The sequence below is a fragment of the Grampus griseus genome (assembly GCF_964374135.1).
Source record: "Grampus griseus genome assembly, chromosome: 9".
In the NCBI taxonomy this organism is placed as follows: domain Eukaryota; kingdom Metazoa; phylum Chordata; class Mammalia; order Artiodactyla; family Delphinidae; genus Grampus; species Grampus griseus.
In genome coordinates this window covers 1,309,201-1,547,807 of record NC_139003.1, presented here as the reverse complement: position 1 = coordinate 1,547,807, position 238,607 = coordinate 1,309,201, and the positions used below count along the sequence as shown (strand labels likewise).

At 47.4% G+C, this 238,607-nt stretch overlaps 2 protein-coding genes across 6 annotated transcripts in view; both read left to right on the top strand.

The window, feature by feature from the left end:
* Positions 1 to 67,504: 67,504 nt before the first annotated feature.
* Positions 67,505 to 185,821, top strand: UBE3C (ubiquitin protein ligase E3C). 2 transcript variants are annotated; one of them, XM_082661965.1, is made up of 23 exons: positions 67,505 to 67,897; positions 91,455 to 91,508; positions 94,811 to 94,885; positions 95,747 to 95,893; positions 99,730 to 99,845; positions 106,730 to 106,887; positions 109,852 to 110,005; positions 110,419 to 110,639; positions 111,115 to 111,269; positions 113,890 to 114,077; positions 121,464 to 121,550; positions 126,579 to 126,736; positions 126,889 to 127,121; positions 134,971 to 135,075; positions 137,071 to 137,158; positions 137,488 to 137,582; positions 138,625 to 138,757; positions 148,572 to 148,819; positions 165,884 to 166,096; positions 172,708 to 172,896; positions 172,995 to 173,061; positions 177,815 to 177,945; positions 184,158 to 185,821. In XM_082661965.1, exons 1-23 carry the CDS (start codon positions 67,832 to 67,834, stop codon positions 184,326 to 184,328), a joined length of 3,252 nt encoding a protein of 1,083 aa, XP_082518091.1. In that variant the 5' UTR covers positions 67,505 to 67,831; the 3' UTR covers positions 184,329 to 185,821. The 2 variants fall into 2 exon arrangements, with proteins under 2 accessions (XP_082518091.1, XP_082518090.1); XM_082661964.1 differs by having other exon boundaries at positions 137,485 to 137,582.
* Positions 185,822 to 210,946: 25,125 nt separating this feature from the next.
* DNAJB6 (DnaJ heat shock protein family (Hsp40) member B6) overlaps positions 210,947 to 238,607 on the top strand; it is a 55,061-nt gene continuing 27,400 nt past the window's right edge. Inside the window, exons 1-5 of one of the 4 annotated variants that reach the window (XM_082662340.1) lie at positions 210,947 to 211,086; positions 227,753 to 227,844; positions 229,981 to 230,090; positions 231,996 to 232,055; positions 232,859 to 232,969. In XM_082662340.1, the coding sequence (XP_082518466.1) occupies positions 227,780 to 227,844; positions 229,981 to 230,090; positions 231,996 to 232,055; positions 232,859 to 232,969 (346 nt within the window). In that variant the 5' untranslated portion in view covers positions 210,947 to 211,086; positions 227,753 to 227,779. Of the gene's footprint in view, positions 211,087 to 223,892; positions 223,969 to 227,496; positions 227,655 to 227,752; positions 227,845 to 229,980; positions 230,091 to 231,995; positions 232,056 to 232,858; positions 232,970 to 238,607 lie in introns of those variants that run through there. The other 3 variants (XM_082662342.1, XM_082662341.1, XM_082662343.1) reach the window with 3 other exon arrangements.

Below are 238,607 nucleotides of genomic sequence, written 5' to 3'. Positions count from 1 at the left end.
CATTAGGAGTACTTTACTAACACCGACTTTAATCCAAGCATCTTGGTGTTCATTAGAGACCGACTTTAATCCAAGCATCTTGGTGTTCATTAGAGACCGACTTTAATCCAAGCATCTTGGTGTTCATTAGAGACCGACTTTAATCCAAGCATCTTGGTGTTCATTAGAGACCGACTTTAATCCAAGCATCTTGGTGTTCATTAGAGACCGACTTTAATCCAAGCATCTTGGTGTTCATTAGAGACCTACTTTAATCCAAGCATCTTGGTGTTCATTAGAGACCTACTTTAATCCAAGCATCTTGGTGTTCATTAGAGACCTACTTTAATCCAAGCATCTTGGTGTTCATTAGATATCCTACTTTAATCCAAGCATCTTGGTGTTCATTAGATATCTACTTTAATCCAAGCATCTTGGTGTTCATTAGAGACCTACTTTAATCCAAGCATCTTGGTGTTCATTAGATATCTACTTTAATCCAAGCATCTTGGTGTTCATTAGATATCTACTTTAATCCAAGCATCTTGGTGTTCATTAGATATCTACTTTAATCCAAGCATCTTGGTGTTCATTAGAGACCGACTTTAATCCAAGCATCTTGGTGTTCATTAGATATCTACTTTAATCCAAGCATCTTGGTGTTCATTAGAGACCGACTTTAATCCAAGCATCTTGGTGTTCATTAGAGACCGACTTTAATCCAAGCATCTTGGTGTTCATTAGAGACCGACTTTAATCCAAGCATCTTGGTGTTCATTAGAGACCGACTTTAATCCAAGCATCTTGGTGTTCATTAGAGACCGACTTTAATCCAAGCATCTTGGTGTTCATTAGAGACCGACTTTAATCCAAGCATCTTGGTGTTCATTAGAGACCGACTTTAATCCAAGCATCTTGGTGTTCATTAGAGACCGACTTTAATCCAAGCATCTTGGTGTTCATTAGAGACCGACTTTAATCCAAGCATCTTGGTGTTCATTAGAGACCGACTTTAATCCAAGCATCTTGGTGTTCATTAGAGACCGACTTTAATCCAAGCATCTTGGTGTTCATTAGAGACCGACTTTAATCCAAGCATCTTGGTGTTCATTAGAGACCGACTTTAATCCAAGCATCTTGGTGTTCATTAGAGACCGACTTTAATCCAAGCATCTTGGTGTTCATTAGAGACCGACTTTAATCCAAGCATCTTGGTGTTCATTAGAGACCGACTTTAATCCAAGCATCTTGGTGTTCATTAGAGACCGACTTTAATCCAAGCATCTTGGTGTTCATTAGAGACCGACTTTAATCCAAGCATCTTGGTGTTCATTAGAGACCGACTTTAATCCAAGCATCTTGGTGTTCATTAGAGACCGACTTTAATCCAAGCATCTTGGTGTTCATTAGAGACCGACTTTAATCCAAGCATCTTGGTGTTCATTAGAGACCGACTTTAATCCAAGCATCTTGGTGTTCATTAGAGACCGACTTTAATCCAAGCATCTTGGTGTTCATTAGAGACCGACTTTAATCCAAGCATCTTGGTGTTCATTAGAGACCGACTTTAATCCAAGCATCTTGGTGTTCATTAGAGACCGACTTTAATCCAAGCATCTTGGTGTTCATTAGAGACCGACTTTAATCCAAGCATCTTGGTGTTCATTAGAGACCGACTTTAATCCAAGCATCTTGGTGTTCATTAGAGACCGACTTTAATCCAAGCATCTTGGTGTTCATTAGAGACCGACTTTAATCCAAGCATCTTGGTGTTCATTAGAGACCGACTTTAATCCAAGCATCTTGGTGTTCATTAGAGACCGACTTTAATCCAAGCATCTTGGTGTTCATTAGAGACCGACTTTAATCCAAGCATCTTGGTGTTCATTAGAGACCGACTTTAATCCAAGCATCTTGGTGTTCATTAGAGACCGACTTTAATCCAAGCATCTTGGTGTTCATTAGAGACCGACTTTAATCCAAGCATCTTGGTGTTCATTAGAGACCGACTTTAATCCAAGCATCTTGGTGTTCATTAGAGACCGACTTTAATCCAAGCATCTTGGTGTTCATTAGAGACCGACTTTAATCCAAGCATCTTGGTGTTCATTAGAGACCGACTTTAATCCAAGCATCTTGGTGTTCATTAGAGACCGACTTTAATCCAAGCATCTTGGTGTTCATTAGAGACCGACTTTAATCCAAGCATCTTGGTGTTCATTAGAGACCGACTTTAATCCAAGCATCTTGGTGTTCATTAGAGACCGACTTTAATCCAAGCATCTTGGTGTTCATTAGAGACCGACTTTAATCCAAGCATCTTGGTGTTCATTAGAGACCGACTTTAATCCAAGCATCTTGGTGTTCATTAGAGACCGACTTTAATCCAAGCATCTTGGTGTTCATTAGAGACCGACTTTAATCCAAGCATCTTGGTGTTCATTAGAGACCGACTTTAATCCAAGCATCTTGGTGTTCATTAGAGACCGACTTTAATCCAAGCATCTTGGTGTTCATTAGAGACCGACTTTAATCCAAGCATCTTGGTGTTCATTAGAGACCGACTTTAATCCAAGCATCTTGGTGTTCATTAGAGACCGACTTTAATCCAAGCATCTTGGTGTTCATTAGAGACCGACTTTAATCCAAGCATCTTGGTGTTCATTAGAGACCGACTTTAATCCAAGCATCTTGGTGTTCATTAGAGACCGACTTTAATCCAAGCATCTTGGTGTTCATTAGAGACCGACTTTAATCCAAGCATCTTGGTGTTCATTAGAGACCGACTTTAATCCAAGCATCTTGGTGTTCATTAGAGACCGACTTTAATCCAAGCATCTTGGTGTTCATTAGAGACCGACTTTAATCCAAGCATCTTGGTGTTCATTAGAGACCTACTTCTTTAATCCAAGCATCTTGGTGTTCATTAGAGACCGACTTTAATCCAAGCATCTTGGTGTTCATTAGAGACCGACTTTAATCCAAGCATCTTGGTGTTCATTAGAGACCGACTTTAATCCAAGCATCTTGGTGTTCATTAGAGACCGACTTTAATCCAAGCATCTTGGTGTTCATTAGAGACCGACTTTAATCCAAGCATCTTGGTGTTCATTAGAGACCGACTTTAATCCAAGCATCTTGGTGTTCATTAGAGACCGACTTTAATCCAAGCATCTTGGTGTTCATTAGAGACCGACTTTAATCCAAGCATCTTGGTGTTCATTAGAGACCGACTTTAATCCAAGCATCTTGGTGTTCATTAGAGACCTACCGACTTTAATCCAAGCATCTTGGTGTTCATTAGAGACCTACCGACTTTAATCCAAGCATCTTGGTGTTCATTAGAGACCTACCGACTTTAATCCAAGCATCTTGGTGTTCATTAGAGACCGACTTTAATCCAAGCATCTTGGTGTTCATTAGAGACCGACTTTAATCCAAGCATCTTGGTGTTCATTAGAGACCTACCGACTTTAATCCAAGCATCTTGGTGTTCATTAGAGACCTACCGACTTTAATCCAAGCATCTTGGTGTTCATTAGAGACCTACCGACTTTAATCCAAGCATCTTGGTGTTCATTAGAGACCGACTTTAATAGATTCATCCGCATATAACCTTTCTCTGATTTATTTAGTCTGTTTAAGAAAAACTTTGCAACGTGAAAGACCTCTCTCATTTTTCTCTATAAACCTTATGCTTGCACACCAAGCTGTATGTTAAAATAGTGTGTTGCTTTTTAAAAAATCAGTTCAATACATATTGAACTTCTAGTCCACCTGAGAGAGAGAACACACATGAAGTGCTGAGCTGGGGTAATTCCAGTTCCAACCGGAGATGCTCACGACTTCCGTTAAGGCAGCCTCGTGGAGAGAAAATGCAGGACTTCTGTGAAGAGTCTTCTCCATTGAAATCACCCACCATCCTCCCCGTGACTACCTCCTTCGATGCCTGGAGACCTGGGGATTCTGGGCTGGGATTTGTTGATTTAGTTAAAGTGCAGTTTAGGGCACACTTTATTAATAGATCAACATCACCATCACCCTAACCTTTCAGTCTTCACCACATCGTTCTAAATGATTACCGAGCCACACTTGTTTTTGGTTAGTGAATCTTTCCCACGTATGTTACCACAGGGGAAGATGCTTGCTTGGCTCCTACACGGACAAAAAATTATGCATAGGAGTCATTGCATGCCTTAAATATATCAAAATGACCTTCCTTTGAACGGATACCCTATAACTTAAGAGGTGAAGAGGGTTTGGTTTTCCCAATCTATTAAAAAGCATTTTTAGATGATAAAGGGTAACAGAGGAAGAAGATAAAATATTCAACATGTAGGACCTCATTCAGAGCATGAATATAGCTGTAGATAATTGTAAGCTCCTAGGAATACTTGATGGGAAATATATTGGTAATACAATTTTTCTTTTGAAAGGGATCGTAATCATTGCAAATTTGGTTAAATAATTAAATTAATAAGAACTATTTGATTCAAACACGGGCCTTTAGATGATACACAGGCTAATAATAACTGTCTTGCCAGCTAAAGATGTTTTAAAAGGCCGTTTGGGCCTCTGCAGTTAGAGCACCGTCGACCCTTTATTAATGCATCAGCGACCTTTCTGCTAAAATGCAGTTAAACGCAGTCTCTGAAAATATTACAGAAAAGCAAATATAAAATAGTTCACAACAATATCCTTATTTTACTACTGTCAATACAAAATTACTTTTAGAATTATAAAAATTTCCATAAAATATACGGCTTTTTAAATTTTAGGAATCCATTGCAAAATAGAGATAAAAATACCAAATCCGTGTTAAAACACCTCAGAACAGGACCTCACGAGCCAGTGACATGTAAGAAGCAGTTCAGAACGTCTCAGAACGCATAGAGCTGTATTTTGCAGGTACCGGGTGCATTTGGGAGCTGGTGCGTGGGGCGCGGCCAGGTTACTGGAAGAAGCTGGGCTTTGGAGCCAGGCCGTTCTGGTCACTGTGCTTTGTTACGTGACCCGGGGTGAGCTGCTTAGGCCTCCTCAGCCTCTGTTTCCTTATCTTATCTGTGAAATGGGATAATAACATCTGCCGATCCTAATAAGGGTGTTGGGAACACGATGAAAGTACACGCATGGCGCGTCTGGCATACGGTAGGTGCCTAATACGCGTTGGTCCTCGGTCATCCTGTGGGATATTTGATATTGACTCATCGTGACAATGGTGGTGGTGGCAGTCGTGTGGGACTGTGTGCCTGTTGTGGACTGAATGTTCGTGTCCCCAGAATTCATTTTGTGAGGCCCTGACTGCCAGCCCCCACCCCCGCGATGCGATGGTCTATGGGGGTGGGCCTTGGGCAGCTGACGGGGTTTAGGTGGGGTCACGGGGGGCCTCATGAAGGCACTGGTGTCCTCCCAGGAGGAGGTCAGAGCCCGCTCCCCACCAGTGGGGACCCAGGGACAGAGCCGTCACCGGGGACAGCCGGGATCGGCCAATGTCTTGTTTTGTTCGGTTTTTTAATTTTTTTTTTTTTTTTGGCTGCACCCTTTGGCACGTGGGATCCTAGTTCCCTGACCAGGGATCGAACCCAGGCCCTTGGCAGTGAAAGTACAGAACCCTAACCACTGGACTGCCAGGGAATTCCCTTGACCAATGTTTTGATCTCGACCTGCAGCCTCCAGAGCTGTGAGAGAAGAGACGTCTGTTGTTTAAGCTGCACTTCATCTGTGCTGTTTAGTTACAACAGCCTGAGCTGACTGAGAAAACGCCTGAAAACTAAGGCTGAAAACCGGAAGCTGAGCAGATGGTGATGACACTCCAGCGGCCTGTGGACTAAGTGCATCCGCTCGTGGAGCCTCGTGTTGCTGTGACATAGATCCTATTGCTACCCATTTGACAGGTCAACAGACTGAGGCTCAGAGCGGTGAGGCAGCTGGCAAGTTGATTCGCGGTCGGAGTTAGCCTGACGGTCTTGCCTGTGCGTCTGGCCTGATTTGTGGTTCCCTCCAGAGCCTCCAGGTGGTGGGTCAGTGGGCAGCTCTGGAGGTACAGATGCCCTGGAGAGAGGTTCGGGGAGTCTGGCTCTTGGGATCCCTGGCCTCACCATCCTTGGCCCTGGCCGCTCTGGAGGTGACGGGAGGTAATCCCAGGTCCCCCTTCTGATCAGTCCCTCTGGGTCTTTTCTAGTGAGTGAGTGGCTTGTGCCACCACTGAGCTAGACCCTGGGGCCAGCCTTGGACCTTCAGAAAGCCTGCCTGCTGGTCACTGCTTCTCACCCTTTCCAAGCTCAGGCCTTTCCCAGGCTCAGAAAGTCACAGAACACAGGGCAGGCCATGGCCTTTCCTCTGAGTGAAGTGCGCAGGCCGCAGAGCTGGTGAGGGCCAAGCCAGGGCGAGAATGCACTCGCATCTGACTCAAGCTTGTGAGCACCAGTGTTCTGTCTCCTGGGCAGGGAGACTGGGTGTCTGAGCCCTGCCCCAAGGACGGCCGACATCTAGTGACGCCTCGCTCTGTGCCGAGCTCTGTTTGAAGCGGTAACGTGATGACAGCTCGTCTCCTGGGTTGCTCATAACATAAGGAGCTATTATCATTATCATCCCTATATTTCAGAATTGCAAACTGAACAAAGGAACTTGCCCATAGCAGCATTTGAAGTGGCAAAGCTGGGGTTCAAACCCAGGGTGTCTCTTATTACACTGTGATGAGTGTCTCTGGGTCTGATCCCAGGTCGGGATGGGCCTGTATCTGGAATCCAAGGCAGAACTCCGTCAAGCAGGCTGAGTACCAGTGATGTGGGTTACAGGTGAGGCCATGGCCCTCGGGGCCCACAGGGGTCCAGGTGGGTGCTAGGCTTGGGGCGGCAAAGCCAGTTCCAGATCGCAGTGACCGGGGTGGGGTTTCAAATGTCCTCTCAATGGTGTCACACTGGACTCAAGGCCTGACCAGGACCAAATCTTCAGTGAAACAGGCTCACGATACGTTAACCAAGAACAGGCCCCTCCAGGGTTCTGAGCGCCCCTCTCTGCTCTTCCGGGGCCTCTCTCGCCCAAGGCAATCCAGTTTCCTCTGTGCGTCTGTGGGGTGCAGTGCCCTGGCAGAGAGAAGTGGGTCTTGCAGAGCTGTGGCCACAGAGAGGGAGAGCTGGGCAGGGGGTGGGGTGAAGGAAGGCTCGTGGAAGGCTCTGGAGTCAAGAACCGGGAGCACAGCCGAGGAGGGTACGCCGGGGCCAGTCGTGTGGAGCATCGGGCTGTCCCCACAGCTTCCTGCCACCTGCCACTGGGCAGGAGCTGGGCCGTGGTTGTTCTGAAGCAGCCGGGAGCAGGGGGGGCCTTTTTCTGGGCTCTGCTGAGACGTCCAGAGCCCAGCATTCTGCCTTGGCCTTGACTCTGTGTTTGCGCTGGGAGAACCCTTCTCTCCCAAGGTGACAAACCTTTATATATTTTGAAATAGCCAGAGAGGAACTGTCCCGGTGTTGGTGTGTCAGTGAGGAGAGCGGTGATATTCCAGGGGCCCCATAAATCTGTGCACACGTCAGGGGTGTCCAGGGCCATTTCCATCTTTAGAGGACTTTCCGAACATTAAACGCAATTTATTAAAAAATGTTTTGTAAAAAATTAATTTCCCGAGAGGGTTCTGTATATTACTCTAATTGCTTTTCCTTGACTAATTTTTTAAGTAGCAGTTTTATGAAAAAAAAATCCAAGTATTTCTAGATGAGAAGTGTCTCGGTGGGAATAGGCTCTCGGAGAAGTTTGTAATCTTGATATCTGGGTTTATATATTACCCTCTATTGACACTACCTTTTGATTAATATTGTGTATAACATTCCTTAATGCATCAGCAGAATTAATTATGCAGAAACATTCAGGCGCGCCGACATTATATTGATGAAATGACATTTTATTGACAAAATGACAGTTTAATACTGAGCTTTCCTGAAGCTGTATATCTAATCGATTGCTTCCATTCTGTGAGCAAACCCGTCAGAATAAGAGCGAGGTAAATCTGTCTGTCTTCTCCGAGTGCACTCAGCAGGTCCGCGTGGGGCGTTTGGGGCATGCACGGGACATCTCTGCACAACACTCTGGCTCTGGTGGACCTTTTGCACGAATACCGTAGCTTGTTCACCCCTGCTGTATTTATCTGGATGATATAATATTGCATTTCTTTTAACAAAAATCTGCATTCACACCTTTTACTGGCTCAAGCCTGTCTTCCCCCGTTTTAGGGGTTGACTGGTGCCCCCCCCAAATGCATATGTTGGAGTCCTAACCTCTAGTGCCTCAGAGTGTGACCTTATTTAGCGACGTGGGACTTTACTGATGACCACGTGAAGATGAGGTCGTCAGGGTGGGTCCTAATCCAATAGCACTGGTGTCCGTATAGAAAGGGTACATGTGGACCCTGCCGTGAGCTCAGGGAGGACGTCGAGGGAGGATTGGAGTTGTGGCCTCAAGTCAAGGAACCCCGGGAGAGGCACCCAGAGCAGCCCCTCCGTAGCGCCGTCCAGGGGAGCCTGGCCGGATCCAGACTCTGGCCTCCAGACTGGGAGACAATACACGATGTTGTCTCCGCCACGCCCTCTCTGCTGGTTTGCTCTGGCAGCCCTAGACGACCACCACGTCGGCTTCCAAAAGTGAGACGCGTTCTCTGCTCTCTGAACGCGCAGGGACCCCGGAGCCTAGGCTTGTGCTGATGGTGTGGTTGTGCAGGCTTCGTCACGGAGCTGGCCTCCTGGGACCTGGGTGGCTCCCGCTTGCGTGGGCTTAGGTGGTGGTTCAGTACGGGTGGTGGGGGTCTGGGAGGGAAGCAACACGGCCCCCGAGGCTCGGGGATCCATCCCGGCCACGTCTCGGATCAGAGGTGGGGGAGACGGAAGCTGATGAAGGCTGGACCACGGCGTGGCCTCGGGCTTCTCGGGGCGTCTCCAGCCGTGCCCCAAAGGAAGCCTCTTTGTGCTCACGTAGTCCTGCCTCTGCGGCACCTCCTGCGTGCCTGTGGCTGCTCAGTGCTTCTTCATTTAACTCTCACCCCAGCCCCGGAGGCCCGCTGGGTAATGATGCGCCAGGCGCCGGGGCTGTGGGATGCGTCCGAGGGGGGCGCGGAGAGGGGCCCTCTCTGGAGAGGAAGTGGCGAGTTGGCGGGGACAGTGGTGGGGCCCGGCGGGTGTATGCAGCACCGAGGCTGCCTCAAGAACAGTGGGCAACTTCCCCACGTCTTGTTACCCGGGGTCAGAAGCGGGTCAGTAGCTGCTGCTCGGCCGAGCCACCCGAGAGCTGCCCGGCACCTGGTCTGACACGCTGGTTTCAAGCCATCTCGGAGCCGGTGGGAATCCACATCCCTCTTAAAGCACTATCTTAATTGGCAATTTCAGCAGAGAGGTCTAAGAACGAACGAGGATCATTACTTGGTACAGTTTCATCCGCTCTGCGGCGCCGTGAACATTTATCAGAAGGGCCACAGCGTATTTATCACGGTTAGCGGGATTGCCAGCGTTCCTTTCGTCATTTCTCCATTATGCTGGTCGACGGCCGTGTTGGCAGGTCATCCCTGCCCTTGCCGTGGGTCCGGCTTCTCCCTGCTCCCCGCCGGCGCTGTGCTCAGGGGCACCTGCCCGGCAAGGCTGGTGGGCTGCTCCCCGGCCCCGCCCCGCCCCATCCGCTGGGGCCCCGCCCCCCCCATCCCCGCCCGCTGCAGAGCCAGGTCTTCTGTCCTGGGCTGAGAGCTGGTCCTTGAAGGATCACTCGGCCAAGCTGGGACCTTGTATCAGTATCAACGCAGCTGTAGATAGTGGCTATTCCTGCTTGCGGGGAGAACGCTCTTTAGGGACAGTCTTTGCCATGAAGGGAAGCCCCACCGTCCATCCACGTTGTTCCCGCTGCCTCCTCAGATGGAGACAGAAACCGTTGGGGAAGGTGGTGAGAGGCGGCCTGCAGCGCCTGCAGGTCAGGCTTCCTGGAGCAGAGGGCACAGCATGGGGCAGCTTGGCCAGTGGCGGCTGGGTTCAGATCGAGGGGCCACCCTCTGAACCTGGGATTCCTGACCCAGCACCGGGGCTTCTCAGAGCATCAACGGTCAGTGGCTTCTGCCTTCCTCTGGGGCAGCTAAAGGTAGCATCTCACGATTTTCTTTTTTTCTCTAGTTACCAAAGATGTTGAACTTTTAAAAATGTACACATTGTTGGCCCCTTGTGTTAGGTATACATGCGCGGTGGAACCAGAACCGCAATCAATGAATTATGAATATGAATCAATGAAATATGAATATATACGTTACCCCCGCCTTTCCTGTGCACCTCTGCAAGCCTGATCCCCTGCTACCCTCCCTCCCATTCCCAAGCAATCACCCCTCTGCTTTCTGTCACTATAGATGGTAGATCATATAGAATATGGATTATATAGACACTACAGAGTGTGGACTCTGGACTCCTTTTCTGGCCCGGCTTCTTTCACTCAGCATGATTATTTTGAGATTCAACCACGTTGTATCATGTATCACTGGTTCACTCCCCCGCTTTTTCATTCTTTTTTTAAAATTGTGGAAAAACCCACATTCTTAGGTAACATCTTTTGCCGTTTCCCCCATGAGCTGCTCAGCTTTTTCTTATTGACTTACAAAAGCTATTACGTATTGAAGGCCTTACCCTTCAGTGGTCACGTATGTTGCAAATATCTTCCCCAGATTTTAATTTATAATTTAATTTTGCTATTTAAAAATATACATCGGTATTTTAAGAATGGTCTCGTTTGCTTACAAAGCCTGGTACCCATAACAAGGAGAAATAGAGCCAATTTCTCGGGCATCTAAGATGGCCTGAGACATTCTGGGCATCTCTTTCTCAGTGGGTATTTTTGTCTCGGGGAGAACACAGCCAAATGCTTCCATCTGTGTGACTTGGTGAAGCAGGAAAGCCAGTCAGAAGAAGGTACTGGATGAACTCTGATGGGGAAGAATTCTTCCAGTAGTTCCAGCTGTGGTCTTGTTTTGTCCAAATTCCCAGGTTTGCACAGTACATTTTCAACATCCGAAACACATTTGCACCTGTTTGCCGCCCTCCCCCCCGTGACACTTGCCCTGCCCATCTCCAAGCTGATTACATGAACGTGTTCTGCTTTGTGTCTGCACGTTTGCAGCTGAGCAGACGAACATGCTGACTGGTCTCACCTTAAATGGATGGTCGTGGACGTAACTGCCTGCATCACCCCCCTCACGCCCAACTGCCCCCTCCTCGCAGCCTTGGCAGCCGCTGATCTACTTTCTGTCTGGAGGGATTTGCCTCTTCTGGACGCTTCACATAAATGGAATCACCTACTGTGCGATCTTTGGGGACTGGCTCCTTTCACTCAGCATAATGTTTTCAAGGATCGTCCGTGCTGTAGCGTGTGTCAGTACTTCCTGTCTCTGAACTGCCAAATACTATTTCATCGTGTGGCTAGACCACATTTCATTTATTTATCCATCAGCTGTTTCCATCTTTTGGCTATTACGAAAAACATTGCTTTGACAATTCGTGTGCAAGTTTCTGTGTGGATGTATGTTTTCATTTCCCCTCGGTACATGCTTAGGAGTGGAATTGCCGAGTCATGTGGTAACACGACATATTTTCAGGAATGTGTGTTGGCTAGTTTACGTATTAATTAGGCCGAGCCGCAGGCGCCCAGACATTTGTTTGGACGCGACTCTGGACGTGTCTGTGAGGGCGTTTCTGGATGAGATGAACATTTGAATCTGTAGACCAAGTAAGGCAGGTGGCTCCCCCGGGGGTGGGCCTCATCCAGTCATCAGGAGGCCTGGATGGAAGGAAAGGCTGAGTAAGAGGAACTCTGCTGCCTGACGGGATGAGCCAGGAAATTGGTCTTTTCCAGACTCGGACTCGGACTTAAACGTCAGTTCTTCTTGGGACACACGTATACACACACACACACCCTATTGGCTCTGTTCCTCCGAAGAACCCTGACTAATACAGGCCCTCATGATGGAACTAGTGCCTTTCTAGGAGGATGAAGAGACAGAGCTTCCCCCCGCCGCCCCCCCCCACTCTCCCTCACCAGGAACCAAATCTGCTGGCACCTTGATCTTGGACTTCCCATCCTCCAGCACCGTGAGAAAGAAATTCTGTTGTTTAAACCACCCAGTCAATGGTACTGTGTTTTGGCACCCCTGCTGCGAGGGCCCCCCCACATCCGTGTAACACTGTTATTACCTGTCGTTTCATCATAGCCACCCTAGTGGTTGTGACACGGTCTCTCATTTTTTTAAAAAATTTTATTAATTAATTAATTTATTTATTTTTGCTGTGTTGGGTCTTCGTTTCTGTGCGAGGGCTTTCTCTAGTTGTGGCGAGCGGGAGCCACTCTTCATCACGGTGCGTGGGCGTCTCACAGGCTCCAGACGCGCAGGCTCAGTAGTTGTGGCTCAGGAGCCTTGTTGCTCCGCGGCATGTGGGATCTTCCCGGACCGGGGCACGAACCCGTGTCCCTGCATTGGCAGGCGGACTCTCAACCACTGCGCCACCAGGGAAGCCCCTCTCATTTTGGTTTTGATTTCATCTTCCTAATGGCTAGTGATTGTTGAACGTCTGTTCGTATGCTTATTGGTCACTCGAATATCTTCACTGAAGAAATGTCTATTCAGATCCTTTGCTCGTTTTTAATGGGTGGTTTGTCTTTTTATTATCGAATCGTGAGAGTTCTTTACCTATTCCTGGTACAGATGTATGATGTGCAGATATTTTCTCCCACTTGGTGGGTTGTCCTTTCACTTTCTGGATGGTGTCCTTGGACGCACGAAAGTGTTTAGTTTTGATAAAGTCCAATTTCTTTATTTTTCTTTTGCTACTTGTGCTTTTAGTGTCATAGCTAAGAGGGCTTTACCTAACCCGGGTCATGAAGATTTGCTACTATGTTTTCTTCTAGGAATTTTACAGTTTCAGCTCTTAAATTTAGGTCTATGACCCATTATGAGTTAACTATTTTTTATATGGTGTAAGGGGTCCAAATCCATCCTTTTGCATGTGGATATCCAGTTATCCTAGGACCAACTGTTGAAAAGGCAGTTATTCTCCCATTGAATTGTCTTGTCATCCTTGTTGACAACCAGTTGACCATAGGTGTGAGGGTTCACTTCTGGACCTTCAGTTCTTTCCCGTCGGTCTATATGTTCATCCTTTGCCTGTACCTCACTGTCCTGATCACCGTAGCTTTGTAGAATGTTTTTAAATTGGCAAGCGTGAGTACTCCAACTTTGCTCTTCTTCAAGGTTGTTTTGGCCACTTGGGGCATCCCATAGTATACTGGGCCTACTCCCCTCAAGCTTCCCTGGAAACTCTCTCATCGTGGAGGGTAGGGAGCTCCATACTAGTGAGTCCAGCCCATCTTCCTGGATCTCTGCGCCAGTGGACACAGGTGATTCCTGCATCTTCCTTACAGCACCGTCTCTGTTTGGGATCCACGACACCCTTTCTAGGTGTTTTCTGTCCTTCACTTGCTGCTGCTTTTGTCTTCTTTTCCGATTCGTCCTCATCTCTCCGAGCTCTGAATATTGGAAAGTGCCAGGTCCAGCCCTCGAATCTCTTTTCTTCCCTACGTCAAGTCTCTCCTGGGGGACTTCATTCAGTCTCAAGGCTTTAAATATCATCTACATATCATAACACCCACATTTCTATCTCCAGTCTAGTTCTCTCTCTTGAATTCCAGACTCACGTGTCCACCTGCCACTGACATCTCCACTTGGGCATCCCATGGGTGTTTCAAACTTAGCACATCAGAGGACCGAGCAGTGTTGTCCATCCCAGGAAATGACAACCCCATCCTTCCTGTCCCTCATGCTGAAACATTGGGGTCAGTCTGGACCCCTCCTTCTCTCCTATCGAGTCCCAGCTCCATCTTCCAGTGGCCTCCAGAATCCAGTGGGGTGTTGCCCCCCCAGCACAGTTACCTCCTCCTCGTGAGCCACCATCATCCCTTACCTGGAGTAGAGCAGGCCTCCTGCAGATCTCCCTGATCTGCCAAGTCCACGGGGCAGCCGTACTGGTCCCAGGAGTGTCAGCTCCCTGCTCAAGCCTTGCAGTGAGTAAGGGCCAAGGTCCCGCCTTGGCCCAAAGGCCCCAGGCAACCTGCCCCTCTTCTCTTCCATCACCTGTCTCACCTCACCTTCTTTACTCAGCCCCCCTTGCACACCTGCCACCCACACTGGCCTGTTCCAGAGTAGCCAGGCATGCCCTGTTTTGGGGTCTGCTCCCCTGCTGTTCCCCCTGACTGGAGCCCACTTCGCCCCATTCTCCATAAGCCTCCCCCGGCTCCAGCCCTGTATTCAAATATCACCCCCTTAAGTGCCGTATTTAAAGTCACAGTCTGCCCTCACCTCTCAGCACTTCCTAGCTTCCTTTACTACTTTGTTTCCTCTGAGCCCCCAGCCCTACGTGACGTACTTTAGCTTTTTACTTACCTTGTTCCTTGTATGCTTATCAGGACGTGTGCTCGTGAGAGCAAAGATTATACCCGTTAAGTTCTCTGCTATAGCCTTCAGGATCCAGACGATGGCTGGCACGTGGTAAGGGTTTAATAAGTATCGGCTGAATAAAAGAAAAACTGTTTTCATTTGAAGGAATGAATGTGGTAGGCAGAACGGTGACCCTGTCAAAGAAGCCATGGCCTAATGCCTAGAGCCTGAGACCAGGTGAAGTTACTTGGTGAAAGGTAAGGAAGGATGCAGATGGGATAAAGGTCGCTGTGGAGCTGCCCTAGGAGAAGGGAGCACCCTGGGTGACCTGGGTGGCCCAGTGCAATCACAGCTTCCTTGAGAGCGGACGAGGGTGACGAAGAGGATCACAGGGACACGACCGGGGAGAAGGTCAGGGGTCAGCTGCCCCGCCGGCCTGGAAGGCAGGACGGCCCCGGGGCCAGCAACGAGGGCAGCCTCTAGAGCTGGAAGAGGCGAGGAATCCACTCTCCCTGCAACTTATCCGAGCCCAGTGAGGCCCCTGGGGGCCTTTTCACCTACAGAGCCGGGAGAAACCTGTGTTGTTTTCAGCCACTGAGTTTGTGGTGACTCGTTAGAGCAGCAATGGGAGACCAGTGCAGTGCATAAATGCACGAACCTCGCTGGCAGGCGCCTCAGTTAACAATTTCATCTCCCTGCGGTTCGAGCCTCAGCCTCAGAGAACTGCAGCCAGCCAATCAGACAACTGTACTGGTTCCTTCTTGTGCGCCCAGAACTCTGCAGGATCTCAAGAAACAAAACAAAAGGGGTCTACAGTTGATGGCTGCAGAACGTTCCAACAGACGCCAGAAACAAACTCCGGCGACACCTGCAGGAGCATCGGCCCTCAGCCCACCCCTCTGTGGCCGTGACATTGATTCCAGTCTTCGCACAGACCCTGGGGAGCCTGGGGCCCCTGGAGTTAGCGCCTGTGGCTTCCTAGCCCCACTGCATTCCTGACCCGACACAGAGCCACAGCCCCACGTAGTCACCCACCAAGCTTCTGAAAGTCTGTTTCCTCTTCCCAGAGTGAAGTTCTGCCACCACTGAAGAGATTCAAAAGAACGTGCCACGTGTCACGTTTTGTGTCATAAAGAATGTGACATGGGGCCTCCCTGGGGGCGCAGTGGTTGGGAGTCCGCCTGCCAGTGCAGGGGACGCGGGTTCGAGCCCTGGTCCGGGAAGATCCCACGTGCCGCGGAGCAACTGGGCCCGTGAGCCACAACTACTGAGCCTGCGGGTCTGGAGCCTGTGCTCCACAGCAAGAGAGGCCGCGACAGTGAGAGGCCCGCGCACCGCGATGAAGAGTGGCCCCCGCTCGCTGCAACTAGAGAAAGCCCTCGCACAGAAACGAAGACCCAACACAGCCATAAATAAATAAATAAATAAAAATTAAAAAAAAGAAAAAAGAATGTGACAAGAACTCTAAAGGTCATTCCAAGTAGGAGATGGAAAAGCGTGAACGGGGGCCCTTGTTGGCATATAGTAAAGGTGGAGTTGGCGAGGACGCATCACCCTTGAGATACTAAGGCTCAGGGTGTTAGACAGACAACAGCCACGCAACCGCGGGTCGGCTCCTGGGGCCGCGGGAACAAAGCACCGCACACGGGGTGGCCTAAATCGACAGCATCTGTTCCCTCCCAGCTCCTGAGGCCAGAGTCCGAGGTCCCAGCGCTGGCGGCCGGCCTCCCTGGAGGCACTGGGAGGAGCCCTCCTGCCTCTTCCCGCTGGGTGGGAGCGGCGATCCGGCCATCCTCGGCTCACAGCGGCATCACCCACGTCTGCCCCACGGTCCCAGCCGGCATCTCGCAGGGTGTCTGTGTCTCCTCTCCCCGTAGGGACACCCGTCCTATCGGATTAGGGTTCGCCCTGCTCCAGCTTTTGACCTCATCTTCACCTGTTCCATCGGCAACAACCCTACTTCCAAATAAGGCCAAACTCTGAGGTTCTGGGGGTTAGGACTTCAGCCTGTCTTTGGAGGCATAATTCAACCCCTGACACCAACTGTAAGGAATTTTAACACGTAAGTGTGTTGAAGAAGCAAATATAATATGCGTGAAGCAAAGACCTACGAGAGAGCTTGTCACAGGTGCTGGACGGGACAGTTGTGGTGCAGGAAGGGACGCGCTGTGTGGGACAGATGACGTGAGAGAGGCCGGAGGATTTAGGAGGGACGGAGCTCGGGCCTTTGGGAAGGAGCTCTGTGCATAAAGTCTGGAGGAGGGACGCCTGGGGCCCCCATGCGGCCTGCGGCAGACGCTCAGGCGCCCGGCTGTCCGGGGGCACCGGCTGCTGGACGCCCATGGCCTGAGCCTCCCCTGAAGCCGCCTCCTGGCCCCCCCGCCCCCTCCAGCCCCTCCTCGCAGGGTTTCCCACGAGCATCCCTTCATAGGGGCAGTCTGAGCCACCTGGTTTGCAGAAGACAGGAAGAGAGACTAAACGCAGGTATTTCGTCTTTCAGATAGAATCGGCTCCAGCCACAGGATGGTCAGGTCAGCAACGGAGAACCAGGCAAAGAACAATGTGATCGAACATCTTCATTCTTTCCTCTTTCCCCACTTACATAAGGATTTTCTGACTGCAGTGTGGAGAAGTGACTGATACACAAGCGACGAGAGCAGCACGACTGTGGCATCTCTGTGATGGATCTAACGTGCCCGGACCACCAGAAGGTCACCTAGGCAGACGCGTGCGTCTCCACTCCAGCCGTCAGCCCTGGGGCTGAGCATGCATGGAGGGGAGAAGCGCGCTGCCTGGGAAGCCCAGCTGCCTGTAAAGCTGCATCAGCGTAAACATCCTGTAGGAGCCCAGCCTCTAGGAGCCCGGCCGGGGCGTGCAGGGATTAGCATAATGAAGTGAGAGGGAATATTGACATTTTGTGTATCTGCAGCCTGGTAATGCTCTATGAAGAGAGAGATCTCAGCGCTAATGGAAATGTAATGGATGTACAAGTGGGATTCTTACAGTGATTCCGAAGGCAAAGAGCTCGCCTGTAAAATAGATAACATTGGAGGGAGCAGCGGGAGCCCCGAGGCGTTAATCCCAGCTGCACGCCTGGTGCCAAACACTAATAAGTTAGCGAGTGTTTCAATTCACGTAGGTACCACCGCTCCAGATCAGGCGGCCCGGGGATGAGCAAATCACTAAGAGCCCGTCATCAGTTCATTTCTTCTCCCTCAACAAAGTGTCTATGGCACGAGGTGACAGGCCAAGGGGAGAAGGTCAGAAAGGGCTCGTCAGCAGGCGTCCCAGATGCATGAACAGAAGCGCTGTGGTTTGGTGCCTGCTGGGTACGGCTGCGGCTCAGGGCTTCTCCTGCTGGGGCCACGGCAGCCCCCAGTGCCAGGGCCTTCCGGACAGTGATGACGCTCTTCACGCTGTTCTGAGGGGTGTAGAGGGCGGTGCTGGGCCCAGCTCCGGCAGGACTTCAGGCTGCTTAACCCGTGGGCTTCTGGGGGGATTCAGCCGGTGGAGGCACAGGTGGAATTCCGGAAAGTGGGGGAAGGGAGGGGCCAGGACGTTTTCCCTCTTGGAGACCCAGGAGGCCTTGGTAGCTGGGGGTCTCCTGCGTGGCCCCCACTGCCTCTGGAGCCCAGGAACCTGTCCCCCTTCTGTCCCTCTGCTTTAGGAACGCGGTGGCTTCAGGGGTAACACCTCCACCTCCTGAGACCCAGTGCCCTGCATCGTCTCCCTTTGCTTTAATCCTTCAACTGTTCACCTGGTTGGAACCTGGTTCCGTCCCCTCTTAGAGGTCTGGGACTCTGATCTCTTGTGACGCGGTCGATTTGGCTTGACGCGGAAGCAAGTCCAGGGACTTGCTTCTCAGAAGAAAGTTTTTCAGGGAATAATGCAAAATACAGGGGCTTAAAAAAGAGAGCAATTGCATTGAAACATACTTATCAAAACATTTGAACAAATGTGTGAGAGTAACATGCACACCTCTTAGTCAGTGCATTGAACGATAAGGCCCGTGAGTGCTGGCGCTTCTGAAGGAATGATGTGTGTAAACAACATTGTGAGATCTCTGCAAAGGTGTGCTGCATACTGAGAGGTCTGCAATCATGTGATGTAAGAAGTGTCTGCGTTGTGCTGGTGACAGAGACACAGGGTGAGCTCAGTTAATGGTGGTTCGTTGCCACGTTCATGATTAAAGGGCAAGGGGCTTCCCTGGTGGCGCAGTGCTTAAGAGTCTGCCTGACAATGCAGGGGACATGGGTTCAAACCCTGATCCGGGAAGATGCCACATGCCGAGGAGCAACTGAGCCCGTGCGCCGCAACTACTGAGCCTGCACTCTAGAGCCCGCGAGCCACCACTACTGAGCCCACATGCCACAACTATTGAGCCCACATGCTGCAACTACGGAAGCCCGTGTGCCCTAGAGCCCGTGCTCCAAAACAAGAGAAGCCACTGCAATGAGAAGCCCGCACACCACAACGAAGAGTAGTCCCTGCTTGCCGCAACTAGAGAAAGGCCACTCGCAGAAATGAAGACCCAATGTGGCCAAAAAAAAAATTAAATGGCATGCTAAATGTTAGCTGGAGGTTAGTGAAAATAAAGATATTATTTCCCATCCTAATACAGGGACTCCTGAATTTTATCCACAGACCTTTTTTCTTTTTATTGGAGTTGATTTACCATGTTGTGCTAGTTTCTGCTGTACAGCAAAGTGAATCAGTTATACATATACACATATCCACTCTTTTTTAGATTCTTTTCCCATGTAGGTCATTACAGAGTACTGAGTACAGTTCCCTGTGCTATACGGCAGGTCCTTGTAGTTATCTATTTTATATACGGTAGTGTGTATATGTCAATCCCAATCTCCCAGTTTATCCCTCCTCCCCTTTCCCCACTGGTGACCATAAGTTTGTTTTCTACATCTGTGCCTCTGTTTCTGTTTTGCAGATAAGTTCATTTGTACCATTTTCTCAGGTCCCACACGTAAGCAGTATTATACGATATTTGTCCTTCTCTGTCTGAGTTACTTCGCTCAGTATGACAATCTCTAGGTCCATCCATGTTGCTGCAAATGGCCCACAGACCTCTTGGAGGGTCTGTGAAACCTCAATTCACAGCCCTGTGTAGATGAGACAATCGGCCTTGGAGTTTCAGGTTGAGACTCATTGCCCTTCCCCCAACTGGCCATGTCATTGTTACCCAGGTTTCTGAGTGATCATTGCTTTCCCTTTCCCCCAGATGTCTGGCCACACTGGTGCTTAGCCCTGCCGTGACCCCGTGGAGGGCGGAAGTATGCTGGTCTCCAAGGCTGGGTGCTCTAGAGAGGCACCCGCCTGGATGCAGCAGAAACCCACCTTCCAAGACCGCCTTCGGATTGGAAAGCCTGATTTCACTTCCAAAGCCCTTCCGGCCTCTCCTCTTCACGGGGTGGGAATCAGAGCAGATTGGGCTCTCAGAGCAGAACTCCACTTTTAATATTTTAGGGAAATTATAGAAGAATATATTTTCTCATGGGAGACAGTTTCCTGGCCCCAAACAAGCCATTAAGTCGGGGGCGGCTCGAGCAGCCTCCTGTCATAATGGAGTCACGTGCGTGCGTCTCTGGCCTCAGCAGCGTCCCCAGCTGGGTCAGACGGATGCTTTCTCAGGCATCCCGGGCGTAAAGGCCAGGTGCGGAGGCCACAGCCTCCAGTACAGTGGGGGAGACCGCCGCACCCCAGCCTAGGGTCAAGGGGCTGGAATGCTCCTCCGTGGAAAGACCAGAATAAATTCAGGCAGACTGCTGGGGAAAGACAGAAAATAAAATCAGTGAAACCAGCTGTTCAGCTAAATTGGTTTTTCTTCCCCCTTTAATTAAATTGACTGGTCGGGTAAAAAATTAGCAGTGTGACTTGTTACGTGGATCCTACATTCACTGTATGACTCATGGGGTCACGGGGTCCCTCCCTGTAGGTGGTAACTTACTACACACCCTGTGTTATTAGTGTCCCAGGGCTGCTGGAACAAAGCACCACAAACGGTGGCTTAGGTAATGGAAATTTACTGTACCACCGCTCTGGAGGCTGGAGGCCCGAGACCAAGGTGTTGGCAGGGTGGGTTCCTGCTGAGGCCGCGAGGGAGAACCGGTCCCAGGCCTCGCCCCAGCTCTGCTGGCTTCTGCCATCTTCGGCGTCCCTGGGCCCCTAGGAGCATCACCCCCATCTTCACGGGGGGGTTCCCGTGTGCACCTATCTCTGTGTCCAGACTTCCCCCTTTTATGGGGGTGCACCATAATGACTACATCTTAACTTGATCGTATCTGCAAAGACCCTATTTTCTTTTTTTTTTTTTTGATGTGGACCTTTTTAAAAGTCTTTATTGAATTTTGTTACAATATTGCTTCTGTTTTATGTTTCTGGGTTTTTTTTTTCTGGCCCTGAGACATGTGGGGTCTTAGCTCCCCAGCCAGGGATTGACCCCACACCCCCTGCACTGGAAGGCAAAGTTTTGGGACCACCAGGGAAGTCCCAAAGACCCTATTTTCGAGTGAGGCTGCCTTCTCAGGTACAGGGGTAGGACTCCAACGTGTGAATTGGGGGGGATGTAATTCAACTGATAAAACACATGATGTTATGAAATTGGAAGCTTCTCAAAGCAGGAACCCGGCGTCCTGCTCTCTCTTATTTCTCAGATACGTGGTGATATCACTAAAACCGGGTGAGCCAAATTCACGCCGGCCTCAGGCCCACACTCAGGTCAGCCCAGGATGGGAAGAGGGCAGCGACAGAAAACGCCTCACCTGGAGATGGGCTCCGTCCGCGGGCTGGGGGCAGGGGCAGTAAACCAGCAGCGCTGAAACTGCCAGCAGGTCGGGCACACCGTTTATCACCGCATTTGGTTGATTAATACTGTCAGCTGATGTTCACACGGGTTGTATTGCCGCCGGAGCAGCAGGGGTTTCTGCTCCCATGTGGAAAGGGGCCGACCCAGGACTCGGAATCTCCTCCTCTGTGGAACACACCTCGGGTGGCCCTTCAGTGGAGGTACAGGAGAAGCCGATCGGGGGTGGACTCTGCTACCTCTCACTGTGAGCTTTGGGGGACAGTCCCGTGTAAGCAGAGGTATGATGGAGCAGAAAGAACCCGGGAAGCTAGAAAAGCGCCTCCCGGGCTCAGCTCTGCTCCCGTGTCTGTGGCCTGTCCTTTACCCACCTTGGGCCCCAGTGTCCCCATCTGTTCAAGGTAGGCCCTGAGCTCACTGGGGCTCTTCCGTGATCTTCCACCTGTCCGGGGGTACCACGCCATTCTGATCCACGGGAGGTGTCGGCCCAGCCCAGGACTCCCAATGCATTTGCCTTAATAAGGGGTTGTCTGGTTACATGGAACAGACACCCCTCAACCTAGCTGGGTTAGATGGGCTTTGCTGGAAGGAGACCCAGGCCACCCCGTGGATGCCCAAGGCGGAAGCAGGACAGCTGGGCCGAATGAATTGCAGAATTGGGCTGTCCAAGACAAGGCTCGTCCCTGTCACGTGGGGACACACGCACACGTGCACACACGCAGGCACACATGCCTTTGGCCACCTCAGCGTTGACCCGTCCGGCTCTCTTGACCTTCCGTTCAAGTACCCACCGCTGCTGCTGACCCCTGGTCTCTTAGTTAAAATTCTCTAGAAAGAGAGGAGAAATTGACTGACTTTCGGTCAGTGTGGGTTGCTTCTCCCTGGGTTAGCTGTTGGTCCTTGGTGTTATCAGCTGTGGAAGGAATTTAGAAGAGAGGAAATTGCAAAGGAAAGGACAGAGGCCGGGGCCGGGGCAGATTCTCCAGGAAGGGGTGTGGGTGGGCAGCCAAGACAACCAGGGGGTTTGTGTTTCCTTTATTTTAAATTAATTTTTATTGGAGGTTAGTTGATTCACAATGTCGTGTTAGTTTCTGCTGTACAGCAAACTTACACATATACAGGGATCCCCTCTTTTTTAGAGTGGGTACATGTATCCACTCTTTTCTGTTGCAATGCTCAAGAATGTGTATTGATTGACTGAACAAACAAAGCCATGGCAGTGGCCTGAGTGATTGCAGTCCACGCTGCTGTGGTTTGCTGCCACCACCCAAGTCCACGCTGCTGGCAGGGGTCCCCCATGCTGAGTCATGGGGGGGGCTCCCCCTCCCCCGGGGGAGCCGGTGGGATCCAGTCCCCTGTCTCCCCAGCCCCTGTGCCTGGGCCAGTATGTCACGTTCCCACACACTCGTTGAGCCTTGAGGTGGTGGCACAGTGCTGAAGGGACAGGTCAGGCGCGTTCACAGGACGGTGTCGTGATGGCCATGGGAGCTCCAGCCGGCCCGTCCCCGCTCCCGACCTCAGCTGTGATTCCGGGGCTCGTCTCTTTTGCTTCCTGCGGTTTTCGCCTTCTGTTCACCCCATGAACTATCTGATGTATTCCCAGTAAATTCCTTTTTTGCTTAAGTTAAAGCTCCTATAGCCAAGACCCCTGAATAATTGGCATTTAGTATTGAATAGATGGCTGTTGAGTAAGTGAGTGACTTAATGGTGGCCGTGGGTTGCAGAAGAAAGTTTGCTGTGGTTTCAAGGCGCACCGATTGCCCCTGACGGCTGTTCCCCGAGCCCTGTGGGTGCCCTTGGGCAGGGCCCGCTGGCTGCCTTGGGAACCACGCAGCCTGCTGTCTTTGTAGGTCAAGGGCGGGGCGTGCTCAGGACCACGTCTTGTGGTCAGCAGCCCCACACCCTGCTTTTACCTGTCCCCACCTGTCCCATACAGTCAATGATTAGGTCACATAACTTAAATATTTATCGAGCGCATATCTCATGCCGAGCAAAGATGGGGAGCCCTTGACCCGAGATGCCACTAAAACAGGGCGGTGACGAACCTCCCCATGAAGGCGTCTTGCACATGTTTACAAGGACGATTACAGAGGAATTCTTGGGTCAGAGGGTATGTTCATTTGAAATTTGGAGAGATGACGCTAAATTGCCCACCCCGGGACTGTGTCAGTTCACCCTCGCACCCAGCTTCCCACTCCCACCCCCCCACTGCATCTTTGCCGGTCAGCTGGGTGGGAAATCGTGTTCCAGTTGAGTCCTCGTTTGCACTGATGTTTTTATCATCAGTGAGGAAGATCTTTCCATATATATAAAACCGTTTGCATTTCCTCAGGCAAGTTATAAACCACTTGCTTGTCGGCTTCTTCGTCATGAGATGGTGATGATCGCGAGAATCCCGGGTTGCCGCGAGAATTGCGCCAGGTGTGCTCTGTAACAGACGCTCCAGCATCTCCCGTTACCCAGTGGTCTCTCCCCAGGGCACCAGGTTCGACTGCATGAAACAGTCACAGAAAAAAACAGCAAGAAGTTATAGAATTTTGTCAAATATGCTCAAAAATTTAAATTTTTGTTACCTATGTCCCACACAGTCTTGAAAACCCAACCCCTCTTAGTCAAACAAATCCCGGTCCACCGCAGTGAGCCAAGGCCCATTTGCTTCCGGGACATCAAGGCTGTTGATGGACTAACTGACCGTTCGCCAGGAGGTCCTCTGGTGGTTGGAAAGGAAGGCCCTTCCGCCCTCGGGAACCCCGAGGTCACTGCCTTCTTTCGCGGTTCCCACCTGGGCACCGTCACCACCCCTGCCTCCCCCTGGCCCAAGACAGCACTCCTGGGGGGTCCCTGCCTTCCAAGCAGTAACTTTCAGAACGCTACCGTCCCTCTGCAGAGCACCCCCATGGCCCGCTCACTCCTCCTGGAACCGCCTTTCTTTCTTTCTCTGCGCTCTCCCAATCCAGCTGAAGCTCCCCACTGACGCCCAGTGGTTTTATATAAAACAGAGGAGCCTGCCCTCCTCCACGCCCCGTCACTGGTCGCTCTCCCTCCAGGGTTTCCCTCCCCGCCCTCTGAGTACAACTACCCACGTCTCGAGCGTGCTAGCAGGCGCTGGTTGAGGTTGAAATTGGGGACAGTGCGTTAAAGCCATTCTTAAGGTAACTGAGGTAAAAGTATTAGAAACAAACCCACAAAAGTTGCTTCTGAATAAAAGGGGGATCTTTGTGCGCCAAATAATCCAGGTCAGTTCTCTCCCATGCTGGCATTGGTCGGACTCCAGGCCTCTTCTCCCTTCTCTGTGCAGGCCTCCCGGGCAAATTCTGTGAAGGTGCGCGATTGGATGCAGGGAAGCCGGCACGAGCACTTACCCCTCCTGGGCACTCGTCTGTCCTTCCTCGGCACTACCGGCAACGCGCGGCTGGGCCCCCACGGGCTGCCCCAGGGCTCAGAAGGATTATTAGGTGGCGCCCGCTCTCTGTTATTAAGGTGCTTCCCGTTCCAATCGATGCTGTTTGCACGCAACCTAGCGCCTTTGATCCAAGGTTGTTTACCTGCCCGGGGACACCAATAACTCCCTGAACCATGGCTCAGCTCCAGGAGCTCCCGGGGACCCAGATCTAGTTCTAGAACAATCGACTCTAAGTTGTTTAAGAAGCTTGTGTACATTAAGACGGCCATAAATCACGGTAATGAACCCACCCCCGTGGAGGGAAATTCATTACACGACGGGGAAAGAACCCCCGTCCCCCCAGCGCATACGCCTTTATTAGGGTAAGATTTCTTGGGGCCAACCGTTCAGCAAGGAGGGTTCATAAACATGTCGTTTCAACCCTTGGAAGGATTTCAGCATAATTTGCTGGGGCTCCTTCAGCGAGGTGAAGGTGTCTTCAAGTCTCTGCAGAGGAATAAAAACTGGAGATGTGGCTGTTTGTGCGCATACGAATTCGCAGCGTCTGAGATGTTTCCTACTTTCCAAACTAAGTAGGTCTGCCTTGGGCCCAGCCGGCGTGGCAGGGCCCGAGAATGTCTGGCAAAGGCACAGGACGCTCCGAGGCGGGCCTGTGCCTGCCGGGCATCCCAAGGTCGGCTGTCTTCCTGAAATCCTTGCATTTGGAAGTGGAAACGCTGATGCATTTCAGCACAGTCCTCATCTGATTTCCATTTGCAAATGAGCAGGAATGATTTCTTCCGCTCACCCTTGGTGATTAACCGTTGGCAATCAACACCACGCAAACAAATGCGCCTGCCCCAGTTTCAGTTTCACCATTGGGACCCTTCAGAAATGTCACAGCTCAGGTTTCTGGGTCAGGAGGTAACAGGCCTAGGTAACTGCAGGTGCTTCACCTTGAGCTTGGGGTCTGGGCTGCTTCTGGTCTCCAGTCTCTTCCTTTCAAGTCCCGGTCCTTCTGCTGGCTGTCTCTGGTGGGCGACAGCCAGGGAACCTGCTCTGGGGACTTATGTGAAGGACGCTGCTGGCTGCTGGCATCGCTCATTGTGGGCAAAGGAGTCGTGGGGTTATTTGGACATTTATTCCGGGATCAGTTCACCTCTCCGAAGGGACCGCTGTGAAGGGTCATCTCACTGGGCTACTTGGGCATTCTGTGTCCCCTGCCCCAGCCCCAGAGGCTGTCAGGACACTTCCCTCTGTGTGTCTCAGGTCCTCTTCTCCCCGGAGGTGCCCCTTGAGCTGTTCCTCACGTCTCTCAGGGCGGGATCCCTCTGCCTCCTCAGACAGCAGCCGAGAAACTCAGGGACGTTTGTCTGTGAAAGAGAAAAGGAAGGGCTTCCCTGGTGGCGCAGTGGTTGAGAATCCGCCTGCCTATGCAGGGGACACGGGTTCGAGCTCTGGTCCAGGGAGCCTGCGCATCTGGAGCCTGTGCTCTGCAACGGGAGAGGCCACAACAGTGAGAGGCCCGCGCACCGCGATGAAGAGTGGCCCCCGCTTGCCACAACTAGAGAAAGCCCTCACACAGAAACGAAGACCCAACACAGCAAAACTAAATAAATAAATAAAAGAGAAAAGGAAATCCACTTCTGGGTCCATATGGTTCACATACCCAATAAACTTGACCTTGGGAAGTCCATAAACAATATTCAGTCTGGAGCAAGCATTTCATCTTCACCTGTGTCCCCCAGGGGGCAGGGGGAGGGCCTAGGACAGAATGTGGTCGGTGGGAGCAGCTTAGAGAGAAGGAAGTCATCCGGCAAAATGAAAAACCTTAGATCTTGAATTTTTTTCTCCAAGAAAACGACACTGGCCTCCTCCTTCCTCTCTGACTGTTCCGGCTCCAACTCCCAGGCCCGTGCAAATCCATTGTCCCAAAGGCCGCCCTCTGTCTACATGTCCCACCCATCACCAAGACGCAGAGCCTTCCACCTGAGCAGCTCCTGGTCCAAGCCTCCCTGGTCCACACCTTCACCAGTCGTCACCTCAACCCCACAGCGTCCTGCCAGCTCTTGCGGGTCTATTAAACGTTGCGTTTGCTCAGGGTTTAGGCCCACGTCTCTTCTCATGCTAGACTGGCCTCCTGTGCGACTGATCTCATTTCCTGGTTCCAACTCCCAGGGCTGCATCCAAACTCCCCACCTCTGCTTAGAGCTCCAGACAGAAATATTCAGCTGCCAGTTTGAGGTCTCCACTTGCATGCCTCTCAGGCAATTCAAATTCAACTTGCCCAAGACTAGACTCTCCTCCTCACGCCACGTCTGCAGCGTCAGTCCCGGGTGGGTGAGCCGGGCACACGGGAGTCCCTGTGGTCCTTCCCATCCTCAGCCTACACAGCGGATCCTCCACCAGGATGCTGGGGTCTCCCACCTAAATAGCTCCTGGATCGCCTTCTCTTTAGCCCTCTCTTCCTCGTCTGAAGCTTCATCTGTTCCCACCTCAGCTTTTGCAATAGCTTTGCTGCTCTCTCTGCGTTTATTTTGGCCTTCTCGAACCCATTTTCCACATTGAAGCCAAAATGGCATTTCGGACCTTCAAAAAATGTCTTCAGTAGCTGCCGTGCGCATGGAATCAAGTCTAACACCTGTCGCGTGGCCAGTAAAGTCCTGCATGATTTGTCTGCTGTTCTGACCTTGCTCATGCCACTTTGTTGCTCACGTTCTTTCCAGAGCACAATGTGAATACGTCCTGGCATTCTGATGTCCCTTACTGTAGGTTTTCTTACAGCTTATTATGCTGACCTGAATGGGAATGGGTGAAAAAGACGGGCAACGCCAGCTGCTGACAAGGCGGTAGAGAAACAGCTGGAACTCTCCTGTATTGCTGACAGGAATAGAGGTTGGTTCAACCACTTTGAAAACTGTTTAACAGTCTCTACTAAAGCGGATCATACAGCCTGTGGTCACTAATTCTACTTACCCGTAAGCACCCAAAATGCAAACTCAGTCAACCTAAAGAGGCAAACAGGAATGTTCATGGCAGCAACGTTTGCAATAACCCCTAACTGGAAATAACCCAAATCCACCAGCAACAGGATGGGCAAATAATTGGTGATATATTCATTCAGTGAAGAACTAGACGGCAGTGAAAATCACACCATTGCTGTAGATAACAACACGGATGGATAGCTCACGTACACTTCAGTTAAAAGTTTTCTTTAAAAGATAACGTGCTACCGTATTGGACTTCCCTGGTGGGTCAGCGGTTAAGAATCCTCCTGCCAATGCAGGGGACATGGGTTCGAGCCCTGGTCTGGGAAGATCCCACATGCTGCGGAGCAACTAGGCCCATGTGCCACAACTACTGAGCCTGCGCTCCAGAGCCCGCGAGCCACAACTACTGCAGCCCGCGTGCCACAGCTACTGAAGCCTGTGCGCCTAGAGCCCGTGCTCCGCAACAAGAGAAGCCACTACAATGAGAAGCCCCCGTAACGAACTAGAGAAAAGCCCGCATGCAGCAATGAAGAAAGGAAAGATAATGTGCTACTGTATAGCACAGGGAACTCTGCTCAATATTCTGTAAAAACCTAAATGGGAAAAGAATTTGAAAGAGAATAGATACATGTATACGTATAACTGAATCACTTTGTTGTACAATGGAGACTAACACAACACTGTTAATCAACTCTACTCCAGTATAAAATAAAAAAATTTAAAAATTATGTATGTGAATCTAATCTGGAAAAAAAAGATAATGTACTATATGCAAATCAAGACAATCTAGAGATTCATGCCCTTCAGTTCCGGGAAATGTACTGGTATTAATTTTTTGGTAATTCCCTCTTTTTTGTTTTATCTCCTCTCCTTTTCTGGAATTCCTGTTAGTCTAATGTTTGACTTTTGGGGGTTGATCCTCCAATTTCTTTATTTCTTTATGCTACTCCATCTCTTTTTATTCTTTTTTCTGAGAGATTTCTTCAAATTCCTTTACCAAACTTTCTAAATTTTTTATTATTCCTTATACTCTCAATATCAAAGAGCACTTTCTTCCTTGTAAGTCGTTCCCCCTTTAAAATAACATTCTATTCTATTGCTTCATGAATCCAATATCTTCTCTTATTTCTCGAAAGATATTAATTACAGTAGGTTTGTTTTTTAGTTTTTCTTCTGCTCTTTGTATTATCTTTGCTTCTTGTAGTTTCTTTCATTTTTCTTTATCTTTGTCTTCATACTGGAGGCTTTCCCCAAATGTCTTCTGATATTTGGCTATCAGCTCACATTTGAGAATAAGGCACTAAAAAATTATTCAGAGCTCTGAGCATGTGGTAGATTAAATATAGCCGTAAATTCCTTCTACTCCTCCCACTGAGTTACATCCTGAGAATTCTAAGGCCAGATCATAAACAGCCTTGTGGCTTCTGCCCCAGCTTCTTGGAATTTTTGCTCATGGAGCTCAGCCGCCATGCTGTGTGGAAGCCCAAGCAGTCCCTCGGTGGGGGGTGGCCCACGTGGAGAGGAACAGCAGCCTGGACTGGGCCCCCAGCTGACAGCTGTGGGACTGAGCCATTCTGGAAGCCGACCCTCCAGCTCCAGTCCGTTGTGTGAAGGAGAAATGAACTGTCCACACTGAGTTCTGCCGGATTGTGGATTTGTGAGCAAAACAAATGATTGTTATTGTTTTAAGCCACTAGGTTTTAGGGGGGGCGTTGTTACCCAGCATAGACCACTGCTTGTGCACATAGGCAGGATGTTTCAACTGTGTACTTGCTCTGGGGTGGTCAGGTGGCAAACTGGCCTGTTGGTTAGGGAATCCCTAGATACCAGTAAAAGTAGACATTACCACCTCCCGCCTGGCAGCCAACGTGGGAGCTCCCTGAGAGCTCGCCCACTCTCTCCCTTCTGCCTACACGCGGTGTCCTTGTGTAGGAAGCCTCTTTCATTCAGTCTCTCCAGAGAAGAAACCTCCAGTCTCCTGCAGGCGGAGGGCAGTTACCGGTGGGGGGAGGGGACATGCAGGTCTCACGGTGACGTGTATACATTTTCAAACAATCTCATGTTTGATGTAGAGGCAGTGAACAAGCACGTGAAGAGTTGGTCATCAGAGACGTGGAAATGGAAACTGCAATGAGACATCACTATACACCTACCAAAATAAAAAATTGTGATAACACCAAATGCTGCCAGGGATGCAGAAAGACTAGATCATTCATACGTTACTGGTGGGGATGCACAGTGGTCCAGCCACTGTGGAACATAGTTTGGCCATTCCTTTAAAAATTAAAAATGGACTTCTCCTGCAAGCCAGCAATTACGCATATATTCCAGAGAAATAAAAACTTATTTTCACATAGAAACATGTATGCACGTATTCATAGCAGCTTTCTTTCTAATAGCCCCAAACTGGAAACTACCCACGTGGCCTTCAGGAGGCGAATGGCTAAACAGATGGGGTGTAGCCATTCCATCCAACAGGATTCAGCCACCTATCGGAGCCAGCTCCGATGCATGCAACAACTTGGATGAAACTTCAGGAAATTATGCTGCCTGTAAGGAAACATACCACATAAGTGAGATAACATAATTATCAGATCAGTGGTCCCCGGGGCTTAGGAATGAGCGAGAGAGGGCGGGTATGGCGTAAAGGGGTCTGTGGTGATGACTCAGTTAAATAGCTTGATTGTGGTGATTACGTGAAGCTACACGTGTGATAAATCACACAGACATGCACACACACACACACACACACACACGAGTTTTTGCCTCTGGTTTTGACAGTGCACTGCGGTGATGGAAGATGCTCACGTGGCGTGCCGGGGTGCTGGTGAAGGGTGCACAGGACCTTCCTGTGCATTTCTTTGCAACTTCCTGTGAATCTATAATTAATGCTAAATAAAAAGTTTTCTACAAAATAGGCGGGGCCCGTGGACAGTGATAAATAAACAGTAACTAACAGAAAGTTGTGGCCAACCTTGCATATTCAATCAAAGGCTTTTCCCCCCCGCCCACGCTACGCTTTCCCGGTTCCTGGAAAGAGCACTGCTCTTGCCCGTCTGCGGCAGAGGCTGCTAGACTTCTCCCAGTATCTGTTTCTCCTTCTTCTCTGGCAATAGAATCCCTGACTCTTAGCTGGGTATATATCCACCCAGAATAAAGATGGTCTTTTTAACCTCCCCTGCCTCTAGGTGGTTGTGTGGCTAGGTTCTGGCCAGTGCTTTGTAAGCAGAAGTGGTGTCCAGAATGGACACTTAATGGAAGGGATGGGCCCTTCGCCTCTTCCTCCTTCCTGGAATATAGACATGATGGCTGGAGCTCAAGCATCCTCTTGAAACAAGAGGTGGAGGCCACCATTATTCTGGACTTTCTATCCCTGGCAGTCAAACTTACTGATACACCATCTCAAGGCTTCTACACACACCAGCCCCAGCACAGAACTCTTCTCTCTGTTCTGTTTCTGCTCAAATCATGCCTGTTCATTTTTCAGATTTTAGCTTAAATTCTGCTTCCTCCAGGAAACCTTCCCTGAGTCCAAACTAAGGTGAGTCCTAAGCCCTTCTGGGGTGTTTTCCCTTTTTCTGATCATTTCCATTCACTGAGAACTACCATCTCTCTAAACACAAGGTCCCAGAGGAGGACCCCAGAGCCACATCTGTGCATCACTGCTGACTTAAGGGGGATGAGGCCCTGACCCAACCTGGGCCATGCAGATTCTCTGCTCTGGGGGTTGGGGATTTGGGGACTCAGCGGCTGTCAGTCCTCATGGGTTGAGCCTTGAGCCTGGACTGTCTTGGTGCTGTTACAGGAACTGAATGGCAGAGAGAAGAGAGGAAGCCAACCCAGAGAAGGGAGCAGAAACAGGATTTCTGGTGGCCCGGGTGTTTCTCCTCCCTGGTTTCGTCCCTGCCAGGACGGGGCGGTCTCTCCATGGTTAACTCAAACACCCCTACAACTTTATTATCATTATACCAAATCCTACCTTGCTTTATTTTTCAGATACACATGGCATAAAATTTACCACCGTAACCATTGTTAAGGGCACAGCTCAGTGGCATTAAGTCCATTCACATTGCTGTGCAGCGTCCCCACCGTCCATCTCCATGGCTCTTTTCATCTGGCAGAACTGACACTCCGTCACCCTTTTCACTAGCTCCAGTTGGTGGGACTGGGTGAGGTGCGCGTACCTCCTGGAGGGTTTAGCCGTGTGTGCGAGAAGCTTCGGTGGAAGGCCAGCTTGGACGGGGCCGAGCGGATCGTGAGGCAGGCTGAGCTGGAACCCACTGCCCTGGTGATGGGAAGACACTGCATGTCTCGGAGCAGCAGGTGACAAGGGTAAGGCTCTGCCTTGGGAAGTCTGAGTCTTGGCGGTGGTGATGAGCGCCGATTGGGGAGGAATATTAGAGGAAAGAGACGAGTTCAGTAACTCAGCAAGTATTTCTAGAACTCCTGCTGTCCGCCAGGCCCTGTGCTTGGCCCTGGAAATACAGCGAGGGATGGAATAGACAAGGTCTCTGCCGTCAGGAAATGTATATTCTACTTGGGAAAGACATGTAATGTGCAAGTTGATAAATGCGCAAGAGAACGTCAGACAGCAAATTTCTTATTCACGGAATAAAATGCGAGGATAAGGTAAATAGCGACGGCGGAGGGTGAGGTCTACGTTAGATGGGTAACTGACCAAGGCCTTGAATTAGGGTGAGGGGGTGCAAGTGGTGACTAGGACAGAGTTTAACCCAGGAAGGAGTCAAATCACTCCAGTTAAATTCCACCAACGGTTAGACAGCTACTGGCATCAAAACTCAGCTGTGTCTGTACTAGCTTAGAGTCCGGTAGCTTTGTGCCTGGATGGAGTTAGGGGACTGAACTGAGGCCAGAGGTTAGGGGACACACAAAGGGCTGGGCAATAAGAAAGCGACAGAGCCATTGAAAGAAACCTGCATGTCTGGAGGAGCGTTAGTTTTGGGGAAAGTCGATCCCTTCGGTTTGGGACTTGGTGGTTTGGGGGTGTGAATGTGACACTCGAGTGGCAGTGGTCAGCCGAGCCAGAGGTCAGCCCCGCAAAAGCCCGTTCCAGGAGCTTCCTCAGCTGCTTCCTCTCCCTGCACCTCCTCGGGGCCCGCGTCGCCGCAGCAGCCGGCTTGTCCGTTTCCCCTCTCGGCGTGAGGCACACAGGACGTGCTTCAAAAATGTTTGCTTCAAATGAGGTGGAATTGTATCTGAGACGTGCAAAAAGACGGGAGTGTTAAGTTGCTGAAATTAGGGGTTGGCAGCATTTTAATACTTTTTCCCCAGACTGTCAGGAAAAGGCGGCTGCTGTGTTCCCAAACGCCCACGTGCCGGAGCGTCTTGGCACCGAGAGGTTGCCGCATTCCTTGGCGCGCTGCTGTCTACCGACAGACGACAGAACACATGACACCATGAAGGGCAGCTGGGGCTTTAAGGAGGGGCGCATCGGCGAGCGTTGGGGCCCCCGAGCAGTCCTGAGCAGCTGGCCTCCGCGTTCTAGGGCCATCTTTTGGTTTAGGGTTATACGCCGCTTCCCTCCCCAAACTCACCACCCTCCCTATTAATTAATAATGACCTGGTGACCCTGAAATGGCTAGGTAATGAGCTTGGTGTCAGGGAAAGTCTTTACTGAGTGAGGAAATTGAGGTTCAGAGACTGCAAGTCACTCCCTCAGGGTCACACAGTGGATTAGTGGCGGCAGATGGTAGAGAAGGCCTTTAAAAAAAAAACAAAACACACCTTTGTGCTTCCAAATTTGAGAGTCAGTTCTGAGCAGCTCTGGGGTGTCTAAGCGCCCGCGCTGCTCGGCCGCCCAGAATGAACCCCCTTCCTCCCTCCCTGTACCCTTCAGACAAGATTTACTGAAGTCAAGTGAACCTTGGTTCAACCTTGTTCGCAGGTTCTAAGTGGTCGTTTCATTTAAGGCATTTAACTAAAAGCCCTTTTCCATGGAACCAACTCCTGCAGGCATGCTGCCAGCGATTAATGAAAGATGATAAAATAATAAAAGAAGTAATACATTAACTATATTATCCTTGCACATTTGGGCAGTCCTTTTCATTATATCCTCTTTATGGACATTCTCCAGCAACATTTGAAGAGCTCCTTTATTGCTGTTCTGTGACTGTTTAGGTTTCCAGACATTAACAGGCCACTTAAATGCTAATGCTCTCCTCTGCTCTCCGCCTTCACTGGTGGGCTGGGAGGGTACATTACACCCATACCTTTCCCTCTTTGCTTGGAAGGCGAGCTGAAAGAGTGCTGGGAATGACAGATTTCACTTTTGGACTCTCAGCCTCTGAAAGAGATTGGTTTGCTAATTAAGAGAAATGATGCAATTGGCTTCCATCTCTAATTTGCTTAAAGAACAATTTGGTCTAGAAGCTAAGCGTCCCCGTGGAGACATAATTTCCAGGTCGCAGTCCGTGGTGGGCATGACTGAGATCTTTCATACCCTGAGTGGAAGACCTGTGGTGACACACTGCTTGCTGTGTGTCCATGCCTGTCCTCTACTTAACTGTCCTCCCACCTTCCACCCAAGATTTTACCAGACTCCTTAACACCAGTCAGATACTTACACTTAAGGCCCAGGTCCTTCCTTACAAAAGGAACGCCAAGTTTGGAGGGTGGGGGGGGAAATGTGCCCAACGAAAACACTAGCGCTCCAAAACCTCTCTTGAAGCCGTGGTGGCCACGTGACACAGTTCTGGCCAATGGGATGTGAGGAGAAGTAGGCGGGAGCCTCCTGGGAAAGTTTATGTGACCACGTGACACAGTTCTGGCCAATGGGATGTGAGGAGAAGTAGGCAGGAGCCTCCTGGGAAAGTTTATGTGACCACGTGACATAGTTCTGACCAATGAGATGCAAGGAGATGTATGGGTGTGATTTCTGGGAAAGTTTATGTGACCACGTGACAGAGTTCTGACCAATGGGATGTGAATAGAAGTATGGAGGAGACTCCTGGGAAAGCTTATGTGACCATGTGACATAGTTCTGACCAATGAGATGCAAGGAGATGTATGGGTATGATTTCTGGGAAAGTAAAAGTGACCATGTAACACAGCTCTGACCTACGAGATGTAAGGAGAAGTGTGGAGGAGCCTCCTGGGAAAGTTTATGTGACCATGTGACAGAGTTCTGACCAATGGGATGTGAATAGAAGTACGGAGGAGACCCATGGAAAAGTTCAGGTGACCATGTGACACAGTCCTGACCAATGAGATGCAAGGAGATGTAAGGGCGTGATTTCAGGAAAGTTCCGCTAGCCGGACACAGGAAGTACTCCTTCCTTCCTTCTTTCTCGGTACCATGCCTTTCGTTCTCTTCCCTTCCCTTCTTCCTGCCGGCAGGAGGGCAGATGCCCTCCGGACAGGCAAACTGCACCTTGACACCACTGGGTGGTAAGTCTGCGTCTGGAAGTTCTCATGCTTCGCAGGATACAGCAGAGACACAGAGAGCCTGGGTCACTGGCAGTAGTTTGACTGCCGCACCTGCGTGGGTCGCCTGCCTCAGGGCTTCTTACAATGTGAGACAGAGTCCCCAGGCACGGGAGCCACTGTTGGAATGGATTCTTGCTCGCAGCTGGCCGCCTTCCTGGCTAACGCAGGATCTCATCAGGGTGAGCTGGGCTGGGTGAACAGTGGTCACCCTAGCAGCTTGGATAAGGCTGAGTGTCAGCCAGGGGCCGCCCTGGCCAGCTGCAGCCTCCTCTCAGCCGTGAACTTGACTCTCGCGGCCTCCATCCCTCCCGTCTTGGTCACCCTTGCTGTCGAACTTGCCTGGCAATAACTGACCTCTTGAGTTCTTGGTCGTGACGTCTGCTGGGGCCTCTGTCCTTCCCCAGCATCTCACATCCTCTCCTCCGCCTCAGCTTCCAGTCCTGACTGTAAGGGAGCTCGAGCCCCCACCCCCTGCCTTCACCAGAAGCTGAGCGGCCTGAAGGCCGCCTGTGGGTCAAGCAGGGACTGAGAGAAAGAGAAAGAGACCCCAGAGAACACCCGGTGCGCATCCTTATGCCCAAGCTGCGCCACTGACCGCGGGCGTGTTCTGCAAACTCCCTGCGTCTTCTCTCCTTCTCTGAACCTTCAGTCTAGGAACTTGGCTTGCTTTTCTGACCGAATCAAAAGAAAGGAGTGAGCCTTGAAAAAGCAGAGTGCGGGGCTGGAGGGGTGGGAGGTGGGGGACGGCCTGTTGGATCCTGACGACTGCAGCTTCCCTTGGGGTGTCAGACAAACGCTGTGAGAATGGGAGAGTCTCTGTTAGCTGTAGCACACACATAAGATGGTCTCTTGCCACATTATCTTCCAGGTGTTTTTATCAAGATCTTCACTTTTCCCTGCAATGGAGTCACCTTGTCTTTGCCTAATCGCACGTCAGGTTCTGGGAGGCTGAATGCCCGGCCGGCGCTTCCAAGACGGCAGCTGCTCCTTTCCTTCCGTCCCCTGGGAAGGTTTCCCCTCAGGGAGTCTTCTTCTTGCTGATAAAGTGTGGAAATGGGTCTGGGCTGCAGTGGGAAATACAGGACTGAGATGCTCCGGGAACAGCCCAAGGTCAGCAGCCCAAGAGGTCAGTCAGTCACTGCCAAGCAGGCTCGGGAACAGGAGTGGCCAGTGACCGGAAGGGAGTCTAGGAGCCGGGGACGAGAGCGAGGTCTGTTCCAGACCTCAAGTGAGACCCTGCCCTTCCGTGCCTCACGTGACCTTCGGGACGCCCCCGCCTGTCTGCTGAGGATCACGGTGACTGTGGGCTCCTGGCGTCCAGAGCAGACCTCCCGGCTCTGCCCCCTCGCCGGGACCCGCAGGGCACCGTGTGACCTCGGCTGGACAGCTGGTGTGTGGTCCTCCTGACCTTGGATCCGGCCCTGACTGCAATGAACAGCATGAGAGCTATTCAGAGGGGCGATCTGAACGGACACAGCGAGCCCCATAGGAAACCCCTTGTTTGTGGACCGCTGCTGAGGGCTTTGACGGCTACGGAGAGACCGTAGCTTCAGGGCTCGTGGCAAAGAGGTTTTTGCAAATGCAAGAGAATAAAACACTTAGGGCGGGCTTCCCTGGTGGCGCAGTGGTTGAGAGTCCGCCTGCCGATGCAGGGGGCACGGGTTCGTGCCCCGGTCCGGGAAGATCCCACATGCCGCGGAGCGGCTGGGGCCGCGAGCCATGGCCGCTGAGCCTGCGCGTCCGGAGCCTGTGCTCTGCAACGGGAGAGGCCACAACAGTGAGAGGCCCGCGTACCGCAAAAACAAAACAAAACAAAAAAAACGCTTAGGGCAAACATTCCTAAATCGCCAATAAGAAAAAAGTCCTCCTTTTCCTAATGCCTAAGCCCAATTGTTCGGTGACATCACCGGTAAAACGATGGCCTATGTTTCCTATATTAAACTTTTGTGGATGATTTTTCTTATGAATTCTTTTTTATATTCATTTTGATCATGGAAGAAATCCTCGTAACCTTTCAATTTAGAGATTTCATATTATTCACTATGGAAATCAAAAAGCTTTGCCAGATATTGGAACTGAAATGTCAATTAACTGTCAATTGGTCACATTGAGTAATTGATTAATGGGCACAATGTTAATCTCTGAATCAGTGGTGATACATTACTTGGTTTTTAATCTTGACCTTCAGAGTTCTAAACTCTTCAAATTGCCACTGTTTCTGCAGGAAATTGACTGATGAAGCTACATTCCTCCCATAATTTTTGTTCCTCCTGAAATTCCTACCTAATTGAGAATCACAGGCGTGCCTGCAAACCAACTTTGACGAAGTGCTTCCGGCCTTGCCCAGACATCAGGTGGGAACGGATGCAAACTGGGCCGCCGCGCCGGCTGGAACACGGAGCACATTTCAGCTGATGAGTTTTTGCAAACCTAATCACTTTCCTATCACCTAGAATTAGTTTCATAGGTGCCCTATTTACCACAAAACGTGTAGCTAAACCACTGGGAAAGTGTTCTCTTTTCTCTCTCCTTTTTTTTCATTTATGAGGTAGAGCACAGAGTAAGTCGTGACTGATTTCTGCTGGTTTTTCTGTTCTTTGTTTTTGTTTGTTTGTTTTTTGCGGTACACGGGCCTCTCACTGTTGCGGCCTCTCCCGTTGCGGGGCACAGGCTCCGGACGCGCAGGCTCAGCGGCCATGGCTCACGGGCCCAGCCGCTCCGCGGCATGTGGGATCTTCCCGGACCGGGGCACGAACCCGCGTCCCCTGCATCGGCAGGCGGACTCTCAACCACTGCGCCACCAGGGAAGCCCCTGCTGTTTTTTTTAACCTGGTTTTCCAGTGTTTTGGTTTCACATTCACAAATCCTACAGTCTCCTTGAGCAAAAGCGTTATGGCTTTAAATAAATGCGTTCAGCCTGACCCCAAATGGCTCGTAAATGTTAACATCTTTGTAATCTGGAAAGCTTTGGGAAGAGCGCCTTTGACTTTTCCTGCTACACCTAGACCTGGATGTCTGTGCAGACTCGGTGAAGTTGCAGAGGGACAGCATGCGTCTGGCTGCTCTGTTTTCAGCCCTCCATTCCTCCCTTGGCCTCCACCCTTCTCTCTTACCCGGGAAGCTGCAACAGGTAACTCAGGTGTGGATCTGCCACCTTTCAGGGCTCCTTGAGAATTAACCATCCTCCTGGAGACCCCGCCAAAGTCGTTCCCCTGATGCCCTGGGGCCCCACGGGCAGTCCTGGGCCCTCTGAGGGCTGTCTTCTTTGGGTGCTTGTTCACGGCTCTCTTGAGAGTGGAAGCCATGCTCCTCTGAGTGACCATGGGCACCGTCTGGCTGAGGTCTAGAAAGCTCTTTCTCTTGTCTGCTTGGTGGTCACAACGTGCCCGATGTCCGCACACCTCAGTTCTCGTTGCCTCGTGCCTGTCGCTATCTTTCTGTCTCTGGGAAGCCACTTGCATCAGTAAAACGAGATGCGTGTCGCTTACCTCTCAGTGTAGCTTTGAAAATTAGATAGTGTGTGAAAAAATGTTTAGGATATGTAGTGTTGTATGTATAAATTAGGCAGTGTTGTTACTTTTCTGACGTTTCTGGGCGTTCTGGCAGAATTCATGGCTTTTCTGGGAACCCCAAACCACAGGGCCATCAGGCCTGAGGTTGTCCTGACGCTAGCGTTGTGGGCCCCTCGGTCCCCAGAGGGGTAGGCGGGGTGCTGTGGACTTGACCGGGCTCCAGACATGATGAGATGAACCCTCAGGCTGCTTCTGTGTCCCTTCCCAGGCCGGACCGTGGGCGTCTTGACTGCAGACTTCCCTGCTCTGGGAAGCAAGTATTCATCCTGGACCACGTGAGGGTCCAGGCAGGCCGTGGGTGAGGGACTGGGCCTGGCTGAGCCGCATGGGGGCGGGAGAGCGCACGTTCCGCAAAAACGCGTTGCACAAAACACTCCTCAGTGTAGACACCACCTACGTAATGTTCTTCCCTGAGATGCTGGGAAGGACACACATCACATCCAGAGGAAATGAGTGGGTCGATACAGACCTGGGGAGACCCAGCCTGGCCTCTCCCAGCGACTGAGGCATGAAAACCCCCAAGGGGGCCGTTCTCGTGTAAAAGGGACCAACCGAGTAACAACCAAATACTGTGTGTGAACCTTGAGTGGAGCAGAACTTCTACAATCCAGCTTCAAAGGATGTTTAGGGGACCACTGGGGAAATTGGAACATTACACGATACGATGGAATTGTCTGCTGTCTTTGGTATGATAATCAAATTGTGGTTATGTAGCTTACTTTAGGAGATGAAGGATTTAGGAGTGAAAAGTCACGTTCGCAATTTGCTTTCAAACGTTTCAGCTAAAAGCATATATATACACAACCACATACTTGCATCTACCCGCAGCTACACGTGTAGGCACACCTCGTTTCATCACACTTTGCTTGTTTGTGCTTCACAGATGCTGCCTTTTGTACAAACTGAAGGTCTGTGGCAACCCCGCAGCCAGCAAGTCTGTCAGCACCCTTTTTCCTGCAGCACTTTCTCACTTTGTGTCTCTGTCATATTTTGGTAATTCTCACAATGTTTGAAACTCTCCATTATTATTATATTTGTTATGGTGATCTGTGATCAGTGATCTGTGATGTAATTGTTTTGGGGCACCGTGAACTGAGCCCGTATAAGACGGAAAACCTAATCCATCAATATTTTTTGTGTTCTGTCTGCTCCACCAGCCAGCCCTTCCCCCATCTCGCTCGCCCTCCTCTGGCCAACCTGTTCCCTGAGACACAACAGTATCAAAATTAGGCTAATTAATAACCCTGCAATGGCCTCTGACTGTTCAAGTGAAAGGAAGCTTGATAAAACACTGTACAGATCAAAGGGAACACATTTGTGGCCTGGATTTAGCTTACCGTCTGCCTATAGTAAATTTTGGAACCAGAAGTTCCTTTAAATTTATATTCCAATTTTCTTGCGTCTTTTAAGGTGCTATAAGCTTAGACATATGCATATTTAAGAATAACTAGAGAAATAGTACTTACAAGTTTGCTTTAGCTTTTTCCTTCTTTCTCAGATTCCCAGGGGAACCTTAAATTACTGGAAGAAAAGACTTGCTAAGTATGTAAAATACTTTCTAAAGTTATGGAATTGAACTGACTAGAGAATTGAGCTGTGACTACAGATGAGGAAATCACTCTGGATTCTCATAACTGGTCAGAGGCCTGTAGCTTCGCAAGGACACGGCTTGTTAATCTTCTGTGTCCTGCGGGCCTGTCTCATGGACTATGAGTGATTAGTTCCCGGGTCTGGTGACAAAGGGGAAAGTATGGCTCCTTCTCTCTGTCACCCCCAGGTGTTGGATGTTGGCTGGTGCTGGGGACTATTGGGAGGGTGTTTGGACCCTAACTTTTGTGGGGTTAAATACTCTCCTGGGCTTTCCCCTTCCCAGACGTGCTCTTCTGTGGTCCAGTATGATGTAAGCCTGAAGAAAGTCCCAGAACATTCTGGAACGTTTTCAGTTTGATTCTGCCCTTGGTGTCTGGGAGGCTCATCATCATTACTCTGATTAGACAGAAAAAAGAAACATTTCAACTCCTGCTAATTCTCAGGAGGCTGGTCTTTAATCTGCCGTGCTGGCTAAGATATCCTTGCTGCGGTGTTAACGGATGCAATTGTGTTTCCACCTCACCGGGAGAACACCTGGTGAAAAGGCGTAGGTAGGGCCTGGCCGGAGCAGATCTGGACGCTTCAGAACGAGGGCGTCCACGGCCGGGGGTCAGCTCTCCTGTCTGCGTCCTCTGAGCTGGTTCTCTTTGGGTCCCCAGTTTGGTACCTGGCACCGCACGGGCCTTTGGGGGAAGTTACTGTTGCTTCTCCAGCTTCAAAACCTATAAAGGGAGGGTTGGGAGGAGCCTGAGTCCGGGCGTGTGAGTGGGGCTGCAGGAGGCAAGCAGGGCCCGGGGCTTGGTGCCCACCCGCCCACGGGCCTGGGGAACAGCCACATCACAGACGCGAAAGGCCAGGCTGCAGTCACCCTGCTGCCAGGTCTCCTTCTGGAGCCTGTGAGGCCAGCCCTGTTGCATCCCCTTCTGACCCAACGCCTGGGAGGGAAGCCAGCAGCCCGGCCGAGAGAGCGGGGGACGCAGCTGCACCCCGTCTACCATAGCCCTGCTATCCTCTGAGTGAACTGGCCTTCTAAGCTGCAGTTTCCTAACCAAATAGAAAATATAAACCCCAGGCACACTGGCCAAGGGGCGTGAGCCCACAGAAGAGCTGAATCACAGAAGCCGCCGGAGAGGGGAGGGAGGCGATGGCCGAGTGTGCGGTGCGCGGCCCCGGCCAGCCTGATCGGTCCTGCGCTCCCCTCCCCGCTAGCCCAGCTTCCCCGAGCTCATGCTCCGGAAAGTGGTGGAAAGAAGGAGAGGGGTGCGGACACCCTGTGCCGGCTGTCCGCGGGTACCTCGGTCCCAGACACCCTGCAGCCACACCTACGCCCCATCCGTCCCCAGGCCAGGGATGCTGGCCGGCAGCCAGCAGCGTACAGGGCGACCTCCCCACAGCGGAGAATGATCATTGCTCCAAAGCGTCACCAGCGCCGCGGCTGAGAAGCCTCAGTGTCCTGTTTGATTGAGGTGACCCCGTCCCCGAGGAGTTGTGTCTCTTCACTAAGACCTTGGAGAGACCACTGCCTGGATTCCAGGCCCGTCCCTCTAACTGAGGGCATCCTAGGCCTCCGGGTGGATTTGTGTTGACGGGGACAGAGGGAGGGGAGCGTGAGATGCCCCCCTCGGCCCTGGACTGTCAGTACAGCAGAGGCCCCTGAAGATTCAGATGCAAACTCTCTTTCCGTAGCCACGGCCCCTTCTGTCTGAAGGATGCAATAATTTCTTGAATTCATTTCTCCTTTTTCTACGTAGACAATTGGGGAAGTTTTGTTTTCTTTAAAAGTATTCTTTGGCTGTCTCTCTCGACTCTATCTACCTTCATACCTACATACAGAGGAAATAATAAACAGTAAATTGTGTTGACTAAATTTGCACTTTTAGTGGGTGGCTTTCCAGTTCCAGGATAAGAAAGTGAACGTGTACAGACAGAACTCTGCTGGGGTTTATGTTTTTCTTGTTCAGCTCCCCCCTCCCTGAATCGAAGTCTAATCACAGTAGGGGATGTCCACACCGTGTGACCTCCTGAATGACCCAGGGGCGCCCTTAGCTTGTGAGAGGCAGCGTCTGCCTGTGACAGAGGTCACAGCATGGATTTCAAGATCCTCCACCGGATCAGCCCTGCTGGTTTTGGAGAAAAACCAGGAGACATTAGCACAGAGCCACAGCCTGCACCCTTGTGTGGCCCAGCGTGAGTCACTTGTCCGGGTGATGGCTCTCGCAATCAGGGCTCCCCTGACAATATTTACACCCTTGTTTGCCAGACCCGCTCCAGGAGCGGGGACAGATGGCGCGCCCGGCCTCCAGTGCAAGACGTGACCCCACAGACGGCTGCAGTTCCTTCCATGGACGCCAGCTAAGCCGTTTAACATCCAGATCTGTTACACGAGCAGGAGGGGGACTGTTAGATGGAAAGGATGCTCTTTTCAGAATGAGGGCTTTTAATTCTCAGCTCTGCTTCTCCCCTGGCTGGGTAATTGGATTCAGGCCCTCGGAGCCCCCTTCTGGACTGAAACCATTGTCCTTGTTTGGAGGGGGAGTTTCCAAGGGCCCGTGAAAAGGAGCGCAGGGGAAGACAAATTACCCATTTGTTTGAGAGGGAAAGGGCTACAAATCAATATTGGGGAGCGAGGGGGAAGCGGGGAGCAAAGGTCGGGGATAGGAATGAGGGAAAGATAGGGGAGGCCACAGTCATAGGAGTAGGACAGGAAGCACTTAAAACGAAATCCCACTTTTTACACCTAAAAGTATAAAGCTGTCAGTTTTCATTAAGGATGAAGCAAATGAAATCTAGATGGTGCCAAACAATTAACGACTTTTAATAACCCTAATAAATTTGGATTTCATCAAAACTGTGTTGCCTATCACCAGCGATCACCAGCGAGGCTGGGGAGTGTTAAGGGGGGCCTACCACCTGTGTGGAAACGGGCACTGCTGACAACTTTCCCAGGTACATCAATTACAGTTAAAGCGCCATAAGAATGCCGAAACGGACGTCCTCAGCGCTCTGATACAGAGGCCCTCGCATTTGAAATTAAAGCCATTAACTGTAACTGTGCTCTGTGATCCTGCAGCTAGCGCACAAACTGATCCACTGCCTTGGCGGTCACGCCCGTCCCCGTTAATTAAGGATCTTGATTTATTCCACGTGGGGTGCCCCAAATCACACTGATAAAGGGTCGTCAGATCACTGCGTTCCAGACAGTTTAGGAGCTGATCGTGAAACACGGCTCCGTGGCCTGGACCGGTGTTGACTGGAAGCAGATGCGCAGGTGGTGGGCTCTCAACACCGTCCAGCCGTCTGGAGGCCTGCGAGGGCAGAGGCTGGTCTCCTCGTGCCAGCCTGGCGAAAAGCTGTTGTAGAACAGAAAGAAGTTGCTTCATGGTGCTTGGCGTCTTTTCTGACTGTTCCAGGTGGCAGGCTTTTTGACCCATCAGTTTTGACCTGGGCCCAGGGGAGGCTGTCGGGAGAGGAGGGGAGATGGGCTTCCCACTGGTCAAGGCTCGTCTGTCAGAGGGGGAGCGCGGGGCAGAGGGACGGACCCCGAGGGCTGCTGCTATAGCCCACTGGACACCGGGGGCCGGTGAGCCTTCGTCCTCTGGTGGGAGCAGAATCAGAGCGGCTGGGAATAGCGTCCATGGCCCCTGGCACTGGCCCTCTCTTGGGGGAACCCACACGGAGGGGAGGGGTGGGTCCAGGAGACGAGGAGTGCGGGGTGCCCCGCCCAGGCGGCCACGGGCTTTGGACCGCGATGGGGAACCGGAGGTACCGCCCGCAAGCTCTGGTGACCCGTGCTCTGCCACATCTGGTTTTGGAAAGCACTGTGATGTGGGCACGCATTGGCGGCTTGCCTGCGAAGGTGAGAAGAGCCTGTGAGAGGCCGCGGGGCTGGGGCAGGGTGCGGCCGAGGGCGGTGAGTGGAGGGGGGCGGCGACGCCGACGGGACGGGTGCGCCACGGCAGCAAGGAGAGCGGAGGGCTGCGCTGCGACGACGATTCACGAGGGAGTCCCGGACAGGGAGCCGGAAGCACATGTGTTGAGTTCCGACGCCTGTGGGGCGGGCGAGTGGGCAGCCGGGCCTGGAGCTCAGAGCAACCGTGGACAGACGGCAGAGGGGTGGGTGGGGCTCCAGGGCCGTGATGAGCAGGGCGCGGGGGAGAGCCAGTCTCCCCTTGTCCTTGCCCCCCGTCCCCAGTGCCGTCCTTCCCCACCCCACCTCTCAGGCTGGCCATGCTTGATGCTTTGTGCGTCCTTGAGGGAGACATAGCACACAGTAGGTGCTCAAAAAACGCTCTGCTCAGTGAACCGAGTGGCCCTTCCAGTTCTGTGGGCACACACTGCTGGGATGCACCCACAGGGAGTTGTGGCCGGGGTCCCTTAGTGGCTCCCCGCTGGGGTGAGAGGCTGCCCTCACCTGTGCTCAGGCGTCACCAGGTAGCTCCTCTGCTCGGATGATACTGAATTCTGCCCCCGGATCCTCTCAAAAAACTTCTCCTTCTGCAATATGACCGTCTTCCAAATATTTTAAATAAGTAATAACACCTGTGGCTGGTGGAGTCATGACCCCCAAAGATGTCCATGTTTTAATCCCCGGAACCTGTGAGCACATCACCTTGCCGGGCAAAGGGAACTTTTGCAGATGTTATCACATTGAGGATATTGACGTGGGGGATTGTCCTGGATTATCTGGGCGGGTCCTTGTAAGAGGGAGGCAGGAGGGTCAGCCAGAGAAGAAGACGTGATGGGTAAGCAAAGGTGGGAGTGATGGGATGGCCAGAAAGAGCAACTGCCTCTAGCAGCCAGAAGAGAGGAGAAGACAGAGGCTTCGCTAAGTCTCGGAAGGAATCAGAACACACTGCTGTTCTAAGCCACTGAATTTGTGGTCTTCTGCTGCCGCTGCCACAGGCAGCTAACACACACCCAGATGGTCACCTCCTACAACTGGAGACGCAAGCCTTCCTTGCTCCATAGGAGTGAAGTTTAATAGAGTCAAGAAGACGTGCCACAGCAAAGGAAGCCATAAACAAGACGAAACGACAACCCTCAGAATGGGAGAGAGTATTTGCCAATGAAGCAACCGACAAAGGGTTCATCTCCAAACATACAAGCAGCTCATGCAGCTCAATATCACAAAAACAACCCAATCCAAAAATCGGCAGAAGACCTGAATAGACATTTCTCCAAAGAAGATATACAGACTGCCAACAAACACATGAAAGGATGCTCAACATCACTAATCATTAGAGAAATGCAAATCAAAACTACAATGAGGTATCACCTCACACCGGTCAGAATGGCCATTGTCAAAAAATCTACAAACAATAAATGCTGGAGAGGGTGTGGAGAAAAGGGAACTCTCTTGCACTATCGGTGGGAATGTAAATTGATACAGCCACTGTGGAGAACAGTATGGAGGGTCCTTAAAAAACTAAAAATAGAACTACCATGCGACCCAGCAATCCCACTACTGGGCATATACCCTGAGAAAACCATAATGCAAAAAGAGTCATGGGGCTTCCCTGGTGGCGCAGTGGTTGAGAGTCCGCCTCCCGATGCAGGGGACACGGGTTCGTGCCCTGGTCTGGGAAGATCCCGCATGCTGTGGAGCGGCTGGGCCCGTGAGCCATGGCCACTGGGCCTGCGCGTCCGGAGTCTGTGCTCCGCAACGGGAGAGGCCACAACAGTGAGAGGCCCGCGTACCGCCAAAAAAAAAAAAGAGCCATGTACCACAATGTTCATTGCAGCACTATTTACAATAGCCAGGACATGGAACCAACCTAAATGTCCATCAACAGATGAATGGATAAAGAAGATGTGGCACATATATACAATGGAATATTACTCAGACAGAAAAAGAAATGAAACTGAGTTATTTGTAGTGAGGTGGATGGACCTAGAGACTGTCATACAGAGTGAAGTAAGTCAGAAAGAGAAAAATAAATACCGTATGCTAACACATATATATGGAATCTAAAAAAAAAAAAGGTTCTGAAGAACCTAGGGGCAGGACAGTAATAAAGATGCAGACGTAGAGAATGGACTTGAGGACATGGGGAGGGGAAAGGGTAAGCTGGGACGAAGTGAGAGAGTGGCATGGACATATAAACACTACCAAATGTAAAATAGATAGCTAGTGGGAAGCAGCCGCATAGCACAGGGAGATCAGCTCGGTGCTTTGTGACCACCTGGAGGGGTGGGACAGGGAGGGTGGGAGGGAGGGAGACACAAGAGGGAGGGGATATGGGGACATATGTATACGTATAACTGATTCACTTTGTTATAAAGCAGAAACTAACACACCATTGTAAAGCAATTATACTGCAATAAAGATGTTAAAAAAAAAAAAAAGAACTACCATATGACCCAGCAATACCACTACTGGGCATATACCCTGAGAAAACCATAATTCAAAGAAACACATGCACCACAATGTTCATTGCAGCTCTATTTACAATAGCCAGACATGGAAGCAACCTAAGTGTCCATCAACAGAGGAATGGATAAAGATATCGTACATATATACGATGGAATATTACTCAGCCATAAAAAGGAACAAAATTGTGTCATTTGCAGAGACGTGGATGGACGTGGATGTACTGGCATACAGGGTGAAGTAAGTCAGAAACAGAAAAACAAGTATCACATATTAACGCATATATGTGGAATCTAGAAGAATGGTATAGATGATTTTATTTGCAAAGCAGAAATAGAGACACAGCCATAGAGAACAAATGTATGCATTCGGAGGGGGAAATGGGGGCTGGGAGGAATTGGGAGATTAGGATTGGCACATATACAGTATTGATAGTATGTATAAAATAGATATCTAATGAGAACATACTGTATAGAATAGGGACCTCTACTTAATACCCTGTGGTGACGTAAATGGGAAGGAAATCCAAAAAAGAGGGGATATATGTATATGTACAGATGATTCATTTTGCTCCAATAAATTAATTTTAAAATCTACTAATAGGCAGTCTAAACTTCAGGTCCAAATTTGAACTCATGTTTCCCCAAACCTGATCCTTTCAAAGTGTTTCCCATCACAGTAATTTGTACTTCCTTCCTGTTGCTCAAGCCAAAAACTTGGAATTGTCCTTGAAAGTCTTTCTTTCACATCCATACCATCTAGATACCCTGGACCATAGCACTTCTTACCATCTCTCCTGCTTCCACCCTGCTGCCATTTTCATCCCTTTAGTGAATGACCATAGAAGCCTCCTAAGTGGTCTCCTCCCATCTCTACTTTGTCTCTTTTCAGGCTAGTCTCCACCCAATAGCTAGAGTGGTTCTGTTAAACCATAAGTCAGATCGTGCCACTCCTCTGCTCAGACATGCCCAGTTTCACTCAAGGTCAAAGCCCACGCTTTTATGTGGGCCTACGGGGCTCCATATGGTCTGGACATCCCACCTCCATGACATCAGACTGCACCTCCTCTCACTCTCCCCGCTTGCTCCTTCTGTTACAGCTGCCTGGCCTCTGTGCTTTTACTAGAAATCGACAGACATACAGATTTTCAACTGTTCCTCTTATACCCATCTATCTGCCTGGCTCCTCACGTCTTTCAGACTCTTACTCAAAAGGCCCCATCCTCTAAGGCTTTCTCTGATAGTCTCTGACCCTCCACCTCCTCTTAATTTTTAGCACTTTTCAGTGTTTAACATGCTGTGCATTTTCATTATATGTCTTGTTTATCCTTTGTATTCTCTTCACCACAGTATAAGCTCATGATCGCAGTGATTTTTTTTTTTTTTTTTTTTTTTTTTGCGGTACGCGGGCCTCTTACTGCTGTGGCCTCTCCCGTTGCGGAGCACAGGCTCCGGACATGCAGGCTCAGCGGCCATGGCTCACGGGCCCAGCCGCTCCGCGGTGTGTGGGATCTTCCCGGACCGGGGCACGAACCCGTGTGCCCTGCATTGGCAGGTGGACTCTCAACCACTGTGCCACCAGGGAAGCCTTGCAGTGATTTTTAACTGGTTTTCTCTTTGCTGTATTTCCAGTTTTGGAACACTCTCAGCTATATACTGGACACACAAAAACATACATTGAATAAATGAATGATTGTTTTTCTTTTAACAACAAAGAAAGAAGATCTGCCCAGAATCCCTGGGATGTGATGACCTTGATGCTCAGGGAACAGAGACCCCAGCTGGGCCCTGCGGCACGTGGCCCTCTTGCTTGGGTTTGTTCAGCCTCTCGACACAGCACCGACGTTCCCAGCAGGCCCCAACTGGCTCCTGTGGTTTATTCATTTATTAATTACCCTAAGACTGTGTGAAGCAACAGACAAGCCGGTCTGAGACTGCCTAATGCATTAATAACCGATCAAGTATTCAAAATAATTGAGCCGTTTTGGCCACATAGCTGGGACATTCTCTGCTTTTGGATTTTGACATTCTATACTTTTTCTTTTCATTTCAAAACACCCTTACAATGTATTCATCCTCACTCGACCACATAATCTGATGTTCATACTTGCTTTTAAGTCAAAGAGAGTTAAAAATGTATTTTCATCTTGAGAATGTTTTCCACCTTGTGTTTTAAGACTCTGATTTCCTTGGGAAGGTTCCAGGGTTTCACAAACTCAGGCTTAGAGCCCTGTCAGGTACAACAGATGTATGGCTATTGTACAGGGCGATGTCACCATGCACCTGATTTATTGGCCATAACGTGTGGCTCGTTCTGGACGAGAGAGAGGCGCCCATACGAGGCTGTGCTGCTCCTGGTCAAGATAATATGAAAAAATCTCCAATATGTGCTGCTTCAGTGACAAAATACTCTTCAAATTGCTCTAAGGTAGGTCTGAACAAATTCCTAGCAGCGTGTGAAAAAGAAACGAGGCGAAACTTGCTTAGAGCAGGGATGTGTCACAACGTGTCAGGGATGGCAATTTCTAGAGCAAAAAGCTGCAAAAGGTTGTTATTTTGGTTTATGAATTGCTTGTCCAGAAGCAGAGAACCCCGGCGGTAGCCTTGTGTCTCGGCCCGGGCGCAGAACTAGTAACTGTAAACATTAGGTTTGTCTTGGTTTCATTTCATCGCACAGGCTGAGTATATTTTATGGGCTTTTGTGAAAGACGTGATTTATGCTTTGAGACTCCTGGAAAAGCTCACGGCTTTTAAAAATAATTTCTGAAAATGAATTTCTTTTTAGGGTCAGTGACTTTAGCTCAGGAAGACGCAGGCCTTGTCAGCAACAGGGATTTGGATGTTTTCCTCTTCCTTAGAAATCATTGATTCTTTTGAAATCTTTAGAGAGGTATTAGCTATGTAAAACTGCACATCTTCTTATCGTTTACGTACTTGTGCTCCTGTCGTCCAGTGGTTATCTTAGTGCCTTAGCTGTGGCCGGCTAGCAATAGACATGGGTTGATTGAATTTCAGGGAGCCTGCAAGTATTTCCCCAGATGGAAGCAGCAGGCTGAGCTGGAGATCCAGAACGAGGGCCTCACAGATGTTCTGACATCTGTATACGACGTGAAAAGATCGACATACCCATCGCCGCACATAGTCACCATTTTGTGTAACTATAGTGTGACAGCATTTAAGATCTATCCTCTTAGAGAATTTCAAGTATACAGTAGCGTATTGTTAACCAGAGGCACATCGCTGTGCATTGGGTCTCCAGAACTTATCCTTCCTGCGTAACTGAAACTGTGGACCCGACAAACATCTCTCTATCTCCCCCTTGCCCCCAGTCCCTGGCGACCACTGTGCTGCTCTCTGCTTCTCTGAGTTGGACTGTTTTAGATTCCACATCTAAGTGAGATCATGCAGTATTTGTCCTTCTGACTAGATTTGTTTTTGAGCATAATGTCCTCCAGCTCTGTCCACGTTGTTGCTAACAACAGGATTTCCTTCCTTTTTGAGGCTAGATGATGTTCTATTGTGTATATGCACCACGTCTTCTCGATCGGTTCATCCACAGAAGGACATTTAGGCTGTTCCCGTGTCTTGGCTATTGTGAATGATGCTGCAGTGAACATGAAGGTACAGATATCTCTTTGAAATTCTGATTTTAAATCCTTTGGATAAATACCCAGAAGTGGGATTGCTGGACCATAAGGCGGTTCCATTTCTAATTTTTCGAGGCACCTCCGTACTGTTTTCCATAGCGGCTGCACCAACTTACATTTCTACCAACAGTGTACAAGGGTTCCCTTTTCTTCACATCCTTGCAAACATTCATAAGCTTTTGCTTTTTTGGTAATAGCCATTCTGAGAGGTGTGAGGTGATAATCTCGTTGTGGTTTTTATTTATTTATTTTTGGCTGCATTGGATCTTCGTTGCTGCGCACAGGCTTTTTCTAGTTGCAGCGAGCGGGGGCTACTCTTCGTTGCGGTGCGCGGGCTTCTCTCTGCAGTGGTTTCTCTTGTTGCAGAGTACGGGCTCTAGGCGCGCGGGCTTCAGTAGTTGTGGCTCGCGGGCTCCAGAGCGCAGGCTCAGTAGTTGTGGCGCACGGGCTTAGCTTCCCCACGGCACGTGAGATCTTCCTGGACCAGGGCTCGAACCCGCATCCCCTGTGTTGGCAGGCGGATTCTTAACCACTGCGCCACCCGGGAAGCCCCTCACTGTGGTTTTGATTTGCATTTCCCTGATGATTAGTGATGTTGACCATCTTTTCATGTACCTGTTGGCTATTTCTATGCCTTCTTTAGAAAAATGTCTACTCAGGTCCTGTGTCTCTTTTTTAATCTGGTTATTTACTTGTTGCTGTTGAGTTGTATGGGCTCCTTGTATATTTTGGAGAGTAACCCCTCATCAGCTGTGCGGTCTGCACATACTTTCTCCCATGCCGTAGGTTGCCACCTTTTCACTGTGTTGACGGTTTCCTTGGCTCTGAAGAGGTTTCCCGGTTGATGCCACCCACTTGGCTACGTTTGCTGGCCAGCTCTTCATCCCTCCACCACACACCCACTAATCAGGATTTCTGAGGATCTCTCTCTCTCTTTTTTTTTAACATCTTTATTGGAGTATAATTGCTTTACAATGGTGTGTTAGTGTCTGCTGTATAATAAGGTGAATCAGCTATACATATACTTATATCCCCATATCCCCTCCCTCTTGCGTCTCCCTCCCACCCTCCCTATCCCACCCCTCTAGGTGGTCACAAAGCACCGAACTGATCTCCCCGTGCTATGCGGCTGCTTCCCACTAGCTATCTATTTTACACTTGGTAGTGTATATATGTCCATGCCACTCTCTCACTTCGTTCTGAGGATCTCTTGAAAGCAGTGGGCTCTGGTTTCACTTCTTTCTTTGAAAGGATCCCTTCCTCCCTAGCAGTAGAGTCTAAAAGGATTCAGGGCCAATAAGCTCTTCAGCTCAGAATGCCATCCACCTTGCCGTTGGCCAACCCCAGGGTAAAAGGGGAGGGAGGGCAAGGAGTTGCCCCAGAGACTCTGGGTCTGTATAAGGACTGGTCAGCCGCCACTTCCTAGCCCCCAGAGTTAGGCAACTACTCCCATTCATCCAGGGGCTCAGAGTTTTATTATTTGGAGAAATTGAACCAGGGAGACTCCAGACTGGCAACCAGGTGCATGGGAGGAAGAAGTAAGGCGCAGTTAGGACCAGCCAGTTAGGACCCAGGCAGTTAGGACCAACCTACCAGCCTTCCCCGCTCCCTGCTGCTGCAGAAAGGAGCATCCGGCGTTGTACCCTTGGGGCGGGAGCCCAGAGCATCCTACTCTGGAGACACTGAACTATACAGAAAAAGAGGTACAGATCTTCATCTCTGGGGGTTTCTGATTAAAGAACACAAATGCCACCAAATATGGAAGCAGTTTTCTAGGGACGAGCCCACCTTTGATAAACCATCTTCCCTTCACTCACTGAACTGCCAAAAGGTTTTTTAGTGGCTTATTCAGTTGAATGGACAACCAAGAACATTATGGGATGCTTCTAATATGATAGAAAGAGGTAAAAACAAGTGAAATGCTAAAAGGACCTCAAGAAGAAACAGAGACAATGGAAGGAGTGGAAGAAAATTACCAAAGAAATGACAAGCTCTTCATAGTAACGAGATAAAGTACTACAGCTTTAAGGTACAGGAAAGGGATTTCCCTTGTGGTCCAGTGGGTAAGAAAGACTCCGTGCTCCCAATGCAGGGGGTCTGGGTTCGATCCCTGGCCAGGGAACTAGATCCTGCACGCATGCCGCAACTAAGAAGTCCACCTGCTGCAACTAAACATGCTGCAGTGAAGATGCCACGTGCCGCAACTAAGACCTGGTGCGGACAAGATAATAAATAAATAAATAAAATTTAAAAAATCCATTAAAAGAAAGAAAAAAAAAAGCACAGGAAAACTATAAATAAATTCAGCGAACAGGAAAGAGAATAATGAACACGCAGATAAGAGAAAAGTTGAAAGAATTCGCCCAGAGAGTCTGCAGACACAGAGAGGTGCTCAGAGAGAGACTAGCAAGACCAGAGGGGCACCTGGGAGCCCAGTCGCAGACTCTGTCTCAGAAATACGAAGGCAAGGAGTGAATAATCAAAGAAATAATTAAGGAAGTTTCGCAGAACTGAAAGATTCAGACGAGTTTTGAGACTGAAAGGGGCCCTTTCAATGCCCCCACCTGGTGTGAATTTCAGAATATTAGGGGTGAAGGTCCTAAACGATTCCAGAGAGAAAAAACCCACAAAGTTGGGACTTCCCTGGCAGTCCAGTGGTTAAGACTTCACCTTCCAATGCAGGGGGTGTGGGTTTGATCCTTGGTCGGGGAGCTAAGATCCCACATGCCTTGGGGCCAAAAAAACCAGAACATAAAACAGAAGCAATATTGTAACAAATTCAATAAAGACTTTAAAAATGCTCCACATTAAAAAAAAAAAAATCTTAAAAAAACCCACAAACCACAGAGTTGTGCGCAAGGGATTGAGGTCAGAGGCTCCTCAAATCGTCAAAACCGTCATGGAATCAGTGTCCCACATCCAACCAAACTATTATATTAGTCACGCGAGAGTGTCGAAAAAGACATTCACAGACATTGACGACCTCACAAAAGCTATTTCTCTTGTATTCTTCCTTAGCAAGCCATTGGCAGATGCTTCCCACCCAATGAGGGGTGAGCCAGGCCAGAGGAGATCACAGTCTTTCCGGAGAAATGGCTGTGAAGCCCCTGGAGACTTGTGGCTTACGGGCGTGGCTATATCAATAGCTCCTTGGGAACAATGGGACATATTTTATAGGGCCATTGGAGGTGAGGACACATTTCAAAGAAAAAGGAATGTATAAAACCGTAGACAGTTATTAACTCTAGGAAAAAAAGTGACCTAAGAAAGGAAATATATATAATCGTAGTATAGATTTATTGCGCTGTCCAAATGATAGCTGCGAGACGAGAGTGGCTATTTAAATTTTAATTAATTAGAATGAAACAAAATTCAGTTCCTCATCTGCATCAGTCACAAAAGCTGACCGCCACCTATGTCTAGTATTAGCTCGGATATAGAACATTTCCATCAACGCAGGAAGTTCTCTGGGACAGCGCTAGCATGGAACTTTGGGTCAGCAGAGACAAATATTTATCATAATGATGAAAACACTAAGCATGGCTGTAATATAAAGTTGTGCTGTATCTGTCTGGGGAAGATGGAGGAGGGCAAAGGGTATTGGAGAGCTGAAATCCTCATCTGTAATGTCATGTCGTCACGATGTCAGCGTGTTGGAGACTGAATCGGGAGCTCTCTGCATATGCTCCTTGCACAGAACCAGAATTGAAAACTAAACGAACTGAAGTGGCGACCCCTCGGATTGGAGGTTGAGGCGGGGGAGGGTAGAGACCTAATTTAAAAGAAATGCAAAAAACTTTACATATTTAATGCATAATGTCCCCCAGGTTTGTTAGGGGAGACACTGACTGAAACCACCCACCCTGGCTAGGCACCACAGTAACCACTTATGCATGAGTTATCTTTCAACAGGAGGTCCTAGTAAGGAACGCGGAACTAACAAGCCACGACCGACCGGAAGAATCCGGGAAACGTCAAAAGGAGAGAGGAGACTCCAGTCCATATGTCCTACCAACCTCCCAGAATCCTCCTCGCCGGAATCCATCTTGGCTGAGAGATGTGCACGCCACCAGGAAGGACCCTGAGTCAGAGTGATTGGCCAGAGACACCCTAGAAAGTAATCCCATCACCATAAAACCCGAGACTGTGAGCCACGTGGCAGAGCACTCCTCCTGGGTTCCTTTACCCGCTGCTTTCCCAACAAAGTCTCCTGCTTTGTCAGCACATGTGTCTCCTAGGACAATTCATTTCCAAGTGTTAGACAAGAGCCCACTCTCGGGCCCTGGAAGGGGTTCCCCTTCCTGTAACAGGTTCGTCCATGATGTCACAAATGACAGTATTGCCTTATTTTTAAAGGCTGAAAACATCCCATCACATATACGTATGTGTATAAATACATACATATGACATATACAACTATATATATATATCTATTCATTCATTGAAAAATGAATGTGAATAATGCCCTCAATGAACTTGGGAGTGCAGATAGCTCTTGGAGATCCTGAATTCATTTCCTTTGGGTAAATTCCTAGAAGTGGAATTGCTGGATCATTTGGTGGTTCTATTTTTAAGTTTTTGAGGCACCTCCATACTGCTTTCCATAGCAGCTGCACCAATTTACATTCCTACCAACAGTGCACAAGGGTTCCCTTTTCTCTACATCCTCAGCAGCACTTATCTTTTTTTTGGTTTGTTTTGATAATAGCGGGACTAACAGGTATGAGATAATATCTCATGGTGGTTTTGATTTGAATTTCCCTGGTGATTAAGTGATGTTGAACACCTTTTCATACATCTGTAGGCCATTTTTTAAAACAAATTTACTTTGGCTACGTTGGATCTTAGTTGCGGCATGTGGGATCTTACTTGCGGCGCGCAGGCTTCTCTTTAGTTGTGGCGCGCGGGATCCAGAGCACGTTTGAGGCACACAGGCTCTACAGTTGAGGCGCATGGGCTCAGTAGTTGCGGTGCTCGGGCTTAGTTGCCCTGCAGCACGTGGGATCTTAGTTCCCTGACCAGGGATTGAACCCGCATCCCCTGCATTTGGAAGGCAGATTCTTTACCACTGGACCACCAGAGAACTTGCTGTAGGCCATTTGTATGTCTTCTTTGGAGAAATGAGTATTCAGTTCCTTTGCCTTTTTTTTTTTTAATACAGCAGTGTTAATTATATTTATCGTGTTGTGCATTACATCCCCGGTACTTGTTTATTTTGTAACTGGAAGTGTGTACCTTTGGAAGGCCTTCATCCAATGTCCCCTCCCCCACCCCCATCTCTGTAACCACAATCAGATGTCATTTTCTATGACTTTGTTTGTTTCTTTTTGAAGTATCATTGATCTACGACACTATGTTGCTTCCTGGTGTACAACATAGTGATTCAGTATTTCCATACATTTCAAAATGATCCCCGTGACAAGTCTAGTTATGACGTGTCGCCTACGAAAACGTTAGGTCGTTGTTGACTGTATCCCCTACTCTGTACATTTCATCCCTGAGAATTAAGTAATTATTCTTCATTTCTTTGGGTGTGATAACAGGACTGCGGCTATTACGAAAAAAATCAGTCCTTGCCTTTTAGTGATGCATCCTGAAATGTTTACGGAGGAAACGATACAGTGTTTGGGGTTAGCTTCAAAATAAAGGCCTGGGAGGAGGATGTGGGGGAGGGGAAGCAGATGGCCTGCAGTGGAAGCAAGGTCAGCGATGAGGTGATAACTGTTGAAACTGAGTAACTGGCACATAAGGATTTCTGATATTTGTCTTTCTACTTTTGCATATGTTTATTAAAACTTCCTCCAATAAGAAGCATTAAAAATTTCCATGATGTCACCTGGGCAGATAAAACAGTAATTCATTGCCACTTATTTCCAGATCAGCGGCTAAGACTAGGGATCTAGGAAATCGGGGTACAGGACAGATGCCCTTGACAGAGAGGACTTCCTGGCATTGTCTGAAGAGAAGCAGACCTCTGGCCAGGGCAGTACGCTCCCGGGGCCCTGGGCAGGCAGCCTGCTCAGCCAGTTCTTGGTGTGCTTTGCTAAATGTCCTCCCAGTCCTGAAATGCAAGGAAAAAGGTTCGCTTTGAAACATGATGGAGATAATTTTAGGATAATAAACAAAGGCATCGTGATATTAATGTAAAGAATGAGAACTGGAATTTGCACCCATTTGGGTAATTTTCTTGACTTCTCTGAGTTCAGATTTTCCAATCTGTGAAATGAGAGGGTTGGACAAGATCCATGGCTATCAATCTTTATTCTATTTAATATTGATCTATTTAATATCTGTATGTCAGTCTTTGCTCCTCAAAAAAAAAACATAAAATATTTTAAAGTAATCACATTTCCTCAGGAAAAATACAATCATAAACCTACTTACCAAATTTAATTTGAAAGATGAGCCACAGGTGGGTTAAGGGAGCTTGCTTTCTAGTGGGATAGTCATGGCTCTGCATTCATTTATTATTATACTTTGGTTTTTGTGTAGAAGTGGCTGTAAAACCCAGATTCCAGGATATGATTAGCTTGTCATTTGAAAATTTCAAGTTTAAATCTCTATTGCACATCAATTCCATATATTTTTCTTATTACAAAGTCCCAGGACTCATGCTCTTAAATAAACTGTGAATCAGTCACAGCTCCAGTTTGAAGACGAAAACATCTGTGCATCTGAGGCCTTGCGTTGCTTTTCTCCACTGAGCCAGTCATTTTCTCTTTTTCCTTTTCTTTTTCTTTTTTTTTGGCTGCATTGGGTCTTCATTGTTGCACGCAGGCTTTAGTTGCGGCAAGCGGGGGCTACTCTTCTTTGCGGTGCACGGGCTTCTCGTTGCGGTGGCTTCTCTTGTTGCGGAGCACAAGCTCTAGATGCACGGGCTTCAGTAGTTATGGCACGTGGGCTCAGTAGTTGTGGCGCGCGGGCTCAGTAGTTGTGATGCACAGGCTTAGTTGCTCCGCGGCACGTGGGAATCTTCCCGGACCAGGGTTTGAACCTGCGTCCCCTGCATTGGCAGGCGGATTCTTAACCACTGCACCACCAGGGAAGTCCCTGAGCCACAGTCTTGCAATTATTCTCTGAGAAACTGTCTTGGGTGGAAAAGCAGTCACGTCAGCCTTTGTTTTCTCACGCGTACAAGATTTCATGTTTTCTTTGTGTTGCTATGATTTTGCCATAACAGAGAAGTTTGTCTTCACAGTTTAGTTTTAGTCAGCTCCTAGCTGTGTGCCCAAAGGAGCTGAAAATAGGGACTCAAACATGCTTGTACACCAATGATCAGAGCGTTGTTCACAGTATCCAGGAACAAGGAAACAACCCAAGTGTCCCCCAATGGATGAATGGACAAACTAAGTGAGGTCCATCCTTACAAGGGAATATGATTCAGCCCTAAAAAGGGAGGAAATTCTGACACCTGCTATAGCTGGGATGAACCTTGAGGACATTATGCTCAGGGAAATAAGCCAGATACAGAAGGACAAATACTATATGATTCCACTTACACGAGGACCTAGAGTGATCAACTTCATACAGACAGGAAGTAGGTTCCCAGGGCTGGGGGAGGGGAGGGGGAGTTAGTGTTGAATGGGGACAGAGTTTCAGTTTGTTAAGATGAAAAAGTTCTAGAGATGGATGGTAGGGAAGGTTGCCCAACAACGTAAATGTACTTAAAGCTGCTGAGCTGTACACTTTAAAATGGCTAAAATGGTAAATCTTATGGGTCTTTTACCACAATAAAAAATCATGAATAAATAAAAATTAAGCTTAGCTCATTCATTGGACTCTAGCACTTCTTGATTGGAGGGTGTGTGGAAGATTCTGGAAGAGGGACTGGAGATTTTTCTGTGGCCATTTTTAGACAACAGCCTGCCACCTTTGCATTAACTTGTTTGTAACATTGATAGACAGTAGCTCCCTCACAGTAGAAATACACTGAGTATAACATTCAATGGTTTGTTGCTCAGAACAGTCTTGCTTTTAATTTAGAGTCTAACAGCGGGCCGGGGGAACAGCTGACAGAATCCCGTCCTCTGAAGGATACTCATCTACTAGTTGAGAACGTGTTGGCTCCATTGGGTAGGATCCTGGCTGAATTAGCTAACCAGACAGTGGAGAGCATGGCCTGCATTTTTTGGGACGTGCAGAGGTGAGGAAGGGTCCGTGAGCCTGAAAGAGATGGAGGCCTGTCGACTCCGAGGCAGAGGTCAGCATGTGCCCAGGACAGGCCTGGAGGGGGCTGGGGGGGGGGGACAGGGACAGCCTGGAAGTGGGCCCCACGGAGAGGCCCGACCTCAGCAGGGAGGGAGTGGGTGGGAGGACGTCCTCGATGGAACCACCAGCAGGTACAAAACCACCTGCAGTCCCGACACCTGCTGTGCGGGGTCCCAAGAACACGGAGTTGCCAGGTTTGAAAGAGGTTCCAGGACATCTTCTCCCTGAAATGCAAAGCCCCAGTGGAGGTCTGTGAGGAAGGTGTTTTCCTTCATGCTTCTCCGCATGTGTTCCTGTGAACCCTCCATGTGACGGGAAGGGAGCAGGGTGCCCTTCTCCAGCAGCCCGAGAGGGAGGGTTATTCACTTGAGCAGAGCTTCTCCTACTCATGCTGCAAACCAGAGGACACCAGCTCTCGAGCCATGGCGGTATAGTTTTGTTATTCTGGGCCTGGACAATATGTTAAGGGAAAAAACTGGGCTCAAAATATGGCACATGTGGCCATGTTTCAATTATGTGAGCAAAGGCAGACAGGGAAGGGATGGAAGGTAAGACAGGCAGCAAAACCAGACAGGACACACGGACACAGACTCCCCTGCGTGCCAGCGTCCTTATTAGTCTTTTAAAAGTAACTTTTTCTGATAAAATGAGATTGAAGATTCACAACAGCTAAGTGTAATGCCTGCTCTTCAACTGGATTCCGAACCAGGGAGAGAAGAACTCTGCAACTTATTCTCAAATGGCTCGGAAGATAATCACAGAGAAGGATAGACAATGAGTGCCTTGGGGTGAATGGCAAAGAGGACTTCTTTGTGCTCCGCTTGCAACTTTCCTGTAAGTTTGAACATTTTCAAATAACTTTAAAAAGTTAAAATTAATCCAACCCACTCTGAGACACATTGTGTCCACGTGCCCACTCCAGCTGGTGTGGAAATCTTGGGTGGCTTTGCACGTGTGACAGATGAGCTTTAACTGACCCATTACTGTTCGTTGATCAGAGTCACTTATGACCAGTGGGATTGGAGGTGAGTTGAGAAGAGCAGGCATTTTAGAAGCTGTTGAATTATGAAATTTTCACTCCTAAAAGAACAGGCTTTGGCCCCTGAGTGTCAACATGGCCCTGCGGTGAAGCATGTCACAGTACAGGCTTGGAGGCATGTTTGTGTCTTGTTCAGACCCTCCAGTTAAGGAGGGCTCTGTGGGCACTCAGCCCCCTTCTCAGTCACCGCCTGTTTCAAGCCAGGTGGACATCTTTAGAACAGAGCAGAGCATGGATGTGCAGTGTTCCAACCCCAGCGCATCCATCTGGAAGTCTCTGGAAATGACTAGAAATTGGTGCTGGCACTACCTCTGGAGACTTGTATATCAGGCTCTAAGGACTATAAGTGGCACTGCCAACATCCAGCTTGAGTGCTTCTCCTCATGTCAGACCCAGAATCCCGGCCTTCTTCACACCTCACAGACACAAATTTGTGTTAGTAAAGTATTGCCAGCTAACAAGCTGCCCAACACTTAGTGGGTTAAAACAATAAGCATTTAGTGTCTCAGCGTCTGTGGGTTAGAAGCTCGGGAGGGGCTTAGCTGGGTGAGTCTCCCTCAGGTTCTCCCGGGAGCTTGCAGTCAAGATATGGGTTGGGAGAGGGAAGGATTGGGAGTTTGGGATTAGCAGATGTAAGCTTTTATATATAGGATGGATAAACAACAAGGTCCTACTATAGCACAGGGAGCTATATTCACTATCCTATGATAAACCGTAATGGAAAAGAATATTAAAAAAAGAATGTGTATATATGTATAACTGAATCACTTTGCTGTACAGCAGTAAATAACATAACATATCATTGTAAATCAACTATACTTCAATTAAAACAATAAGTTGTGGAAACAGAAAGAGATGGGGGCAGCCTCACTGAAGGCTCTACTTCCAAGACAGCACCTGGTCCAGCTTGCCAGTGCGAGGATTCAGTCCTCTGTAACCTGATGCTCTGACATCTGGGGCCCCCATGACCCTGGACGGACTGCCTGCCCCAGGTAGCCAGTTCCTAGAGAGAGTAAACCTTTGTCCACTTGTGAGTGCACTTCACAAGTGCAAACCGGCCAATGTAGGGCCCACAGCCCTGTCATCACCTCCTCTATCAGGTTCTCACACCCCAGGCCACTCTCCACCTGCCCTAGTCACTCAGGACCAGGTCCCAACAATGAGGGGCGGCCCCTCTGCCCCAGAAGCAGCTGAAACTATTCACACCAGCCAGTCCTGCACCTGTCGCCGCTGCCCCACCCATTTCTTCCTGCAGAAACCACAGGCCTGGCGCCCCCCTCTCCGCCCCAGACCTCCTGACTTGCCCTGGTGCTTCCCCTGTGGCCCTCCTGTGGTGGGGCACGCCCGCTCCTCTTGGGATCTAGCCTGACTGTCCATCTCCTGAAGACACTCACTGCGTGTTGTCGCAGACCTCGGCGAGGGCATAGCTGGAGGCCTCACCCGCTTAGATCTTGTTCACATTGCGGCCGATGGTGTGGCCGGGCGGCACATGGCGAGCTCTGAACAAGGTGTCAGTGTTTCTGGATTTTCTTTCAGGCTCATCATGCCTTAGAACCTTGGCTCTCAGATGAGTTCTTTGTATCAGAAGAGATTTACTACCCTAAGTATACCTGTATCTCAATTTAATGAAAATGTTAAGGACGCTTTGATGGTCCTGCGCCAGTGTAATTTTAAATAAAATGTCTTCGTTCTTTGGCAGCACACACGGCCCTGCAATTTTACCGTCGGGAGGCACTTAGGCGGAATGCTCTTTACAATATTGTCTTTACAACACTGGCTTGTTTTACTGCGCTTTTTTTTTTCCCCCGAGTAAACAAAAAAAAAAAGTTTTATGGAGATCTTTGAGGCGAAGTCTCATTTATGTTGCTAGAAATTAAACCCGGGCTGACTGTAGATTATAAAGTGATGTGCTTTAGGGGAAACGCCAGGCTTTGGAGTGACACAGGAGCTCTGAATTTGAATGCTAGCTGTGCGCTGACCAGCTGTCAAATTGCTAACCCTCTTCCTGTGTCCACTCTCCGCATCGGTCCAGCGTGGGGACTGACATTTGCATCACGGGGCTGCCGTGAGAAGTAAGGGAGTAAAAGCCTGGGTAGCACAGAGTGTAATACCTGATAGAAAGTGAATGCTCAGTAAAGAGTAGCTCTCATTTTCCACCACGGCGTTGCTATACTCCAGCACTTCATTATTTTAGGTGACTTTGAACAGAAGTGTAATTACATCTTTCCAAAGCATAGTTCGCTTGGAGATTTAACGCTTGAGCCGAGCTTCGGGAAGAGGAGCTCTCCTTGGCCATCCCGGCGGCTCACGTCTCTGCAAGGCCTTCTGGAGCTCTTGCAATTTGGCCTCCTGCTTCCCGCAATGGACTGGCTGCCAAGCACACTCTTAATTGTCTAACCTTTTAAAATGATTAAAATGATGATGAGGATAATGCATAAAAATAGTATCAGTAGAATGTTAACAGCATATTAATACTCGGGGTTGCGATATTGTTTGCTGTTAAAAAAAGTTTTTTTGGCCTATGAACTTAGCAAAATGCTACAGACATTTCGTGGGAATAATCATCATCTGAAACGTCTCAGCTTATTCAACGTGTTTGTGTCACCAAAGCAAAGACCTCGAGGGCCACGTGGACCAGGACTGTGCCTTCAGGCTGGGGAGCATTTGGCCCACCTGGCGGATGAATTTGGTGAAGGTCACTGATTGACCCAAAGTCACACAGTTAGATAGGGCGGGGCTGGGACCCAAACCTGTCTCTGAGCAGTGCTTGACCACGAGAACACACTTTTGTTTTTTTAAATTTTATTGAAGTATAGTTGATGTACAATGTTGTGTTCATTTCTGCTGTACAGCAAAGGGATTGTTATACATACATACACATGTACATGTACGTCCTTTTTCATATCCTTTTCCATATGGTTTATCACAGGATATTGAATAGAGTTCCCTGTGCTCTACAGTAGGACCTTGTTGTTTATCCATTCTGTGTATGAGTTTGCATCTGCTCATCCCAAACTCCCAATCCTTCCCTCCACCCTGCCCTTGGCAACCACATGTCTGCTCTCTATGCCTGTGAGCCTGTTTCTGTTTTGTAGGTATGTTCATTTGTGTCGTATTTTATTTTTTATTTTATTTTTTTTGCGGTACGCGGGCCTCTCACTGTTGTGGCCTTTCCTGTTGCGGAGCACAGGCTCCGGGCGCGCAGGCTCAGCGGCCGTGGCTCATGGGCCCAGCCGCTCCGCAGCATGTGGGATCCTCCCGGACCGGGGCATGAACCCGTGTCCCCAGCATCGGCAGGTGGACTCTCAACCACTGCGCCACCAGGGAAGCCCATGTGTCGTATTTTAGATTCCACATATAAGTGATATCATATGGCATTTGCCTTCTATGAGAACACATCTTAAACTTCACTTTCCTTTGAGTGTTGAGAGCAAGCGTGGATACCTGTGACTACTGCTTAACCTGCCATGGACAGTATGAATATGGTTTTACTGAAGAATAACAGAGCATCTCTATAGTGTACCTGGAAATGATGAGGACGCAGGCCATTTTGTATTGGACATAGTCCAGTTTTTAGTAAAAAAGAAAAAATCAGTCCTTCATTGTAAAGAGCTTTATGACAAAAAGAAGAAAAGGTAACCACTGATGAATGCAAGCCTGCACGTGTGGAATCAGCTTTCTGGAGCTTCCCTCTCCACAGCACCTGCCTCCAACCCCCGTGTGTCCCGTCCGCCTCGGCTGGTCCTGCACCCCTGCGCCTCCAGGTCCACGCTCGGCAAGGACTCCTCTCTCCATGAGGTCCTGGTTTCTACATTAGGTTATAAATGCACCTCCGAGGCCTGGGAGCACAACACAGGCCTTGGGCACAGGGTCCTCCCCAGGGTGGGGCGCTGGCGGGGCCTCGGCACGTGCCCCTGGGCTCCGGAGCAGCACGCTGAGCCTGGGCCCAGTGGGGCTGCGTCGCTCACAGCCTGCAGGGCAGCTGCGTGTCGCAGCTGCGCAGCCGGCTCTTGCTGCTGCAGGGGAAGACAGCGCTTGTCGGGGGCCAGGCGAAGCGTTGGCCTGACCTGGTGACTGCCGCTGACGGTGGGTTTGCCCCCATGTGAAGGCCGCGTGTCCCAGACCGTGCTGGGGCCTGCAGCAGGTGAGACCCTCTGAGGAGGCCTGGCCCGGCAGGGCATCTTAGCCCCCCAGCCAGGGTTCTGGGGAGGAGGGCCGTCCAGCAGCTGCTGCCGTGTGGCCTCGACTCCAGCGCAAGGCGTGGACTATGTTGCGTGGAGGAGGACAGACAGAGGGAAGGGCTCCTGGCAGCTCCCGCAGAAGCTTCAGCTCGGGAGTCTCAGCTGCACCCAATGTAGGGGAGCAAGCGCCTTCCCTAAGCGAGCGGCCACCAGCCAAGGGCCGTCACGGCTCGAAACAGCTCCTGAGCCACCCTGCGGCCGATGTCACGGGCAGAGCTGACACTCAGTGGGCATCCAGCCCCAGAGACACAGGGCTCAGTAGGGGAGAGATACGGGGTCTCAGATCTGTGGGCCGGGAGAGAAAGGTACTCCAGCCAGCCTGTTTACTGGGCCTGCCCTAGCAGATTTGCAAAGTTTGCAAGATGGAAGGCGGAAGTGTCCCGGGTACCACTTTCTGAAAGGGAGAGTTTGCCCAGGTAAAACACCCCATCGCTTCGGATGGCGTGAGATTACACTCCTGATAGGAACTGAGGGCTCCCGGCGTGGACTCTGGACGTCCATCTTTGTGAACCCCAAGGCTCCTCTACCCGCCTCTTAAATGCCATCGAACTCCTTCTGTGGGCTCTGGTCTGTTACCTTGATTTGCGCTCACCTCACAGGACTTTCTGGTTTCCCTTTTGATTTCTGCTTTGACCCAGGGGCTATTAAGAAGTTAATTTCCACATTGGTTAAGTTTCCCAATTTTTCGCTTTCATGGGTTTCTGACTTCATTCCATTGTGGTTGGCGAACCACTTGGTACGATTTCTGTCTTTCTGTTGCAGGACCCGGCATGGACTCCATGTGCCCCTGGGAGGAGTGGGTGCTCCGATGCGGGGGATGGGCATGCCCCAGAGTCTGTGAGGTCAGTTGCTGAGAGTGGTCTTTAAATCTTCTTTCCTTGTTGACCTTCTGTCTAGCTGTTCTAGCCAGTATTCAAAACGGGTATTTGAAGTCTACAACTATTATTGTCAAATTGTTAATTTCTCCCTTCATTTCTGTCAGTTTTTGCACATCCTGATTCTTTTGGACGTTAATCTTGCAAAGCGATTTAATGTTTGTCCTCTAACGTCCCCTGGAATATGATAATGGAAGAGGAGTGTATGTTCAGATTAAGGGCGTTTTACTGTTGCCATTTTATTAATGAATGTTATGGACTGTGTCTCCTCCGCCCAGATTCATATGCTGAATCCTAACCCCCAATGTGATGGTGTTGGGAGGTGGGGCTTTTGGGAGGTGATGAGGTCATGAGGTGGAGCCCTCATGAATGGGATGAGGGTCCTTATAAAAGAGACCCCAAGAGCTCCCTCATCCCATCCCCCAAGTGAGGACACAGAGGGAAGGCACTAGCTATGAACCAGGAAGTGAGTTCTCACCTGACACCAAATCTGCCAGGCCTTGATCTGGAACTCCCAGCCTCCTGACTGGGAAATAAATTTCTGTTGTCTATAAGCCACCCAGTCTGTGACATTCTGTCAAAGCAGCCTGAACTAAGACAATAAAGCTTCTTTTTCTGAAAGAAATTGATCATTAAAATTATTATACACATAGAAAGTATATTAAACATATATCAACATTTTAAAGAATAATACAAAGCAAACACCCCTGGGAAGGCCATGCAGGTTGAGAAACAATGCTGCCAGTAACTTTGAATCTTCCCTCCAAGGTCTTCTCCCATCAGTAACTACTATCCCCCCTTTTTGTGTGAAAATTTTCTGTATATTTCTTTATAGTTTTACTCATTGGAATTTTCTTGGTGTTTTATTATTGGAGAATCTAAATGGGATCACTTAATCACATTGCATGAGTTCTAGTGAATTGTACCAGACAGTGTGTCAGGCATGATTTGGGACAGTAAAAGGAAGGAGTGAATTTCCAGCCTTGGGTGTACAGCGGCCTTGGTGTTAATTTAATGAATATTCTCTTGGGACCCACTCCAGCGTCTCCGGAGGCAACAGTTACATGGCTCACCAGCAGCCCCAGGGTGATCTCAAAGGAGAGGGGGTGTATCCTCTGGGGACGTCAAGGAACAGACCCATCAAATGTAAGCCTGCTGCCCTGCAACTCAGCCACGATGCCTTAGGGTGTCTTTCCTGCAGAAAGAACTCATTCCTGTGTGTGAGAATGTGATTGCAGCAGAATTTGTAACATCAACAAAATGGTGTTAACCTAAGTGCCAAACAACAGGGGAATGGTGAGATAATAAATGACGGCCCAGGAGGGACATAGCCCTGTAGACACCTTGATTTTAGCCCAGTGAGACTTCTGGCCTGCAGAGCTGTAAGATAGTAAATTTGTGTTGTTTAAGCCACTAAGATTGTGGTGATGCGTTACAGCAATGATAGGAAACTAAGACAGATAGATAGATATGTTCTTAGCCAATTTAGAAAATTCGAAATATACCCAGCAGATGGAGGCAGCACACCTTAATTACCAACAAAGCTGATATTGGAGAACTAGTTAAATGGGCTTTCCTGCTCCTCACTCCTGGCCTGGACCTTGGAAGAGTTTATTTGGGGCAAAATCTGAGACCTCAGAGTAGAGTCACTTACTAAGGGCACATACTGGATATTACCAATATTTTAAATCTTTGCTCATCTGACAGGTTTAAAAAAGTGATGATTTGTAAAATCTGTAAAATTTAAAAATTGATAAAATTTGTGTATTTTTGATGAATCAAGGATTTCTTGATATATCAGAGTAGCTTATGTGTTAACTGGAAAACTGCACTAATCACTGGCTTTCAAAGGTTTTTGATCCTGACAACTGTGATCTAATTCTCATATATATATATATATATGAGAATATATATATAGTATGTGTGTGTATGTGTATGTGTGTGTGTGTGTGTGTGTACATGCAGGATTTTTCAAACTGATATTGAAACCCATTAGTGGGTTGTGAAATGTACGTACTGGTTTGCAGCTGGTATTAAAAAAAAGACAACAGAGTAAAAAAAAGAGTGCGTCCCACATAGTAATGAAAAACAGTTTTTATGATTTTGATTTCAGTCGTGTGTATATGAAATATGTGTGCATATATCTTTTTACGTATATGTGTACGCGATATCTATTTCTCTGTGTATATGTGATATAGATGTATGTATATATGTGTGTATATGCTATATATTTGTGTATATATAGATGTGCATGTGACACTTATGTTAACTGTATGTATGCATACATGGTATACTTTTATACATGTGCATGTATGTGATATACATTTGTATCTATGTGTGTATGATATATACGTGTATATATTGAAATATGTGTGTATGAAGTTCACACATAACTGGGTCACAACGTTAAATGATGCACTCTCTACGGGCATTAAGTAATAAAGCTGCTATTTTTCCCCCCAGATCAGTCAAGTTTGGTATCACCGAAAGCGTGGAGCCCGCTTCCCAGAAAAGTGCACAAACAACATCCTAGTCGCACCGGCGCGCAGGCGCCCACCGACCCCTGCAGCCGCCCTCGGCGCACTGTGGAGACGGGATTCATCCACACCACTCGGGACACGCACGCGCGCCTGCCCCTCCGCGCGCCCCCTCCCCGGGCACCAGCGCCCCCGCGGCACCTGCGGCCCCCCCTCCCCGGGCACCTGCGCCCCACCTACGCGCCCCGGCCCCGCCCCTCACCCCTCCCGCCGCAGAGCCTGGCACCGCCGCTTCTTCCCACGCTCCGACGCGCCGTCGATGCGGGCGCGCGCACGCGGGCGGGGCGCCGGGAGCAGCGCCGCGGCGTCGGTGTCGGGCGCGCGCACGCCGGCGGGGCGGCGCACGGCAGCGGCGGCGGCGGCGGCGGCGGCGGCCATTTTTCCTCCCGGCAGCTGCTCCGGGTGCAAGTGCGGGGTCAGCGGCCCTGCCGGCGCTCGGGCTCGGCCGGAGCGGCGGGGAGGCGTGGATGAGGGGGGAGGTGGCCGAGGGCTGCCCCCAGTGTCGCCGCCCCTCCCCCCACAGGGCAGTCCGGGCGGCAGAGCGCCGGCGGGCGCGGGCTCGGGGTCACTTCCTGGCGCGGCCTCGTCCTCGCCGCTCACCTCCCGCCGGGACCTCCCCCGGTCGCTGTCCCCGCCGGGGACCCTCCCCCGGGGCCCGCCCGCGCTCTCAGTGTCGGGCCCTCCCAGATGGGATAGGCTGTAAAGATGTTTAGTTTTGAAGGGGATTTCAAAACCAGGCCCAAGGTGTCCCTGGGAGGCGCGAGCCGGAAGGTAAGAGCGGCCTGCGTGCGGCAGTGCCGCGGGACTGGGCGGGGCCAGCCGCGGACTCCGGGCGGGACGGCGGGCTGGGGGCCGGCTTGGGTCCGGGAGGGGTTCATCCCGGCGGAGGGACGCGCGAGGGGGCGGGCTGCGGGGTCACCTGCTCCTACGGCTCAAAGCGGGTCTGGAAGGAAAGCTGATGGGGAAAAAGGGCTTTGTGGACCGGAATCGCCCGGAAGCTGCAAGGATGCTGAGGGTGGACGGCCTTTTATACTTAGGTAGTGAAAAACTCTGGGCAAAGGACACAGTGTTTCTTTCAGAAATGAACTTTAGATACTTTATCACACTTGACTGATGGTGATTGCTTTTAGAGTACTACGTGGGGGTCTTGTCTGTTGTAGAAAGTAAGTAGAATGTATTTGTTCATGACAACAGTCTCTGAAGTTGAGGCGGAACTCGTCATCATAGGCCACGTGTTTGAATCCAAGGCCATGAAAGTCGTCCTTTACCAGCCTTTTGGAAACACTTCTGGAGAGACTCTAGCACTTTTTTTCTGTTACAGCTGGTCGTATGATTATTCTTAGGATAACAGTGTAGAATAAGGGCGTACAAACTAGTTACTGTGCTATCCTCTCTGATGACAGGCATATACTGATTCGGTGGAATTGCTGACAAGTAGTTCAGCGTCAGTGTTGCTTCATTTATTTGCTTGCTTTTTACCACTTCTCCACTGGATCCCTTCCCTGCCTGTTTTAGTTTTATCAGACTAAAAATAAAGTGGGGTCGCCCTTGCTTAGAGTGTTGGAAAAGTTCAAGTGAGTATAATTAGCAGATTGTTTACTAAATAATTTTCTAAAGTGTTCTTTCAGTGGTTCGTCTATTCTTCTGTGTTAGTGTATTCTGTATGTTACACTTAACGACGGGGTTGGCACATGACTGAGCAGATGCTCGAGTCCACGTACAAATATCCGCTTTAAATTGTACTATAGGGGTATGGGCATGATGGTTTCTGAGGGTCGAGGAGGGGAACCCAGCAGGGATTTGGGCAGGAAGTGTGCTGATAACTTACAAGCTTTGGGTTTTGCATGATGGTGATTGGTTGGAGGCTGCAGAACTAGGTGCTAGACTAGGTGCTGTGTAGGTGTCGTGCAGGGCTGGCGTGGGTCACATTCAGTGGCTTGGGTATTCATGAAAATTCCAAATGAGATCAAAGGACTTACGCCATTGGAAGAACCTCTGGGCCAGATCTAGTTTACAGGTGGGATAAAGAGCTGTTGAGTGATAGCACAGCCACATAGCAAGCTGGGGGCAGGTCACCACCTTAGAATCCATGTCACCTCACTTACGTAGGACTTTGTGACTTCTGTTACAGACAGGAGTGCCCTGGCAGGTCCTGCTAGGGTGTTGATCCTGTTTTCTCACCAAGTAACACATCTCTTCTTTAAGGAAAATAGTTATCTGTTGATCAGAAGCTCAAGGGGAGATTGCACGTCTTGCTTTTCAGCTGTGCGAAACAATTTTTTTCCCCTTTTTACCCCCCTTTTCATTGAGGTTTAGACTTAACATACAGTCAGGGTCACAGACATTAAGTGTCTGTGTCTTAGGCCATGTCCCTTAGAAGCCTGAGGAGGAAATCCTTGTGCAGGTGAAATTGAGGAGGGAAGAGGAGAGGGCAGGGGACAAGGGGTTTTCTTGTTGGAGTTTATCTTTAGCCGGATCCCACCGACAACTCTGGAGCGTGGCTGGCATCACAGAGTTGTCCCGTCTTGAGGTGGGGGGGCTGGCATTTTGTATCCCCGTGTCATTTAGTCGTTGTCTGCAGGCTGCCCCTGGGGTGGGTGGGAGTGTAATTCTCCAGAGAGGGTGGCAGTAAGGAGCCCACCGCAGTCACTCTGCAGTGGCTGGGGGGTGGGTGCATTGGCCTGGTACCGGAATCGGCAGGGAATTAACTGTAGGTTCGGCTGGAAGGATTTTTACAGCCCACCACTCCCATCAAATAACATGCCCAGCATTCCAGAGGCCCCCATCTGCACCCTTCCATTCTAAGCCCTCCTACCCAAAGGTAACTACTATTCCGACCTTTATTACCACAGATCAGTTCTGCCTGTTGAACTTCTTGTGCATAGAGGCCACCCTTTTTGGACTGGCCTCTGTGGCTCAGCATTTGGTCTGAGAGGTGGGATCCATCGTCTTATTCTGGTTGCATCGTCTGAACGTACATAGCCCAGTTGATCCGTGTTTGTTGTATGTGCCTCTGGGTGGACACGTGCTCTCACGTGCTGCTCACACATTGCACGTGGGTTTAGCTCCAGTGCACTCTGCCTCGTTCTCAGCGTTTCAGTGGCTCCACTTCCTTGCCAACACTTAGCGTTGTCAGTCATTTTAATTTGGCAGTTCCGGGGGGTATGTAGTTTCATTGTAGTTTTAATTTTGTTTCCTAACAACTAATGATGTTGCGCACCCACATATGCTTATTTTCCTTAATTCTCTTTGGCTGCAACATAAATCCTTTGCCTCATTTAAAAAACAAAAACTTAAAATGATCTTTCCCCCATGTCTTAAATTATTGTTTGAAATTTTCCCTTCTTAAGTTTAGTGGAAACTGAATAGTTGCTACTTTTTGGATAAATTCATCTTCCCACCCCCCCCAAAATTAAATGAATATTTAAAATGTTTATTTGTAAAGATTCTTTGAAGGATCTGAAACATTGTAAGGAAAAGTTCATGCCCTCATTGTAATCTTGTTGGGGAGATAAGACTTACACAGTTAAGCATTAAATAACAATAGAGAGAGCAATTACCACATTCTGGGTTTTCCTTGGGCTGATTCAGGAAAGAATAGAGTTGGTTGGGGCTTAGTCTTGAAGGATGCGTGGAATTAGTGAGCTGGGAAGCAAGGGTATTCCAGGTGGGTGGAAGGGTATACATTGAGTAGGTATATACTGGATTGGGTAGGTATATACTAAGTCACATAGGTTTCCACTTTTTAATATTTCTGAAGTCAGGATACATGGTGGCATGATAGTTTATTGGCAGTATTTTTTTCTATTCTTGGTAGTGCATAGAAGAATATCTTAATGGTAATTTGATTACAAGTATAGAAATCCACTGTTATTAGCATCTTGCCTTAATGTGGTTCATTTGTTACATTGGTGAACCAATAGCAATACATTAAGATTCATTCTTTGTGTTGTGCTTTAAGTGGGTTTTGACAAATGTATAATGACATGTATCTGCCATTACAGCATCATAGAGAATAGTTTGTTGCCCTAAAAATCCACTGTGCTTTACCTATTCATCTTCTCCCTTATCCCTCACACACCGCCGCCCTCCTGCCCCCAATCTCTGGCCACCACTGATCTTTTTACTGTCTCCATAGTTTTGCCTTTCTAGAATGTCATGTAGTTGGAATCGTACGGTGTGTGGCCTCTTCAGATTTGCTTCTTTCACTTAGCAGCATACATTTAAGGTTCCTCCATGCCTTTTCATAGCTTGCTAGCTTGTTTTTTTATCCTATTTTTTATTAACAGACTATTTTTGTAAAGCAGTTTTAGTCTTAACAGAAAAAACTGATGGGAAAGTACAGAGAGTTCTCACTCCATCTTCCTAGCACATTGTTTTCTCTATTATATCCGTCTTGCCATAATGTGGTACGTTTGTTACAATTGATAGACCAATATTGATACCTTATTATTAAGTCAGTTTATATCAGGGTTCAATCCAGGTGTTGTACATTCTGTGAGTTTTGATCTTTTGAGACTGGCTTCTTTAACTTAGGAATATGCTTTTAAGGTTGTTCCAGGTCTTTCCTGGCCTGATGGCTCTTCCCCCCCCCGGCCCCCCCCCCCCCCCCCGCCACTCTAAATTGCTGAATACTGTTCCATTGTCTGGATGTACCACTGTTTCTTTGTCCCTTCACCTGCTGAAGGACATCTTGGTTGCTTCCAAGTTTTAGCAATTATGAATAGAGCTGCCATAAACATCCACGTGCAGGTTTTGTGTGTGGACATAGTTTTCAGCTCCTTTTTGTAAATACCAAGGAGCGCGATCATATGGTAAGGTTATGTTTAGTTTTGTAATTAACTGCCAAACTGTCTTCCAAAGTGGCTACACTGTTTTGCGTTCCCACCAGCAATGAGAGTTCCTGTTACTCCACATCCTCGCCAGCATTTGGTGTTGTCATTGTTTAAATTTTGGCCATTCCAATAGGTATGTAGTGGTATCTCATTGTTTTAAGTTGCATTTCCCTGTTGACATGTGATGTGGAGCATCTTTTCACATGTGCTTATTTACCATCTGCGTATCTTTGTTAAGATGTCTGTTCAGGTCTTTATCCCATTTTTTAACTGGGTTGTTTGTTTTCTTACTGTTGAGTCTTAGCAGTTCCTTATACACATTTTCAATGTATTTGTATATATTTTGCAGATATAAACTCTTTTCAGAGAGGCCTTTTGCATATATCTTCTCCCAGTTTTGAGCTTGTCTTTTCATTCTCTTAGTCTTTTGCAGAGCAGAAGTTTTTAATTCTAACGAAGTCCAGTTTTACCAGTTATTTTCTTTCATGAATTGTGCTTCTTATGTCGTATCTAAAGAGTCATTGCCAAACACAGTGTCACCTGGTTTTTCTCCTGTGTTAACTTCTAGTAGTATTACAGTTTTGTATTTTACATTTAGGTCTGTGATCCATTTTGGGTTAATTTTTGTGAAAGGTGTTAAGGTCTGTGTCTAGATTTATTTTTTCTTTCTCTTTTGGCCTGTGGATATCCAGTTGTTCCAACATATTTGTTGAAAAGCTGTCCTTTCTTCATTGAGTTGCCTTTGCTCCTTTGTCAAAAGATCAGTTGGCTGTATTTTTGTATGTCTGTTTCTTGCTATTCTGGTCCGTTCATCTGTTTGTCTGTTCTGGATTGTTTTGTTTTGCTTTGTTTTTGCCAGTGCCATACTGTCTTGATTTCCGGAGCTTTATGGTAAGTCTCAAAGTCAGCTAGTGTCAGTCTTCCGACTTTGTTCACATTTTTCTTCAGCATTGTGTTGGCTTTTTTGGATCTTTTGCCTTTCCGTATCAACCTTAGAGGCAGTTTGTTGATATTCACAAAATAACTTTTATATATATATATGTGTGTATATATATATTTTTTTAAGCCACTGTATTTTAGGTGTATTTGTTGCATTTGTTTTCATTGAAATATAGTTGATGGTACAATATTACATAAGTTACAGGTGTACAATAGTAATTCACAGTTTTTAAAGGTCATACTCATAGTTGTTATTAAAATACTGGGTATGTTCTCTGTGTTGTACAAACTTATTGGGATTTTGATTGGGAATGTGTTGAATCTGTAGATCAAACAAGTTAGGAAGAATTGATCTTGACAGTATTGAGTCTTCCTATTCAACATGGAATGTCTCTCCATTTGTGCAGTTCTTTGATTTTATTCATCAGACTATTGTAATTTGCCTTATATAGACCGAAGTATTTCTTTTTCGGGGGGTGCTAATATAAACAATACTGTGTATTTAATTTCCAGTTCCAAGTGTTCATTGTTGGTTTACAGGAAGGCAGTTTTGTTTTGTATTTACCTTTTACCGATACCTCCCTACTTCCCTCACCCCTGTCCGCCCAGCCCCTGGCAGCTACTTTTTTACTCTCTTTTTTGACTTTGACTTGTTTTCGTTTTTTTTAATATTCCGTGTATAAGTGACACCTACAGCATTTGTCTTTCTGTGGCTTATGTCACTTCGCTGAAGGCTCTCGAGGTCCATCCATATTTCTACACGTGGTAGAATTTCCTTCTTTCTCTTGGCTGAATAATATTCTGTTGTGTGAATGCACCACATCTTTATCTGTTCGTCTGTTTGATGACCACTTAGGTCTTCATATCTTTATTATTTTGAATAATGCTGCAGTGAATATAGCGGTGCAGATATCTTTTCAATACCTGTTTTCATTTCTGTTGTATAGCTACCAAGAAGTGGGATTGCTAGACCATAAGGTAGTTCTATTTTTAATTTTTTGAGGAATCTTCATATTGTTTCCATAGTGGAAATGTTATTTATTTATTATTATTATTATTTTTTAAATTTCAAATTCCAGTTGTTCATTGATGGAATATGGAACAGCAATTGACTTTTGTATGTTAATCTTGTATCCTGCAGTGTTGCTATAATCACTTATTAGTTCCAGGAGTTTTTCGTTAATTCTTTGGGATTTTCTACAGAGACGATCATGTCATCTGTGACCAAAGACAGTTTTATTTCTTTCTTCCCAATCTGTATAGCTTTTGTTTCCTTTTCTTGCTTTATTGCATTAGCTAGAGCTAATGATGTCAAAAAGGGGTGGGAAGAGAAGATATCCTTGCTTTGTTCCTGATCTTAGTGGGAAAGTTTCTAGTTTTTCACCCTTAAGTATGATGTTAGCTGTAGGTATTTTGTGGTGGTTCTTTATCAAGTTGAGGAAGTTCCTATCTATTTCTAGTGTGTTGAGAATTTTTGTCGTGAATGGATGTTGGGTTTCTTTAATTTACTTTTAATTTTTAAATTTTTATTTTCTTTTTTGGCCACACGGTGTGGCATGTGGGATCTTAGTTCCCCAACCAGGGATCGAACCTGTGCTCCCTGCGGTGGAAGCACGGAGCCCTAACCACTAGACTGCCAGGGAATTACCTGGGTGTTGGATTTTGTCAAATGCTTTTTACTGTGTGATCATATACTTTTCCTTAGTCTGTTGATGTGATGGATTACATCAAGTGTTTTTTGAATGCTGAACCAGCCCTGCATACCTAGCATAAATCCCACGTGGTTATGATGTATAATTATTTTTATACGTTGTTGCATTCAATTTGGTGGTATTTTGTTTAGGGATTTTTGCATCTGTGTTCCGGAGAGAGTAGCTTTTATTTCTCGTGTTGTCTTTTTCTGGGTTTTGTATTAGGGTACTGCTGGCCTCGCAGAATGAGTTTCACTGTAGAGCGTACCGAAACCAGCTACTGTAATTTTAATTTCCCCTTTCGGTAAGTCTAGAATACTCTTAGGATTGTAAGCACTCTGACTCGTTAGTTTTATGTAACTGCCCTCTATTGTGTAATTGGAGGTCTTACCTAAAATATCTTAACCTGAAGAAAAGTCCATGCTGTTCCGTTTTGAAGAGCTGGCAGTTGGTATACATGTTGTCATACGACTCTGTGTATGTTGCAGTGGAACATAAACTGTTTTTTACACGTCTGACATGAAGTCATATACATGTTGTCATACGACTCTGCGTATGTTGCAGTGGAACATAAACTGTTTTTTACATGTCTGACATGAAGTAAAGTAGAAACATTTTCCAAAATCAGATTTTAAGATTTACTGTCAGAACTGGTATCATTACCTTCCTGTTTTATCTAGCAGCCCCACATCTGTTCTCTTGAATATGATTTTCCATACTCTTCACATACGGGACCAGAACACTGTAGTTCTCTGTAGCATATAAGGTCAGGAATTCTTGATCTGGTTCCTAGGGAAACCAAGCAGAATGGAAGGGCTGAGACTTTGTCTAATTCTCTTTGGACTTCTAATCAGGGTCTAGGGTGAGGCAAGCAAGGCACGTAGGGCACAAAATTTAAGGAGGCTCTGACTGGAGATGCATAGGTGCAGGTTGCTTAAGGTGGCACTCGGGTTCATGGCCCTGAGGTGAGTGCCTCCTTAAATTTTGTGCTCAGGCACCTACCTGGCTTGCCTTCCCTAGTCCTGTCTGGCTTTGCACACTCCAGCGTGTGCTGATTTTCTGGAGTTACAGTTAGTTGTCAACTAGGTCTCTTAGCTAAGGTAATAAACAGGTCACCTCATAGGACTGTAGAAGAGCCCTCAAAAGAGGTTATTGCAAAAGCAGTAAAGAGTTTTCCTCTGTCTCTTCCCCTTTTTTCTTATAACTTTAAAGAATGCGGGCATCTAGGAGTTTGGAAGTTAAGCATTTTATTCTTTGACCATGACCCTTATTTCATTCCGCTGTGTCCTTGTTCTCCGGCCGCGGCCTCGTCATGCCTTCTGTTGCCTATGGCGCTTGTGAGCGTGAAGGCAGGGGCAGGAGCTTCCTTCTGGCCGAGTGTCTCCGGAGCCCATCACCTTCAGTGGTGACCAAGTTAAAGTTGGAGACGCCTGCTGGGGGGTGTGGGTGGCAGCGTAAATCAGCACAACCTACCTGGGGGATGGTTTAACAGCACGCATCAGGAGTCGTCAACAGGTATGACCCCTCTAAATCCAGTAAGTCTACTTTTAGAAATTTATTCTAAGAAACTAATTTGACAGGTGCATGGGATAGATGCATGAGATAGAAAAGATGATGTTTGTGGCATTACTTGTAGTATTGAAAAATTCAAAACAATCTAAATGTCTAACAATAGGAAATTTGTTAAATGGTATAGCAGTGCGGTGGGGCACTATACAACTGTTTAAAGTGGTCATGATCTATATTTGTTACTATTTATCATTTATTGATGTCTACTCATTCTATGTATTAAACTGTGTCATTGTTAGTGGAAATAAGTAGATTGCAAAACAGCAGTCTGCATTTAAATTATGTTAATCTGAACGGTCATGATCTCTGCTTTACCAGTGTCCTAATTTCCGATGAACAGAGGTCTAGTTCTCTGTGCATCTAGTGGCTTAAGCAGCACAGTTTTGTCCTCTCACTCCGCTCTGTGGGGCAGGCATCCGACAGCAGCGTGCAGGGTGGTTCTGGCCTGGGGTCTCTGGAGGCTCAGGCATCGGAAGCCTTGCCCGGTGCTGGGGGAGCCACTGTGGGACCGGCTCATGCCTGTGCCTGGAGGCCAGTGATGGGTCCTGGCGGGAGTTGTCAGCTCCTGCCACTCGGACATCACCTTAGGGCTGCTTGAGTGTCCTCCTGACCTGGCAGCTGGCTTCCCCGGAGCCAGTGACGGAGAGCAGGGAGAACGAGGCAAAGCCTGTTACGAGGGAGTCCTGAAAGTCATACGTTGTCACTTTTGTCCTATTTTATTTGTCAATCCAGTCCACACTCAAGGTGAGAGGAATCAAACTCCACCAGTTTGGAAATGTAGCAAGGAAAGAAGTTGGTAAACTAGGAACAGCTTAGAAAACTGGTGAAATAGAGAACTGACTTAAAATTCCCTTCTCCCAGGTGAGGCTGCCTGACTGCGAGCTGGCCTTTCCTGTGAGCTGTTAAGCTCTTGCGTTCCTGCACGGTCTTACCTGAAATGTTATCTGTTAGGCAGTTTATTTGAGTTAAGCATCTTCCTCAAAAAAGCCTCAGAATCCTGAGAGGCTGCCATTTATTTGCAGCCATTTGAATTCACTTAGATCATTTACCTTTTTAATCCAACCACCCTTGGAGAAAAGGGGAGAATATACAGGGGAGTAAGTAATATGGGAATGAAAGTGTTTGGCTTGTCGCTTTGACAGCCATAGGGCAGGAGGTAGATGCATCAGGCCATTGGAGAGAGGGAGTGAAGTAGGAGAGCATCAAAGTAAATTTCTGGCCATCTGAGAGCTGCTCGGGGCGCCTTGTGCCGGAACGGAGGGAGGAAGCCTGTTTCCCTCCTTTTCCAGGGCCCCGGGCGGGCAGCATAATGTCAGCGCCCTCGGCTCTTGTGTGCTGGACTGCGCTTCTTAGCACTGCTTACAGGTGGAACGCTGTTGCCACCAGTTAGGAGGATCCGCACGGACAGAGGTGTCCACCCTGGAGAGGTGGCAGTCACCTACAGACTGCAGCTGGCTGGAGTGGGGGTGGGCCAAGAGAAGGCTGGGGAGATGGGCAGTCAGGGGCCAGGTCATAAAGGGGCACCTTGGGAGCCACTGACGGCTTTTGAAGCAGTGAAGTGACCCTGAGCAAACTCAGGTTTTAGAGGGACGATTGTGGGGCAGTGCAGGGGCTGGACACCAGGCGAGAGACAGGCAGCTGTAGTTGTGCAGAGGAGTAGTGAGGGCCTGAAGCAGGCAGCAGGAACTGAGTGGAGGGGTTCAGGGCTGTCGAGGAGCCAGAATTGATGAGCTCTGGGGGCAAGCATCACGTCAGGTGTCAGTCTGGGGTGACAGGAGTGGACAGTGACCCCATAATCCAACACGATGCTGAGTTCCTAGGGATGTGTTCAATGTAAAATGCTTGGGTTTGCTCAGTAGGCAGGTGGGGTGCTAGTCCGGAGCTTCAGGTAGAGACTGGGAGTCCGTGGGTCCATCAGTAGGTAACAGTTGAAGTTGTGAGATGCTCTGGAAAATGTTCTGCTGAGAAGACATGTGGGCTCAGGACAAAACTCCGAGGGACGCCAGCGTTTACAGAAACAGGAAGAGGAGCACGCAAGGGAGAGGTGCTGCTGGGACCAGTGCGTGGCCAGCCAGCAGGCGTGGCAGTGTGCGCAGACAGTAGTACTGACTGAGGCCGTGAGCAGAGCAGAGCTCATTAGAAAAGCAGGGCTTGTCGGAGGACCTCAGACCTTTTGTTCTGGTTTTGAGGTTTTATTTGCTATAGCTGTGACTGTATCCTGTGTACTGACCATAAGACATTTATATAAACTTTAGGTTATTCCAAAGCTGAGGATCCAATCGTTCAGTCTATTTTCTAAAATTAAAATTTCATTTTCTTTTTAAAATTACCATGCATGTTCTTTGTATGAGCTGTGTATGAGGAAGTATACATGTTCATCCTTTACTTTTGGACATTTAGGTTGTTTCTATTTTGTTGTGAACAACATCTTTATAGCCAATGATTATAATTATTTTTTAGGAAACATTGCAGAAAGAAGCTGAATTGCTTGGTCAGTGTGCACATAGGCTTCTGATATGTTTTGTTCTCTAGAAAAAATTATATCAATTTCCATTCCCTGGTCTTAGCAGTTAAGTGCTGCCTTAGCATCTGTGCAGTTGCAGGGAGCCTCCGAGGGCACTTTGTCTCCAGGGTGTTTCTGTTTTCTCTCCTTCTTTGTTAGTTACCTACACTGTACCCCTCAAGGTTTGTCCTCCTGCTTGTTGTATGCTCTCACCTCTTCTTGACTCCTTCTCTGTGAGGCGGAGGTGTGGCATCCCGTAGAGGAAGAAATCAGGGCTCAGAGATTCCAGATCATTTAGTGGAGTGTGTGAACCCTGGTCTGGATGTTGGATGTTGTGTAGCCTGCACGTCTTGTGTTGCTTCTCGCTTTGCTTAAGCTCTCCCTTAACTGCTTGGCAAGTTGAGGACCATGTCCTGCAGGCACTGAAAGGATGGCTTTAACAATCCTCTGTCTTTTTGAATTAATTTTTCTTATGATATGCAGCTTTAGTGCTCTCTTTAACTTTTTTAGGAACATTAGTAAACTCCAGTGTGTTGGCAAGCAGCACAGTTCATAGCACATCTTTACTGTGAAAGGTGAAATGTGAAAAGTAAAATGTGGGCTTGAAAAAATGCTTATCTTCCTAACCAATTGTTTGCAACTTATTCATCTCTTCTGGGCTTCTCGTTTCCACATCTTGTAATGGGAAAGTCATAATTCTTGATAATGAGAAAGTTAGATTATCACTAATCTTCCTTGGTCTAATAACGTTTCCATTTCTAATCTCCAGTCAGTGGCCTTTAAAACAAGTTACCTTTTTTTTAATTGAAAAAGTTATAAAAACAGACTCTTTTAAAGGGCATATAATGAAGTCTTCCTCTCACTGAGACTCCAGACGTCCTCATTCTTACCAGTTCCTCAATCTTTTCAAAACTAGATTAAATATAAATAAACATGTGCCCCTAGCTTTTTAAATAATAGTGAGAGCTACTGTTCTCCTCAGCACTGTGTCTTAGTGACGATTCCACACCAGCACCTTTAGATGTAGTTTCTCTTCATGGATGCATAATATTCCACTGAATGGTTTGTATCATAGAACCACTTTCCTATTGATAGATGTATATGTGCAGGTTGTTTCCAGGGTTTTGCTAGTAAAACAGTGCCATAATTAATACACAGTTTTGGTGTAGGAAAAGAAGGTCTTTAAAAAAAAAAGAAAAGAAGGTTTTTTGGAATTTATTGTAATGAGATATAAACTATTGCATTTTATTTTGGTACTTTATTATTATTTTAATAAATAAATTTATTTATTGGCTGTATTGGGTCTTCATTGCTGCGCATGGGCTTTCTCTAGTTGTGTTGAGCAGGAGCTACTCTTCACGGTGGTGCGCGGGCTTCTCCTTGCGGGGGCTTCTCTTGTTGCAGAGCACGGGCTCTAGGCACGTGGGCTTCAGTAGTTGCAGCACGCGGGCTCAGTAGTTGTGGCTCACGGGCTCTAGAGCACAGGCTCAGTAGTTGTGGCGCACGGGCTTAGTTGCTCCGCAGCATGTGGGATCTTCCCAGACCAGGGCTCGAGCCCGTGTCCCCTGCATTGGCAGGCGGATTCTTAACCACTGCGCCAACAGGGAAGTCCTTTGGTTTTTAAATGAGCTCTTTTCACATTTTATGCTCTTTACACATGTTAATATGTGTATAAATTTTGTTCTAGTCTTTTTTCTATATAGTGTTTGAATTGGGAATCATATTGTACATTGTTCTATAAATATGATTTTTAGTAACTTATTACTGTATTTTGATGCACTTTTAAATATTTGCATGTATGTGAAGTTGGTTGCTGTTATATTTTCTTAAAGTTTCTTTTTTTTTTAACATCTTTATTGGAGTATAATTGCTTTACAATGGTGTGTTAGTTTCTGCTTTATAACAAAGTGAATCAGTTTTACATATACATATGTTCCCATATCTCTTCCTTCTTGCGTCTCCCTCCCTCCCACCCTCCCTATCCCGCCCCTCTCCGTGGTCACAAAGCACCGAGCTGATTTCCCTGTGCTATGCGGCTGCTTCCCACTAGCTATCTGTTTTACGTTTGGTAGTGTATATATATCCATTCCACTCTCTCGCTTCGTCCCAGCTTACCCTTCCCCCTCCCCATATCCTCAAGTCCATTCTCTAGTAGGTCTGTGTCTCTATTCCTGTCTTACCCCTAGGTTCTTCATGACATTTTTTTCCCCTTAAATTCCATATATATGTGTTAGCATACGGTGTTTGTCTTTCTCTTTCTGACTTACTTCACTCTGTATGACAGACTCTAGGTCCATCCACCTCATTACAAATAGCTCAATTTCGTTTCTTTTTATGGCTGAGTAATATTCCATTGAATATATGTGCCACATCTTCTTTATCCATTCATCCGATGATGGACACTTAGGTTGTTTCCATCTCCTGGCTATTGTAAATAGAGCTGCAATGAACATTTTGGTACATGACTCTTTTTGAATTATGGTTTTCTCAGGGTATATGCCCAGTAGTGGGATTGCTGGGTCATATGGTAGTTCTATTTGTAGTTTTTTAAGGAACCTCCATACGGTTCTCCATAGTGGCTGTACCAATTCATATTCCCACCAACAGTGCAAGAGTGTTCCCTTTTCTCCACACCCCCTCCAGCATTTATTGTTTCTAGATTTTTTGATGATGGCCATTCTGACTGGTGTGAGATGATATCATTGTAGTTTTGATTTGCATTTCTCTAATGATTAATGATGTTGAGCATTCTTTCATGTGTTTGTTGGCAGTCTGTATATCTTCTTTGGAGAAATGTCTATTTAGGTGTTCTGCCCATTTTTGGATTGGGTTGTTTGTTTTTTTGTTATTGAGCTGCATGAGCTGCTTATAAATTTTGGAGATTAATCCTTTGTCAGTTGCTTCATTTGCAAATATTTTCTCCCATTCTGAGGGTTGTCTTTTGGTCTTGTTTATGGTTTCCTTTGCTGTGCAAAAGCTTTTAAGTTTCATTAGGTCCCATTTGTTTATTTTTATTTCCATTTCTCTAGGGAGTGGGTCGAAAAGAATTTTGCTGTGATTTATGTCATAGAGTGTTCTGCCTATGTTTTCCTCTAAGAGTTTGATAGTTTCTGGCCTTACATTTAGGTCTTTAATCCATTTTGAGCTTATTTTTGTGTATGGTGTTAGGGAGTGATCTAATCTCATACTTTTACATGTACCTGTCCAGTTTTCCCAGCACCACTTATTGAAGAGGCTGTCCTTTCTCCACTGTACATTCCTGCCTCCTTTATCAAAGATAAGGTGACCATATGTGTGTGGGTTTATCTCTGGGCTTTCTATCCTGTTCCATTGATCTATCTTTCTGTTTTTGTGCCAGTACCATACTGTCTTGATTACTGTAGCTTTGTAGTATAGTCTGAAGTCAGGGAGCCTGATTCCTCCAGCTCCATTTTTTGTTCTCAAGATTGCTTTGGCTATTCGGGATCTTTTGTGTTTCCATACAAATTGTGAAATTTTTTGTTCTAGTTCTGTAAAAAATGCCAGTGGTAGTTTGATAGGGATTGCATTGAATCTGTAGATTGCTTTGGGTAGTAGAGTCATTTTCACAATGTTGATTCTTCCAATTCAAGAACATGGTATATCTCTCCATCTATTTGTATCACCTTTAATTTCTTTCATCAATGTCTTATAATTTTCTGCATACAGGTCTTTTGTCTCCTTAGGTAGGTTTATTCCTAGATATTTTATTCTTTTTGTTGCAGTGGTAAATGGGAGTGTTTTCTTGATTTCACTTTCAGATTTTTCATCATTAGTGTATAGGAATGCCAGAGATTTCTGTGCATTAATTTTGTATCCTGCTACTTTACCAAATTCATTGATTAGCTCTAGTAGTTTTCTGGTAGCATCTTTAGGATTCTCTATGTATCGTATCATGTCATCTGCAAACAGCGACAGCTTTACTTCTTTTCCAATTTGGATTCTTTTTATTTCCTTTTCTTATCTGATTGCTGTGGCTAAAACTTCCAAAACTATGTTGAATAAGAGTGGTGAGAGTGGGCAACCTTGTCTTGTTCCTGATCTTAGTGGAAATGCTTTCAGTTTTTCACCATTGAGGACGATGTTGGCTGTGGGTTTGTCATATATGGCCTTTATTATTTTGAGGAAAGTTCCCTCTATGCCTACTTTCTGGAGGGTTTTTATCATAAATGGGTGTTGAATTTTGTCAAAAGCTTTCTCTGCATCTATTGAGATGATGATATGGTTTTTCTCCTTCAATTTGTTAATATGGTATATCATGTTGATTGATTTGTGTATATTGAAGAATCCTTGCATTCCTGGAATAAACCCCACTTGATCATGGTGTATGATCCTTTTAATGTGCTGTTGGATTCTGTTTGCTAGTATTTTGTTGAGGATTTTTGCATCTATGTTCATCAGTGATATTGGCCTGTAGTTTTCTTTCTTTGTGACATCCTTGTGGGGTTTTGGTATCAGGGTGATGGTGGCCTCATAGAATGAGTTTGGGAGTGTTCCTCCCTCTGCTATATTTTGGAAGAGTTTGAGAAGGATAGGTGTTAGCTCTTCTCTAAATGTTTGATAGAATTCGCCTGTGAAGCCATCTGGTCCTGGGCTTTTGTTTTGGAAGATTTTTAATCACAGTTTCAATTTCAGTGCTTGTGATTGGTCTGTTCATAGTTTCTATTTCTTCCTGGTTCAGTCTTGGCAGGTTGTGCATTTCTAAGAATTTGTCCATTTCTTCCAGGTTGTCCATTTTATTGGCATAGAGTTGCTTGTAGTAATCTCTCATGATCTTTTGTATTTCTGCAGTGTCAGTTGTTACTTCTCCTTTTTCATTTCTATTGATTTGAGTCTTCTTCCTTTTTTTTCTTGATGAGTCTGGCTAATGGTTTATCAATTTTGTTTATCTTCTCAAAGAACAAAGGTTCTTTCTTATAGGTCTATAAAAGAAGGAAAAATCCACAGATCATAGGTTGTGCATTATTTACAAATAAAACGTTTGGTAACTTTTAACATTTTAATTAACTCAAAGTATTTTACTTGAATATTCTTCAAATTGTGTAAAACTATTAGTATTGTGTTAGTGCATGAGAGTGGGAAAATATACTAACTTGAAACAGATGTGAAACTGATTGTTCTATTTACATTGGTAAATGGAGTAAATTGCTAGTGGAAAATAATCCAAATATTTTGGAAACAAAGGAAATCTCACAGTTTTTAAAAAATCAAGGTATTGCTAAACTTATTTTTATAAGTGGTTAGCAGTCAATTTGAGCATTTGATTTTATGGAAATTGTCATGTTATGTACATTTACTTTGACCTATACTCAAATTTTTGACCATAAATTTTTTTTTGATTCTGATGGTTAATGAAATTAATTTAAACTACATATGGCTTACTTTTTAAAAAACTTCATTTTGTTCCCACTAAATTCATTTGCATGAAGAAAGCATTTTCCTCCCTTTAAAAAACATCTTTGTTAATGGTATTTGTGAAGTTTGGCCATATTTAATTTTCAGAGTAGATAAGATAATGTGCCGAAGGCTCAAAGATCAAATAGAGAAGTTTGCTGTAATTTACTGTTGTTTACATATTGATGAATAGGGTTAGTGTCACAGCTGTGGAGGTGAGAGATTAGCATTGAAAGCAACAGGTTTGCTATAGGAACAATAGGTTTAGTCATTCCAAAAACAGTTGATTCAGTGTACTTTATGAAACTGGTATATAACTGGGCTGGGAAACCCTAACTTGTCTAGGCCTGTAGACTCTAAAAGGTAAAAGCTATTTTCAATTATAATAAATTGAAACCAAAAATTTGTTAAGAATGAAAATCTAATTGTGCGTTTTACTGGTACCCTGTTGTTCTCTTCCTCCCAGCCACTTAATTAATGACTTATTCTTGGCTTTGTTGAGCTGTTTTTAAAAACTTACATTCTGGAGTAGCTTCGTTGGTATCTTATTCTAAAAAAGTGAGAAAGTATTACACGTACTTGGATAATAATTCAAGCAGTAGAAAATAAAGATTCAAATAAAATGAACATCTCCCTGCCTTTCACCCCACTGCTCACTCCCCCAGTCCCTGATCCTTGTAATGAGTCTGTGTTCCCAGGTGCTTCCCTGTCCTCTCAGAGCTGTTTTCCGCGCATGGAATCACTGAGATGTGCACTCTTCTCTTGTTTGAACACACGCTAGAGCGCGTTGAATAGACTGCTGTGCTTCTCCCTCCAGCACTACGTCTGGGCATAGTTCCAGATCAGTACAAATAGATCTACTGCATTTTTCAAAAAGCTGTGTATGGGCTTCCCTGGTGGAGTAGTGGTTAAGAACCTGCCTGCCAACGCAGGGGATATGGGTTCGAGCCCTGGTCCAGGAAGATCCCACATAGTGCAGAGCAACTAAGCCCGTGCACCACAACTACTGAGCCTGCGCTCTAGAGCCCACGTACCACAACTACTGAAACCCATGTGCCACAACTACTGAGCCCATGTGCCACAACTACTGAAGCCCTTGTGCCTAGAGCCCGTGCTCCACAACAAGAGAAGCCACCGCAGTAAGAAGCCCATGCACTGCAACCAAGAGTAGCTCCCACTCGCTGCAACTAGAGAAAGCCCGCGTGCAGCAACAAAGACCCAGTGCAGCCAAAAATAAATAAATTTTTAAAAAAAAGCTATGTACAATACTCCATGTAATGAGGGTTCTGTTAAGTTATTTAGCTGTCATGTATTTTAATGGCCATTTAGGTTGTTCTCAGCTTTTTTGCTAATTTAAACAGCACTGTGGTGCATATACTTGTATACGTGCCAATATTTGTAGGTTAAATTTCTAGCAGTGCTAGGTCGAAGGCTATTCTTATAGATATTTCCAAATTGCCCTCTAGGGAGATCATATCAGTGTAAGAAAGTGGCTGCTGTCCATCTTCATCTCAGTGTTATCTGAGGTTTAAAGTTTGCCAGTTCGATGGGTTAAAAAGCCTGTCATTGTGTTTTTATTGCATTTTTTCCTAAAAATGAGTAAAGATGAAGTTCTTATGTTTAAAATATATTTTTGTTTATTTCCCTATGTACTGTTTATAGCTTTTGCTAATTTTTCTATTTGTTGATCTTTTATTTTAAAAATAAATTTATTTATTTATTAACTTATTTTTGACTGTGTTGGGTCTTCGTTGCTGTGTGCAGGCTTCCTCTGGTTGCGGCGAGCAGGAGCTACTCTTCGTTGCGGTGCGTGGGGTCCTCATTGCAGTGGCTTCTCTTGTTGCGGAGCGTGGGCTCTAAGGCGTGTGGGCTTCAGTAGTTGTGACTCATGGGCTCTCTAGTTGAGGCATGCAGGAAGTTTATCATTCTTAAATAAGTTAATAGACTTAATGTGTAGTGTGATATTTCTTTCTTAAAAAAGTCTTCCTCCACACCGAGATTTTAAAAACAATCCCCACATTATTTTCACGTATTTTTATTGTGCTGTATCTGTGTATAAATCTCAGGTCCATCAGGAATCTATTCTGATGTGAAGACTTAGGGATACAATGTCATTTATTTAGGCTACTCAGTTGTTGTGACACTGTTTATTGAATAATACATTTTTCTCTGCAAATTTGAAATGCCTACTTTATCAGCGGCTGAATCTCCTTGTTTGTTTATGTCTCCCCAGAGACCCTCTGACAGTGACCTGTCTGCTCCTGCTTTAGCCTTATTAGTGTAGGTCAGTGTTTGTCCCAGAGTATGGAGTGGGATGATTCCGGTGGTACGTGAGAGAACATTTAAAAACATGGTAATTTTTTTTTAACTTTTTTTAACAACTTTTTTTTTTAGTGGATTGAGAGACGGCAGTTTTATTTATTTGTTTGTTTGTTTATTTATGGCTGCGTTGGGTCTTCCTTGCTGCGCACGGGCTTTCTCTAGTTGCCATGAGGGGGGGCTACTCTTTGTTGCGCTGTGTGTGGGCTTCTCATTGTGGAGCTCTAGGTGCGAGGGCTTCAGTAGTTGTGGCATGCAGGCTCAGTAGTTGTGGCCCATGGGCTCTAGGGCGCAGGCTCAGTAGCTGTGGTTCACGGGCTTAGTTGCTCCGCACCATGTGGGATCTTCCCGGACCAGGGCTTGAACCCGTGTCCCCTGCATTGGCAGGCGGATTTTTAACCACTGCGCCACCAGCTAAGTCCCATAGTAGTATTTATTTCAACACCCAATAGAAAAATCGAGCTAGGACATCGAGTCTGTGGCTTCCCTGGAGTGCTTGTTCTTTTTTATTATTTATTTTTATTTTTATTTTCTTTTGGCTGCGTTGGGTCTTTGCTGCTGCTTGCGGGCTTTCTCTAGTTACGGCGAGAGGGGTCTCCTCTTCATTGCGGTGTGCGGGCTTCTCATTGCAGTGGCTTCTCTTGTTGCGGAGCACGGACTCTAGGAGCGCGGGCTTCAGTAGTTGTGGCACCTGGGCTCTAGAGCGCAGGCTCAGTAGTTGTGGTGCACGGGCTTAGTTGCTCCGCGGCACATGGGATCTTCCTAGACCAGGGCTTGAACCCGTGTCCCCTGCATTGGCAGGCGGATTCTTAACCGCTGCGCCACCAGGGAAGCCCTGGAGTGCTTGTTCTGATGAGGCAGGCGTGGGCGCCAGGGATGGACTGCTTCTCTAGCCCTGGTCCACACGGCTAGGGTGAGTTCCTGGATGCTGACTCCCATTGTGCACTGTGGTGGGTTTGTTGTTTTGCTCTTTTAGCAGCCTGGTGAAATTTCACTTTGAGAAATTAATAGTTATTTACTGGTTCGAGCCATGTGTAGGCACTCAGAATTGCGAGTTAGGATCAGGCCTATGCCTTTATTTTTCCCACCTGACTGCTGGGCCTGACATACTTTGATCATTCATTACTGCTGTTTTAAGGGATGGGGTTTGTTTTGTTTTCATATTTTCTGCTCTTCTTCAGAGTAACCACAGCCCGACTGGTCCTGTGGGGCGTAACCTGCTGAAGAGTGACCTTCCATGGCATTTGGTGGCCACATCTTTGAGGATGGTGCCCGTGTGGCCTCCAGGATTCTGACTAGTGCAGATACAGTCGTTTTCTGCATGTTGAGCCCCGTGTGCTGGGTTCCCGTCTGTGAATGTGAACTCACCTGTTCATTGTGGGGAGGCATAGGAGTTGAGGTCATCTTCTCTTCATGGAAGAGAAGACATTTAAGCTGAGTCTCACCTAAGGCGAACTGGGGCTTGCCAGGTGTGTGTCAGTGCCAGGAGGGAAGGCCCGGCTGGGGAGGGGTGGGGCGTTTGAGACTTGAGGGTAGTTGGGGGGCATGCCGTGCTGCTGGCGCAAGAGAAAGAGGAGGAGGTGTTTGACCGGAATATTCCTGCGCCAAGGCTGTGTTTGAACTTGACCCCTTAGAACACACTGGTCGTTCTCCAATTACGGTCTCAGATAGGCTACCATGAAGTAGGAAAATGAGACCAGCGTGGTAGGTTTTACATAACTTTGGTTCATGTAAATAATTGAGCATTGAGAAGAGATGGTTCCGTCTAGTGTCCAGTGGTCTTTTAGGAAATGAGTAGAGTAGATATTGCAGTTTTTGTTTGCTTTAAAGGCGTAGCAGCCCCCTGTGCAGGTAGAGGGTGGGAAGCCACCGAAGGAGTTTAAGCTTAAGTCATGGGTGAGTTGCACTCTGAATTTTCAATCCATACTTCTTCCCTGTTCTTTATTACCTGTTGACTGACTTGTCGATCCCAGAGATGTCTCAAGGTCAGTGAACTTTAACTTCGTCGTTCTCTCCCTTCCATCCCATGCTGTCTTGGTATATGGCTCACCTAACCAGAGATGGGGGTCTCCCGTTCCCTCTCGATGCTGGCCTCGAGGTCAGCCCAGCCTCTCCCTCCAGCCCTGCTTCCTGCCCAGCGCCCCCTCTCGTGCCTCTGCTGGGATGCTTTCCATCTTGTCATCCTTCTGAACACAGCCTTCCAAGATTTCTTTCCAATTCACCTTTTCTTCCGAGAGTTCTCTGGGTCGCGGAGGCGGAGTGCCTGTCCTTCTCTGCGCTGCCTCGTCCCCGGTGCCCACCTGTATTGAGGTGTGCACTCCCAGGGGCTGGGCCGCTCCTGCTGACTCTGCTTTATTGCTAGTGTCTAGAATCGTGTCTGGCTCATGGTGGGTGCTCAATTCATTGGCTTCTTCTGCTCCCACCAGACTGTGTGCTCTTTGGGAACAAACGCTTTTATTACTTTTAAAATAGCCAGTGCCTAGCATGACGCAAGAGTTAGCCAATATTTGTTGAGAATAAATTCCTGTCCTGTGCCTCGTTTGAATGTCTTTTGCACAGAGACGGTCTCTGAGTTGGGGAATATAGGAAGAAGCTCCGGTTCTGATGTGGAATTTGGTTGCTAGCTCAGGTGCTGCATATGATAGGGTACATAATTAATAGACAGCGATTAAGTGCTCTGTCACACTTTTCCTTCTGTGCTGAACGGGCTTTTTGTGGCCACCTCTGGGTCCCAGGCCTTTGCGATTGCTCACTGCGCCTTTCCTGGGCACTCGGGGCCCTTTGTCGCTCACCCCCTGCTGCTCCCCGTGCCTCTGAACTCGTGGCACATTTGGGTGACCCCAGTTTTTTTCTGTGGCCTCTGCTCCCCACCAGCGTCCTTTCCGATATATCTTAGGGAGCGTGAGTGCTCTTTGAAAGACGTTCACATCATTTTAAGCTACAGTTGAAGTCATGTATAAGGGTTTCCGTATGTGTGTCCCGGACTTGGATTTGCCTGCTGTGCTTATTTTATAATTTTTGAAATGAGCTGTTTTAAGTAGGAAACTTTACAGCTCCCGAGCACAGGTAAGAGAAGTGACCTTCCATTTATATGGTGTCCTCTGTCCAAGGATTTTAATCTATAGGTCGTCAAAGGGTAAGGATGTTCATCCTCAACACATTCAGCATTGCCTCTGGTGCGTTCATAGCCATCTCATAGCGTATGCTTCAAATTTAAAGTATTCACTGAGAATCCAGTTATGCTTCTTGATAATTGGTACCTATTTTGATTTTTAAAGTACTTCATCCTCTGTGCTGTGTTGCAGGTATTCAGAAGTGCTTTTCAGCTGTTATGGTTACTCCTTTTAGACTCCTTTGCTGTACTTAAAGGAGATGTTCATTCGTTCATTTTGTAAATATTTCTTAACTCCCTACATGTGGCAGCCATTGAAGCCAGTGATAGGGACCTGGTGGTCAGACAGGCCAGGCCCTCAGACCCCAGGGCTTTTACATTGGTGACAGCCAAGCTTATGTGTGAAGTCACTTTGGGGACTGCTTTGCTGGCATGTACCATTGTTTTAAAAGTAAAATGTGGGTTTAATTTCAGACATTAAGTATATTTTCTCATAGCTGTAACAGCATGTATCATTTTAAGAAATCTTAGCTCTTTAACTATAACCAAGTAATGAGCGTATATTAAATCTGATTAAATGGAATAGAAGGAAGAGAAATTACAGACATATATTTACCTCCTATTCATAAATAAAGATAATGACCAGAAATATGGCTGTATTTTTATCTAGAAGCTTTCCATAATTCTGAGCACCTTTTTTTTTTTTTTTTTTTTTTTTGCGTTACGTGGGCCTTTCACTGCTGTGGCCTCTCGCATTGTGGAGCACAGGCTCCGGATGCGCAGGCTCAGCGGCCATGGCTCACGGGCCCAGCCGCTTCGCGGCATGTGGGATCCTCCCGGACCGGGGCACGAAGCCGTGTCCCCTGCATCGGCAGGCGGACTCTCAGCCACTGCGCCACCAGGGAAGCCCTCTGAGCACTCTTTACTTTAGATTTTTCCATTGCTCCTCATCCTTTTAATTAATCAGTTAAAAACAAAATACTTTTCTGACCTTTGACATGTGATAGATAAAGACTTTTTATTTGAGTTCAAGAAATGAAATTCTCTGTAATGGAAAATATCTGGAGGATTTATTTCTTTGGCTGAAAATTTTGTCAGAAACTTTTCGCTCTACACGTTATGTATTCCCTTCACATATCAAAGTATTATTTTAAATTGTCTTCATTACTTTCTGGCTCTATTCTGATGAGTTGTATGTTTGTGTTAAGAAATTTAGGTTTATTAGTTTTTCTAATTATTTATATGTTGATGTCTTAGGCCTTTAATTTTATTTTGGATTAAATTTACAAAAATAAAATGCCCATACAGTATAGACTGGAATGGTTCTGGGGCGGGAGGAGGGTGGTCTGTAAGTATTTTTATTTTATTTGAAATGTTTAACTTTCCCATTTGTTATTTCACTTCCTTCTACATATCAAGTAATTTTATTCGAAATATAGTTTTACTTATGATGAAAAGAATTTTTAAAATTTTGATAACAATAAAAGATTGATTTTTTTCACTGAAATTTTTGAGATAATTGTCGACTCCCATGCAGCTGTTAGAAATGATCCAGAAAGGTCTGTTGTTTGCATTGCCTAATTTCCCCTGGGGGTTGTATTTTGCAGAGCTGTAGTATGTGCTCGCAAGCAGGATATTGACCTTGATACAATGCCCTGATCCTTACTCAGGTCTCCCCGGTTTTACCTGAACTAATGTGTGTGTAAGGAAATCAGATTTTATTCTTAGAAAACAACTGAAATACTACAATTAGATCTGTGCCCCGGGGGTGGGGGTGGGGGTGAGGGAACCGTTTAGCCTGTTGTGCCTCAGATTCCTTACGAAGTCAGACGGTTTGATTGGATGATCTCTAGAATCCTTTGGGTCACAGCATTCTATAATTTTTGTATGAGAGTATTTTAGAGTTTGAAATTATAACCTTTATCTTTTCTCTCTTTCTTGTGTTTAGGAAGAAAAGGCTTCTCTTTTACATCGTACTCAGGAAGAAAGAAGAAAGAGGGAGGTAAGAACAGCTTTGTAATAATAGTCCCTGTAGATAAACGTTTTCCATGCCATCTAAATAAGTCTTGGTTTTCCTGTTTTATATATTAGATACATGTATGTTATATGTGACATGACTTAAGTATTTATATGCATGTTAAATTTCAGAAACATTTCTGGATTTGTTGGATTTTATGGTAGGTCATCTATTCTGGAACCAATGTAGGAAAGGTGGACTAAAAGAGCAGTTTCCAGAATAGAGGGAGAAAATAGGCTTTCAGTTCACTTACTTGCTTACGATACGGCTTCCAGAAGGTGTAGAAAGTCTTCGTGTATAGTGTTCATGTTTTGTCAAGCAAAAGGAGAAAACTCCCTGTCAAGGCAAGTTATCTTAACTATTTGTGAAGAAGCTGAATAAATGAAAGGAGCTATAGTGACATTTGGCATTTTAGTCTTTATTTTACATTTTATCTTTCGGAGGTAATTTCTTAAAATGGCTTTACTTTGTTGATTAATCAGCAATTGTGGTGTCCTATGGCCTGCTTTTCTAGGTCATTTTTTGTTTTGTTTTTTAATAATTCATCCATTCCTTTAACAAATATAAATTGAGAGCTTGCTATGTTCCAGGTACTTTTCTGCTGGCTGGGTATATAGACAGGGAATGAAACAGTGTGTCTGCTGCTGGGCGGTGGAGCACAGGTGTTCCCCAGGATCCGGAGGTGGGGACTTGGAAGGTCGGCTTTGGATGTAGGGTGTGAGGGAAGGCGTCCCTGAGCTGGTGAGAGCCCAGAGGATTTCCGAAGGATGGAAAAGAAAAGCTGTGGAAAGCTGGAGGAAGGGCATTCTTGGTCAAGGGAACAGCAGACGCGCAGACGCTCAGGCAGGGCTTCTTAACCTTCGCATTGCTGACATTGTGGCCAGGTCATTCCTTGTCGTGGGGACTGTCCTGCACACTGCAGGGTGCTTAGCAGCGTCCCTGGCCTCTCCTAGATGCCGGAACACTCCCTACCCCTGCTGAGACAGCCACGATGTCTCCAGAAGTTACCGAACGTTCCCTCGGCGGGAGTTGCCCTTACTTGAAAACCACTGCTCAAACAGGAGAAGTGTGTATTGGTTGGTGTATTTTATCTTTTCTGGAAAATTCTCAATCAGCCACCTCTCCCAGTTGTGCCCCTGCTCCATCCTCGCTCTCCTCCTCCTCTTGGACTCACATGACAGAGGTGTTCGACCTTTGCATTATGTCCCGTGTGTCTCCTGTACTCTTTTCGGTATATTTATTCTTTTGAGTACCTATGCTTTGGTTTGGCTATTTTCTTTTGTTCTAACTTCTGATTTACAAATTATCTCTTTTAGTGATGTCTGATTGTTAAGTACATCCATTGAGTTCTGAATTTCAGTTTCTATTTGCGTTCTAGAATTTTCTTTGATTCTTTTATTTCCCAGTTCTCTCATCTTTTCATTTCTTGCACGTAACTGTAGATTTTTAAAGATAATGTTTCCTCTCCAGTGTTTGGAATTCCTGTGGGTTCATTTTTATTGTTTGTCCTCTTGATTTTAAATTCTTGTCTTTGCCTGGTTATTTTGGTTGAATACCGGACATTGTATGTTCCAAACTGAAGCGATATCTTCAGGCTTAGAATATGGCCTCTTCTTTTTGGAGAGTGTTGCATTTGCTTCCGGCAGGCAGTGGGCGAGGGATGAATCCCCTTTAAAACAGGGATGAGCTAATGTGAAGCTGGCCTCCAGGCCTCGTGAGGACTCACTCACCTGTCCTCAGCGCACCTGCCAGAGAGCGGGAGTGCTCCTGAGACTTCCCCAGCAGACAGCTGAATGAGTAAAAATAAGTGTTTTGAAAATGCATGGGATGTTATATGAGTGTTTAATTAAGTGCTGTTAGAGTCATCATAGTTATGAATAGATTCCCAAACTAGGTTTAAGCTCAAGGATTCCCTTGTAACCATTTGAAGCTCAGAAAGTACACTTTTGTGACCTGATGGTATGTTCTCTAATCCCAAGATTGCGTGAATGTGTATGTGCCTTTCAAGCCTGGTAGGTGGCATTCATAGAAGATGTGAAACATTGTCATGTGATAAGACAGTACAGATTTTCGTGTCACACCTGAGTTTGCTCTCTGACTCATATCTTTTGGCATCACTTAATCTTTATGGAAGTCTCGGTTTCTGTGTCTTTAAAACAGGAGTAATGCTCACCTGTAAGGTTATTGTATGAATGCATGTGAAGTGTCTCTCTTAGGGCTGGCACATAGTAGGCTCTCAAACACTGTTAGCTGCAGTGGTTATAATGATGATGAAGAATATATATTTTTGCTGGGTCACTGAAAGTTTGTTTTTTTTTTTTAACATCTTTATTGGAGTATAATTTCTCTACAATGTTGTGTTAGTTTCTGCTTTATAACAAAGTGAATCAGCCAAACATATACATATATCCCCATATCTCCTCCCTCTTGCATTTCCCTCCCACCCTCCCTATCCTGAAAGTTTTAAAGACAGAGTCGAGTTGATAAAAATTGGAGTTTTCTGCTTGGAAACAAAGTGACCTTTAAAATAGGTGCTTCTGTTGTCTGTATTTTTTTTAAATACTTAAAACAAAAACTTTTAAAAAAAGAAGTCTTTCTATGCTGGTAGAATTGTAAAATAATGTAGCTGTTTTGGAAAACAGTCCAGCAGTTCCTCAAATGTTAATTCCATGCCTAGATATACACCCATGAGAAATGAAAACCTATGTCCCTGCAAAAGCTGGTACATGAATGTCCACAGCAGCATTATTCATAATAGCCCAAAGTGGAAAGAGCTCAAATGTCCATCCGTTAATAAGTGGATAAACAAAATGAGACATCCGTATTGTGGAACAGCCATAAAAAGGAGTGACGTACTGATACATGGTACAGCGTGGATGAAGCTTGAAAACATCATGCCAAGTGAAAAAAGTCAGACACAAAAGGCCACATATTATGATTCCATTGTACATCATGTCCAGAATAGGCAGTTCCATATAGACAGAAAATTGGTTAGTGATTGCCAGCAGTGGGGGGTCGGGGTGGGAGGACAGAGAATGAGGGATGACTGGGTAAAACTCCTGGGTACGGGGGCTTTATTGGGGATGGGTGATGAAAATGTTCCAAAATTAGACAGTGGTGATGATTGCACAACTTTGAGTATATTAAAAATTGGTGAATGGTACACTTAAAAGAGTGAATTTTGTGGTACGTGAATTATGTAGCTGTTTTTTTTTTTTGAGTCTGAACTAGTATTTGTCATTTTCACTGATCCTGACCCATTGTTCCCTCCTCCCTGCATTATTCAGGAAGAAAGACGAAGATTGAAAAATGCAATAATTATCCAGTCATTTATTCGAGGCTATAGAGACAGAAAACAGCAAGTAAGTTTGTTTTTAAACTGAGAAGGAATTAGAAAGGTATGAGAGAGCTTATTTTATTTTATTTATTTTTATTTTTTAATAGATTGATTGATTGATTGATTGATTGGCTGCGTTGGGTCTTCCATTGCTGTGCGTGGGCTTTCTCTAGTTGCCGCGAGCGGGGGGCTACTCTTTGTTGCGGTGCAAGGGCTTCTCGTTGCGGTGGCTTCTCTTGTTGCGGAGCACAGGCTCTAGGCGCACAGGCTTCAGTAGTTGTGGCACGTGGGCTCAGTAATTGTGGCTTGCAGGCTCTAGAGCGCAGGCTCAGTAGTTGTGGCCCATGGGCTTAGTTGCACCGCGGCATGTGGGATCTTCCCGGACCAGGGTTCGAACTCTTGTCCCCTGCGTTGGCAGGCGGATTCTTAACCACTGCGCCACCAGGGAAGCCCTGAGAGCTTATTTTAAATATGGCCTTGGATTCTTAGAAGTGGAATTCATTTTGTATGTGTTTTTGTGTGTACTTGTTTAATGAAAGTTAATGTGGATAATAGTATTTTCCCCAATAGTTAATTGTATTAGTTTATATAAAGATTTATAGACAGATGAGTTTTTTGGTGATTTTTAAATTATTAAATGCAAACATAGGCCAAACCACGGCTAAAGATCACAGTAGAAGGAGGTGATGGAAGACTCCTGCATAGGGCGTTCATGGCTCTGTCACTACATTCCAGGCTTTTCGGGTTTCATTAACCGTTTACCAATGATAACTTCTCAGTAACGGAATCTTAATTGTCCGTTTCCACTACTCCAGTTTAAACACTGAGTGACCATTTAGACCATACGATCATGTGATCCTGTCTTTATGTCTTGTTTTGTTTTCAGTATTCCATCCAGAGGAGTGCATTTGATCGCCGGGCCGGCTTGTCCCAGTCCGGTGGCGCTTTCTCCATCGCCAGTGGCCCCACCCTCACCCTTTTGGTGAGGCAGCTTCTGTTTTTTTACAAACAGAATGAAGACTCAAAACGCTTGGTGAGTGTTGGCTACATTTTCACTAACCCTTGTTAACGTGTTTTCCAGCTTTTGGTTTAATGGGATCAGAAACCCCTCCAGCGCGTCTCACCCTTGTGACTTCCTCAGCCAGCGGTGATAGGTCGTCTTGGTGATAATGTTTTACCTCTTAAAAATCGATACAGATTTTCAGTAGGCTTTTTCATGTTTTCATTAAGGCAAATTTCACATATAAGAAACAGGAGGCTACTCTGTTGTGCTGCCCCCATTGCCCAGTCCGCAGGGCAGCACCTTGTTTTGCACAGAACCCTCCACCCTGTGCCTGCATCCCTGGGACGTGCATCCTCAGCGTCATAGCCTGTTTGTTACCTGTAAATACTGAAATGTACATCTCGGAACTCTAGGGCCTCTCTCTTGAAACATCTAAAATATTATTGTGTGACTCAAAAAACGTTCTAGGTTTTGATGTTATCAGTGATGAGGACCGGTGTGTGTTAACGGAGGAGATACGTGGGTGAATCATCTTTATAAAGTGGAACTTGTTACTGTGTCCACTTTCCCAGGAAATACTGAGATTCATTAGGTTAAATATGTATTTATTCTTAGACATCCTTATTTACCTGGATTAAAAATTTCTAATTAAAACATGGGTATACAGTGAAAAGTAAGTCTTCCATGCTCCAACCGTACGTACTAGAAGGATCCTTGTGTGGACTGTAAGTACAGAAGACATAGGAATACTTTATCGCTTATCTGGTGTTTGGCTTTAACACCCATCGTTGCTTCCTGTATTGAGCTGGGCTGGACCGTGGGAAGAACTTTCCATAAATCTTTAGAGGCAGTAAAGATGGCTTTCCTTAAATGCAGGCTCTTTTTGAAATTAATTAATTAATTAATTAATTTTATTTATTTTGGCTACATTGGGTCTTCGTTGCTGGGCACAGGCTTTCTCTAGTTGCGGCGAGCAGGGGCTACTCTTCGTTGTGGTGCATGGGCTTCTCATTGCGGTGGCTTCTCTTGTTGCGGAGCACGGGCTCTAGGCGCACGGGCTTCAGTAGTTGTGGCACTTGGGCTCAGGAGTTGTGGCGTGCGGGCTCTAGAGCGCGGGCTCAGTAGTCGTGGCACACGGGCTTAGTTGCTCCGCAGCATGTGGGATCTTCCCGGACCAGGGCTCGAGCCCGTGTCCCCTAAAGGCAGGCTCTTTCTAGGCTTTCTGTCTGAAGCCTGTGAGAAGAAGGATGAGAAACGTACAGCAGCAGGTCATCTGGCTCTCTTTCTGGAGCAGTCTGTTCCTTCCTCATGTACTCTGACCTTGCAGATTGAAGGTCAGACGTGGAGCACAGCCACGTGGCGGTCAGAAGGGCCGTCAGTCCTCTGTCTCTCCAGAGCACCCTTCCCTTTGGAGAACTGCTTCTGCCCCACTCTGAGGTCTGGTCAGTGGTTCCTGCATGCTTTCTGGACGTGGCGCAGCCGCCCAGTCCTACAGGCCCTGTGTAGGATTAGAATTAACCAGGTCCTCAAACCTGGTTTATATGAGAAAAGCAAACTGGATTGTTTATTTAGTTTGCACAGAAAAATGCAAGAACAATAAATCAGTCATATGTGGAGGGAAAGTCTCCTGCCCATCTTCAAGGACCCTAATTCCTACTTTAAGAGCAGGCGTGATGCCACTTTTAATAGTTTTTCTAAGGTGCTCTGTGCAAAAGTGTGCGTATATGGCTCTCCCTTCCTCACCCACCCCCTTGATTTATTTTTTATTGTAATGACTGTAAATATGGTCGCTAAAATAGTGTACCGTGATTGTATTTTCTTTTGTGTACAGTTTTCTTGAGTTACTCTAGAGTGAATTGTTGTGTCATTTCTGTTTAATTATCTTTGAGTCTCTTTATGATAAAGTCTTCTTCCACCTCCTGACAGTAAAATAATTCTCAGTACAGTTTTCCGTGACTAGAGGGTCAGGTCACTGGTGCTCTTTCCCCGCTGAGCTGTTCCTTCTGCGTCCTGGAAACTTGCTGCACAGTTTGGAGTGGTTGCTCTCCATGCCTGCCATGTTCCTGGGAAAACCTCCGCTTTGCTTTGCTTCCGTTTCAGTTCCTCTTTCCTGATTCCATATCTTTTTGCTTTCTTGGTTTACTCCCTTGTTTTATTGATATATAGCCTCAGTTAACTTCCTGAGAAAGGATGGATAAGATGGAAAGTTTTTGAAACTGTACTTATCTGAATTTAGTAAATAACAACAAAAAGTTAGGCAAAGCAGATGTTTAATGTACTTAGAACTTCTGGGATGATATTGGTGCATTTGTCAAGAATGTAAAAAGCAATATCAAAATCCAGTCCACTACAAGGATATATTGTACAGCACAGAGAATATAGCCAATATTTTATAATAACTATAAAGGGAGGGTAACCTTTAAAAATTGTATCACTGTGTTGTACACCTGAAGCATGTAATGTTGTACATCAACTATACCTCAATTAAAAAAAAAATACCAGTCCAGAAAGTGTTCAAATAAAGTGCTTTGAGGTTTTTTTTATGTCGTTGAAACGTAATTACTTGATTAATGTATTTACAGCCTTATTCTTGTACTTCCTACAGTTGGCCTTCAGATTTTTATAACGTTCAGTTACTGTACATCCTAGTTTTATTTGTTAATGGGTATTCAGTACAAATTCTAGAATGAACTGCGTGTCACATAGTGCAGAAAACATTTGTATGATACTGGTTCCTGAGAAAATAGGAACAAGTAGCTCCAAATACCTCAAGAAGAAAGATTGTGTGTAGGTAAATTAACATTCGGATTGGGTCTCAGAGTTATTTCCACCCGAGTTAGGACACACTCGAATTTATCATGCAAAACACATGTGTTAGTACTTTAATTGTTTGATAACATTTTATATCAAATAAGTGTTACTCTCAGAGGAGAAACTCTGTAAAAATGACAGGTAAAGAAAAGGTTCTGTGGCACATTTAAGAAGCTGTCTTAATTTTAACGCTTCTAAATGGGTCTCATGAAATGAACAAATAGCAACAAAAATATCGTAGAGGAGGTGTAAGAGATGCCTGTTTGGTGTTGCGCTTTCAAAATCACTTCCGGTAGCTGTATCCACACTAGAGAGGCCTCCTGGATGGGAGCTCGACAGAAATCTAACTCAGCATTTGCCCACCGCGATGGCCCATCACCGTGTCCGGGACAGCGGGGGTTCTGGTCATCCAGACGCGTCTCTGACCTTTTTTCCCTCCAGCCGTGTGGACGTATAATTGACAAATAAAATTATAAGATACTTCAGGTGCGCACTGCGATGGTTTGTATAAACATTGTGATAGGATTCCTCCTGTCTAGTTAAGTGACACATCTCTCGCCTCACATGCTACACACCTGGCCTTTTATCGGGAATAGTGGGACTGAATGATTGCCTTTTCTACCGAAATTTCATTGAGTTAGGGAAGGAGAGTATCCACAGGAAAGGTGCTGGAAACTCAGAGGAGAAAGGTAAAAAGAAGGAACTGTTATCCTTCGTAACTTTGATTGAGATTGTGATTCTCGTATGTTTTTATTGTGGTTTGCTGAGTTTTGCAAATGAACTTTCTGCTTCACACTTACATGAGTTTTAAGTACTTTTAGTGATAAATGTAGTAATTTAACTCCGTGCCAATGTGCTTTCTTAAGGTGGAAGGTTCAGGACGTGTGTGCTACTACCTAAAACCTGACTTAGAAGATTTACTTCTTCTTAGCATGTTTCGATTATTTTGATTAAGTATTTACCAATTAAGGAAATTTTGGTATGTTTGTAATTAGTAAATAATTAGCTTTTTATGGACTGAGAGTTATAATTGTATGTTTTGCTGTTTCTTTCAGATATGGATGTATCAGAACCTAATTAAATATAGCTCTTTGTTTGTCCAGCAGTTGGATGGATCTGAGAGACTTACGTGCTTATTTCAAATAAAGAGGTTGATGAGCCTCTGTTGCAGGTAAACCCATCGTTGTCAGCATCTTGTGCAACGTGGTGGTCACTTTGTCTAGAGGAATATACCCTTTGGTCTTCAATGTCTGTGACAGTGGTTTTCCCCTTTTTTTCCTTTTTGAGACTGGAATGTTCTATGTATTACAGTTTTCACTCCTGTGATTCTTCTCCCTGTAGAAATTAAAATGTAGGTATAAATACCTTCCAGATGATGTTTTCTTTCAGGTAGGCTCTGGAATTATCTTGTGGGGTATCAGGGGTCCTGGTTGCTAGCGAGTGGATGGGCCACCTGGAAGGACTCCTGCTGTGAGGAGGCGGGCTCCCATTCTCCTAGGGTCGCTACCCTGGGGACAGGCTCTTTAGAGCAGGCCTTTCATCAGGCTCTTGTGATTTATGTGTGGACTTGAAATAAGTCACTTCCATGACTTTGCTGGATTCAGTTTACAAAGCACATTTAGGTGATGTGAGCAGTAGTACCTGAATGAGGAAACAAATTAACATCTTCACTGTTTTTCTCAAAATTGCTGGTATCTGCACAGTAGCAAACTTTCAAATGATTCTGACCCTTTAATATAATTTCAGCTAATTTTCTGGAAGTTGCATGTAGTAAGGTTTATTTAGGATTGCTATCAGAGCTAGGCCTTGTTAACTGACTTCCAGAATCCTGAGCTGGACTAAAGGTAGAGAAGAACCTTTATGAAGAGAGAGAGTCTGGAAGATCACCAATCCCAAGAAATCTTATTTTTTTCAAACCCCTTTTATTTCTTGGAAAAACTTTTACTTTGAAAAACACATTGTACGCATTGATTCGCTGGAGCGGGAGTCAGCAAACGTTTTCTGTAAACACCCAGATGGCATGAAGTGTGGCCTCTCTTACGCATACTGTGTTTTTTCTCACAAGCTTTTAAAGGTGTCAGGAGCACCCTTCACCTGAGAGCCACGCAGCCTGTGGCTGGTTCCGCGCACGGGTTGTAGTTTGTGGACACTTAATGTCCTTTCGAAGGTATTCATTTAGCAAGTAATTTTAATAGATGATAAATCCAAATGTAATTTCTCCTTGTTTTCCCCAACTTTTTGTTTTGGAAAATTTCTAACACCAGTAAAGTTGAAAGAATACCATATATCCTCCACCTAGATTCAAAAGTTACCGTTTTGCCACATTTGCTTTTTCCCTCTCTCCACACGTACAGCGTGCTGTTTTTCTAAAGCAAGTAAACGTAAGTTGCAGACATCATGACGCTTCACCCGATCCACTGCGCTTCTCCTGAGAAAGCGCACGCTCTGATAACCGTAATGCTATGTTCACGTCTAAGAAGGTGAATGGTAATTCTCTTAATATCATGTGGTGTACACACTCCATATTCACATTTCCCCAGTTATCTCAAAAATACCTTCTCTGTTTTGATGATCCTAGGCTCCATTTGTTTCACTTATTCCTTTGTCTCCTCTCTTTCCTTTAAATTGGCTGTCAGTTCTAGAGGAGAGTTTTTCAACCACACCGTCTTCACGTTTGGGGCTGAACCATTCTGTGTTGTGCACGTGGTCCTGCGTGTTGTAGGGGTTTAGCAGGATCCTTGCCCTGCACCCGCTTGATCACACGCGTCTCCAGACACTGCCGAGTGTTGCCCCCATGAGAACCACTGACATCGGGCTGTACTTGATTCAGTTTAAGCGTGTTCAACAAGAATGCTTCATAGCAGATAATTGTGAGAGCCCTAGTGCCTCACATGAGACACAGCCCATTCTCAGTGAGGCTGAGTGAAAGTAAAAACTCCTCTCTCTATTGTGCAGGTACATTTCCTTCCGTGTCATTAGAGTACCACCTTTCACCCAGTGGTTTGTTTTTGCATTTGATGATCTACGCCTGAATCAGTTGTTATATCCATGGTTTATAAAATGCTGATTTTTCTAATTCTGTTGTTCCTTCAGTGTTTGTTAGTTGGCTTTATTTCTGAAGAAGACCCTGCCTCCTTTTCTCTTTAGTCTCAGTCAGGCCTCGTGTATCTTTAAATGCTGGGTAGAGGGAGCCCTTATCAGAGCCCCATTAGTGTTTTGAAGCGTCTTTGCTTTCTGGGACCACACCGTGTTGGGCCCTATTTAACACCTCCCCTGAAAGCCCCGGGTTGGGGCTGTTTTCTCTAAGGAAGCTGGTTCCTTTAGAGGAGGAATGAAGTTTTAACAAAGTAAAATTAGAATAGAAATCTGTTAGAAACTATTTCACGTGTGTGAAGTTAATAAACCAGTGAATGGTCTTCCCTGCTGCGTGCAGGGCATTGAACTTCAGGTGCTTTGGCAGGTTGCCAGAGGAGGGGGCGTGTGCTTTCTTCCACTCTTTTGGTCTCCATGGGAATTTAAGATAACTTTTTCAGAGCTAGAAAAGTAGTTTCATGTGAAAGAGATGATGTACCTCATTGTGTATAAAATACGTGAATGAACAGATAACACGGAAGTCGATGGCACCTGAGTTGAGGATGAGTGGAACTCGGGTCAGTACAGTAGTGAAGTAGAGGTCAGGAGGCTGGATTCTAGTGCTGCCTCTGTGTCCTGCTAGCTTAGGGCATGACGCAAGTTACTGGATCTCGTTTTCAGCTTCATTCTAAAGTGAGGAATATTGGATGAGACTGGTCCTTCCAGGCCCAGTATTTCAGTGCTCTGCTGGGTGGTTGGACTGATGGGTACACCTCTGCTTAAAAGCAAATGGTCTCCTGGTCACCTCCATGCTTCAGAGCCGTCTTTTTGCCTTTCCTTGGGCACTGGAAGCACCATTGAGGGCTCAGGGCTCTAACGGTGCAGAGGTCATTGTTGGCATCTAGTACAGCTCTCAGAGTACACACTTTCTGTCATTTTTATTTAGTGCTAACACTGTTTGTAAACAGCTGCTTATCAACTTCAGTAAATTTATTTTGAAAATAAAGATAATTTTTTTAAAAGTAATGAATACTGACATTACTTACATTTTTTCTTATGTGAGCATCCATTAGGAACAGAATTGGGATTGGCTAATCAGTTAATAACTTCGTTGATTAAAAAAGTTTATGGGCTTCCTCCTAAGTGCTTGGCCCAGTTCTCAGCACTGCATGTGACTGTGACAGGCAGAGAAGGGACCTGCTCTCCTGGAGACTGTCTTCTGGGAGACTGAGAATAAGCAAGAATAAGTAACATAGGAACATCTTTATGTGACAGAAATAAACGGTAAATAATGAGGAGGATAAAAGGAGGAAAGGGGGGTTGAAATTTGGGGGTGTAGTTTGACTTTGGAGAGTCTGGCGGGAAGGGTGGCCCTGAGCGGGGAGGATGGACAGCTGTGCAGGGACCAGAGTCTCCCCAGGCTCTGGTGGGGAGGCAGAGGGAGGACCCTCTGGGCACATCCCAGGATCTGGAAGGGACTTGCTTTTTTTTATTTATTTATTTTTGGCTGCATTGGATCTTCTTTGCTGTGCACGCGGGCTTTCTCTAGTTTCGGCGAGCGGGGGTGGGGGGGTACTCTTTGTTGTGGTGTGCGGGCTTCTCGTTGCGGTGGCTTCTCTCATTGTGGAGCACAGGCTCTAGGCGCGCGGGCTTCAGTAGTTGTGGCTCGCGGGCTCTAGAGCGCAGGCTCAGCAGTTGTGACGCACGGGCTTAGTTGCTCCGTGGCATGTGGAATCTTCCCGGACCAGGGCTCGAACCTGTGTTCCCTGCATTGGCAGGCGGATTCTTAACCCCTGCACCACCAGGGAAGCCCTGGAAGGTACTTTCTTTAGGACTTGGGCTTTCATGCTGAGAGAGGAGAGAAGCCAAAGGAGAGTTCTGAGCCAAGGGTGACATGACTGGAATTTTCTTTCTTCCCTGACTCTTACAATGTTTTTATTATGAAATTTTCAAACATAAAAGAGTAGAAGAGTGGCACAGTAAGCGGTCATCTGCCTGCCATCCAGTCGACTGTTTTTAACATTGTTGACCACTGTTAACATTTTGCCGAGTCATTTCAAAGTAACATAGTGACTTCCCACTGCCAAAATGCTTCAGTGGCCATCTCCCCAAAGGACACTCCTGCAAACAAGCGTTTCACTAGTACACCTTTGAAAATGGTTGAGAGTAATATTAACTGTCACTAGGAAACCAGTCTAGTTTGACAATCCCAGTAATAGCAGCCCTTGTACTTAGAGATGACTCAGGTTGGTCTAATACTACGTCCATTTTCAAATTTCTCTTGTTTTCAAATTACATTGAATAGCTGTTTTTCTTTCTTTCTTCTTTTTAAAAAATAAACTCTAATTGACCACACATAACCTTGGATGTCTCTTGAATCTTTTCATCTGGAATAGCCCCTGCCACCCTGCATCTCCAATTTATGTTTTTCTAGAACGTTCTCACTAGTGTGCTGCAGAGACGGGGATCCGTAAGAGACAGCAGTGGTCCATTCCAGAAATGATGGTGTCTTGGGCCATGGTGATCGCAGTGGGAGTGTCATGAAGTTGGTTGGAAACTAGAGTGCACAGGATTTACAGACTGGATGTGGGGTTTCAGAAAATAAAGCCAAGGATGCATACCAGCTTTTGGTTTGAGCATTTAGAAGGAGGAAGTCGTTTTAGACACTAAGGAACTTAAACACGCGTGAGATTAAATGAATTGTGTAGAAAGAGAACCAGAGACTGGTCCCTGGGGTCCCCTGACATCAGGATGCTGTGGGGAAGAGGGGGAGCTGGTGATGGAGGAGGAGAGTCCAGGGCCCTGGCATCCAAGTAGGGAAAGCACGGGGGAGGAGGGAGGGGCGGTCAGGAAGTGGCCACCAGCATAAACGGAGTCAGAGAGTTGATCATTGAGTTGGTAATGCTCAGTATTGTTTTCCAGGAAAGGTAAAATCAGGATTCCATCTCTGTGAACATGTGTCAGTAATTTTATTTAACTGGTTAATTAAGGAGGGAACCGAGATGTTACAACTGATTCAAATAAGGATTTGCCTTAGGGAATTTATATTCTCTGGCAGAAGCCTTTTGCATTGCCAGGAACAGGAATAATTTGTGTCGCTCTGTGTGGGAAACATTTGCATTCCTGTCAGTTTTCTACAAGTTAGCTTCTGTCTCTACGGAGTTGTAGATCAGCCTGGTGGAAGGCGAGGATGGAGGGTAACACAGTGAGCGAGCTGGGCTGGCCACCAGTCTTTTCTGCCCAGTTCACAGTCTGGCGGTTTTCCCCGCCGTAGCACCGTTGGTCATCTTGATGAGAGCAGCGGTGGGGAAGGGCCGGTTGGCTCGGGCTTAAGAGGAATTGTGAATGGTGAAGAGCTCTGCACAGGGGCAGGGACGTGGGCCAGGACTGGGTGAGGCAGTGGGGTCTGGAGACTAAGGTGGGAAACCTGAGAGTGCGCTTATCCAGGATCCAGGTGGGAGGGGAAATGGGCGCCGGGGAAGGGGTTGCTGGAGCTTGGTGGAATGAGGGCCAGGCGGTGCGGCCTGGGTGGGCACAGACAGTGTTCTTGGGTTTTCAAGAAACAAAGGGCCCACTTAAAAGGTGGAGCACTTTTGAAAAGCAGACACACAATGAACAATAAGCACTTGAAAAGGTACTCAACATCGTAAATAATCACAGATGCAAATTCAGGTCACAGTAAAGTTCAGTAATGCAGCCGTTAGCTTGGCTAAACCTTGAAAAAGGGTTAATACCAAGCGTTACCGGTACGGAGCAGCTGGGACTCTCACTAACTGCCCTTCACACTGGACGGTTTCTTGTCAAGTTAAATACTGTCCGGCTACCATGTGACCCAGTGGTTCCTCACCTAGGAATTTACCCAAGAGAAATGAGACAGGTCCACACACGCTATCCTTGAACGTTCATACAGCTTTATTTATAACGAGAAAAGTCTGGAAACGACTCGTGTCCATCAGCATATGAATGCATGACCAAAACATGGTCTTCCCATGCTGTGGAATGCTACTAGCAGTAAAAGGACCGTGTTTTTAACATGTTGGATGAATCTCAGAAAGATGCCGAGTGAGGAATCTGGACATTAATGTGTACATACCGTACGGTTCCTCGTGTATAGAATAGTAGAAAATGCAGACTAGTCTATGTGACAGAAGAACTGGGTTGGGGGTGGGGGAGTTGGAGGGAGGAAGTTACTAGAGAGGGCCGAGAGGAAGCGGTGGATGGATGTGTTGTGTCCTCATTGTGGGGTAGTGTCGGGGCTCATTGCGTTGCACACTTTAAATGAGTGCAGGTTATCATGTGTAAATTGTGTCTCTGTAAAGCTGATTCTAAGAAAAGAGGGAGGGGGGTTATATGTTTACATATAGCTCTTTGTTGTACAGCAGAAACTAACACATCATTGTAAAGCAATTATACTCCAATAAAGATGTAAAAAAAAAAAGACATTCTCTGTTTTTAAGTAAGACTTAGTTTTGTGACAGCTAAGCCTTCCTTTCTGCCTGTAATTCTCATAGTAAGAAGGGAGTCTTTAGTCAAAATGCTAGATGACTTAGGATCAGAAATATACTAAGTGTTCTTCTTGGGGGCCATTGTGGGCATGGAAAGTCTTGCAGACACTTGTGGAAAGATGCTTATCTGAGTTGTAGTAGATGTAGCTTAGGTCAGTGGATCATACCCTTCCCACACGGCATTGGTGATCTTTGATTTTCCTTGTCTGTTTCTCCCTCTCTGATGGTGCATTTTTCCTCTCTCAACGAGGCGCCATCATTCTATTTGGCACATAATAAGGACTCAAAACAAGTGTCAGTGACACGATGCTTCGTTATTTCCTGTCTGTCTTGGAGTCGCGTCTGTTTTCAGGGATATTGTAGTGCTAGAACAGAACGGCTCGAACACTTACCGTAGCGAAGAGAAGAATTTGACGAAACTTGCGGTGACACTTGCCATCTAGTAAGTATGTGAATACTTTTTTTTTCGTTTTTACAGGTTACTGCAGAACTGTAATGATGACAGTTTGAATGTTGCACTTCCAATGAGAATGCTTGAGGTGTTTTCCTCTGAGAACACCTATCTGCCTGTTTTACAAGATGCTGGCTACGTGGTGTCCGTGATTGAACAAATTTTGCACTACATGATTCAGAATGGTAAGTAGCGGTATTAAGAACGGGGGTGGCGTGGTCGTGAGCAGTCGGCACCAGCCAGGGCCCCTCTGGGGTGGGAAGCGTTGTGTGAGTCACAGATTCTAACGTCTGTCCTCGTCTCTACCCACCCTCAGAATTTGGAAATGTGCCTTATATCTTTACCGCACTTTTCCTGTTGCTTGAAAATGAAGTAAGTTAGTGTCTGCTGTCGGAAGTTGTTCCAGGTGCTCTGGGCCCGCAGTGCAGGCCTGGCTGCCCTGGCTGAGTGCCGCGGCCCGGGTGGTGGGCACAGTCACGCCGCAAACACAGTGCCACACCGACCCGGGAAGAGCCTGTCCCAGGAATCACAGTAGTTCAGTAGAGGAGAGGAAGGTGCTCAGTTTATTTGAATTTTCTTACTAACTCGGTGACACATGTCTTAAAGTGACTGCATTCTGTCAGGTATAATAACCTAGATCTGAAATTCCTCTGAGAACGTGTTAGTGTTGCCGGCAGAAAGACCATGAAGTGCATATGATTTTTAAAACTTCTATGATAATTAAGTAACATAAAGTAAAAAATTTGATTCCCAGGGAATTCCCTGGTGGCCTAGTGGTTAGGACTCTGTGCTTTCACTGCCGTGGGCCCTGATTCAGTCCCTGGTTGGGGAACTGAGGTCCTACAAGCCGCGTGGTGTGGCCAGCAAGGACAACAACAAAAATCTGACTCCCGGTGTTCTCACAGGTGGAGAAATCAGATGCTGCAGGGCTCCTGGACTTCCGGAGCATTAACGTTAGAATGGGTATGTTATGAGTCGTAAAAGGAGCTATAGGGTGTTCTAGAAAGCAACAGTGACTGATAAAAACATAAATAATCTTGCTTTTGTTTTTTTTTGAAATGGACTAATCTGTTGACTGGTTAAATCTAGCTAATTTAATTCTCAGGATTAAAACTAGAAATTAAATTCTTATACATCCAACCTTACTGTTTGGTTTAGGTTTAAAAAATAAAGAAACCCTACTTAGTTCATTGAAAAATTAGGGAAACTACTGAGTTAATTAAAAGTAAATTGAAATTTGTGGAATTTGATCTTCTAAAAAGCAAATTAATGGGCTTCCCTGGTGGCACAGTGGTTGAGAGTCCGCCTGCCGATTTAGGGGACACGGGTTCGAGCCTTGGTCTGGGAAGATCCCACATGCTGTGGAGCAGCTGGGCCCGTGAGCCACAACTACTGAGCCTGTGCTCCGCAACAAGAGAGGCCACGATAGTGAGAGACCCACGCACCACAATGAAGAGGGGCCCCCACTTGCCACAACTTGAGAAAGCCCTTGCACAGAAACGAAGACCCAACACAGAAAAAATAAATAAAATAAATTACTGAAGTCCTACCCCCAACATCTTTAAAAAAAAAAAAAAGACTAAGCATTCAGTGAGAATTTTTACCCTTCTTGCTTTCAGAAGTGTAAAGATGATAACTAAGAAATATGCGTTATTTTAAAATGTGTCTTGAACTAGGAGATGCTTCAGAATCTTACACAGAAGGTGCTGCTTCCAGTGTCTGTGGTATAGCCATGTTTCATCTTTTTTGATAAATTACTTCCTGACATTACTAGTCTGTAATGTTTTAGCATCGTGTTCATTTACTAGTTCATGTTATTGTGCACTGTATGTTGACTTAACATGGAGCTTTTTAACAATTGCAACTAAACTACTTAATGCTCTGTTCATGCTGTCAATCTACACATATTTGTGTTAATATATTAATAATACGCTACTTTAAAATTTTTTCTTGATGTATTTACGTCTTTTCAGTTTTATAGCGGAAGAGCTTTCAGGCTTTCTTGTTGCGCCGTCGCTGGTGATCAGTGTGTGTGAGGTTAGAGCTGGGGTGGTGGCGGAGCAGGTCTGGGGACCCGTGCGGAGACTCTCCGTTCAGCGACCGAACGTCGGGTGCAGAACTGGAGGGAGCAAACCAAGCAGGTGGAGAGCGTGTTAGCGTGAGCTTACAGTAACGGGATGCCTGCAGACTACGCCCGAAGATGCTCTTACTGCCGTGCAAGAAGGGGGCACACGCTTCTATAGGACTGCGTGACCTGAGTTGTTAGTGGCGGCAGAGTTATGTTCACCATACCCCTAGAAAGCCCATCAGCAGCTTTGAAAGGCCATGCCAGGTGTTTCTGCTTCATAGAGGTCGTCTTTAAAACATGTGAATCCCTCGGTGCCCACATTGTGGTCTCCAGAGGCATCCTTTCCTTTAAAAGGGATTTAAGAGTCCCTGGTCCTGATTGGGAGATGGGAAGGTGAGACTGGGCCATCTTGTCCCATCAGGAAGCAGAGATGCTCACCTGACTGCAGCCCATCAGCAGTACGATGATGATCACGAGTATCAGCAAGGAGAACAGCTGCGACGGGTGCAAGTCTACCCCGGGGTTAAAGTCCTGGGTTCAACGTGATATTGTTTAAAAAACCACAGAACGACTTAATTACTTGAAGGATGCTTAAGAGACATTTAAAAAATCACAATGTATGGGATTTACTTGGATCCTGATGCAGGCAAACTAGTTAAATAAAATTTATAACATGAGTCAATTGGAGACTTGAACACTGATAGGTATTTGTGGTATTGAAGAATTATTACTAATTTATTTTAGCTGTGACGATGGTAGTTTTAAGAAAAATAAAGTCCTTTGATGATATACTGAGATAATTATATCTTGGATTTGCTTCCAAATGAGTGGAGGCATAGATGACTGGCTGTAGTTGATAATTGTTGGTGCTGGGTAGTGGGTACGTGGACTTTATGCATCACTTCAAGCTACATGGGTACCTAAAGGTTTTCTTAATGAAAACTTGAAGAAAAATTAGCTTGAAGTTGTACCTGTGGAGATTTGTAAAAAGCATTTAAAAATTGACAAGTTTTTTTTCCCCTCCTTATAAGAAAAGGTATGAATTGATACAAATTATAAATATGTTTTTCTTTTCTTTTAGGGTATTATAGATCTCTCTATTTGTTAATTAACAGCAAACTTCCATCAAGTATTGAATATTCTGATTTATCTCGAGTTCCTATAGCAAAAATATTGCTAGAGAATGTTTTAAAACCATTGCACTTTACTTACAACTCCTGTCCAGAAGGTGCAAGGTGAGAATGGAATCAATTTATTGATTTTGTAATTTCACAAGATCGTCTGTATCCAACAATAACTTTGACATAGGATGCCCTGTTAAATATAGACTTGAAAGTCAAATTTTTGCTTTATTAGTGTGACTCAGTTCAAAGAAAAATGTACTTTTTCTGTCTGTCCTGCACCCTAACATAAATTTATAATTCTGATGCCCTGGTTATTTTCTTGCTTTCTAGTAGCTATCAAAAGTTAGCAAAAACACGGCCGAGTTTTTTTTATAGGAAAGACACAACATGAAGTTCAGGGTAATCTAGTTGATACTGAAAGCTTAACATTATTAGGAAGGTATTTTGTGACCAGTGATTTGAATCAATGATTTTGTGAACAGTGTGTTTTGGTTTTATTAAAAGCTTCCATTTTTCTTTTTAAGGCAACAAGTTTTCACAGCCTTCACGAAGGAGGTCCTGGCAGCCCCCTTCACGGAGCAGGTCTTCCACTTTGTCATTCCTGCCTTGGCCGACGTGCAGACCGTCTTCCCCTATGAGCCCTTCCTGAATGCACTGTTGTCCATAGAGGGTCCACGCTCCAAGACCAGTGGTGGAGCGCCGTGGCTCTTCTACTTTGTTTTAACTGTTGGTGAAAATTATTTGGGTATGACATGCAAGATGTGTCTTACGCGAACTCACATGGAGGTGGTATTGGCGCGTAAGAGCAGGGGGTGTGGTGGCGGGTGTCCCGTTGTCGAGGTGGCCTCTGGGGTAGGGATTTCTGGAAGGGTGTATTTGCTGAAGGACTGTGGCCTGGGCAGTGTCCCTGGGGAAGGTTTCCAGGCACAATGAAAAAGTCTGCTTTAAATACATATTATAAGGCCACACAGATTAAGAAGAATTTTTGAGTTGAACGGGAGAACTCCTGGGAGTGCGGGGATGTTTTCCCCATTCATGCTAAACTGCTCATGTGCCTATTGTAGAATTTTGGTATCTTCCTCTAGTATATTTTAATGCACACATCTATATAAGTCCTGGTCAGAAATGCCTCCCTGAGTACAGGAAAAATGTGAACCTGAGTTTTCCAGTTTCTTTTTGATCCCTTTTAATTAACGGTTGTAACTGATTGTTTTACAAAGGGACCCTGTCTGAGGAGGGACTGCTAGTGTATTTGAGCGTCCTCCAGACCCTCCTTTCTCGGTTGCCGGTTTCACCTGCCAACACAAGCTGTCAGGATTCAGCCAGTGACTCTGAAGATGAGAGTGGAGAGACAGACACGCAGACAAGTGCTCCAGTAAGCTCCCGGGTCCTGTGCGTCCGAGCCCAGCTTCATGTGACGTCGGAAGTCAAAAGCTTGTGTCCGTCCTTATTTCTAGTTATATAAGTAATACATCAAGACATTCTTATTGTAAAGCCTTCAGCTGTAGAGATAAGGGCCCCTCACCTACACTGCCATCGTGCCCTTCCCCAGAGAGAGCTGTCCTCGTGATTGGACACGAGCTCTTCCATACCTTTTCCTTACCTCTGTACAAGGTTATGTGGAGACACATGGTTTTGTGTTTGTTTTTTTAATGTAAAATAGGTCATCCTGTATATTAGTTCGATCATTACTAGGACATAGTTCCTAGGAGTGAAATGATTGGGTTAAAGGGTTAAGCTGCTGTAGTTCTCAGGAAGCGCACCTACTGTGTGTCAGGCACTGTTCTACTTTTTCTTTTTGTAAAGAATTTTTAAAAAATAACTTTATTGAGATACACTTCACCATAAAATTCACCCTTTTATTTTTTAAATATATTTTTATTTTTATCTATTTATTTTAAAAAATATTGTTTTTTTTTTTGGCTGCACGACATGTGGCATCTTAGTTCCCCAACCGGGAATTGAACCTGTGCCCCCTGCAGTGGAAGTGCAGAGTCCTAACCACTGGGATGCCAGGGAAGTTCCAAAATTCACCCTTTTAGAGTAATACACAATCCAGTGACTTTTCGTATAGTAACATAACGGTGCAGCCGTCCCCACTGTCTAATTTTAGAGCATCTTCATCACTCCACAGAGAAACCCCAAATCCATTAACAGTCAGTCCCTTTCCTCCTCCTCCTCAGCCCCTAGAAGAAAAAATAAGGTTCAGTTTCTTCTTACCCTGGCTTGTGAACAGCACACAACATCTTTTGTCAATTTTCGCAAATTTTATAGATGATAAATACTATGATTGGTTTTTAAATTCATTTTACGAACAGTGTCACATATTATCTCCCACTTCTCACCGAGCGTTGTTTACTGTGCATTTTCAAGGAATAAAAAGCTTTATGTCACTTATACGCACAATTTGCCTGCCACTGACGTCTTTTTCGCTTAATTACACAATGGAAATGGCTTGAGGTGTGGCTGTACTAGGTTTTAGATGTATATTTTTTTGGTTAGGAAATTTCTCTTTGGTTAATGCCGAGCCGAGTCTAGTCCCAGGAGCCGTACACTTGAGAGTGACTCGTGCTGTGTGGGGTGGGAGCTGGGGGGTTGAGTGAAAGGGCACAGGGCTCCCTTAGCAGAGATGAAAAAGCCATAACAGGAGGTCAGAGGGAAACAGATGAGTGGTTGCCAGGGCTTAGACCAGGACAGGGTTGATTACAAAGAGACAAAACAGAGTTTTGGTGGGTGCTGGAACTCTTGCATCTGTCAAAACTCAGAACTGCACACCAAAAAGTGTGAATTTTATTGTATGGTCAAAAAAAGTGGGATCCTGTAGATGAGATGTAGATAAAACTTCTGTTTTTAGAAGACAGAGAATCTGAAATTTAAATTTTATTTGTACGGGCACACCTCATTTTATTGCACTTCTCAGATGATCCACTTCTTACACATTGAAGGTTTTTGGCGGTTGTTTGTTGGCAGGTGATGGTGAGCATTTCGTAGCAATAAGGCATTTTTAAATTAAGGTGTGTACATTGTTTTTTTAAAAGACGTAATGCTATTGCGTTATGTATTTAATAGGCTACGACAGAGTGTAAACATAACTTTCATATGCACTGGGAAACCAGGAAATTCATGTGAATTACTTTATTTCCACGTTTGCTTTATTGCGGTCTGGAACCAAACCTGCAGTATCTCCCAGGTGTGCCCGTACAAAATGCGATTTGTATCTTAAGTGAAGAGATATATATATATATATATATATTAGATACACCTCTAATACAGTTTTATTTGGTAGATTGTTGTAAGTTACATAAATTATATTCATCCAGGTTTCCAAACAGTACAGTCAGTAACACCCAGTGTTGTATATATAGTCATTTTTATATACTCATATATATGTACATATATGAAAAAAGTATGTATCTTTGGTTAATATCCCAAATAGGTAAACTGCATCGAGTATTAGCTCAGCTTTTAGTCGGTGAGTCAGATATTCTAGGGACGCTAAGCTGTAAAATAACAGGTCTATGTATTTCATTTGATGCTTTTTAAGTTCTTTAATATTCTGACGATTTTGCTTAAACTGTGGTATCTTAGATAATTTAAAATGAAAGTTTTATCAGATGGTAATACATTTTCACACATGTGTGCTTAGTATAATGCAATCTGAAAAATATGAATTAAATTTTTCTTAAATTGTAAGGACTAAACATACTGTCACATTAAAGCACAGACTGAGTGTTCACAGTTCTGTGTTGTCATGCTGGGCAAAATTGGCACCTACCATGGGTAATGACTTAGGGTCTCCAGAGGATTTCAGCTTACTTTCACGGGGGACTTGGTAGAGATATTGATATGTTCGTTGTGATGTGGATAATTTTTAGGTAACGCCTTTCTTATGTTTTCAGTTGAAGGAAAATAAGATTTTACATTATCTTTGTAGTGTTGAGCTGAGTTCTAATAGAACATGGTTAACTCAGACTAACCCATCTGGTGTGTTTTAGGAGGATGGTAGACTGTCAGTACCGTACATAACCGAGGAATGTCTGAAAAAGTTGGATACGAAACAGCAGACCAACACCCTGTTAAACCTGGTCTGGAGGGACTCAGCCAGCGAGGAGGCCTTCACACTGATGGCGGCCATCTGCCATACACTCATGGTGCAGCACCGAGTCATGGTACCCAAGGCCAGGCAAGTCTCCTGGGCGTGGGTGCCTCGGTCCCCGGCGGGCTCTCCTCCCTCTGCTGGCCATGCGCTCCCTCCAGCCAGTGTCATGGAAAATGAACGTTTGTTTGTTTTTCTTTTCTAAACCAGCTAATACTGTTTAAGTCCTTTCCCTGGTCTTTGACATGTTAACCAATCCAGGAAGGTCCTCTTGTGTGCTGTCTGGGGTGAGGGGAGCTTAGTCCTGGCCACCCCTTTAAAAAGTCTGACTCGTGCCTGGATGATAGAACCAACGTATTACTTGTCTCTCTAGGCTTTTTCATAGCACTCTTTTGGTCAGAGTGCCCTTGACAGTTTACTTTGGTACCTGAAAAATTTTTGTTTTTCAAAACTTTGAAATGAACTTTTGAGACGGACAAGAAACATAGGAATTTAAATGTGGCTGATGAATGTGACAGTAACCTTAAACTATTGATATTTTTTCCCTCTATTTTGAGTGATAGTTGAGCAGTTTCCTAGAATTTAACAGAACAATGCTCAGAGGAGCGCAGTGAGCCCGAGTGTAGTGGTTCCACTAGGAACTGAGGGGCCACCCTCTGTGATGCGCGTGGGTGCCTGAGTCCTGTGTGACCAGACAGAGCCCCTCTGTTTGTAAAATGCTATCCCGTAACATGAAAAGAGCTGTTTCTTTTGCTAGGAAAGCGTTCTTTGAAACGGGCTGTATGCAGGGAGCGCATCACCTGCAGCTGCCTTGTAAACACTAAGGCAGCCGACTAATGAGGTGCTGTCCTCGCTCGCTGGTGTTTATTAGCGTCGGACGCAGCAAGATGCCGGGAAACTGCAAGCCCGGGGTTAGGCGATTAGCTCTCTGGGGGCTAATTGCGTCAGAGCAGGATGTGAGATCTGAGGATCTTGCAGCTGAACTAGGCCCCTTGCTTTTATTGGAGCACAAGGTCCATTGCTCTGGGTGGTAATGACTGGGTTTGATGCGTCGCTGCCCTGGCCTGGGGTTTACCGGTGAACCGCTTCCAAAAGGTGTTTAATGGTAAAGGAGCTTTATATGTAGCCTTGATTTTATGAGTACAGCACCTATTTCCTCTAAGAAAGTACTCCAGGAATTTTATTTATGGCCTAAATATATTAGGTTTTGAGTATTTAGAATGTTTTTCATAGCTCATAAAAGAGCAAATAGGCTTATTTTAACTGTTGTAGATTTTAACTACTTGCAACTTTTTTTAAGGTGTTTAAAAGATGATTAGTAAATTCCTAGGCTGATAGCTCACTCTCAACTCTTCCCAGGCTCATATTAGTCCCTCTTATTTTCAGGGTTGGAATTTGAGGTTTTAATTTCTGTTTAACATTGATTGTCAGGATGTATAAAGGAATTTGGAGGCCCTTCCTATATTGATATGGAAAGATTTCTAAGATATATGTTTAAGTAAAAAAAAGGAAGATATAGAGCAGTGAATATCTCTTGTGTCTGAAAGGTGGAAAAAGTAAGAATGTGTATTTGCATAAAGAAACTTGGAAGCGTTCACAAGAAATTCATAGAAGCGATTACTCACACGTCTGGTTCTGCTGGGGAGGTTGAGGGAGGAGGAGAGGATGGACTTTGAACCATGTACTTTTTAATATGGTTTGAGCTTTGGATTATGTGAATTATTTTAATTTTTAAAAATTAAGCAATGGACTGCCATCTCCTTTTATGAAAGAAAATTTGTAAATCTTACCATTGAACTTGGAAATCTGAATAAATTTTTGGATTAAAAATTCATATTCACTAATTTTAAATATGAATAAATATTAACTGGTTGTATTGTGGGAGGGGAGAAAAAGGCAGGCACTGTCCCAGTATCTAGAGAACTAAGCCTAGAAAGTGGGATATTTAAGTAGACCCTTGAGGACAGCCTGTGGGCAGGCGCTCAGCTTTACCCCTGGCTGACTCGGAATCAGGCTTAGCGGGCAGGGCTCTGGTGTTGTGTTGGGCGGATCCGTGCTGTTAGGAAGTGTTGCCCACGCTGGACGAGGGCCTCACTCGCTGCGCGCTGCCGCCCGGTCCCCTGGGGCCTCCCGCTGCTGCCGGGGCCCCTGCGCCCGTCTGCCCCTCGTCCTCGTCCCTCTGCTTGAAACCCTTTTGCTTAAGCCACGGGATTCTCGAGAATTTCCTTGTCGTCACAGGCTTCTCCTTCTCAGTGCTTTCTGTGGCTTCTTTGTCTCTGTTACAGTGTTTCCTAACCCTTAGACTTCTCTTCCTGTTCAGTTCCTCAGTTCCTTTCTGCTCAGAGGATTCTCTGGGTGATCTCGTCCACACAGGCGGCTTCACCTGCTTCCCGGAGCTCCAGACTCCCATGCAGCCACTGATTAGCAGGGGCCGTCCTCACGCTCCTTTCCTGCTGCCTGAAATTGAACTCCGCATCTTTCCCCTAACCCTGGGGGTCACGCTGGGCCTGCAGTGTCACTTTAAATTAACTAGAATTACATAAAGGTACAAACCCAGTTCCTCAGTCACACCAGCCACATTTCAAGTGCCCAGTAGGCATGTGTGGCGCGTGGCTGCCACGTTGGGTAGCACAGTGTGGACCAGTTCCACCATCACAGAAAGTTCTGGTGGACAGCGTTGCCTGCGAGTTTAGGCTCTCTCCGTAGTTCCCTGTATGCATTGTCACCGTGGTATGTGAGTGCTGCGTACTTTGTGTTGTGTTGCCAGACTGAATTGTCAGAAATGTAACCCACGTTATTTCACCCTCTTGCTTGAATCCCTTTGGCTCAGGACAGCACTCGCATCTCCTTGCCTGGTGCTGTGCAGCGCCCTCTCCTAATCCAGTGTTTGGTTACCCCTCTGACTCCGTTTCCAGCCATAAAATTAGGGCTTTTTGCCCCAGCCGCGCTTCATTACTTCCGTTTTCTTGCTATTTTTTATGCCTCCAAGGTATTTCATGCCTCTCTCCTTTTGCCTGTGCTGGTGTCTGTCCAGAGTGCCTCTGCCCTCCTCCTTGTCTTTTCTTGGCTGAATTGTCTCTTAGAGTCATGCACAGGTGATCATCTTTCAGAAACCCTCCTGAGTTTATATCCTGAGATTTCGCCTGTAATTACAGCTTCTAGTGAAATTTTCATTTTACGGTAGGTACTCCCTTAAAAGTTGATTTTAAGGAGTTTGGGTTTACACTTCAGGTGGGTGGATGAGCTATTCTTTGGGGCTTGGCTCTTCTGTTTCATTAACATCTAGAGACTTTGAAATGGAATTTTAAAGGTAGTGTTTTAAGGATCGGAAAGGTTGGTGTTACAATTTTCCTCTAGTTCTCTTGTTCATACCTCATATGGTAAGCCATCAGAATCAGTTTTATTGTATCAGGTGCTTGATTTTTCTACCAAAAATTAATAGAATGAGCCAGCTTAATTGTGTCTTGTGTTATTAATCATTGTGATTTGGACAGTTGTGTGCCCTGGGAGCGTATAGCCACTTCCTCATCTGTTTTCTAAGCACTATTAAGTAAATGTGAAAATGAGTACCCCCTTACCTCTTTGTTTGTAAGTTCATATCTTTAATCATTTGAGATAGAATGATTGTGCAAATGACTTCAGCGGAGAAAAATGCAAATTTGTGTTACATGGGTATTCCAGGAGTACTACATACTGTTCATGTTTTTGTAAACAAATTTTTATAGTATTTTAGAAAAAATACTGAGAATGTACCTACAGAGAAACTATTATTATTATTTTTGCCTATGGTTTCATGCTTGCTTTTATTATCAGTGATATTTTTGGTATAAACAATAGATTTAAGCAGCTATTGCTATAATTTGCATTCTTAGGCAAGTCAGATAAAATTTGTGAGCTTTTTGACATTTCAACACAATGACTTTATTATTGCCTATCTTGAAATCATATAGATTATAAATGAATTGGCAGTAGTTATTGTTAGAGGCATCAAATTAATAAAGCAGGCCTGCTTTAGTCAAATTTAGGAATATAATTTGTAGTGAGTTTTGAAACTTCTAAGAATTTTCTAAACTTTTGAGGATGACAGTCCACAGGAAATACGAGTGAACTTGGAAAAAGCATTATATACACACAGGCTGTTTAAAAGTTTTTTCAAGTTTTCTTGAAAGAAGTAAAAGGGAAGGATATCAGGAGGCATCTAAGGTGGCGAATGCTGCTTCCTCCCATTTTAGTTTAAACTAATATGAGGGAAGGTACGTTTTTTGAATCGGTTCATCTTAAAATTAAAGAAAATTAATTATCAGGGGAAAGGGAACTGTTTACCCTGGTCGTGGTTTCAGCACTGGGATGTTAGTTTAACACAGCTGTATGTCTGAAGCTTGTCTTCTGCTCTTAATTCCTAGTTTGTGAAGAAAATATGCTTTAGGTTGCTTCAAGCTGAAATACGCCTTAAAATTTTTATTATCAGTAAGGCAATTCGGAGCTTACTTTTAGTCTTGCGTTATTCACAGGTGAAATTTATATGTGTATTTTAATATTGCTTTTGCCAAAAAAGTGATACTTTCAGCAGGAAAACACAAAGTATCACATTTGCACTGTGTGCGGCAAGAGCAGAATGGTCTTTGGGTGGGTGACTTGTCATATTTCTCTTACGTGTGACACCTTTACATACAGAGGAAGTCTCTGAGAAAGCCTTGCTGTCATGACCTTTACTGCCTGTGTGTGAGCGGGAGTCTTCCACTGTGTTCTCTTTAATAACTTGAATAGTCCTTTACTAATTAACTCATAGGGTTGTCTCAGCTAAATAAAGCTTAATGGGTAATTTTTAATATATCCCAGTATATGTAAAGAATACTTCACTTCCTTACCTTTTAGCAGTAAAGTCCCAAATAACCTTTATTAATTTATAAAAAAGGTTTAATAATTTGTTTTATTATTGCCTATTGAGTGATTAATTTAGGAACTGTAGTTGTTTCAAAATTAACTAGAAAAAAATTAACTTGAAATATAACTTATGAAACGTGTAGCCATTAGAATAATGTTTCAGAGCTGTGTATATGTATTCATGTGGAAAGATGCTAGTTACATTGTACGTGAAAAACTGTCTTGTAGGAGAATGTATTGGGAGAACCCATTTTTGTTTACATCTGTCCACCGTGTCTGGATGGTTTATTCCAAGATATTAACTGATTATTTTTGGGAAGATGGGATGAAATGTTGCTAAAGATCTTTTCCCTGTGTTGTTGTTGTTAAAGAAAAAAGAGCAAAGGAAACACCTACTTACAGTACGTTGTTCCTCAGACCTCTGAGGTGCCAAGTGTTAGTATTTATATTCAACACAAATTTAAGAAATCGTGTCAGTAAAATTATACTAGATAGTACCCTCTTTTAAAAGACCTTAATTTCTTAATTAAAGAGAAAGAAGGCAAGCAGATACTACCTTCTAGAATTCCTTCATGTTGAATGTTCATGTTTTTTATAGCTTTGTTTTTATTCTGTTTTCCATGGTTTATTTAATTGATCTCCTATGATTTATTGTGTTCTTACCATTTTTTGTTACTCCAATAATTTTTGTTTTAATTTCTCAACCTAATGAATTAGTATAGTGTTGTTACCATTTATGAAGTATGTACTTGTGACAAACATAACTCACTTTTGTAGAATCCTCATATTTTTAAGCTGGAAAAGACCTTAGGATTGATGTAGCACAATCCCCTCGTTTTCTCATAAAAACAGGTTGCTTTTGGTCTACATGACACTTGAAGAGTGGTTGGGCTAAATGATCTAATAGATTTTCTAGCCTAAGATTCATGATTCTAGGTAAATTTCACATATTCTTTTATGCTTCCACTATTTTTTAAATGATTATGCTTTTAATGCCATTTGAACATCTCAAAATGCACCACACTGAAATTGGATTGGATTTTTAAAAACCAGTACTCCATAATCACTGTTGTGGACCTAGAAATTGCTAATGCTGAAGAACGTATCTGGTGTTTTTGATGGAATGCAGGAAAATAAGCAATTAAATTCGAGACTTTTAAATTGAAGAGTGACTTATTTATCTAAACCCTATTCCTTTCTCTTCCACTATGGGCATTTAAATTAATACACTTTTTGCAAAATTTAGTCTATTAAAATACTTTGTATTATACTCAGTACAGTTTACAGTAACTGTGGTAATTAACTCCATAGAGAATCGGGATACACACTGCATAGTGCTTTTATTTAGTCAGATCGTCCAGTTACTATTAATGGCCATTTCTCAGGAAAGGACCTGGGGGTGGTCTCAGGAGACCCCAGGGCTGGTGGTCGCGCTGTTGAGGAGACAGAGGCGCTCTCTCCTAGCTCCTCAGGAGCCTGGGGGCTGCTACGTGACAACTTTGGGGGTCAGACATCCCATAAAAAGTAGATAGGACTAGATGATACATGGGTATTAAAAACACGGGATCCTGTCCTCAGAACACTTTCATCTTCAGGTTTGCACTCCAGGATCGTTCCTTGTGCATTCTCTAATACCACAGTGAAAACTTCTGTGCTCTTTAGTCCTGCTCGCTAACCAGCTTTGTCTTTGCCCTTCTATCTTCTTGTTCTTCTGAGATGGTTCTAAAGTAAGATCACATCCCTTTCTTAAAACCGTATTTTCCTACCATCCTAAACCTTTTTTACTGTGATGTAGTCTCATAAGTTTGAAATTTGATTTTTGACTCCTCCCCTTCTAAAATTACACTAGATAGTACCCTCTTTTTAAAAGAGTGTAAAAATGTTTTACACAGGTTTTTTCTCCTGATTATAACTTTGTGACTAAAAATTATATCCTATTACAAAAATGCAGTATACTAAGTAAAGCTAGTTTAAAGTTAAACTTGGTTACCCACAAAGTTCCTTAGCCTTTTCAATCAATTTGATATTATACAGGAGGGGTCTTTAAAGCCTTTAAAATATATTTTTAGATTTAAATTAGTTTTGAGATATTAGTTAACATTAAAAAACACATTTTTATGTGTTTGTTTTAAAGGGGGGATGTTAAAATCAGTTAAATATTAAAATATTTTTAAATTATTTAATATAAAGATTATTAAAATATTTCTAAAATTTTAATGTGTCTTGGTAGTAATAATACATAATATTGTGATGTAGTAATGTGTTGTGATACGTACTCAGAGGGGCAGCAAACTCAGCTTGTGCTTGAAAACGGCCCATCCGGTTCTCTTTGGGGTTGGTCTCATAGGCACAGCTCAGGGCCAGCTTAGCTCCGTAACAGTAGACAGTGGCTCTCACAGTTGGGGTGCACGGACTAGTTCTCATTTGTACTCCTTAAGCAGCCTGCTGTAGGAAGGAAGTGATTTGTGGTGTTAATACAGATATTTTCTAAATTGTACATTATCTTCAGTTTATAGCTTTCTTCTTTTTGAAGAAATATATTGAATGAATATTTGCTAACTCTTTCTTATTTCCCCTGTTCCTTTTTAGGCTTCTCTACAGTTTAGCCTTCAATGCCAGGTTTCTGAGACACCTTTGGTTTCTCATATCTTCTATGACAACACGGATGATCACAGGGTATGTGTTATACAGACTTAGAAATTGAGCTTAAGGACGTGGAAAGTGGCGATCTAATAAAAAGCACTGTAAGAAGGTATTTTTAAGTACTGCTTATACTTAGCTTATTTCATATTAGAAGAAAAATTCTAGATGGTCTCAGTTTCACAAAGTGAAAAAATTAATGCCTAAATTTACAGTTGTTTATCTGTGTATATTATTAAGAGTATGGCTTTATCTGAGGGTAAATTTGTTTTAAAAATCCTAGTCGGGACTTCCCTGATGGCCAGTGGTTAAGACTCCTCTGCGGGTGGCGTGGGTTCAGTCCCTGGTTGGGAGCTACGATCCCGTGTGCTGCGTGGCACAGCCAAAAAAAAACGAAAACAAAACTAGTCATGTTTTGAAAATCAGAAACTTGAAATTTCTTTGCTTCATATGTCTTTTCCCTGCTTTTGATAGTGAAAATATAGATTTGAAGCAAATTTACCACCAATACAAACATTAAAACATATAAAGTATTGTAGAAATTGGTTTCTAAACCTTTTTGTTGAAATAATTCGATTTTTTATGTGAATCGTGTAACTTGAAAGCTAAAATCTTTAATATACATATTTATTGAATGCATAATATGTAGAGAATTTAATATTCAAAAATCCTTCACGGTAAATGGACGGAGGCCATTACCATGATGAATTTCTCCTGTCTGGGGTCTGAGCCAGTCCTTCTGTACTGTAGTGTGAAAAGAAGTGTGTGACTCAGTTCACTGGAGACTCAGCTTCTAAAGTGCCCTTGCACGCGGTGGAGATCACAGCCAGCACCGTATTGCCTGCAGCCGTGAACCAGCCTGTCCTGGGAAGGAAAGCACTTCTTTGTTTTAGGGCCAGCCTTTGGAAAGAAGAGGGTTTCCGTTTTTTTAATATATGTATGTGTATATATATATATATACACACACACACACACACACACACACACATATAAAAATATTATTTACTTATTTATTTATTTTTGGCTGCGTTGGGTCTTCGTTGCTGTGTGTGGGCTTTCTCTAGTTGTGGCGAGCGGGAGCTACCCTTCGTTGCAGTGCGCAGGCTTCTCATCGCTGTGGCTTCTCTTGTTGCAGAGCATGGACTCTAGGCACACGGGCTCAGTAGTTGTGGCGCATGGGGGCTCCGCAGCATGTGGGATCTTCCCAGACCAGGGCTCGAACCCGTGTCCCCTGCATCGGCAGGCAGATTCTTAACCACTGCACCAGCAGGGAAGTTCTCCTTTCCTCTTTCAAACAAATTTTATATTCTTTTGAGACAAGAAACAGAAAGCCTTACTGGTGGGTGAGTTTGGGGTGTCCAGCATTTCACTGTGCATCCACCTGCAATCTCCCTTGGTCTGTGACACAGTACACATGTGGTGCTCTTTGGGTCTCAAGCTTGTCACTGTGGTGTGTGGAGGACGATATGGTCCCGTTGCAGCACCTTCGGGTGGGTCCCAGCCAGCTCTGTGCCAAAGGAGCCCAGGTCCAGTCCTCTTCCCACTGCTAGAGGAAGGGCAGGGTACTCATAGCGTAACTTTGAGTTACTTTCATGTTTTTTTCATGTAATTTTAATGCATCTTACATGACTGAAAGGAGTCTTGAATGACAGCACGGGAGCTGATGCAACGCAGAAGGGTGGAGCCATGTCTCTCGTCTCAACAGTGAGCGGCAGCAGTAGAGAGGAGAGAGAGATAACTGAAGGTCTAGAAAGTATCTTTATATCCTGTGATTTTCAAATTAAGATGTAAGGTTTCTAGGGGTGTGTGTGTGTGTGTGTGTGTGTGTATTTCAAACACTTATGACTATGCCCGCCTTGACATTCATGAATGACAGCTTTGTTTAGGGCAAAAAAAGATTGGGGATCACTGGAACGGGAAATTATCCTTGATCTCCAAGTGTCTCAGCTTAGCAGCAGCGGTCCCGCCCGGGCTCTGCCTGATGATTGCCTGTTTGTCTATGGCATTTGCCTCCTGGTGAGGAGATGGAGTCATGGCGTGTGAAAAAAAAATGAGATAGTATTGATTATATTAAATTACTAATATTATAAGTTAGTGAAGGTATACAAATTTTTAAAAACTCATTATTTCTTAAAAGCTCATTTGAGAATGAATTTCTTTGTGATTTAATTTATTAAAATAAGGTCCCTCAAGAAGCTTACAGTGTATTAACACATTCCTAATGTGTATCTGATCATATTTATTATTGGAATAAAATTAAGATGAAATGCCTGATTTTCCTGAAAATGGCGTGAAGCGTAACTTGAAGATATCAGTGGTTTCCTAGCGGGACTTACGCAGCTGGGGCTCCTGAGCTTCAGGGAGCGTAAGGCTCTTGAGAGGAGTGTGTCGAAGTGTAGACTTCTCGGCCCAGCCCCGGGGCTTGGCTTCGGGGCCTGGGTTAGAAGCCCGGAGCCGTGGCCCCTCGGCGATGGGGATGCAGGTAAAGCTGAAGGAGAGTCTGGGCAGCTGGTTTCTGTTTTCTGATAGGCCTCCTTTACCAAAACCTAACCTGAGGGTGTTTTGCCCTGCCACGGGCCTGCGTGGTGAGGCTGGTGTGGTTCGGTTATTGTCTTTAACTCACTAGGGCCTGTTTTGAGAATATCCTGCCCATTCCTTTTCACATTGGCTCCAGTGGTTAGTAGTACTTACAGTGGCCCTCTTAAAGCTTTTCAAGGCAAGAATGCATTCACTAGAAGCTTCTAGAGATGACGAGAAGCTCTTTCACTTCAGGGGGAGGGGGGCAGTTGCCCGGCCCCCTGTGGAAACCCCTGTTCTGAGGGTGTGTACAGAGGTGAGCGTTTGTCCGAGGTCTCGTCGGTGCCCCTAAGCCAGCCAACTCTCTGCGTCACGAATCGGTGTCTTTCCTTTCATTACAGTAAATTGCGGACTTTTTATTTGCACAGAAGTCTTTGACCTGTGTTGAGAGGAGTATCTGAGTCAGTGTTGATGGCAGGAGCAGTCAGCAGAATCAGGAGGCATGTTTCATTCCAGTCCCAGCTGGGTGAGGCCCCAGGCCCCAGCTGACCCTTCTTGCCGGTCGCGCTTCCTGCCTGCCATTGGCGTGAACGTGGTTGCTTCCTTCTGCTTACCTCACAGGGGGTTAAAGAGAACAAATAAACTAATGTTGCATAAGTGCCCTAATCTTTTTTTTTTGTGTGTGCGGTACGCGGGCCCCTCTCTGTTGTGGCCTCTCCCGTTGCGGAGCACAGGCTCCGGACGCGCAGGCTCAGCGGCCATGGCTCACGGGCCCAGCCGCTCCGCGGCATGTGGGATCTTCCCGGACCGGGGCACGAACCCGTGTCCCCTGCATCGGCAGGCGGACTCTCAACCACTGCGCCACTAGGGAAGCCCAGCCCTAATCTTTTCTTAGAGAAGCAGTGTAAGAGTTTTATGCGTCCTGACATATACGTGCATAACTGACGCCGATGCTGAATTTAGACCCGAGGACTATTGACGGGTCGCAGCTGAGAGCGGCTTTGTTGTCCCCTTAGATTCAGGAAGTACTTTCTCCACATTGCAGCTGCTTAACTCCACCTGTGCCATGTCCCCCTAAATAGTGTTTGTTTGTCAGTATTATCCACTGTTTTTGTACTTCTGCTGTTAGTGACAAGGGAACTAAAAGATACAAACTATTAGTTTTACCAGTATCAGCAAAACAAATGACCTTACCCTTTTGTTCTGCTGTGTGGATGGCACAGGGCTAGGCTTGGTGGGGGCGACCTGGGGAAGATGGGGGCTTCTGTCCTCTTGGGACTTGGCCACTGCTGTGCGATGCCCCAGGCACACAGCCTTTTTCTGTGGTCCCCAAGTTGGCGAGGGGGGAAGACGGCGTGCTTGTCCCTCTGTGTCTGCCCTCACTGCACTTTTACTTTGCATGGATGGCTTTCTCTCAGCGTGGTGCTCTGTGCTGAGAGCTGGGGCCGCGTGGGACACTGGCCCGAGTGTGCTGCTCCTTGGCGGGAGCTGCACCCAGGCTGCACAGCCGGGCCCTGCGCTCCAGCCCCGGTGGTGGCATGCTGTCCCCTGAACTGTGCCCCGTGGACACCCTAGAGCTCCAGGTGGCTCATCCGAGCTGACCAAAACCCCCAGTGAGGACAGCGCCTCAGGCAGGCCTCACCTCCTGCTCTGCTCGCCCATGTGACTTGGGGCAGTGGTGGGCCGGCCCCTGGGGAATTTGCGGCCGTGACTCCTCATCACATGTCGCCTCCTAGATAACTGGTTTGGGGAAAATTGATGTTCGAGGTGCAGGTGCGGATGGAGGAAGATGAGAGATCGATCTTGCCCACAAGGTCTGTGAACCCAGGACCACCCGGATATACTGGAGAGGCCGCGGGGCTTTATCGCTGGGGAGGAGCTCACGGGGAGCCTCTGGGAGCTGAGTGTTCAGCGAGAGAAGGAAACGCATTTAACCAGGAGGGAGAAGTAAACGTGATAGCTGGCAGCTCTTGGGAGGGGAAAGAGACCAGCTCGCTTTAGAGCTGCGCCAGGCGGTCTCGGGACTCCTCGTAACAGTTACGGGGCTGGTAGGTGGAAACAAGGCCCAGTATCTAAAGGGGAGACAACCTGAAGATTCTAATTTGGGCTCAACATTTAACTGTTTTGAATGTTCCTAAATGTAAGTGGCTGGATAAATTTTTCATGAGACCAGACCCATCTGCCTTTGTAGAGGGGAAAGGGGGTGGTTTTCAGCATAAAAGTAAAGTGTGTGTCTTTAAGAGTGGCGTTACTTACTCTCTGTTCTTCCGGTGAACCTTGGGACCACTGGTTCGCTCTCAAATTACTAAGCTTATCCAGTTGAAGATAGTAGCAGGAACATTAATAAAGAGTGGTGGCTTGGTGTCCTGTTCTTTAATTTATGTTATTTGTTAACCTGTATTGTTAGAATGACTTTGCCTCCCCTGGAAGTAGTTTAGTTGCTAATGTAAACGTTATTTTCCCTGATTATATTTGTCTGATGTCATGTCTTAATTTGTTCCCAAACTAAATCATTGTGTTTTTTTTCCTCCTTTTTCCCAATTCTAGGTCTATGGTACCATTGCTTCAGGTGATATCAAGGGGTTCTCCTATGTCTTTTGAAGATTCTAGTAGAATCATCCCACTCTTTTACCTTTTCAGCTCCTTGTTTAGTCATTCACTGATTTCCATACATGATAATGAATTCTTCGGTGATCCCATAGAAGGTAAAAATTTTGAGGAATTGGTTTGTTGCTGGCTTCATGGCCTGTCCATTTTCATAGGTGATAGAAAAGTTTTAAGCCTTTTAAGTCTTTCAGTGTGTTAAGAAATGAAAAAGAAACCCAAATGTGATAGAAACTTGGTTTATGTTTTCCAGTTGTAGGTCAGAGACAATCATCAATGATGCCTTTCACTTTAGAAGAGCTGATAATGCTGTCTCGGTGCCTTCGAGATGCATGCTTAGGGATCATCAAGTTGGCTTATCCAGAAACAAAACCAGAAGTTCGAGAAGAATATATTATAGCCTTTCAGAGTATTGGCGTTACCACTAATTCTGAAATGCAGCATTGTATACAGATGGAGCAGAAACGGTGGATCCAGCTGTTTAAGGTAACGAGTGTATGAAGAGCTTTGCTTACTGAGGTGAAATGATGTGCAGGTCTTTAGAAGAACAGAAATCAGGTTTGCTTCAGGCACAACTGTTAGTTTGAAAAACTTTGAAGAAAAGTCATTTTCATTTTCCATTTGCCTCCTTCTAAAGCCTTGTTTCTACGTTGTTACATGTATCTTTTATAAATCGCCCCAGGTACTTCCAATGACAAGGTGATGTATAGTTAAAATTTTTTTAATGTTTTCAGTTTTATTTTTCACTAAAAAATCTCTTACAGATTTTATGTATTTAATCTTCTAAGAAATTGAGTAACAAAGGTAGAATAAGATCATTAACTTGATGCAAGTTGAATATAAATTATTTTAAAATATCTTCATTTTTAACCATGCAGAAAGAGAAGTTATGAGTTACTGTGGCTGGAATGTTGGCAGGAAACCACCACCACTGAGAATAGAACTACTGGGGCAGAAAAAAAGAAAAGAAAAAGGGTGCTTGACTTCCCATGAAATTTCTGCAGCAAACACATCTAGTCAGCTAAAATCGCTCATTAAAGGAGTGAGAGCAGAAGAAATGCATTTTCCAAATTGAATGCTAGATTTACAGTCCGTTTAATACTAGCGACCTCTCGCACGCTAATGTTCAGTTCGAGTCATCAGCTGTCCCTTTAGGTCTTTTATCACTGCTTTTGTCAAGCTATCTATTTAATTGAAAGAAGTTAATTGAATGAAAATGATCAACTAAGCTTGTATTAATATTGCTAATGGAACTTTCTTCTTGGCCATGTTTGGAGAAAGATGTCAAGCTAGACTTTAGGAAGGGCCCATTAATGCTTGCACTTAACCTGATGGGCTAATTACGGACTGCTTATTCATCCTAGGAGCACACGATAGGCTCTGTCCAGCCCATTCTGCCCGATTTTACAACACATTTCACTTATGAGCACGAGCATTAGTAGCAGTGAGAGTAACTGATAATGTTTTGATTGCACTGAATACAGTGCTAATGCATCCCTGAATTTATAATTTGTGCAGATTGATGTAATATATGTTTGCACAATTTATTTTAATTACCTATCTCTGTATTTCTAAGTAAACTTTTAGGGTCACTTGTTGAGCCCTTTAATATATCCTTGCTTAAAGACTGACACTTCTGCATCTTTTCTAAGTTAAAAATAAGCTATATTGCCCATTTAAAACTTGTAATTCTCATGTAAGCTTTTCCTGGATAGGGGTATTAATGGTAGCATGTATGTTTTTCTTTTAAGTATTTAATTAAACTCTGGGATCTTTGTTAGTGAAACTTTCCATTATGTATGTTATCAGGTTTTGTGTACAGTATCAGATAATTTCATTATTTTATAGCACCTATACAGAATTTCATAATTTTCATGACAGGCTTATCTTTAGGACCCAGAAATGTCTGAATTTAATAATGCTGTATAGGGCTTCCCTGGTGGCGCAGTGGTTGAGAGTCCGCCTGCCGATGCAGGGGACACGGGTTCGTGCCCCGGTCCGGGAGGATCCCACATGCCGCGGAGCAGCTAGGCCCCTGCGCCATGGCCGCTGAGCCTGTGCGTCCAGAGCCTGTGCTCCGCAAGGGGAGAGGCCACAACAGTGAGAGGCCCACGTACTGGAAAAATAATAATAATAATGCTGTATAAGGTGTTTTTTCCCTGGTCCTATTTTATTTTGCTTAACCATTAAATGAAAATTTTGTAGTGAATTTTTTCTTATGACTCATTACTACTTTATTAAGGATTGAGGGGTTTTTGTGGTTGGTTTTTTTTTTTTTTTTTTTTAAAGAATTAGGGTAAAAATTCACCTTTTTTGGAACAGGATTGTTTTAGGTTTGAAATTGAGTTGTTATAAAGATCTTCTGAGTTTAGAACAGACTTATTTGAAGACAAGTTTCTGAATGAGATTCCTGTTCTTTGAAAAAGATTTTTTTTTTTGTACTGCCTGCTATTGAGCTGAGCCCAGAAAACGAAACAAAACAAAATCAAGGCAAGTCTTTGAAAGGATTCAGCTGCTATTAGTTTTTCTTTTAAGAAAAAATTATCCTTAATATGAAATAATAAGAATTTAACCCTCAGTGGTTGCTGTGTTTCAGACAATATTCTAAGGGCTTTACATATATTAGTTCATGTAAAGCAGTAATTCTGTGAGGAGGATACTATGATTATCCCCATTTTGCAGATGAGGTCACATAGCTGGTAGATGATGGAGGCAGCATGTGAACTCAGCTGTTCCTCTCCACTGTCCCTCTGAAAAGTACGAAAATAAACGTTTAGCATTTTATGTATATTTCAGTGTCAGATTTTAGCTGAAGGATTCAAGGTAGAATCAACCAAAGAAAGTAGTAGCATTTGGCCAGTGACTTCCTGCCTTCTGGTGATTCTGCCAGAGCTGCACATGATGAGAGCCGACTCCTTCAACCACCAAAACCACTTTCATTTTTCAGCCTCCTGATGGCCCCTCTCAGACTGATTTCTGAGAGAGGCCCTGGGGGCTGGTCACAGAACACAGACTTTTAAGTGGATGGAGTCATCTTTCTCGTCACTGTAGGAATTGAGGCCAGTCTCCCAGCCCTGCACTGACACTGCTAAAACAGTTTATGCATTTATCAAATTCATAAACTCCTCCTGAAGTGTAATTTACAGCTATAATCGCTTTAGCCCTGTGAGGCAATGGGAGCCCCTGTTGGATTTGCCTTCTGTGTGCAGCTGCCAAGCTGAACTGGAGCCGCCTGAGAGAAGGGACTGGGAGGGAGGCCTCACACCTGCCTTGCCTGCGTGCGCCGGACAGACGGACACATGGGGCTGCAGTACGAGGGAGTTTCGCTTTCCTGGTGGTTGGTTTGCATTTTTCAGTTTTGGAAAGACTCTTTAAAAGAGTAAACCGTAAAAAAAAAAAAAAGAGTAAACCGTGAAAGCCACAGCAGTGCCTCGTTGGAACGGAAACGTGCTGCTGTTAACCGTCGGTGTTGGCCAGTGAGGCGAACCCAGGCTCCCTCGGAGGTGGCAGAGCTGCCCCGTGTCCTTCTCTGTGTTTGACTTCAAGAAATAATTTTGTAGTGTTTTAAACATGCTGCAGAATACTTTGACTTTTAAAATACACCAACTTTAACAAATAGTCATGTTGACAGCAGGAATCCTTACACTTAATGACTTTTATAGGCTAGGGTGTCGTTACTGTCAGTATTTAAACACCCACTGTGTTTATCTGAGAACATTGGCTGCACCCTGTGCTGGGGAGTCATAAATGAAGTCGGACAGAGTCCCTGTTCTTTGAGTATCACTATATAATGAAAAAGAGAAACTTTCAACTGATGATGTTGAGCTAGAACAAAGCTAAGAGTACGCAGGATGGAAAAAAGAACGGCTAAAGTCATTCTAAACTTTGGATTACACTAGGAAAATCGTCATTCTGGCCTTTTATGAGATGATAATCTTAAGAGCTGGTACTTTACTGGTTTTTCTTGTATTTCTTTTTTTTTTTTTTTTTTTTTCTGGTATGCGGGCCTCTCACTGCTGCGGCCTCTCCCGTTGCGGAGCACAGGCTCCGGACGCGCAGGCTCAGCGGCCATGGCTCACGGGCCCAGCCGCTCCATGGCATGTGGAATCTTCCCGGACCGGGGCATGAACCCGTGTCCCCTGCATTGGCAGGCAGACTCTCAACCACTGTGCCACCAGGGAAGCCCGTATTTCATTTTTTAAAAACATTTATTTATTTATTTTTGGCTGCGTTGGGTCTTTGTTGCTGTGCGTGGGCTTTCTCTAGTTGCAGTGAGTGGGGGCCACTCTTCGTTGTGGTGCGCAGGCTTCTCATTTGCGGTGGCTTCTCTTGTTGCGGAGCACGGGCTCTAGGCCTGCGGGCTTCAGTAGTTGTGGTGCGCGGGCTTAGTCGCTCCGTGGCATATGGGATCTTCCTGGACCAGGACTCGAACCCGTGTCCTTTGCATTGGCAGGAGGATTCTTAACCAGGGAAGCCCTGTATTTCATTTTTACATATTCTTCATTATGAAATCAAAATCGAAAAAATTCTTTATTGTATATTTATCACATCACACATTTACCACACTTAGGTACCCATAAATTATGTGCTGTGTCCTATGCTTTGTTTTGAAGTTTTAAAATAATTACCTAAGATGTTCGAACTTACATAACCAAATTTAAGACAAAAAGATTATTACAGTTGCCTTTCAAAATTTGGACTCTGTATTTTTTTGTTGCAGTAATAAAGCTAAGTATCAGTGGTCTCCATTCAGAAATATCACAGTTGAACATTTAAAGTCTTTAACTTGGACCGTTGTCAGGTGGGATTTTTATGAGTCATCTGTGTGCTTCTAATCAGTCATCTGCTTGGTCCTTTTAACATTGGGGTTAAGGGAAACCTGCTTGTAGGTGTCACCTGTTCTGTTTTTTGTTGTTTTTCTTTTGTCTGCGCGGCTTGTGGGATCTTAGTTCCCCGACCAGGGATTGAACCCTGGCCCTCAGCAGTGAAAGTGCAGAGTCCCAGTCCCTGGACTACCAGGGAATTCCCTGATATCACCTGTTTTTTATTTCAATGGCAGATAAACACGCATAACAGTTTTGTGCATTTCTGAGTATTTGCTTCAGTAATTTTGTTAGTTTTTGAGTGTTAAAGTTTACATCCAGCGCGGAAGAAGATGACCTGGGAGACGAGTTAAACGTATCATGTAAAACATAACACTAATATGGTTTATAACTGTTAAAGTCTGCCAAAACTGTGTACTGAGTGAGGGACATGTAGTTATCCCAGTGTCTGCTTGTTTGCTGTTTTATTTCATGTTTCTTAACACTCTGGTTCTCAAGTCTCACTGTGTTTCACGACCTCCTAGGGATCAGTTAACAATTATTGACGGGCTCACCTCAGGTGAACTAAGTTCAGTTGCTGTTGGTGGTGCCCGTTGGGGTGTTTGTCAGCAGGAGGTTCTGAAATGCAGCTGTGTTGACCCACAGGCCTGACCGTGTGGTGAATTCCCTTTGGGCAGATCTTAGTAACCTCTGATCTCAGATTGCAGACTTGCACCCCAGGACTGAAGTTAATCCTGCCGGTCTCTCGGTGCTGGTCCTGTCTTCTGTAGTAGGCATGTCTGTGCGAGGAGATTTGATAAAATTAACTGAAAGAGAAACTGTCTTTTGATCTCGACACTGGGCGTCTGTATTGATCCAGTATAAAATCGTTACTTCAATTTTCTTTACCTGTGACACTCTTCAGTTTACGTGGTTTTTTAACAGTTACCTATGTAAACTTTGCTTTTTCAGTACTAAATATTCCTAACAGTTTGTGATACTGAAAATGAATGCAGAGGAAGGGAATGTGTTTAAAGGTGTTCTGAAATCACAGAATGGATCCAGTTAAAATTTTCATAGTTACTAAAAATTTGTGTTTTTCTCTAAAACTTAGAAGAAAACTAGTTTAAAGGAGAAGAATGCTCTTAGGGGATCTGACATTTCTAAACTATTTGGGGAATTGGTCCAGGGCTCATATTGCCAGAATTAACACGTAGAAGTATGTGTCACCCAGTTAGACTTGGATTTCAGATAAACAGCAAATGCATTTTAGATACAAGTATGTCCTGTGAAATATTTTGGATACATTTATGCTTTTTAAAAACAATATTTGAGACATATACTTTGAATAAAGCAATATTTGGGTCATATTTATACTAAAAAATTCATTTGACGTTTATCTGGAATTCAGCTTTGTCTAGGTGTCCTGTATTTTCTCTGGGAGTCCTAGAGACTGCATATATTGAAACTTTATAATGTTTCATTTCACAGTAATTTAAAAGAGGAATGTAAATTATGGCATTAATTACCTCTTAGATAGTTTGATAATGTGTGTGACCTATAGAAAAGAAATGTCCTCATCAGCATAGATCGGATCGTGGTGAATACCGGGAGGTGGATGACAGCCTGCTCCTGGGGGTTAGGCACCTGTGAACTTGAGCGTGTGCAGTGGGGATGGTGTCAAGAGTCTGGGGGATGTGTGAGAGCCATAAGTTAATGGGTGCAATTAAACAAACACACATAAGTGTTTGTCAGAAAGCACGTCTTTTGTCAACAGTTGTGGTGTGTTGTGGGTAAATTTCAGCACAATGTCTGTTAAATCCAAATTTACTCAAAATACCGGTGTAATTGGTTAGGTAAAAGGAGAGATAAGACATAATGTGCGTCCTGCCACAAGACTGTGCTTCACTCTCCACTGTTGAAAGAGCATCTGTTGGTGCGAGCTGCGTGGACCCGACTGAGTTTGTCTCAGACCCAGAGAGCACATGGAATGAACTTACTGGGATCTCGTCTTTTCTTCTGAAGAGCAGTACCGAGAGACTTCCCAGAGTTGGTGCCGTAGGTCAATGGCCTTACTCTGTTTATGACCAGCGGTTAACCAGATAGAACCAAAGACTAGGCCTTTCTCAGTCTACCACAGCTGCACTTAAAATCAGTCATCGTAAAACATTGCATGTGTGTAAGCTGACCCCTGAGCAACTGATTGCTTACCTATGCTAGTTTCTGCTGATTCGAAAAGGACAGTACCATAGTATTACAGTAGGCTTTAAAATACCACAAGGTAGACGTCACAGCTAAATTGGCAAGATATATCCACCAGTGTACAAGCTGTGTTCTAGATCTTGAGAGGTTTTTGCTAATGTGGTTTTGTCTGGATGGCCAAACCGCTCAAGCATTACTTTTTCTCTGTCACTGGGCAGATCATCCAACCAGTGTTGGTGTCATAGTGGCCTGAGATATCAACCAAGGACCCTTACCCACTTTCGTTGGACACACAATGACATTTCCTAGTTCTTTATTCAAATTATATTTTACTGAATTAGAGGCAATGTGTACAGAAAGCCTGGCTGACTTTTTCAGAAAATACCATCATAGTCATTAACTTCATAGTAGTTGTCTGATCAACTCCTGGTTGTAAAGGTTTAAAACTTTGGTTTTACAACTTTGTGTTGGTTTATCTTTGTTTATTACAAAACACATTTCTATTTAATGTATAACTTCATGTCTTTTTTAAATAGACAGTACCATTAAGATCTCTTTAATCGTACATCACAGAATTTATTATACAATCGTCCACCATCAGGTACCTAGTAGGTTTCTAGGTAGGTACTTGGGTTCTGTTCATGGGGGGCTTACCGCACAGCCAGAGAGGGAAAACAGCAGTGAAGGACTAGGCTGTGATAATGCGGTGTGGGGGGTGGTAGCCAGAGCGTGCGGGGAGGCTTTCTGAAGGACGTTACGCTGAGTTTGCGTGGAATTGCACTGGGACGCAGACCTAATTCCAGAGGCTTGTGTAAGGGAAATACTGAAATGATCTTTCTTTTTGGAAGGTTGACAGGTGTGTCTAGGACACTGCTTCTCACCCCCCACCCCTCTCCCGCTGCCAGCAGCCTTGAATAGAGTGTTTTTCAGAAAAATAAGAAATGTGTTTTACCTTAGGGAAATTGTTGTACTTGGAGATGTCTTTTATTATAGCTCAAATGGGCTAATAGGTTTCCCCATTTGTGTTTTAAAACTTAATTACTGCCTCTCTTGCAGTTTTTAAGAAATCAGCCCTTGCACACATTTGTGTTAATAATTTTTCTCTTTGCCGGTAGATATTAACCGCTTTGTACCTAAAGCTAACTCCTGTAATCACAGAACGAGGTGCTTTTCTGCAGACAGACGTGGTGGCGGTCTAGCCAGCTCTTCACCACGGAAGCCCGCGTCCTCGGGCACGGAGGTGAAGTGGTGCCGTGGCCTCTCACTCCTGACCGGAAGTGTTGCCGTAGTTCCCGAGCCTGCGTGTGACGTGTTCCTGTTCTCCCTCTCAGGTTATCACCAACCTAGTGAAAATGTTGAAGTCCAGAGACGCAAGGAGAAAGTTTTGTCCTCCCAATCACTGGCTGTCAGAGCAAGAAGATATTAAAGCAGATAAGGTGTCATTTCTAAATCTTCTAAATATTTTTCATTAAACATATTTTTTCAGCTTTTATCTTTTGGGGGAGAAGAATAAATCCTTTAAAGTTGTTTAACTTATTATGTAACTAAACATTAACAGTAAACTTTTGTGTCACTAACTCTTAGGTCACCTAGTAGAACGTAGAGCAATATCGTTGGCTCCCACGTGCATCCTGCATTTGTTGTTAATCCTAATTTGCTCTTAACCACAAAGTATATTGAAGCATAATGGGGTTTTGGGGGGTTGAAAAAAAATTTTTGCTTTTATTGTTATTTTCAGTATATATTTAGTACTTAAGAGGTGGAACTTATTTCTGGTTTTCTAAAGGGACAGAGAGAAATGTGACTATTACTAAGATCTAGATCTAAAGTAGATTAAATAGTATAATCTATTTCAAAATAAATTAAGATAACATTAACAAAGGACACGAGGTGTTTTCATTGTTGTTTGTCAGAGAAACGCATGACTGGATTCATCTCAGAAACTTGAGGCTGGGGGCACAGGGTGATGGGTACGGAGCAAACAAGATCACAGAGATGTTAAAGAAAACAGGGCTGTTTTAGAAGCATCGCTTTGTCCGCATGGAGTATTGTCTCTTTGAGTTAAGCATGTGGCTTGAGCTCTGCCCACTGGCCAGGCTGAGATGCTGTGGCAGGTCCTGTAGCAGTGCAAGCCTCTGGGGCCGATGTTGGGGCTTCTGAACATTTCCCACCGAAAAGAAAGGGTCCTCGGCACAGTGGTTCGTGGTAGGTCCAGGGAGGAAGTGCGCGAGACAGTGGCGTGTTCTTTCACCTGAGAGCGGGGGCCACGGGAGATTGTGTGAGGGCCGGGGGCCGCCTCAAAGGGATTTAGCAGGCAGAGGTGGAGGCGAGCGCCGGCAGCATAGGTGCAGAGGACTAACCGTCAAGTGTGTTTGAATCTGTGAGTTCATACGGATGCTAAAAAGAAGAACTTCATTCGTCATCTTTGTGGGATGCAGAGGAACCACCCTCGTTTTAAACACTGGTAGGAAGAAGGAGGTCATCACACCTTTAGCCCGCCTTTCCTTTGTGAACTGTTCGTGGGCTAACCGTGGAGTCGATGCTGTGAGAGCCTTCTCGACGTGGAAGTGTTCCAGCTGACAGCACGTGAAGATGGTGTCTAGCCTGCCTGCTCTGATGAAGTTCGGTGTTGGCCCCCCGCTGAAGTACAGTGGAGACGTGGGCCGGAGGCCTGGGAGACGAGGGTCTCTGCTGCTGCTGTGCTCCAGGGAGACTGTCAGCTGAGCCAAGCGGTGTGTCTGGTGCCTGTTGACAGTTGGCTGCTGTTTTCCCACCAGTTCCTGCTCTCATCGCTGACCTGCGACCAGCGGTGCTGAGCACGCGTGCCTCTCGAGGAGAGAACAACGTCCACCTCCGAAGTGTTCCTCCCGGAGACCAAGCCTGGTGAAACTTCCAGATGTAACGACAAATTTATAGGAAATGGAGGGGCTAGAAGTACATGTTGACACCATGATGCTGCAATTAGCAAAATCCACACAATGGGGAAGATTACGGGACAAATGCTTCTGCTTCCTCATCAAAGTCACAAGGGCAGAAATGAGGGCTGAAGGGACCTGACAGATGAAAAGGATTCAGAGACAGTACACACTATACCAGCCTTATTTGGATGCTCATTCAGACAATTTTTTTAAAAATTATGAGAGTGAATATTTGGTAATAGTGAGAAATTAATTTTTTAAGGATGATGTGGTTTTCTTCATAAAGCAGTCATATTATGATGATTTACTATGTCCAGATATTAATACATCGTTAACTAGAGCACCAGCATAGGAGAGAGGTTATGAAGAGGTCTCCTGAAAAGGACAGGAGGTGGGAGAGAGGGACGCAACTAAATAAATGTGAAACACCGGTGCAGCTCGAATGAGGCAGGGTAGGCGTGTGTGCTGGGACACAGGGAAGGGCTGACTAAGCAGGGTGTCTGGTCCCCACAGGTCACCCAGCTCTACGTCCCGGCGTCCAGAAGTGCTTGGAGGTTCAGGCGAATGGGGAGGATCGGCCCCCTGCGGTCCACCCTGGACGGTGAGCTCCCTGGGGCCTCGTCGCTCTTCTAACTCGAGTTTACTGAGGTGTAGTTCACATACTGTGAAGTTCGCTCTTTAGTCTGCTGGTCTGTGATTTTTGACCATGATCGGCCAGGTAGAGGAGTTTCATCGTTGCAGAAAACACCTCATGCCTTGTAGCCAGCTCCTTACCCTGGCCCCTGGCAACCACAGGTTGGGTTTTTTGTCCCTGTATATAGTTCAGCTTTTTCCAGAATGTCTTTAAATTGAACCATACAGAGTGTAGCCTTGTGAGTCTGGAAAGGAAGGTACACACAGTAACGAAGGTTTTAAACTGTGTTGCAGTAGGTCTGGAGTCCCCGCCACTGTCTGTGTCTGAGGAAAGACAGCTCGCCATCCTAACAGAGTTGCCCTTTGTGGTTCCGTTTGAGGAGCGAGTAAAGGTATGGAATTTGGTTTCTTTCCATGTGTTTTGTGGTTATTTATATCATCTCAGAGTTAAAAAGTAACACCAGGCTTCCCTGGTGGCGCAGTGGTTGAGAGTCCACCTGCCGATGCAGGCAGGGGATGCGGGTTCGTGCCCCAGTCTGGGAAGATCCCACATGCCGCGGAGCGCCTGGGCCCGTGAGCCATGGCCGCTGAGCCTGCGCATCCGGAGCCTGTGCTGCGCATCCGGAGCCTGTGCTCCGCAACAGGAGAGGCCACAACAGTGAGAGGCCCGCGTACCGCAAAAAAAAAAAAAAAAAAAAGTAACGCCAATGGAAAAAATCTCTATAAAGTTGCCTAGTGCCTATCTCATTAAATAATTTATGTTTTTCTTATTAGATTGTTAATAGTTGACCGTGATTTATAAAAGCATAATCCAATCAAATACCTCTTGAAAAAATGTTTTGTTTGTATTCACCAACTTATTTAGCAATTTCTAAAAACTACTACACTTCTGGCTTCAAGAGGGTGTTTTTTAGGTCTGCCCACTCTTTTCACAGGATGAACGTTTAAAGCTATTGACATTTCTTCATTAAAACACATACACACTCACGTATACACATGGTGTTGCATAATTCCTGAGTGCCCTCTACTGGATTTTTAGCATAAAAAAAATTACTTGAATTTTATCACCATAGAGATATTCCTACTAATATTAATGTACAGCTTTCCAAAGCTACTCTTCTTCCTGCCACCATCTGGAGTTTTATAAAAGGTTTCCAAAAGGAAATATTGAAAATATGACATAGCATGGGATTTTTAAAATTTGTTGTAAAGTGGGGAAAAAGAACAATATTACAAATATATAAATAGTGCACGTTCACTGATAAGGCATAAAATCAGTATCTGATACCTTGGCCTTTAAAATTTGTTTCAGAGTTTATGGAGATAACAGAAGGTAAAGTGAAGGTTTATTTTGCGGTTTTTCCTTTTGGTTGCTTATGTTCATAACGAAAAATCTGTTGTTTTCAAGTAACCTTATGATTTCCCTTCTGTTAGATCTTTCAAAGGTTGATTTATGCAGATAAGCAAGAAGTTCAAGGAGACGGTCCATTTCTGGATGGAATTAATGTCACAATAAGAAGAAATTATATTTATGAAGATGCTTATGACAAACTCTCCCCAGAAAATGGTATATATAATTCTCTCTGTATGTGCACCTGTGGCAGTGGGAGGCTGGGGGATTATAGGAAAAGGTGATCATTAAACAATTAGTGTTGATTATCTTGTTCTGTAATGACTGTTCAAAACAAATGTAGTAGGTCAAATTTGGGGGATGTATATTATCAAATAATAATTCTAAGATTAACAAATAATTATTGCTCCAGAAGCCTTTCAAATATTGATTTGTTTTTTAAGGAAAGAGCTTTTCTTTCCCCCAAATGTCTGTCTCTAAAATTTAGTTGACAAAAAAGCTATGATTCTAAAAATGTCGTATATAACAGTCTATTTATATAAACATCATAAATTGTAAGCCAAGTTAAATACGCTAATATAAACGCCATTGCAATCCAAATTTCTTTATCAAAGGTTAAGTGTACGTCAATGACACTGCTATTAGATAAAAGAGAATTATATTGTAACAATAATTGGGACAGCATTTAGAGGTCAGTGACACATTTTGTCTTATGTTAATCTTTGACACCCAGTGTTAAAAGTTTTAGTGTTATTAATATGTATATTAATAATTTTAACTTTACAATATGGTATCCGTGATATTACATTAAATCGGTGTTATATCAATGCAGGTATTAAAAACGAAAGCCTGGCAGGCTCCAGCTCACGTCTTTGGGAGGTGCTGGCAGGTTGTCAGATACAGAATAACGGTTGCCTTTTCTTCCAGGGGAGTAGTTTCATTTTCTTCTAGGAAAGCAAAACCTCTCATTTTGAATACTTTTCTTTCATATTGTGGAACAGTGGAGGAACGCTAACGTCACTTGTTCCCTTACTCTGTTCCAGGTTTTGTGTGCAGAATTTTTGTCTTTAACCCAGCTTAGTTTGGTCGTTTAATCTGTGCCATTGCCCTCTGAGGTCAAGTATCACAGACTGAGACAGAGTTTTAACTCAAGTCTGACACAGGCTGTGAGCTCTCCTCTATCCCAGGTTACTGTTGCCTAGGATGTCGTGCTTTCAAAACTTTTTGTATGAGTGGGGCAGATATCGGGTATTCTGACACCTAGTCTAACATATTTTTGGGGAAAAAAAAGTTCTCCCTCCTTTGGGATCTACAGTCCTTCATAATCAATTATAGTAGCTGTTGTATTGTGTTATGTGTTACTGTGTTAGCAGTTTCTGTGTCTGTGTCTCCCACTTGACTGAGGCCCTCATGGTCTAAGATGGGATCCTGAATCCTTGTTCCTCCCACCCAGCTAGCTAGTGCTCAGTAGATGTTTGTTGAATTTGTGATTGAAAACAAGAAAGACAAGAGCTCTGACGGAGTCATAAGTTGGCAGACGGCTGGCATCTTCAGAGAAGAGCTGAGACGTGCTTGATGCTGGAGGGCTTCCTCAGATGCAGGGCGTGAGCCAGGTCTTGGGAGCCGTGTCTCCCAGGCTGGGTCACTGCGAAGGGCGTGGACGTTCACAGCCGACCCGGTTCTGCACCTGGTGGGCTTGGGCTTCCTGCAGGTCCTGCTTCCTGCAGGCTAGTGTATGTCCGCGAGCTCTTCAGCCAAAATGAGAACATGTGCTTAGCAGCGATTTTCAGTTAACTTTATTTCATGGAGATTAAGACATTACTGCTCAGTGATAACAAGCCCCAAATTTCCTAATGAACCCTTAAGCTTAAAAATGATTTAAAAGTTCATCACACTCCAGCTCTCTAGTTGTGCAGGCTGATAATCTCATTGAGTTTAAAGATTTTGGAAAAATCTTACAATATTTATGTTATAATGCCTTAAATCTTTACAAGTGTTCTGTCAGTCAGGCCTTCTTAATAAGAATTTTTAAACCATATGTCAAAATCGTTTGGTATTTTGCTATGCAAATTATAAAATTAAATATCATCTCAGAATATTTAATTTACTTATGGAAAATTGGTTTGAAGTGCTTCGTTGACTGATCATTTACATATAATCAATTAATAGGATTATTCCATACATCATCTAGTCATTAAAGCAGGTCCATTCTTTATGGGCTCTTATATCTCGTATCATCTCAGAACAGTTTTCTAAAGTGTGGGTTTCGCCCCATCTGGCAAGTGAACTGACCTGGTGGAGCTCAGAGAAGTTGAGTGACTTCTTTTTGCAGTAGGGAGCTAAGCAAGCAGAGTGGCACGGGTCCTGGTGCGGTGATGCCACGCACACGCTCTCCACTGTGCCTCCACCCGGCAGCACTTTACCTGGGGGAGAGCGTGGCTTGTTCATCTCTCCTTGTGGTGACTATGGAGAAGGGACCATATTTGCTCTCAGGAGTGTTGTGAGGGTTAACGTCTCGGTGAGCTCTTGGTGCCATCCATTGTCTGGGATGAGATTTGCTAGAGCTGTCGGCTCTGAGCTGTTCTGGACTCCGTTCCTGAGAGCCTCACTTGTGCTCTTGTGTGTTGGTTCGTTGGATTCTGTCTTGCTTAATGGGCAGGGTTTATTATGTTGTTTTTCTGAAGAAGAAGTGATAATAGGGTAAAATCAAAGTACAGTTGACCCTTGAACAATGCAGGTTTGAACTGTGTGGGTCCACTTATGCAGATTTTTTTCAAGAAATATATTGCCAAACTTTTTGGAGATTTATAACAATTAGAAAAAACTTGCAGATAAACTGCATAACCTAGAAATACTGAAAAAATTAAGAAAAAGGTATGTCATGAGTGCATAAAATACACGTATTGATAGATACTAGTCTGTTTTATCATTTACTGTCAGAAGCATACACAGATCTATTATAAGAAGTTAAAGTTTATCAAAACTTACAGAAACACTTGCAGACGGTGTGTGGCGCCATTCACAGTTAGGAGAAATGTGAGCAAACATGCAGGTGCCTGTAGCGCACGCTGTCCTGCTTCAACGATCTCTTAGCCGCCTCCCGTTGCTCCTGCGCTGAGTTCAGTGTGGTGTGGACCCCCTTGAGACAAGCGTGACCCTCATCACCTCCGCCTGAGCACACGTCCCCTCCAGGAAACCGCGAACCCAGTAAAAAGTGGTGGCTCGTGGTTCTTGTGTATTTTCCCTTGTGTCTAGTGCAACCCTGTGAACCTTAGCGAACACGGGGGACCAACACAAAGTGCTGCAAGTGATGCTGGACGTGCTCCCAAGAAGCAGAGAAAAGGCGTGACGTTACGAGAAAATGTTGGGCTGTTTGATGTGTACCTGCAGCTCTGGTTACTGCCACTTCAAGACAAATGAATCCACCGTGAGGACTGGTGTAAAAAATAAAAAATAAGAAAAGGAAATTTGTGAAGCTGTGGCAGCAGCTACACCAGCAGCACAAAAACCTTGTACTTTTTGTGACGTACCTTTTTATTTCATATTGAAAATGCATGCAGGATTGCTGTAAGAAAGGCATATCTATAGACTTCAATATGATTTGAGGAAAAGTAGTCTTTCTATATGACTTTTTTTTCTTCTATACATGTTTTATTCTCTAAATGTTTAATTTCCAATGACATTGATGTCATTGAAAATTAGTAAGAAACTGTGATGTATTATTTTCATAACATAATATTTTAAGTTTACATATTTTATTTATACAAAAGCCAGATATGTTTTCAGTTAATTTACTTTTTCTAAAAAATTTTCAAAGTCAGAAAATGTATCCATATGTTTTGTTAAAGGTTTGCATTTCCCTTACATACTTTCAAATTTACTTTCTCTTACTGGTCGTAAAAAAAAGAATAAACCATCTAATAACCATGTTACTTTAAAAATTGTCAAGGGGCTTCCCTGGTGGCGCAGTGGTTGAGAGTCCGCCTGCCGATGCAGGGCATGCAGGTTCGTGCCCCGGTCCGGGAGGATCCCACATGCCGTGGGGCGGCTGGGCCCGTGAGCCATGGCCGCTGCGCCGGTGTGTCCGGAGCCTGTGCTCCGCAGCGGGAGAGGCCACAACAGTGAGAGGCCCGCGTACCGCAAAAAAAAAAAAAAAAAAAAAATTGTCAAGAGTTTTCAGGAGAGCCTAAAAATTGTCAAGAGAGCCCTAAAATTTATTTCCAGTTTGTTCAAAATAGTGTGTTATACTGCTACTTCGTATCTTTTATGACAACTTAAAGCAAAAGGAAGGTGAAGGATCAAAAGCTGAAGAATTTAATGCCAGCAAAGGATGTTTTGATAATTTTAGGAAGAAGTGTGGCTTTAAAATTGTCAAGGTAACAGCAGAAACACCAACAGGCAGCAGATGAGCTCCCAGACGCTGTTAAGAAAATCGTTGAGGAGAAGGGACATCTGCCTGAACAGGTTTTTAATGCAGGTGAAAGTGCCCCATTCTGGGGAAAATCTGCCACAGAGGACATTTTTTAGTGAGGAGGAGAAGTGAGCACCAGTATTTAAGCAGGAGGGGCAGGAGTGCAGCTGGGTGTATGGGCAGGACTGCCCTCATCTAGAGAGCTGCTCACCCCAGCCTCTAGGGGAAAGGTAAGCACCAGCTGTCTGTCTTTGGTTGGACAACAAGAAGGCCTGGGCAGTGAGAGCCCTTTTTCTGGATTGGTTCCATCGGTGCCTTGTCCTTGACCTCAGGAAGCACCTTGTTGGCAAGGGATGGCCTTTACAGCTCTTTTGATATTGGCAAAATGCACATAGCCACCCAGAAACCCATGAGTTCAACACCAAAGGCATAGAAGTGGTCTGCTGGCTCACAAAACACATCTCTAATTCAGCCTCTAGATCAGGGGGCCATAGGGACCTTTCAGGCTCATTACACATGGTGCTCCGTGGAAAGGCTTGTCAACTTGGTGTCAGAGAACCCAGCAGAGAGAACATCGTGAGAGTCTCCTACCATTGATGATGCCATAGCTGTTATAGAAAGAGCCGTGAAAGCCACCACGCCAGAAACAGTACAGTCCTGCTGGGGAAAAGTGTCCAGATGCTGTGCATCACTTCACAGGATCTACGTCGGAGCCAATCAAGGAAATTGTGAAAGAGATTGTAAATATGGTAAAAAAAAAAAAAAGGTGGGGTGAAGGCTTTCAAAATACGGATCTTGGAGAAAAAAGGCAAGAGCTAGTAGGCACCAGGTGAGAGGAGCTGACAGAAGACGAATGGGTGGAGATGAGAGCCTCTGAACCACAGCCAGTGATGAGGACAGGATGCAGAAGAAGAGCACCTGGCGGCAAGCAGGCCACCTGGCGGGAGGGTTCTGATTGCTCGACGTCGCTCCTGACTTTTACGCCTTGGACCCTTCTGTGATGTGGGCACTGGAACTAAAGCAAACAGTGGAAGAAGGAGTGGTTCCGTAGAGAAACAGTTCTAGAGAAATAAAAGAGCAAAAAAGTCAGGCAGAAATTATGATCTGTTCCCGTAAAGTCACAGCAAACGTGCCTGCCCCTCCTGCCTCCCCTTCCACCTCCCCCCCGCCAACGCCTCCTCCTCGGCCTAATCAGCGTGAGGACGAGGACGAAGGCCTTTGTGCTGATCCACTCCCACTTCGCAGTGAGCAGCTTAGCTCTTGTGTGTGTGAGTGTCTTCCTGGGAAAGTCTAAGAACCGTGTGAGACATTTCTGTGTCATCATCATCGTGGCCCAGGTGTTCATTGTGTAGACAGGTGACAGTTCATCGTGTGCAGGACTTGTACTGAAGTGGACAGCCCATGCTTACATAAGTGCACAGCGAGCGATGCTAACTGTAAAATTAACGATGTGATAGCTTTCTTACTCTCAAAACATTGCTTTCAAAGTAACGTTACCGTACAGTATGCCTCCCTCTCTCTTGTAATTGGAGAAACTGCTTATCGGCCTATCATCACAGGTAAGTGATTTTTAGAAACATGTAACAATGCTACCAATACTGTATTATGGGTATGACTAATGGTATATGCCATAAACATGCTGTAAGCATTCATTCCTTAGTGTATAGGCGAGGCGACCGTCAACAGTCATGTTCTTGACGCTTTGTTACCAGGGCACGAATCGTTACACCTGTAAACAAATAGGAATTCCGTTTTCACGTTATCTTTTCATTTTCGATGTCTAGTGTTAGTAATGTGTATAACATCTGCAGTGTTCTGTATCGTGTAAACAGTGTTGGTGTAGGTTCTGACAGCCAGGCGATTCATCTTGAAAGCAGATGATGGAAACTTGACATGTCAATTAATACAGTACAGTACTGTGAATGTATTTTCTCTTTCTTATGGTTTTCTTAATAACATTTTCCTTTTCCTAGCTCACTTTATTGTAAGAGTAGAGCATATAATATGTATACCATACAAAATATGTGTTAATCGACGGTTTATGTTGTCGGTAAGGCTTCTGGTCAACGGTGGGCTATTAGTAGTTAAGTTTTGGGGGAGTCACAAGTTACAGCTGTGTGATTTTCAACTGTGTGTGGGCCCCTAAGCTCTGAATTCTTCAAGGGTCAACTGTAATATACGACTTAGGTCCCCCCACCCCAACCTTACTGTGTAAGTAGATACTTTTAATCTGTCTTTTGAATCAAGTAGTGGCAAGATACCTAGAAGACTAGATTTGCTTCTAAAAATATGGTGCTATTGTATATTGCTGTTTACAGAAATGAGCTTCAGGGAACCACAGAATCTCAGTTCTGGCCACAATTGAGGAAGTGACGTCTGTGAGTGGCTGTGGAGCCTCTGAGATACAAAGACCCGCCCCCCGCTTCCCCCCCACACACACAGAAGATTAGTGCTGCGGTTTGAATGAGAGGGTTAGCGGTTTGGGTGAGAGGGTCAGCGGTTTGGATGAGGGTTAGCGGTTTGGATGAGAGGATTAGTGGTTTGGGTGAGAGGGTTAGTGGTTTGGATGAGAGGGTTAGTGGTTTGGATGAGGGTTAGCGGTTTGGATGAGGGTTAGTGGTTTGGATGAGAGGGTTAGCGGTTTGGGTGAGAGGGTTAGTGGTTTGGGTGAGGGTTAGCGGTTTGGATGAGAGGGTTAGCGGTTTGGATGAGAGGGTTAGCGGTTTGGATGAGGGTTAGCGGTTTGGGTGAGAGGGTTAGCGGTTTGGGTGAGAGGGTTAGCGGTTTGGATGAGGGGGTTAGTGGTTTGGATGAGGGGGTTAGCGGTTTGGATGAGAGGGTTAGTGGTTTGGATGAGGGTTAGCGGTTTGGATGAGAGGGTTAGTGGTTTGGATGAGAGGGTTAGTGGTTTGGATGAGGGTTAGCGGTTTGGATGAGAGGGTTAGCGATTTGGATGAGAGGGTTAGCGGTTTGGATGAGGGTTAGCAGTTTGGATGAGGGTTAGCGGTTTGGGTGAGAGGGTTAGTGGTTTGGGTGAGAGGGTTAGTGGTTTGGATGAGGGTTAGCGGTTTGGATGAGAGGGTTAGCGATTTGGATGAGAGGGTTAGTGGTTTGGGTGAGGGTTAGCGGTTTGGATGAGAGGGTTGGCGGTTTGGATGAGGGTTAGCGGTTTGGGTGAGAGGGTTAGCGGTTTGGATGAGAGGGTTAGCGGTTTGGATGAGAGGGTTAGTGGTTTGGATGAGGGTTAGCGGTTTGGATGAGGGTTAGCGGTTTGGATGAGAGGGTTAGCGGTTTGGATGAGAGGGTTAGCGGTTTGGGTGAGAGGGTTAGCGGTTTGGATGAGGGTTAGTGGTTTGGATGAGAGGGTTAGCGATTTGGATGAGAGGGTTAGTGGTTTGGGTGAGGGTTAGCGGTTTGGATGAGAGGGTTAGCGGTTTGGATGAGGGTTAGTGGTTTGGGTGAGAGGGTTAGCGGTTTGGATGAGAGGGTTAGTGGTTTGGATGAGAGGGTTAGCGGTTTGGATGAGAGGGTTAGTGGTTTGGATGAGAAGATTAGTGGTTTGGATGAGGGTTAGTGGTTTGGATGAGAGGGTTAGTGGTTTGGATGAGAGGGTTAGCGGTTTGGATGAGGGTTAGCGGTTTGGATGAGGGTTAGTGGTTTGGATGAGACGGTTAGTGGTTTGGATGAGGGCTAGCGGGCGGGCCTTGGCAGAGCACCACCGCTTACAGAATGTTTACACTTTGAATTTTTCAGAAACCTGCCGCTGCTCACTGTTGACATTCAGTCTGAGAAATACTGTACATGACAAATAAATGCTTGTAGTTTATCCTGAAAACTGAGTGTTGAGAAGATATATGTAAAGGCCACAGAGAACCAGCTGTGCTTTTGTGTTGCATCCGCGGTTGTCTGCTTAGAATTCTTCCTGCATTTAACCTAGGCCTTGAGGGTGAACATGCTTGGTAATTGTATTGATCAAAATAGATGCAGATAACACTGTTTGTGGAATTTAATCATCAGTGAAAAGCATGTTCTTCATTTAAGTGTAGTTAAATTTTAAAAATAAAAGAATGTGTTTTAGTAGGAAAGAACCTATGCTTTGTAGGTGATAGACATGTTTTAAAATTACAGTACTACCCTTTACAATATTAGCTGTATGTCCTTGGGTAAATCATTCAGCCTTCCCTGTCCTTGGATTTCTCACACGAGAATGGGGATTATTCTTAACCCAGAGGTTGTTAAAGGGTTGGAAGTGATTAATGTATGTGAAATTCCTGGCGTGAGTTCTGCCAGCTCGGGGTAGACGTCAGCGGTGGTTATTCCCTCACAAGCACGAGCGCAAGAGGGCGCTGCTGCTGCCTCTGGTCGGGTTTGTTTACTCCTGAGAGAGGTGTGGGCACTGCACTGCCCTAGAGGAGAGCTCGCCAGGCACAGCTTTTGTCCCTGTGGCAGGATGGGTGGGCGGCCCTCTCCTGTGCAGGCGCCGTGGGCCTCAGTCCACACGTTAAACTGTCGGCCCTGTTTGAAGGGTAGCATAGAATATTCACACCCCAGGTCCTGTGACCTCAGTACTGACACTCGCACATCACAGTGCTGGGGTTCAGCTGAACCGACATTCTGCTAAACCCCTTTCCGGGGTGTTTTCTAGAGCTCACCTGTCCCCTGAGATGCTTTGGGTCAGATACGTGTGGGCGACTGCACACTGCTGGAAAGACAGCTACAGCGCGGACCCGGGTGCGGCCCTGCGACCTGGGTTCAGTCGCCCTCCACCTGCGGCTTTTGATGTGCAAAGCACCAAAGGACATTGGTGGGAGACGGTGAAGGACGTGTCAGTTACTTCGTCAGACCTGTTCCCTGACTAAGCCAGGGAGCCCCTGGTTTTGACTTGTGGTAGAAGCACGTCTACTGGCCCGTATTTGGGGCCTGTGCCCTGAAGCCTGTGTCGGAGGCTGTTGCATTCACTGCAAGTGAGTCCGGGGCCTGGCATCCCTACTGTTCAGTGCTGTCCTTATGAGGACCTGTGTGGAAATGCCCCTCACATGCCAGGCAGACTTCAGCAACTTAAAAATTGCATATTGTGGCACATTATGTAACCAAAAATGTCCCCCATTTTTCAGCCAAACATCGTTTTAACTGATGCAGATTCTGGTGTTCTGACTCGTGTCCTGCGCCTCTTTCCAAGGGTCTTTGTGATGTTAACTTCGTAGACATCTGCTTTGTTCGTTTATCTTTTTGCCTTTCTTGGTAATAGTTTTCTGTTCCAGTATTATCCTTAGGTCCTCAATTCCGTTCCCCTCTTCCTGGTATTTGAGTTTGTTACATCCTTTAGCATATGTGGGATAACTGTACTTTCTGCCAAACACACCTCCCCCGCCTCACTCCATTCTTGGTCTGTCAGTATCAGTGCAAAGGAACGTCTCTCTTCTTCCCATTGTGGGCTCTGAGGGAAATACTGGTCAGTCTGTCGCATTGTCTCTTTTTAATGTTGATTTTTTTTTAAGTCTTGCATTAAAATATTTTTAATATTCTTGCTCCCCTTACCTAACTTCCTGTAATACCAGCTTATTTTATTGCTTTTTAAAAAAATATTTTCTCCTTGCCCCATCCCCCCTCTTTTAACAGAGCCTGATTTGAAAAAGCGGATCCGTGTGCACTTACTCAATGCACATGGCCTGGACGAAGCTGGCATTGACGGTGGTGGTATTTTCAGAGAGTTTCTAAATGAACTACTGAAGTCGGGGTTTAACCCCAACCAGGGCTTCTTTAAGACCACTAACGAAGGGCTGCTGTACCCCAACCCAGCTGCCCAGATGCTTGTGGGGGAGTCCTTTGCCAGACATTACTACTTCCTGGGCAGGATGCTTGGAAAGGTAAAGTAAACTTTATGTCAAAACGGGTCTCAGACCGCGGGGTGAGGAAACGCGGTGCCTCTGCGTGGCTACGCCTGTCTCGTCGAAGGTCCTTGTTCAGAATTGCTTGAGCCATTTTGATGAGCCCCTGAACCGTGTTTTCTTACGTAATAACTGCTTTGTAGCATCATGCACTTCATACACAGTTACGCACATTTAAAAGCTATTGATACAGCGTAGAAAACATGGGAAGCATGATATAAAATTCTGTTTATCTGCTAGCACAGGTATGAGTACTGTAAATATTTTGTCTTTCCACAGTTGCTCTTGTTGATAATCAGTGTTAAAAGTGATTCTTTTAAGGTTCTATAAAATTTTCAAAGTGCTGTGAGGTGGAAGGCCATAGTTATTCAGTGTAGTTTGTGTTATATACGTTGTATGCAGATTCTTGAAAATTGGCCACTTAAGGATATTACGGTAATGCTGTAGTAACCAGAATGTTACATCTGATGGTATACACCATCTATACAAACACACCTTACCCTTCATTGTAAATGAAAGGAAAACTTAGTTATATAACGTAGTGGAAACTTCCTAGTTAATGGTGAAACTTTCAAAGCACACCTTCCCATGAGAGTCAGAGCAGGACGAAGGTACCCACTGAGGCCAGTCCCACTTACTGTTGAACTAGAGCAGTGCTGGCCTTAGTCTGTTCAGGCTGCTGTAACAAGATCCCACAGACTGGGTGGCTTACAGACAACAAAAATTGACCTCTCGCAGTTCTGGAGCCTGGCGTCTGAGATCAGGGCACCGCGTGGTTTTATCTGGTGGAGGCCCCTTTTCCTGGTTCAGAGCTGGTGCCTGCTCCCTGGGTCTTCACATGGCAGAAGGGGGCGAGGGAGCTCCGTGGGGCTTCTTTGCAAGGGCTCTAATTCCATTCACGAGGGCTCCACCCTCGTGCCCTAAGCACCAGGGGCCCCACCTCCTGACGCCATCACAGTGTGCGGGGTTTGGGGGAAACGCAGACGTTCAGACCGTGGCATAGCTTGTGGGCTGCCATAGGCGGGGCGTAGGAGGGGGGGCTCCAGTTACGTTGGGAGGGGCTCTTCACCACAGCTCGGGCCCAGTCCCCCAAGAAAGGGATTCTTCTTTTTTTTCTTTTTAATTGATTACTAGCATTTTAAGCTATGGAAACATTTACATATAAGGTTATTTTGTTTGCTTCTTTGCACTTAAATAGTGTTGATAATTACTAATCCTAACAGGATGTGGCTGGCAAGTATCCCACTAAAATCAGTAATTGAAACTTACGCTGTTGCAAGTGAGGTGGAAAATCATCTGGTTATTCCCATAGGAAATTGAAAATGAATGATTCTTGGTTTTTGAATGAATGAATGAATGAATTCGTTCCACCAGTCGTAACTTACAGAGCATGGTGTGTTTGGGGACGTGTGCAGGGATTCCCCGGTACTCAAACTAACTACCAAGTACTCACGGTCATGACAGACAAAAAGTTTTACCCCAAGTCCACCGTCTGAGTCAGCAGCCCATTGCAGTGTCTAGTGGGTGGAGGTGGGAGGATCGTGTGGGTGCTGCGGTCCAGCCTCGGGCCTCCTGGCCAGCCCGCCTCGTCAGAGTGAGGAGATGTCTTCTGCCCCCTTCCTGGCTCCCAGCACCCACTTCTGCCAGGCACCGGGCCCAGTTCAGAAGATCCCTTCCTCAAGTTAGTTCCCGTTTCTCTTCATACTGGGATGTTTCTTGCAGTATAGAAGGAAGATGTAACTTCTCCCTGGTTCTGGAAAGTATCGTGCACAGTGCACACACCGTGGCCACTAACTACTGAGATTGATGATAAATGAAGTTCATGCTTTATGTTGCCCAAGAACCTGAGTGTGTTGTTATACAGATAGGTAAACATTTTTCATGGTATTTTGGGGAAATTTGTTAGGGTTTTTGGATCGTCTAGGAATGCATTTTTATTTCCACTGTTTGAAATAGTAGAACAGGAACGCCTGATATTTAATATTTACTATCCAACACATTTTTAGAGACGGGCTGGATTATAACACAAGGACTGTAATCAGTACGGCTTCTGAAAGTCAAAGGAGTGACCAGAGGTGACAGTCTGAACCTAAGGGCAGCAAACTACAGCCCCTGAGCAAGTCTACCCGCCTATTTTATTGTTTGTTTGTTTTCTCTTTTTTAAAAAAAAGGCTTCACTGGAATATCATTTCCATATTGTCTGTGGCTGCTTTCCCCGGGGGCAGAGCTGAGCAGTGCTGAAGTATGTGCTGCTGGGCCCTTTCCAGGACAGGTTTGCCAGCCCTGCCGGGGGGGCCAGCCGCCAACCAGACCATAAAGGGCCGGTGTGTCCCATGATGACAAGTTGGCTCTTCATCCCGTGGGTCGTGCAGAATCACTGTGTTCAGCAAATGGCTGAGGTGACAGACTTTGTACATTTTTAGGGAGACCCTGTGGAACCCATGCGGAGAATGGCTTTTAGAGACGAGGACAGCAATCCGGTCCTGAGTGACGGTGCCCTGATTACCTAGCGTCATGCTGTGAGGTCAGGTCAGCTGAGGACTGAAACGTGACCACTGGATTTATCAGCAAGTGTTTGTTTTCTGGGTGTTTTTTTCTTGTAACGTTTTATTGAGATAGAATTCTCAAACCGTGCAATTCACCCGTTTAAAAGGTACAATTCAGCGGTTTCGGTGCATTCACAGATTTGTACGACTGTCACTGCAAATTTAGAACCTTTTCATCACCTGTGTCCATTAACGGTTACTCCTCCCTTCCCACCCCCAAGACCTAGGCGAACACTAATCTACTTCTTGTTGCTTACTCTACTATTAATTAATCTGTTAAGGTACCGTTTGTCTCTTATTTGTGCCTTATTCTGCACATTTCCCGTAAATTGAATCATGACATGTGGCCTTTTGTGGTTGGCTTCTGTCACTCAGCATGTTTCCAGGGACCACTCACGTTGTGCCATGTGTCAGTACTTCACTCCTTCTATTGCCAGTTAATATTCTGTTGTAGGATGTAACCACATTTATGTAACCATCCCTCAGCTGGTGGACATGAGGGGGGTAGTCGGTGGTGATGTTTTTAGTGGGGTGGCATGATAGACATGAGTTTGCTTTGGGGTGAGGTAAAGGAAATGGAAGGGTTACAGGTGGAAAGAGTGTCGGTGGCCTTTTCAGCCGGCTTGGCTCCCGAGGGAAGGAGAGAGAGGATCTCTAGAGAAAGCACAAGTTCCAGAGAAGAATGGGTGGATGGTTTGGTCGGTGTTCAAAGATAGGGTAGCAGTCTGCGGTGAAGTGTCCATGGGTAAAGAACCAGACGGGGGGTGGTCTGGAATCCTGGGAGAGGCACAGCGAAGAACTGATGAGCAGGTGTGACCCAGAGCTGCACCCCCTGCAGGAACTTGCTGCGATGGCGCAGATGTTGTCTGGCTGCCCTGGGGCTGGTGCAGGGAATCTCCTTGTGATGTCGTCGTTCTCATCAGCTTGGGTGTCAGCAGCCGCTGTGGCTCGGGGCTGCGGCGTTGAGCAGCCCTGGGGCTGGTGGAGGGCCGGGGGCCATCTCTGCTAGACGAGGTGAGAGGGGGCAGCCACTGGTGAGCGCCCGGCTGGCGCAGGGCTGCACTGTGGTGTCTGGAGAGACTGTGCAGAGTGAGCACATGGGGAGGAGGGCCCAAGGAGGTGCAGTCTCAGTAGGGAAGAAAGTGTACCAAGGAGGAGGAGTGAGCAACGTGCTGAAGGCAGCTGGGAGGTCAGGAAGGTGGGGCTACGAGGGGCGCAGCTCTGCTGGGGCGGTGACACTGAGCCAGCAGCAGGCGGAGTGCAAGCCACGCTCAGAGCTCAGTGTCCAGGGGTGATTACTCAGCAGCTTTACCGTCTTTGAATAAGTAAGTAAGAGACTAATGTTGCTACGTAATCATTTTCTATAAAAACTAATCAGAACTATAATCATTTTCAACTTTACAATTAAATTCCTTTATTTGTAGTTCTGTTCTCTGTGGTACGTATTATGTTAAACAGACCTTCCCTTGAAGCTTAGTGTATGGAGTTGCCCATTTGAGAAGCACCTTAATTAAAAATTGATGCCTGCAGAGTAGGTGACGCTCTTGTGACTTATTTTGAAGTAACAGTTTTTTTGAAGTACAATTCACATTCCGTAAAATCCAGCCTTTGAAAGAGTACAGTTCAGTGGGCTTTAGTACGTTCACTGAGTTGTGCAGCCATCTCCACTGTAATTTCAGAACAGATCCTAAAAAAGGAAACCCCATGTTCATTAGCAGTTGTTCCCCATTCTGCTCCAGTCCTATCAGCCCTGGGCCACCACTAACCTACTTCCTGTCTCTGTGATCTGCGTGTTCTGGACATTTCATATAAATGGACTCACACAATATGTGGCCTTCTGTGACTGATTTCTTTGCCTCGGCGTAATGTTTTCAGGGCTCCTCCATACTGTAGCGTATATCAGCACTTCGTTCCTTCTTTGTCTCCTGTGAATACGTGCTGTAGTTTATCAGTTCGCCATTTGATGGATCGTTGGGTTGTTTCTGCTATTGGCTCTTATGAGTAATGCTGCTGTGGACACTCATGGACAGTATATTTTCATTTCTCTTGCCAAGAGAAATACATACCTAGGAGTGGAAGTGTTGGGTCATATGGTGACTATATCAAAATGTCCGCACCCTTTTACAATCCCACCAGCAATGTATGCGAGTTTCATTTTCTCCACATCCTTGCCAACACTTACTATTGTCTGTCTTTTTTTGGTAACACCCGTCCCGGTGGGTGTGAAGTGGTGTGTCATTATGGTTTTGATTTGCATTTCCCTGATGATTAATGATGTTGAACATCTTTTCGTGTGCTTCTTGTCTTCTGTGGAGAAATGTCTATTCAGGCCCATTTCCTAAACTGAGTTGTTTGCCTGTCATTAAGTCCTTTATATATTCTAGTTTCAAGTCCCTTATTAGGTACGTGGTCTGCAAATATTATCTCCTTTTCTTTGGGTTGTCTTTCATTTTCTTGATGTTCTCCTTAGAAGCACAAAAGTTTTTAATTTTGTTTTTCTTGTGTTGCCTTATCTAAGAAACCATTGCCTAATCCAGGGTCACAAAAATATATACCGGAGGGCTTCCCTGGTGGCGCAGTGGTTGAGAGTCCACCTGCCGATGCAGGGAATACGGGTTCATGCCCTGGTCCTGGAGGATCCCACATGCCGCGGAGCGGCTGGGCCCGTGAGCCATGGCTGCTGAGCCTGCGCGTCCGGAGCCTGTGCTCCACAGCGGGAGAGGCCACAACAGTGAGAGGCCTGCGTACCCCCCCCCCAAAAAAAAAAAAAAAAAAAATATATATATATATATATACACCTGAATGTTCTTCTAAAAGTTTTGTAGTTTTAGCTCTTATATTTGTCTTTGATTCTTTTTTTTTTTAACATCTTTATTGGAGTATAATTGCTTTACAATGGTGTGTTAGTTTCTGCTTTATAACAAAGTGAATCTGTTATACATATGTCCCCATATCTCTTCCCTCTTGCATCTCCCTCCCTCCCACCCTCCCTGTCCCACCCCTCTAGGTGGTCACAGAGCACTGAGCTGATCTCCCTGTGCTATGCGGCTGCTTCGAGTTTATTTCTGTAGATGGTGTGAGTTAAGAGTTTCCTCTATATTCTTTTTCGTATGGATGTCCAGCTGTCCCAGCACCATTTGTTGAAAAGACTGTCTTGGCACTCTTGTTGAGAGTTAGCTGACCACAAATGTAAGGGTTTATTTCTGAACTCTTGATTCTATTTCATTGATCTCTATGTCTAGCCTTATGCTAGTGTGACACTGTTTTGATTACTGTAGCTCTGTAGTAAGTTTTGTGTTGTGTGTGTGTGTGTGTGTGTTAATGACAAATGGTAATGGAACTCCAGGCCTAACAAAGCAGCGGGGTAGTGAGAATCGGTATGTCCTGGATATAAAAATCATGCTCCTTAAAAAAAAAAAAATCATGCTCCTTTATTTGTATCTCTTTGAGATGCATCATTATAGGCCCAGTTATTATTTATTTGTTCAGATTCCAAATGTCGCTATTTTAATAATACAGACTTTAAGCGTTCTTCAACTTTAGTAATGGGCTTCAGCCTGACCTCACCATTTTAACAGTATGTTTTCTTCAGGCTCCCCTTATTTCAGTGACAAATTTCAGACATTGACCTGATGTTAGATTCCTTAGCATAAATTTCAAACAGATCATTTTCTCGCCTTAATTCATTTTAAGGCATAATGTGTCTCTCCCACCTGGAGCTGTGTGCTGTCCTTGGTGTCAGTTCTCAGGGAGATAGTATCCCTCCCTGTCAGTGGTCCCTTTCGACTCAGTCTCAGCTTCCTCCCAAGGATGTCAGTTTCATAACCCATTGCACGAAAATCTTTGAAAGGATGAGCTGTCGTTCTTTCTGTGAAGATGAGCCTTTATTTTGATAGCCTAACCTGAAATACTCCCTAAATTCAGTGGTTCTCATACAGTGCAGTGACAGACAGCAGAGTAATTTTATTTGCATAAATTAAATCTTATTACCGTTCTATATTATTTTTCCTTCCTGAGTGTATGAATTGTCCAATCTTGATTCATGTAGAGGCAGGATAAGTACGAGATGATCCTGGCTCGCGGAAGCTTTCTGGCTCACTGGTAGCTCTGTGCGTCGCTGGTCAGTGACGTGCTGCTCGCATTGAGAATTGTCCTGACGACACAGTCTTGGAAAGTGCTGTAGATTCAGAGGGGATAACAGATCGCTCTCACTGCTGTACTCTGGAATATTTTCTTTTTTTATTTTATTTATTTATTTTTGGCTGCGTTGGGTCTCTGTCGCTGCGCACGGGCTTTCTCTAGTTGCGGCTAGCAGGGGCTACTCTTCGTTGCGGTGCTCGGGCTTCTCATCGTGGTGGCTTCTCTTGTTGCAGAGCACGGGCTCTAGGCACGCGGGCTTCAGTAGTTGTGGCTCGTGGGCTCTAGAGCACAGGCTCAGTAGTTGTGGTGCACGGGCTTAGTTGCTTCGCGACATGTGGGATCTTCCCAGACCAGGGCTCGAACCCGTGTCCCCTGCGTTGGCAGGTGGATGAATAACCACTGCACCACCAGGGAAGCCCTGGAATATGTTACCTCTTTAAACCAGATTCCAGGGAGAAAAATTTGGCATCTAAACCTTTCTCCTAAAAATGAAGTTTGTATAAATTCTATCTCAGAGCTCTTTAAAATAATGAAGTTTAGACAAAACCAGTAACAAAACTATAGTTTTTTGAGGATCGTACTTAATTTAGTTCCTCACTTTAAGGATTTTACTCATATAATTTTCTGCATGGAAATTCCTAAGGGAGCAGTAGTTTCTAAAACATATCTGATCACAAATGGTTAAACTTTGTACCAACATGTTAAAAATTGTCCAGATCTAAGTGAGTGTAATAGTATAGCACTAATAGTGTGGTATCTGAACATTAAATCTTTAAGAGAAGAAAATTGTATATTGATTGATTATGATATTTATTGGGTCATAATGTATTTAAATTTTCTTTAATGCATATGTTAGTGATTGTTTACTGTGATGAAGTGCAGAGAGGTCTTCAGGAGCACTCCTACATAGGAAGAATTGCCTCATGTCACTGGTCACTTCTCCATTAAAAGTTCCATTAGCAGATGATTCCTGCTTTGGTGTGGGTTGTGATTGCATTTTATCGCCTGTAAATCAGGCTCTAGACAGGGAATAAATAAACAGCTCAAGGATGTGGTAATGTCATCTTGAACTTTTTTTTTTTTAACAGTTAGAAGCACCTACGTCCATTTAAGCCGATTAAGTTCAGAATATTTATTGAAGGAAATCTTTCATCGTATTTGAATTCTGTTTGGAACTAGCTCTTTTTTTCTTGCTTCAGAATATTGATTTAATTGAAACAGAATGCCTGTAAATCAAATTATTTGATAATATCTTGATCATATATTTCAAATTTTTAATTAGCAGATGGTGAAACTTCAGCATAGTTTATAATTTTGTATTGAGTAGAATTCAGCACTTACTGTATCATAGAGTATAATATTGGCAGTTAACAGTTTATCCTGAGATTTTTGAGAGCTGGGAGAATTTATTTTTCTATTCGTTAGAGTCCTTTTATAAAATGCTCACAGATTTGCAGAAGCTTTAAAACTGTTGATTGAGGTGAGTAGTAGTCATTTAAGTTACTTTGGTCCTCAAATGGCAAAGCTTCTCTTTTGTAATATCTTGTTTTGAACTCTCAGACTCATTAAGGGTCAGCATCCGATTGTCATCAGACTGAGTGCTCTGAGCCTAAAGTTAATATATCTTCCCCTTAGGTCTTCTTAAACATAACGTTCAGTAAATAGTTGGGCATTCTGTGCTTAGCACAGGCCTTCCAAACAATGTTAAGACTTTTTTTCCTTTGATGTCAGCAAATTTCAGAAGCAACCTTTCTCTGAATCTCCCTGTTAACCACAGGGGACGATTCATCACGAGTTTGCTCTTGTTGACCTTCAGCTTTTTTTGGAAACAGAAAAATCAAAGATCATAATTTATAAATATGAACAACTTATAATTTACAAATGATTATTTTGTTTGAACCTTATCCCTTCTGAGAATTGTACCTGCTTTTACAGCATTCTAATCACAATTTATATTCTTTTCCATTAAAAACAAAGCACTGCCAAATCTGGAGATGATTCTTCTTTTTGCTAGTTAAGGTCATCGTTTTCTATGTAAGTTTATTTCTTCAAAATTAAACATGAGGGCTTCCCCGGTGGCGCAGTGGTTGAGGGTCTGCCTGCCGATGCAGGGGACGCGGGTTCGTGCCCCGGTCCGGGAGGATCCCACATGCCGCGGAGCGGCTGGGCCCATGAGCCATGGCCGCTGAGCATGCGTGTCCGGAGCCTGTGCTCCGCAACGGGAGAGGCCACAGCAGTGAGAGGCCCGCGTACCGCAAAAAAAAAAAAAAAAAAAATTAAACGTGAAATTAAAATAGTTTACAGTAAAAATGGCAGGTGTATTCCAGAATTCAGTTGATTCCAGTACCAAAAATATTATTGTAGTTTTAGCCATTCTGAGATACTCACCAAAATTCTTTCTGCTCCCACATAAAGTAGATCTTGCTTACTATTGAGATATCCCTTCTCATATTTTTTTAAGCACTCCCAAACACTAGTTTAACATGGGTCACTATTAACACTGGGGCCATTTTCCTTTTTCTAAGCCATGTTAGATTCTCACCAGGAAAATTAGGAACACAGACTCTTGCTGGTGCTGCGTAAAGTGTATTGCATGTCTTTCCCTGCCTTTATTTGTGCAATAAGGGCAATAATTATCTAAAAATAAATTCGGCCCATTTAAATCCTTCTAAACACTTAAAATGAGTAAATTTCCTTTATGAAAAGGTAGCCAAGTGAAGATGTATATTGCTGCTCTTGTTTCTAAAATTGGGATAACTTTGTTTGGGAGATAGCAGTAGGTTGGTGTTCTCCTCCGTGAGTGAGACAGACCGGGCTGGGAGTCCTGGTTCCAGCAGCGGGGATCTGAGCAGAGGAGCGATAGCATAAGAGTTATGTTTAACAGGCCTCCTGGCCTCTGCTGTTAGTAGCCCAGGGCGTCCCTGGTGGCGCGGTGGATAAGAATCCACCTGCCAATGCAGGGGACACGGGTTCGAGCCTTGGTTCAGGAAGATCCCACCTGCCGCGGAGCAGCTAAGCCCGTGTGCCACAACTACTGAGCCCACACGCCACAACTACTGAAGCCCGTGTGCCTAGAGCCCGTGCTCCGCAACAAGAGAAGTCACCGCAATGAGAAGCCCGTGCACCGCAACTAGAGAAAGCCCGCGCGAAGCAACAGACCCAACACAGCCAAAAATAAATAAGTAAATAAATAAAAAGAAGTAGCCCAAGTGGCAGCAGGAACCCAAGGACTGGGTGATGTCACCCAGGAGTGGGTGTGGCTACAGAAAAGGCCTTTCTGAGACTTAGAGTTCAGGGAGTGAAGGAGAATTTAGCAACACAAGTTCAGAAGAAGCAGCCAGAAAGGTCGGGAGAAAACCAGGAAAGTGTTCTTTTGGAAGGGTTTATCTGGAAGCCAAATGAAGACTGTTTCAAGGGAGAGAGAATGACACGTCGGGTCAGGTGCTACCCGTAGGTCAGGTAGATAAGGACCGAGAGGTGACCATTTCTGCCAGCAGTGTGGACAAGCAGCTTTCCTGGAGTGGTGGAGGCCAGAGCCTCTGCACACGGGTCGAGAAAATGGAAGCCGTGTCTTCCAGAAGTACCTACCTTACGGTGTCCTGGAGCCTGTATCCCTACAGAAATAGTGCGTATACTCGGCAAAACACACGAGCTGGAGTGTTTATAGCAGCCCGATACTGCACAGCCCGAACTGCAACCCGCAGGGGCCCCGGGGCCTGCCGGCCGCGCCCGGAAAGTCGCGGGGGTTGAAGGGCGTCTCGCGGGGGTGGGTGGCAGCCGGGCCACCAGGGTCGCCGGCCAGGCAGGTGCCTGCGTGCTTTTGCCCTGGGTGGGGGGCTGGGCTGCAGCCTGTCCCACAGCTGGGGAGGGGCTGGGAAGGGGGGCCGGCAGGCAGCAACCCCCAGTCTTCTAAGGGGTGGCTGCCGGAGGGAGACGTGAGCCGTGGCTTCAAGGGCAAGGAGGCAGAGCTGCTGCCCTGGCGGTGGGGAGGGAGGGATGGAGGGAGGGGAGGGGAGGGTCGGTACTTTGGAGCAAGGCTGAGCTGGCAGGGCTCCTGGGCGGCAGTGCACAGCCTGGTGCCCAGACGGGCGCGTCCCCGCTCGGGACACCTAGGGACTCTGAGAGATGGAAAGCAGACCCTTGACTGCCCGGGGCTGGGGGTGTGAAATGTTCAAAAACCAATCGTGGTGATGGTTGCTCAACTCTGAATATCTGAACCACTGGATTGTTCGCTTTAAATGGGTGAATTGTCCGGTACGTGAATTATATCTCAGCAAAGCTGTTACTAAAAAGTAGTGCTGTAATATGGTAGTTTGGTAGAGCCTTAATGTCAGAGGGATTAGGGGAGGGGGAGGTCAGTGTGAGGTGGGTTCGTGGGTGGGGCATGTCACAGATATCATCGCCCTCGTTAGTTAGCAAGGGTCCTCAGTACCTGGCAGTGACGCCTCCTACCTTTGAGGGACACCAGGATCCTCACAGTTCAAAAGTCTAATATTTTATTATCCTGCTGGTGAAAGTAGAATTTTTAAACCTGCAAAATGTGTTCTTTTAATTACGGAGAAAAGTTCTTGGTTGTATGGGGTACCTTAACGAGTGTCTTTCCAGGAGCAGGAATATAACAGCTGCTCTAGAACTCCCAGATATTTACTTCTTTTTTTCTTTTGGCCGCGCCGTGCGGCATACTGGACTCTAGTTCCCTGATCAGGGGTCGAACCCGTGCCTCCTGCAGTGGAAGCGCAGAGTCTTAACCACTGGACCGCCAGGGAAGTCCCAATATTTACTTCTTGTGGGTAGAAATGGGAGTGTGGGTTTTGTCACTTTGGCTGTGGAGACGTGAGTGCTTTATCGTCTGGAGACCTTCTGGTGGGCCCAGTGGGAGGAGCAGAGCAGCCTCTGTGGAGCCTGAGCTGGGGGGAGGGGCCTGGGGGGCGGCAGTCGCTGGACAGAGTCGCTGTCACACCGTGGGTGGGTTTCTGGATACCCAGTGAGGAAAACAGGATTGAGGCGTGAACTCTCATCCCCTACCCGTCTAGCATCCTCACAGGATTTCAGGAGTGAAAGAGCTGTTTTTGAAAATAAAGCTGTCAAACCCTCCGTGAGGGTTATCAGTTGCCATGAACAAGTAAAAACCTCTCCTTCGCTTCCAGGGCTGGTGGGACACCTCGTCCCCCTGGGTGGCAATGGCGCAGGTGAGACCGGACACACAACGTGTGCCGTGTCGCTGAGGGTCAGGCAGCGGTGTGGACAGAGGGGTACAGGAGTAAGCGGTGCGGAAGGGTTTGAAATGAAGCCCCATACACATAGTTTTGCATAACCTGAAATGTCTCAAAAGAGAATAAATGGTTTTTTGCAAACAAGTTCATGGATGCAGAATTCCATCCTGCAGATCAGCGGTCCCTAGCACACAGTTGGCATTTGATAAATCTGCCAGATGACTAGGCGCTGTGTGTTGTACGTGGACTTGCACTGAAGATCAGATGTGTCTCCCGCCCTGCAGGGGCTTATCATAAAAACCAGTAGTAGCCCCAGAGACCATGGTTTTCAACTCTCAGTTGTTAATTCTGAAGTAGCTACTAAATTAAGCAGCACACTGCTGTCAGCTTGCACTCTCATTTTACATACCTTTTAGTTGTCAAACTCCAAGGCTAGCATGATCTGAAATAATTAAAATTATCTCCTTGCTCAATGAGAGTGGCTTTAAAACAAGACATCTCTGATATAGTTTTTAGATTAAGTTATAAATGTTCACTTTAGAACTACCTGAAGATTGATAGAGATGCATTTGAAAAGCATTATTTTTTTTTTATTGATTCTTAATGTAGTAAATTACTGGAGTTATGTGGCCACAAACAAACGGCCTGAGGTGCGGCTCACATTGGCTCTCCCGGTAGGCCATGGTTTGCATTAATTGCATTGCGACTGCACTTACTTATATTAAAAGGCTTCTACCGTAATTAATCCTTTTCATTTCAAATCATTTTGGCACAATTTCTAGCTATAAACACTCATAAAGGACAGTTGAAAAATGCGTTATAGGGTTTTTTTCAATATACCTATTGCTATTTTTTCATGACAAGTAGTTATTGATATGCTTCTAGGAACAAGTGTGGTGCAGCTGACTGAGAATTAAGGCCAGTATGAAAAACGCTAAGTGGATTATTTTGCATAAGAAATTGGCAGTTTTGAAGTTGTATAATTAACCTGTGTTTAGAAAATACCTTGATTTATGCTTACATTTGTATCTCAGTTGCATACATTATGGAAATTTAATTTATAACCCATTTAGCTGATGCAATCATAGTTTTTAGTGCTGTCATTTATTAGTGCTTGTATATTAAATGCTCTAAAGGTTTAAACCTGCCTCGTGTAAAAAATTATACCTATGCATTTACATTTTATGAGTCACAGTGGGATTTCTGTTTAAAATTCAGGTAGCTCTGATAGATTTAGCAAACTTCACAGGTTTATTGTTACTAATGCAGAAATGGCAAACAATGACCTTATATATTGAACATCGGATGATTTACACCTTGAGTTTACTTTACAGTCCACTGTACAAATGAGGCTTTTCTTCAACACCTGGGATCAATCACGTCGTCTTCTGCAGAATGCTCTCCTTGGCTTTGACGGCATCATTCATTTAGAAGTAATGGGGTTTATAAGTGCTTCAGGTTAATAGTATTAGCCATTCTTAACTTGAAGCAAACCGTGGCTTCTCCAAACAGCTCAGTCTTTACATTATCAGTAGATGACTTAAGTGCCAGTTGCCATTTTATTACTCATTCTCTAATTAAGAAGTCCCTTTATGCCATCTTTTCAAAATTAATTGGGTCATCATTAGTCTTCAAATCAAATAAGAGCACAGGGACATAACAGTCCAGTTTCCCTGGCACAGAGCATCTGTGGTCTCCACTGGGGGAAGATGGGGAGCCTGGCCTCCTGAGACGTGGTGACGCGGTGACGTCCCTCGGGAGTGTGGCTCATGGTGCCTGCCGGCCAGTAGCTTCTGAACCGAAGCCAGTGCACTCTGGGTGTTTACTTCTGGGAGGATGTTTCATAGCTGTTTCCTAGTTTCCTGCAGTCATATTAGGGGGTGAGAGTTTGAAATGTGGGTCTCGGGGGGTATCTGAGCTTTCTCTGGACGTTTAGGGGGAAAGGGGGAAGCATGCATATGAGTGCGCAAGGGTCAGTGATTATAGACTGCCACCCGAGTATGAGACAGAACAGCGGTCCCCAGCCTTTTTGGCGCTAGGGACCAGTTTCGTGGAAGACAGTTTTTCCACGGGGCGGCGGGGAGGAGGGTATGGTTCAGGCAATAATGTGAGCGATGTGGGGAGCGGCAGGTGCAGCTTCGCTCGCTCGCCCATGCGCCACTCACCTCCTGCTGCGCGGCCCGGTTCCTAACAGGCCCCGGACCGGTACCAGTCTGCAGCCCGGGGGTTGGGGACCCCTGAGATAGAGGGTTCAGCAGTGCAGTAGTGCTGGAAGCTGTGACCATGGAAGGGTCCCTCCCACGGTGCACAGTGGCACAAGGCTGCCATCTTTAATGTGGGGAAGGTGGGAGGGGCAGTGCCAGCTCACTCTGGCATTAGTTACGTCACACAGGTCTGTCTCACTAGACCCTGTGCTTAGCCTTTAGCGTGTGTGGGTGTGGCCAGGTGGGTGGCCTCCTGGAAGAGTGACTTCTGAAGTTAATTTCATGGCTGAGAGATCACCCCTTAGATTAAATTTTGCTTTATTTTAGTTGCATGCGTAGCATCATAGCACTGAATCCTCACACGTGGTTTAAAGAAGATCTGAGTGTGTCACACGGCATAGCTGATGGTAGGGGTCGCTAAGGCAGAGTTAGTCCAACCCTCACACCCTGTCTGTCCTTCTGGGGTCACAGACGGCCCTGCAAACAGAGAAAGGTCCCTGATCCCCTGTGCTCAAGGCGACGCTTCCAGCTCTGCATTTACCAAGCGAGGGACTGACACCCCTTCTCCCCTGAGAGCGGGGGTGACTACAGTCATGGGAGCTTCTCAGAGGATCCGTGTCTCTGCAGATCAGATGTATGGTAACAAAAATGGCCTTTGCGGGGGAAATCCAGATTTCCCCTTGACTTGCACGTAAGAATCACTTACCTTACAGTCAGTCGGATCTTCCAGGGGCCAAATGGAAATGCGGTCACTGATGCTGCCTGCTTAGCAGAACGCCTGTTACGTAGCAAGCGTTCGATAAGCGGTAACTATTTTCATTAGAACATTTTTGACAAGAAAGGTTTGTTGGGGCTTCTAAGTCATCTGCTACAATAGAATAAGAACGCTTCTGAGAACTACAGCGCGCTTCTGATGGCTTGTCGCATTTCACAGCCTCGGGCCACAGGGGTACTTATCGTGCCAGGGGAACCCGGACATTATGTTGGAAAACTTTATATGATTGTATTTCCTACCCTCCTTTGCTGGAGAATCTCTGGAGATTAATATAGTGATACTAACACTTAGTGTAATCCACACTGGTCATCAGGGAAATGTAATTTAAAACCACAATGAGATTAGATTACCCCGTTGCACCAACCGGAATAACTAAACCTTAAGAGTGACAGTACTGATAGTTGGTGAGAATGTAGACCAGTTAGAACCTTCCTGCATTGCTGGTCATGACGAAAAGAAATTGTGTTTTGGAAGACAGCATGTCAGTGTCTAATATAGTTAAACCTTCCTTGTGCTCCAGTACTTCCACTGTCACCCAGCCTGCTCAGGTATATAATAAAGAGAAGTCAGAGCACAGACCCACAGAAAGGCAGGCCAGTGACTGATATAGCAGCGCTATGATTGTAGCCGAGACTGGAGACCACTCACCTGTCCATCGTCATGTGACTAGGTAGAGCTGTTAACAACGGTAACATAGGTGAATCTCAAAAACAGTATGTTGTGAGAAGACAGATATGAAAGGACACATACTGTATAGCCCCAATTATGAAGCTCCAGAACTGGCAACACTTACCTGTGGTGACAGTAGAGTGAGGGTTAGCTTGAGGGAGGGAGGGTGTTGACTGAGGACTGAGGGGGCGCTAGGTTTGGGGAGGGGGTGTAAGTGTTCTCTGTTGTGATCTGAACGGTCGTTACACAGCTGTGAGCAAGTACTGGCGTGTTGTACATTTCACTTTATGTAAATTATACCTTAATATAAATAGTTGCAAAAATCATGACACATTGCCATCCTTAGACGTAAAGGTAGACAGTAACTTACAGGGAAAACACTGATCTGGGCATCAGGGAATCTGGGTTTTGACACCAGTTTTGCTGCCTACTAACTCAATACTGGACAATCTCCTGAGTTCTAAGGCCCGATCTCTTCATTTTACAGTATGTGTTGGCAAACTACAGCCTGTGGGCCCGTAGCCTGCCACCTAGGTTTGTATGGTCACCGAGCTAAGAATGCTTTTTTTTTTCCCCCATTTGATGGTGAAAAAAAAATCTAAAGAAGAAGAAGATTTCTTGACATTGGAAATGACCTGAAACCCAGCCTTGGCACACATTGTGCTCCTTTTGTGCTAAAGGGCAGAGTGGAGGGGTGGCCACCGACGTGGTCTGGCCTGCCGTTGTGGGTGGAATTGTGACCCCCCCCAAAGATGTGCTCAACTCCTAATACCCTTACCTGTGATGCGACATTCGGAAAGATGGGTCTTTGCATATGTAGGCAAGCTCAGGTGAGGTCATATTGGGTAGAGTGGGTCCCAGAATCCAGTGACTGGCATCTTCATAAGAGAAAGGAGAGGGACACACACAAGGGGAGACCAGCACGTCCAGAGGCAGAGGCTGGAGGGGCACAGCAACAGGCCAGGGCCCAGCAAGGTGCCGGCAACGCTGGAGCTGGAAGAGGCAGGAAGGACCCTCCCCTAGCGCCCGCCCCGAGAGCGTGGCCCTGCTGCCACCTTGATTTCAGGCCTTCAGACGGGGAGACGGTAAGTTTCTGTTGTTTGAAGCCACCCGGTCTGTGGTGCTTTGTTACAGCAGCCCTAGGAGACTGATGCACCTGCAGAACACTTCACAGAAAGCACCTGGCAGGCTCCTGCAGCATGAAGGCTGTGGCTCTCAAAAACTCCCATTGGCGTTTCAGCCCCAAAATCCTTTGGTAGTCTGTTCTAGAAGTTTCTACGTAGTGAATGTATGCATCGAATGCTTAAACTGTGGCCTGGCACGTGGTAAACGCTCACCAAATACTAGCTTCCACCGTCCTCCTCATGGAGGAGAATCGTCTGCTCTCTTAGGATTCTGTTAAATATCGAATTGGACATACGTTTTCTCATTTTTAGGAAGTATGAAGAAAGAGTTCTTATGAAATGCTAATCAGTGGTCTTTGCTCTCATTTGAAGGCTCTCTATGAAAATATGCTGGTGGAATTGCCCTTCGCTGGCTTTTTCCTGTCCAAGCTGCTTGGAACCAGCGCGGACGTGGACATCCACCACCTGGCGTCCTTAGACCCCGAAGTGTATAAGAATTTGCTGTTTCTCAAGAGCTACGAAGGTGACGTGGAGGAGCTGGGGTTGAACTTCACTGTGGTGAACAACGACCTCGGAGAGGCACAGGTGGGTCGGGGCTCTGGTGTGCAGAGACGTTTGCATTCCGCGGTATGAGCTTGTGCGCATCTTCCTTGGAAGAGTCCCGGGGCTGAAAGCAGAGCTGGGGGAGTTCTGGTGGTGAGCGCGGCCCTCGCCACCCCTCGTGGTGCCAGGCTGCCAGGCACAGCAGCCGTCCTCCTGTGACGGTCACTCGCGTGGCTGTGGGCTAACCTTGCCTCTCGCCTCACTTCTGGAGCCTCGGGGGCGGGCAGTGCTCCTTTGTCCTCATCCAGCCGGGTGGCCCTCGGCAGCCCTTAACGCGGGCCGCAGGCCTTCACTGTCCACCTGCGTGCTTCTGTTGTTTTTATCCTTGAGAAAAGTAAATAACATACCAGAGAGTCAAGCTAAGGTTTTGAATAGCTGCTTTATTGAGATACGATCCGTGTACCATGAATTCCGCCCTGTAGCCTGTACAAGGTGGGTTAGTACGACCAGCTCCAGCATCCACGTTTAGGACACTGTTATCACCACGGAGACACCGTGTGCCCAGTAGCACGTCCCGCCCGTCCTCAGTCTAGGCGAGCACTGGCCCACTTCCTGTCGCTGTGCACTTGTCTCTTCTGGGTGTTTTTCACACCTGGAACCTTAGGGTGTGTGGCCTCTGGTGCCTAGCTTCGTTCACTGGGTGCTGCAGGTGTACTTCACTCTCTTTTCTGGCCAGTTGATGTATGTGATGATGTATATGTGGATGTAGCACGTATCCTTCACCAGCTGATAAGTGTTCGGGGTATTTCCACTTTTTGGCTCTTAGGAGTAATACTGCTATGAACACTCATGTACACCGTACGTACTGAACGATTTAACACCCAGGATTTGCTTCGGATGTTGTGAGAACCGGGCCGGCAGGTGAAGGCACAGGTGGCCTAGATTGGCCGCGAGGTGGAGCTTACTGAAGCTGGTGGTGGAGGTGGGCGTGGGGGGTCATCGTACAATTCTGTCTACTTGAACACGCGCGCACGTGATCCCGCAGTCTGCAGACCTTTAAAAGATGCACACAGGCGAATCGAATTGTTTGAGCACTTTGGAAGGCACATTTGTTAATATCTCGTTGGATTTCTGAAGTAACCAACTGTTACCATAATGCTGGTTGGGTGTTCGTGTTTCCGGTTACTTTCAAGTGCCTCTTGCTGCCCTGTGCAATAATAATAATATCCAGTTAATTCTGGATAAAATAAGGAAGATAATGAGTGACCCTAAAGGTTAAGATTTAAGATTGTAGAGCAATTTTGACTAACTGAAGGATAAAACGTAATTTTTTCTCCCTGATTAAAATCGTTCCATGTAGCATTTTCGCTTTATATTTCTCCGTATCAATTAATTTCTCTTTTCCTATTAGTTATACTCCATCACCAGTATTTCCATTTTCGGAAGTCTTTTCTCCGTTCTGCCATTTAATATGAACGCTTTATTTGGTAAGAGTTTAAGTGAACTGTGTACATCAAATATAACTATATTATGTTACAGTTTCATTTAACATTCTAATGAGGATGGATTGTGATGGTCATGTAATATGTTAATGAGACACACTAACATACTAGGAGAAACGATAGAATAAAAATCAAATGTTTAAGAGTAGTCGTGACCTGATGTCTATTTGAAACTTTAATATTGTCTTACTACATGTATATTTATATTTTCAGTCAGATTAAAAACATTCCAACTCTTAAAAAAAAGAGTAACCAACCGTGCTTTTCTGACCTATATTTGGTTTTCATAGAAGTTGTCTCTTTCGCAGGAGAGATGCATCTTTTCTGCTGTTCTTACGTAGATTGATAATCTTTTCTGAATCTAGTAGTTGGACTTTAACTATGAAAGTATTGTTATCTTTAAACTTTGTACTTGCTTCTCTAAGCTTCTGTTACTCCTTGGTTTCTAGTCCAGGCTTTCCAAGGTTGTCGGCTTTGCCAGCTTAGAAGTATCTGTGTGTCCAGGAGGTCCGTAGTGTCCAGTCCAGGCCGCGTGGACCACGCACTGACCCCACGGGTGACTGAGCCCTGTGGCGCAGCGCTGACCCCGTCTGGATCGACGCGGCTTCGAGTGTTTCCTGTGGTGTCGCCTGCTTGCCTCCATGCCTGTTCTTCCCTCCTTCATCGTTCAGGAGGGGTTGGTGGCGCTCTGTGCGCCGGCCAGTGGGCTGTGCGGAGGAGATTGCCTTTAACTGTAAGCGCACACTCATTCTAACCGGAGGCAGATATGATCTGCCTTGTGAGATCTGTAGTTAGTAGTAGCTCAAAAGGAGTGCTCCCATCCAAGTAGATCAGGGAGGGCTGCCCGGAAGAGGCTCTGGGTGGGTGATGAGGGGTCACCAGGTAGGTAAACAGATGGATTTGGAAGTGGCTGAAGTTTCACAGGCTTGGAGGAGGGTAGGTAGACAGAGCCAAGAAGTCTGGGCTTTATCCTGTCGTCCATGGAGAACCGTTCAGGGCCTTGGGCTTTAGGAAGGCTAAACGTACGCTCAGGAAGAGAGCCGGTGTTTCATTTAGCTGATTTGGGGGTGTTTCGGGGTAAGAGAGCCTAACAGGTGCGTTTCAGAGCTAGTAGGAAAACTAATAATAAGACACTTGCGCCTCCTGTCAGCGGAAGCTGAGGTTCTGGTTCTGTGAGTCAGGGCGGGTCCTGGGTGTTCTCTGGGTCAGGTGGTTCCAGGATTCAGAGGAACCACAGTTTGGTTAGGCAGTGAAAAAGCTTTTAACGAGAGCAGTTTGACCGTAATTTTCATTTGTAAAATTACGTTCTGTGGGTCAGTGTCTTGGACTAAGTAGATTTTATTTGAGTCGGACAAGGGGTGGGGCAGGCAGGACATTCCAGAGTTTCTTCTTTTCCAGACTGATGAACATGCTATTGTTAGGTGTGTCACGTTTGTTTATCCATCTGTTGATGGACATTACAGTTGTTTCAGCTATCGTGAATAATGATGCCATGGCTGTTGCTGTATAAATATCTTTTGGGGTCCCTGTTTTCAGTTATTTTGGGTGTATACCTAAAAGTGGAATTGTTGGGTCACATGGCAGTTCTGGGTTTAACTTTTTGAGGACCCTCTATACTGTTTTCACATGATGTTACATTCCTGCCAGCAGTGCACAAGGGTTCCGATTTTTCCACATACTTGTCTGCACTGTTGTTTTCCGCTTCCTTTTCTCTCTGTTTTTTAATAATAGCCCTCCTAGCGGGTGTGAAGTGCCGCTTCACTGTGGTGCTACACATAGTGCACAGTGCTGTGCTGTAGTACCGGGAGTCCCTCAGGAAAACTAAGACTTAGTGTCTTTTCATTGGCTTCCCCCCTTGACTACAGAACTGTTCTGTGGTTTATTCTCCATCGTGATGTCTTCCAAAACTGAAGCAAAAAGCGTACACAAGGGCTTCCCTGGTGGCGCGGTGGTTGAGAGTCCACCTGCCGATGCAGGGGACACGGGTTCGTGCCCCGGTCCGGGAAGATCCCACAGGCCGCGGAGCAGCTGGGCCCGTGCGCCATGGCCGCTGAGCCTGCGCGTCCGGAGCCTGTGCTCCGCAACGGGAGAGGCCACAGCAGTGAGAGGCCCATGTACGACAAAAAAAAAAAGCTCCCTGTTTCAGAAATAGGTGACTAAATCCTGAACAGGAATAAAGGAAATAGTGCTTCCTGAGACCTCCTCCTTCCTCCTGCTTGGTCGCCTAGGCATCTTTGAGAACTGGCATCGATGCTGTGAGATAAAAGGATGAGGGGCTGAGAACCAGATTTCATTTGCTTGTTTTGTTTTGACCTCTTCTTCCATCTCATAGAGCTGAAATTTCAGCACTGCAAAACTGAGATGTTTTTTTAGAGATGGGATTTATTATTGTCCGAAGGAAATGTCAACATGCAGACAGTGATGCTGCTGTTGCCTCGCTCCACCTAGTGGCACAACTTAGAAGAAACGAAATAAAAGCTTTGGGGCCGTCGCCGAGGCCTTTGCTAATGGGGGTATTTCCCATTTTCCTTCTGAAATAGACGGTAATGGTGAGATGTCGCATATGTAAGCGTTCCATTAAAGCGCCACTGATAATACTGGAATCTGTTAAAAGCAGAAGTGTGAAGTCAGGATGTTCCAGTTATTCATAGAAATTCCCACTGAGTAGAGAGATTATAGATGATAATGCGTAAGAATAATTATACTAAAGAATCTAATTGGAAAAATTAAAGTCACTGGTAAAGTACCTAATTTGGGGAGAGATCGTATGGATTTCTGTAGAAATATATGTAAAAACCTAGTTCTCATATACAGGTTTAGGTTTATAAAACATCACGATTTAAAGATATGTAATATGCAAATACTCATTATGCTGGCAGGTTATGTTAATGAATCCTCCCTTTTAAAATAACGTGTTGCTCTCCAGTTTCTTCTTTAGTGTAATCAGTGTGGCTGCTTGTTAGCCTACTCAGAAGTGAACCTGAGACTTTAGATTACTAACTTATGCACGTGTCTCCCTTGAGGAAATGCTCAGGGTTTAAGATGGAGCCATAAATAATCGTCTGTTCTGTAGACGAGCACTGAACTTGCCTCATGCGAGCCTGGCTAAAGCCCTGGTTATGCTGCTTTGCTGTGTGACCTTGGGCGAGTCACAGACCCCGTGCTCGTCTTCAGAAGGGGATGAGCTGCCGTGAGGATGAAATGAGCCCCTGTGCTGAGTGACGGCTGCGGGGGGCGGGGGCAGAGCGTGCGGTGCCTGTGCACTCCCAAGGGCCGTAAGGTATAGACGTCCAGGGCGGCAGAGAGGAGAGCTCTTGCTTTAAAGATTCCGTGTTTAAAGATTTAAATATGCCCCTCAAAACGGAACTCTGAGGACAGATTTGACGTGATTTAAACATACATAGCTTTTTAGGTGTAGCCTGAGAGAGGAGCTTAAATTACCAGCGTAACCACTTCACAGTTACTAGAAATGTCAGTGCTGTCTGATTACTCAGGTAACGGGGGCTTTGGAAGCTCTTTAAACGATACCTTCACGGGTCCTTTTTCTTCCAGAGCACACAGTACATCATCATTTATTATCTGCTTTTAATCCACTTAAAGGAAGCGGGGTGGTGTCTTAGCTGTGGAAACAGAACCGCAGCTCCTGTGGCTCGGGTGACGGGAGGCCTGTCGGGAGAGCGGCACAAGAGACAGCGCGGCCTCGCCCCAGAGCCCCTCCTCGGACCTGGCGGTTCCAGCCCTGAGAACGCGAATTAGTGAGCAGTGAAGCGTCATCTGACACAGCTGCACAGCTTTGATAGCACTAGATGGTTGTATAACCATCAGACAGAGGATAATTTAAGTAAAGCCATCACCAGCTCTTAAAACAGCCCTTTCTGTAAAGTGATAAAACAATTGGGGTAAAATGGCATCACCCCGAGGGAGGGGGGTGTCCTTGTTGCACTTGGAATATAATAACTACCAAGAGCCTAAAGGCTGTGAAGGAAATCACGGCGGGGGGAGGGTATCGGTCATTTTCCCATGGTCCATAATCTAAGCATTCCTCTGCCTTTACCCCCCAAGTTTGCGCTCTACTTACTGGGCGTATTGAGCCTGTTTTGAATGTTACCCAGTTTCCACTGGCAGCAGTCCCTTACTGAATAGCCCCTCCACTCTGGAACGTCTTTGTTCGCTATTTCGGAGGTGTTTATATTTCTTTATACTTGGCATACATTACCTCATCCACACGCATTGAGAATGCATTTCTTCTGTCTAAGCACTAGTAAACGAGGATTCCGAAGTCTACTCTGGTAAATTAGGCTTACGTGTTTGTAGCTGTCTGTGGAGTTTTGTCTAGTCAGCTTTGCTTTTGTGAGTTTACATAGTCACAATTCCAGGATGGACAAAGCAAGTGTCACCGTGCCACAGAGTTCAGGGCCGGGTGACTTCTCTGTGGCACACAGTGAAGTGAGGTGCGGGGCACCCGAGTCCAGGCTCCCCATCTCCGCTGCGGCTCATTCCCCCCAACGCTCCAGGGATGCTTCCCAGGGGTTCCTGACCCTGCGATTTTCTGAGTGTCGTTACACAGTGATAAAGAAGTTCTTTCTAATGCTTGCAGATACATGAGAAATGGAGTTATTTCTAGTGATTACCACTACCCTTTATATCATATTCAAAGTACTTTATGGTAGTAATATGGAAACAGAGAAATATATGCTACCTATATGTGCAAGTAAGAATACTCATTTTACTACAACCTTAATTCCTTAAGCTGCGTTTTCTCCAAAATGAATCCCTTCTGACTTGTGCTGATCATTCGGTTCATATATTTGCACTTTGTGATTTCTTTTTTGTTTAATTAATTTTTTTTATTGCCCTGTGTGATTTCTCATTATTATTTTTCTAATGGAATTGCCATGATTACATTGTAGCATCATTCCTTGGTACTTTGGAGAAAGCCGGGGTGGTTAATGATCTTAAAGACGGAATAAGATGCCAAGCTTTGGAGGGTCCCATCAGAGGACTCTTCCATCTGTGAGGCCACATGTACTGGTTTTCACTAAGATTGTCGTGTATAGAGCAACACAGTCAAGTTCCCTTGAAACAGTTGTTCTTACTCTTGTTTTACCCTATACTTTGAGAAGTTTTTGACTCTTATTTTCATATTCACAGGTGGTTGAACTAAAATTCGGTGGAAAAGATATCCCGGTGAGCAGTGCCAACCGGATTGCGTACATCCACCTGGTGGCCGACTATCGGCTGAACAGGCAGATCCGCCAGCACTGCCTGGCGTTCCGGCAGGGCCTGGCCAACGTGGTGAGCCTGGAGTGGCTGCGGATGTTCGACCAGCAGGAGATCCAGGTCCACTTCTTGCACCTGGGGACACGGGTGTTTCCTGATGTGAAAGGCCTTCTTAAAATCTGCCTCCAGTTTTATAACCTGAACTTTTGTTTTTTCAGGTATTAATTTCTGGTGCACAAGTTCCCATAAGTCTGGAGGACTTAAAATCCTTTACAAACTATTCAGGTATGTTATCACTACTAGTTATCCATCCCTGAAATGTTACAGATGGTCATGTTTCCAAAGTAATTTCTAACTTGCTTTTTTACATGGGTAATTCATTCATGATTTAAAACCCAGGCTGTATGGGGTTACAGTGAACTCCTCTTCCTGTCTCATTTCTCACCATCCCATTCCTCCCCTGCCCGTCCCCACCAGGAGTAACCACTGTTCTTGGTGTCTTTACATATTTACATATAAATACAAATTTCATTCTTATTTTCCTTGTTTGTATACACTGTTCTGCAGCCTGCTTTTTTCTCTTCACAACTTCCCTTATTAAGCCTCTTCTTACGGCCACTGGGTTGCCTCCAGTCTTCTGCTTTGAAAAATAGTGCTAGACCAAAAAATAGAAGAACCTAAAAACTGAACCTCATCAAAATATTTACTTTTGATTAAATTAAACTTAAAAGTTTTTACTCTTCAAGAAAATGAAAAACCAGAAAGAAGACGTATAAATGGCCAGTAAGCACGCAGAAAGATGCTCAGCAACATTAGTCATTAACGAAATAGCAAAAGCGTAACTAGGTTGTTCCGAGTTGGACTGGTGTACTCTTTGGGCGTTTGTGAGGTTTTTTTGTTTTGTTTTTTTTCTTTTGGCTGTGCCGCGTGTCATGCGGGATCTTAGTTCCCCAACCAGGGATCAAACCCGTGCCCCGTGCAGTGGGAATGTGGAGTCTTAAGCACTGGACCACCAGGGAAGTCCCATAAACTTTATTTTATATACTTGGGAGCAGTGGAAAGGAAAAAAAAAATCATCCTTAAAACAACCACTATTATTTCGGTTTGTTTTCCTTAACCGTAGTCTGTTATTCTGGTATTTTCAGGGTTTTTGGTAAACGTCAGCAGACTGGTTTTAAAACTCACATGGAAATGTGAGGGACCTAAAGCAGCCGAGACAGAAACAAAGCTGAAGGGTCATCACCCTGATGCAAAGCTTACTGTAACCACGGTAGCTAAGACGTTGTGGGACTGGCACAGGGATAGACACATCGATCAGCGGAACATGATTGGGAGCTCAGAAACAAATCCTTAGATTTACAGCTAATGATCTTTGACAGTTCAGTGGTACGAGGAAAAGAATGAATTTAGACCTTGACCTCACACCATACGCAGAAATGAATTCAACAGGATCAGAGACCTGTAGGTAAAAGCCCAAACTGTAAAACTTCTAAAAGAACATATAGGAGAAAACCTTCGTGACTTCTGGACTAGGCAGCGTGTTTAGCTGTACGGCAAAAGCATGATCCAGAAAAAAGAAATTGATAGAAATTTGGACTTTCTCAAAATTAAAGGTGTTGCGCTTCAAAAGATACCATTACAAAAGTGAAAAAACAAGCCAGAGATTAAGAGAAAATATTTCAAGTAATATATCTAATACTGGCTTATGTCCACAGTATATAAAGAAGTTTTGCAACTCAATAATATAAACAACTGAATTTTAGAACATGGGCAGAAAATAAAGTGTTTCACTTAAGAAGATATATAAGAATGTCTGGTAAGCAAATAAGCACATGAACAGTTGTTTTAACACCATTAATTATTAGGGAAATGCAAATTAAATTCTGATGAGATACCACTACATACCCACTAGAATGACTGTTCTCAAAGAAGACAACGCTAAGTGTTAGCATGTGAAGAAATTTGAACCCTCTTGCCTGGTGGCAGTGTTAAAATGGTAGAACCTCTTTGGATTTTTGCAAAAGAATGAGGCTGTACCCCCCCCTCACACCATATGCAAAAATTAACTAAAATGGATCAAGAACTTTAATGTAATACCTAAAACCATAAACTCTTAGGAGAACCGGGATAAATCTTCACGGCCTTGGATTCGGCAGCGGGTTCTTAGATACGACACCAAAAGCAGGAGCACAGAAAAAAGTAAATAAATTGGACCTGATCAAAATTACAGGCTTTGTGCATCCAAGAACATTATTAAGAAAGTGAAAAGACAGCCTTCAGAATGGGAGAAGGTATTTGCAAAGCATATGTCTGATGAGGGTCTGGTATCCAGAATGTGTAAAGAACCCTTAGAACTCAACAAGAAGACAAGCCGGTTCAATGACGGGCAGAGTGCTTGAATAGACATTTCGCCAAAGAAGATATTACACATGGCCAGTACGCTCAGAAAGAGGCTCAGCGTCACTAACCACTACGGAGATGGAAACCAGCCCAGAGGGAGATGTATTCACATCTCTTAGGATGGCTCTCCTTACACACACACACACACACACACACACACACACACACACACACACACAGAAAATAACAAGTGTTGGCAGGGATGTGGAGAAATTGGAACCTCATTCACTGCTTGTGGGAATGTAAAGTAGCCAACATGGAAAGTGGTTTGGTGGTTCCCCAAAAAGCTCAACATAGAATTACTATGTAATCCAGCAATTCAGGACTTCCCTGGTGATCCCGTGGTTAAGACTCCGCCTTCCGGGCTTCCCTGGCGGCACAGTGGTTGAGAGTGCGCCTGCCGATGCAGGGGACACGGGTTCATGCCCCGGTGGGGGAAGATCCCACACGCCGTGGAGCGGCTGGGCCCGTGAGCCATGGCTGCTGAGCCTGCGCGTCCGGATCCTGTGCTCCGCAACGGGAGAGGCCACAACAGTGAGAGGCCCGCGTACTGGAAAAAAAAAAAAAAAAAAAGAATCCGCCTTCCGATGCAGGAGACGTGGGTTCAATCCGTGGTCGGGGAACTAAGATCCCACATGCCTCACACCACAGCTAGGGAGTCTGCGTGGTGCAGCTACTAAGCCCGCACACTCTAGAGCCCGTGCACCACACTAAAAGATCCCACGTGTCGCAGTGACGATCCCACGTGCCGCAACTAAAACCCGACGCAGCCAAACAAATAAATAAATATTAAAAAAAATAATAATCCAGCAATTCTACGCCTAGGTCTATATCCAGAGGGATTGGAGGCAAGGACTGAAACACCTGTGTTCATGCAACATTGTTCACAGGAGCCAAAAGGTGGAAACAACCCCAGTGCCCACCTACAGGTGATGGATAAACGAATGTGTTGTAGACATACAATGGGAACATTATGAAGTCTTCAAAAGGAATGACGTTCAAATGCACGCTACAACGTGGATGAATCTTGGAAACATTATGCTAAGTGAAATAAGCCAGACACGAAAGGACAGATACTGTATGATTCAACTTCTGTGAAATACCCGGAAGTGGCAAATTCCTAGTCACTGAAAGTAGATGAGAGGTTACCAGGGGCTGGGGAGGGGGCACAGGAAGTTACTGCTTAGTGGTTATAGGAGTGCCTGCTTGGGGTGATGAAAACGTTTGGGTTGGAAACAGCAGCGATGGTTGCACAACAATGTGAATGTAATTAACACCCTTGGGTTAAACACCTGAAAATGGTTTAAATGGTGAATTTTATGTTACATGTTTTACGACAATTTTAGAAAGAAACCTATCCAGACTCTGTTCTGTGGAGTGCTGTTTCCCAACCTTTCCTCCAAGGTAAATTTTGAAAAGGTTTTGGAAGTGGATCGTAGTGAAAGTTGCACGGTATCATGAGTGTAATTTCGTTCAGTGAAACATCTTTAAGCGCACACTGAGAGACAGACCAGATCGTGGTTGTCTATGGGGTGGACATGGGGGTCTTTTGAGGAATGGATATGTTTTAAAACTGGATTGTGGTGATGGTTTCAGAACTATAAATTTACTAAAGTAAATTACGTATATCCATGTGTGTATATCTATATGTATATAACTGTGTGCCTGTGTCTCCCCTTTCTGTAATTAATTTGTATTGCTCTAATGAACTCTAATGCTTCTGTAAAGGCAGGTAATACCTAAGGTCACACTGTCCTCACTGTCAAGTCGTCTGTTGAAAAGAATGAAATCAGTCCAAGCTTTCCTTGCCAAGGAAGTGGTCTTGGCTTCTTTGCATTATCCTGTCTGCACTGAAAGCGTATGCCTTTAATGATCCTAGCTATTCCTATTCTAGTAAATAGCTTTAAAATATTACCATGTTCATTTCGGTGCCAATTAATGCACTTAAGATATTTTATTGATGGTATTTCTGTAGTATATTAACAATGAGGGAACAACATATAGCAATTATTTCCGTTTTAGGAAGCACTTAACTAGATTAAAAGCTATAGGTAGCAGATATCCCACTTCAGAACAGTGGTCTAATTGAGTGCTGGGGTGGGTTGGTAACCATGGTCTCTACCTTGTTGTCGGAAGGATGGGTGATAAATTTAGATACTAAGATGTGTTGGCAAAGTAACTAGCTCTATTAAAAATAAAAATCCCAGTGTTTCTGCTATTTCTAGATGTGTGACCATCATGTAAATCCTTTGTTATTTAGGGTTTGCTACTCAACAGAGGCTGATTTTTGACCCCTAGCAGAGTTCTTAAAACTCAGACCCCTTTGCAGCATCTTTTGCTGCTAGGGTTCGTCTTGTAGCTGCAGGGTGTTTGTTCCTCATTCTGGCCTTTGGTGCTCTACCTTCTGAAGCTTCTCTCCCTGCTGTGTACTTGCCCATCATCTACCAGGACAGAATAAAAGTGTTTCTCTAGAGTTGGCTTTCAGCCGTGAGCTGAAAGAAGAAAAGACTGTTCATCACTGGACAGGCACGGCGAAAAGGAATCCCTCTTAAAAGTTTGTTCCTCTGGTGCCTTTAGGAGAATCTTGCTTCTGCACTTACCTCGTTTTTAATACAGACGTCTGTTCCTTTTGTCATAGGCGGCTATTCTGCTGATCACCCCGTGATCAGAGTCTTCTGGAGAGTCGTGGAAGGCTTCACGGACGAGGAAAAGCGCAAACTGCTCAAGTTCGTGACCAGCTGTTCCCGCCCCCCTCTCCTGGGGTTTAAGGTGCGCAAGCTCGCCGGGCCTTTGAACACCAGCTTGTAACTAGGAAAGCCAGCGGGTAGCAGGTGGGGCTGGACGAAGCAGTGCGCACACATCGTCTTCCGGGAATAGCGCTGACAGTGTGTCACAACACCCGGGTTATTATTTCGGTACTGTTTTTAGCCTCATTAACTGAGTATTTCAGCTCCATCACTGAAGGATTGGTTATTATCTGTGTATCCTGGTGCTGGTTTTATTTGGGGTTTTTCCCCTGCGTTCACAGCGTCGACCTATTGCTGTGAGGGTTGTCAGTGTGTTGGGGGTTAAAAGCGAAGAGCTGCTGCAGCCGGGCGGGCGCACGGTGACGTGACTGATTAGTACCACGCGTCTGTGCAGCTCAGGCTGGTTTCACTTCCGAACTGAAGAACACAGGCTACGAATGTTGACGGCAGGTGTTTGGGAAGAATGATGCATGAGCAGTAGTATATTTTTTCCTAGTTGCTCACTGTTACTTATTTCATGTTACCTGGCCTTACTGTGTCGTTTCTGGTAATTCATGTTGATCTCCTATAAACTGGCTTAATATTTTTAGCAATTAAAATTGGTCATGGGGGGCTTCCCTGGTGGCGTAGTGGTTAAGAATCCGCCTGCCAGTGCAGGGGATATGGGTTTGAGCCCTGGTCCGGGAAGATCCCACATGCCGCGGAGCAACTAAGCCCGTGCGCCACAACTACTGAGCCTGCGCTCTAGAGCCCGCGAGCCACAGCTACTGAGCCTGTGTGCCTAGAGCCCGTGCTCAGCAACAAGAGAAGCCACCACAATGAGAAGCCCACGCACCGCAGTGAAGAGTAGCCCCTGCTCGCCACAACTAAAGAAAGGCCACGCGCAGCAACAAAGACCCAACGCAGCCAAAAATAATAAATTTATAAAAAAGATAAAATAGGGCTTCCCTGGTGGTGCAGTGGTTTTAGAATCCGTCTGCCAATGCAGGGGACACAGGTTCGAGCCCTGGTCCAGGAAGATCCCACATGCCGCATAGCAGCCAAGCCTGTGAGCCTAGAGCCCGTGCGCTGCAACGTGAGAAGCCACCGCAGTGAGAAGCCCGCGCACCGCCACGAAGAGTAGCCCCTGCTTGCCGCAACTAGAGAAAGCCCGTGCGCAGCAATGAAGACCCAACGCCGCCAAAAAAAAAAAAAAAGCTTGATCCCTGGTTGGGGAGCTAAGATCCCACATGCCTCGCGGCCAAAAAACCAAAGCGTAAAACAAGCAATGTTGTAACAAATTCAATAAAGACTTTAAAAAATGGTCCGCATCAAAAAAACCTTTAAAAAAAAAAGATAAAATAAAATTGGTCATGGGACAATTTATGTTTTTCTTATTAATAGTAAAAGAAATAAAGCTATATTTAATAGTTTAAAGAGGCACACAGTGGTGTATATATAACATAAAATAATAGCAAGTTAGGTAGCATTGTATATTGCGTCTGCTTGTGGAACCTAATGGATTGGCATTCCCTTTCCAGTAACCTTGCATTGGACACTGAGTTATGTATTGCTTGTTCTTTTCTTCAACTTTTACTTTGAAATTATTTAAAATGTATAGAAAAGTTGCAAGAATTGAACAAAGAACTTATTAACCCACTTTGACCCATCGTTAACATTTTGCCACATTTGTTTTATCATTCTCTCTATGATATACATATATTTCTTTCTGAATCATTTTGGAGTAAAAGTTGAAGACATCATGTTTCTTACACATTTTTCCTACCACCTCAATGCTCTCTTACACAGACACAGTTAAGTGATCAAAAGTAAGGAATGCGCAGTGATGTACTGAGCTTCTCTGAGCCTCTGCTTCAGAGTGTGGTCCTGAGACCAGCAGCTTCAGCACCACCTGAGACCTTGTTGGAGTTAAAACATTCTCCGGCCTCGCCCAGACCCCCTGAGTCCACTCAAGGAGGGGGCTCAGCCCTCCTGTTTCTACCTGCCCCTCGGTGTCCAGAGCACCTGCAGCGGCCCAGCCGTCCCGCAGTCCTCCGTGGACTTCGACTTCCCTGGTCTGCAGTCCAGTCCGAGGCTGCACACTGTTTACTAGCCGGTTTCCTCCAGTTGTGGCTCGCGGGCTTCAGTAGTTGTGGCTCACGGGCTGTGGAGCGCAGGCTCAGTAGTGGTGGCTCATGGGCTTAGTTGCTCTGCGGCATGTGGGATCTTCCCAGACCAGGGCTCGAACCCATGTCCCCTGCATTGGCAGATGGATTCTTAACCACTGCGCCACCAGGGAAGCCCCCACAGGGATTGTGTAAATGAAGTTTTTGTTTGCCAGTAGAGAACCACGTGAAGACTGATGATAAGAAGCATGTAAGTCTCTGGAGTCAGCAATTCGTGGCTGTGCTCTCGCTGCTCGGTTTTGCCCACGTCATAAACTATGTGCTAAATTCAACATGTAGATGAAACAAGATCCAGTTGAAATGCAGTTTCGGCCGTTTGGGCACCTGTTGTGGGCTGATGTGCCACGTGCTCGGGGTCCCAGTCAGGGCAGGAGCTGCACTCCTGTTTTGTTCTTTCTTTTCCTCTACAGTGGTTAGTAGGTAATTATTTTTTATGCTATTCTTTTTTTTCCTTGTAACAAAATTAATGTTTTCATTATAGAAAATTGGAAGTTGTGGTTTATAAAGAAGAAAAAAAATACCTGTAATTACTCCCATTCTAACCATTATCGTGTTTGTATGTGAATGTGTGTTTGTATCTATCTATCTGTCTATCTATATATATATACATATGGGCATGTGTTTATGCAGATAGATATGATTTTAAAATATAACTTAAGCTGTATCGTGTTCAGTTTTACAGGCTGCTTTTTTCACTCAACATTACATCAGGATCATCCACATATTAAATAGTCTTTGAAATATTTTTAATAAACTTCATAATGTCCCATCATGTGAGTCTACAATTTACGTACTTTTTTTTTTTTATTAGTTGTTTACAACTGTTCCTTCCTAATAGTGCCGTCAGCATCCTTGTACCTAAATCGTCTGCATCTCTGATTACTAGGATCCGCTCCTAGAAGTAGAGGCCGTGGTGAAGGATGTGAATGTGTGTGAGTTCCTGCTGCTTCCTGCCAGGCTGTCCCCACAGAGTTACCAGGTTACACCCACAAGAGGAGGATTTGGAGCCAGTGTCCGCAGAGACCACTGAATAGACTCGCCTCTGCAGTGGCATTTGAAGCGTTTGCGCTCCTGTCACAGCTCTAAGGAGGGAGCGTGCTAGTGTAACGGGCGCCGACCAGGCCCACCATCCTGGTTCTCACTCCTCCCCAGGCACCAGCTGGGCTGCCGTTTTGCTCTTCTGTCACCGTTTTCTGCGTACATTTGGCAGAGAAGTTCAACTAGCCAGGCTTCTGAAACCCTGCAGCAGTGGAAAGGCGAGAGCACACAGGCCCAGGAGCTGGCAGACTGAGGCTGTCTGGGTAAAGACAGTCCCCACTGCATTGTGCTCCTGCTGGAAGGGAATGTATACATCACGTCTTGTATCTAATGATGTTCACGTATCACAGAGACAGTCACTGGTTGTCTGTAGCCATCAAAGGGCCTGGCGTGTTCAGTCTGGAACAGTGTCTAGGAGTTCAGCCTGCAGATACTTTTGCCCAATGTAAAATGACTTGAGGACATGGTTACTTATTGCATCATTGTTTGGAAGAAGTGGAAACTTTTCCACTGGGCCCCGTGCAGCTACAGAGAAGCTGGGGAGACCAGCTTGCTGTGGGAAGGCCACAGAGACGCATTATCAGATGGAAAACCGTCGAGGTGCAGACGGCGTCTATAATGTGCTAGCGCCTTATGCTTGTTAGGTGGAGGAGGGAGAAAACACTCTTGTCTCTGTGGAAGGTCCTCAAGACACCCACAGCATTGCTGCTCATGGGGTGGGAACTGGGCAGCTGGGGGCATTTTTACACTATAGCTGGAAAAAATAGCCAGAACGTCATTATTATGTCTAAAAAATGACAGCGGATGCCCGACGCCATCCGTGCTGGTGCTGCGGACAAGCCGCAGTCCAGACGCTGCGTCTGCCTGGGCGTCTCTCTAGCCTTTTCTGGCCTGCAGGCCCCGCCCTCCTCAACTCTGCCTGTGGTCCAGTCAGTGGGGGAGCTGGGTTGCTTCTTTGCGTGTCTTGTAAACTGGTCGCTAGAGGCTTCACCGGATTCTAGATGTGAATGTTCCCTTTGGCAGTAAGGCTGCACAGACGCTGTCGTGATGCTCACGTCCTCTGGCTCCAGCATCAGACCCCATGGTCGTGAGTCGTCTCTGCAGCGCGGCTCTGTCTGTTTCCAGCGTCCTGGCTTTCTGCATCTGGGCGTCTGAGGGGCTGAGCGGTCACAGAGCTGCGGTCGCCGCCTAGATCCATTCTTTGCTGTGCTTGAAAGCAGCCATCTTCCAGTTGTATCGTTTCTTCCTTTCTTAGCTGATTTCTCTATTACGAAAAACTTTATATTTTCTCATCAGCTCTTTGGTTACCCTGAGGACTGTTTGTACAGCCAGGATACAACAATCAAGGAACTCTTGATTATTCCTCATTTACAAGTTATCAGAACATTGAGGGGGATAACGGGCATCTTCTGAAGTACATTTTGGTTCCTTTCTTATCATTATGAACTTTTCACATTTGATGTGTTTCAGTCCATTGCAGTCGCTCTTTGATAGTGCCCCATCCGTGGGCGGGCGAGGGCCTCCAGGTGGGCTCCAGGATCCCAGGTAGCTTTGCGTCGCTTTCTTGCTTTCTGGTATGAGAAGATAGTAACACTTGTCACGTACATTTCCTGGCCCACGTCTGGAATCGGATGTTTTCCCAAGAAGCCCTGTTTCCTTTCTTCAAGAATAGGTTGGTAGAGACCAAACCCAGGCACTTGATCTGTTCATTGTCACAGGTGGTCATTGTGTCCAGGCCTTTTCAGTGGACAGAGCTAGGAAATGGGCGTTCTTTTGTCCCCAAGAGAAAAATTCATCACAAGTTCAAACTGCTATTTCAAATTGAAATTTAGGCGTATAAGGTTTCTACTCCTTTGATTTTTATATTGGGGTCTCTCTGCCTATGAAAACCGTGGCTCCTGTTAGTTCATTTGCTTCCTCTGATAAGTTCTAGGGCCCTGCTCTAAGTTATAGTTGTCTCTAATACTTACATAACAGTGGGGCTTCCCAGTGGCACAGTAGTTAAGAATCTGCCTGCCAGTGCAGGGGACACGGGTTTGAGCCCTGGTCCGGGAAGATCCCACATGCCACGGAGCAGCTAAGCCCGTGCGCCACAACTACTGAGCCTGCGCTCTAGAGCCCGCAAGCCACAGCTACTGGAGCCGCATGCCACAACTGCTGAAGCCCACATGCCACAACTACTGAAGCCCACGTGCCACAACTACTGAAGCCCACGCACCTAGAGCCCGTGCTCCACAAGAGAAGCCACCGCAATGAGAAGCCCGCGCACCGCAACGAAGAGTAGCCCCCGCTCACCGCAACTAGAGAAAGCCCACGCACAGCAACAAAGACCCAACACAGCCCCAAAAATTAATTAATTAATTAAAAATTAATAGCCATAAAAAATACTTATATAACAGTTATACATCATACTACAGTGGTTTTAGAACAATACCAATAATTTGCTGTGACAAAACCGTTGTGAGATTTCTTTGCAATTCTAAAACACTGGAAATATTCCTCTCTGTGTGATTAAGCCACCAATAAATAGGTTTATTTGTTTCATTTTGCTTTCGATATTTAGAGATTGCCTTTTTCTCTCCTGGATTGAAATTGTTTTACGTTCACTGTTGCTGCATCCACGTGGCCCCTGAGCCTGATCCACACGGTGTGGTTCATTTGGAGAAGACGGGCTTCTGCCCTTCCTGTGGTTTGGTATAAGCAGAGGTTTATATCTTCAGCTCTTCACCCTTGTACCTTTCTGAATTTTAAACACATTTTTAAAAGACTAAAAAAATAAAAGCTTTAGAGACCCTGCTCACTGACAAGGCTATGTCTCCCACGAATTAATGCTATTCTTTATCCCTTTTTATGCGTGGAGCCCAGGGTACAGGATTTGGTCGAAATTTAGAGCTGAGTCTTGAGCGCAGTGCAAGAGCGAGTGTCCTTTTGGGGAAAGGTGACTAGGGGCGGCAGCTTTTGCGTACGAGTCTGGAAAGCTCATTTCAGGCCGTGCTTGTTAACCTTCTCCTGCACACCCGCTGTCTTCCAGGAGCTGTACCCCGCGTTCTGCATTCACAACGGGGGCTCCGACCTGGAGCGGCTGCCCACGGCCAGCACCTGCATGAACCTGCTGAAGCTCCCCGAGTTCCAGGACGAGGCGCTGCTGCGGAGCAAGCTGCTCTACGCCATCGAGTGCGCCGCGGGCTTCGAGCTGAGCTGAGCTGAACCGGCACGGCCGCGGCCCACCCTTGACGGCGAAGGCCAGGGCCTCTGCGCGGCACCTCCGGCCAGCAGGGCGCCCAGGCTCTCCTGGGTCCCTCCCCCGCCACCCCTCTTCCTGCATTTTTAAATGATTTATTAAGTTGTGCTCTCGTATTTAGATGGGCGTTGCTTTTCAAATAACTTAAAATAACAAATGTTATGTGCCACGTGGCTAACTTAGTAATTTTGCCAAGAAGAGCACAGTTTTAAGACTGGTGGCAACTCAGTGAAATTAACCAAAGATGAAGCTTTGGCTTTGCTGGTGGAACCGAGCGCGGCCTGGGCTCCTGGCAGAGGCGCTGCTTGTGGCTCGGCCCAGCTCCGGGTCTGCAGAGAGACAGGCCTGAGGGCGGAGAGGCTCGCTCTGGGGGCCACTGCTTCTTGTGTGGTTGAATTGTTTACAGGCCTAACTGGTAAAACTAAAGGCTCCCCCCCCCCCCCCGCTGCCTTTTCCCAGAGTGGTTAGGTTTGGAAAGTAGATAACAATGGTAATATTTTATTTGTGTTTTTTAAGCCATTTCCCCAAAACGGGACTAGCATGCTTGTTTCCGGCCTGCCGCTGACCTGCATCTTGATGGTTCGGACGTTACTGTGTGGGGGTGTGTGTGAGGCGGGAACTTCCTTCTGTTTCCATTTCTGTCTCCACCTTGTGCCTGGAGAGCTTTCAGGGGAGGGGGTCCCGGTCCAGTCCCTGCGGCGTGTGTGACCCACGAGGGCTCGGGGAGAGGAGACCCTGCAGCGCCGTCTCAAGTCACTTGAACCAAAGTGGTCCTGCGCCTTTGCACTGCGGCCCGGGCTCCGCGGGCCGGTCCTCCTGGATGTGCGGGGATGCCGCGCTCCCGCACCCTCTGCCCCCCCATCGGTGCTGCTGTGTAGGAGGGGCGGGCGGCCCAGGCGCCTGGGGCCTGGGTGATTCTCTCGGGATTCGGCACTTTATCAGGACCTGGGTGGTTTCAGTCTCCACAAGTCTCCAAAAGCGGAGAGCGTTTCAGAGCATCACCTGTGGACACAGATGCTGGGGCCGCGGAGGACTCTGGACCGTGCGCGACTTCTCTCCCACGGCTGGTGTTTCGCTGCCACTGGAGCTCTGAGCTGTCGTGTTGAACTGGCCAGAATTAGCAATATACTTCTAAATGTGGGAGAACTGAATGACACTTTCAAGACCGTGACCGTTATCGAAACAAAATGTATAATTTCTTAATTTGAAGAATAAATTAAGTGTTTAAATGCTGTTTGTAGTCTTGATATACAGAAATAAAATAAGTAGGGTTTGTCCTTGGTTTTATTTTTATTTTAGATCGTTTTGTGTTGAATGTTCTGTAGCTTCTTACTAGTTGATGTGTATATTTTATCATCGGTATTTTGGAGACGGAATACCTGGGGCTGAAGAGACCTGGGCAGTTACTCTTACTCGGGTTGCTTTCCTCAGCTATTCTGAGCATATTTATGTGTATGTTCCAGTGGCTAAATATTTGCATTAAATTTTTTCCCAAGTCCATGTTGGAGTTGTACCCCAGATCATTGTAATTAGTTCTATTCTGCCCTAGTGAAACCACAGCTTCTGAACATTAGTTTTATCAGGCTTGTTTAAATGTCATCAGTTCATACAGGGTACAGCCACCTGTGCTTCGGAGGAGGTGCACTAGGCAGTAACGCCTGCCGTCTGAAATGCGCTGAGCGAGGCTTCGAGAAGGTTGACCTGTAACAGCCCTTCCCGCACGTGCTCTGGTGAGAGCCAGGTCCTCCAGGAGCGACCCTCACCTTGCCAGTTCTCATTACTGAGGAAATTATACTTCAGGAAGGTTCTCCTTTCTCCATCGTCTCGTTTGCCGTTCCTGGTTCTGTTCTGCTCTGCTTGGCGCTGGTAGTTTTGTGCTCACACCATGGGAGAGGCTCAGACATTTCTCACAGGCTGTGTCTGCGAATAGACGACTTCTGCCTGGTGTCCCAGGAAAGCTGATTAGGGCAGTGGTATCACACCGCGGTGCTCACGCCGCCCTGGTGCCACTCTGATACTGGCGATGTGTTGGTTCCGTGGCTCTTGGGGGCGGGGGCAGGTGTGCATCTGCGTGGCTCGGCCCTGGGTACCGCGGGGGCCCAGTGAGGTGGCCCCGGGCGGACCAGGCCTGCGGTCTTGTTAGTCAGAGGCAGACAGTCGTGCTGATCACAGTGTGACCCGCACAGACCTGTGATGCTCGTGGGCTTGGAGCCCAGGCCGGGCTCTGCCAGGGGCAAGCTTCCTGAAGAGCGGAGTGCAGAGGTGGAAGTAATTTAATATTTAAGAAAGAAAGTAATTTGATATTTAAGAAAGGTAAACAGCTAGAGGTGCATATTAATGCAAATAAAATAGAAATTTTATTTGAGCTAGCCTAAATGAGCTATAGCCACACTAATATTTAGCTGAATTCCTACAGTCGCCTCTTGCAAACTCGTCTGCTCCCGGTCTGAAAGTGTTACGTATAATAGCTTAGTAATCTGTGCCCCAAGTAACAGCCACGTCTGCGCCACACAGGTCAGCAGATCTCTCCTGGGATTTGTTTTAGGGGCATCACCCCCACTCCCCAAACAAAGGGTGTCACTGAGCCCGACCTTGGCTTCCAAAGGCTTCTTCGTGACACCACAGTGGTGGCCGGAGTGGACGACCGGAGGCCGGGTGACCAGCAGGTCCAGGTGGGAAGTTGGGCGAGAGCTGAGAGGATGGAGGCAAGGTCCAGCGGGGGCTCCTGTGGCCTCAGAGCATCCCGGACCACCCAGAGGTCTCTGCTTCCAGGAAACTGTGAGTTCTTAGCCTGAGTACTTCGTGCCTCAGCTTACACATCTGTGAAATGGGGATAATCTAGATGCAGGTCTCCCCCATTAAGAAGGACTCACTTCAGTACCTGGTTTTGCTAGCCAAAAGAAATTTGGAGAGGATTGGCACTTTTACCAAAAAAAAAAAAGGTGAAAAGGGAAAATCTCATTCAGCTCAGCGTGTTTTGCAGCGAGCGCTACAGAGGCAGCGCCCACCCCAGCAGTGAGAGCGGCCCGCCAACCTCCTTCCCGGAAGCACACTCAGCATCTCAGCGTCAAGCTGCTACAACTGTGAACCGTATCGGTGAGCACCTGTGCTTCCTCTCGATTGACTTTGTGCGTCCACGAGCAGGACGGGTCCTCAGGTAACTGCTTCTTGGCCGCATGCCTTTTCGGCTCAGGAAGGGTTTCCTCGGATGCTCTGTTTTCGGAGAGTGGTGGAACCTGTACTTTGGCTTCACAGGGACGTTATACCTGTTTGATGAGAGTTGTGAACAAGCTTTTGATGTCAACATATTATAAACCCACTAGAACCTTATTTTAACTCAGGTGGTTTGATGTCACAGGTTGCAAATGTCACATTTTGACATTCGTGCCTTAATAATAACATCGTCGGGACTTCCCCGGCGGTCCAGGGGTTAAGAATCCGTCATGCAATGCAGGGGACACCGGTTCGATCCCTGGTGGGGAAAACTAAGATCCCACACGCCACGGATCAACTAAGCCTGCGCGCCACAACTGCTGAGCCTGTGCGCCGCAACTAGAGAGACGCCAGCGCACACACCACAACGAGGATCCCGCGCGCCGCGACTAAGACGTGAGGCAGCCAAAAAATAAACTAACAAATAATTTTTAGAATGATCGTAACATTGTTGCCCGTAGGCCATGTCATTCCTTTTTCCTCTGCGGAGATGGGCAGAAAAGTCACCCTTCAGCGGAGATGGGCAGAAAAGTCACCCTTCAGCGCTCTCCTGTCCCCTCCCCCACTCTCGCTGTGAAGGGTAGTTGTGCCTGGTGCCTGTCACGCGCCTCTGCGGCTGGGCCCCTCCTCCATCGCCTGCTGCACGGCCGTAGGCTTGTGTGTGTAGGCTGATGACTCGCTGTGTCGTTCCCGAGGTGCCTTCTTCGCCTTGGAAACGTGGTGAGCTGAGGATCTGCTCACCTTCCCCTGCGCTGCAGTTCAGGGACCGGCGCCCACCCTGGCCTCCTGGGCCTGCCGAGCCTCCCCCAGAGGCCAGAGCCACAGGGAGGACTTCGCTTGCGGAGGGCATGCGAGGTCGGGCGGGCGGTCCAAGCACGGCGCTCAGTGCAGGGGCCGGGCCTGGCTCAGGATGGCGGCATCAGGACGGCGCGCCAGCTGGGGACGTCCTACAGCAGCTTCGGCTCCGATGCAGCACGAGGTGCTGGCCAGGGCCGTCTGGCCGAGGAACCAGGAACCGCAGGGACCTGTGAGAGCCCGAGCCGGGGGAGGGCCTGGCTAAAGGCACTCACGTTGTGTGACGTCGTTAGCTGCCTGTGGCTCTCGCGGCTCTGGAGGCCGTAAGTCTGAAATCGAGCGTCAGAGGCCCCGGGGTGGGGCGGCACCCGCGCCCTGCCCCTCCCGGCCCCGTGCTCCCAGCCCTGCCGTCCTGGACACGCCACCGCCTCTGTCGGCGTCCCACCTCCCTCTGTGTTTCTCCTATGAGGACGTTTGTCTACTGGCATCAGCCCGCATAACCCACAATGACCTCACCTCCAGGCCCTCAGCTGAGTTACATCTGCAGAGACCTCCTTTCAAGTAAAGTCAACTCGTGGTTCTAGGGACTGGGCCGTGGACATAACCAGGGGGTCGACCGTCCCCCCACTACACGTGTATTTCTAAGAGGCAGAGGCTACCACGCCGTCTGAAAACCGGAGCAGCGTGGAAGGTGGGCCTGCTCGTGGGAAGTTGGGGCCGCCTCATTCAGGCTCCACCGTGGCCACATGGCCTGGAGTAGGTGTCCTGATGACCCTCCGTGAGATGAGGAGGCCACGCCACGTCCATGTTCCCCAAAGCTGCCTGAAGATGTTCCTTTCCCTATGGTGCTGGGCTCATAAGTCTGTGTCTTGAAAGCGTCCCAGGCAACCCTTCCCAGGTAATTATTGGAAAACAATTAGGTAACCTCCAAACCTCCAGTCAGAGGCAGAGAACTTGCCAGGCGGAGCCACACAGCATTCCAGCCCCGGGAACCGATCCCTCTGCTGGGAAGTCCTGACCCTCTGCCGCTGGGGCAGAGCCTTGCCCCCAGCTGAAGTGTCTCGGCCCCCTGCAGGGTGCGCAGGACCGGGCTCTACCTGCAGCCGCAGGCACCCAGGCGCCTCTGCCCCTGGGACTCGTCTTCCAGGAGCTGAGTGCGGCCCACGGGCTTGTGGCTGCAGCAGGAGCTGCCCTGCACCCCCCATCCACCTCTGCACCCCTGCCAGCCCTCCTGAGGACACGGCCAAGGCTGACAACTCCTGGCCACTTTCTCGGCCACCTGCACGTCCCAAGCCATCACCTCGGGGTTGCCTGGATCTGCGGGGTGGCCTCCAAGTGTCTCCCACCCCCGACCTCACTAACCTTTGGTCTCTTCTTAACTCAGAGCCAAAGGAAGTCCCTGGCCCCACGTCAGCCCCTGCCACTCCTCTGGCAGAACTTGCCAGGGTCTCCAGCTCAGGAAGAGCGGGAGCTCTGAGGATTCGGCACCCAGCGCCCGCCCTCCTGCTAACGGGCTCCACTGGCCGCCTTGATTTCCTCCCCGGCCTCGGGGCCTTTGCACACACTCCTCCCCTGGGAAGGCTCTACCCACAGACGCTCAGCTGACCTGCCCCCTCGCTTCCTTCTGGTGCCCCTTTGCCCAGTGTCACTTTCCCTTCCCACCGTGTTAAAAGTGGTGACTTGTCTGCTCCCTGACTTACACCTCTCTCCATGGCACTAACTCTGTCTGATCCAGCATGGATTTCACTCATTGATGTTTTTTCTCCCCGCCCCCTAGAACGTGAGTTCCATTACCAAGCTCCTAAAGTAAAGCCTAGCGCACAGTGGGTGCTCGCTCATTATCTGTCACATGGATGGGTTTTCCTGCGCAGTTAGCTTTGGCTAAGCAGGGCGAATGTTAAGTTAATGTCTGTACAGATGTTCAGACTCTGAGCCTCCGGGCCGGACCAGAGCCCTTTGCCCACGTGGTAACGAGCCTGCTGCCCCGCGCTATCCAGCCCCACCAGTCCAGCCAGGACGGCTTTCCTGCCCTTCCGGTGCGTGACGGCGCACAGGCTCCAGCGGGTGGGGTCCCCGGGGGCAGCTGCGGCCCAACAACAGGTCTGTGCGACTAACACCGTGACAGGTGGGCCCCGCCTGACCTGGCCGTGAGTCGCCCTGTTTCTCTGGGTGATCCCACCAGCCAGCGGCTCCATCAGGACAGCGGGTGGCCGTGCCCAGCCGGCCCCAGCACTTAGCGCCACGCCTGGCGTGGGTGGACGCAGCTCTCTCTAAGGAGAGAAGGTGGTGGGAGGGAGGCTGGGAATGAGAGAAGAAACATCTGTGAAATCAATATGTTGAGGAATTTATATTTTACTTTTTAAAGGGTCAAACGAATGAAAAGTCGTTCATCCTGGAGTGCGGTCACCTGAAGAAGAGGCCCAGGCCGTCTGGGTAAATAATTGCTGTCATCTTAACAGACCAGATGGATGGCTTTCCTGACGGGCGAGCATCTCAGATCCCACCTCCAGGACAGACCTCACAGGCACCTTCCCTTCCCCCCAGCCATGCCCACCCTCGGCCCACGGCACCCCAGGCAGGCCTGACCCCCCCGGAACCCTCAGGAGGCCAGGCTCACCGCGGGGAAGGGTTAGGGTTAGGGTTTCGGGGAGGGGGGAGAGGCGCACAGTGGGACCAGAGGCCCAGCGCCAGCCTCTGGGGTCCCCGCCCGGGGGCCGCACAGCACAAGCAGGGCTGCCCGGGGAAGCTCACTGGAGTCCAGCGGCCAGGATTTCGGCGGGTCGGTCACGTGGGCACACAGCACCCCCATAGCTCCCCTGACATGCGCCGCCTGCGGGTGCAGAAGTGGCCCAGGCCGGCCCGCAGAAAGGGGCACCCAGGCCCGGGCATGAAGGCTCGTCAGCCAGGATGGTCCATGAGCCGCCTCCTGGGCACACGTGGTCTGCACACCCGCCGTCCACACCCAGGGCCCTCCGGGGACCCCAGCCTGGACTCCACAGGCGGCATGGAGAACCTGCTCTCTCTCGGGGGGGTCTGGGGCTGGGTCGCAGCCGGCAGGGAGGGGAAGGGTCTGCCGGTTTCAGTCGGGATGTAAATACTCCCGCCCTGTTTTCAGGCTGCTGGCGGGACGGTACGCACCTCCCTGCGCTCCTGGAACTGGACAGACCCTCGGGGGGACACAGCCCGGCCCGGGGGGCTTGCACACGCCAGGACATGGGGGCGGGAGGGGCTTCTGGCCAAGAAGCCAGGTCAGGCTTCTGAGGAGGCTGTGGGGTTTCAACTGCCGGGCTGGGAGGGGAAGCGCTCCGGGAAACGGGGACCGCTGGACGGGGCCCCTCCAGGGGTGGCCCGGGGGGTTCGGCTGTCTCGGTGGGAAGACTTGGGGCCGTGTTGTGTCGGGAGCCCCGCGGCGTCTGGGCGGAGAAAACGAGGACCGGGTGGCACTTGTGGCAGGTCAGCATCACCACCCAGACCGGGGCGCCCAGGATTCACAAAGGGCTCTCCCCTGGGGGGCGTCTCTCGTGACAACGCCCACCGTTCCTTCCCCGCGGGTCGGGGGACACCTGGAGGCGACTCTGATGGAGGCAGAGAAACAGCTCCCGACACTGGAGCAGGAAGGCGGCTTGTGTGGGATGTGGGGATGGAGGGCCGGTTCCCAGCGGACCCTCAGGGCCCAGGAGGGAGTGATGACCTCTGCGTCCCTGGTCCGCCGAGCCTCGGGGAGGACTGCCTTTGGCCTGTCTCAGGTGAGATGTCCAACCCCAGCTCATTACCCATGGCCAGAGGGGTGGGTCACATCTCACGACGGACTGCTGGAACCCTACTCGGTCATGCCCACGACTGAGGGGACCACCACTCCTAGCTGCCCACGGACACCACTTGGGAAGCGGGTGGGAGCCCAGCCCAGGCTGGGGCAGCACTCGCTGGACCTGAAGGAAGGCCGAGGGTGGCCTTGCCACGGCCCGGAGAACAGCCCAGCTAAGGCCCCGGAGGGTAGGGCCAGGCCTGCCAGCCCCCAGCGTGCCCGCGGCTTCACCGGGAAGGGGAGGCAGCGAGACGAGAAGCACAAACGCCAGGGTCAGGAAGGAGAGGCGCTGGGCATCGTGAGGGACCACTGCCCGCAGCTCACGCTCAGGATTTAGGGCTTAGAAGTGGAAGCATCACAGTTCTTGAGCTCCGGGAGGTATCTCTACCTGCACCTGTGTTCCCAGCTTCTCGGCCTCACAGAAAACAAGGGCTTCGGAACAAAAAGGGAGCCCACAAGTATGGGGCAGTTCTGGACGGAGCTGGGACTGGGTGCATCCGAAAACCCGGGCTCAGGTCCAGAGGAACGCTGTCACCCCAGGCAGGGCTGCTGACCGTGGGGGGAAGGAGGAGACCCCAGGGTCAGGCGCTGGGGACGGTTCCCCGCGCTAAGTGCCGTGCTCTGCGGGATGAGCCCGGACCCCCAGAACGTGCAGTTGGCATTGCTTCTGTGGGACCTGGTGAGGCAAGGGGGAGCCTGGGGCCGGCGCCCGCTATCTCGGCCCCTGTCCCAGTTCCGGGGCCCCCCAAACCATCGGCACAGAGACCCAGCCCACCTTTCCCTGGGACCGCCAGCCCCCCCGGGTCGCCAGACCTGGGTCACACGCCGCCATTCCCCATGTGGCCAGCAGGGGCCGCTGTGGCTGCACACAGCACACACGGGCCCAAACACACAGCACCCAAACGTATGTACATGCGCACACTCATACACAGTCACACGCAGAGCGTGGACACATGAATGCACACACCTGCCCCTGCGGAGCCAGCCTGGTGGCGGGGGTTGGGCGGTGGAGCTGGACGAACCCCTTCCCAGGTCTCAGTCCTGGCACATGGGACCACTGACCAGATGCCACTACCCACTTCTGTGCCCAGCACAGCCGCCCCGGGCCACCCGAGCCCCCTGCGGGTGATGCAGATGGAGACACTCCCTGAACTCTGTCCTGGGGGGCCCGAGCCCCAGAGCCTGGGAATGGCAGCAGGAGGGAGGGGATCCCTGAAGGGAGGGAAGTCTCAGCCCAGTGTGGGTGTGCAGAGGACCGACGGGGACAGACAGGGGACAGATGGGACAGGCCAGGGGACAGGCCAGAGGACAGTCCAGAGGACAGATGGGACAGGCCAGGGGACAGGCCAGAGGACAGACAGGACAGGCCAGGGGACAGGCCAGGCGACAGATGGGACAGGCCAGGGGACAGGCCAGAGGACAGATGGGACAGGCCAGGGGACAGACGGGACAGGCCAGGGGACAGACAGGGGACAGACCAGAGGACAGATGGGACAGATGGGGACAGGCCAGGGGACAGGCCAGGGGACAGACGGAACAGGCCAGGGGATAGGCCAGAGGACAGATGGGACAGGCCAGGGGACAGACGGGACAGGCCAGGGGACAGACCAGAGGACAGATGGGACAGATGGGGACAGGCCAGGGGACAGGCCAGGGGACAGACGGGACAGGCCAGGGGACAGGCCAGAAGACAGGACAGGACAGGGGACAGACGGGACAGGCCAGGGGACAGGCCAGGGGACAGACAAGACAGGACAGGGGACAGACGGGACAGGCCAGGGGACAGGCCAGACAGGAGACAGGCCAGAGGATAGGACCTGGCCTCCTCACCCACCTCCCCTCCCAGACCTGAGGACAGGCCCACGCTGCTCATGGCTGGCCCTGCCCTGGACGGGTAGGCAGTTCCCTGAGGGACACCACTTTACCATATGAAGTAACATTCACAGGTTCTGGCATGAGGGACATGATGCCTTCTGGGGCCGCCATTCAGCCCACCACAGGCAGCCCTGATACATATTTTTTGGGGCTGCGCCGCGAGGCGTGTGGGATCTTTGTTCCTCGACCAGGGATCGAACCCGCATCCCCTGCAGTTGGAACCTGGAGTTGGAACCAGGCTGGCCGCCGGGCTGTGCTTCCTTTGGTGTTTAGGCCCCAAAGACGGCATTTCCGCTGGGCTACTCCTGGGGGCTCCCGGCTGGCCCGCGGAAGGGTCCCACCGCCAAGGACAGCGTGGCTCGGTCTGGCCTTGGAGGGAACACCCCAGGCCCAGCGAAAGTGGCCTCCCCAGACACGTGTGCAGCGGGGTCTCTGCCGTCTCAGGCACGGAGCGGGGTGTGTCGTCCCCCGCCGCCCGCTGGCCTGTATGCCGCTAGGCCAGAGGCTCTGCGGTGCCCCCAGGAGACATCTGGCACCGTCTGGGGACATTCTTGGTTGTCACAACCCGTGGGGGAAGGGAAGCCCGACAAGAGGTGGGTGGAAGGCATGGCCGCTGTGACCCGCCTCCCAGGCTGGGACGCCCCGCAGCCCAGAGCAGTGGAGGCGGCCCGGCCCCTCTGATGCACGGGTGGCCGCGTGCCTAAACGTTTCACGGCAGAGACACTCGATCTCAGGTCTCATCCTGCCAGCCGATACCCTCCTCCGAGGTCGCCGGCTCGTGGGCGCCATCGACATTCAGTTTTTATGAACAGGGGGCACCGGCCGGGCTGTGGGGTCTGTGGGACACATTTCCTCTGTCAAGTAACTGAAGTCTTAGTTTCAGTTACTCACATCTCCAGCAAAACCATCGGCCGTGTTAAGTGATCTGCCGTCTGTGCAAACACCTCTCCCCACAGGACGGCGCAGGTGGCCCAAAGGAGGGTGGAGAAGAACGCGGCTTCTCGGACCCTCGGCCGGGGCCCCGGGAACCAGCCACACGGGGAGGTCACAGCCGCCCCAGACCAGCGCGAAGGGAATTTCAGGCTGACAGTGAGTAGCATCCCGGAGCCCAGGTGGGCCCCGGATCGTTTGCCGGGACGGTCCACCTCCCCGAGTCCTGTGTTTTCTCTGGCAGCCAAAGCAGGGGGAGCGCAGTGTGTCCACAAGTCAGCACGGGATGCGCAGGTGGGTGGGGTGGCAGCCAGGATGACCAACCCCACTGCCAGCCTCTCCGGGCCGCGTGGCGTCTTCCAAGTCCTCCTTTGGGTCACAGTGGGGTCCGGGGGCAAGGAAGCTGGCCTGACTAGGAGGGCCCCAGCTCGGCAGAGGTGGGCAGCGGAGGGCAGAAGTCATCCGCCCAAGGTCCAGATGCTAAAAGAGCCCAGGGTCAGAGGTTGGGACAGAGCATTCGGGACAGGGTTGACTCTGCCCTCTGCCCTCTGTCCTCTGCCCTCTGCCCCAACCCCGCCCTGGGGGCAAAGGGCCAGAGCCTTAGAGGCTGGAGACAAGAAGGAAGGTGAGGGCTTCCCTGGTGGCGCAGCGGTTGGGAGTCCGCCTGCCGGTGCAGGGGACGCGGGTTCGTGCCCCGGTCCGGGAAGATCCCACATGCCGCGGAGCGGCTGGGCCCGTGAGCCATGGCCGCTGAGCCTGCGCATCCGGAGCCTGTGCTCCGCAACGGGAGAGGCCACAACAGTGAGAGGCCCGCATACAGAAGGCAGGTGAGCACAGCCCTGGAAGGGCGGGGCTGCGCATGGGGAGAGGGCAGGCCCCTGAGTCACCTCCAAATAGCACTGGGGGCTGCCAGCTGGGTGGCGGTCGTCCCCTCCACCCCCGGCACCCAGGCCACGGTGCACACTCCACTGTCCCGAGGACTCACGTGGGAACTGGACGCCGCCCTCGAGACGGCTCCGGGTCACCCAGGCAGGCTTCACCGCCGGCCAGGTTCACCCTGTGCCAGGGTCAGGGTGGCCGAGAGGTCTCAGAGCCACCTTCCCGTGAATGACCCTCTTCCCACCTCTGACCGGCGCCCTGATGCCCCCGGGCTGGCAAAGCCTCCTCGGATGTCACCCCAGCCTTCCCAACAAGGGTGAGGTGAATTCACATTTGCGCACACCTGTGTCTACACCCGAGGCAGTGCTACGGATCCGGCTGTGAGCCGCTCTTCCCATCCCTTCCGAGGGACGCCGGGAGCCTCTGGTCCCCGCAGCGAAGGGCCCTGGCCTCCTGAATGACGCCGTGTGCAGGATAAATCTGTACAGGGGAGACCTGGGCAGAAGGAAAGAGCAGGGGGATGTGGAAACGTGACCTGGGAAGTCACCCCTTTGCTGCCCCTCCAAGATGCGCTGGGCAGGGAGCGGACTGGGGGGTCTGCAGAGTTGGGGGGGGAAGACAGGCTGCAGGAGGGGCCCAGAGGCCAGAGGCCCCGAGTGGAAAGTGCTGGGATCTGCAGGGAGGGCTGGGGACCAAGGCGGAGGAGCGGGCCCACCGCAGAGACCTGGACTTTGCTCCCTCACCACGGAGCCTCTGCGCCAGCCAACGTGTGTGCCCAGAGGCCCCAAGTGGCTGTGCCGTCGGAGCCCTGGTGGTGGGCGCGTGGTGGCTAGAGGGGACTGCGTGCACGCCCGAGCTGACGGACCGGCCCCCGAGCCCGCCCACTCATGTTCTGCTCCCCATGACCGGGTCACCTGCCTACATGCCCACCACTATCGCTGACCCCCAGTAAAAGCTCTCCTTAAGAAAAAGAACGAAAAAAAATAAATTAAAAAAAAAAAAGAATAAGAACGTCTTGTTACAAACCGGAGCACAGACGTGGGGCTTGAGTCATTACAAAGCGAGTGTGGGGTAACGGCTGCCAGGCGCCGGGTGTCTCAGCACGCAGAGCCCGAGGGCTGTCCCCGCAGCCCCGCCTCCTGCCCGGGGCCGCCATGCCACTGTTCTGGCAACTTCTTCCCTGCGCGGGTCATCACTTCTGCTGGTGTGAGTTGTTCACATCCTTCATTCTGAGGGATCCTCCCCTGTCTCCCCAGATTTGCTGAGGAATCAGATCCTCTGACCTGTGACCCCAGGTCAGCCCAGCGGATCACAGCCTCTTCTTCCCGGAGAGTCAAGGCTGCGGGACGGAGCCCAGGGGGCCGGTCAACACCCTGTCCGAGAAGGGACCCAGGCCAGGAAGCAGGGCCCTCGTCCTTGAACGGTCTCTGCTGGGGGCGCAGAGGGGTCCCGACGGTCCGTGTGTGAGGGTTTGCCTTCCGTGCACTCCTCAGGAAGGAGCCTGGGCTTGGAGCCAGCCAGCCGGATAGCCCCACCCATGCTGTCCCCACTATCCGCACCGCTTAATCCTCTCAGCCGCCTTGTCCTCACCTGTGATGAGCTGCGTGCCTGCGACATGGGACGCCCCACCAGCAGAGATGCCCCGCCCAGCGCCGTCCCTGAGAGCTCAGACTCCACCTTCGAGATGCTCTCTCCAGCCTCCCGGGAGGAAAGCCTGGGCCCCTGGGTCTCTCAGGGTCCCCCGGGAGCGCTGGGGCCGCAGAGGGGCTGGGTTGGACGGGGTGGGGTGCTGGGGCTGAGCTGGAGGCCAGCCAGGGCCAGGGACGGGGAGCGGCTCTGGGGCTGGGGGCTGCCAGGCCGCCCTTGGAAGTGCTCCATGGGGCACTAACTGGTACAAAGCCCAGGTAACGACAGGGATGCCCACCCTGGAGGGCCGCCCCTACCGGTGGAGGCCTACGAGCTGCCACCAGCCCCTGCGGCAGGACCACACCCAGGGCGGGAGCCACGGGCCCAGCCACCACCGGGCAGGTGCGGGCCCCCCGCGGGCCTGTTGTGAGGCCCCGTGGAGCTGAGCCTGGACACGTGCATGGCAGTTGTTCCCACAGTGGTCGCAGGAGGAGGTCCACCCCCCGACCTCACCAGGCAGCCGCTCACCCTTCAGGCTCCCGGCGTGCCGCCTCACATGAATCAGGCTGCCCAGACGGGTGGGGCCCCAGACTTGATGACCTAAGGGTGTTGTCTCTGATTGTGCGCACACATGCGCTGTGTACGCGGGTAGGCCCGGCCCACGGGCAGGAGGCGGGCGTTCCCAGGCTGTCTGCCGGTGGTGCCGGGAGGGCGGCCCTGGGCCTGGAGCTCTCGGCGCTGACCTCGCCCCTGCTCCCCTCCGCCCCTTCCTCCACAGAGCTCCCACCCACCCCACCTGGGACGCGCCCTCCTCTCAGGCCAGCCTACCTGGTGCGTCTCCTTGGCCTCTTTCTCTGGGCAGCAGTAGATAACCCATCCCGCTCTAAACACCTGTTCACGGCCACCCCTGCCTGTGTGCCCTCCTGAAGGGCGGGGCCCATGTCCACTCACTCTGCATACCAGGGCCCTGCCCTGGGCATCGTCAGAGTTCAAGAAACGTTTGTTGAATGAACAAGGGGCCCGATATAGCTGGGGATGGGCAGGAGGTGGGCTCGGGCTGCCCGTCCTTCATCCCAAATTCCTGACAGGTTTGATGAGACGCGCACGGAGAGGACAAATGTATGGATACCATGGGGGAAAGGAGTGGGGTGGGAGGGACTGGGAGACTGGGACTGACACATTTACATTATTGATACTATGTATAAAACAGACAACTGACGGGAACGCACGTACAGCACAGGGAACTCTACCTGATGCACTGTGGTAACCTAAATGGGAGGGAAGTCCAAAAGGGAGGGGAGATCTGTATGCGTACGGCTGAGTCATTCTGTTGTGCAGTGGAGGCTAACGCAACACTGCAAAGCAACCATACTCCAATAAAAATTAATTAAAAATTAAAAAAAAAAGACCCGGGATGAAAGTCAGAATTCCTGATAATTATCAGAAATTCCTGAAATCATGAATTAGTCTGTACTTGTTCTATAACACTTTATTTCCATGTCTCTGATATTGATTGGTTAAAACGAGTGACTAATTTTCCTATGATAGGGTCATGTTAAAAGTTTGGGGGCTTTTCTTTTCTGGGGTACGCGGGCCTCTCACTGTTGTGGCCTCTTCCATTGTGGAGCACAGGCTCCGGACACGCAGGCTCAGCGGCCACGGCTCACGGGCCCAGCCGCTCCGCGGCATGTGGGATCTTCCCGGACCGGGGCACGAACCCGTGTCCCCTGCATCGGCAGGCGGACTCTCGACCACTGCGCCACCAGGGAAGCCTGGCTTTTCTGTTTTATTTTTATTCTTTTTGGCCGTGCCGCGTGGCTTGTGGGACCTTAGTTCCCCGACCAGGGATAATTCCAGGCCCTCAGCAGTGAAAGAGCCAGGGAATTCCCTTTCTGTTTTGAAAACATATAACAATAAATGCTATGATCTAGTTGATTTCTTTTATCATTCTTAAAATACTTGCACCATCTCTCAGACTCTCTGCATCGTTACGGATCTCTAAAAAGTTCCGTTTAATAAGGAATATTAGGTTTAGCCGCACTTACAAGTGTCCACAGCCCACAGCAGACCCTCGAACGTTCTCGGGGAGTGCTGGGATGATGTGACGCTTGAGCGGCCAGCGAGGTTAACACCCGACACTGACCGGGAACCAAAGGCCTCCCAAGTACACTACTCCTCAACACCTCTGGCAGGATTTGAACAGTGCGCTGGGTGTGTGTGCTGACTGGTGTGGATTTTATACGCAGGAATGCCTCACTGCCAGCAGCGCCGGCCCTCTCGCCTCTTACACCATGACAGCCGCTGGGAGCAACGCCGCCCCATCTCTCCCACACGCCAACCACAGCCCTGTTTCCCAGATGAGCCGCTCCACCGTCAGCACTTCCAGCTTCCGACTGGACACCAGGGGCTTCCCCAGCTGGCGGTGTCTTTGTGTTGACTAGTAAGTTCTAACTCTTGCAGAAGAATTATAGTCGTTTTTCCTGTCGTGCCAGTTTCTCGACTGCTTTCTCTTGGGATTCAGAAATACATATGTATTTCTTGAGAACTGCCTGGAAGGAAGTTCTTCAATCAGGTTTAGCCACTCGCCGGCCAGGTTCAAGTTGATGAACAGGTCGCCGGGGCCGGCACGGCGTGGGGGGGCAGGTGGGGCACAGCCGAGTGGCCACGGGGGCTGGGGGGGCCCTTCACCTGGGTCCCTCCTGGCCCAGGGACCAACAGTTCTCCTGTCGGGTTAATCAAACAAGTGGGCACTGAGACATCTGTTTGGCACAGGGAGAAAAGAGAGGTTCTATGCAGATTTAACTTTTTTAAAAAATATTAAAAACGTAGGCTTTATTGATATTTCACAAATAGATCGACTTTAAAAAAAAACAAAATTGGCTACTCATTAGCACGTCAGCTCTTAACTGGGGACAACGCTGTAGCTTGGGTTTTGAAGCTGTCAGCGAGGAACGCCCGTCTGCTCCGAGCCTGCTGGGGCTTCACGCAGCGTAGACTTTCCAGATGCGCGTCATGGCGCGCACACCCCTTTTATCCATCGGGGTGTCAGACACTGGAGGTTTGACCACTGGCCAGACCAGGAGCGGCAGAACACTGCCGCCAGACCCGGGACGAGCCACGCCTGTCGCTGAGGGGCTTTGAGAGCGCAGGGGCTGGGGGGATGCCGCCGGGTCCACCAGGGACCCTCCCGGCCTGGTACTGGGGCCTCGGTGCCCTGCAGGCTGGTTTTGGCCAGGACTCGTGGGGTGTCCCTGGCTTTGGGGCCACCAACCGGTCCTGCTGAGGCAGCGGGCTCAGGCAGGGCCGACAAAGAGAAAGTAAAGCGCTCAGTAAAGACCCAGCTTCCCACAGAAGCTGTGGAAAGTGGATGTAATTTCCCTGAGACACTCTCAGAGGCTCTGCTCTACAGGCTGCTCAGGGACAGGGGCGTCCCGGGGCTGGGCTTCCTCTGGGCGTCCCTGAGCTCCCCTGCCCCTCCTGCTGTCCTGGCAGCTGTCCATCTGGAACCTTCGGGGGACCACACTGTCCTTGTTTTTGTTAAGGGCCTTCTTAGGAGAAAGTGGTTTTTGTTTGTTGAGACTTCTCCCCTGGACACGCCCGCGTTTTAGAACAAAAGGACAGCGCTTAACCCAGGTGACCAGACCTGGGACAAGCCAGAGGCTTCACCCTCCTGCAGGCTCACGGGGCACCAGGGCGGCACCAGCTGACCTTTGTGCCCAGCAAGTCCTTCTGTGTCACCAAGGCTGGCGCTGTTCAAGCACCGTGAAAAGACGGCCGGTCGGAAGCAAAGGCAGCCAGTGTCCCCGTTCACAAAATGGGCAGAAACCTGAGACCCACGCGGGACTTGGCCCCTGACAGGAGGAGCCGGGGGGACTAAGCAGTACATTGAAGTGAACTGGAGGTTTCTGTTAGGCAGTCACCTGGAGGGGACATTTGGGAGGCTGGCCCGCTGGGCGGTCAGGACTGGTCCCCCGCGCCGCCCCCCCCGGGCTCACTCAGACTCACAGAGACCATGACGTCCCGGGTCACAGGGCGGCCCTGGACGAAGTGGGGGGAAGCAGGCCTTGCTGCCGGCTCGTGCCGACCCCGGGGAGCGGCCCGGAGCAGGGCAGGAATCCTGAGAAGCCCTTCCGCCCTGCTTCTCCCCACCTGCAGGCCTCTCTCTGGGAACCTGGGGCCTTGGGGCCAGGCCCCTCCCAGCCCCGCTGTCTGGGAAAGAATGGTCCCTCGGCCCTGAATGGTGCCTCTGTCTCGCCAGATATCTCATTGGCACAGATGCGTAGCCAGCCGCAGCCTCGGGCCTAGCAAGGCAGCCTCACCAGAGGGTTTCCTCCAGGGCCGCCCGGGGGATGCTTCTCCCCCAGAGAAAGTGTGCGGGGGTGGCCGCCTGGGCCGGGGTGGGGAGGGCTCGGGGGCTGGAGCCCCCCTGCCTGTGGGTGGCGGCAGAGCCGGGAGGAGCCTAAGAGAGGGACGGGAGTCAGGCAGGACGTCGGGCAGGGGCCAGAGAGGCATGGGCGCATCGCCCGGCAGAACAGGGCTGCCTGAAAGGGCTTCTGTCCCCAGCCATCGCCCCATCTGTGGGCCCCATGCCCGCCACCCTCCCCATTAGTCCTGTCGAGCAAGGCCTCAAAGGCTGCCGGTGAAAATGGCAACGTGTTCCCAGAACCAAGGTGAGTGCCCAGGGCCCAGTCGGCTACCTGGGGTGCCTGTGGCCAGGAGGGCGTCGCCTGGGTGCCCCAGGGAAAGTTCGGGAGAAAGGCCAGGCCTCCTGGCCTCCGAGCCTCCCAGTGAGGGAGGGGCCCCTGCAGCACGTCCGCCCTGGGATGCAGATGCTGAGGGGAGCAGTGGGTGTAACTGCAAAGCCCTCAGAGCAGCTGAGCGACAGATAAGAGTCACGTGGTGTTTCATCATCCCTTGCAGTGAGCCTCACCCCTGTTTGGGGCCCAGGAATGGGAATTCTGAGTTGAATTCTGCAGTGTCTGGGAGGGGGGCCCCTGGCCCAGCACCAGGTGGGCGTACAGGGGGTAAAGGAGAAGGGGGGCCAGCAGGCCCCCACCTTGGGTCGCGAGAGCCACGTGGGAAAGAGTCTGAACAATAATTCCCAAGTTACTCAGCCTCAGCAAGGGCCTCAGCAAGGGAGGAGATCCTGACGCCTGCTGCAGCGTACATGAATGACAAGGACGAGAAGCTCGGGGAGAAGCCAGATGCAGGAGGGAAGCTTTGGCTCCACGTACATGCGGCCCTGGAGTCGTCAGAAAGCAGATGGTGGGGGCACAAGGGCTGGGGGGAGGACGGACAGTCGTGTTTGATGGGGACAGAGTTTCGATTTGGGAAGATGAGAAAATTCTGGAAATTCTGGAGATGATGACGGTTGCACAACAATGTGAATATGCTTAATGCTCCTGAGCTGTGCACTTAAACCTGGTTACAGTGGTAAATTTGTAATGAGTATCTTACTGCAATTAGAAAAAGAAGGAAAGAAAAAATCCAAAAGTAAAGATAAAAAACATATCTGCAGGGGCTTCCCTGGTGGTGCAGTGGTTGAGAGTCTGCCTGCCGATGCAGGGGACACGAGTTCGTGCCCCGGTCCGGGAAGGTCCCATATGCCCCGGCGTGGCTGGGCCCGTGAGCCATGGCCGCCGAGCCTGCGCATCCGGAGCCTGTGCTCCGCAGCGGGAGAGGCCACGACAGTGAGAGGCCCGTGTACCGCAAAAAACACCACCACCACCACCACCAACAACAAAAAACATATCTGCAGGCAAGGGCAGATGAGAACAAACGTGGGGTTCGGAAGTAGGGGGTCAGGAAATGGCACTTTGAGAGCCTGCTGTGAGCAGGTCTGGGCCCCGTGCCAGCCTGCCTTCCAGGAGGGGCAGTGGTCCTCCCGTGGCAGGTGCTGGCTGGGCCGCCTGAGGTCAGTGGCCCTGATAGATAAGGGAAAGGACAGTGATTGCCTTTGGGGTGGAGGACTCATTCGTGCTGTTTGAGTATTTACTTTGGGCTTATGTTAATGTCACAATTTAAAGCATTATTTTTAAATGTGACATTTAAAAATATTTACTATTAGTTATTAAATAATATTTATATTATTAACTAATATTAAAGGTTAAGATGCTGGGACTTCCCTGGTGGTCCATTGGCTGAAACTTCGCCTTTCAATTCCGGGGGCACAGGTTGGATCACTGGTCAGGGAGCTAAGGTACCACATGCCATGCAGCCAAACAAAAGCAAAAATATAAAACAGAAGCGATATTGTAACAAATTCAATAGAGACTTTAAAAATGGTCCAGGGGCTGCCCTGGTGGCGCAGTGGTTAAGAATCCGCTTGCCAGTGCAGGGGACACGGGTTCAATCCCTGGTCCAGGAAGATCCCACATGCTGAGGAACAACTAAGCCCGTGTGCCACAACTACTGAGCCTGTGTGCCACAACTACTGAAGCCCGAGTGCTCTAGGGCCCGTGAACCACAACTACTGAGACTGCCTGCTGCAACTACTGAAGCCCGCGTGCCTAGAGCCCGTGCTCTACAGCAAGAGAAGCCACTGCAAGGAGAAGCCTGTGCACTGCAACAAAGAGTAGCCCCTACTCGCTGCAACTAGAGAAAGCCCACGTGCAGCAACGAAGACCCAACATAGCCTAAAAAAAAAAGGGTCCACATGAAAAAAAAAAAAAGGGTCAAGATGCTCCATTGCCGCAGGTCAAACATCTTCTTTGTCCCCAAACCTTCAATGAAGGGCGATGTGATTCACTGTGAGCAAGCATGCGTGTGGAGTGAGTGTGTGTGTGTAGGAATGGGAGTGTGTACATGTGTGTGCAAGTGTGCATGTGTGTACCTGTGGTCCTGCAGCACCACTGGCCCAGGCCTGGCCTGGAGGAAAATCGTCCACGGGGCACGGGGGGGGTCTCACGCCTGTGAGAGGGGCTCGCTTCCCCTTGCCCGTGGCACTTGGGCCCAGAGCCCCGACCTTCCACGTCCACACTGCAGAGAGATGGGCCTCGGCCAGGCCCACAGGGGGACTGGCAGGAAGGGCTGCAAGGCCTTGGGTCAAGGCAGCGGAGCACCGCCTGCAGCCCCGGCACAGGTGAGTGCTGAGTAAGGCTGGCTGGGACCTGCGGGCTCAGCCCTGGGTGGGGGACGGCAGGGCAGGGCTGCCAGGCGGCTAACTCCAGGTCAAGCCCTAGAAAGCTCCGGGCCTGCGCTGGACTGTGGCCCAGGTCCCCGTGGGTGAGGGGGCAGCCTGTCCACGGGGTGTGGCTGGGCCTGCCATCAGCAGGTGAAACCCAAGGTGCGCAGTCTCCTGGAGGCTCACAGAGGCCCACGGGGTCTTATCAGGACCCTGCCCTGTACCTGCTTCAAGCTGTGTGCCCCACCCCCCACCCAGGAGCCCTGACCCGGGCACAGTGGGCCCTGACCTCCACCTGAGCACAGGAACCTTCTGGAAATGTTCTGATCCATGGTGGAGCTGGGGCCCAGGTGAGCGCACTGTTACCTGGGCTCTGAGGGCAGGAAAGCCCTTCCCACAAGAGGGACGTTCGTCCCCACTGCCCCGGGGGCACCGTATTTCCAGGGTCACAGAAATAGCACGAGTCCGTTTCACGAGGGGTGTTTTGTCCTGCTCCAGGGGCCCTTCTGTTAGGACTCACCTCTCCAGGTCTGAAGACGTTTAGGCCAAAAGGCAAAAATGTCCAAGTTGCAAAGACGAGTCATTGATCACAGTGTGAGCATCCCATTCAGTCATCAGCCTAAGAATTGTCTCCCTGGTTTGTAGCCCAGTCGCTGCGTGGTGACAGCCTCCCGCCATCTCCCGGCCACACATTCAAGTGCTTGTTCATCATTTATCCATGCAATGGCCTCCTCTTGGGCACCTGCTGTGTGCTGCCCTGTACCGGCTGCACCACACGGGTCATGCAAAGCCCCTGACCTCACGCAAGGACAGCGCAGTGGGAAAGGCAGACCCTGCGCTCGTGGTTCCACCAACAGGCTTTTAATTAGAGCTCTGGAAGGTGCCACGAAGGAAACCGATGGTCTCAGCTTGTAAGGATGGACCTAACTGTACTGGACCGAACTTGAGTCTGCTCGCCTGACACAGCAAAGCCAGTCTTCTGACACCGGGTTGTGGTGAAGGGAAGTGCAGCGTTTATTGTCGGTGCCAAGCACAGAGAACAGGCAGCTCGCGCTCAAAAGACCCAAACTCCCCAGTGGCTTTCCGGGAAGGGGTTTTAGAGGCGACACTTTTGGGGAGGGCTGCGGGCCGTGCACTTTCCTCTGATTGGCTGGTGGTGAGGTAACAGGGTGGCGGTTCAGGAATCTCAGTCATCAGCCTCTGGGGGCTATAGTGCTTGTGGTCAGCTGTGGCCAGCACCACCCTTCACCTGTTTCTGCAGATCAGCTCAAGGACATGCCTCAGGTTGTTATGCGTATCCCTTGAGGAGGAGCGAGGACTGTGTTGTCACTGAATTATTACCATTACTTCCTTGCTTCACTGCTTCACCTGTGAATCTGCATTCCCTCACGTCCGTAACTAGTAACTGCTTGAATCTGCTCTTTGGAACTCAGGGAAGGCCTAGGAGACTGAAGCCTTTCTCTACAAGCAAGAAACGGGGGATCACGGAGGGGCTTTTGTACCCGGGAGAGCCTCACAGGATCCTGCTCAGTTTCAATCCCCCTTTTCTTTTTGAAATTTATTTATTTTTATTTTTTGGCTGCGTTGGGTCTCTGTTGCTGCGCGCGGGCTTTTCTCTAGTTGCGGCTAGCAGGGGCTACTCTTCGTTGCGGTGCTCGGGCTTCTCATTGGGTGGCTTCTCTTGTTGCAGAGCACAGGCTCTAGGCACATGGGCTTCAGTAGTTGTGGCATGTGGGTTTCAGTAGTTGTGGCTCGTGGGCTCTAGAGCGCAGGCTCAGTAGTTGTGGCGCACGGGCTTAGTTGCTCCGCGGCATGTGGGATCTTCCTGGACCAGGGCTCAAACCCGTGTCCCCTGCATTGGCAGGTGGATTCTTAACCACTGCGCCGCCAGGGAAGCCCCACTTTTCTTTTTTTGTTTGTTTGTTTTTTTGGCTGTGCCACGCAGCATGTGAGATCTTACTTCCCTGACCAGGGACTGAACCCATGCCCCCACCTTAGAAGCAAGGAGTTTTAACCACTGGCCTGTCAGGAAAGCCCAATCCCCCTTTTCTTTGATATTCCTCAATCCTGAGGGGAACAGGGACAGGAATGAGGTTTTGGAGAGGATGATTCTAAATCCAGCAGAGGAACTCGGTTTGAGGGGGACCTGGCTTCATAGCCTGTAGAAGTGCTAATAATTTGGACTGAACTGTGAGAAATGAGGACCTGGCCAGGCAGCGGAGGAGGGCTCCAGGCAGAGGGAGCAGCCTCGCAGAGGAGGGAGCGAAGGCAGGAAGACGGAGCTCCAGACCTCAGGAGAGCGCAGGTGGGGGCCAGCCGGCAGGGCAGAGTCCGGGGCATCCTGTCCCCGACTGGGGGGCCCCTCCCTCCCAGGGCCCCGCCTCTGTGCTGGGGGGAGCCCGCTCACGTGCGTCACACAGGGAGGCCCCCTGACCTGCCCCAGCAAGCCATCCGTGGGGCCTGCAGCGGCCTCTCGCTTACCTCATCTCTCTCGATCCCCAAAGGCTCCCTCTAGGCTGCCACGTCTCACGGTTGCACACAGAGCCCCTGTCACAGCCAGCAGGCCCCAAGTCCTTGGCGAAAACGTCTGTGGACTGAACGGAGGCGAGGTGGGCTCTGGTTTCACAGACGAGCGCGAGATGTGGGGAGTCAAGGGGGCATCAAGGGGGTTGAGGGGCGCGCGTCTCCAATGGGGCCGGCCCAGGGCCGTGACCTCACGGCCCCCCTCCTCTAGCCCCTTTCACCTGAGCTTCCTGACTTGGGTGCACAAGAGGGGCTGCAATTCCCTTTCGGTTCTCATTGATCAAGGTGGCCATCAATGACCCAATCTGAGGGCATTATTTCTCCGTCTCCCCATTGGCAAGCTTGGAATTTCCCAGAGGTGCCAGATGATGTTTCTGTGAGGCCAAAAAGCAAAGACATCTTCCAGCAGCAGAAACCCCCAAGGCTCTGACTGGTGAGAATAGCTCTCCCACAGGAATTGTACCTGGGCCAGATGTCCTTCTCCCAGGTCAGGCACCCACTTAGGAGAGGAACTCCTTTCTTATGTAATGTGTGGGTTGTCCTAAAGTGTCAGCGTTTCCTGTTGACACCCTTGCGTCACCTCCTGACAAACAAAGGCCACGTGGGTCTGCCCTATGTCAAGTCTGGGGCCCCCGGCCCCATAGCAAAGTGTTCAGTCATCCTGCTAAGGCATCGACAGGGTACCATATTGTTAAAGAGAAAACCAGGCCCCAGAGAGCGTCACTTGTGCTCAAGCCCAGGGCACCTGCCCTAACAGCAGGCTCGACCTCCCCAGGAATGTAATCTTAATCCACCAATCTGGAATTTCTTTAGCACCAATGAGGTCATCTGTCCCGGGGGCTCTCCATCCCCCGAGGAAGAAGTGTGATAGAGCCTCCACCTTCCTCCAAAGATGACGCCTGGCCTGAAACTAACCTGCTTTTCTTTCACTCACAACTCCTTGCCCCACCCTCCTGCCTAAGAAAACCTTTCGTTTCGTATGCGCCCCCCTCGGAGGCCCTGCTGTTTATCGGCGGCGGTGCTGCCCATCTGTGAATCGCTTCGCAAAGCCAGTTAGGAATCTTCAAATTTACTGGGCTGAATTTGGTTTTGTAACAATATTTACCTTTGAAATTGAACACAACGGTCATGGCTCGTCCATATTCTGAGTATGGGAAGCACGTTTGACATCAAAACCTGACTGGGACCCCTCAAGCAGCAGCAATTATAATTTGGTTATTTACTGTCGGAGAGAAGCTCAGGAGCACGTACAATGAGTCTTATTTCACTAATCAGCCGCACACACGTTTCGTCTCGTACAATGCTAGGGGCCGTGCTTTTCACCTACATCCGAGTTTGCTGTGTGCACGATGTCCCGGGGCTGCGGCCCCCCAGGAGGAGCCCCCGACCTGGGAGGTGCAGCTTCAGGAAGGAAAACCGGCCACCTTGACCAGATATCGGTTGTTGGGGGTTGAATTGTGTCCCCGCAGAAAGAGATGTTGAAGCCCCAGGACTTGTGAATGGGGCCTTATTTGGAAATAAGGTCTTTGCAGAAGCAGGAGAAACTCTGAGAACAGAGTAGAAATTTACCCTTTTGTAGGGAAATTTACATTTATAAGGGAAATCTCCATTTCTAACACATCTCCCCCTCTGTACCCGGAAAAGGAGGACGATTCTAAATCGCAGAACTGCTTAACCTTGGAGAAGGCAGCAGACTGAAATCTGCATAACAACCTTACCCTTGTTTACTGCGCTTTTCCTTGTAACCTCCCGTAACTGGCTCCCCTCCCCCCTTCCCCCTCCCCCAACATCTTTGTCTTTATTTAAAGATGGTGTTTAAAATGATGGCTTGGATACCTCCTGGAGTTTACTAAATTTTCCTGGTGTCTCCCATGTATACCTGCGGTATACATGTTAATAAACTTGCATTTGTTTTTCTCCTGTATCTGTCTTTTATTATAGGAAGTCTTAGCTAAGAACTCAAAAGCAAAGAGGGAAAAAGATGTATATGTTCACACACACACACACACACACACACACACACACACACACGAATACGATTTTACAAAAATGGGATCACTATATCAATAACGCATCTTGGATACATTTGATGTTAATAAGTATAATTACATTATTATTTTTATGGCCTGCAGAGTATTCCTGATAAGGAGGAACTGATTACCTGCAAAGTTGTGATCAATAACCTTGCATGTACTTTTTTCTTTCATTCTCTGTTCTTGCATTTATTGCCTCAGGGCAAATTTTTACAAATGTTATTCTTTGATCACAGATAAATTTCGCAGTAAACTGCTAAACTGTCTCAGTTTAGCAATTATTCGGGACCTTCACCTTCGGTTCCTGGACTCACAGGTGGGCTTGGCAGGATGTGTGTGCGTGCACGCCTGTGTCTACAAATTTTCTATCACTTGGACGTTTTGCTGGGGAGAAGTCCATGCCTTTTGTCAGTTTCTCTGAGAGGCCATAACACAGAAGAGCTGTGATTTACTGAGTATCTCTATGTGCCAAGCACGGAGCCAAGCACATACAATTAACCTTCACATGAAGCCTTTATCCCCATTTTACACACGAGGAAACAAAGTCACAGAGCCTCCCTCCTCTTCCAGACATCCTGCAAAACACAGATTCGTCACCACCTGGCTTCCCTTGCCTGCCAGGTAACAGCCCAAGGCCTTTCCAACTGTCTTCCGAGGCCAACCAGCCTCCCCACGTCTCTCCAAAGGCCTTGCACTCCAGATCAGATCCTTGCGGTTCCATGTTGAAGCGACTTCCACTGGAGTAGCGTTTCCAGCAGCACCGCTATCTGGGCTAACGCTAACTTTGGAATAAGTCTTTAATCTTTGACGATCTTCTCTGTTGTCCGCAAAGAGCTCCTTAAATATGGAGCATTACCTAATTTTCAGGGTGTTTGTTCCCCCGGAACGCCGAGAGACGCCTTGTTGGTACTGGTTGGTTCCTCTCCTGACACAGTTAACTCACTGCACTGGCAGACGTTTTAATAAATAAATAGTTATTTATTTTTTGGAGGAAGACCAAGCTATTTGTGGCTAGTCTACTATTTAGACTCCAAGTCTCTGTGCTGTCTGCATACCGAGGTTAGCTCCCACTTGCGTTAAGTAGGGACTCATTTAAATGTGAGCTGTCACACGACAGCACTGTCAACGCCGGGAGGGAAAGAAAACCCCGGGGACCGGCTGGCAGGTAGGGTTGCGTGCGGCGGAGCCAGGTGCTTAGGCGCTGCAGGAAATTCCAGCCCCGCCGAGGTCATCTCAGCTTCACCAGGAGTTGCTAACACCCAACACCGCTGTGCCTCCCCTGACCAGGGATTTCTATAACCTACCAAAGGAGGGAACGAAGAATTGACTCCGAATAAAAGTTTTCTTTTGCTAACTGGTCACGTGCTGGTCACCTGCTAAGAAGTAGGTGCGTAACACAGGGAGGGTTTACACAAGAAACGGCTCCTGAAAATACGGTCTCTGATCTCAAGTGGGAAGAACAAGACCCACGGCCCCCCCCCCGGCTCTCCAGGGTCCCAGGCGAAGGGCGGGTCAGCGGCCCACCCCTTGGGCCCCGGGGACACCCGCCAGCCGCGCAGACCCACCGACAGGACCCCACGGGCACCGCCGTTAAGCGCCGGCGACGGGGCCTCGACTGCGCACGCGCGCTGCCCGCTGCGTCCCGGGCCACGCAGAACCTTCGGGAAGGCGGGGGCGGAGGGGCGGCCGGGGCGGGGCGCATGCGCGGCGTCAGGGCCGGGCGGAAGTGTCGTAGCAGCGCCGCCGCCGCGTGACGCACTTCCTGTTTGTTGTTGGAGAAAGGAGAGAAAGGAGAGAAAGGAAAGCGCGAGGACCGTTGCAGCGCAGCCGCCGCCGTCAGCCGCGCCGCAGTGTCGGAGCCGAGGAGCCCCGGTCGCCGCTCCGCCGCGCCTTACGCCGCCGGCTCCCGTGTCCTCGGTGAGGGCCGCCAGCGGCCGGGGGGGCGGGCCCGGCAGCCCACCTGACCCGGGCCCTGGCCGCGGCGGGCCGGGGGCCGGGCTTGGTGTGAGACCGGGGTTGGGGGCGCGGGGGGCAGGCCGGGGGCCCGTGTGTGGGGCCGGGGTCCAGCTCGTTCCTCGCGGCCCCCTCCCCCGGTCCCCTTCCCCTGGCCTGGGGGGGTCCTCTCCTCCCCGCGTCCTGGGGGCCGCGCGCCGGTTGTTGCGGGCGGGGGCGGCGCTGCCGCGTGGGAGGCTGGGTTTTCACTCGGTTTTAAGGCCTCACATAGACGGCCCTGAAGCCAGGAGGAGGTAAGTGTGCAGGAAGAGTAGAGGTTCGTGGGAGGCCGCGCTGCCTAGCGCGGAGACCGGGAAGCGGGCGGGGGACGCGAGGCCGCGTGTCGGGAACTCCCCGCTGGCTTCTCCGAAGTGTGTCGGAGATGGAAAGGAAACGCCTGGCTTTCGGCCTACTTAAAAAGCCAGTTTGCTGGGTTTCGCTTCGGGGTGCACCGCAGTTCATATAGCTGAAGTTTCTGTCAACTTTTGCCCAAGTAAGGAAAGAACTGACGCAAGAAGTGGAAATTGGAAACTTGTGTTGTCTCGCGAAACGTTTTCAGAGCGTGTGGGTCGCTTGTCGGACGCGTACCTCTCCCGGCTACGCGGAAAGGCCACGGCGGTGGTGAAAAGATCTCACCACCACCCGGGGGGCTGCCTGGGAAGGGTGGACTGAGCGGCGCCCTTTGTATTCTCAGCGTTTTTAGTTCCGTTGTGGATTCGCAATAAGACTTTATGGCTAGAATCTTGTAAGGCAGGTAATTGACTTAGTGGAAGAGTTCGGCCGAATGACCGAAAAAGGAAAGAGAAACGAACTCTTAGCATTTGAACTTGTGTGCCGCTCGTTCAGGTTTTACTCTTTTTCTTATAGTTAGGCACATAGGAATGTTTTCACGATATCTGAAAGGCATTTTGTACTTCTTTCCTCCGCCCTCTCCCTAGACCACACCCTCCCCGGATTCCATCTGGGAAGTTTAATCCAGACTGTTCCTGATTCCAGAGACCTTAGCTCCTGTGAGTTTAGGAGTTGAGTATTTGTACGGGATGTAGTAGAAGTATGAGTGCCCTTTGTGCATACTATCCAGGGAGCTGTGGAATTTTGGGGGTTATGCAGAGTCATGAGTTTGGGGAGTGAATTGGCTCGGTCTAGGTGTGGATGACTTGACAGGAAGTGGGAGGAGAACAAAAGGGGATGAGAAGTTGGTTTTTGAGATTTACCTAAGCAGGCTTTGTGTGGTGCTGTGCAAGACTAGGAAGTTGGGAATTTAAGGGCTTTCAAAGACTTTGACATGTGTTCAGCATCCTCTTCAAAGTATCAGTGTTTTACATTTTTCATGACCTCTAAGTGGTAGATTTGGAAAGTATTTCTGGCTGCAGGACAGAGACTCACCTGGAGGGCTGGGGTGGCATGCAGTCGCTTTCCTCTTCAAGCAAACCCATTATTTTTTTAGGTGTTAAAACCCAGGGTAGAACCATTTTCCCTTGTATCAGCTCTATTTTGGACAATTCCAAACAAATACAATTGTACTCCTCACCAGCAACGACAGTTTTCAGCCTAGCAAACTCAAATACCGAGTTTGGGATGGAGTGGTCTGTGCATTTTGTAGTCTTAAAGTGGGCACGGTTGTTTTCAGTCCGGCTTTTCAGCATCGCAGTGTAATCCTGAGCGTGTCACCTTAGTGACGTTGGTGTTACCTCTTGCTTTCCACTGGGGTGCAGTCTGTATGACTGCGTGTTCAAGGTCAGCTGCTACCTTGGTTAGCGCTTAAAGGATGATTAGATGTCACTTCTGGTGTCTGTTGATAAGGATTGAATGAATGCAGTCAGCCTTTTGATATTTTAAAGAATTTTTAGAAAACTTTTTTTTTTTTTGGCCTTTTCACTTCGTTGGAAATGATCTAGAATTTAGGATGGTGTTAAAATCTTTTTTGCTTAGAATTTGTCCAGGACACCACCCAGTGGCGAGAGCAGGTTAACTGCAGGCTTATTAGTGAATTAGGAAGGGATCAGTGGCAAGATTTAAGAAGTGCTGTAGTTCCTCTTGGGTGAACAGAATTCGAGAGAACTTCAAACTTGAAAAAAGTGAGGTAAACGAAGAAAAGTGAAGTTGGTGAAGGTAAGAATAGTGTATAGAAAGACAGTTTTGAAGCCTCATTGGAGAAAATGGCTTCTGGGTATGTCAGCTAGAAAAAAATTTGAGGCTTTTATTGTAGATTATAATGTGTTTTTCAAACTTTTATATTTTTAGGGAGACATACAAAAAACAGTTGATTCTTTTTGTTTCAGTATCCTACTTAAGAAAGAAGTAAATTTTGGAGAGTGTGCTTTAGAGTGTGAGCTCGCACCTGTCCATTCTTTGATCAGAGGATAAAACTTTTGTTTCTGAACTGAGTAAATCTTTTTAAAAAATACGTGATTTTTAAGGTGGGGGAAATTTCTGAAAAAAACAATAAAAGTAGTAGAAGGGTTGCAATGTACATCAAAGTAGAAAAGGTTCTAATTTATATTCCTCACCTTATTTCAGAAGTTATGTTGTTTAGGCATAGTTTGGTTTTCTCTTAAAATTGTTGTCCTATATAAAATTTGTAAGGACTTAGGCCATTTTAAGTAAAAGGCACCAACCATTGCATATGGCCATGAGGCAGCAGAACTACTGGCTGTATGTCCTAATACTCCAGGTATTTTAGGGTTCCTAAGCTCACTTGCAAGGATCAGTTGTCCCTGGGATGGTGATTTCCTCGTGCAGCATGTGATTCTATGCACTCTGAAATTTTCATTCTGCCTTTTACCAAGAAAGACATTTAGAGCTTGCCTTGTGCGTGTGATGGCACACTGGGGCCTTCCTGTGAGGTCCTTTGGGCAGGCCTGGAATTTTAATTGTGTGTGTTTGTGACTGTGGCATTGTCCTGGACCCAGAGTACTCAGAAAATATTGGTTGAATTGGATCCTTTTTCCCGGTTTGTCTGTTCCCTGATTACTCTCTGTGGTTAATAATGGAATCCAGCGTTTAGGAAGGTTGGACAAAAATACAGATAGCATACAAATTCAGTTCACAAGTACCAGGACTGAGTACTTGGCATGTATTATTTTATTTTAATGAAATGAAGTTAGTCATGCCTCCACGTGCCTAATAGGTGATGATTGCCAGTTGAAAGAATGGTCTTGGATCCTGAGTTATAGAGGAAATAACTTCTCTTGTTTGTTTCTTTTTTTTTAAATTTATTTTTGGCTGTGTGGGTCTTCGTTGCTGTGCGTGGGCTCTCTCTAGTTGTGGCGAGTGGGGGCTGCTCTTCGTTGCGGTGCGCGGGCTTCTCATTGCGGTGGCTTCTCTTGTTGCGGAGCATGGGCTCTAGGCACGTGGGGTCAGTAGTTGTGGTGCGCAGGCTCAGTAGTTGTGGTGCACGGGCTTAGTTGCTCCGAGGCATGTGGGATCTTCCCGGACCAGGGCTCGAACCCATGTCCCCTGTATCAGCAGGTGGGTTCTTAACCACTGCACCACCAGGGAAGTACCCCCCTTGTTTGTTTCAGGAATGCTTTAAGGCATATTGAGTAAGAATGAACTATAAGTAGATGACTTAAGTTCATGTGATAAGGATTGGTAGTTCACCTCTGTTTGTCCCCCTACCTCTGTGTGTGCGGGGAATTCATCAGATAATGAAATGACATATAGGAAATGTGGCCACATTTATCATTTATTTTTCTTTAAATTTGCCTCCTTCCATTCCATTAAGCAAGTAGTATTGCAGAAAATTAGTTTCATGACACAACATGAATTCAACATTTAAATGAAGATGTTTACTTTGATTTGTCTTTTTCTAAGTTAGAAGTAATGAGTATTTTGATTTGCTGGTTTTTTAAGCTAAAGACAGGGAATGTCTTCAATGGACAAATTGCATTATGTAAAACCGTGTGCAATATAAATAGCGATCTATGGGGTGGATAATAATGAAAAGCTTTCTGGAAGGAGGAAGGTTGTTTTTCCCCCTTCAGCTCCATTTTCAATATGGAGTCTCTTGGATTGGGAAGGAATGAAGGAGGATTTTTATTGCAAGCAGAGCAAGGTTTCTTAGATGTTAGGTGGAGAGATAATTTGAGAACAGACTCTTGGGTGGAAAGATGGTTATTTTTAAATTTTTTCAATCTTTTTAAAATACTCGGTTGCGCCAGGTCTTAGTTGCGGCTCGAGGGCTCCTTGGTTGCAGCAGCTGGGCTCCTTGGTTGTGGCGTGCGAACTCTTGGTTGCGGCATGCGTGTGGGATCTAGTTCCTTGACCGGGATCAAACCCGGGCCCCCTGCCTTGGGAGTGCGGAGTCTTCACTGCGCCACCAGGGAAGTCCCTATTTTTAAATCTTGTATTTGGCTGCGCTGTGTGGCATGCAGGAATCTTAGTTCCTCCACCAGGGATCGAGCCCATGCCCCCTGCAGCAGAAGCGTGGAGTCTTAACCACTGGACCACCAGGGAAGTCCCAAGATGGTCAGTTTAGCCCAGGTACACAGCTTATTTGTGTGCGTGGGCAGGGTTTGGGACAGAGTAGCCAAAGGTCTCAGGATTACAACAGTCATGTTGGGCACGTATATTCTTTTTTTTTTTAATTTTAGAATTTTATTTTATTTATTTTTTTATACAGGGAACATATATTCTTTAAGTGTTGTTAAGAACATGGGGCATGTGTAATGACTTGGAAATTCCCCTTTAGATAACTCATTAAAGTCAAAATTTTATAACTTAAAAAAGGGGCCAGTTAAGCTGTTCAAAAAACTTGGGTTCTTAGAGCTGACGCATCGTGGAGCACCTCACACTCCAGATGGATATTTGTGTCTGTCACCTGAGGTGCTTGTTGAAAATCGTCTATGAATATTTCAAGAGGAGGGAAGTAAACGCTTCTGCTGAGCTGTGGCCATTTGAAGTTGACTCTACTCGTCCATGCTGACATGCTCCACGGGGTGGGCGCCGCCTCTGATTCTTCCTTTTGTTGTAGAAGTGAAAATCCTGTTCGGATTTCTTGGGCTGGCAAAAACGAGGTATTAATGTGGGTCTTTTTAAAAGGTGAAGTGTTGTAAAGAGAACTCTGGAAAAGCGGGGGACACCTGTATCAGTAAAGTGGTTAAGGGGTAAGAGACTGTGCAACGACTGCATGTTAGAGATGATGTTTACACTTAACGACCACCTCTTTGTCAGTTGTGGAGAAAACTGTCTAGGCTCTCTCCTTCCAGTGTACCTTGAGATGTTAGCTAGCTATGATATGAAACCGTAATGCTTGGTAAGTACATACAAGTATTCTTAGTTTCATCATTTATAATTTTATTTTTGGTTTTGATGTACATAGTAGTAGTTCAGGTACCGGCAGACCTCGTTTTACAGCGCTTCTCTTTATTGCACTTCTTAGATACTGCCTTTTTTTTACAAATTGAAGGTGTGTGGCAACCCTGCGTCGATCAAGTCTGTTGGTCCCATTTTTCCAACAGCTTTTGCTCACTTTGTATCTCTGGGTCGCATTTTGGTAATTCTCGGAATAGTTTGGATTTTTCCATTATTATGTAATGGCGATCAGTCATCTCTGATGTTACTTTTGTAATTGCCTTGGGGCCCTGAAAACCCCGCCCAGCTAAAACAGCTCGTGTTCTGTCTGCTCCACCAACCCGCCATCTCTCTCGCCCTCCTCTGGCCTCCCTGTTCCCTGAGACACAACAATGTTGAAATCAGGCCAACTAATAACTCTACAATGGCCTCCAAGCGTTCAAGTGAGGGAAGAGTCGCATGTCTCTCAGTTTAAATCAAAAGCTAGAAATGCTGAAGCTGAGAGAGGAAGGCGTGTGGAAAGCTGACGGGCTGAAGGCTAGGCCTCTTGCTCCAAACAGCCACGTCGTGAAGGCAAAGGAACGTTCTTGAAGGAGATTAAGGTGCTGCTCCAGTGAGCACACGAATGGTAAGGAAGCAACACATCCTTATTGCTGTTGAGGAGAAAGTTTCAGCGGTCTGCATAGACGGTCAGACCAGCCACGACACTGCCTGAAGCCAAAGCCGAATGCAGGCCAGGCCCTGACTCTCTTCAGGTCTGTGAAGCTGAGACAGGTGAGGAAGCTGCAGAAGAAAAGCTTGAAGCCAGCAGAGGCTGGCTCACGAGGTTTAAGGAAAGAAGCCGTCTCCATAACAGAAAAGTGCAAGGCGAAGCAGCAAGTGCTGACGCAGAAGCCGCAGCAAGTTACCCAGCAGATCCAGCTCAGATCGTTAACGAGAGCGGCTACACGAAACAACGGATTTTCAATGTAGACAAGAGAGCCTTCTAGTGAAAGATGTCAACTAGGACTTCCACAGTAGACAGAAGTCAATGCGTGGCTGCAGAGCTTCGAAGGACAGGCTGACTCTCTTGTTAGGGGCTAATGCAGCTGGTGACTTTAGTTGAAGCCAGTGCTGATTTACCATCTAAAGATCCTGGGGCCCTTAGCATTGCGCGCAGTCTACTCTGCTTGTGGAACGACAAAGCCTGGTTGACACCATCTGTCGACAGCATGGTATACTGTATATTGTAAGCCCACTGTTGAGGCCCACTGTTGAGACCCACTGCTCAGAAAAAGATTCATTTCAAAAAACTACTGCTCCTTGACAGTGACGCAAGAGCTCTGATGGAGATGTACAGTGAGATTCATGTTGTCTTCATGCTTGCTAACACAGCATCCGTTCCACAGCCCACGGATCAAGGAATAATTTTGACTTTCAAGCCTTGTTATTTAAGAGATACATTTTGTAAGGCTGCAGCTGCCATAGATTGCGATTCCTCTGATGATCTGGGCAAAGTCGATTGAAAACTCTCTGGAAAGGACTCACCGTTCTAAATGCCATTAAGAACATTTGTGATTCATGGGAAGAGGTCAAAATACCAACATTCACAGGAGTTTGGGAGAAGTTGATTCTTACCTTCACGGATGACTTGGAGGGGTTCAAGACTTCAGTGGAGGAGAAACAGCAGATGTGGTGGAATCAGCAGGAGAACTAGAATTAGAGCCTGAGATGTGACTGAATTGCTGTAATCTAAGGATAAACTTCCACAGAAAGCATTGCTTCTTATGGAGAGCAAAAAAAAGAAGAGGTTTCTTGAGATGGAATCTGCTGCTGGTGAAGATGCTGTGAAGATTGTGGAAATGACAACAAAGGATTTAGAGTAGGACATGAGCTTAGTTGAAAAAGCAGCAGCAGGATTTGCGAGGATTGAGTCCAAGTCTGAAAGAAGTTCTGCTCAGGGTAAAATGCTACCAAACAGCGTTGCATGCTGCAGGGAATCCTTATGAAAGGAGGGGTCGGTTGATGCGGCAAACTTCATGGCTTCGTTTCAAGAAATTGCCACGGCCATGTAGCCATCAGCATGGAGGCAAGATCCTCCACCAGCAGAAAGGTACTGAGAGCTCAGGTGATGCGTAGCATTTTCTTTAGCAATAAAGGTTTTTAAAAAATTAAGGTATGTACATTGTTATTTTCGACGTAATACTATTGCACACTTAGCAGGTATAATGTAAAGTAACCTTTTATGTGCACTGGGAAGCCAGAAGACTGTGTGACTCACTTAATTGGCTTGATTGTGGTCTGGAGCTGAACCTACAATATCTCTGAGGTGCCTGTATGTAATTTATAAGTATGTGCACATGTCCTGGGGAGGTGCACACTTTTCTACTCAAGTGGTCCGCACGTGAGTTTAGGTACCATGAGACTTAAGTGTGTGTTCTGAAACTCCTAACATTGAAGGCGAATAAATTTATTGGAAGAAGCAGGGTTTGTTTTTGTTTTGTTTTTTTTGGCCGCGTTGCGTGGCTTGCAGGGATCTTAGTTCCCTGACCAGGGATTGAACCTGTGCCTTCGACAGTGGAAGTGCGGAGCCTCAACCGCTGCATGGCCAGGGAAGTCCCAAGAGGCAGTTATTTTTGGTTAATGGGTATTAGGCTACTTAGTGGCTTTACTAAAGAGGCAGAGTTAAACTTTTTTGACTTGATTAGGCCTGTTTTGTTGGAAATTGCATAGATTAACAAACTAGTCCTAAGAAACATTGTTTCTTTCTTAATTGAAAATCTGTAGCATTGGTCTCCTCCAGCCCCCTTAGCACACGGTAGATTGCGTCAGTGGGAAGTTCAGAACTTTGATAATGGTTGTTCCAAACGAGCATCTTCCCACTCACCACCCAGATTCCCTGTAAGTCTGAATCGATTTCCCACACTGGTCCTTCCCAGGGTGGGTGCCAGTAGTCACACTGGGGGCTGAGCCCTGGAAATGGGGCTTGTGCGGCTGAGGGGCTGAGTTTCCAGTGCTGTTTAGTTTTAATGACTGTAGGTGTAAGTGACTGTGTTTGGCTTGCGGGTCAGGCAGCTCGGTTTGAGGTGGTGTTTGCCAGCAGCAGTTGCCACCTGCCTGAAGTCCTCGTGGACACTGTGCTTTGAAAAAGGCTCTGTCTGCGTTTCCACGCAGCATTCTGTCACAGAAACTGTGCCTCGTTTTCTGCGGCTGAGGGGGAGATGTGCTGACCCTGGGGTGCGGGGTGTGGAAGCGCGCTGCTCCCTCCATCCAGGGGTGATTGAGAAGGGAGGGCAGGTCGAGTGGTCTCAGTCGCCCGAGGGCTCGTGTGTTCTGGTGTCTGCTGTCCCCTGTAGTGCCAGCTGAGCACGGAGATGACAGGGGTGGAGGTGGGCACTGGAAGTGTTTGCAGAGTCCAGGCTCTCTCTCACCCTCCAGCCTTACAGTTTTCTCTGGGGAGCAGGACACCTGGCCAGTCTTAGGGGCTAGGTGACAGCCACTTAAAATATTTAGAAATACTGAATTCTGTAGAGAAATTCCTGATACAAGTGTGTAAGTGGCTTTTTTGTTTTGTATTGTTTTTTTTCGCTTGTGGGATCTTAGTTCCCCGACGAGGGGTTGAACCCAGGCCACCAATGAAAGCATGGAGTGCTAACCACTGGACCGCCAGGGAATTGCCATTAGTGGCTTTTTATTTTGTGTAAAACTCCGGGGTTAGTCAAAAGTAATTTGAATGCAGTTAACCATTTTGTCAAAACTTAGATTGTTCCTTTTATGCCTGATTATTCTGAAGCAGCAAGAAATGAATTAATCTGCGGCTGACACTGCATGGTGGTGGTTGTGGGATCAGTACTGAAGCCGACTTCTCAGGTTTCCAAGGAGGTATCCTCGGGATAAGGGACCTCATTTGGTCCTCTCTTTCTAGACCTTGGGGTATTGTCACTTTATTGTCTCTAGAGCACGTTTTAATTTGAGTTTGTATTAAAATTTGTTAATCTTATTGGCACTGGTTGAATACTAAAAGGATACTGTTGATAAGGGAGCGTGTCCATAGCGTCCAGTGCTTGAGCCCTGCCCTCGTGGCAGGGCTTGGTGGCGCAGGCTGACTCCATAACCTCTTTCCTGGCCCCACTGTCTCCGTAGCCTCTTCCCAGCACTCTGTCGTACTTCCTTAATTGTATGTGCCTAACTTGTTTACAGGTTTGTCATTTCCTAAACTTGATGACGTGGTCCCAAGAGTATCATGATTGTTTTCAATATTAAATTTACGTAGTGAAATTCACTCAGAATTACATCGTCGTTTTTACTGAGCGTGGATGCGTTGATGGTGTAACTGGTATCCCAAAGGGTCGGTCATTTGGGACGATGGGCCGCCACATCCAAGGTGGAATTTATGGGCAAAAGCTGTGAACTTCACTTGTCTGAAGAGCCATAGTCGTACAGAGTGAGTAATAGGAGGCAGGACAGTGACCGCAGGCTCAGAAAGACCACGGCTTAGCCAAGTCTATGTTGGTCATTGGGTTCTGGTGTTTCCTAGGGGAGTCGAGAGGGAGGGGGGGCTGCGGTGGTCTTACTTTTTGTTGGTGACGGCTGGAGCGTGTCCTCATTGTCAGTGTTGGGTTCTGGGTACCAAGGAATTGCAGCTCTGGAGCGTGCTCTCGGCCGGGACCAGGGTAGTGTTCTTAGGAGTTAACTGCAAAGAAATGTGAGGCTGTGTTAGCCTAGAGAGTGAAAACTGCATGAAGGTAAGGCCCGTGAATGTTTGAGGACATCTGTGTGGAAGAGAAGTTCAGATGCCTTACGTAACCTGAACAAGGACCTAGAGGGACAGTTCCCTGAAGGCTCCACTGTTCAGAAAGAAGAGGTAGTCGTCCAGAGCTAAGGTCTGCGCCCGGAGTCTGTTGGGGCAGAGAGAGTGTGGATTCGTTAGTGTTCATTGTAGTGGGAAGGCTTTATGCGGTGGTTTGAACTCGGTTTCTTAAAAGGTCATTTTTGTTTAACAAGATCGGGTTGATGCTGCTGGGCCAAGTCTGTGCTTTGAGAATCACTGTGTTGGGGGGTTTCAAGATAATAGTGTTTTCAAGTTCCGGCATTTCTTCTGCATTTGTCTGCTGGAATTCATCTATAAAAAGAAGGTTGGCTCATCAGCTATTTGGTTTCACGTGTAGTTTGCATAGGAAAGGCAGTGCAATAAATGCTTAATGTTTTTAATTTTATTGCTGTTACGTATGCTTTTAAAAAATTTCTTTATTTTTTTTGGCTCCGCCTTGTGGCTATGCAGGATCTTAGTTCCCTACAGTGGAAGCTCGGAGTCCTAATCACTGGACCCCCAGGGAAGTCTCTGGTATGTGTACTTAAAATGCACAACAGTCGTTCCAGTCATAAGAGAAATAAGTAGTAGGGATTTGATGTACAATATGAGAAATACAATTAACACTGCTGTGTGTTATGTGAAAGTTAAGAGTAAATCCTAAGAGTTTCCATCACAAGGAAAAATACTTTTCCTGTGTCTTTTATTTTGTATCTGTATGAGGTGATAGATGTTCTCTAAACTGATTGTGATAATCGTGTCATGACGTACGTAAGTCACATTGTCATACTGCACACCTTAAACATGCACAGTGCTCTGTGTCAGTTATATCTCAATAAAACCGGAGGGAAAAAATGCATGGCAGCCATTCTTTTTGAAACTCAGAATCCCTTCTGATCTGTGGATGTTTCATCAATTTTGCTCCGATGTCATTTTGACATGGTTGCACATATTTTTGACTGACTTTTGAACTTTTTACTTTGAAACTACTGTATATTTACAGAAGAGTTGTGAAGATAGTACAGGAGTTTTCCTGTATACCTCTTACCTAGCTTTCCATAACATAACAAATGTAACCCTGGTGTTTATCAAAACTAAAAAATTATGTGGGTACAGTGCTGTTAACTACAGACTTTATTCACATCCCACCAGTTTCCCCCCAAAGTGCTTTTCTCTCCACAGACACCAGCCCTGGAGCCCAGATGGCACTTAGTTATCACCTATTCTTAGTCACCTCCAAGCTGGCCCAGTTCCACAGTCGTGTTTTTCTTGACCGGGCCTGTGCTTTCTGCTGGCATCTTTACTTTGTTGATTGACAGCATATCCTGGGCTCATCCGGTACCTTTGCTGTCCCAGACCTAGCATTAGCTAGCGCAGTGAAGTGTCATTCCGTGACTCCCCAGGGGAGCCGACCGTGTCCTTTAGAGCTGGCTTGTTTGCTGCTGGACAGTAGGTAGTGTCTGTTGTGATAGCATCTGCATATTTACCGCTCATCTTGGCTGTGAGAAGGAGGCTGCCACAGTATTTCCGAGTAGGGTATCTGGTGCCACTGAAGATCAGGAGAAGTGAAGGGGTTTGAGGTATTTTGCAGGTAAACCAGGCAGAACAGTGGATTAGTTTGTTGTGTGTATGTGGTGGCGTAGCAGTGTCGGTGATGGTGAAGGTTTCCAGCCACGCAGCTTGGGGCAGAATTAATAGGGAAAGGCCAGGTGTGGGAGTGAGGAGGGCCGGGAGTTAAATTTGGTCATGTTCTATTCGGGATGTCTTGTCAGACGTCCAAGTGGCTACGTCAGTAGCCATCTGTCTGTTTGTGTCTGAATGCCAAAGTGAGATCTAGGATTGGAGCTAACATCAGGGAATCATTGCTACATAAATGGTATTTAAATAACAGTGTGGATGAAAACACAGGAGTAGGGCGAGAAGGGGGCTTTGAGCCCCCGGCGTTCCCACTGTTTATTCACAGGCTGATTGAGGGGAGCAGGCTGGCAAGAGGTACGCAAACCAGGAGACTCCACAGCCAGAAAGCCCCTGGGTGCTTAGGGCTTTGGGAAGTCAAACAGCGTGAGCCCTGAATGTGCGCGTTGGACGTTAATTGTGGAAGCTTTTCCTTTTGACTGTAAGTCAGAGTCAGCTTCAAGCGGTGGGCTGGCTGGAGCTGGACAGGACTGTAGTGAAGGCAGCGTTTGTGTCCAGAGTTGGCTGCAGACTGGGCGTCTGATGGGCCTCCCTCAGTTCATCTGCATTTCCTTCTGAAGTCTCCATTTAGAAAGGGAGAAAATAGCCAGCATCCCAGCGTGGCTTGTGTCCCAGGCGCTGTTAATTGATGACGCTCACGTGCTCCCTCAGTCCCCGTGACGGTCCTGTGGGACAGATGAATCTTCCCGGGGGATGTGTTAGGTGGTTAAGCGGTCACAGCGTTCACCACTTGGCGGGCACGGCCAAGTCGAAGCCCATCTCGCCATGTCTGCGCCGACTGCGTTGAGGTTCTTGCTTTTCGCCACGATTGTCTGCACAGACACTGGCACATTATTGCAAATATAGGACAAATCGATTGGACTTAGGAGAACATGAGCTTTGAACTGGGAGCAGAGATGTCTAAGCAGTGGCATCTGACACACTGGTGACCTCTGGTCACATGTGGCTCAGGCAAGTGGTTCAACTCTTAGGAGAGGGCGGCTTCATCCTGCGACTTCTCTCCTTGTCCCATTGGTGACAGTGGTCTGGTAAGGTTTCCCCGCATTTTTGACACTGCTGGGCACTAAGATGTCCCCATGCAGCAGTAAGTGGAGCTCAAAAGTGAAGATACCCGCAGGAGTTAATTACTAGCCCTTTCCAGTGCAGATGAAGGGGTGCAGATTTTCTGCTGCTTTGCGGGTGTTCTTGCCAGTGTCAGGTTTGTGGTTCCAGGAGACGTGAGGTTGCTGTGCTCCTACGGGCCGTCTCTTCTGGGTAGGAATTTCCAGGCTCTCTTTGCCTTGTGCATCTTGCCTGCCCGCCCCAGGAGTTTGAATTGTTTTTTGTCTCTCGAAAGAGTGTACAGTTGATCCCTGAGCAACGTGGGGCTTAGGGGTGCTGACCCCTTGCAGTTGAAAACCTGTGTATGACTCCTCGACTCCCCCAAAGTTAAAGTCTATTGTTGACCAGAAGCCTTACCGATAACAAAGTTGATTGATTGGCATGTACTTTGTATGTTATATGTATTATACCACTGTATTCTTACAGTAAACTAGAGAAAATATTAACAAAGTCATAAAAAAGAGAAATTGCATTCACAGTATTGTATTTATTGATAACATAAGTTTACATCATATTTTTACAAGATGAATTGTCTGTCAGTGTGACAAAAATGAAAAGATAATGTGAAAACAATTCACGTTTGTTTATAGATATGATAATTCGTACATCGCTAATGAAACAGCAGCAGTATGATTGCTTTACGGTAGCCTAGTGTAATCGATAGGATTGCTTCACGATAGCCTAGCCTATACACTAATGAATGAATCATAAAATTTTTATGACATACAGTATTACACTCATTCATAATACAGTATTGGAAACATTGTTACATTTTTAAAAAACCACTTGTGATAAGCTGATACTGGAGGGAGAGACATACTGTGTGGTTATGTAATTCTTTGAAAGCAAAGTTATAGAACAAAAACTAAAATGTTACTAATTTTGGATTAAATATCACTCACCTTATACCTATGTAAGGATGGACTGGTGTATATCTACATTATATCTTTTTCATTCGTGGTTTACCTAACTTTTTCTTAATTTTTTCAGTATTTCTAGGCTTCATGGTTCTTCTGAGTTTTTTCAGATTGTTTCAAATCTCCAAAAAATTTACCAATCTTTATTGAAAAAAATCTGCATACAAGTGGACTTGTGTAGCTCAAACCCATGTTATTCAAAGGTCATTTGTAGTTTTTTAAAAAAATTCAATTTTAATAAAATTAACATGCACGATGCACATCTTAAACTTACCCAAGGTTGTATGTCAGTTGTATCTGGATGAAACTGGAGAAGCAAACCAAATTCAATTTTAGGATATCTTTGATCTTAATTTTCTTATTGTTTTACTAAAGTATTTGAATTAAATGAGTTAATGTTTATAGAATACTTAGAATTTAAACACTTAGAATTATGCCCACTATACCTGTTTTGTTAAATTTAAAAAATTTTAAAGTCCTGTTTTGTGCTTTCTCACAAAGATGCCTGTGCACTCCTCCCTCTCATTGATAAGGTTACATTTTATTTTTAAATTTTTATTAAAAAAATGAGATATAATTGATTTGAGACATTGATTTCAATCATTTACGTCTTGCAACGGGATTGCCACCTGAGTTAGCTAACACCTCTTACATTATGAAATCAGCATTTTTTTTTTTTTTGTGCGGTGAGAACGTTTAAGATCTAGTCTCCCAGCAACTCTGTGTATATGACACAGTATTGTTGGTGGGAGTCACCACGCTGGGCGTTAGATCTCCATAGCGCATTGAAAAATCTCCACACTGGTCGGACGTACACAACGTGGGTTGTAGAGAGACTGGTTTCTCCAGCACAGCTCTTTTTGCCTCCCCACCCTGCAATAGTATTTGGTGGTTTTGGAGCTTGGAAGCATTGCAGGTTAATGAAGGTAATGGGATTCCATTCTGCAGTTCCAAGGCTTAAGGCTTCGATTCTCAGGGGTGTTCCCTTTCCTCTCCCTTGCAGTTTAGTGGACAGTTTTTCTCGTCTCCCTTTCTTGCAGTTACAGCCTTTTGAGGAGACTAAATTATGGATTTTCATTGCAGCCATTAGTGCCACAGAAGCAAGTCTCGTCCTGAAAGTACAGCAACGGCCCCGCCCCCTCGGGGTCACCGTTCTTGGTGTAATTAATTCTCTGTTTCTGGCACTTTTAACTGCTTCAGCTCAGCTGGCTCTTCAGAGGTGTTGGTTGGGTTTTTATCTAACATTTCTAGAGATTTTGAGGTAGTAGGAGGGGTTTCTATTTTTGATTCCCCTGTGATATGTTTGAGTTGTTTTTTGCACGCAGTCCCTGGACTGGCATGGAGGGGCCTTTTTCTCTGTGTTCTTCCTGACCCTTGTATGTGGAGTCCTCTGTAAATGTCCGATGAGGGCTGCACAGGCTGACGTGCGCACCTACGTGCCGAGTCGTGATGCAACAGATTCTTTTTACCATGGGTTGCTCCCCAGTGTTGAAAAGTAGGAGTATGATACAACGGTGCATCCTGTTTGAGATGGGGATATTTCCCAGTTGTGACATTACTTAACCCCAGCAGAGTGGCCTCAGGGAGGTCGTGATCTCATGTATTTGTTTACAGTCAGAACATTCCATTTGAAAATCTGTTCCTAGAATTTGGGGGAAGGCTATTGAAAGCCTAGCTTCAGTTTTTTTTTTTTTAAACTACGCTAATGTTTTTTTGTTTGGTTTTGTTTAATATTTATTTATTTAGGCCGTGCCAGGTCCTAGTTGCGGCATGCAGACTGCCAGTTGCGCCATGCAGGATCTAGTTCCCCGACCAGGGATGGAACCCGCGCCCCCTGCATTGGGAGTGTGGAGTCTTACCCACTGGACCACCAGGGAAGTCCCCTAGCTTCAGTTTTGAGCACAGCTGCTTGATAGAAGAACTTTGCTTTATTGGGTGAAGTTACTTTGTACTCTTGTGTGGAATAGGCCTGTTTCTTGTAAGTTTTTGGTCACTGGCTTGATGAGGTGACTTAGTCAAATGTAAAGAAGTAAATTCGTTAGACTTCACATCTTAAGAGGGAGCAGATGTGTAGGTTGTGTTCAGTTTGTGGCACCTGAGGCTCGATCCTCGTAGTGGTGGTGGAAGCAGCAGGGATTCGTCATCTTGCGCTGTGTAGTGATGGGGAGAACGCACCGCAGGTGTCCCCTGAAGGCCTGCTTTTTGGGTGCCCTCTCACTAGGACTGCCAGCAGGGGCACAGTGTGTTTGTTTTCATGTCTGACGGATGGGCATGGGAGGCCAGAGGGGCAGTTACAGGAATAGCCCTGAGTCAGAGCCAGGGGCTGTGGGAGGATGTTGGCTGGTCAGTAGCAAGGGCTGCCCGGCTGTGGAAGGTGTCTGCCGTTCCTGTGTAGCGTCCCCAGGGCAGGGACAGCATGTTTGTCAGGTGGCCGCAGGCTTGTCCAGTGCCTGGCACAGGAGTGCAGGGCGTGAGGAGGGGACCGATGCTCTGGGCTGCTCAACAGGGGCCTGGCAGCTGGTGGCCGGCGGGCCCCGAGGCTGGTGCAGAGTCACCTGTCGGTTTTATTTAGTTGAGACTATTCTTAGCTCATTTCAGAGCGTTTTTTCCTACGTCGGGAAGGGTCTTAGGGTGTGAGCCTTGGAATCGGCTCCCAGATGAGGCCCCGGCCCAACAGGCTGGTGGTTAGTGCCCAGGCAAGGCGACACCCCTCACCCCTGCTCTGTCCGCCCCTGCCCCCAAGATGAGCCCAGCCTTGGCAGTCTTGTCACTGACCGTGGATTTCTGATTGCAGGACTCGTTTCCAGCAGCCGGTTAAAACATGGTGGATTACTATGAAGTTCTAGGCGTGCAGAGACATGCCTCAGCCGAGGATATTAAAAAGGCGTAAGTAATCGCACTTCTGAATGCGTCAGTCTGTGCACTAGTGTGCCGGTCTTTTGCAGTGTACCTTTATATCGCCCCTAGAAACGGCACTTCAGGTGGTGTGAGTCTCTGACTGCTGCAGGCTAGTTTGAATTGTAGACAGCATTTAACAAGTTAGCTTTTGCCTCAGACCTAGGCCCACCTTACCACCTGTCATTCAGGGAGAAGAGGGCACTTGGTTTCCTCTGTCACTTTGTCTGGGGACAGTGGATTCCATTTCTGCTGGAATCAGATCAAAAACTTGCTGAGGATGTGAAATCAGCCCAAAGAACTTTGATGCTGGACTTGGAAGTGGAGCTGCCTTGGTGCTCGTAGGGTTGTCGCCATAACATCCTTGGTGTAGTTGCTTAAAGATCCCCGTTGCATGACCCTGTCCTGGTCCACGTTCACGCTTGAGCCTAGCACTACTGTCTGTCCTTGCTGAACCTTTGTGACCAGGGCCTGGCCCACGGGAGGCATCTGAGGCAAGTCTCAGGTCACGGGCAGCTCTCAAGGTAAACTGGGATCGATTTAATTCAGTGTTAACGTACAGCAGAAGATTGATAGATTTTTAGCCTAGCTCCAGACTAATGCGTAAGCCTGGAATAATAGGGAATCAGTTTCCGGTTTGTGTTGTAGGAACTAGCTTTTTAAGGCTTAATGAAGTCTATACTACTAGACTCAGTAGGTGTGCAGATGGAAATGAAGGATTTTTGAACCAGGTCGTTCTTTTAAAAATGCTCAACTAATTCAGCAGGTTGACTGCTGTTGGGCATACCTGAAGGTGCTTGCAGAATATCCCTGTGTCAGACCTTGGCCAAGAAACAGTGGGGACCAGGCGGCCAAGGACGTACCTTAGAGCTGTGTCACCAGTGGGCTGTGGGGTTCCTCACACTCGCTCACGGTTACAAGCAAGAACAGTTTGGTACAGTTGGAAGTAATTGTACTGTTCTTAAATAAGTGTAATATGTGCACAGTACTTATATTAACTGATGGAAAATCATGCCTGTGTTGTGCCAGACACGATTCGAGCACGGTGTCTCTGGGTGACTAAAGCAGTGGAGTGCAGAGGCGAACACATGGTGCCCCGTAACTCGCTGTGTTACACCTTGAATCTGAAGGAATCCAGCAGCCTTTCACAAGGCGTAGATAACTGAACCTTATTCTGGACGCGTGTACATTTCTTCACTTTCACACGAGCATGCTAGTGCAAACCAGTTGTTTTTTCTCTCTTTATCCTTTCGTAGGGTTTGTCATTTTTAAATGGAGGGTTTGTAGCAGCACTTGAGGGGTTTTGGTCTGCTACTGCATGGTTAGATCCACAGTGATTTAATAATAAAGTACTGTTTTATCATTAGATTCCAGCTTTAATCCGATTTTAATAAGTTAAGCTGAGGTTTTTGATTAAAATGCTGAAATTAAACTGAACCACAGCAGCCTTACATTAATAACTTGCCAAGTGTTAGAAGGACTGTTCGGTTCGTATTCTAGTCTTAGATTTTTAAGGAGCACGCCCTCTCCCCGTCTCGTGCCCCCCCCCCCGCCCCGAAATGTGTTTAGCTAATTAGAAAAGAGGATTTTTTTTGTTATTTGGAAAGCATGTACTTGTTAATGTTAATTGGAACCATGGAGCAGACCGACCTTGGTCATGGAATCTTTTAAGTGAATCTTGAATTCAAATCTGAAGTCGTGAAAGATGCTGGAATATTCCACTGTGCTGTGGCCAGTGGCCCACCTTCGCCCACTGATGCGAAAGTAATGGGCTGGTCAGGCGATGGGGACATAGGGATAGGGCCAGTCACGTTGGCTCCTTCCTCAGGGAGCAAGGCCTTTGTCTGCACGCGCTCCATTTTCTCAGCCTTAGCACCATGAGTGCATGCTGCCCATACTTTGGTCCTCACACATTTTAAAAACTTTTTTTATATCTAGATGTGGGTTTGTATTATGCTGTCGATTTTAGAACCTTTTTTTTTCATTCTGGCAGAAAGGGAGATGTTACAATAGAGACTAAGGTTAATCTTGCTAGTTTGTAGCTGTCATTTTTTTGCTTAGTTATGTTTGAAAGTCCACTGGCTTTCTGGACATTGGATTGATCAGGACCCTTTTACTCCTTTTAAGATATAGGAAACTGGCACTGAAGTGGCATCCAGATAAAAATCCTGAGAATAAAGAAGAAGCGGAGAGAAAGTTCAAACAAGTAGCCGAGGCGTATGAGGTGCTATCGGATGGTGAGTAGCCCAGCGTGGGGTGCGCCCTCCCCAGGGCCTGCGGACGGAGGGGTGGCTGAGTGAGCTGTGGGACAATGAGAAGGGTCTTTCTTGTGCACACTTGACATTCCTGTTCCTGGCAGCCACCTGGTAGGTTAGCCGTGAGTGCTGTGGGCACCCTGGCCTCTAGACTTCTCCTAGGGTGGCTCTTTTAAAGCAGTCCTGACCCCTGGTCTGGGGACTGACGGGACAGGTCAGGTCGCGGGAATCTGTCTGGGTCACTGTGGGTGCGGTGGAGGCCACCTGTGTAGTTGGTGTCGTGACCTCTCATCCCCGTTGCCCTACTGAACACCCTGTGTGAATGTGCTGGCTTCTGCTTGAAAGGATCTCCTGCGCGTCAGGAAATCAGGCATCACGCGTACAGCTGAGGTTCAGGCTTCGCAGCTTGTAGGTTTCCCTCCCCAGGTCTAGAGCTTAGGTATTGAATGGAACTGAAAGTCAGATCTGCTGGCTTAGTTTCAGGGGTCATGCGGAAGGTAGCTGTCAGCCAGATAGATTCCCTGGCTTCTTGGTAAGAGAAGCGTTGTGTGTGGGCCGTGTGATAGGGAGAAGACTGGAGAACTGCTGACACCACCTTGCCAGGAAGCAGTACAGGAGAGCCTGGTATGAGTCGAGGCGGAGACTGTAAAAGATGAGAGGTGGACTCACCGGCCACAGGAGTGGACCCTTTGCTCCAAGTGTCACTACATGTAGCCAGGTTCACTGTTAAAAGAGAGTTCTGATTTTAGAACCAGCTCCATGTGAGCGTCACCCGTGTTGACAGCTGACCATCTCATCCCGTGGTGACACCTGTGTTGACACGGGACCATCTTGCTTATGTCCTAACAGCCCCTCCCACTTTATTTTGAAGGAAGGCCTAGTCGTCTTATTGCACAAGTTGCTTTTGTCCTTGTTGTCCTTGTCATCGTCCTGGTGTTCGTGTGCTGATTCAGCACTCCCAGATCTGCGGATTTCACGGACCAGGGACACTAGAAAAATGGAGGACTAAAGTCAAGCTTGATTTCTGGTAGAAAGAGAACCTTTAAACTCCCATAAAGATGCTGCTTTTTTGTTTTTTTTGGTGAGGGGGAGTGTATTTTTCACGTTCTCTTATTCAGCCTTCAATCCCAGGAGTTACCTTCACAGATAGACAGTTACTGTTCTTACAAGTCTCTGATGACCAAAAACGGGCTGTAAATGCTTTGCTTCTACACTTGTTTCCCCATAAACTCCTGTTATTTTACCACACGGTTTTGTAGAACATGAGATTTTAGGGGAACGCACATTGTGTATCAAAAGAACCTGTACGTCTGAGCAGGGCTGCATCGTAGTTGTCTTTATTCTAGAACACAAATGATAAGATGACCAGGGATAGTAGACCATCATCAAGGCTTGGGTGGGCTCTTGCCTTAGACCAGGGTGATCAAGCTGTAGGCTTTGGGTTGGCTCTTACTCTGGCTGTTACTTAGTTCGTCTCCTTTCTGACCTCACCAAGTCCCTGTCCTGTTCCTCTTTGTGCCACAGATCTTATCCCCCAGTTGGACTTTGTAGTAAGAAGGTACATGTCTAGGGTTGGAATCGTTTTGCAACTTTGTGGTGGGGTTTTGATGTAGTATTCGTGGGCGCAGTGAGCAGTAGAGTGAAATAAATGTTTTAAACTTTACAGTACTTAAAAACATTCCGAGTTGTTTTTAAGGGAGAGAAGCACTTAGATGTTCCCTCTTTTGCCTTTTCATCTACAGTAAGGGAGGCCTAGCTCTTTAAAATTGATCGTGGAAATTGAGAACCACAGCGGGTCTTTGGGTTTACAACTTTGGAAACACTTTATTGAATTTTGAGGGCAAAGAACAACTTGGTCTTTACTGACTTGTCTTTTTAAATTTATAGCTAAAAAACGGGACATCTATGACAAATACGGCAAAGAAGGATTAAACGGTGGTGGTGGAGGTATGTGTGTACACGTTGGTGTTTCTCTTGGCCTTGTAGTGACAAGAGGAGATGGTCTGACGGCAAAGGGTCTTATGGGGGTTCAGTGTGTTATTCCTCTTGGACACTCATGTTTCAGTAAATACAGATGCAGCCTGGAGGGTGGGCTGGATGGGGGAAGGGAGGAGAAATTGATAACACGGAAAAAGCCTATTAAAAATCTCGTTATACTAGGAAGTGTATATTGGTGTACATTTTGTAGATAGGAAGTACTGTAAAACCTCACGTCATGAGTTTGTACCCTGAGAGCAGTACCTGGTATGTCAAAATAGCCTCAGGGTTTAAAAAAACAGATTCTTTCACCAAAGTAACTGCCTCTGGTGGTGAGGCCTAGACGTGTGTATTTTTGATGAAAAGTTCCTGCAGTGATCTGCTGTCCTGCCGGCTCCACAGTGAGCATTTAGACATTCACGCTCCAAACTGACCGTACACACGTATGAGTGAACGTTTATGTGCTTGGCTTACATGAAGTTTCACAACAAAGAATAAAAATAGTGTAATACTGTGTGCTGATGACACATTTAGAGATGGTGAGACAGCCCTCGGGTGCTGTGTGCAGCTCAGGAACGCTGACGTCCAAGCACATTTCCCAGCTCTGGGCTCAGGTGGTTGTGATCTCGGTAGGCCTTGAGAGAGCCTCAGGTTTATGAAATATTTTCCTTTTTTAGATCATGATTTATACTGAAATATAATGTTCTGTAGACAAGTGATTGTGTGTCAGCTGCGAGCAGGAATCCGTAACAGAGCTGTGCTTGCTTCTGTAGGTGGAAGTCATTTCGACGGTCCGTTTCAGTTTGGCTTCACGTTCCGAAACCCAGATGATGTCTTCAGGGAATTCTTTGGTGGAAGGGACCCGTTTTCATTCGACTTCTTCGGTAAGTTCATCATCTGCGTCATTGGTTACATGATGTGTCCGTGACTCACGAAGACAGACATACCCGTTCTGTTTAATCACAGTTGTAGCTTGTCCTTAAACTTGCTGTCTGAGCAGTGCAGGAGTTTAACTAAACCCCTTTTCCTTCTCCCTTCAGAACACTTTTCTGAATTTTACACCTTGCGTCTTTACATAATAAAGGCTTTAATGTACTCATTTCCTTGGCTGTGTTTGGCTCTGCTGAACTACCTCTGCAGTGGGAAGGATGTGGACACTGGGGGCTCAGAAATGCTGTTCCTGGTCGGACAATGAATTCTGTGTGAACTTGCTGTGTAATAGTCTGGTTAAAAACACTAAGTGTCGAGGCAGATATTGTTCAGAAGACATTTGATCTATAAACGTGTTTTTGTTTTTCTAATTGTGGTGTTAGGACTATTGAGTTTGCAGTTTTTGAAAAGAAAGGACACCTCTAGAGCAAGGCATCACAGATGTTTGTCTTTGAGAGAATAGCTTTGCCAAAGGAGACCGTCCTGCTCTAGCTGCTGTTTCATTGTAGGAGAGGGTTTCCCATCCGCTGCGCCTCTTGGTCCTGGTGCCCGACTAGAGGCACAGCGTCGGGAGCTCACGTTAGGGTCTGGTGTCGGGAACGTCTGGTGTGCTGGGCGACTCGAGAGGTCAGGGTTCATTCAGCGTGTGCTGCTGAGGCCACTGTTGTCTTTGGCTCCTGGAGGGGGAGACATACCCTGTGTTTGCTCCCTTCATTGCCTGGAGCCTGGTTGAGAAGACCGAACGCCACCTGCAGCCCCTCAGGAGGGAGACAAGAACAGCAGTTCTGTCTGCAGCTGACGCGGGAACCAGTGGATCCTGCCCGTCGCAGGCACGAGGAGGAGTGAGGCGCTACCGCGTCTGGTAGGTGTTGGGCCTTTTACGTGGCGCAGTCCTTCAGTTTATTTCAGATGGGGATTCAGAGAGACTGTCCTTCTTTATTTATTTTAACATCTTTATTGGAGTAAATTGCTTTACAACGGTGTGTTAGTTTCTGCGTTGCCTTATTTTTTACTGTTGTGTGGCTTTACTTTTTAAGAAAGCAGCTTATGGAGGAAAGGTGTGTATGTATAGTAGCGTATGCTAGCGTTTTCACGGACAAACGTAACGACAGAAGCTAAGCAGGGGAGTGTTCCAGTGGGATGGGGGAGGAGACTGTCATCTTTTTTGAAGACTTTATTTTTTGCATTAATTACTGCTACCATAAGCAGAAATATGTATTGGGAAGGCTCCCTATAGATATGATACGAAACGTAATTATGTCCTTTATTAATTTTCCCTTATATTGGTAAGATATCTTACTGTAAGAAAAACACAGTTTTAATGATCTTTCCCGTCTTAAAATTACCTTGTGTCTCATTACAACCTTTAGCGAGCTCCAGATGTGTTATTTTGGGGGAGCAGGGCAGTGCTGGGTGAAATGGGCCTGGTCTCTGCCACCTCGAGCTGTGATGGGGGTGGCAGAGAAGGCAGAGCAGGCTGCCCTTGCCAAAGGGCTGTGGCGGCGGCTCACACACGCTGCTTCATCACTTCCAGGGCTTCTCAAGGGAAGAGGCCCTTAGTGCTTGAACAGTAGCCAGGTTTTGTTTTCCTTGGGAGAGAAATCTGACAGGCCAGGCTTTCTCATGGAAAATGATTTTCCTTGAGCCGCTCTTTCTAGAGTGAGGAAGTAGAGATGATAGCCAGACGTGGGTGAGTTAAGTAGCATGTGGTTTTCACCCATCGTGAGTACTGATCTTCACACCTTCTAAATTGAGATTCGTGTATAGAAAGAAATCTTTATGTGCGTATGTAATTCGCTTAGAAGAGTTACAGATTGCAGGACGTATGGTGGTAATTTCTTCCATTGGATTCAGAGTCCAGTTTAGGAGAGACCTAGTCTTCCTGTAGCTCTAGACTCTCGGGCCCTCTGTTTGAGATACTGCGTTGCTCACGTTGTAGCACTAGGCGTTTCCCATATGTTTCTCATGATTAGTGTGGCAGCGATAACTTGTCCAGTCCATTCTTGTAGGTGTTCTAGGTGACTTCCATTTTTAGGCTCTCAGGGTTTACAGACAGGAAGAGAATCTGCGCCACGGCTACTGCGTGTATGAAGTAACAGTGCGGCCCGATGGTGGTATGTTCAGTGCAGATCCGAGTGAACGTAGGGTTGGGGGTTTTCTGCTTTAGCAGTGATTTAGTGGGTGTTTCTCAGTATCCAGATCAACCGGGTTATAACGTCCATTTATAGTGGGTGTGTTAGTTTTTCATCTTAATTTTTCACACGACCAACTTTTTTCCGCTCCCGTTTTCCAAAACAAAAAGAGTAGCTCAAAACCTGTTAAAAGACATTCTGAGTGTCGCTTTGCGTTTATCAGAGTATAAAACACTCTGACTGCAGACTCCCCAGATGAAAGGGGAGGAGACTTGAAGAACCAGAGCTGGTGGGAAGGATTGAGGCCTGAGGGGTGCTGCACAGACTGCCACGCTGCAAGGAATGTTATGTGGTGGGAAGAGGATGTGGGCCTGCAGGCCTGCAGATAGACGCAAGCCTCCTTGACAGACGCCTTCCCAGAGAGGGAGGGGAAACCATTTCTAAGACACTGAAGACTGGCTCTGCAGTGGGGGTGCAGGCCGACCTTTCAAGGCTGACTTTCCCGCATGTAGAGCATGCACAAAACTAGCCTTAGGAGCGTGTGAATTGGAAGAAATTAATGAGCAAGGATTATACTAATGTGAATCAGGACGATCCCTTCATTTGTTTATTATTGAAGGATGCCGTTACTTGGTAGAACGATGTTCTAAGATAGAAAAGCTTTGACCATTACAGGCCTAGCAGGAAATGCTGTCTGGGAGGCCTTTCTCCTGACTCGTACCCTCTGGTTGGATAGCCAAAACCAGGCTCTGAAACCGAAAGCCTCTTCCCGAGCGAGAGTGAGTTCTCTTCGCTTGTGTCCCATCCATGTGGGCACGGGTCCTGCGTGGGCACCCGGCCGAGGAGGGGGCGTGGGTGCAGCACAGGCAGGCGGGGCTGCAGAGGGAGGGGCGCAGCCAGGCATGGGGGGTCGTGAGCCGGTCGTTTTGTTCTCCTCCAGGGTCGCGGAGGCAGCTGGCGAGGAGCTGGAGCCTGGGGAGGAGGTGGTGGTGGAGGCCAGTGAGGCCCTGGGGGCGGTAGCCAGCGAGGTGACGAGGAACCTGGTGGGGTGGGGTGGGGCTGGGCGGGCTGGGCTCCCCAGCAAGGGCCTGGAGGTCACCTCCAGTGAGGATGGGCCCCCGGGGGCCTGAGGGGTGTGAGGACGCGGGCCTGAGGGGTGTGAGGACGCGGGCCCGAGCTCGAGGCCCTGCTCCTGCCCCGGTGGGCTGTGCGGTGAGCAGCAGCCTGACTCCCTGCCCACAGTGTGTCTGGAATAAAGACTTCCTGCTGCTAGTGCCTGACGGTCCTTGGGCAGCTCCCCGCGGCCGTTGTGGAGGTGAGTGGAGACGCACAGGGGCCTGGGACGCCCTGCAGACCACCCTCCACGGGGAAGCTGTGTCACAGCCCGAGGCAGCACCTGTGCTAGTGTCCAAGCTGCGGGAACAGCAGACCCCGAGGTTGGAGCCTGAGACAGGGTGCGCCTGGCTGGGTCCCTCCCCAGGCCTCTTCCAGCTTCTGGTGGCCTCAGATGGTCCTTTCTGTGTCTTCACATTGTGTTCCCTCTGCGTGTCCAAATGTCCCTTTTTATAGGGACACTAGTGACATGGGATCAGGGCCACCCGAGAGAGCTTGTAACTGGATCGTCTGCAGAAGCCCTACTTCCCACATGAGGTCACGGGTTAGGAAGGCCGCATGGATGGGGGCCCCGTTGACGGTATAACGTGTGAAGACTTGTCCTGCGGTTTAGGAGCAGCACATTTTGAGAGGGGAAGCCTTTGAAGTCAGGCGCGCCGAGAGGAGCTGGACGTGGGAGAGTGCAGCTGCGGCGGTGGGAGAGGCCCTTGGGAGAGGCAGGGCCCGGGTGGTGACCCCCCGGGTGGGCCTGAGACCTGGTGGCCAGCGTGCCCCCGTCCCGTGCACCCAGGCTCCACCTGCATGGACCTGCATGCGTGGAATTGGAAAGGCAGCAAGGAGTAAGGCTTCAGGTCCACACCAGCAGCGTGTGAAGTTTCCTGCTAAAGGAGTTAAAAGAAAAACACTTTGCACGAGACTTAAAAGGACTACGAAGCCCCTGGTCCCCCACGCTGTGGGACGGGTGCTGTGGCCAGGAGGACAGGAGGGTGGCTCTGTCCGTGTTTGGGAAGTCTTCTGTCGGAACGGGCAGCAGGCGTTCGAAGATAGTTGGGCGAGGGTGGGTGCCGTGCCGGCGGGCCTTGTGTTCCTCTGAGCCAGACCCCAGCCCATCCCCTGCGGGAGGGGAAAGGGTTTCCTGAAAAGGTCATGCTCGGTGGTTTTCTGGGCCACAAGAGCAGCAGCCCTGAGGTTTGGATCATCTCCCCCGGGGAAGCCAGCACCTGCCACGAGTTGATTTTGAGGGTTTAATGGAGCTCCCGGTGCCACCCAGGGCAGAGCTCCCCGAGTCCGTGTAGGGCTTGCTCACCTTCTCTTCCTCCTGGAGTTGTGCTCCCCCGGCCTCAGGTGCAGGGCGAGGGCAGAGTGCTGGGCGGGTGGCTCCCTAGTGGTTTGTGAGGGGGCGCGTGGCACCAAGAGAGAGAAGGGACCCTGGCGAGATGGGCCACACACTGACCCTCACAGACTCCTTCTGTGAGGGACAGAGAGTCTTAGGGAGCCCCAGACCTCCGCTGGCGTCTGAAATAGGATGGTTTGGGTCCAGTGTGTGTATTTGGGATCCTTGGCTTGGACAGATTTTTGTAATCATGAGAAAATACAGTACTCCTACGAGACCTGTGATGAAACTAGAAATTGCATTTTGTAACACAGTAGTTGCGTGCAGAATTGAGAGTATGCTGTTTGCTTGGCATACATTTATTACCTGCTTACTGTTCAGTGCCAGGCACCGCCCAGATGCTGGTTCAGCCCCGGAGACCTGTCCCAAACCCATCCTCCCCAGGGTTCCGATCTCGTATCACGCTGTGGCTGTGTTCTGATTTGTTCCCGTTTCTGTTTCAGATTCTTTTCAATACGTTATTTTCTACTTCTGAATATGTGAGAAGAAAACATTTTAAAACTTGGAGTTGTCGTGAAAGGAGTGTTTTGGTTTTTATTTGTGGTGTTGGGATTAGCTGGGAGATTATCACGTTGAGATCTGTCTGCTCCCCTCGGCCTTTGAATTCCAAGTGTTTCCCCTTTCCTAAGGGTTGCTGTAGTTGAGCTTTGAAACTGTAGTACAGTGTGATTTTCCTTTGTTTGAAATGCCCAGGATGCTTTTTCGAGTTTATGGTGTTATCCTTTTTTGTGCAGTTTTTTGTGTGTGCCTGGGAACTTGATGGTGTGCGGCTGTAAGGGAGGGACCGGCTGCTGCCCTAAGTCACCAGCGCAGGCCTCTCCCTCGCTTGGGTTTTGTGTTCACTGAAATGTTTCCGTTGGGACAGAGGAAGAGTGCTCGGAATCATGGCACTTGGCTTTGCGTCTGTTGGCGTTTGGTGTGGATTTCAGTATTTGCCTTGAGTTGGTTTCAGCC

Bases quoted from the DNA above. Each gene is read 5' to 3' on its own strand.
- UBE3C (XM_082661964.1), top strand. From the start codon at position 67,832: ATGTTTAGTTTTGAAGGGGATTTCAAAACCAGGCCCAAGGTGTCCCTG. The intron at 95,894-99,729 runs GTGAGTGTTGGC...TGTTTCTTTCAG, and splicing joins ATGAAGACTCAAAACGCTTG to ATATGGATGTATCAGAACCT. The intron at 110,640-111,114 runs GTATGACATGCA...TGTTTTACAAAG, and splicing joins TGTTGGTGAAAATTATTTGG to GGACCCTGTCTGAGGAGGGA.